Genomic DNA, 207,422 nt, shown 5'->3' with positions numbered 1-207,422 from the left:
CCTTTTAAGCATATGTCTAGAAATAGATGACATGTAAGGCATGTAAGCATTCATTGCCTTGTTCTCACCCACTCTTATTTTTTTCACTTAGTTTGCAAAAGATTAAATCTTAGTTTTTTGCTCAGCAAGAATATGGTTAGCACAAGCCTCATAGATTAGAGAAACATTAAGTATTTTTAATCTCTTCATTTTAAATTTGCATCTATTTTAATTACTATTGTAATAATGAAGAAATTGTATAGGAAGATTTTGTCAGTATTTTCTTTTTTGCTTTGTTTGGAAGAGATGAGTAACATAGGAGTGAGACATTTTGTTGATGTTATAATGCTAATGTTTCTGAATTCTGGGGAGCCACCCAGTATATTAAAAAACTCACATTGGAATAGCTTCAGTCAAGGCTCAAGCATGATGCCAACTAATTATTCTTGCAAATGTACAAATGAGCAATCTAATGTTCATATGAGTCAACAATAATCTAAATCAGTGTTTCTTAAACTTTTTGCTCTTAAGACATCTTCCCACTTTTTAACAATATGGAGCATCTTAAGAGCTTTTGTTGAATGGGTTTTATTTATAAATATTTACAATATTAAAAATTAAAATCACATTTGTACAATATTGAATGATGTTAAATTAACAATACTAAATCCATTAGATACGAATGTTATTGAAAATGATAATTTTTAACAAATAAAACATGAGAAGAGTGAAATTATCTTAAATTTTTACAAATATCTTCAGTACCTGGCATACATTTTGATTCTGTGGACCTCTTGGGAGATCCCCAGGCAGTGGGGGTTTTCTAAACCAGTTCTGTAGGCATGGCTTGGTGGTCATGTGACCGGGTGGGCATGGCCAACTTGTAAAATGTGGTGAAACTCACTTAACAACACTTTTGCTTAGAAACCAAAATTTTGGCCTCAATTGTCATAAGTTCTCTTTCTTTCATTCTTTCTTGTCTTTCTCTCTCCCTTTCTTTTTCTTTATTTTTGTCTCCCTCTTTTCTCTCTCCCTTCCTTCCTTCTTTCCTTCCTTCCTTTTTCTTTATTCCTCTTTCTCTCTTTTTCTTTTTCTTGTCTCTACCCTTCCCCTTTTTATCTTTCTCTTTCTCCCTCTTTCCTTTTTTACTTTATCTCTTTCTTGTCTCTCTTTCCCTCCCCTCTTTCCCTCCCTCCCTTTCTTTCTTCCTTTCTTTCTCTTCCTTTCTCTCCCCTTCCTTCTCTGATTTGTTTTCCTCTCTTTTCCCTCTCTCTCATTCTCTGCCTCCAGCTCTTTCATTTCTCTCTCTCTCCCTTCTCTTTTTGATTTGTTTCCCTCTCTCTCTCTCTCATTCTCGGCCTCCAGCTCTTTCATTTCTTTCTGTCTCCTCTTCTGTCTCTGATTTGTTCCTCTCTCTTTTTCCTGTCCCTCATTTTCTCCCTCCAGCTTTCTTTTATTTTTCTCTCTCCCCCCTTCTCTCTCTCTGATTTATTTCCCTGTCTCTCTCTCCATCATTTTCTCATTTCTCTACCTCTCTCTATTTTTCTCCCCCTTTCTAGCTCTCATCTCTTTTGTGCATGCATATGTGCACCAGCAAAATACTTTTCTGGGCCGGGATCGTGGCGGTGGGGATGGTGACTCCTTCCCACTGCCGCTACTGCGCAGTGAGATGAGTAGCTCACTGTGCAGCGCAGGAGAGCCCTTCTGCACAGACTCAGTGCCAGTGCCTTCATGTTGGCTCAGGAAGGAGGGGAATGGGGAGCAGCAGCAGTCATGGATGCAGCGCAGGAGAGCCCTGCACAAGGAGAGTCCTGGACAGTGCAGGAGAACTAGAGCTCACCTCCCTGCATCCAGTGGTGGTAGCTGCTGCTGCTCTATATTCCCCTCCTTCCTGAGCCAACACAAAGGGGACTACAGCTGGCGCTGAGCTGCCTGCAAGGGACGCAGAATCGTAAAGCAGCTGATCCCAGGCAATGCAGAGAAAATGATAGGGGCGCTTCAGCCACACGGCTCTGCGGAGAGGCTCATACCTTCTCAGGGCGGAGAGCAGATTGTGCAAATGGGTCAGCAGGGAACCGCAGGAGAGGGGTCAAAGCTGCAGGACCCAGCACATTGTTAAGGCTGAGGGCAGCTGGGCCTTCGTGGAGATGCAGCCCCTGCTCAGGGGCTGAGTGGGGTGGGGGTGGCGCTTCAGGAGGGCAGGCGGTGCACACGTGCAGCAGCCCTGGGACATCCGTCTGGCGCCTTCCTTCCCAGAGCACCATCGCCATTGCTGCTGCCCTTCTCAGCCTCAGAACACTCGCTGCATCTCCACCAAGGGCTGCCCACCCACCCTCTGGCCAGGCCAGGCTGGACACCGATCTCGGAAGGCAAGTGGGTGTTCGGGACCTCTGGGAAGGCAGGCAAGCATGGCAGGGCTGTGGGGAAGGGAGTAGGTTGCTAGCTCCCTTTCCACGTGGCCTTCTGCTTGCCTGCCTTCGCAAGCTGGCCATGGGTACACTGGGAAGACCACGTAGAAGGCATGCAAGCATGGCAGGGTTGTGGGACACGGGACACAGGAAAGGGAGGAGGCTTGGACACTGGAAAGCAGACACAGGGCAAGCGAGCAGCGACTGGGGTACCCATTCAGTCCCTACTGGTTTGGTGACCCAGGACCAATGTCCGCTACTGGTTCTCTCGAACCTGTCCAAACCGGTAGGATTTCACCCCTGCTCCCAGGGGTTTCTTGCATCCCACTTAAGAAACACTGATCTAAATGAAGGAAAATTTAGAAATGAAGAAATTGAAGAACAGGAAAAAATAGATGGAACTAATGTAGAGAACCAACCTAGAAATAAGGAGAAATTTCCTAACAACAAAATAAAATAAAGATGAATATTACTTAACTTAACAATAAATCTTGCTAAGTAAAGATGAGTCATACTCTTGTGAGATTGATGCCCATAAAAATACAAAAAATAAATAAGTGATTTAATGTTAGCTGACAAAAAGATTTGGAATTAGGTAGTATCTCTTCAAAGTATGTCAACTTGTCCTCAGGTGTAAGAAATACTGGGATTTTTTTCCTTTAAAAATTACCACAATTACCTTTTAATGTTTATTCAATTGTTCTTGCCACCCAATTTCTTCAATTAATTTAGTCCAGTTTCAACAAAAAGTATAAAAATGTAGGCACTGTATTGTGATCCTTACAAAACTAAAATCTTGCCAAGTAAAATAATATTTTCAAATGCAAAAAGAAAAAGAGGAAAAGCTGAAACTGAAGGGCTTGGTTTAATTCCAACCGGTGCTGATTTAACAAAGAATACTAACTGCAATTTGGAGGGCTTAATAGTTTAAATGAATTACAAACATATGGGAAAATACAAAGATAAGATACCAAGACCTGCAGGATCCCTTGACGTGAAAGGTGGGGGCATGGATAGATTTAAGAGTCCATGAACCTGGATGGGAAAAAACATTACAACTTTATTTCCAACAATATCCAACTAAAATGTAACATTTTTAATAAGTTCATTTTCTTACTCAAGCTAAACAGGATCACAAAAATCTTTTAAAAATTAATTTAAACTGGCTTATCTTTTGAAGACAATCACTACTTCACTTAACCTCAAACACTGGAACCATCAAAAATATTGGAGAAAGAGACCATGTAATTCTCGAATTGTTGACTAACACGAGTTGAATATACATGGAAGAGAACGATTGCTGCAGAAAAATAAGAATGAAAGATTTTCCAATGAGTGTCTTCAGTTTTTTTTCTCAGACAATATAGCATTTTTTCAGTTCCACTCTCCAGCATACTACTATCATACTGTTGCCTGCATCCCACCAACTAGGAGATGTATTCAGTGTACTTACCCACACTGAGAATACATATAGGAAACATAAAGAGAGTCAGGTCATAAAGGAAACAATAGAGTTAAAGATGGCAAGAATAATAAATAGACTTTTTATTATTGGCTAATGGGTAATAAGTAATGTTAACACAATTCCTATTTTAGTTCTTCAACAAAACAGATAGCCCTCACTTAATGACTATGATTGGGACTGGCAATCCGATTGCTAAGTGATGTGTTTATTAAGTGAAAAATATGACTGTGTCATACTTTCATCAATTCTGCTGCAGTTATTATACATGACATATAACTACAGCTTGTAAATTATTGCTAGGTGTGTTGTAAGGGTCAGGTTTGAAGCTTGAGATTGATTGAAACTTTGTCAGGAATACTTTGCATAAACTCCAAAACCAGACAAATTGCATATGACTACATGCTATTTAAAACTGCAAAGCCTAGGTGGCATACAAATGTGAGTGAACAAGAGTCTTTGAGGAATTCTGGGACTTGAAGACTGCCAGGTTATTGGACAAGATTAAATGTCTGTTACTGCCAAAGGAGAAAAAAAATAGCATCTAGGGCAGTGGTTCTCAACCTTCTCAATGTTGCAACTCTTTAATATAGTTCCTTATGTTGTGGTGACCCCCAACCATAAAATTATTTTCATTGCTACTTCATAACTAATTTTGCTACTATTATGAATTGTTAAGCCTGATTCACTTAACAACAGTGTTACTAACTTAACTTACAGTGATCCACTTGACAGATGTGGCAAGAAAAATGGTAAAACGGGGCAAAACCAACAACAAACCTCTCACTTAGCAACATAAATGTTGGGCTGAAGTGTGGGCTGGTAAGTCGAGGACTACCTGTATGTTAGACGTGAACAAAATCAGGCCAAGAGGCAAAGGATCTCCTTTTGTCCCTATTCCAACAGGGCAATATTTGCTTCTTAAGGATGTCAGAGAGATCCCTGCCGGATCTCTCACCAACGGGGCAGCATTGGAAATCAACTGTTTATGGTGCGGAAGCTGTTGCTGCAAAATGTCTCCCTTTCCACACCGAGGTTGGAGAATGCTCCCGTTGGCTAACATCAGGCGAATTAATTCCCCTCTCCAGTTATTGACTCTAGGCCCTAGAGGCAACCCCTGTGAAAGGATTGTTCGACCCCCAAAGGGTCGCGACCCACAGGTTGAGAACCGCTGATCCAGGGTACCACAGACCAATCACTTTTATGTAGATACTAGGAAGAGTAAAGCATAAAAAGATAAGCTATAAGTTTTAGGAAAGTAAAGGTAAAAGTTTCCCTGTCTGTCATGTTAAACTCTAGGGCAGAGTGCTCATCTCCGTGTCTTGGCTGAGGGAGCCACCGGTATCTGAAGACAATTTCCGTAGTCACGTGCCCAGCATAGCTATATGCCAAAGGCATACAGAATGCTGTCATCTTCCCACTGAAGTGATACCTATTAATCTACCTGCATTTGCATGTTTTCGCACTGCTAGTGGGCATAAATCTTATGAAAACAGTGTTTAATTCCCAGAAATCAGACTGGATTTGTAAAGTTAGACTTAGATTTACTCTTATGTTTTGATAATTTCCATAATGGATTTTGGAATAATAGAATGCAGTAGGTAAATGTTGGCTTTACCAAAGCATTTGACAAAGTAAGCTAGTTTAGTGTTGGCTAGTCAGCATGAAATTAAGGAGGTTGAACATTATGCTCAAAGAGTGCTCATGAATGGCTTCTCATAAAACTGGAGAGAAGTAAAGTGTTTGGAAGAATAAATTCTAGTTTCTCCATATTAATAACATGGATGAAACAATTGAAAAGGAATGCTTACTGAATTTGCAGATAAAACAAAATGAACTGAGGTACCTAATAACATAAAGAAACAAAGTGCAAAATACGTTTGAAAGGCTAGAGCAGGGGTGTCAAACTCACGGCCCGCAGGTTGGATGTGTCACGTGTTGACTATGCCCACCCCTAAGGTAACCAGATTTTCAGATTGGTAAAGAGGGATACCTTTGACCGGGGGGAGGGGGCTTGATTAAAAATTTTAAAAGGAGCAACAAAAATTTTCATATAACGCAAAAATAGTATTGTAATATTTTTTAAAATTTCAACATAACTACAATTTACAAATATAAATTGTAACTGTTGCCAAACATCAAAATTTTGATCACGTGACCATGAGGATGCTGCAACGGTCGCTAAGTGTGAAAAATGGTCATCAGTCACTTTTTTCAATGCCATTGTAACTTTGGTCACTAAACCCATTATACCACTTTTCTTGCCACAGTTCTTAAGTGAATAACTGCAGCTGATAAGTTAGTAACATAAGTGAATCTGGTTTCCCCATTTGACTTTGTCAAAAGGTCACAAAAAGCAATTACATGACTCCAGGACACTGAAACCATCATAAATACGAATTTGTTGCCAAACATCAAAATTTTGATCGCGTGACCATGAGGATGCTGAAACGGTTGCTAAGTGTGAAAATGGTTGCTAAGCGTGAAAAATGGTCATCAGTCACTTTTTTCAATGCCATTGTAACTTTGGTCACTATACCACCTTTCTTGCCACAGTTCTTAAGTGAATAACTGCGGCTGGTATTTTTTATTTTGGATAGAATCTTTTTTTAAAATAGTCTAAGACAATTTAAAAAAAGAACCCACACAGAATAAATTGAAGTAAAACATTTCAAACTGTTCCACACAGAATAAATTGAAGTAAAACTATTTTTAAAAATTCTATGCACAATATATTTCAAAGTATTGTGCATAGAATTTTTAAAAATGGTTTCACTTCAATTTATTTTGGATAGAATCTTTTTTTAAATAGTCTAAGACAATTTAAAAAAAGAATCCACACAGAATAAAACTATTTTAAAGAATCCTATGCACAATTAATATTATTTTAAAATACATTAAAAAAATAAAATACCAGCAGGCTTGCACTCCAAGTCAATCCAGAATGATGTAGATGTTAATACAAAGAACTGAGCAAATTAAAATGGTGAAATTAGTCAGGGAAATATTTTTCAAAGAAACTTTGCCACCATTTTTCCCACACGAGCCAACCTCCAACCTCTGTGCCCCTCCCCTCTGGAAAATCCAGGAAGGAACACTCGCGACTTCTCTAGCCAAGTATTTCCTGGAGCTCTATGGTACTGGGCCATTTTTTCTTATAAAATGAGGTAAAAGGGCGGGGGGGGTCCGTTTTGTTGCTTTAACAAAAGCATATTTTAATATCTTCAATAAAAGTACTGAGACAGAGAGAGGGTTTAGACAGGGTGTCCTTTGTCTTGCCCCGGTTAGAATTTCTTAAGCAAATCCACTGGGCTTTCAACATGAAGCCAGAAAATCGGGACTTTTTAAAAATGCCCCGGGACACGGGACAAATTGTTAGAAATCGTGACTGTCCCACCGAAATCGGGACATCTGGTCACCTTACCCACCCCTATTTTAGCAAAAGGGAAAAAAAGTAATGATACATCACGTGATGAGGCAAATTTGACACCCCTGGGCTAGAGAAATGGGCTAAAATATGAAAAGCAAATGTTAACACAACAAAACCAAATGCACAGGTATAGCACAGGGCAGGGATGTCAAACTGGCAGCCTGCAGACCAGATGCATCATGCGCAGGCCACGCCCACCCCACCTCCACGATGGGAAAATGTCACATGACGGCAATGTGATGCTGCAAATTTCACACCTATTGCATAGGGAATACCTGATCTGGAAATGCTGCTTGTAAATAAGTTGGAATAATTAATTGCAAACTATAATCACCAAAGTATTTAAGCTCTTTTCATATATATCACTGCCCTATATCACGTTCCTCATGTTCTATTCCTATTTTGATTTTTCAAACCCAAATATAGGACCTTGTGGCTTACTTTTTTCTGGTTCAAATTCCCCTTGCTGGTTCTACCAATTTGTCAAGTTATTTTCTACCTTATGTATCTAAGTTCTCTGAAATGTGAAAAATTACATCTTCTAACCTCTCACCAAGGTCATTTATATGTTGAATAGCATGGAGCCAACAATGAAACTTGGTGATAGAACTGACATTTTCTGCAGCTTATCATAGAACCATTGTAGCAAGACAAAGGATAATGGATTTAGGTTAGAGAAAGATACAGTCTAACTGAATGTAAGGGGGGGGGGGAGTTTTCAGAGTAAGAGTAAGAATCAATTACTTAGAAATATGCTGGAGTCCACTTGTTGGGTTATGCTCGGGTGGAGGATAGAGCCAAATGCTTTAATTTGGAGTTTTGCAGAGCAGAATGTTGCACCTGATGGGTCTAAATCAGTGTTTTTCAACCACTGTGCCACGGTACACTAGTGTGCCGTGACATAGTGTAAGGTGTGCCGTGGGAAAAACAGTTTATATATAGTCAATATAGGCACAGAGTTAAATTTTTTAAACATTTTCTAATGGTGGTGTGCCTTGTGATTTTTTTTCATGAAAAAAGTGTGCCTTTGCACAAAAAAGGTTGAAAAACACTGGTCTAAATGACCTTTTCTAGTCTTCTAAGAATTACCTTATGGGGGTCTAAATATTCTCTTTGCTAGATAGAACCCAACTCCTTGATACGGTAACAGGAAGTGGACATTATATTTATACCTTGTTTTAATAAAGTGGAAATGATCCGACTTACTCTTCAAGTCAGGGTCTTTATACAATGGCTCATGATCAGCATTTTTAATTAGGCTCCAGTGTTTGTTAAACTAGTTCGCAAAATTCCGGGAGAAAAGTTGGCCGTACCGCGAAACTCTTTTAAGGAAAGCTTTTAATTAAGGGTTTACGTCATAACATTGAGCGCGTCACTTTAACAGGCAGCAAAGAAACCCGCGGAAGGCAAGTAGCGCGCCAGGCCGGCCAGGAATGCTCCGAGGGCCGCCGAGGAGGAGGAAGAGGAGAGGTGGAGGCGGAGTCGCAGAGAGCCCACTGGCCCGGAGGCGGGCAGCCGCCACACGTGTAGCTGGGAGAAGGCGGGCTGGGCGGGGAGGCGCTGTACCTGCGGCCGGTCGGGCGGGAGCGGTTCTGGCGGAGCTGGAAGTCGCGCTCGACCAGCAGGGCGGCTGCGGCGGGCTCTGTCCCGCGCTCATGGCCGGCCCAAGTTGGCGGCGGTCCTCGCCGTTGCTGAGGCGCTGAGCGGCTCCCCTTAAATCTCCTCCGGCGCCGACATGCCGCGCAGGCTGGATAAATTTTTGCAAATCGCCCCGCATTCCTTGGCTATCGTGCTGAGCCCCTGCGGCGGGGATGAAGCCGCGCCGCCCGAACAAGCAACCCGAGCACAGCGAGAAGGCGACGCCGGCGGGGAAGCGGGACGGGGAAGCCGGGCGGAAGGCGAGCCCGCGGCGGACAGCGAGCTGGGGCGGCACCACATCGGTTACGAGATCTTCGCCGACTTCAAGCAGGGCAACATGCAGCACTTCTGGAACCAGAAGGTGACCGCGGCCGTGGCCGAGACCTTCTTCTTAGGCTGGATCGACGAGCAGGTGCTGCTGATCCAGGGCAAGGAGGAGCACCTGGAGGCGCTGCGCGAGGGTTGGATGCGCAGGGCTCTCAAACCCCCCGCCGGCTTCCAGATCAAATGCCTGGGTAAGAGCGCGCCGAGTCGGAGGCGGCGTCGGGACAAGCCGGGGCAGGACAGGGGGAGCAGCAGCTGCGTCCCCGTGGAGAGGCGCCGCTCGCTTCCCTGCGCCGGGGGCGCTAACGTTTCCAGCTGCCGTTGGAGGCAACCGCCGCGCTCCTTCCTGACCTGTGGGAGGAAGGCGCTCCGGCTGGCTCGGCCTGGTTTCCTCCTCCATGTAACGCTTCTCACCTTTGCGCCGGCTGCTCTGAGCTTCCGTGGCTCTCTGTGGACGGGGGAGGCTTTTGGCGGATGCGGTACTGTACGCGCACACTTCGTGCTCTGAAGGGAATAGGGGCCGTTGCAACTTTTTAACCTTTTAGCCATCACACTTAGTCCGAACTCTCTCCCACTTTTGTCCGCCCCCCTTCCACCTTCAGCAGAAAGTATAACTTAAGGGGGGTTTCGGCAGGTCTTGTAGCTCTTCGCCTGTCAAGCTTGTCTTTAGCTAACGCTTTAATTTAGAGGTCTTCAAACTTGGCAACTTTAAGATTTGCGGACTTGAACTCATAGAATTCTCCAGCCAGCAGCGACTGGAGAATTCTGTGAGTTAAGTCCGCAAGTCTTAAAGTTGCCAAGTTTGGGGGGCCCTGCTTTAATTGAATGCTTGGCAAATTACACACACACACACTCACACACTTTTGTGGCCTGTTTCCAACCCCTTTCAACCCCCTGCATCAGTAATATCTAAGATGAAAGCTGACTTTTTGCATTAGAACAATCTGGAATAGTGAAATTGCATCCTGAGCTTGTGTTTGTTGTAGATAGGAGCGTGGTACCTGAGTGCCATCCGGATTTGGAAATTTCATTTGTTTTATTTTGTAATGAGATAACGCTGACTTCTTTGCAAAACCCTATTTATAAAAGGTTTAATTTGTATACCAGGTTTCATAAGTATTTTTCTCAGGTTGTCCCAGAAAACGTTACATTTGTAGTATTTTATGTTGCCCAATTTTTTTTTAAGCATGGTGTGCATGTTATGGTATAATTTCAGGAGCCGTAGGCAAGATTGAGAAGGTGGGAAAACATCTTGGAAGAATGCATTAGCTAACTGGATTATTGCCAAGAAAAGCACATGAAATGTGTCCATGTAATTCCGGAGTTCAGCTCAGATAATAGACTTATCTTTTCTTTCTTGTCTAACTTGCTAGCTTGGTTCTGTGAGTGAAACAGAATAAATGGCTGAGAATTCTGATTAAAAAAATTAGCAGTCACTGGGCATTTTTGTATTGAATAGGTTTGAAGTTATAGTCTGGTATAAATTATCTTGACTAACAGAAATGCTGACTTCTGAGTACATTTTTTTAGGATTGTATTGTGAATAGAACAACGACCATAATTCTCTCCCCCCTCCTCCCAGTACCCTTTTTAAAGTAATTTGGCATGAAGATGACTGAACAGATTTAGTTTCAGCTGCTTACAACTTCTATTGTTATGCCTAACAGCATATTGGTATTTGAATTTCCCTAATTAACCAAAGTAGGGATATTGAATTAATAATAAATGTCTTGATTCACCTCTTTGGGATGTAGAGTCAACAGTCCAAGTTAATATTCTTTTTTAATTTATGATCAGTTGGAGACACTACAGCTAATCCTCACTTAAGAACCCTAATTGAACCTGACATCGCTGCCTCTAAGCAAAGTGGTATCTAAGTAGGAAATAATTTGATAGCAGCTGTGCTTTCTGTCTGGAAAGAAACAAGACTCATCAGTTTCACACCTTTGGTTTTTGTTTGCCTCCTAACCACTTCATCTCTCTTGGAATACTTGAGATCCTTTTTGTTATCTTGTACACATTGAAAGTATTGCGATCATACCACCAGTCCAAGGTTGGAAGCTGCCAGGGCCCTACACAAACAGCTAACTCTCTTGAAATCTCTTTCTCTCCAATCTCTTTGCTCTGCAAAGTGGGAGGGGTAGAGAAAGAGAAAAAACAAATGATTTCCATAGGCAATCTCTCCTTTGCCTGATCTTTTTTCACTACCACTATTCCATTGCTTTCAGCGTGCTGAACAACAAACAACTTAGTCTCTTGCAATCTCTTCCTCTCCAGTCTCTCTGCTCTGTAGGAGGGGAAAAAGAAAAGAACCATAGAGGACAAGATGAACTGACTGTAATAATGATCATTTGACTGAGGAAAGCAGTGAAGGTTGTAAATGGGCTGTAAAGTTATTTTTTTCAGCCCCCCCTACATTGAATAGTTGGTACAGCCTTTTAATGGAGACTACCTGGAGAGTTTTCTTGGTAAAATTTCAAAAGTAGTTTACTCTTGCCTTTTCCTAGGGCTGGGGAAGAGTCATTGGGCTAGTCATTGGGCCTTCCAGTAGTCTGCTACTAGTTTGTCATTTTTTATTACCATAAGGGCTCTATTTCATGAGGACCAAAATTGTATGGGGTATATCTGGTTTGTGCTCTTATCTCATTCTAATTAAAGTTTTTGGCACTTGTGCCTGTAGAAGCTCTGTAGAAGTGTTGTATGCGTTGAGTAATATATTGTATATATTAAACCTTTATATTGCTGTAAGACATTTATGCTTTCATTTAAAAGAATTGTAAAGAAACATGTGCACACACATGGCAATAAGAAATAGATGGACATACTTTTAATGCTAGGAAGCTTGTGAAATTTAAATGTAAAGACATTTCGGTAGAGAACTAGTCATAGGCTCAAAGATTTTGACTAAATATGTTAGTCAGTGCTCAGCAATTGTTACTTTTAGCCAACAGTTTCTTTTTGACTTCTGTCTCCACAAAGGCACACATTATAAGTAGGAAACTTTATAGTAAGTGTCGTTAACAATTCTCTAATCTTCATCACTAAATATAGGAACATGACTTATCCTATCTTCCTTTATGGGCTGAGGTAAATACAAAAAAACACAAGGTGGTGGTGGTGGTGGTGGTGATGATGATATCTCTCCACATCTTCCGATCTTACACTATTTGAATTTTTCTATACTTTGGCTGATGTCTTTTGATGGTAAACACAAGATATGCCTCCTGTAAGTTGTTTTTTCTGGCTGTTGGATTTACATATCTGATTGACCCTCTGCCACCTGCATTTATTACAACAATGATTGTTGACATAATGACCTTTCTAATATGGAAGTCAGACAATAAGAAATCTATAGAGAGATCTAACATGCACAGGCAGAACAAATTCCTTGGTATCAAGTCATGTAACGTAGAATTGTCTTGTCTGAATGGTTGAGGCTCGTTGGAAGCTCAGCTCCATCATATAAATTGAATTTGAGCCTTTTAATGGGTTACATAGGAAACATATCCCATGTCTCTGAGATATTCTGCTTCTCTTTAGTCTTGTCACAAATACATCTCGTAGTTGTTCTTTATTAGTAAAGCATCCCATTTCCTTCAGTACTTGGCATATTTATTTTAGACTTGCAAGAAGAGTCATGTTAAATATCTGATATAAAATACTAACAGTGGAATAGTTCTATTTCTTCAATTTATTTTTGGAAGGTGCTGACTTTTATTACTGTGGTTTTCCTAGTTGATTTTTTTTGTGATTTGAAATACATTTTGCTTGAAAGTCTCTAAGTTTATTTTGTCATGAAAACAAAATACAAAATTTGTGAATTACATATTTTAAAATACTATTTGTGACATAGATTGAGGTAAAAAAAACCCATGTCTCTAAGATTTTGTAGAACTTGAGCAGAAGATTCCATTACTGGCCAATCCAGGTGGGACCGCTGGAAGTTGGTTTCCAGACACATATTCTCTTGCATAGAAAATATGTATTGGGCCAAAATGGTATTTTTTTTTAAAAAAAAAATGGATGGAAGAATAAGGATTAACTGTTAGAAAGATAATTACTGAGAAATATTTTGCCAAGTTACCTCAAACTTAACTTTTTAATTTTTAAAAAAATCTACATTATCTGTAAAGTATCTTCACAATGATTTGGTTCAGACGGAACATTGACCCATGAGTTGAGATAAATAAGTGAGCTCCAAACCATGCATTTCCATCTTGAACCCCCCCTTTTCTCCCTTGCAGAAAACAGTTTGTTATTACATTTAACTTCAAAAGAAGAATTTCAACTCATAATCAGATTTATATTTTAGACTTGAGGGCAAGTAGAAACAATAGCATGCCAGTTTAGCTGAATTAGTAAAATTACCGAAGAACAAAGAGCGTAATGACAGGATATGGCAAAGTGTGCCCATGTTTGAAGCTTGGATTACTGAATTATAGTCAGGTATTGCATCAGAACCCAAGACAATGCAAGACATAAGGCATTTGCAGCATCTTGTACTGAAAATCCATATTACTTTAAGATATAATACATTTAAGTTATATAGTAATAGCTTATATAAAATAAACACAATTGGCAATCAGAGAAGCAACACCAGCAATACAGAATACACAGAAGTAGAATAATTAAGTTGAAGTATTAGAACCTTAAGCAAAAGATGTTTTTGCACAGTAATTAGTGAGTCAATCATGTTTCTCTGAGTGAAAGATTTAAGTAATTGTACAGTCCCCAAAGGGGAAATCTTTCTGCAGTTGAGAATGATCTTTGCTTCTAATCTTGGAATCATCATGCTTTTTGAAATTTGTAGCAGAGAAGTAAGAATGTATGTGCATATGTATATACATAAAGGTAAAGGTTCCCCTCGTACATATGTGCTAGTCATTCCTGACTCTAGGGGACGGTGCTCATTTCCATTTCAAAACCGAAGAGCCAGCGCTGACAAAAGACGTCTCCGTGGTCATGTGGCCGGCATGACTAAACACCGAAGGCACACGGTACCTTCCCATCAAAGGTGGTTCCTATTTTTCTACTCGCATTTTTAGATGCGAGGTTCTGCTAGGTTGGTAGAAGCTGAGACAAATATAACGGGCGCTCACTCCGTTACATGGTGCTAGGGATTTGAACTGCCAAACTGCTGACCTTTTTGATCGACAAGCTCAGAGTCTTAGCCACTGAGCCACCTTTTGTATATACATAATTGTATTTAATTGTATATATAGGAAAAATGTTATAGTGGCTAATTTCTATCTGGAGAGCTACTGTATAAATTTCAGTAAGCTGAGACTGGTCAATAATTCTAAATAGCAAGATTTTTTGAGCAAAACATGGGGTTTCTATAAAGAACCAATAACACTTGATAATATATTATTAGGGACAGATGAAAAACTGATAAGAAAACTATATAACTACCTACTAAGCTTTAAAATGGAAGGTGAATAAGTAAAAGAAACAATGATAGTATGGGCAAAAAACTTTGACTACACTATAGAAATAAATAATTGGCAAAAACTTTGGGATAGAAATTATAAACTGACAATGGCTACTGCATATAAGGAAAATCTTTATAAAATGTTTTATAGGTGGCATTTGCCACCGGCAAGACTAGCAAAAATGTTTAACAACATGTCCGCCAAATGTTGGAAATGTAATCAGACTCCAGTACTTATTATCATATGTGATGGATATGTATAAAAGCAAGAAAATATTGGATGAAAATACACACGTCTGGAAAAGATGATTAAGCAGCATATAGATTTAAAGGCAGAAATATTTTTGTTAGATATAATACCAGAAAGCTATGATGAAGTAACTATAAATGCTACATGTATTAACAGAAGCGAGAATTGTATTTGCACAATATTGGAAAAATGAGAACACCCCACCACATGAAAACATAAATCGGAAAATATTGGACTGTAAAGGAGATACAGATACTATTCAATATGAAATACGTTTTATCAATGGTTAGAGGTAAGAGGTAGAAATTAGATGAAGATTATTATTATATGTAAGTAAAATATGAACGTTGTTTATAATTATAAGCATGCTAGTGCCATTAATATGATCATAAATAAACTAATATAAGTATAAATATGGTTGTAATTATTAGGTGTATTATCATTACTACTATCAGTATATCTGTTATTTTTTCTTTTTTTTTTTAAACGAAATGCCCGGACAATATACTGTCTTTATTTATATATAAATAAAAACCTTGACTTAAAAAAAAAAGAATGTTGAGAGTGGCATGCAAAAAGAAGCAGTGACAGGAAAATAAAGAAAAGGTGTTTGATGGCCAGGATTGATGTTTTGATGTATCTCAAATCTACCACATGCAGTTGGCCAGGTTGGAGCACTTAACCAGGAACATATAATGGGATGACATAAGAAATAATTAGTGATTTCTTCTCCTTTATTGAAAAACTTAACTCCCCACAGATGCTTTTAGTGGCTCACTGAATCAAGTGCCCAATTGTAACCATTTCTATAATGCTTAGCACTTGATGCAAAGAAATAGAGTTACTGGAAAATATCAATATTAAAGCCTAGGATGGTATGAAAGGCTGGAAAACTCTATGGTAAATGACCCCTATAGTTCAGAAGCCAGTTTCTTCAATTAGAAGATTATTTTCTTTCCCAAACAATCCATTTTCAAGAGACGTCTGTTCAATAATTGAACTCAATAGCTCCCAAAATAGTTCAGCAGAGCAAGCTTGGCTGGAATATTGTCCATTGTTCATAAGCCACCAAGCGTGAGAGGAAAGGAGCTATTAAACAGCTCCCTGAGCTGAAGCTGAGTGTGCACATTTTTCACTTCCTGCACTCTCCTCTTCTTCAAATTAAATTAACTTTCCACTAATCTTCTCTCTTGTGAATGGACTTTGTGATACTTTTCTAGTCATAAGTTGGTCATTGTAAAAATGTCCATAAGATATAACACATTAAAAACGATCACAAAATGGTTACTGTCATGTTTTAATAGTTTCTTGAACCATGGAAACTTACTTTCACTGAGAGAGTAATAATAGATACTATTTCATAGTAATATTAGATCTTGATAAGGTATTTATCTTTTGCATCTATCTTAGCATTGCCCAAGAAAAACTGATTATTCTACCAGTTATTTTTATACTATACTTTTATACTTGGAAGTCTATAGGATGTTTAATATCTCAAACATCAATTTTTTAAGGGATCTGTTTTATGGTATAAATCTTAATTATTCTCAAATCTTATGCTAAAATATTTTTTGGTCTGAAAAAAAGGTAACTTGAGCCATAGAGAATTATTGGGACACAGGTGACATACTAGTTTAAAATTATGATTTGTTGCATTTAGCCAGAGATTAATACTAGATTTGGCATTTTTATCCACTTGTCGAGTCTTTCTTAAGGATCTGGAATAGGTAGATGTTGATGTTGGATGGTGTTAAAGTACAGGTAGTCCTCAACTTATGATCCCAATTGAGCCCAAAATTTCTATTCAGTGTGTTTGGCCCCATTTTACGATCATTTTTCCATAGCTGCTAAGTGAATCACTGTGACTGATAAGTTAATATCCTGGTTGTTAAGTGAATCTGGGTTCTCCATTGCTTGTCAGAAGGTTGCAAAAGGTGATCACGTGACCTTGGGACACAGCAACAGTCATAACTATAGATAGATAGAAAATAGCCAGGCGTCTGAAGTTTGAACAAATAACCATGGGGATGCTGCAATGTGTGAAAAGCAATACTAAGTCACTTTTTTCAGTGCCATTGTAACTTTAAATGGTCTCTAAATAAACTTGCAAGTCAAGGACTACCTGCATTGCAGGACATAAGCTGTTCCAAGTAAAGCTGCCTTTTGCAATTGACTGATTGCAATGGTATTCAATGGTGTTCCAATTTTTATTATATACACAACATATGAGGTGACAGATGCCAGTTCTTTAGCTGGTGTTGGTTTTCATATGCATTGAGTTCTAATGAATCAGCATAGTAATGTATATGTACAGATCTAAACAGTGTATTTCTTTATTTATAAAATTTATATGCCGCCCAATCCCGAAGGACTCCGGGCGGCTTACAAAAAAGAGAAAAAAACCGGTTTAAAATCGCAACACCACGTACATTCATTCTAATCGAGGCTGGACCTCAACAGTGAGGTCAACAGCCCCAGGCCTGCCAGAACAGCCAGGTTTTTACAGCTTTCCTGAAGGCCATGAAAGTGGGTATGGTCCTGATCTCTGGGGGTAGCTGATTCCAAAGAGTCGGAGCAGCCACAGAGAAGGCTCTCCTCCGGGGGCCCGCCAGCCAACACTGTCTGGCTGATGGCATCTGAAGCAGGCCCAATCTGTGGGATCTTACTGGCCGCTGGGAGGTATGTGGCAGTAGGCGGTCTCAAAGGTACGCTGGGCCTAAGCCATGTAGGGCTTTAAAGGTAATAACCAACACCTTGAATTGCGTCTGGAGACCAATTGGTAGCCAGTGCAGCTCGCGGAGGACAGGTGTAACGTGGTGTACCTCAGTGCACCCAATATCGCTCGTGCAGCCGCATTCTGGACTAACTGCAGTCTCTGAACGATTTTCAAGGGTAGCCCTATGTAGAACGCGTTGCAATAATCCAGCCTTGAGGTGACAAGGGCGTGAGTAACCGTTTGAAGTGTCTCCCGATCCAAATAGGGCCGCAATTGGTGCATCAGATGAACCTGGGCAAAGGCCCCCCTGGTCTCAGCCGATAGATGATGTTCCAATTTCAGCTGCGAATCCAGGAGGACCCCCAAATTGCGGACCTTTTCTGAGGGGCGTAAATTTCCACCCCCCAGGGTTAAGGATGGACTGTCTAAGCTGTCCTTCGGGGGCAGCATCTAAAGCCACTCAGTCTTATCGGGATTGAGCACAAGTTTGCTCACCCCATCCAGATCCTAACAGCCTCCAGGCATCGGCACATCACGTCCGCCGCTACACTGAGCTGGCACAGGGCAGAAAGATACCGTTGAGTATCATCTGCATATTGATGGTACTTTACCCTGTGCTGTCGCATGATCTCACCCAGCGGCTTCATGTAGATGTTAAATAGGAGGGGGGACAAGACCGAACCCTGTGGCACACCACATTTGAGGGGCCTAGGGGTCAATCTTTGCCCCCGACCAACACCGACTGCGACCTGTCAGAGAGGTAAGAGGAGAACCACCGTAAAACGGTGCCTCTCACTCCCACCTCCCCTAGGCGTTGCAGAAGGATACCATGGTCGATGGTATCAAAGGCCGCTGAGAGGTCAAGAAGCACCAGGATAGAGGAATGTCCTCTATCCCTGTCCCGCCAGAGATCATCGGTCAGGGTGACCAAAGCGGTTTCCGTGCTGCACCCAGGCCTGAAACCAGACTGAAAGGAGTCTAGATAATCCGTTTCATTCAAGGTCCATCGGAGTTGAAGCGCCACCACCTTCTCAACAACCTTCCCCAAAAAAGGAAGGTTGGAGACAGGACGATAGTTTTTCAAAATAGCTGGGTCCAGGGAAGTCTTCTTGAGGAGGGGTCTTACCACTGCTTCCTTTAATGGTTGCGGGAAAGACCCCTCCTGCAAAGATGCGTTAGTAATCGTCTGGAGCCAGCCTCGTGTCACCTCTCTGCTGGTCGAAACCAGCCAGGAGGGACACGGGTCCAATAAACAGGTGGAGGCACTCATCGCTCCCATGGCCTTGTCCACTTCCTCAGAGGTGACAAATTCGAACTCATCCCAGAAAATCCGATTAAGACTAACCCTCGGCATCTCGGCTGGTACTGCCCAAGCGGAGTCCAGGTCTGTCTGAATCTGAGTGATTTTATCCGACAGAAACTGAACGAACTCCTCAGCTCTTCCCTGCAGGGGTTCCACCGCCTCCTCATCTTTCAGGAGGAAGCGGGTCACCCTAAACAGGGCGGCTGGGTGAGATTCCGTGGATGCAATAAGAGCGGAAAAATGCGTACATTTTGCCGCCCGTATCGCCACTAGGTAAGTCCTGATGAAGGCTCTTAATAGTGATCGATCAGATTCAGAGTTACTAGCCCTCCAATGTTGCTCTTGGCGTCTCTTTTGGCGCTTCATCTCCCGGAGTTCCTCGATAAACCAAGGTGCTCTCCTGGATCCACTGCCGCGGAGAGGCCTCAAAGGCGCAATCCGATCCAATGCTTCAGCCGCCGCAACATTCCAGGCAGCGACCAAAGACTCAGTTGGATTGCGGACAAGGGAGTCAGGTATCTCTCCAAGCTCCCTCTGAAATCCCCCCGGGCCCATCAGGTGCCTGGGGCGGAACCACTTAGTCGGCTCCACCTCCCTGCAATGGGGGAGTAGCGTCCTGAAGTCAAGCCTCAGCAAGGAGTGATCTGACCATGACAAGGGCGAGGTCTCTATTTCCCTTAACTCGAGATCACGTCTCCACTGCCCCGAGAGAAATACAAGGTCAAACATGTGTCCTGCTCTATGAGTTGGACCCTGAACTACCTGGGTCAAGTCCATGGTTGTCATGGAAGCCATGAACTCCTGTGCCCCATCTGAGTGTTCACCAAGAGACGGCAGATTAAAGTCCCCCAGTACCATTAGTCTGGGGAACTCCACCGCCAACCCGGCAACTGCCTCTAGCAGCACAGGCAGGGCTGTTGTGATGCAGCTGGGAGGTAGGTACGTCAACAGCAAGCCCAATTGAACCCCTAGGTCCAACTTCAAGAGGAGAGACTCACACCACACAATCTCTGGGGCAGGGATCCTGTGAGGAACTAACGACCTTCGGATGATAACTGCTACTCCCCCACCCCTTTCTGGTGTCGTGGTTGGTGGAGCACCTGGGACCCATCTGGGCACATTTCTGAGAGGGGGACTCCTCCCTCTTGTCCCAGCCAGGTTTCGGTTATACATGCCATGTCTGCCTCCTCGTCTAATATTAAATCCCAAACGAGGGGAGCTTTGTTCACAAACGACCTGGCATTTAGCAGCAACAACCTGAGATCAGGACCCTGAACTCCTCTGCCACCAGGTCCTTGAGTTGAGCCTGAAGGGCCGGAACAAGGAATCGCTGTAATGTAGCGAGTCCTTCTTCCCTGGTAATGGCTAGCCCTACAGCTCCCGTCATATCTGCCCCTCCCAGTCATAACCGAAATGCTCCGACATCCCCTCATCCCCGTAGACCCCCCTCCCTCATGGCCCCCATTCTTCCCGGCAGGCCACGCGTACCATTCACTCCAGGACGGGAGGCGAATCTGGGCCCCCATCCACTTCTGCTTCTGCACTCAGTGGAGGGGATTCCAGGTCGCACTCCCGATCCTATCATACTCACCAATCAAACACTCTCTTCAGACATACCCCACAATAGTTATTAAAATACAATAATACAATAATTAAATTAAAAATGGGCACATTTTCTCTCACATTCATATACTCATACACCCAACAAACCAGCTAAAAAATGCAGTTCCTAAATCGATGGTAATTAAAATAATTTAGGAACGGTAAAAAGATTGGAAGTCCCAATCAGTGGTTCCGAACGGGCTCTCCTCTGCTGTTTCCCACAGCCTGGCCCGAAACCGGGCTCTCGTCTGAGCTCCGCAGGGAAGGACCTTCGTCCGAGCCCCACAGGGAAGGCTCTCAGCGCAAGTCTGAGGCGACTGGACCCGGTGGTAGTTTGGGGGGGGAGTTCCTCATTCTCCTCATTCTTCTCCCCTGCGGGGCCTGGAAGTAGTGCAGGAAGTCTGAGGCAGCTGGGGCAGCTGGCGATAGTTGGGGGGAGCAGGCATCCTTGTCCTCCCTCTCTGTGGGGGCCGTGTGTCACAAGAGCAGCATGTAAAGCAGTTGGTATGGCAAAGGTTCCCCATGGCTGGGCACGCTTGGCTGGCCCCATATACCCCCTTTCCACACTCGATGCAAATACCAAAATACTCCTTGCGCACGTGCAGCTCCAGCTCCTTCTCCAGCTTCAGTGTCTCCAGCCGCCGCTCCATCTAATTCATTCCTTTTCCTGTCCTACCATGCTGGGGCTGTAATTCGTCTCCTTCCACGGTGTGCTGGTGTAGGCCGGCTCCTCTGGCGTGCCCGGAGGCCTCCCCGAAGGTCCGTTCCCCAAAGCCGGCCCGTCGCTTCCCCCGACGGGACCCAGCAGCAGCGTGCAGTTGAAGCCGAAAGTGCTGGCCCTGTTTTCCCATTTCCTCCCGTTGCTCTTGTTGCTGGCTGCTACCGCTGCAGCAGCCAGAGTGGCGGGCGAAGCTGCACGGGGAACTGAGGCCGTGGCGGCCGGAAAAGGCGCCGCAGCGGTGTTGTCCGAAAAGCCGAGGCGGAAGAAGTGTAGCCATTTTAATTGACAGATGGGAATTTTGTCAATGCCCAGATATTTTTAAGTACTGTCCAAGATTTTTTGGTATGGTACCTAGTGCCAATAACCACTGGGACCATCATAGTTTGTGCCACAATCTTTCAACTTCAATTTTCACATCTTGAAAATGTTATCTTCTCCAATTCTTTGTCTTCTACTTAACTATCTACTATTGCCACATCAATTATCTACACCTTCTTTTTAATCACAGTTGAATCTGATGTATGATGAGCCAAGACTTTATATACTTGTATTCAGAAATCCCACAATATTTAACCTGCTCAGTCATGACTATTTTTTCAATTATATATTCCCACTATTTTTTCAATATTTGCACATGATTATTTTACAGATTTTTCAGTGAATTGTTTTGGCAACTGTGTTATGTTGTTCTTTATATTCAGTTTGGGATCTCCTTTCTTGAGCCTAATGTATTGTCTACTGCATCTTCCACTTGTTTACACAATCTCCTCTTTGAATCATTTGATGATTTCTCAATTCTGGCCTTGATTGCATTGGTTTGAACAGTTTGCTCTGAAGGAGCCAAAATCAAGCCTTTAGTTTCTTTTATAGTGCGATACTTATACTTTATGTGATATTTTTTCTTGCCATCATTTTGTCCATGTTTTTATTACATCATTTCAATATTCATGTTTCATTTCCTGTACATTCAGTAAATCCCGATTTTTAACTTACATCAGTGCTTGTTCTTGGCTGTCTTTTATGTCACCAGCCAATCCATGCTTTCTGTCTTTGACAATTCCTTTGACTTGAAGTAGATCTTTTCTTCCATTTTTGCGGAGCAGGTATAATCTACCTATATCACTACAGGAATGTAATTCATAGTGAATAGTTATGAAGTTTTTGGGGTTTGTGGTCTAAACTCAGCAGTTCAGCCTCTGTCCAGTTAATAATGGATCATATCATAGGTATGGCTCAGATATTGCTTTTTTTGATGGAGTTTCCACTGTTCATTTAGTCTTTAGCAATTTTAATACTCTTTGGATATATTCTTTACTAATCACATTTTTAACTTGTCCATGCTTGATGTTATCTAGCTATTCATACCCATATATTTGTAGGCTTCATCCTAATAGCTCCTGCTGGTTTGGCCATTTCCCATTTCAATTCCTTTACTTTTTTTTATTTTTATCCCTATTTATTGCTACTCTGGCATATTTCTCAAATCCAAATTTCATTGCCCTATCTGTGCTAAAACTGTTACAATGATTGTCAGTGACTAGATTTTGATTTCTAATTTTCCATAAAGCTTCAGATCACCCATATAAAGCAAATATAAGATGTTATTATTAATCTTTGCTATTTGATAGCAAATATTTGTTTTCTTCAAAATAATTGAAAGTGGGATTGGTAGCAATGACAAATAATGATAAAAATGAGTCATCCTGTAATATGCCTCTCTTGATTCTCCAAGACCGTATTATTCATTTCCAACTATCAATTCCATCTTCCAATGCTTCATTACTTTTTCTATAAAGATTGTAGTGTTTTTACTGACACTAGAAATACTTGATGATCCAAGTGTACAGTAATGAATCAAATGACTTTTATAATCAATTTGGATCATATGTAAATTGGGGGGGGTGGCTTTTGCAATTCCCAAAACTAATTTATCAATCAATCGTCATAGGCGTGGCTTCTGAATTATTGACTCAGTCTCTTGACCAATCAGGCTATGAGAATACCCACTCCTGAGCCCTATTGCTGTTCCATGAGAATCAATGTTCAGGTAAGACAACTTATGTTTTACTTAAATTTAATGATTTGTACTTCATAGCGTTCAGCTATTTATGTTATTTGTTGACAGAACAGATTACAAACCACCCACTATTTTTCTACCATGGTTTGCAGATCTTTTCTGTGTCAGGCAATTTTTTTTAGTACATTTGATTTACAAATCTATTCATTGTATAACACCTTCTGGTGTTTGCTACAAATCATACAGGTTTCCAGCCAGCAAGATGATATCATCTACATACGAAAGTGCATGTACCTTCCTGTCCCCAATCAACACACCCCTGATGTCAGCACAGGCATCTTTTTATTTATGGATAAATATATGAACTATGGAAATATCATACAATGTTACCTTAGTCCTGCTCAGTGTTGAGTCTGTCATTAAGTTTTCCATTTATTATCATACACTTTCTTCTTGCATTTAGCAATCAATCTTCAACTACCAATTTGACCCAATGGGGGAATTCTACTCTGAAGGTAGTTGCTAAATTGAAAGCAGACTCTGCCTCCCCCCCCCCCGCTCTCTGCTCCCCACTCACCCATCTTTTTTTTTAACATTTTTATGTTTACATTTTTATCAATGTATTTTCTTTGTTTTCTTTTTCCTTGTTTGTTTTATTGTTCCATTATTTTGTTTTGTTTAAACTTCCTTTTTATTTCTTTGTTTTTGGTTTTGGTTGTGAGCCACCTAACCCCATAGCAGCTGCCCAAGATAGGCAGCAAATAAATATAATAATACTAATAATAACTACATATTCATTCAACATATTGCATAATTCAAAAGTATTAATTTCATTGTCTGCTTCCCTTAAATCTTTATAGTTATCTTTTTTTCTTTTCTGTAAACATTATGCAATAAGTTTCTGTCATCATCTCATGGTATGGTCCCCGATCCAGAAATTCTTATCATCCTTGAATCTTTCACTGATTCTCTTCATCTTTCATCATAAGTCAGCAGATCAACCATGCTTTTAGGCTCATATTTAACATTTCTCTGTGTGTATAGTACATATATATATATCCTGTATTTAAACCACGTACTTGAAAGAAACAGACATTTTTGAAGATGCTCATGCCCAGTGATCATTATCATTTATTATGGTGTGTCCTTTATCCCCCATTTGCTGACCCCTTAATGTCAAATCAAATTATTTTTTAAAAAAATGTTGGATTATATATATTTAGAATGTTGCAATCCCCCCCCCCAAAAAAAAAACAGGTTTTCAGGAATGTGACATGTAACTGTCACTAAGCTAGAGATTTCTACCCTCATGTACCCACAATAGCCTAAATAACACCAGTTCATACTTTCTGGTGTATAATTTAATCCATACACTTTACTTGTCTCTGCCCCTCTAGCAGAAGCACCATCCCAACACTAAGTTAATGATCTTCACAATTATTTTCCTCTAAATAGATTACCAGTCTTCAATCTTATTTTCAAATAGCAAGGTCCCCCGCCCCTCCAAGAATGGCTCACTTATAGAGTCAGATGCTCTTTACTTTCCATCACTCCAATATTTCTCTTAGACTCCCTTCTAATGTGGCCTTTGCCAATAATTTTGGAATATGTTTTAGCCTTTCTATTGTACTGGACCAGATTGTGGAGACAAGAATAATTCCTATTAGTAAAATCTAAAATCAAATGGAATGTTCAAAACACTTCTGTCTGCATTTTCAACCATATTTGAAATTAAGCAGCTCTGCTTCAGGTAGAATCTTGACCAAAATGTTTGGAACATGTATGGTTTGGCTGCCACAAATCATTTGAATCCTACAGTTCTTTGCATAGAATAGAATATTCAGCACATGACAACAAATGAATTATCTCTATTATATTCTTCTATTACAAATAGTTCCTGATTTATGACCATAATTGGGGCCAGAAATTCTATTTTAAGTCATTGCAGACATAAGTCAAGGCATCCATGTGACTGGACCTTTTTTTTTTTACATTTTTCACAGCAGTTGTTAAGTGAATGACAGAGTCATTAAGTGAACCCATTCTTCTGAGAATTGTTTGTCAGAAACCATCACAAATCATAGTCATGTGACTGCAGGAAAGTGCAACCAATTGTAAAGATGATCTAGTTTCCAAGAGTCATTTTGCCCAAATACTGAAAGTAAAATTAAGCACAATAAAACAGATCATAAATATGAATTTCAGATTTTAGAAATCCATAGTATAAGCTCCTGAATCAGACTTAATAAACTTTCCACCTTCTACTGGTATCCAAAATAGAATGTACAAGAATGAATATAGATAGGTCTCTGCTTAAATGCAGTTGTTATATTTCAACCAAAGGTTATAAAGGTTTTAAGTATTTTTATTTTTTTTCTCTAGGACACAAAAATGTTGTCCCTTTCTGCATCAAATATATGTAATCCCCAAATTTTTATACCATATGAAATTCCCTGCTTTTGCAGAGAGCTTTTCATTTTTAACTTTGTGTGTTTGTCTGCATTTGTGTTTGTGTGTGTGCATGTATTTGTATGCATACATACATATGCTGCAAAGTGAAATGAAGAACAACAAACTTTCCAACACAGCATTTCTTTAAGTTGCTTTTAATTTTAGGCCTTGAACTGCATAATAATTATGTTAGGTATTTTATTTGTCAGAACTTGTTTTTAAAATTTCTTATTTTGTATAATTGTTCATCAGATTGTAGTTCATGATTGTGAACTCAGTTTTTATTGAGGCAAAATAGATTCACAGCATGAGCATTGTAAGGATCAGAATTTGAACACAATTTTGTAAGAATTTAAACGTGTCATTAGGAAAAGAATTCAGCCACAATTTGATTCCTATCTAAGGTCTTATTCTTGCCACTTTTTATTGCAACTATTGCTATAGTAGCACATGAATACTTTCCTTGTAATCATAAATGTTTGTGAATAATTTATTTTATAAATATTAATTTCAGGAAAAGCAGTACAGTCAAAAACTATACATAGATATACAAAATTTTGCTAATACATGCATATTCTTGAATTAAATCAGGTCTTTTCTCTTGAAAAAAACCACAGCAAGTATAAATATCATTTATCTGGTGTTGCTTTTCCCTAAGAAAAGTTGATATTAGATGACTCATGCATAGTCTAAATCTCTTCAGTCTAGTATTAACTAGCCAGAAAACTGGTATCAGATGGCAAGACTCCTAGAGTAATACAGTAACTACTTAAAGCAAATTTATCTTGTACACTGAATAGACCAATTTGGACAACTTAATCCTTAATGTTATTAACATTGTTTTAGTTGAGAGATCCTTGATTTCAGTGCTTTCAACAATTGAGAAATTTGAAAATGAATACAGGACTCTACAATTACTTTAAGAACAGAGTATAAACCCAATCTGTACAGTTAATTGCATTGTACATTTATAATTGCATCTCTCTCACAGACTCTACTGGTTATTACTCTGTTCCATGCTGATATTTTACATTTCATGCAAATATATTGGAAGCTTGTTGATAATCAATGTATCCTATATTTCAGGGAATGTAACATGATAGTTGGAAAATTAATCTGGGAAAAATGGGTTGCATTGTTTTAATGTAAAATAATGATTTGGTTAAAGATGGGGAAGCAGAGAATTTTACTAAATGGACAGATCTTTCAATGGAAATATGTTAGCAGTAAATTTCTGTAGATACTTTTATTGGGAATCATGCATTTTAACATTCTGCATAAATTGCCTAGAATTAAGCAGCATAAAAAGTTACCAATATTGAAAACATTAATTATAGTTGAACCTGATTTATATTTGAAAGGGGGGCAATCACGAAGTCATTGCTGTACACTAGGCTGGGAAGTCAAGAAAACAACTTTGAAAATGGCATTAACAAACCATTTCTATTTGTTGCAGAAAACAAATCCTCCTTTGTCAGCAGGAGTTGAGCTGAACTTCAAGATTTTACCTGATAATAGAAAATTATGAGGGTTCCAAAATATTCTCCAACTAGAGGAATTAAAGTGGCGAATCAGTCTAAGCAAATCTTGAAGTTGTGCTCATTTGACAGCTTACATTAACAGATTCCTACAATTCTGGAAAGTACATTTCTTCTCACATCCCCTTTATCCTTGAGAAATCAGGAAGAATCTCTTATGAGCCTCTTGCCTGCCTACTCTTGGACTATGTTGTCTCAATAAAAAATAATGTTTGTAGCTCAAAGTTGAACTGTGCTCTCTGAGTTTGATTGTACAGATGTTTCATTATCTGGCTATAAGGTATAATTTTATCTGTAATATTATATGGAAATGATCTTCAGAGACTGAAGGTCTAGAGATGCTGCCTAGGGAACAGTCAGATAACACACAGCATAATGAAGTCGATGCTTTCCAAGTTTGATTGTTCTAGTGCAGATATTTCATTACCCATCTAGGTAATCTCTTCAATGCTAGAAGGGGCTTGCTATTTGTTTATATATATCAGTTGCAACTCTGGGACAAATCTCCCAGGTCATTCCCACATACCATTGCAGTAAAATTATGTCTGATATAGAGAAAAAGGTGATTGTTTACTTTATTATAATTCCATTAATTAGAATCCAAAATAATATAGCAGTTTGCAGAATGAGATGAGCAACAATCTCACTTCAATAAATAATTGTTAGAATGGTATACCAGATGGATTTTTGTCAGCTCAAGTTATTTCTTCTTAAAATAAGACATACAGGTAACTGTTTACTTTTCACGTTGAGGAACTTTTAAAGCTTCAGAGTAAAGTTAATCAGCAATCTAACTCATTTGCCCTTTATCACAATCCAGTAAAGTCCTACACAAATGTAGTATGTGGGTTTTGTTTTGAATGTGTAGCTCTGAATTGTATTTGGCAAATGATTAACAAGAAAGAGCTTTTTAAAAAAATATATGCTTTTGATCTAAAGTACCAGGCACATTCATGCATTCTTTCTCTTCTGGGACTCTTCAAACGTCTCTAAAATGTCCATAATTATGAAAAGGTAATGTGATAAACTGGATGGAAAAGACATTACAAGGGACTTGTTGAAATCTCCTCATGTCTGGAAGCTTTTTTTAAATTATAATTTGAAAAATGAAAACTTGAACAAGATGTCTGAGATCAAGTTAGTTATCAAGAAGTGAAAACTTTTTTATGAAACAAACTTCAACCTTACAGAAAGCAATTTATTTACATTAGGAAACAATAGCAATTGTACACTAGGAATTAAAAGAAATTGATGCCTTGAGTTGAGAGTACAAGACCCATCAGGTACTTGGATAGTATCCAGGAAGATTGTGACACTGATGAAGCTTAGATGTCTAGATATAATAAGAGAGACATTGGCCCCAGTCATTATACATAAAGCTTGTGGAAACATTTATTAATCAATTTGCTTCAAGGTTTATCAAAATAAGAATGCAGAGATGTAGTTATGTTCATATTGCTTTTATTTATTAGCCTGCAAGTATATAGATTGGAAAAAATTACATTCTGTATTTCTTCTGTGCCATATCTCCTGAAAGTTGGAACTGAGTTAACATGTCAGTACTTATCAGTAAATACATGTCAGCACTTATATATTGTAATTGCAGCCTGGGGTAGACATCTTCAACTTGTTGTCTTTCACATAAGCTAGAAATCAGTTCCCAACTAGTTGGGATTTATGGTATTTTATTCAAGATGTATGAGGAACAACTGGTTAGGAGAACACTGATCTAGGGTATAAGTATGCAGATACCAAGAACAGATACTGACCTCAAAAAACAAATTTGTATAGGTATTTGAGTATAGAAAATTGTGGTCTCTGTGCTTTAAATTGTCATTAAACTAAATAAATAATTAAAAATAATGTTCAATATCTGAACAGCTTCCATGAGAACAATTATAGTAGTTATGCATCTAAAACAACTTGAGCCTCATCAAAAATACTTGTGCTACTCAAAAAAAGTATTCTGTTGCATTATATCTTCAGGAAATAATAAAGAATAATGAATAGTAGGAAAAAAGGTTACCTATGTGGTCCTCTTTATTCATGGATACTCTGCTTATCTCAACAACACATTGCCCAACCTTTTTTCCTCTTCCTCCTAATCTTTTAGTTGGAGTGCAGATAGAGATTGCTCAGAACTTTGGAATAATCCTCACTCATCTCTGATGGTCCACGGCTGGGAAGAAAATGCCTGCCAGAATGTAGTGGTCAACTTGCTTTAAGTAAGTGAAAATCTGGACTTTACTTTCTTCTCCCAGTTGGCCCTTGGGACAACTGTGGCTGCTATCTACAGTTTGGCTAAGGCATATACACATAGGTCATTAATGTTGGCAGCCTTCAATCTCAAAAGATTATGGTATCGTGCTCAGGAAAGAGGTCCTAAAACAGCATCTGGTGTGGCTAAAAAGACCAATTCGAGAGTGGCAATCCCTTTCACACAGATACATTCTGTCCCTTGCCCAGCCCCCAGATTTCGCTGGTTCCGGGACTGCCTCTTTGCCTCAGCCTGCCGAACAAATGTCTCTTCAAATTGGAGAAGGCCATGCTGCGTCTTTAGCCTCCAAGCTGAACAATCAGAGGTCAAGGTTTCCCAGATGTTAATGTTCAGTCCCAAGGCCTTTAAATCCCCCTTGCAGATATCCTTGTATCGCAGCTGTGGTCTCCCTCTAGGGCACTTTCCCTGTCCATCAGCCATTCTCACGACATGCCCAAGCCAGCGTAGACATCGCTGTTTCAATAGTGTATACATGCTAGAAATTCCAGCATGTTCCACGACTGCGCTATTTGGAACTTGCTTATGCCAGGTGATGCCAAGAATATGTCAGAGACAGTGCATATGAAAGGTGTTCAACTTTCTCTCCTGCTGTACATAAAGAGTCCAGGATTCACTGCAATACAAGAGTGTATTGCAGTGTATTGCAGGACACAGGCTCTATAGACCTGGATCTTTGTATGTTCCGTCAGCTTCTTATGAAGCCATACTCTTTGTAAGTCTGGAGAATGTGGTAGCCGCTATACCAATATGTTTATTCAGCTCAGTATCTAAAGAGAGAGTGTTGGCGATAGTTGAGCCAAGATACACAAAGTCATGGACAACCTCCAATTCTCATGCAGAGATTGTAATACAGGGAGGTAAATCCATGTTGTGATCCATGACTTGTATTTTTTTTTCAGGCTGATTGTTAGTCCAAAGTCTTGGCAGGCCTTGCTAAAACAGTCGTAGAGTTGTTGGGATTTTTTGTGTAGTTTTTTATTTTTTCATTTTCATAACATATAACCACATGTATACTATTACATAGCCAGCATCATTTTGTATTATTAAATGTTTACATCAATTCATCTTACCATCAGCTCCCAAAAACAATTATTGGCTCTTCTGTTCTCCATACACCATATTTGTACCTTATCCATCACTTTCTTCTCCCGCTCTCCTCCCCCTCCCTCTGTCATCCTTCCCTTCTCTACTTCCCCTTCCTCTCTCCTTCTCCTCTCTCCCCTTTCCACTCCTCATTTCTCTCCTCCTCTTCCCCCCTCTTTGCCATCTCTCCTATCCCTCTCTTCTTCCTTTACCTCTCTCCTTCACACTCTACATCTCATTTACTTAGTGTATTTCAGCTTCTGAGCAAGCTCCATTTTATGTTGATGGTATTTATAGTTCCTTTTCAATATACATATTTAATTTTAATATATGTTATCCTCCTTTTGAAAAAATAGATTAAAAAAATATACATATATAGTCATTGTGCTTTTAACCCTCCCCCCCCCAGCCTAATTTTGGTTGAGTTGTAAACCTGGTTACAATTCCCAGCTATTCTCATCATTATCTTTATATAATTATACATCGTTACATGCCCCCAGTTTGTGAGTCTGTCTTTAAATCTCAATAGTTTCCCATTGTACGTATATTTCATGTTCCCTCTCCATTTATCCATATCTTGGATTAGATAAGCTTTAATTGTCTATAAATGGCATACCTCACTGTTCAATGTTCATTATAATTCCCTTAATCTATTATATAGAATAAAAAGCGGTAAACATCTCACTTTATTCATCATCTTAAAAGTTCTCTATATATCCATGTTTCATATATTTTAACCCATGCTTAGTTGTCCTTCTATTACCATTTTCAGTCAATTCACAACTCAGTTTAATTATCATGTATAAAAGTGAATCACAAATCTCTGCTTTACGGCCTCTCCATATCAGTTTCATATTTATCCATATTCCACATATTTTGGGCTTTGTTTAGTTATCTTTCCATTATTATATTCAACCAGTTAGCAACTCTATGTTATTGTCATATTTAAGAATAAAACCCTTAGCTTGCTTTATATTTTCCCATATAACAGTTTCTAGATGTTTAATTTTTTCCTAATAAGTCTTTTGTCCCACTTCTCTATTCCTGCCTTCTCCCTTTTCTTTGGTTTGACACGTCCATCCTCTTCCATTTTCTTGCTTTTTTCTTGATTATATTAGTTGGAAGAAATTCAAACAAAGTAAAAGTAAATCCTATGGAATATTTGATTTCTATTTCAAATCCAAAACCAAATTTAGAGTTTATAATTGAGTGGGTTTGTCACTTCTCTGCTTTCTACCTTTCTGTCTGAAATTGTTTCAAACAAATAGCTTTTGGGGGGTTGGTGTTTCAACCCTCCATTTTCCTTTCTTTCTTTCTTTTTGAAAAAGTCCCGATCTGACCAACAATATTATTTATGTTCTCAAGATTTCTTTGCCTTTTCCAGGTTTGATTTATGGCTGTGGGTTAGATAAATTTTCTTACCGGTCTTTTATCTCTTCCACACCCTCCTGTTTCATTTGCTTTGACAAAAAGCCAGCATCTTGTCAACCATATTGCAGACTGCCGCCCCAACTCCTGATTCATAGTCAAATCTCTGACCTGTTGCTTCCCTCTGGGTCCGATGAGATGTTGCCCTTCTTCGCTCCCCTCTTCCGGGGGGGGGGGGGTTCTGTTCCAAAAAGGATCTTGGAGATGGTTTGTCAGACAGGGTTCATATGAGTCTCTTAAGAGCCCACCCCCCTACGTCTGTCCAGCTGAAGAACTTCTTGTCAACCAAACAGTCCTTAAGTTGTTGAAGTTCTTCGGTAGAGTGAGCAGTAATGGTAGCATTGTCAGCGAAGAGGAAATCCCATAAGCATTTCAGATGGACTTTGCTCTCAACCTAGAAAGATTAAAGTTTTTTCTGTCTGACCTGGTCCGGAGATAAATTCCCTCTGTGGCAGTTCCAAAAGCATGTTTCAGCATGACACCAAAAAAGATCCCGAATTTGAGTTGGCACAAGGACAAAGCCCTGCTTCACTCCACTATGAATGTCAAAAGAATTTGATGTTAAGCCATCAAAAACTACAGTGCCCTTCATTTCCACGTGAAAGAACCTGATGATGTTGAGGAGCTGAGGTGGACATCCAATCTTGGGGAGAATTTTATGAAGGCTGTCCCTAGTAATCAAGTCAAAAGCCTTCATAAGATCTATGAAGGCTACGAAGAGTGGTTGTCTTTGTTCCCTGCATTTCTCCTGTAGCTGTCTAAGGGAAAATACCATGTCAGTAGTGGACCTGTTGGCTCGGAATCCACACTGTGATTCTGGGTAGACTCTCTCTGCAAGCATCTAGAGTCTCTTCAGTACGACACGGGCAAGCAGCTTCCCTACAACACTAAGAAGAGAGATGACATGGTAGTTGCTACAGTCACCTCTGTCGCCTTTTATCTTATACAGTGATGATATTTGCATCCTTCATGTCCTGCAGTACTCCACCTTCCTTTCAACAAAGACAGAAGGTTTCATGCAGTTTAGTGGGGATGTTCTCTTTGCAGCACTTCAGAACTTCGGCAGGGATGTTGGTTCACGGACAAAAGTGCGCCCGACAAAAGTGCGCCCGACAAAAGTGCGCCCGACAAAAGTGCACCCGACTAAACTGCGGTGACAAAACCGCGAGTTCTAAAGCTCTTCGACGAATGAGCACTGAATTGCGCTGACAACAGCGCGGTGACAGAAGCGCACTGTAAACCTAAACCTAAACGTAACGCTAACCCTAACCCTAAACGTAATGCTAACCCTAAACCTAACCCTAACCCTAATCCTAAACCTAACCCTAAAACTAACCCTAAACCTAACCCTAAATCTAACCCTTACCTTAACTTAAATCGCCCTTCTGTCACCGCACTGTTGTAAATCGCACTTCTGTCGCCGCGCTGTTGTCGCTGCGCTGTTGTTGGCACGTTGATGATGTCACAACACGGTTTTGTCGGCGCGCTTTTGTTTTGCGGACTTTTGTCGGGTCACGAGGATGTTATCTTTCCCAGGTGCCTTGCCTGAGGGCCACATTTAGTTCTTCTAAGGTTGGTTCACTGTCAAGCTCCTCCAAGACAGGCGGGCACTTGATGTTATTTAATGCTTCTTCAGTTACTACGTTTCCTCTGGAATATAACTCAGAGTAGTGCAGCACCCAACGTGCCATCTGCTGTGCTCGGTCCTGGATAACCTCACCTGTAGCAGACTTCAGAGGGGCAGATTTCGTCTGTGTTGGACCTAAGGCCTGCTTGATGCCATCATACATCCCTTGATGTTGCCTGTGTCAGCTGTTGTCTGGATCAGAGAGCAAAGCTGCAGCCAATAATCATGAGCACCTCTCCTGGCAGTCTGTTGGACTTTGCTATGAGCAGCTCGCAGAATCTGTAGATTGTGCTCACTGGAAAAGACTTTATATACAGTTAGCACTCTCCTTTTTTCCTCGATGACTGGCATCATCTCCTGCTGATGAGAAGAGCTTCAAGGACAGAATTCTCTCACTTCCTGCAGCAGGTGGAGTTATGAATCCTAGTAGGGTGTTTCTGACCATAAAGCCAACCCCATATTCCCTAGTTTCATTTGATGGTTTTCCCTGCCAGAAGAGTGAAAAGTTTCTCTCCTTAACAGATCCCGAGTTTGACAGCCTTGTCTCTTGAAGGGTAACAATGTCCATCTGCAGTCTGCTCAGCTCCATATCGATGACAGCTGTCTTGCATACATCATCTATTTCTTAAAAATCATCAGAAAGGCCGGGGGTCATTGTCTGAACATTCCAAGTGCCTAACTTTAGGGCTAAAGTTTTCTTATAGTTGTTGGTGCAAAGTTATCGATCTGCTTGTCGGCTTTGACTCTAAACCCCATGCACCCTGTGACGTTAGCAGACCATGACGGGGCAGCACCTTACTGGCTGGGGGCTGCCCAGCTTAAGGTGGACGGTAGCTGCCCAATGATGTATAGTGACCTCTCCCACCGTCGAAAGTGGTCCCTGGTGCCATGCTCTGCATCAATTAAGCAAAGACTTATAACCAGTATCTGCCACTTTCTGTGTTGTTTCCATGCTGTGTACAAAGCTGGAGGGTCCTCTCCAGAGCACGAGGCCCTGGTAGACTGATATGGAGGATAGACTGTTACCCAAGCAGCAGAACCTCCTTCTCCACGCTGCTGAAATAGTCCATGGAACTGCAGAGCCATTATGATTGGTTCCAGCTGTGTTGCAGGAGTTACCAGAACGTGGTTGTACACAGTCACAAACTGCTTCCGAGACTCCGGCTCCAGATTTTACCTCGAGGTTGACTCCTGAAGCCTTTTCCAGTTGTAGATATAACCACAAGGCAGTGGAGGTTTGTAATCAGAGTTTCCCTTCTCCTAGAAGATGGTTCTGCTGCTTTATCTGCCAATGGGGCGTAGAACCCTCTTCTGGCTTCAAAACTGTTGATCGTCTTCTCCTGTAGCCCTGGAAAGGGGCCTTATGAGGTGCTACCAGCTGGGCCAAGGTTTTTTAGGGAGGTGTTACTCCTCCAGCACTTCTTCTCACTCCAGGATTCCTGCTCCAGACTTTACCATTGCTGCCATTTTCCAGTTTGTTCTTGTAGACGAGGCAAACTTTCCTGTTTTCCAGAGTGGGAGGAGGGAATGGTCACACGTGGGTTTTATCACAGCCTGATTGGTCCAAGACTGAGAGGAAATCTATAAATACCGGTGCCTGTCCATTGCTAGCCCAGATTCCCTCAGTCTGGTCCAAGTTCTGTAGAGTAGTTTGTTAGGATTCTACTTGTTTTCTCCTTTTGGGTGAGTTCTATGCAATCTGATTCCTATTTGGCTAATTGGGCACTTTAAATCCTTTTAAATTCTAAATTGATCTGCTGTGGCCCCAAGGGACAGATCTCTGCCTCGGGCGGCTGGGGGAGGGCCCAGTGGGGCACTAGTCTCCCCCCCCCCCGCAGGCCAGGACCCTTCGCCTGTCCCCGGGTACGGGGGTGCGGCTCCTTTAAGCTGCTTAAAAGCAGCCTTTTTTTGCAGCAGAAAAGTTACAAGTGGCTTCGAGCCTCGAGGAGTGAGCCTTACAGCTGATTGCTCCGTAGGGGGCCTCGCTGCAGGCTCCTTTGTTTGTGTTGCCTGGGGACAAAAGAGCAGGGGGAGGAGAGCGTGTGTGTGTGCCGTGTGACTCTCCCTGCTAATTTTAAAGTAAAAGCCTGGCTGGGCTGCTGGTGATTATTTCCAGCCCTTTTCTCCCGTGCACGGAGTTCCGGCGGCCATTTTGGAGGCTGCCACGTGCGTGAGGCCTGGCCTTTATCGACGGGCCTAGTGTGGCCTAGTGAGAGGCCTTGAGCCTAGGTCTCCCCACAGGCTTCAGGCCCTGGTCTCAGGTGGGACTTTGGAGGCCGATTCCTGCTCCTTTTCATCAGGCACGTGAGTGGGGCATGGACGAGGGAGTGGAGATTCCCCAGGGGCAGGGGGCAGGCCCTACTGGGAGTGAGGAGGCCTTGGATCAGGAGGTGGGGAGGGGGGCTCCCCCTCAAAGATCCCTTTCTTCAAGGCGCCCCTCCAGTTCTGTCTCCAGGGATCAGGCAGTTCGCCATAGGGCGCTGGAAAGGACCTTTGCCAGGGCAGAAAGGCAGGCCCAGTCCTCCAAGTCTTTATCTAGGGACAGATCCAGGTCCCCTCTTAGGCCCATTTCAGAGAGGTCACCCCTTAGGGGTTTTAGCCCGGCTTCTTCAGGCAGCTCCCCTGGTAGGTCGCGGGCCTTCTCCAGGAGGGGGCGTTCTCCATCTCCCATAGATGATCCTCTGGAGGGCACGTCCAGAGGCCCCTGTTCCCCCCAAAGGTTGGCCCCCCAGGGCCCAGCTTCCACTTTTGGGGATGTGGAGGATCTGGATAATCTCCCTGAAGGGATTAAAAGGCTTATTTCTGCAGCCATCACTCGGGGCATTGCCCAGCGGGACAAAGGCTCCCTTTACTCTAGGCATGGGGGGCTGAACAGGGCTCAGTGTCGGGCTTCCTCCCCTTCCATGATCAGTGAGACTTCCTTCCTGGGTGGGGGGGAGTTACCCCAGGAGATGGGATTCTCAGATGATGAGAATACCACTGTTTCGGAGGAGCCTTCTTCCAAGGTCCTATTTATGCCCGCATTGTTTAAAGTTCTCTTGGATAAGGCGAGACACACCACCAAGGTCGGAACTGGGGATCCCTCTGTGCCCCCCCCCAAGGGATCCCGACATGGTCATGTTCTCTGCCACGGCCACCAACAAGGAAGAGATCCCTGCCCCTCCCTTGTTCCTTGAGGTTCTGACCGACCAGTGGGCCAAACCTTCCAATTTCTCCTCTCCAGGCAGTACCGACCGTCGGCATTATAACGTGGAGCAAACCTTTGCTCAGGCCATTCAGCTCCCGACAGTTGACACCCCTGTGGCCGCATTGGTGTCCTCCTCCCCGGTGGTGTCGGGCGATGCGGCAGATAAGATGAAGCCGGAGGATAAGCGCGCAGAGCTTACTTTGCGGAAGAACTTCAACGCCACAGCGTGGGCCATTAAGGCGGCAGCCTCAGCTTCATACTTTAATCGTGCCACGGTCATGTGGCTCAAGAAGCTGCAGGCATGCATTCCCATACAAGAAGACCGGATCCATCAGGATCTGGTCAAGATTCTGGCAGCGTGTCAGTTCTCAGCTGACGCGACCTTGGATACGGTCAAGTTTGCTTCTAGCGCCCTGGCCACCTTGGTCACCTCCCGTAGGCTCCTGTGGTTACGCCATTGGCAAATGGACAACAAAGCGAAATGGGATTTGGCGGCTGCCCCCTTCAAGGGGCCCGATCTCTTCGGGGAGGCCCTTACTTGCATCCTAGTGGAGGATAAGGACAAAAAGAAGGTCCTCCCCTCCACGGCTAAGAAGGCCGAGAACAAGTCACGTCCTTTCCGTAGGCAACGGTATAGGGCCCCTAGCTTCGGCTATAACCAGCGCTTCTCTTCTTTCTCTTCTGACAGGCAGTTCTTGGGGCAGCCCTTCCAGGACAGGAGCCGATTCCAGGGCCAGGCTCGGCGGCCCTTTCGTGGGGGAGGCGGCCATCCCTTCCGCAGGGGGAAGTGACTCGAACCCGAGTCATCCCATCGGCGGCCGCCTCACTCTTTATGCGGACCGGTGGGACGACATCACGTCGGATGCCTGGGTCCGAGCCACGGTTCGTTACGGGCTCAGGTTAGAATTTCTCTCCACTCCTCCAAATCTCTTTCGGTCGTTCCCTCCATCCCGGAGTCGAGAGCGCCGCCGCCTGATGAGTCAGGCGATCGCCCACCTCCTCGAAATCCAAGCGGTGGAGGCGGTTCCCGCAGGGGAACGGGGCCTGGGCCACTACTCAAATCTCTTCGTGGTCCCGAAGAGCACGGGGGGTTGGAGAGCAATTCTAGACCTCAAGCGCCTGAACAGGTTTCTGGTCTACAGGCGGTTCAAAATGTCATCGCTCAAGTCCATCCTTCAGGGCATCAGAAAAGGCGATTTCCTGGCCTCCGTGGATCTCACGGAGGCCTATCTTCACATTCCCATCCTGCCCGCTCATCGCCGGTTCTTGAGGTTCTCCCACGGGTCCCTCCATTACCAGTACAGGGCTCTTCCCTTCGGCCTGGCCTCGGCCCCGCGGACCTTCACAAAGGTCCTGGCTGCTCTGGCGGCCCATCTGAGATCAGTCCCGGTCCGCCTCCAATGTTATTTAGACGATGTCTTGCTTCAGGCGGGCTCCCTGTCTCAGGCCGTTTCAGATCTTCGGCTTACCATTCGGAGCCTCCAGGCCCTGGGGTTCTCGGTAAACTTCGAAAAGAGCCATCTCACTCCTTCCACTCGCATTCTGCATCTGGGGACAGTCATAGATTCCAAGTTGGGGGAGGTGCGTCTGTCTCAGGAGAGGCAGGTAAGCCTTCGTCGGCTGGCGGAGAGCGTTCGCACAAAGAGCTCCATTTCCATCCTCTCTCTGTCGCAGTTATTGGGCAAGATGGTCTCTTGCATAGGGATTGTCCCGTGGGCCAGGCTCCATCTTCGGCCCCTTCAATGGGAGCTTATCCCCTATCAGAGGGGACGAATGAGCAATTCCCTTCAGACTCTCCGCATCTCGGCGGGAGTCCGTGCATCCCTGGCGTGGTGGCTCTCCCCGGCCATCCGGCGGGGGTGTTTGTTCTGGGAGCCGAGCAGGGTGACCGTCACCACGGACGCAAGTCTGTTCAGGTGGGGGGCCCTGGTGGGCTCTCGGATGGCTCAGGGCAGATGGACGGCCTCGGACCTCCGTCACAACATCAATTGGCTGGAACTGAAGGCCGCGCGTCTGGCACTGAGTCACTTTCGCTCCTCGGTGGAAGGGAGTCACGTTCTCCTCCTGACGGACAATGTGGCCACCAAGGCGCACATCAATCGTCAGGGCGGGACCCACTCGAGAGCCCTCTGGCTGGAGGCTCTGCGATTGGGGTCATGGGCGGAGAAACACCTGCAGTCTCTGGTGGCGGAGCACATCTCGGGACTCTCCAATGTCCAGGCGGACTGGCTCAGTCGAGCAACTCTGGACAACAGCGAGTGGCAACTCCACCCGTCGCTGTTCCGGGAGATCCGTCGTCGGTTCGGGTCCCCCCGGGTGGACCTGTTTGCGTCTCCCGAGAACACACGACTCCCGCGTTTCTTCTCCCGTTTCCGATCCAGCTCGGCGGAGGGCACGGATGCCCTCAGGAGCCGGTGGCCCCCGGGCCTTCTTTATGCCTTTCCCCCCATTCCACTCATCCCGGGGACCATCAGGAAGGTGGTGACGGAAAGGGCCCTGGTCATTCTGGTGGCCCCGTTTTGGCCCAGGAGGCCCTGGTTTGCGGACCTGGTTCAGCTGTCAGTGACTTCCCCGTGGAGGATCCCGCAAGGGGAGGTGGTCTTACGGCAGGGGGCCCTGATTCACCCAGAGCCTCAGTGGCTTCAGCTGACCGTTTGGCTCTTGAACGGCGGCTTCTAAGGGGGGCTCATCTGTCTTCCGGGGTCATTCGCACCATCGAGGCGGCCCGTCGTCCCTCAACGACCCGCATTTATAACTCCACCTGGGCAGCGTTCGTCCGCTGGTGCTCCCCCAAGGGCATCTCTCCCGACAGAGCCACCATCCCCAACATCTTGGATTTCCTTCAGAAGGGCCTGGAGGACGGACTCTCGCAAAACACCTTGCGACGCCAAGTGGCGGCTCTGTCCTCGGTCTTGGGGGGGGCGGGGTCTTCTTCTCTTTCCCAGTCTCCTCTGGTCAAGCTGTTCCTCAAGGGGGCGGCAAATCTCAGGCCTCCCCCCATTCATAGATTCCCCACGTGGGATCTTCCGCTTGTCCTCAAGGCCTTAACGGGAGCTCCGTTTGAACCTCTCCGCTCGGTGCACTTGCGCTTCTTATCACTGAAGGTGGTCTTCCTGGTGGCCATCACTTCCGCCCGGCGTATATCCGAGCTGGGCGCCCTGTCTTGTAAGGACGACCTCTGTCATTTTCACCAGGACAGAGTGGTCCTTCGCCTTGACCCGGCATTCGTCCCCAAAGTAAATACCCCCTTTCACAGGGCTCAGGAGATCGTCCTGCCCGACTTCTGCCCGAGTCCGTCCACTGACAGGGAGCGTCTCTGGCATCGTCTGGCTGTCCGCCGTGCCTTGCGGATCTACCTCCGGCGGACCAAGGATTTCCGCGAGTCGGAGGCCTTGTTCGTCTCCTTCCTACCTGGAGCTCTGGGTTCGAGGGTGTCCTCGGCTACCATCGGCCGTTGGCTGCGTCAGGCCATCTCAGAGGCCTACGTGGCCTCAGGGCGGCCGGTTCCGTCGGGCATCACGGCGCACTCTACCAGGAGCGCGGCGACCTCGGCAGCGTGGGCCACGAGGGCCCCGTTTGAAGACATCTGCCGGGCGGCTACCTGGGCAACTCCAACCTCGTTCATCCGACACTATCGTCTGGATGCTTTTGCGTCTGCGGACGCGTCTTTTGGTCGTAGGGTACTACAGGGGGTGGCAGCTGAGGCTCCCCTTGGGCCCTAGAGTTTCTGTTCTCCCTCCCTGGGACTTTAGCTTGGTTATGTCCCACGTGTGACCATTCCCTCCTCCCACTCTGGAAAAAGGACGTTGGTCTTACCTGAACGTCTATTTTCTGATGGGAGGAGGGAATGGTCACAACCCGCCCTGAGTTCTGTCTGTTGGGGCCAAGGGGAGGGCCCGGGGGGTGTTTCCCGGGGTTGTTGTGTTGTTGTTTCTTGTTTTTCAGTTGTACTGTTCATGTTCGAGAATCTGGGCTAGCAATGGACAGGCACCGGTATTTATAGATTTCCTCTCAGTCTTGGACCAATCAGGCTGTGATAAAACCCACGTGTGACCATTCCCTCCTCCCATCAGAAAATAGACATTCAGGTAAGACCAACGTCCTTTCCCTGAACAGGAATAATTCAAATATCAGACACCGGGTGTCCAGGTGAGGCCTCTTCAGTTGTTCCTTGCTACCTGTTTCTCTTCTTCCTTATGAAGACACCGAACTGCGAAATACTTCCATCATTCTCTTTGGGAGCCTCTTGAAAGGAGTGAATGAGACAGAGAGGAGCAATGTGAGAGAAAATGTCCTGCCGAGCCTTGTACCTCTCTTAGTTCAGCTGGCAAATGCTCAGAGTAAAGAAGTGAGTTGAAGAGCTGGGTAACCAAAGCTCCTGGTCTGTTCATGCTACTTTCTTAATGAGACCACTCTGTACCTCCATCTTCACTCAGAGCAATGTTGTTCTCCTGATACTGAGTGGCTGGGTCATTAGGATGGGGTGTTGGGGCTTCAGAGGGAGCTCAAGGCTGCATTTCTCATCTTCTTGACAAGCTCCCACCCTGCAATGGGGTCTGGGGTGACCCTTTTGCTATCTGACTCTTTTGAGAGGTAGCCACTTGGGATGGTAGCCTCTTCTTCACCAGGGAGGCCTTGGTTTTGCTGTGGAAAGCTTTATTGGGATACATTGGCATACATTAATGTGTATGCCAAAATAAATCACATTTACCACATTTCAAATTCAGTTTTTAAGATTATGGCATATATAACCAGAGCTCCAATATGAGTAACTTTGGCTTTTGTGAGATTTCTGCTAATTGCAAGAGTTGGCAAAATAGTTTTGGGTAAAAAAATCCTTGAGGATATCTGATTTTCTGCATCTTAAGTACTTTTGCTATGCGCTTAACCCTTATGGAATTTTTATTTGTAACTTTATTATAATTCCTCCCTTTTCCTTGAAAAGGCTCTGGTTTCCTGTGGTAACACATTTTTCTCATTGAATCAGAGATGTCAGAAGAACCACAATGATTCTTGTTCCCTGTAGAACATCATTTTCCCTTTTTTAGAAATAAAAAAAAATCTAGCATCATAGAAACAAAAAATGCTAACACTTTCAGTTTGAGATTGGCTTAGCTGAATGGTCCCTAGGCTGTCATTGTACAGATCAACTATAAGCTGTGTTTTTAATCCTTAATTATATTTCAAGTAAGTTTTTGCTGCCTTAATTCAGCTATTCTTTTGCCCTTGCCTGCTTCTTCAGAGATCTTGGGTGTTCTTTTCCTTTAAGCCATGTTTTGCAACTTCTCACTTATCTTTTATAGCTGGCAGAATGATTGACTGCAAAGTATCCCTATTAATTTCAGTCATGTTAATACTTGGCTGGTATCTAAGGCATCTAAGAGCATTTTGCAATCTCTTTTCTTGATAAGGTTTCTGTGCAGAGCGACCCTTCTGAAATTGTGATTTTTTTTAGAATTTGGGGTTCTTGAACATTTAAAACATAGAAGTTGATAAGTTTATGGCGTTTTTACTGTATGTATATGGAGAGTGGGAAGGGAGAACTATCGGGCCCCTGCATATATATATTAATAAAGGTATTGTACCTTTAAATTTACCTGTTTTCATCTTTATTGCTTTTCCACAAACCTGTGAAGACTGAAAGTCTTTATGGAGAGTTTTCCCCTTATTTGAGTTATAGTTACCAGCTATTATTCTTTTTCAATTTCTGTAGTATTGCTGTATTTTCAATTTTTAGAATATTTATTATTATTTTATAATATATATAAGATTTATATATATATATATATATACACATATACATATACATATACATACATACATATATATATACACATATACATATATATGTGTGTGTGTTTGTGTGTGTGTGTGTGTATATATATGTATGTATGTATGTATGTATGTATGTATGGTATGTATGTATGTTTTCATGTGTGTGTGTGTGTGTGTGTGTGTGTGTGTGTATACACACCTCTCACCCTGGCTTGGCTGATAACGGATAAGAGCCTGTGGCCTAATGGCTAAGATGTCTGCCTAATATGTAATATAGCCCAGGTTCAAATCCTAGTAAGGGTATATATTCATAGATATACTGGTCTTGTTTTATTCATGTAAGATTGAGATTGTCTTGGCAACGTTTCAGCGAGGTCCCACTCGCCATCTTCAGGCTGGTGTTCGGCTTCATGCTTGTTCGAGTAAGGCGTGGTCGGAGCTGTCGTCTTTCTATAAATCTTGGTAGGGGTGTGTGGAGTGCTGACTTTGTTGATGTAAGTGGGTTGATTGGCTGTGTAGTTTCATCCTGATTGGTAGGTGGAATTGATGTTTGTAGATTGGTCAGCTGTTTTGTATCCTGTGTGGCTGAGGTGCTGGCTGTGTGTCCATTGTTCTTTTGGGTTGTAATGACCTGGGTGGTGGGTGGTTTTGGTTTGTTGACTAGAGATGGTTTCCAGATGTCTGGTAGGTGTGAGGTATCACCATGTTTATTGATGTTGTGGAGGTGTTGCTGTATTTCGATGGCTTCCATAATTATTCTCTTGTTGAAGTGTTCTGTTTTGGAGATTAATTTGGTTACTTCAAAATCAATTTCATGTCCTGTTGCTTTAAGGTGATGGAAGAGGGAGGAAGTTTTTTTCTTTTTTTTCTGACTGCGTTCTTGTGTTCTGCGATGCATGCATTTATTCTCCTATTAGTTTGTCCAATGTATGTGGCAGGGCAGATTTTGCATAACAAGACAGCCTTCATAACTGACCAAAAAATAGCCAACATCTTAAGAAACCTCAAAGACAAGACACAGGTAGAAAACCAAGGAGTCTGCGAAATACCATGCAAAATCTGCCCTGCACGCATCACACACAGTTTGCCTCGTCTACAAGAACACCAAACCGGAAAATGGCAGCAATGGTAAAGTCTGGATCAGGAGTCCTGGAGTGAGGAGGAGTGCTGGAGGAGTAACACCTCCCTATAAAACCTTCGTCCAGCTGGCCCAGCTGGTAGCACCTCATAAAGGCCCCTTTCCAGAGCTACAGGAGAAGACGGTCAACAGTTTTGAAGGCAGAAGAGGGTTCTACGCCCCATCGGCAGATAAAGCGGCGGAACCACAGGAAAGAAAAACTGGAAAACTTCCTCACACATCTCAACAGCCTACACCCCAAAATCCAATTCACTATGGAAATAGAAATAGAAGCAAACAACCAACTTCCCTTTCTGGACGTCCTAATCTACAAAAAACCCAATGGCTCCCTAGGACACACCAACCGTACTTAAATGCACAATCTCCAACAGATTCCAAAGAAAAACAATTACCAACCTAATCCAAAGGGAGGCTCCCCCCAAGAACCGAGACACAGATCAGGACAACCACATCGTCCTCCTCCCTTACATCAAAGGCACCACAGATAAAATCAGCAAAATTCTCCACAAACACAATATCAAGACAGCCTTCAACACTGACCAAAAAATAGTCAACATCTTAAGAAACCCGAAAGACAAAATCCAGCTAGAAAACCAAAGAGTCTACGAAATACCATGCAAAATCTGCCCTGCAACATACATAGGACAAACGAACAGGAGAATAAATGAATGCATCGCAGAACACAAGAACGCAGTAAGAAAAAAAGAAAAAACTTCCTCCCTTTTCCAGCACCTTAAAGCTACAGGACGTGAAATAAACTCTACAGGGCATGAATAAATGTGATGATACCTCCTGCCTACCAGACATCTGGAAACCAGCCCTAGTCAACAAACGAGCCCCACCCAACACCCAGGCCGTTACAACACAAAACAACAACAGACACACAGCCAGCACCAATCTACCAATCATGATACAACTACACAGCCAATAAAATCCACTTACTGAAATAAAGCCAGCACTCCACAAACCCCCACCAAGATTTATAGAAAGAGGGCAGCTCCGACCATGCTTTAAGCCCAAAACACCAGTGTGTATATGTATATGTATATATAATCTATTTCTATTGTATTGCTATATGGAGAATATTTCTATATTTCTGAGTCATTTTTTACTGTGGCAGCACATAAATATGTGAAATAAATAAATAGACAAAAAATTTATAGACTGCTTTGAATTTAGGTATTGCACATCCTCTATGTCTTTTTATTCCTTTGCTGCTGGTTCTGTTTTTCAGGAGTTTCAGTAATGTCAAGTCCTTTGATCTGAGCTCAACTTCCTGGCCACTTTGTAGCTACTCTTATGCAGTTCACTGGGCAATAATATGGAGTGTTTTATTATTGCTTCCTTCTGAAAGTGGCTTTTTTTTTCACCCTGACAACCAAATCTTGTCTGATGCTCTTCAGATTAGCCTGACCCTCCTTGGCTTCCAAACCCAAGTATACTTGACCAGATGCTAACACTACCTGAGATTGTCAGGAGTTTTGTTCCTGTGAGAGGATATTAGCAAAATATGTAACCCTAATCTTACATTGCTTATATTCATGTTTCAGTACTTCTAATGCTTGCACTTAATGTTTTATTTATTTCTATTATACACTGATAAAATGGAATATTAAAGAATAATCCTGAGAGATTGCTTGAAGGATACATGCAACCTTCAAATATCTCTCACTCTGTAGATCTTGAAGTCTAAAATCAAATTTTGGTGATAATCAATATATCATTTGAGTAGTTAAGGCATATTTACTTTGCATTACTATATATCAACCTAGCCTTTACAAGTATAAGCTGCTGGGCCTGAATGTACATTAAGTTGATATGGTTGAATGGTTATGTATTTATTTCAGTGACTATGTTTGTAGAGTCAAATGTATATATTCAATTGAATGGGCGTGGGAACCATGCAATGTCTATTTAAAAACATGCCACCTAGGAGGTGTCATGTGGGCGAGTCCAAGCAATGGCAGTAGATTGATGTTTGTTCGTGTGGGCAATGCAATGGTACCTATGGAATGATCTTTGTCCCATTACATCAGCCTCTCCCACTGATGGTAGGGAAGTACTGTATTTTTCGGACTATAAGATGCACCGGTGTATAAGACACACCAAGATTTCAAAGAAATATGTAAGAAAAAAAAGTTTTTGCCTTTCCTCAGCCCCCAGCAGCACTCTGCAGGCGTCAGCAGGGCTGGGGCAAGGCAAAAACACCCGTTTTTGCCTTGGGGTAGTTTTTGCCTTGCCCCAGCCCTGCTGAAGCCTGCTGGGGGCTGAGCGAAGGGAAAAAACCCTCAGTTTTTGCAAAAAAAATGCCCCATTTTTTGCAAAAATGGGATGTGGGAGCAGGGCCAAAAATGGCTGTATTCGGTGTATAAGATGCACCAACATTTCCACACTCTTTTAGGGGGGGAAAGGGGCATCTTATACTCCAAAAAATATGGTATATTGCAGGCCCTGCTGGTCAAAGAATTCCAACTGGTAGGTTCCAGGAAGAGAGCTTTCTCTGCAGTTTTCCTTCCCTTGTGGAACACACACACCCCGAGGTGAGCCCCCCCCCTCTCCTGGCCTCCAGGAAAGGTGTAAAAAATGGCTCTGCTGCCTTGCTTGGACCCACAGAGGAGCACACAGCCACCGAGCTGGTTAGTGCTCTGAAGCTTTCCCCCCTGCATTTAAATTACTTTTAATAAATCTTGTTTCTTTTAAATGTTTATACTGTTATAATGCTTTTAATATTTTACTATACCCTGCCTGATGATGATCATCATCATCATCATCACTGCATATGGTTATTAAAGAAAAGCTACTTTTATTAGTGAACTTCAATGGTTGATCAGAGGGCCAGAAGAGAACTTCTCCTGCAGTGTTGTGCTGCCTAACAACCTGCCAGGGCAGGCCAATAAAGGTAGTGTTGGGCATGAATTTGGAGATGTGAAGATCAATTGTTCATGGAAATCAAAGAGATTTTTGCTTCTAGTCTCAGCATGTTTGGACTTGAGCTGGTTAAGGCTTGGTTAGTATTTGATTTGCAGACCTCTGAGGATTATCAAGCTTGTGGAAGAAGCTTGGAAGTTGAGAAAACACCCCATTAGAGGCAAATCATGTCCTTTTTATTGCTCAGAAAAATACATGAAAAATCCAATCATCAGGAATCAATCTGAATTTGGCAGAAATTTTACTGATTTGTCACAAAAATGAAATATATGGTAATGTTATGCTGTTGATAGTGTGCTAAAAGCATCAGCTTGTCTCTTCTTTTCTTTTTCTGATCACAATAAATTTTCTGGAAATGTATAATCATAGATAAAGCAACTGAAATAAATTTGATCAGACTATTTAAAAATTATTGTGGCATTGAAAAAAAAAGTACAATCTTCTATTGTAGTAAAATAACATTTACCCTGCTGGTGATTTGAATTAAATAATTTGGCTACGCACAAGCCCCAGATGTGTGGTTAAGTTTCATGTACTGCAGATGCAACCAAAAAGAGCATGTGTGCCTTTGATAAGCTACCAAAAATTCATACAGGTGGTCCTCATTTAGCAGCTGCCTTGTAGAAAGAGTCTGGCCATGACAGTAATGAAAAAGTATCATTGTGGCCAGTGCCTGGGTTTTCTCAGCAGCTTACTTGCTCTCCCTCTCTCTGTCTCAATCACATGCTTGCCATTACCATGGCTAAAGATGCATTGTCCTATGCCTGACCTGTTTATTTTTCTTCCCCCTCTCACGGAATGGAAGATTTCCTAAACCAGGGGTCAGCAACCTGTGGCTCTGGAGCCACATGCGGCTCTTTCACTGCTGTGGCTCCCTGCCGCCAGTCGGCACCACAATTTTGAGAGGAGCTTCTGGTTATGTGGGGGGGGGGAGCAGAGCATGACAGGAGGAGACTCTATAGCAAGGGGTGGATTTTCCAGTCAGCTCCACAATTGATAGAGCTTTCAGTTAGGACAGGTAGAGGAAAAAGGATGCTGTGCTAGGCAGATATTCTATGGTGGGGGGAACCAGACTTCCGGTCGGCTCCTGAATTGGAGGACTTCTGGTTATGACCTTTGTGGCTCTTTGAGTGTTTAAAGTGCCGACCCCTGGCCTGAACAACCTATCTCTTACTGAACTCTTTTTCTCTGCAGGTAGCATGTCTCAGAAAGTGCTAACCACAAGTTAACAAGCTGAACTCTGTGAACGTAATTAGTTGATTAAAATTCTCCTAACTAGCTTGCCTGGGTGCCTGCCACTGATAAGACCCTAAGCAATTGCGCACCGAAGGCTTCTTTGCCTCTCAAGTAGCTTAGGGGTGAGAACTTCCTAGCACATTCTTTTTGATGTGTACTCTCCATTGTGTGACTGCTTATTCTCTGTAATCTCTTCTTTTTCTTCAAGAATATGAATACAAACATTAATTCTCTTCTTACTAATTATCCCAGCATTGGAATAAGCATTCCAAATAGTAGGGAATGGGGGGAAAAGGCAGTAAGCTTTTCCCTTTTGCTCATCTTCCTCATGAATCAAATTCTGGAAACTCATGGTCTGGTGCTTTTTCACTTAACAGTGACTTAATGACCACATTGCTGGTGCCAATTGCAGTTGCTAAATGAGGTTACATGTATTGAGTCCTATGGATTTCACACCAAAATACATAATTAAAAAGAGAAGTCAACCCGTATGAGTTATGTTGAGAAATGTAAAAATTTAAGACCAAAGAAATAATGTTCATGGTTTTAAAATATCACTGATACATAAAAATCAAACATGGATTTTTCCAAAGATAATTTAAATAATTAATAAAGATTTCATTTTTCTTCTTTCAGATTAATCATAAACCTATCTAGAATGAGTATTTGCCTGTCATCAGAAATTGATGAAAGTATTGATTTATTGGCCTATTTTCTTTATTTGGTTTTGCTTTTTCTGTTAATGACACAATCTCTCCTAAAAATGTGCTGTTAAGAGGGGATCTAGGACAAGTGGTGCCGGCCATATTGCCACGCTGACTTCTCCATGTACCCTTCACCCCAGGCATTTCCCCACTAGCATTTACACTCAGTTGGCTCTCCACCGGCACTCCTCCCCCAGCAGTGGTCCACGGTGTTCCTGCCCCAGCCTTTTCTCCTGGACAGTTCACTGCTTGGGGCATTTAAATTGTGCTTCCTGGTGGGTCAGTGGGGCTGGCGATGGCCTTGGTGCTGGGTCGGAAGGCAGGAGGCACTGCGGTTGCTGGGCGGGGCAATTGGTTGGGCGGCACCTCCAGCCAAGCACCTTTTGAAGCGGCAAAGTGGGGTGGGAAGCAGGATGGCTGCCTCCTACCCAGCCCTACCTTCTGGGGCCCAATTTTAAACAGTGTTAATTTTTCAGAACATCCCATTTCTGAAACACCTACCTTTTTCTTTTTTCTTCTCACAAATTTCACTAAGCACAATTACATTTCTGTTATGGCAGTTCGTTAGACTACCTACAGAAATATACATTATGTATTCTTCAAAACATCACAAAACAAAATCCATGAATATGATGAAAATACAGCACAGCAATACATATACTTTTATGGAAAATAAAATATGATTGGTATTTAACAGTGATATTTATTTACGTTAGCATTTCATGGAATAGTCAAGCACTATTTTAGTTATTTTGGGAGAAAAAAACAATTGTGTTTAGAGGGCATTTACCTCCAGTAAAAAGCATGTAAGATTGTGATATTGGTCACATTGTACCAGTAATGTTTATATAACTTTCTGGCAAACTAGCAAAAAAGTCTTCTTTATATATTGCCTTTGGTTCTGTAGACAATTATAAGCTAAGACAACAACCAGTTGAAATAGTGGGAATTTGCAAAGACAAGCAAGATGAAAATTGAGCTGAAGATGCCCAGCCTTTTAATTGTTACTGCTGTGGTAGACTTAAATACAAATAAAGAATGGACAATCTATGAATTGCAGATGGCTTGTGGTTGGGGATGATGGTGTTATAGACAAGCAGTATTTGGAGACTCGCAGAATTCTATCTCAGAAAATAACTTTGCCCAATCTGTTGTCTCCAGTGGGTACCGTTTATAAGCTGCATTGGTCAAACTTTCATTTTGAAGGATGTAAATGTTTAAGAATAAAAATAAGAATGTTTGTTGGCTTATAAATAATGAGAAACTAAGTAGTTGGAGAAAGTAGCCAAGGATACATTGATCAGAAGTGCTTTGGACACTCAATAATGATAGTGCTCCAATGAGCTTTTTATTACTTGCTAACCTTTTGATTTTAATCATGCTAGCCACATGACCATGGAGACATCTTCGGACAGCACTGGCTCTTTGGCTTTGAAACGGAGATGAGCACCGTCCCCCAGAGTCTGGAATGACTAGCACATGTCTGCGAGGGGAATCTTTACCTTTACCTGATAAACTTTAAATGTTTTGTGATATTTTACTTCACATCCACATTCATTAAAAATATTTATTTTCTCCCAGCTACAAAATTGCTAAAAATAAAAGAATAGATGATGAATTCTTACAGATGATGTCCCGCTTCTGAAGCTCCATTCTAGATCATGTAGTGTGTGCTGTTGGAATGTGATGACTCACTCACTGGCTACTTAAGGTTACTGAGGAGAAAGAGAAAAAATTCATGAGCAATAGCTTTGCAGTGTAGATGTGGTCTGCAAATATTGTTTTCCTAGCTGAAAAAATATTTGAATTTCAGTCTTACTATGGTTGCATGTCTGCCTCAACTTCTGGAAAGTCCATAATAACTCTTAGAGAACTTTCTCTTCGACACACCATTTGTGTGATATTGTTTCTATGTTTTGCAGATTTTTTAAAATGGAAATATCGAGTATTAGATGAGAGTTCCAGCAGACAGGAATATATTGTTATGTATTGAAACAGTTTTGAAAATATTGATACAAGGAATAGAGGGTACAAAATTCGTAGAAGATTATTGGTTGTTTTATATTCTTCATTAGTAAAGAGTCAGGAGGTGCATTTATTGATGTATATACTGCTTATGCTGAGACAACACAAAGCAATTTAGAATAAAAACAAATATATATATATGTGTGTGTGTGTGTGTGTGTGTTATTTGTGCTGATAAATAAATAAAGGGAGACTAGTATAGATCTATTTCAAGCTATTTAGCTCTCATCAGCTAGCCATACCCTTACTGGGATTTGAACCTGGCATACTAGGCACACCAGGCAGAGATCTTAGCCATTAGGCCACAGGCTCTTATCCTGTTATCAGCGAAGCCAGGGTGAAAGGTATCTATTAGATTTTTACAACCCCTGGTAAGCCCCAATTATGGGAGGAAGCTAACTGCTTCCATCATCTGTCAATCGGCTCGTCACAAGAGTCCATCACGACAGAAACCCAATATTTTTTACTGTTGCCTTTGTTATATTTGTGTTTTTTTTATTTGTGCTGATAAATAAATAAAGGGAGACTAGTATAGATCTATTTCAAGCTATTTAGCTCTCATCAGCTAGCCATACCCTTACTGGGATTTGAACCTGGGCTATATGGCATACTAGGCACACCAGGCAGAGATCTTAGCCATTAGGCCACAGGCTCTTATCCTGTTATCAGGATAAGATCAGGATCTTATCCTGTTATCAGGGGTTGTGACTTTAAATATATACCTTTCTCCCTGGCTCAGCTGATAACGGATCAGAGCCTGTGGCTTAATGGCTAAGACGTCTGCCTAATATGTAATATAGCCCAGGTTTGAATCCCAGTAAGGGTATGGCTAGCTGCTGAGAGCTAAATAGCTTGAAATAGATCTATACTAGTCTCTCTTTATTTATTTATCAGCACAAATAAAACACAAATATAACAAAGGCAACAGTAAAAATATTGGGTTTCTGTCGTGATGGACTCTTGTGACGAGCCGATTGACAGGGAATGGAAGCAGTTAGCTTCCTCCCATAATTGGGGCTTACCAGGGGTTGTGACTTTAAATATATACCTTTCTCCCTGGCTCAGCTGAGAATGGATCAGAGCCTGTGGCTTAATGGCTAAGACGTCTGCCTAATATGTAATATAGCCCAGATTCGAATCCCAATAAGGGTATGGCTAGCTGACGAGAGCTAAATAGCTTGAAATAGATCTATACTAGTCTCCCTTTTTTATTTATCAGCACAAATAAAACACACACACACACACACACACACACACATATATGAATGCATTCAAATAATGTAAAAAAATTAAAAAAAATATTTGAACAATCAAACATATTCAACAAAAAGGTGGGAGTGGGAAACACACATTCTTCCAGCATTTATACTTGGAGTGTCTGATAGAAAAAGCAAGAAAGAAAAAGATTTGGTTAAAAAAATGGCAAATGGTAAAATAAAATACTCCCAATTTTAATTGCTTTGTGTAACTTGTGTTACACGCCAATGATGACTTTAGGAGAATCCCAAAATATGTATCTTTTCTTCATGCTACATTATTATAAAAACTCATTCCCAAATTTGGGAACTGCCTGCCCATAAACTCTTCATTTCTTGTGATTCAATCTCAATTAATTGCATCCCATTATTGCATCAGGCACCAGTTAAAGGCTTTCATCTGATTTAGATGTAATGGATAAGTAGAGATAAATGTCAATTTCATAGGTGTGTTATCGAGTTCCAGCTCTCAAGGGATCATTTACTTTCAGTTTTTCATATAGATTCAGAACAAACCTTGGCATTATGGCTTCTCCAGCATAATGGCCAGAGTGTGGAGGCACAATTCTACACTCTGAAATCCCTGCAAGTAGAAGTTGTTTAGTGCTGCCAAATCACTGTGTTGGTCGAGAATAAATTATATAGTTAATAGTATCAAAAACTACAGAAGAATTAAGAAAGATCAGTAGGATTGTTATGTCTTCTATAGGGCTGAAATCATCTTGCTATAATCCTCATGCCCAATAGATTGAGAGTAATATCATAGAAACTGGGGCAGATGGACTGGATAACTCAGTAAATATCAAAAACAATTTGGATGAATACAAACCATCTTGTCCTCTGTTTCATTAAATTGAGTTTTCTAGGAACAGAAATGAATAAGGAAAATAGTTATTCAAATGGACACACATTGACTCAAATGGATATTCAAACCAATAATGTTAAAAAATATTCTGTGTGAAATAGAAACTAGAATAATGAATATTTTTTTCAAAATATGTTACCTGTATGTTGTTACCATAACTGCACCTTCAGCTCCTCCAAATACCAAAGCTGAAATTTATAGTTCTTGCATCTTTTAAAAATAATTGTAAAGCTTTTATCTTTGGTGAACAAATTCAAGGCCAACTGTGTTGTGTGCTGTTTTCATTGCTGAACATGGTGAACTGCCAAACATATGAGTGAGGTTTGCACAAGGAAACTTAAATCTTCATCTCATCATTTCCATAATTGACTCTAGCATTCAGGTTTTGGTTACTGACCACAAAATACCAATAGATCTTTATGCCAGATGTTTTTAATGGGATGAGCAATTGCTTGGAAAGCCTGTGCCCATCCCAAGTGGAATACCCTTATCTGAAATAAAATTTGGTTATTTTATATAAGATATATATAAGATAAGATATAAGATATTTTAAAATAAAGACACTTTCATTCAAGTCAGTAAGAACTAATCAGTTAAAGCACAATACTGTAAATTACTTTGGATTACATTATAGCAATAGCAATAGCAGTAGACTTATATACCGCTTCATAGGCCTTTCAGGCCTCTCTAAGCGGTTTACAGAGAGTCAGCATATTGCCCCCAACAATCTGGGTCCTCATTTTACCCACCTCGGAAGGATGGAAGGCTGAGTCAACCCTGAGCCGGTGACATTTGAACCGCTGACCTGCTGATCTAGCAGTAGCCTGCAGTGCTGCATTTAACCACTGCACCACCTTGCACCATAATGTAATGTGTTACATTATGCACTCCAGATCAGAGATTTATCCACAAAAATGTGGGAAAACATGAAGAAAAACTTACTTTGATGTAGGAAACCAGAAGAAAGTGAACTTTTTGTAGTCAATTTAACATTTAGCCCTTGAACCTCTTAAAATCTTAAAAAAGCATTTGACCTCTGCTACCATCTAGCTCAGTGACAGTGCTTCAAAAAAAAAGTTTGACACTTGGTGTGATTCTTCTATTTGGTGCAGAAAACATAACTGTAATTTTGACTTAACCAGGAAAGCTACTTATTGTGCCATAGTGAAGGCAATAAAGTTAATGGAGGCAGGAGGATACTCTGCATGTTGTAAAGATAGGACAACTTCACTTATTCTCATTGTTTCTATTCATGCTGCTGAAAGTGAAGTGCAGCTGTAACCCTCTTCAGACATGGGGAGAAGTGAAACGGTGACCAGAAAACGGGTCCAGATCCTGTCTCATCTTTTAGCAGTTTCTGTCAGGACAAGTAAGAATGTGTTAAAAGCTTTCTTCATTGAATGGGAGCTGCAGTCCAGGATATGGTGTGCTGTTGTTCTCCAGAGCCTATTTTGATATGAGATACATTTGTTCATATATATGGCATGAACTAGAAGCCACTTTATGTTCATGGTTTAAAAGGAAGGTGTAAATTTGAGAAAATCTCTGCACAAAATCTGAAGCATGGAAAACAGGTCTATCCTCTTTTGAGTAATACAAGAGTCTCAGAAGAAGAGGCTTTTAAATAATAAATTTAGAAGTTAGTGTTGGTGAAGTGTAGAGTAAGCCTGGCTTGTGGGTGGGGATGGGTGTTGGTTGAAGAATAAATCAAAGTGGCTTCTTCCATCAAGCCTTAGGGAAGGATGGTTGTATTATATCTCAGCATGGATTAAAATATTTTTGTTTCATTTTGTCCCGTCGCTGTATAAGTAAAACAAAATGAAATATTTTTGTCTTTTGGAGGATAGTTTCTCATTCTAATTTGATATGAAACACCACAGAAAACTAGATTAGGCATTATGTATTGATCTGGCACAAGTAAATGGATTACAGAACCTGGGGCCAGCTAGCTATTAACACTTCTTCTGTTAATTCTGAAGGAGGATAGATGGTGCAGTGAAGTTAAATGTTTGTGCAATCTATTTTTCCATAGGGATCTGGACAATGTTGCTATGGTAGTTTAGATAGGCTGCAACTTAATTTCTCCCTAGTCCAGCTTCATGGGGACTGCACTTACAATACTGCTGTCCATTTCTTTTTCAGAGAAAAACTCTCCTTGCATGCTCAGTGCTATTTAAAAACCAAAAACAGAATGATTAAGTGATTAAGTCTCCTACTGATCTCTAGTCACAGAAAGAAAATCAGGATAACCTCTTTGAAGTTGTCAAACTGCTAAGCTGATGGTACAACCATTCTGCTCTAATCAAAACCTGTAACTTGAACATCTGTGCACATAGATGAAAGAGTATGCCATTATGAAAACTCCAGATATGAATGATAAGAAAAAGCAATGATAAGAAAAACCCATGGAATACATTCCAGAATAAGGAGGAACATCTTCCTGTTGCGGGCACAAAAGGTGATGATTTTTAAGATCTGGAACAGAGACTTCACTCTGAGCCTTTTATTCTCCCTGCCGAATAGGTAATGTGACATCCTTTCACTTCTGATGACTTTTTAACCTAGTGCACCAGCAAAAACTAATCTGTAACTTTCCTAATAGAAAGGCACCACTGTTTGTCTTCACCTCTAACATTCCAGGAGCATGTATGATTTGCCTGGTGTGACCAGATCTGAATGTAAAAACCCTTCATTGGACTTGGAATTCGTCCATTCTGTTCTAGTTCTACCATGCACTGTTCTTTCTGTAGCTTTCTTGATAGTCCACAGAAATCCCAACCATGAGATTTCGGGGTTTTTTAAAGTTAGAGTTTCTCAGGTTTTGCAATATTACTATGTATGGGGACTTTAATTCCCAGAATTCCCCAGGCAGCAAGAGAAACACTGGATTAGATAATGATCTAGTATATTAAAAATCCAACTATAATCTCAAAGCTGAGATGATATGGGGGATGTAGTACTCTCTTTTTTTAAACTGCATTATCTTTTGGCTTCAATCAAAGTGGATTCATCCAGCCTCCACTGACTAAGACAGCCCCAAGTTTTTATCCCTCATGAGTCTGGTTGGAAATTATGGAAACTACGCATCTGGAACATTCTGGTTTGAGAAATGATGGGCAAGGATTAGCAGTGCTAGTGTAGAGAAAAAGGCTTTGTTACCACAAGGTGTCCCACTACTGAGATTTCTCAAGAACTTGCCTACAACAAAGGTCAAGGAAAGGTAACAGAATTTTAATTAATAATGAAGCAAAGAATGCATATGGATTGAAGATATTAATTATATAATTATATTTACATCTCCTACATGCTCACCTTTGTGTTTACTTATGAAGTTGTGATATTTATTCATTTACCTCTTTCGCTTTCTATCTCACTTGATTCATTGTGGTATCTTTTCCCTGCTTTCATTTGTTATATGTATTAGAGAATGATCTGTGATTTATGGCAAGCAAGCTACTGTAAGATCTATGGTTATATAAAATATAATTTAGTCAGAGTTGCTAAAATTGTCTTTCTTCGTTGGCAATTTAAAAGGACTAGAAAATAGAGAAGACAGCGGTATTCATTAAAATTTGATTAGGAGAAAGTTTTTCTGTGTTCAAGTTCACCAGGAAGTCAGTAGAACGAAATGAAAAATGAATTAGCGCCTCTGAAGTGCTGCATTAGCTTTTTCCCAAGTTTTAAACATGAAAAAGACCAAACTCAGAAAGAAGTTGTATTTAGGTATATATGCAAATTTGGGCTACGTTATAAGAGAAGAATATAGCTTCTGTAATTATTCAAACAAAGGCTAGATGGCCTTTTGCTCAACTTCATAGGCTTTATACAAGCTATCTGTAAGGCTTGACTTGAATTAAATTTGGTCTCTAACTCAGTCCTTCTCCATAGTGGGGGAAGTAGCATCCAGACTGGGTTGACTTCATCCGCTCTTTGATTGGACTGAGCCCGACAAGATCTTTAAGTCACGCCCCTGTTGCCAGGCAATCCCAGTTTCAATTCAGTCCATCAATTTGGACGGTTGTGCCATCCTAGTGTCCCAGTGGAATTTGTGAAATATTGAATTTAATCGTCAAATTTCAGATTTAATTTGGGCTGAGTGAGTAGCTACAGTATCACCAGATATCTCAGGCTGGGGTGGTGTTAATTCACCATTATCCCTTAGGGGTGGCGTGCAGAATTGGTCAGAACTGACAGACCAACTGTCAGTCTGTGAGAGCTATTCAGTCTGGCAGCATTGAAGATCGAAACCTCTACTTTATTTCAAAATTGGTCAGCAAGGCTATTGAGTGGAAGCTTTAGATCAGTGAAGGAGCGCTCCATCGTTCCCTTTAGAGCAGTGGTTCCCAAACCTTTTCAGTCTACCACCCCCTTGGTGCTACAAACTGATCCTCGGTGCCTCCGACCCAGTGGTGGAATTCAATTTTTTTACTACTGGTTCTGTGGGCGTGGCTTGGTGGGCATGGCTGAGGGTGTCATGTGACTGGGCGGTTTCCACGATGGAAGGAAGATAGTAACAGTAAAATTCAAAACTGTAACAATTAATTGCACATTTATTCAAAATCCAATTTAAAAACCTTTTTAGTTAATGTTAATGCAACAAAATTGTTGAATGTGATCCAATGATACCAGGTTTTCAAAGTCTGATAGTCATTTATCAAGAACCTTAGTGACTATTAACTTAGTAAACTCAGTAAAATTTAGTAACTACTTCACTGTTCAGTAAATTCTTAATGTGATGGGTGGGCTTGATGAAGCAATACCAGTTTCCCAATGTCTGGTTTTAAGTCACTTAGCAAGAGTCTTAAATCACCACGTCCGGTAATCTGGAGTCAATTTTGATTTCGATTAGGACTGCGATTGTATCTATACTTATTGCAGGTAATTGCTGTAGTCTAGCAAGATTGTAGATGAGCAACAATAAAGAAACTGTTCAGAAGTAAGTCCATGTGTTGTTCATGGTTCTTAGGCCTGACAAAGCCAGAAACCTCTGCTGTTGTCAGGAATGCAACAGGTGTCTGTCTTGTGAACACTGGAGAGATGTGCCACTTCCCAAATTCATTTTTGTTCCCCAAAATAGGTTGCTGATCTCAAAATAATGGATAATAAGCAATACTAATTTGCACTTTGTAGCTATGGTTGAAATAATATGGACTTATGAGGAAAATGCCACGCAGGAAAGGACTCTTGCTTTCGGTCCCATCGCCTTCCCTTCTGCGCCTGCGAATCGGGAGTACAGTACAGCAGAACACCACACCAGCTGTCACCAAGGGGGAATTCTTCAGGACTCCGGACTGTGTGACGGTCACTACAGATGCCAGTCTCTTTGGATGGGAGACACATCTACACATTCAAATGGCACAGGGACAATGGAGCCAAGCGGAATTGGCTCACAACATAAACTGATTGGAATTCAGGGCGGTCTGCCTGGCTCTCAACAATTTCACCATTCTGTCATTGGCAGGCATATTCTGGTCCTAACGGACAATGTAGCCACCAAGGCTCATAGAAACAGATAGGGAGGGACCAGATCGAAGTCCCTCATGCTAGAGGCCAAGATATTGGGCCTTTGGGCTGAGAGGGACCTACTACAGCACATAGTGGGGATAGACAATGTCAGGGCCGACTGGCTCAGCCGGACCGAGGTGGACAATTTGGAGTGGCAGCTGCAGCCAGCAATCTTTCAGGGCATTGTGGACCCGGAAGTCGACCTGTTTGCCACCCCTCTCAACACTCAGGTTCTGAAGTTCTATTCCAGCTTCCCATCGTAGAACGCGGAGGGGATGGATGGTCTCCACTGCCAATGGCCTCGGGATCTTCTTTATGCCTTCCCGCCTTTGCCTTTGATTCCCAGGGTTATACAAAAGATATTATGGGAGGGGGCGGAGGTGATAATGGTTGCCCCGCATTGGCCCTGGAGGCCTTGGTTTGCCAACCTCCAGTCTCTCTTGGTGGCCAGGCCCTGGAGGATCCCTCAAGAGATGGTGTCCCTCAGCCAGGGGTTGCTGGAGCATCCGGACCCTCAGTAGCTCCAGTTGACCACCTGGTGCTTGAGTGGAGCGTCTGAGGGAGGACAAATATTCCCTCCAGGGTCATACTGACTATTCAGGCTGCCCATAGACCATCCACGGAGCGAATCTACAATCATACATGGCGCGCATTCTGCATGTGGTGTTCCACTAACAACCTTGATCCCATTCAAGCCACGATCCCACAGGTCTTGGACTTTCTTCAAAGCGGGTGTGGATAAGGGGTTGGCTCCAAATACTATTTGTTTCTTTCCAGCCGGGATCGCTGGGGAAAAATGTCATATCTAGCACCATAGGTAGATGGTTAAGAGCTTGTATTCCTACCGCTTACCATGCTCAGGGAAGCCATGTGCCGGGGTCTATAAAAGCACATTCAACAAGAAATGTGACTACTTCAGCGGCCTGGGCCATGCAGGCCTCTTTAACTGAGATTTGTAGAGCTGCTACATGGGCTTCCGCTTCACCGTTCATAAAGAACTATAAATTAGATGCTTTTGCTTCTGCGGAGGCAGCCTTTGGACACAGGGTGTTACAATCTGTACATAGAGATGATGAAACGAATAACCAGCCATAATTCTTGTATATATGTATATAGCTCCTGTCTGCACTCTCCCTAGGAATGAAAGGCTTTGGTACGTCCCAGTCTGGATGCTACTTCCCCCACTATGGAGAAAGGGTGTTGGTTCCTTACCTGATATGCCTATTCTCATAGTGGGGAAGTAGCATCCAGCCCCTCCCCCAGGTTTGTTATGTAACGTTTGACTGTTCAATACGTGGTGTGAATTGAGTCTTTTCAAGGAATAAAACGGTATTGGAACTATGATAACTTTTCAAGTGGATAACACATCGAGTCTGACAGAATCCTTTGCTGAAACTGGGATTGCCTGGCAACAGGGGCGTGGCTTAAAGGTCTTGTCGGGCTCAGTCCAATCAAAGAGCAGATGAAGTCAACCCAGTGTGGATGCTACTTCCCCCCTATAAGAATAGGCATATCGGGTAAGGAACCAACAATCTTTTTTCTACCTCTAAACCAGAGGTTTCAAACTCAAGGCCCGGGGGCCGAATCCAGCCCACCCTGGAAACAGGGAAGGACCAGCCTGTGGTGGCTCTGCCAGTGAAAATGGAGCTCAAAAGGGCCATGAGTGGCTCTCCTGAGCTCCGTTTTCACTGCCAGAGGGCTGCAGGAGGCCGTTGCAGCTGCAAATGGAGCTCGGAAGCCCGTTTTCTCTCACAAAGCACTCGGTCTACCATAGGCGCCTCCGACACGAGTGACATAAAGCTGGCCATGCCCACCATGGCCATACCCACCCTGGCCCACCAAGGTCAAAGACAACCCTGATGTAGCCCTCAATGAAATCGAGTTTGACACCCCTGCTCTAAACCATTGTACAGTTTGCACTGAGTTTGGTATCTCTTTGGTCTACAGCTGGAAAGCTAATAAATCAAATAAATGGACGGCGTTGTAACTTCATATATTTAGATCAGTTTTGAATTGTATGTCTAAAATTACTTAAAGCTTAAAATGTGTTTACAAGATTTATAAGGTTGCCCAGTGTCGACTAATGTGATTTTGCATGACTTATAACAACAAAATTCAAAAGCCAAGTCTTAATGACTTTGCTAAAAGTGAGCAGAATTGATGCCTGTCATATATGTGGGGGGGGGGGGGAATTATTGCTGCCACAGTTCTTAAGACCCTGAAGGTGGCAAAATTTAAAAGAGGGAACCTGGTATATACTTTCTAAGGGAAGCATGTGTGATGAGCAGATGCCACTAAAAGGATTGCTAGCCATACAAAACTTAAGGCAATTTTTCATAGATTCATAGGGGTGGAAGAAACCTTGGAGATCTTTATATCATCCTGAACAGATGATTGTCTAATCTTTTCTTGAAAATCTACAGCAGTGGAGCACTCACAACTCCAGGAGACGAGCTATTCCATTGATTAATCATTTTCACTGTCATGAGAATGACATTCCTCCTTATTTTCTAGTTGGCTTTCCCTTTGATGAGTTTCCACTCATTGCTTCTTGTCACACCTTCAGGTGCTATGGAGAACAAATTGACCTGTCTTCCCTGTGTCAGCCTTTCAAATATTAAAAGATGGCTAATGGGTCTCCCCTAAACCTTCTCTTTATTAGGCTAAACAGACCTAGTTCTCTTAGCTGTTCATCATATTATTTAGCATCCAGACTCCTTATCATCTTTGTTGCTCTTCTCTGTACTCGTTCTAGGGGCTTGGCATTTTTTTTAAAAAAAAATTGTATTGTCATGAGAAAGGGTGTTCACAGGTAAGACCAACACCCCTTATATGACCATCTTTCCATTTTTGAATGGAAACTTGTCATTTTTGTTTCTCAGTTTGTCAGAGTTCTTGTGCAACCATGTTGGTTTCATCTGGGCTTTTTTGACACCCCCCCCCTGTTTGTGCCTTTCCAAAGCATTCCTAACTGCTTTTCAAAGCATTCCTTTGAAATGAGATTTCCAAAGGGTTTCCAAAGCATTCCTAACTGCTTTTCCCTCTAGGACAGTGTTTCTCAACCTTGGCAACTTTAAGTCCTGTGCTGGCTGGGAATTCTGGGAGTTGCAGTCCACAGGACTTAAAGTCCCCAAGGTTGAGAAACACTGCTCTAGGACTTCTATCCATGGAATCTCAGTTTGTTGAAGTCAACTCTCCTAAAGTCAAAAACCCTAGTCTGACTGTTCAGTTGCCTGTGCCTGTATTATAGTGAATTCTAGTATGACATGGTCATTCTCCACCAAAATTCCTACAACTTTTACTTCCTCAATGAAAACTATTTCATCCCTGTTAGCAAGAATTAAGTCCAGAATAGCTGACCTTCTAGTTCCCTTTTCTTTTGAATGACAAAGGTGTCAGCTAGGCACATCAGGAATCTGTTTGATGTCCTACTCCTGAAGAGTTTGTTACAGGGGCCAATTTAAAAGTAGAAGCCCACAAATGTCTTTGTTATGTGTATATCCAGCCAGGAAGTAAAACAGTGTTCCTGAGGAAAGGGTGTAACTTCTCTTAACTGAAAGGAAAATGTGTAAAATTGATAATTCCTGTAAGAGGAAATAACGTGTCAATTTCTAGTGGCAAACATTGACCTGTTGGGAATTGGTCTTTCAACTGCTATAGACCTATGACAATAAGGTAAATTTTGTAAAGAGCCTTTCTTTTTAATTTGAACCAAAGAGTTTAAATGAAAGTGATTTAGAGCAGGGGCCCCCAATCCCCATCTGTGAACCGGCACCAGTTAGCTGCATGCCAAAAACTGGGTTGCGCAAACAAGCAACGCTCCATCTGCAGGATGCAGGCAGCACACAAAACCATACCCGTTCTGATCTACAGAAAAACCTCTGGTGCCCAAAAGGCCACTGATTTAGAGGGAGTATATTCTGAAATATTCAAGTAACATATTGCACAAAGGCAAAATGGGACTAACCTTAAAGAATAACAAAGATTTAATGACATTCCTTAGCTTTCTAGCTGTCTTCTCTATCATATAATTTTCAAATATGTTAAATTTGCAATTTGGAGAATGAGAGTAGAAACTTTCCACACCCAAGATTATTCTGTCTTTCACAAGGATGTCTGCAGGGTAGGGAGGTGGAACTTCAATCGCATCATAATATTTGCTATATTGACTTTTTTGACGATATTGTGTAAATGTTCTTAGCATCTTGCAACTTTAAATTTGCAGTTCAACCTCTTGCAACCTTGGCATCTTGTTCTTTGGGAAGAAACAGTGAGAATAAATATCCCATCCTTTCAGTGAAAATTGCTTTTGCAAATTACAGTTTGTGCTTCTGTAATAAACACTGTACCTTTCTTGGGTATTTTAAAAATGCCTCACCTATGACTCATCTTCACCTTGATCTTTTTTGCCTCCCACTAGTTGGCGCCTAACAATTTAAACGTTTAGGTCAATGTACAAATCCTCAGTTTTAAGGATGGGCTTAATACTAAATGATTTACTAAATTTTTGCTTTAAAAATGGCTTGCTTAGAATGCTTGGTTTGATCTTCTTGTTACTGTGCCATTGAACTACTTAAAATATGTTTTCTTTGCCACTATTTTGAATGGTAATTGGAAACTACAGAATTGCATCTCATATTTTGTCAAGAGTTTGTTAGGTAATATGTCTGTTATATGAAAATACCTCTCCTCTGCCCTTCTTGCTTCTTTGGCTTGAACTTGTGGATGGATATAACAGTGAATGTCCTAGTTATTACAAAAGATGATACTGCCTTAAATTCAGCTCAAAATAATGATTTTTTTAAAAAAAAAATCAAACGTGCTAATGCGTTCTCAGAACTCTATATCCTGGCCTAACATCCAGTATTACCTGTTGTTTTGCATAGGGCTTGGAAAATTTCAGTGTGGTCTTATCTAGATGATCAATTCACTTTTGTACAACCTTGTACAGTCTGGTCAAGGGGATAATTTTAAACCCTCCTGACAGATTCTCAGACGCATTCCCCAGTAAAAGGTCATTCTGATTAACTGCAACTAATCAGGTAAATTTCATGAACATGCCTTCCCCCATCTGGGGATTTCTTAGCACTTTTATCTAGAACTTCTCTCTTTAACCCAGCTACAGGAAGACTAGAATTAGAAAGCATTTTGGATCCCCCAACCCAAAACCTAGAAGTTCTGAATTAACACAACTTCTGTCCATCCAGAAATAACATAGGTAGTTGGACACTTGTGCTTTTTTTCCCCCTTCCAAAGCCAATTCTGTAGATATAAAGAGACTGGGATTAGTGCAGTCAGTCTAATTGGACTGGTTACTCATTATGTCCTTGAATAAGCCGTTGGGCTTTAACACATGTTCATTGCAAAGAAGAGAGAGGGAGTGGGAGTGGGGGGGGAGAGAGATATCACCTTAGTCTGTTGCTAGGATATTCACACTTCCTTTTTGTTACTTCTTCCATTTTAACTTTTCAGCAGGTGTCCTCAATTTTATAGGATGTGGCGGATGAGTGAAAGCCTGTCCATTTGGGAAGACTGATTTTTGATTAGTGCAATCATCGTGCTCTATAATGTCCTGGATTTAGCCAGCACCCTTAGTAGAATAATAAAGCTGCAATTTAATTTTCATCAGTTATGCCTTTGCACTATTGTGATGCCACCCAGCATTCACAAGGATTAGTACAAAATGCTTTTCACAATCTCAACTAGAAGCATGTGGGTTTTAGCACAGATGAAGTAGAAAAGTTCTTCCAAACCCTCCATAACTTTCATGGAGGAAGGACTGGAACCCTGGAAGTTTGGGTTCCACCACAAAACCGCGATGTCCTTATCCGCGCCGACATAAGTGTGGAGGCAAATCCGCGGCGTCCAAAGCGCTAAGAAAAAAACGACCCTACCGCCGCGATAACAGCGCGGTGACAGAAGGGCGTTCTACATGCTTCGTTCTTTGCCTCCAAAGGTAGCCCTCCTCCTCCAGCTGACAGCGGCAGCGGGCACGGGGCAAAGCGGGCTGCCCAGCAGCAGCAGCCCGTGGGAAGGGTCCAGCTCAGCCGCAGGGGGCAGCAGGAAGTGGAGGAGGACGCGGCAGCGGCAGCGGCTGAGGCTCTCCCGGGGCCGGCGAAGCGGGCTTGCCGGCAGAGGCAGGCCGCCCTCTTCTTCCTCAACAACATCTCCTTGGATGGGCGGCCGCCGCCACCGGGCAACCTGCTTCGCCGGCCCCGGGAGAGCCTCAGCCGCCGCCGCCCGCCCGCCCTGCCTCTTCCTCCGGGGGAGGCGCCGGCGGTGGAGGAAGAGGCGGCGGCCTTTCCTTTAGGCCACAAATTATTGATCAAGGCTTGCACCTGCCATAAAATGTTTTGGAACTTGTTGCAAAAGTTACCTTCTTCCTGAATGTCAATAAAAAATTTTCAGCTAATAATTTTTATTTAGAATCAGGCGATGAATTACCTTTTTATTTCATTGTATAACACATGTTTGATTTCAATAGTTTCCTTAGAAATCAGCTCTAGAAACAGGAAATACCTGCAATTTTTTAAAAAGAGGAAATGAACATTATTGAATGAGATTTTATAACTTCCTAATAGTTGCCCTTCTTTTAACCCCTTCTCTTTCCTTTTTGCAACATCTGTGGACCTGTTTATTCACAGTCCTCTGACCCTACCTGGAATGCCAAAATGAATTTCTTTGGTTTGTACTTGAAAACCATTAATAGGCAAATGGTATATACAGATAGTAAATTAATCATCAGCAGTATTGTGTTCATCTATTGTTTCTAGCTCAACATCCAAGGTTATTTGGAATATTTTCCTTCTTTTGTTTCACTGCTACATAGTGTCCATTGATGTAGTTTAGGGCTTCCTCCGGGGTTTTTCCATAATAAAATGGAAAATGGTATCAATCACAAGCATTTAATAACTATGGCTGAGCTAGAGAATCTATGGTCCTCCGAATATTGCTTAAGTATAAGTTCAAGCAGCTCACCTTATAATTCAGCACTAGTTCAGATTTACCAAATGACCAGACAGAAAATGAAGCAAACATTTAGGAGTACAATTTGAGGAAAGGGTATTGAGAGAAAATATTTGTCAGGGATGGGAAGAAATTGCTGCAGATTGCCCATAATGTGGACATATAAAGAACACAATATGCAAAGTAAGTTGAACAATATTGGGGAAAATCAAAGGGAGATTTTTCTTTTCCCCTTCTGTTCATTTGAGGAACATGGAGATGGGGAAGATGTATGCATTTCTTTTCCTTCCTGAAGATAAGAACAATCACATGTGCAAATGTAGGCCAATATGGATGAGAAGATACTAGGTCTAGGACATAAGGTGATCCTGTCCACCTTATCAGAATAAACTAACAAATTCTCCATTTTGGGCACAGAAGTGCTTGCAGAGGAACAAGAGTGTGAAGAAATCTTCCTGAAATTAGAAGAAAGCCAGATGGACAGAGATATGGAAAAACATGACCAAAGGATCAAACCTATCAAGAAGTGCTTTGATTTATTTGAATTTATTAGCCACCAACAAGTTTAAAAAATGTGGAGGACTTCAGAACAACAATCAAACATTCCCCAAGGATATTTCTGATCCCTTGGGTGAAAAATAGCTGCCACAAACCTCAGAGACTTGAGGAAAGCAGACTTTGCAAAGGGAAGTATTTCTGCCTCTGTCCTAATTTTCACTTCCTCTGTTTCTTTGAATAATGTAATAGTTACTTTCCCATCCTGGATATAAGCCTAAAGGGTTATGCAAATATATCTGCAAGTTAAACATAGATGTTATTTAGTCCATAAACCAGATGTCTGATGAAATTTCAATGGCTTTTAAAAGTAAATACTGCATACCAAAACTATTTTGTAGAAAATAATATTTTGCAAGAGTTAAATGTTTAAAAACAGATATAGGGAAATATTTATTTATGACACAGCAGAAGGTGTTTTTGAGAATAATTTGCACTAGTCATACATAGCATGTTCATGACCAGGTAAATTATGGGTGTAATTATGTGTAACAATAGGGCACAAAAATGTCACATCTCTTTCAACCACTAGAGGTCAGCATAAACAAAGAAATAGCAATGTATAAAATATAAGTAAGTCTTTTATCTGAACTTGATTCTAACATTGCTTTTGTTTTATTTTACTTCATTTTATCTTGTTATTTTGATTTGGTAAACTTTATGATATATTACATTATTATTACCTGTGATTATAACAATAAACAATAACAATAAACATTTATTTACATTGAACACAAAATGATAAATGAAAACAGCTAATGTGTAACTATTGGATTAATTTATCTGCTGTTTTATTTGTTAAGACTGACAATAGGAGGTGGGTTTTTAGATCATTATTGCTAAGGCAATCTAGTGTAGCATTGTTGAGCTGAATTCCTAATTCAGTTTTTAATGCAATTTTAACTTTTAAATCATATTTCTTTTGCTTAATTCCAGCAATTTTTGTCTGATACTGTAATGCTAATAATAGTAGTAATTTGTTAAATTTATATGCCACCCCCCAATGACTCCGGGAGAATTACAAATCATTTTAAACATTTTAAACAAAGAAATAACACATAAATAAAGGTAGGATATAAATTACAAAAAGAACCAAATATCTATATCTGTCCTCTATATTTGTCTGTTCATTTATCAAATGTAGATGCTGTCCCAAGAGCCAGTTTGTTGTAGTGGTTCAGGCATCAGGCAAGAAACCAGGGAGATTATGACTTCTAGTCCCACTTCGATAGAGTCAGCTGGGTTACCTTGGGCCAGTCACTTTCTCTCAGCCCTAGGAAGGAGGCAATGGCAAACCACTTCTGAGAAACCTTGCCAAGAAAACTTCAGGGACTTGTCCAGATAGTCTTCAAGAATTGGATACAACTGAATCAAAAAAATGTTGTCCAGCTCCAACCCAACTTTGGGTGACATACAGCATAAAAACAATTAAAAGTAGAATAATATAGAAATCACACAGAACAGATATCTGGAAAAAGAATGTCTCCATCCCCACCCACTATAACCCAAGGTCTGGGGAAAACCAGATTTTAAGAACACAAGTAAATAGGGTCAGGATTAGGGCTAATGGACATCTGAGGGACATTGTTTCAGAGGGAGGGCACAGACAAAACCTACTTCCTAGGTCCTGACAGTTGATCCTCTCTTATTGATAGAAGATGAATTTCTGCTCAGTGGTATAAGATCCTTAGATAAGATCCTAACATATAGCTTGGTCTCTCACCTAGCTGTTGGGATACATCATAAACGATTGAGGAACGTGTACTATGCAGATGGAACATCCTATTCAGACGTTCTCTTCAGCAGATATTTCTACATTATTTCTGCAACTCAGATATAGATAATTTGGGGCTTAAAGGGGCAAGGCCATACGCACATGCACATTGGGGTTTTTTTGTTTCCTCTTCCCATATGTAGAAACCCATCAACACTCTTTCAAATACCTTTCAAAGACAGCAGCTTTTTTGGAATTTTAGTCCTTGTGCTCTCTATCTTTTCCACCTAACAATTGCCCACTCATGAGCATGCATGGAATTTCATACATTATATCTAATTTTAAAGATAAAAATCAGGAATATATATGCACGCCCGTGAAAATCTACGAAAACAAATGTGTGTGTGTGTGCATGTGTTTTCGTAGATTTTCGTAGATTATTCGGATCTTTACCTGTGTAAGATTGAGATTGTCTCTGAAGATGGCGAGTGAGACCTCACCGAAATGTTGCCAAGACAATCTCAATCTTACACGGGTAAAGACCCGAATACAAGACCAGCATATACATACATACATACATACATACATACATACATACATGTGTGTATGTGTGTGTGTGTGTGTGTGTATATATATATATATATATATATATATATATATATATATATATATATATATATATATATATATATATATATATATAATCTTTAAATTTAGTAGTTTGTCAATATTTCAAGCTTTTCTTAAAACAGGATAGTTCATATATATCTAATTTAGTAAGTATTTTTGAATGAACAATCCAACTTTTCAGTAACGCTTGTCTATAAAACTCTGCATTTGGCTTTCTCTCCCATTTCCATTGTTTAGTTTAGAGTCCGCATACTTCTGTCCAAAGTACATATTTCAATATGGTATATAATCTTGCAAGATGCAATGAATCTTAAAAGCCAAAACTTGGCAAGTGGATTGGAAAAATGGGTTTGAATGCTAAACACCCTGATATATAATTTTACCAATCTAATGATACTTGACAGCTTTCCCTTCTCAAGTTCCTCAAGAACTTTCTTAAGAAAACATTGTTGAACTAGCATGATTGTAAAAGCTGTTTTAAAAAACGCTGGTTGCTGGATAAATCTGAAGCTTATGTTTGGGGCATGCATTTTTTTTTGGCATTCATTTCTTTTTATCTCTGTCTGTTTTAGCTTCATATTTGTGTAGTGGTTTCCTTTAGTTGTGTATCTTCTGAGATTCTGAGGTCAGCCAGCTACTATAGGGAGCTGAAATATTAGCAGAGTAGTAGTTTTATAGGGGTTCCTCCCACTAATTAATTTTCTTAAAAATAAACAAGGCATTTACAAATGATGAGCAAAACTATACAGTAGTATGACTGAAGGCATGTAATTATAAAGATTTGTTGCTATAAAAATTTACAGAAGCCATCTTTTTTTATTAAGAGCAACAGAAGAATCCAAAGGCACTCTATACATACCCTGATTACGTGACAATTACAAAATGTATTTTGTAATTGTGTACAGATGCCTAAATCACATTTTTGTGTGCAGGTGCAACACACACACTTCATCTTTTTCCTCCCCTGCTTTCCCACTACAGGTAGTCTTTGAGTTACGAATATAATGGAGCCCGCCAATTCCATTTATAACCCAAGGAGGGTTAGGACTGAATCGCTTAACTTGACCATGATCGCTCCCTGCTTTTGCCCATGCATTCGCTAATTGAATGTGCGGGTCATTAAGTGCACATATCTCAGGATGGGAAAGGCCGGGGTATAACGATGGAACAGGCCATCTGCTTCAGACCACCCAAGGCCTTCCCCAACCCACTGGACTACCTCATTTCCCTTCCCTGGGGTTCCCTCAATTATTTCCCCCTCATCCTGCCACGTCGGGTCACTTACCTTGTGAAGATCTGTCTCATCTCCAGCCTCTCTCCCACAGTTTCTTTACCTGGTTGCATTATGGTGCGAAGAGCATTTACAAGCTGATGGGAGCAGTGATGGGATTCAGCTGGTTTGCACCAGTTTGGTAGAACCAGTAGCTGAGGTTTTTTTTGCTGAGTTCGTTGAGCTAGTTAGATGTGTTCCCAAAAAATCTGTATTTTCTGGAACACATCTTGTTTATGTTCAACTTCCTTCAAGGCCAGGGGAGAAATAAAACCTCCCCAAAGGTCCAAGACAGGAGAGACAGAAACCTTCGATCATGTCCCTCATGTGAAAACTGTCTTACTTTACAGCAAGCGGCAAGGCAGGGCAGAGCCTGCGCATAAGACAGCCAAAGCAGCGCCAGAGGGTGGGAGAAAGGTGGTGAAGCAAGTGGATATGTTGCCTGCAGCACTGCTAGTTGCCCCTTTCCGTCCAGAGTTAGACTGTTGCTGTGTTTAAGTCAGTGTTTCTCAACCTTGGCAACTTGAAGATGTCCGGACTTCAACTCCCAGAATTCCCCAGCCAGCATTCGCTGGCTGGGGAATTCTGGGAGTTGAAGTCCGGACATCTTCAAGTTGCCAAGGTTGAGAAACACTGGTTTAAGTGCTGGCCTTCCCTCCAGTGGGCCTGGGCATCTGGATGAGGTCTGCACTTTCAGTACTGTTGCTAGCTGGACTGATCTGGTTGTCTCCAAAAATGACAAAGGCTGAGTTCAATGACCTTTCAAGACAGCCACGATTTTTACCAAAGGCTCTACCTTCTCTCTTCCCCTGACTTTTAAGCAGAAGGTAGGCAGCAATAGTTTATACAACCGTAATCTATTAAACTTGCTCTTGGTGATTTTCCTGCACCATTTTGGTTGGTGTGTGATGTGTTCCGAATGGCCGTATAAAACCTGTAATACCTCAGCAACAATTTTCTATTACCAACAAAAATAATTACCGGTAACTGTAACCCTGTTACAGGGCATTTTGGTGGTGGTGGATGGGGCAAGCTCCATGGCACCGCACTGCAATGGAGAAATAGCAGTTAGCAATAGCAATAGCAGTTAGACTTATATACCGCTTCATAGGGCTTTCAGCCCTCTCTAAGCGGTTTACAGAGTCAGCATATCGCTCCCACAGTCTGGGTCCTCATTTCACCCACCTCAGAAGGATGGAAGGCTGAGTCAACCTTGAGCCAGTGAGATTAGAACCGCTGAACTGCAGATAACAGTCAGCTGAAGTGGCCGGCAGTACTGCACCCTAACCACTGCGCCATCTCGGCTCTCTAGGCAACAGGGCGGCCGGCACGAGGGAAGGAAGCCGCTTTTCTTCTTTCTTCTCTCTGCACTTCCTTCCCTTGTGCCAGCCGCTCCATTTCCCTTTTCTCTATTGCAGTGCAGCGCAGCGCCCAGGATCCACTTTGATAACAGGTGGGGGTAATTTAACCATTGGTTCACCCAGGGTCAGATAAGACATCATCCCACATGTGTGGCGGAGCTGGAAGATAGGTATGGGCCACACCTCCCACGATGGCCAACCTGACCTGGGGCGAACTAGTTATTAAATTATTTGAATCCCACTACTGGATGGGAGGTTTGAAGCAAGGCAATTTCGCTGCCCCAAAGTCTTGTTGGCTTGCAAGCTTTCTTTGGCTGTATCTGGTAAAGGCCTCCATTTGCGGAGAACAGAGGCCTAAAGTACTGTAAGAACATGCAGAATTAGTAGCAGATTAGTGTGAGATCTGGCACTACTTATCTCGTGTGACCACAGTACAGTAAGCTACACTACTGTAAGCCTCTGTTCTCTACGAAATAAGGCCTGCATGAGATCCATGGCAAAAGGCTTTGCAAACGAAGAGCCCTTCCCTCAGTTTGCAAAGTCTTTTGCAGTGAATCTTTTGCAGGCCTCTTTTGCGTGATTTCACATTACTTTAAGCCTCTGTTTCCTGCAAATTGAGGCCTGTACCAGATACGGCCAGAGTGCTTGCAAGCCAACGGGGGCAAATCGATGGGGGAAGTGCTAGGTTGCAACTTCAGATGGTTACTTAGTGAGCTTTTGTTTTTCCAATAAACTTCAGTTTTGGGATTGTAAAAGTATTTATTTTGAGCCCTTTCTTCCACTGTTCTTTTTACTTTATAAAGCTATTGTTTGCAGTTATTTTAAGCAGCCAAGAGTCTTTGTATTCCCAAAATATCACCTAAATAGTTGAAATTATTCATTTTATTTATGTCACTCTGTATGTATGTATGTATGTATGTATGTGTATATATATATATGTGTGTATATATATATATATACATATATATATATGTGTGTATATATATACACATATATATGTGTGTGTGTGTGTGTGTGTGTGTGTGTGTATAAATTTCTAAGGCTGCTCACTTGCCAACAATTCTGGGAAGCTTGCAAGGATAAAAGGCAGAAACAATGCAAAAATTGGCCATTGCAGAGGAGCAAATACTCTTAGCCATTAACACAGAATATACCACTTTCAAGTGGATGCATACGAATTCATACTCCATCCTAGCTTAAAAGATCTGGCCTTTGGGAAGAAGCCACACCTTCAGGACTCTGTTGAAGGACAACAGTCATCAGGGCTGTCTGAAACTTGGGGAGGGGGAGAATGCTCTTCCAAAAAGAATGTGTGTCTCCTAATCCCATCAGATGGCTCTGCTTAAAAGGAGGGACATGAAACATGCCAACCTTTCAGGTCTAAAAGGGTGGACACAAACCGTTGAAGAAAGCAAGTCCCTCAGATCCAGACCCAGGACTATGAAGGCTTTGTACACAACCAGCATCGTAAACTGCATATAAACACTGTTAAAATACGGAATTAAGGTTAAGGCATTTTGGATAAAAATATGGTGGATTATGCAAAATATCTTTAAAAGAAAGATAAAGTTTACTCCTCAGTTATTCTTACTAGGTATATGTACTGACTTTACAGTGGTAGAGACTAACTTGATTCTGCACCTAATAACGGCAGCAAGACTGTTGGTGGCGCAATACTGGAAGAAGGAAGACTTGCCTACAACTCAAGAATGGACATTGAAAGTTACAAACTTAGCCGAGATAGCTAAAATGTCGGCATATCTTAAAGATCACTCAAATGAGAGATATAAACGAGACTGGAAAAAATGGATTGACTATATACAAAATAAATACGGGACCAAGAAATTCCAGTTAGCCTATGCTTAAGATCAGAAATGATTTAAATTGTTTAAAGTTAGTTCAGCAAGAAGAAGCTAAGGTCAATGTAGAATGTTATTAATATCTTTATTTCTTTTTTTCTCAATAGATTTTAGACTGTGTTTGTTAAAATTCCATACCGTGTATGGGTTTTGGGAAGTTGGGGGGGGGAGGAGGAGGGGGGTTGGAGGGAGGGGGGGAGGGGTATATATTAGGCTAGACAAGAATTTGGTGGTAAACTAGAATTATTTTGACATACAAAAATTGTACTTCGATGTCTTACTGATTGAGGAATGATGAAATGTTTGTCTTAAAAGAAATAAAACTTTTTTGAACCAAAATACAGAATTTTGGGGGGTATAAGACACACATTTTTTTCCAAAAAAGAGGGTGAAAATCTGGATGCATCTTATACACTTATACACTGAATGCAGCATTTTTGGCCTCCCCAAACCCTGCCCCGTCACAAAAATGGACGCGCAGAGGGTTTGGGAGGCCTACAAAATGCTCCTGGGGGCTGGGGAGGGCAAAAATGAGTGAAAATGGGTCATTTTTTGCTCGTTTTTGTCCCCCAGCCCCTAGGAGCACTTTGCAGGCCTCTCAAACTTTCTGCACGCCCAGCTTTTCACAAAAAGTGAGGTGCGCAGAGGGTTTGAGAGGCCTGCAGAGTGCAAAAACTTTTTTTTAATTTGCCTCTTCAAAATCTTGGCGCGTCTTATACTCTGGTGCATCTTATAGTCCGAAAAATATGGTATTTCTAGCTGAAGTAAAAGGTTTTCTTGAATTGGGTCGGCAATATCAACAATAACAACAACAACAAAGATGGAAATGTAATTCTGTTCGGTTTTTACTTCGCAGTCTAATTCACAGCGGTAGAATTTGCTAGTAGTCTTGAGTTCAAATCTAACCTACCTTAATGTTTCCAGACCAGTCAAAGTTGCTAGGGGCTGCCACCACATCAGGAAGGTATAAATGTTTCCAGTTGGGCATAGGGAACTAAACCTGGATGCCAAAGAGAAAGCAAAAGATTGTTACCTCCATTAAAAAAAAACCCTAGGTTACATTGACTATATCTTAGACAGCAGAGAATGGAAAAGTTTTTTTCTGCCTAATCATAATCCAACAAATCTGGAAAAATACTGTTGTAGGTTATATTAGTTGGACCATAAGAAAGGCTGAGCGCCAAAGAATTGAGGCCTTTGAACTATAGTGCTGGAGAAGACTCCTTTGAGTCCCTTGGACTGCAAGGCGATCAAACTGGTCAGTCCTAGAGGAGATCAATCCTGACTGCTCTTTAGAAGGCCAGATACTGAAGACGAAACCCAAATACTTTGGCCACTTAATGAGAAGGAAGGATTCACTGGAGAAGAGCCTAATGCTGGGAACGATTTAGGGCAAAAGAAGAAGGGGACAGCAGAGAATTAGGTGGCTGGATGGAGTCACTGGAACAGTAGACGTGATCTTAAATGGACTCCAGAGGCTGGTAGAGGACAGGAAGGCCTGGAGGAATGTTGTCCATGGGGTCGCGATGGGTTGGACATGACTTTGCAACTAAAAACAACAGGTTATATTGATTTTTCAAATACCTGGAGAAACAAATTGCTTAAGTCAGAATAACAACAGTAATAAAAATGAATCCATCACAAAATTTTGGATTTGAGCCTTCAAGAAAAATACACCCCTCATTGGGAACATGTTTTCAAACATGCCTAAGATCCCTCTGTGGTATTGTTATTTCTCGTGTCCTTTAGATCAGTGTTTCACAACTCAGCAAATATGAACTATAGGCTTCAACTCTTAAGAATTCTCCAGCCAGGCATGTAATGGTTAATTTTTTTTCTTTGCATTTAAACACAGTGATGAATTGCTGGTAAGGTATTGGCATAGAATTGAGCGTTCACCACTAATAATCCATAAATATACAGTTCTGGGGATAGTATGTTGCAATATCCCACTGACCAAAATCTCCACTGTTTTTCTATGGAAACTTCCCAACAAAAATTGGTTCCAGGCCCTTATCCAATGCTGAGTTTTTTTTAGTAATATATTATAACAAACCATTCTCTGTGCATAGCCCTCCACCCACACATTCCCTTAGGATTCAGTGTTAAATCTCAGTGCAGTAATTGGGAATGATCAGTATTAAACATCTTGACTATTCAGCTCTATAGTTTCAATGGAACAAGTATACTCGGGATATTGTATATTGAGTTAGGTGTTGAACTAATCATTAGGTGATTGTAGCATTCTGCCTTACCTTTTTTGAGAGATTTTATAATTCCTGCATAATAAAAAAATGTTACTTCCAAAAAGAAAGTACTTTAGAAATATTTAAGAAACAACAGATAAGTAAGCAAAGAATATTGTGGTTACCTACATATGTATTGCAACCAGTAACAATAAAATACAATGCTGTAATGGTCCTTATTACTCTTTTAAAACAGAAATTAGTGGGACTAGTTCTAGGCTACCTCTAAGTCCCATAGACATTCTTAAAGATGACGAAGCTACGCAGTGATAAAAGAATTATGTTTCCCCATTTAGAGTAAACTTCTGACAAAATTATTTCCCGTTCCCCTTTTCATTGTGGCACCTACCACTCTCTATCAGAACATATTCTGCCCCAAGTTAGCTCATCTTCATCCCTACTTATTTTCTGTGAAGTCCTTCAAGACTTGGCTGTCATATTGCTAGGAATGAGGAGGTGGCTCAGGGAACTGGTGAAATCTTAAGGTGGTTCCCTTGCTGATCTATTTTGTTTGTTTGTGTGTGTTTACTTTTTAATTTGTCTACTTTTAGTATGTTTGTATTTTTTATATTTTTTGCTGCACACCATCCAGAATAATTTCTTGTGAGATAGGCAGCTATATACATTTGATAACTAAATAAAATATGCCAGAGTTTGGGTGAAAAAAGTATTTGTTATGCTGTGAATTATAAACTTTGTTTGTTTGTGGTTTTTCTTAATGAATTCCAAAATGGCAAAGGGAAAATAGTCCCTACATAGGAGTTTATTTCTATAAAGGAGCTCTGCTAATATGGATTGGGTACCAGTCAAACAATTATTAATTTAGGACAATACAGGTAGTCCTCAGTTTAGAGCTATTCATTTAGTGACCGCTAAAAGTTATAACAGCACTGAAAAAGGTGCCTTATGACCTAAGACCAATTTTCACACTTGCAACCACTGCAGCCATCCCTATTGTCATGTGATCAGAATTTGGCCGATTTGCAACTAGCCTGTATTTGACAGCTGCAGTGTCTCGAGGTTATGTGATCACCATTTGTGATCTTCCCAGCTGGTTTCCAACAACAAAGCCAATGGGGCAACCAGATTCTCTTAATAACTGCATGATTCACTTAACAACTGCAGTGATTTGCTTAAAAACTGTGGCAAAACAGGTAAAATGGTGTGCAATTCACTCAACATGTGTCTTGCTTAGCAACTGAGCTCAATTTGGAGCTCAGTTGTGGTTGTAAATCAAGTACTACCAATATTATTACCTTCTCTCATTGGTGATAATTTCCCAGACTTTGAGAAGAGCCTCTTTTCCACATCTGCCTAGCATTGAAACATTGAATCTGAGGTCCTTTGCTTGGAAAGTAGGTGCTGGACTACATTATCGCTTTTCCTTCTAGTTAATCATAAGCACATGCAAAATATTTGGTTATTAAAAATTAGATACTGGTCCTAAGATTGAGATTGGTTAATTTGTTCAAAGGCTCCCTAATCGTGTAGAGGTTTTGTAAATAAGATTATGAGGAAATGAATGAGGAAAGAACATGTGCCTGTGAAGAAAAGATATTTATTAAGCAACTTCTACAATGTCTCCCCCTCTCCCCCAGGAACTTCACAGTACCCTGGACAGATTCACTCAGTTTATGAACTTATTAATTTTCAGATCTGCTTTTAAAATAAAGAAATAATTCCTTCCTCATTAGGTAAAAAGGTAAAGGTATCCCTCGCACATATGTGCTAGTCATTTCCAACTCTAGAGGGTGGAGCTCATCTCCGTTTCAAAGCTGAAAAGCCAGCGCTCGTCTCTGTGGTCATGTGGCCGGCATGACTAAATGCCAAAGGCACACAGAGCACTGTTACCTTCCCACCTAATGTGGTCCCTATTTTTCTACTTGTATTTTTACATGCTTTTGAACTGCTAGTTTGGCAGAAGCTGGGACAAGTAATGGAAGCTCACTCTGTCCCACGGTGCTAGGGATTTGAACCACCGAACTGCCGACCTTTCTGATCGACAAGCTCAGTGTCTAAGCCACTGAGCCACTGCATCCCTCATTAGGTAGCTTGCCTTAAAAAATTTAAACTAATTAATAAATGTATAGAACTACATGAAAAATAATAGTAGTCATTACCCTTTTAAAACATAGGTTAAATGAAACATGTTTCTGCTCATGACATAGGAAATTGAACTTTTTAAAGACCTTTGTGCAAAATTGATGGCAGTTTTTGTGATAACTAAAGAGCCAAAAATGGTTCACCATTTGTCACACTTTTAAAGAAGGTGTAAATATTTGAGATCCTTTTTAAAGCTTTTTTTAAAATGTAGTAAAATTTGAAAAGATGGTTTAGGATTGCTGCTTGTAATTAGATAATAGCAGATTATAATAATCTTAAGAGAAAAGTTCTCAGTTTGAAATCTTCAGCAATGCATCATGGTTCTTGGGTTGTTCTGATGAATCGAAGAATCATTTGTCAAAAGGTCACGTTGACTCCAGCAATATCTATTTCACACAATGCAGGGAGCTATGTCCTGGGACACCGTTTGGGGCAACTGCAGTGCCAAAGGCAGCTTCTGAGTTTAGGCCCAGCTGCAAGAAGCTTATTGTGCCCTTGTCACCAGCCTCCTGAGCAGCTCTAGGTTATATCTGTACCCTTTACAGAATTAGCCAGGGCTCCTGGCATTTTAATTTTTACTCAGCCGCTTTTAAAAAGTCTGCTTGCTAATTTAAGTAGATTGTGCGAGCCATTGTTTAAAAAGCCTAATGTATACATACTTCAGCATACTTAACACTGATTGAGTTAGATGCTCGGATAAGCTAATGTAGCCTGTAAATCCTAGTCTAGACATAGCCCTTGTGGCAATATGAGGGCTGTTATGGATAGCTGGGGTGTGCCTAATGTTTTCTGTAAATTAATGGATTTTCTGGCCCAAACCTCTTCATGAAGGATGTGGAATGGGATACAGCCGGTAATCTATGGCAGACTAGATTTATGCCTGCTTCTGTTCTTACTGTAAGTTTCTTCCTCTTTTAGATACTCAGGGTAGAGTCTCCCTATTCACAAAGGGGACTATTCAGCATCGTAAGTGCTTTAGAGTCTATCTTTTGGATCAACTTAGAGCTCTTCACCATCTAGTTCCAATTTTACTGAAGCCCAAGAATATAACAAAAAATTCCTCATTTTCTAAATATAAATGTGTTTATGTTTATTAAATATATTTAATTTGATAGTTCTGTATACTTTGCATCTCTGATTCAATTAGCATACAGTAGCGTCTAAATGTACCTAAATGTATGCAGAGTTAGAATTTTTTCTTGCCTTGGTTGGTGTTTAACTACATACCTCTTGCTTCATCCTCTGTCGTCTTTTGTCTGTATTTGACCAATTTTGGGCAATATGGGAATAAAAAATCTGGGTGATTGCTAAATGCAGCACACATTAGAATTTTCTGTATCTCTTTGTGGCCAGCTAGTGATCATCTGGATTTTTGCAGCTCAGACCTTGTAACCTTAGGACAGTTGGTTTTAAGTCTTTTGGAAATGCATCACTTCATTAGCTAGTCACAATTTGTGGTAGTGAATATTACGTTAAGGTTCTTAAAGAGAGTAGCTAAGATTTCCTAATCATGTTGAATGTTGGTGTTCTATGTAACAGAACTCCCTGGATCTATATGATGATAAATACGTTTCTTCAGGTGCTTTGTATTTCTGTCTCTGCCTTTCATTCATTTCCAATTGTGTGAATTTGTTTCCTTTATAAACCCAACAATTGGAGTTGTTTACAGTGTTAAATTTTAAAATGGATAAAATAATGTCTTACTTGGTATTAACGTAGATTTGCATCTGAAGTTAGAGACAGTTCAACATCTGCATTTAAAGGACAGCTCTTTAGGACAATGTGGACAGATTTATTCATGTACTTCCTTTGTCATAAAGGATGTCATGTGATGTGGTCTTTATTGTGATTCTCCTGAGTGTTTAACATAAGAACAGCCTCCCTAGTCAATGAATGGTATGGCTAGACGGTTTGCTGCATAAAAGGATTTTTATTTCAGATTCCCAAGTAGCAAGACTACCATAAAAAAAATCGTTACTAGAAAATCATTGATGCTACCTGAAGGAATAAACTTTGATAAATGAAAAGGTTTGGGAGACTATTTGGAAGCTAGTATTATAAATTAAAAGTATAAACTGAGGAAAATATTGCTTGGCATGTAGGGATGAGCAATCTAATGGCCTTTAGAAGTTTTGGACTTGACTTCCAAAAGTCAAGCTAGATGACCAGTGGCAAAGACACAGGTGTGTAACACCTGTAACAAACCATACCATATTACAATACAGTATTAGCTTTCATCATTAAAGCCATTGTGAGATGGTGCTGTTCATCATGTATACAACAGAGGGCACTGTGTAATGTCAAAAGCTGATGTGTGAAACGTGGCTTTGTTCACTGAATGCCATTTGAAAGTTGCTTTTTAAAACAGTTTCCCAGGCATAGAAAGTGCCAATAGAGCCCTCCCCCATCTCCCCACATGCACCCACAAATCAAACTGAGTATCAAAACAGAAGCAGCAACAACACATAATGAGCTTGGCCAGCAGCCACGATTCATGCTATCAGCTTCTCCCAAGCGTCTTATGAAAAAGTGGGGTCTTGACAGCATGGCAGAAGACTTCAATCTATAGCAGATTTCCCCAGTGAGCCCACCAGATGCATTCAACTATTGTTCCCATCACTCCCACCCATTACTGGCCAAATTGGCTGAAATTGATGGGTGTTGTTGGAGAAGGCTTAGGCAGTTGGATGCATCTGCAATGGAAACATGTTGAGCTGTGTTTCTTCTTGCTGTTCTTCAGATGGTGGGAAAAAGTAGAGAAAGGCCTCTTGGTATTAATTTAAAGGCAGAGGGATCCCATTGTTAAGGAGAATAATTTATTTGCATTAAATTTATCGTAATTGATCTTATCTGTAGCTAAACATAAATTTAAGTATATTCTTTATGAGAATGAAATCTTACATAGTAGAAAGATTTCAAACCCCAGTTGAGAATAAGTTTCTAATGCCTGAAATATTTAGTATAGTCTACTTCAACTTGTTTTTGCAGTTAACGTAACTGTTTTTATAAGAAACCAGAAAGGAAAAAAGCATATAAAGTACATCTGCTGATTTCCCCCCAATCTTTATGAAAGACCATTTCACTGTTTATTTTTCTTTTTGTATTATATTATATTTTATTTTATTATTCTTTCAACTTCTGAGCCATCTTGAACAATAGAGAAGTGTTTCAGTTGATTTTTTTTGAGTCAAATAACGATGCAGAACTATTGAAGTCTTTTTTGTATAGTCCACTAAGCTCAACATTGCTCATGAACACTTGTGACTTACTCACAGCGTAGTTAACATGGACAGCTTCCTTAGTGTCCATCAAGTTCTCTGTCCCACCTTGTCTTTTAAAAAGATTTTCACAGATAGCTTGACATGTTCCAGTGTGATACTATTTGTGGTAGTGAGATGGGGCTACATTCACCTTCAGATAAATGGAGTTTTATTGTGACTGGATATGCGTACTAGGAGATGCATCAGGCTTGAAACTGGGTAATTAAGAATTCTAGTCCTGCCTTAGGCATGACACTGGCTAGGTGATCTTGGGTCAATAACTTTCTCTCATCCCCAGAAAGAAGGCAATGTAAACCACTTCTGAAAAACCTTGCCAAGAAAACTGCAGAGACTTATCCAGGCAGTCTCTGAATTGAATTGTGTCTTGCAATCAGATGCAATTGAATGGAAGGGGGGAAATAGTATAGGTAGTCCTCAATTTACAACAGTTTGTTTAGTGACTGTTTAAAGTTACAATGGCACTGAAATAAACTCTTGTAAATCAAGGACTACTTGTACCTATTTTTTTAGGTACTTATGACCATTTTTCACATGACTGTTACAGCATCCACATGGTCACATGATTTACATTTGGATGCTTGACAGCTGGTTCATATTTATGATGATTGCAGTGTCCCAGAGTCATGTGATCACCTTTTGCAACCTTCTGACAAGCAAAGACAATGGGGAAGCCAGATTCACTTAACAACCATGTTACTGACTTAACAACTTCAGGATTCACTTAACAAATGTGGCAAGAAAAGCCATAAAATGAGGCAAAGTTCACTTAACTAATGTCTCACTTAACAATATAAATTTTGGGCTCAATTGTGGACATATATTGAGGACTACCTGTACTATGACAGCCATTCGGTGTATTTGCAAATCTTCCATGGGAGCCATTTTTTAGTATGCTCACTGCACGAGCTCAAAATTTAGCTTAAACCAGTTTTGAATGGCAGGTTATAAGGGGAAAGGAAATAATAAAAGATACAGTTGAAAAAAATCATTGGCAGAATTCAAATTTTAAATGCACTTAGGGTTAAATCACAATATTATTGAACAAACGTGAAATTTTGTATGTATGTTCCTTTTGGCTTTTAGATGCTCGCTATAAAAGGATTTTTTGAAATGACCATCCGATCATTAGTATTTCTTATATTATTATTAACACGCTCTGATGCTAAGGAGTTAGACATTCTCCTCCCCACCTGAAAATAACTGTGTTCCAACTGCCACTTGGGCATGCGCATGGCCAGCATGTGACTCATCCGGCCTGCAGGCTGCGAGTTTACACATTCTACTCCCCCTCCCCACTTGAAAAATGCTCTGATGCTAAAGAGTTAGACTGAGGGAGAGCAGGGGATAAGATAGGAGAGGATGAGTGGGACCAGCCTGAGGGAGAGAAGGGGAGAGGCCAATCATTAATTTTTGAGCTGTAAATGTCGGTTTAGCAAGCCCAATCTCATAGTATCATAGTGGAGCATGGGTATCCAGCTGGTATTAAGATGTAACAAAGTTAGTGAAAAATTTCAAATGTTGTAAACTTGTGTTCTTGGAGTAAAATGAATACATATTGGGTTTTTTGAAAGACTTAATTGATGGGTTCACACATCATGCAAACCATAATGTGGTTTGTTTATTTTGAGCTTAGTGTGTTTGAGTGTCTACAACTGTCAGTCAGAGCTTAGCACTGGATGTGAGTCACGATTTTAGGGTTTGTTTAGCAAACTAGTTAAAAATCCTAACTTAGTGCTACGTGTCATCTTTGTATTCATATATAAATATTTATAAAATATAAAATGAATCACAGCAGCAGAAATAAACTCGTTAAAAGATACCAGCCCTAATGTAGTTTCAAGTTGTAGAGTCTTCTTTTACTTCAGACAAGTTTGTAACTGGTTCAGTAAAATAGCTTCAAAAAAGATGCTTGATCACCTTCAACTAGACTTACCTCTTTCTCATTTTCAGACGGGAGTCCAGGTCACACTTCAGGCAGCTTCAGCCTCAAAATATAAAAAAGATGTTTTGACAAGTCATGAGTATCTGGAAAAGCATTGTTTTTATTGGTCTTCTTATAGTCTACAGGTATTCCTTGACTTACGACCACAATTGAGCCCCAAATTTCTGTTGCTAAGTGAGACATTTGTTAAGTGAGTTTTGCCCCATTTTGCGTCCTTTCTTGCCAGTGATTGTTAAGTGAATCACTGCACTTGTTAAATTAGTAACATGGTTGTTAAGTGAATCTGGATTCCCCATTGACTTTGCTTGTCAGAAAGTCGTAAAAGAGGATCATGTGACAACAGTTCATGGCAACCATCATAAATATGAGTCGGTTGCCAAGCATGCTGAGCACATGTCCATGAAAATGCTGTTATTTGTAAGTGTGAAAAATGGTCATAAGTCACTTTTTTCAGTGATGATGTAACTTTGAATGGTCACTGAATGAACTGTTGTAAGTCAAGGACTAGCTGTAGTTTAAAACTCACTTATTTAAAGATTACAATAAAATATTTGTATCTGAAAGGAGAAGAACCTGACTTCTTCAGACACAGAGTGTATGTGAGTTTTGCCTGGTATATAATATTCATTTATTAAATTATATAGCCTTTCATTATATGGCGTTGCATTTCAAGTACATAACTCTGGGGTACTAACAATTAAAAACAATAAAAGTAATAAGCAAAATTATAAATAACATAAAACAGTGGTTTGTATTTGTATTTGTATTTTGTATTTTATTATTTGTATGCCGCCCTTCTCCGGGAGGACTCAGGGCAGCGAACAATTCAAGGGGGAAAAAAGGGGAACATAAAAGACAAAATACAAAGAATAAAAGTAGACAACAGTCGCACAGCCATACATGTCGAGAGGGGAGGGAACTCATCACCCCCAGGCCTGCCGGCAAAGCCAGGTTTTGACGGCTTTTCGGAAGGCCTGGAGAGAGGTGAGGGTCCGAATCCCTGCGGGGAGTTCATTCCAGAGGGCCGGAGCTGCCACAGAGAAGGCCCTCCCCCGGGTAATAGCCAGGTGGCATTGGCTGGTAGATGGCACCCGGAGGAGGACAACCCTGTGAGATCTAATGGGTCTGTGGGAGGTAATTGGCAGCAGGCGGTCTCTCAAGTTCCCAAACTTGGCAACTTTAAGACTTGTGGACTTCAACTCCCAGAATTCTCCAGGCAGCAGAGTCTTAAAGTTGCCAAGTTTGGGAACCACTGACATAAAACAGCAGTTGAGCAACAGCACTAACAAACATACTCAATCAACACAGCCAAGTATCGGGCCTACTCAACTATCAGGGCCCCAGGCTTGATGGCAAAACTAGGTCTGTAAGGCCTTGCAAAAAGTCAGCAGTCAAATCTGAATCCCATCTTTATATTTCAGGAGGGGGGGGGGGCATCGATCTGAATCCTAAGTCATCATATAATTAGTTGAAGATTGGCTGTGGGTAATAGCAAAATAATTCTATGTGTGCTGTACCGAACTCTTTGGAGAAAAGAGAGAATTAAATTTGGGATAACTTTTATTTCTTATAGAATAGAATAGAATTGAATTCTTTATTGGCCAAGTGTGATTGGACACACAAGGAATTTGTCTTTGGTGCATATGTTCTCAGTGTACATAAAAAGACAAGATTACATTCATCAAGAATCATAAGGTACAACACTTAATGATAGTCATAGGATACAAATAAGCAATCAGGAAACAATATCAATATAAATTGTAAGGATACAAGCAACAAAGTTATAGTCATGCAGTCATAAATGGGAGGAGATGGGTGATAGGAACGATGAGAAGACTAATAATAATAGTAATGCAGCAATGTTGAGGGAATTATTTGTTTAGCAGAGTTCGGAAAATAACTGTTCTTGTGTCTAGTTGTCTTGGTGTGCAATGCTCTATAGCGTTGTTTTGAGGGTAAAAGTTGAAACAATTTATGTCCAGGATGTGAGGGGTCTGTAAATATTTTCACAGCCGCCTTTTTGACTCATGCAGTGTATACATCTTCAATGGAAGACAGGTTGGTCGTAATTGTTTTTTCTGCAGTTCTAATTATCCTCTGAAATCTGTGTCTGTCTTGTTGGGTTGCAGAACCAAACCAGAGGGTTATAGAAATGCAGATGACAGACTCAATAATTCCTCTGTAGAACTGCATCAGCAGCTCCTTGGGTAGTTTGAGCTTCCTGAGTTGGAAAGAACATTATATGTTGTGCTTTTTTGATGACATTTTTGATGTTAGGTCTCCATTTCAGATCTTGAGACGTGATAGAACCTAGAAATTTGAAGGTCTCTACTGTTGATACTGTGTTGTCTAGTATTGTAAGAGGTGGTAGTATGGGAGGGTTTCTCTTGAAGTCTACCACCATTTCTACAGTTTTGAGTGTGTTCAGTTCCAGATCGTTCCAGTCGCACCACGAGGCTAGTTGTTCAACCTCCCGTCTGTATGCGGATTCATCGTTGTCTCGAATAAAACCAATCATTGTTGTATCATCTGCAAACCTCAGTAGTTTAACAGATGGATCGTTTGAGATGCAGTCATTGGTATATAGAGAGAAGAGATTACATGGGTGCCTAACCTGAATTCTTTCTATTTGCAAACTTACCATTGGATAACCCTGTAGCCTCCTTTATATTACGACTGTGTGAAGACTGATATAATTTTTCCTTCAGATATCTTCATTCTACATAATGTTTCTAGTATTCCATTTTGGGTAATACTTATCTGCAGAAAATTATTTGAGACTTGAAACACGTTTTTACAGGTAGTCCTCAACTTCTAACAGTTCATTTAGTGATCATTCTAAGTTACGATGACACTGAAAAAGTGACATATGCAAGTTTTTCACACTTACGACCATGGAAACATCCCCAGGGTCATATTATTAAAATTCAGATGCTTGGCAACTGACTGATATTTATGATGATTACTATGTCCTGGAGCCAAGTGATCTATTTTTGTGACCTTCTGACAAGCAAAGTCAATGTGGAAGCCAGATTCACTTAACAACTATGTTATTAACTTAACAACTGCAGTGATTTATTTAACAACTATGGCAAGAAGGATCATAAAATGGGGCAAAATTAACTTAATAAATGTGTCGCTTAGCAACAAAAGTTTTGGTTTAATTGTCGTCGTAAGTCAAAGACTATATCTGTTTTAAGTATTTTTGCTGTAAGATTATTTATACTTATTATTCTCATTCTCTTTTGTGTAAGAATACTTGACTGCCAGGAAAATAACATAAAATTATATGAGGAGGAAATTGTTATTAAATCAGCATTATTATAATATTTTTGTTTCTTTTACAAAGAATTAAAAGTGTGAGCATACATACTATCTCATGTTTTAAAATATTCTGTATCTTAAATGTCTGTTTTGCTATAATTTTGCTCTTAGAATTTTTACTGTGTGTGGATATAATCTGTGTTCTAGAGGATTGCACAGTGATTTTCCTAGATCATCCCTTTTTGTTGTTGTTTTTGTTTCACATTACCCATGGTGCAGTTTCACATCTGCATAGAACAGATTGCATGGTTGCAAATTGCAAACCGATTTATATTCTGTGCTGTATATGTTGCCTAGTTCATATATTGCATAAATCTTGCTGTCCTGAAGAAACTAGAATTTGTTTGGGCCTCACAGCCTCATGAACCAGAACATAACAAACCATGTTAGAATTTTGCACAGTGTGAGTACCCAGTTTGACAATACACTATGGCAAATACCAGTCTAGCTATAATAAGTAAGTGTAGGCCCCAAGCCTACAAGTTGATTTAAATCACGATTTAAATCACTAGTAAAAAGACTTGATTTAAATCAATTCAATTTAAATCATAATTGTTAAAGAGCAACTGTCATCTCTGTCCTGCAGTGGCTCCTCCCCTGACCCGCTTTAATGGGATGGCTGATGATGCAAGAAGATGAGGGACATGGCGGGCAGCAGGTAAGTGGATGGCCGCTAAGAGGCACTGCCATTATGGATCTGAAATGACAGGTGCTCTTTAATATTATATTTATAAGCTGTTTAGAAAGTTTCACTTTCATTTTTAACTGCTTGCCCTTCCTCCTCACACTTAGAGCCTTGTGATACAGATGCATTTCTCTTCAAACAATCATACAGTTTGTAGTGTACATAGATTTGCAAAACAATGGGTTAAAGGAATATTCCGGAACTTTGTTTTATGATTTATGTCATGGTTACTGTGAAATTGTGTGAATGCGTCAATGTAGTGCATGTTATCTCAGCTTGCAGGGCTTGGATTAATTAAATGAGTTTACCAAAAAATGTAAATATTGCAGAATATACAGCCTCATGCTACATAATTAGGCTCCATTTGATGCCGAATAAACTAAATTATTAATGTATCTTAAATAGAAAACTATCTTTAGATACATTTTTACTCCAAAAGTATTTTATTAAAATAAATTTTATAAAAATAAAAAAGATTTAAATTTAAAAAGTCCGATTTAAATATTAAAAACCCGATTTAAATTTTAGAAAATCAGATTTTTTTTAAAAAAATCATTGATTTTTATCCACCCTGGCCCCAAGTTTTAATATTTCGTACTTCAAAATTTATGTAATCAAGGATTCAAAACATTTAGAATCCACAAACTTTATTCTCAGACTATTTTAATCATATTACATTTAATTAAAACTATGTTCCAATTAATTAGACTGAAAATGTATTGAAAGTGGGCTAGCAGGCTGTTGCTTTTAGCCAACTGAAAAACAATATCAATTCATCCCCTTATTAGAAATCAGAACATACCATTAACATACCATTTCCAGCATAATTTGGGTGGGTATAGAAATGCAACTATTTTTAAAAGTTTTACTGACAAAATCTGAACACATGATATTTTTATTTCCCTGCTTTCGTTGATTACTATAATATTCCTGTTATGTGCTTTTGAAAGGAATACATTTGGATAGCTTGTTAAAGCACTGCCACTATCACCTACCCATGTCTACCCATACAGAATAATCTGGTTGATATGATGACGTGCTTAATTTATTATCTTCTGCCTGCCTGTGTGATCTTTTAGCTATTTTATTGCTTAATTGATAAACAGAGAACTCATTTTCACTCTGCATTTACACTTCTGCTGTATGGCAATCAATTGTGAATCTAAAGTCAAGAAGGCAAAGTAGTTGCTGCATGCTGCTCTAGGAACCAGGAGTTTGTGAGTTCTAGGCTTGTGTTAGGCATGAAAGCCACGTGGGTGATTTTGGGTCAGTTGTTGACTCTCAGCTCAAGGATTGTTTCTGAGGAAAAATTGGAGGCAGGAGTTTTAGGTAACTAGCGCTCTCTCCCTCCCTCCCTCTCTCTAACACACGTACAGTCACACACACTTCTCTCTGCATATATACCAACCGGTAAAAGGCAGGATAAAATATAATGGTAATAGAACACGAATCTATAATGCTCTAGGACTTTATACAGGTAGTCCTTGACTTATGACCACACAAGTGAGCCCAACAGTTATGTTGCTAAGTAAGATATTTGTTAAGTGAGTTTGTCCCATTTTACAACTTTGCTTGGCACAGTTAAGTGTGTCATTGCAGTTAGTAACATAGTTGTTAAATGAATCTGGATGCCCCATTGACTTTGCTTGTCAGAAGGACACAAAAGGGGATCACTGCAACCATCATAAATATGAGTCAGTTGCTAGGCATCTGAATTTTGATCACGTGACTACGGGGATGCTGCAGTGGTCATAAGTGTGAAAAACAGTCATAAGTCCCAAAGGTGCTTTTTCAGGAGGCAACTGGATTTTTTTTTCTTTTGAAGTTGTTTCACTTCTCATCCAAGAAATTTCTTCAGCTCTGACAGGATAGTGGGAAATGGAAGGATTTATATTCCTTGCAGATAGCTGGTCATTTGCATCCTTTTAGAGCAGTGGTCTCCAACCTTGGCAACTTTAAGACCTGTGGACTTCAACTCCTAGAGTTCCTCAGCCAGCTTTGCTCTGGGAGTTGAAGTCTACAAGTCTTAAACTTGCCAAGGTTGGAGACCACTGTTTTAGAGGGTTGCTGAAGCACTTGGGGGTCTACTTTTCCACAGGGTCGCCTGAGTAGTGCTCCTGGTTCCTGTAGTTCACCAACCCTCTAAAAGGAGGGTTCAGTGACCCTCTAAGAATTCCTGGTGTAGAGGGCTCCTGGTTCAATGACCCTCTAAAAGGATGCAAATGACCAGCTGTCTGCAAGGAATATAAATCAATCCATTCCCCGCTATCCTGTCAGAGCTGAAGAAGCTTTTTGGATAAGCAAAACGCCTTCAAAAGAAAAAAAGAAGAAAGTCCAGTTGCTTCCTGAAAAGCACCTTTGCGGCAACCATGAACTGGATGACTGAGAATCTCTAGAGACTTTTAGTCATAAGTCACTTTTTTCAGTGCTCTTGTAAATTAGAATGGTCACTAAATGAACTGTTGTAAGTTGAGGACTACCTGTAATTCAAATAGACAAATGCCTGCCGTATAACACCCCAGACTTAACAATTGCTATAAGAAAGACAAAAGAAGTCTGGATAGTACATGTTGCACTACATGGAGACAGCAGAAGAGAAGAGAAAAATCACAAAATATAAAGACCTGCAGGTCAAATAAGAACTGTGGCAAAAGAGAACAAGGATTGTACCAATAGAAATAGGTGCCCTGAGTGCAATCCCAAAACATCAGGAGCACATTTGAATACCATCTGTATTGACAAAATCCGTCAGTCAGTTGCAAAAGGAAACTTCACTTGGAACAGCTTAAGTTCTGAATCATCAATTCCTCTAACACCATCAAACAACATCTGCTTATCCCAGGTCACTGGAAGGACTCACCAGGTGGATAAAAACACCAAGTGCAGTCTAAACATTTGGCTAACTCTGCAACCAATCATAATTCTTTAGATCAAAAATGGAACAATTGAAATTCTTAGAGATCAGCTCACATGAAACAGGAATCCTCCAGTTTTAAAATTCTGAAAAGCAGCATGACACAACTAGTGAAGCAATGTTGAAAATAAAAATGGTCAAGAGGCACCTGTCTATAGGATTAGTTTTGTAGAAATAATTTTAAAAATTAAATGTTTAGTGAGCAAATTCAGTCCATGGTATTTTTCATGGAAAAGTGTAGAGGTGAGAATGACTTACTGCATCTGGATTTTCTGGAATGTAACCTGGAAATTAAAATTACTTATCATTTTCTGTTTCTTTCCAATAAGGAAAACTGCTGTGAACGGTTTTTTAAGTTCTACAATATCCTGCATTATCTCAAAAAACAACTGCAAGAATATAATGATTCTTCCAAATCTTCTACAAATAGTTTAAAACAGTGGTTCTCAACCTGTGGTCAGCAGACTCCTGGGGGATCCATGATGTCATCACAGGGAATCCATGAAGGCTTGAAGAAATGTTATGATTCAATTCTTAAGTCTTGGTGGTCCATGGCCATGGTCTGTGGCCATAAAAATATTGAAAAGATATCTATGGTGAAGACAAGGTTGAGAACAACTGGTTTAAATATAAAGCTCGTTTGTAGCAAAACAAAAGCAAAATAAATATTTTCTTTCCTGGATTTTGATGTGAAATTCTTTGACTCAGATGTCACAAAACAGTTTATTGGATCAAAGAAAACAATGAAGTGGCAGTCTTTTTTATATTTTAGACTTTTCACATATTTAGTGGGAGTTTCTGTACAGGTAGTCCTTGACTTACAATTGACTTCCAAATTTCCATTGCTAAGTGAATTTTGCCCCATTTTATTGTGCCCCTTTCTTGCCACACTTATTAAGAGAATTACTGCAGTTATTAAGCTAGAAGGATGGCTGTGAAGGGAATCCTGCTTCTCCATTGAATTTGCTTGTCAGAAGGTTGCAAAAGCTGATTACATGACCCCAGGACACTGCAACTGTCATAAATATGAACCAGTTGCCAAGTATCTGAGTTTTGATCATGTGACCGGAATGCTGCAATGGAGTAACTGTTAAAAAGAGAAGTCACTTTTTTCAGTGACATTATAACTTTGAACAGTCACTACAAAAAATGTTCTAAATCAAGGATTACTATACTGTCAGTCAAATCTTTATTACCGCCATATACTAGCATAGTGTAATATATGTACAGTACCTCTGATCCAATAAACTGTTTTGTGACATCTGAGTCAAAGAATTTCACATCAAAATCCAGGAAAGAAAATATTTATTTTGCTTTTGTTTTGCTACAAACGAGCTTTATATTTAAACCAGTTGTTCTCAACCTTGTCTTCACCATTAGCATTGTTCTCTTTAGCATTGTTTTTGTGGGATGTTTTTTAGTTATTTGCTTGTTTATACTTTAGATTTTTATTTCAGGCCTTTTGTTGTCTTACTGTTTTTGATATTTTTATTCCATGATTTCTCTTCTTTTTTCTATTTGGCTTTTTTGTTTATAATTCTTTATAAAGTGTGTCTAAATATTTTTTTCTTGATCCCTGAAATACTTAAAAAAAAACAATCTGCTCCCCTCCTTTTATTTAAGTTCTTTGTGGAATGCAAAATGCCATAAACTTCCTTCCAAAGGAGACAGAGACAAAATTGGGTAATTTAAAACCTAATGTTACTTTAGTCACAGAATTCGCTCCCTTTTACAAGAGGAAGATTATCTAGAAGATGGATAAGTGAAAACCCAAAATCTTATTAATGGAAGTTCAAAATCTGTTAGAAATACAGGTAGTCTTTGACTTACAACAGCTTGTTTATTGACTGTTCAAAGTTAAAATGGCATTGGAAAAAGTGACTTGTGACCTTTGCAGCATCCCCAGGATTATGTGATCAAAATTCAGATGCTTGGCAACTGGTTCATACTTAAGACCATTGCTGTGTCCCATGGTCGTGTGACCATCTTTGGTGACCTTCTAGCAAGCAAAGTCAATGGGGGAGCCAGATTTGCTTTTCATGTTAGTAGCTTAACAACTGCAATGATTCACTTAACAACTGTGGCAAGAAAGGTCGTAACGTGGGGCAAAACTCACTTAACAGAAATTGTTGTAATAATAACTCCTCTTAAAACGTATGTAGCAGAATAAGAAACAAGTAACTTGGAATGGATTTTTCTAATACTGGTGATTAAATGTTAATAATTATGTTACATTTATACATTACTACATAGTAGTATAGAAGGACCATCCAGATTTCTTTATGCTGGGGTTTAGTTTTTAGTTTAGTTGTGGATTGAATAATTATAGTTCTATATTTTAATTATTTTTTAGTTCCTTTGTTATTGTGTGATATATTCCAGATGAATTTAGCTTTTTACTTGGAAAATGCTACAAGTTTATATGTTGAAGTTAAATTTGATGGCTATATAGCAACAATCCATATTTTTCACAAGAAGAATATATAATCTTTTTTTCCACTCTACATCAGACCAGTTCCTGACTTAACTTGTATGTTGGTTGGATAAATTAATTGTATAAATTAAAAGTTTTGTTTATATTTATCTCTTTATACACATACACACACACACACACACACACACACACACACAGTATGTGTGTGTGTATATATGTATATGTGTATGTGTGTGTATATACGTATATGTGTATGTGTGTGTATATGTGTGTGTTATAGTGTGTGCATATGTATGTATATGCAAAATGTTTATATAATGGTGACTGAGCTGTTTATATTGTTCATAGAAAAATATGAATAGCAATCTAAATGAGAAAATTTGGAAAATAAAGTTAGGGAACTTTAATATAAGCAATCACCGCTTGCTTTCTCTGTGGTAACCCCCACTCTCTGAAATACCATGTCTCGAAAGTATGTCTACACTCTATTCTCTAAATATTCCATAAACCTGTTGTGTTGATCTCATAGGGCTCAGTGGGGACATTGACTGAGGCCACGAATCATAAGTTTTGACTAGCTTTTGTTGATTCTCTGTTTTCTGTTCTTATGTGTTACCCACAATTCTTTGCAACTGGAAGTGATTATAAATAGATAAAGTGGGCCAACATACAGAAAATCGACAGAACTTTGTAATTATAATTTGATGATACTGCCAAAAATTATATTTGGGAGCGTTGCATACTTTACTTGTCCACAATTTCACTATATACCATTCCAGAAGCAAATCTTACGTACAAAAGTGTGAAATCAGCACAGTGAAGTCTCTGGAGAAGTCTCTCTGTATGGCAGAACAATATAACTGTCACAAAACAGAATTGAAACGAAGTTTTAAATTGAATAATTGGAATGCCTAGTGCTTCCCATTACTTTAGCATGTACTAACTTGTACTTTCGGCTTAAAGTATGAGTTGGTACATGCTAAAGTAATGGGCAAAAGAAAAACAGGACGTCAGAGAATGAGGTGGCTGGATGGAGTCATTGGAGATGGCGTTGTGAAATTAAATGGACAATGGGGATGGTAGGGGACAGGAAGGCCTGGCAGAATGTTGTCCATGGGGTTGCGATGGGTTGGACATGACTTCGCGATAAACAACAACTTGTACTTGCAAGTATATAACCCAAAAATATAAATAGCACTGGTGGAGAAAAATAATTCATTGTAATAGAGAAATTATCAACATTTAAATCCAAAGTCTGTTGCTTTACCAGAATATTTCTGTGATCAGCATTAATAAATTCCTTTGATTACTTTTGGGGGAGGAGGGAACCTCCTTTTTGGGCTTTGAAAATAAGTCTGTATTTTGGGTTGTATTTGAGTATTCTAAGTATTAGGCAATACTTGTGTTTTGTGGTAGTCTAGCACAGAATTTCCAATTCTTGTAGCAATAGCATTTAGACTTATATACCGCTGCATAGTGCTTTAATGCACTTTCTGGGTGGTTTACAATATAAGCATTATGTACATATTGCCTTGAACAATCCTCATTTTACCTACCTCAGAAGGATGGAACGCTGAGTCAATCTTGAGCCTCATCAGGATCGAACTCCTGACTGTGGGCAAAGCTTGCACTTTAACTACTGCACCACCAATCCTTATTGTATTAACCTAAAAGAAATCATCCTCAGCTTTGTGTTCTCCAACTAGAAAGCTGACTTTAAATTTTCTTGTCTAATATATCATTGACTACACCTTAATTTGAGGGTCTTCAGATGAATTTTCAGTTCAGGTGGCTTCTTCGCTTTCTGTAGTAAAAGGAAAATCAATTTGCAAAATAGTGACTTTCCAGAATTCAAAAATGTCTTCAAAAATGTAATTCTTACAATACGGTGCCATGTGTTTTTTCTAATTCCTACACAGGAATTTGTAACAGTGGGTTTTTGGTGTATGTGATAAGAAAATTAGCTGATTTGATGGACTGTGCACCTGGAGGGAGAGAAAGCTCAACAAAGAGCTTTCCCAGAAAAAGGCTCGGATTAAGAGATGGTGCAGTCCCAAACTAGATGGGGGAGAGGGAAGAGTTGTTCGGGGTAACCATCACATACTAGTATCTCTCAGGATATGTCTAGTAGGTTAGAAGGTTGTAACTTGAGTTGGTAAAATTTTCTCCATTAAGTATAAACAAATAAATGATTGAACTTGATTGACTTTCATTGTGTTGTCTCTGGGCTTGGGCACGACCGCTGTAAAGTATGCACAACTTGTCCGTCAAATAAAACACTTAGTTTTAAGAAATAATAAAGTCCTGTGTTAACTTTAAAATAAAATTGGAATAGCTGCAATTATTTAGTCTGGAATGAACATTCACGTCAAACTTTGTCTAAAGATTCGCAGCAAAAGGGCATACATTGACATGCTGAAGCCAGCTGCGCTGTACATTATATTGAATGACAGCCTGTTAAACGGAAGAAGATAATACATTTCTTCTAGCAAATACCATTACACGTTTTAAAATCTGTTGTCCAAATATAACAGTAGGCACCTGTTTGGCTTCCCCCCATCTTCATCAAAGAACGCATTGGCAAATAAGGGCAAGTTACACTATGCTTTTTAAAGCTACCGTCTGCAGTATCTGTTCTGTAACAGGAGTGCAGCTGTTGAATGTTTTAGCATTTAGCACCATGCATTTAAAACAGTAATGTGTTTTAGTCTAGAAATGGTAGAGAAATGATATAAAGCAAAAGGCTCAACAGGTGGTCTGCAGACCAGATAAAGACCATAATGCTATCTTGTCTGCCTCTTCAGCTGATTGGATCGTCCTTTCCTTTTGGTTCTCCATATATCACTATAGTGGTTGTTGTCTCCTGTTGTTGCTGCTCTGCTGACCATTTTCAAATGGTAAGTAGAGTAAATATTTGCAATAATTTATAACTCATAAACATCTCTGCAGGAAAATCACAGGTTGGAGATTTTCAGTTCCCCAGAGTGGGACACTTGTCAGTCTTACATGTATTCTGATACAGTTCTGAATTGGAAGAAAAGGCAATAATTCTTTGATTCTCTTCTCTTTGGTTAAAATTACTCTGTTGTATTGATACTCCCATCATACATTCCTACTAAATTGATCATTGTTTATATGTAGATAGCATAAAAAGAAAGTCATATTATTTTATGGTAGCGCAAAATCTGGACCAGCCTAATATCATCCTTTTTGACTAACAAATACCATTAAAAAGCATTACGTTTTCATGAACTTTGAGTGACTTCATCAGATGCATGGAGTCCCACAAAGGTTATGCCTGTTAATAAACTTTGCTAGTCAAGAAAAATTGCTCTCCAAATTCATCCTGATCGTTGTTCATATGTGCAATTCAAAAATTAAGGAACCCAACTCAAAAGTGGTTACCATCTTGACAGCCTGTGACCATGCACTAAATGTTAAATAGAGTGTTTGGATTCTCTTTCTCTAAACTGTAGTTTTATTTTTTTCTGGTTCAGACTCTTACATATAAACATTTTTTTTCAAAACAGTTCAGATATAGATTAGATGCAAATAGACTGTTGTGTAAGAAAATATCTGGTCCCTTTGGGAATTTAGGTTTTGCTCTGATATCCTCTGAATTGCAACATGTGACATAGACAAATTGCTGCATATAAATGCGCTGATAACATTAACCCATAGAGTCTTGCATGATTTCTGTAGTATGATATGCTTGTGATGAATCTAAATCTTATACCAGCCAAGTAAACCTAAATGTTTTCTGGTACCTCTGTTTGTGGAGGAAAAAAAGGATTCAATGTACAGGTGAGTCTTGGGTTTTTTGCTATGAACAAGATAGGAGTCTATACAATACGTTTAGGCTTCTATTTCTTTCTTTCTTTCTGGTATACAGCTTTATCCTGAGAGTAAACTAATGTATACTTTATTTTAAGAACACTTAAGAACAGTTTAAGAACACTTAAGAAGTGTTCTTAAACTGGCAAATACATTATTGGATATTTAGAATTTGAGGTACTAGGTACTATATTTTCTGCATACTAAAACATAGACTATAAGCTTGCATAAGTTTATATAAAGCTTGTAACCTGTGAAATATGTGCCTATGAGCATCAAGCTTTGTATCTAACTGATATAGAAACTTTTGCGCTGACTCATCCAGCCTGTTTAGATGTTGCAATGGAGTTATGAACTAAAAAAAATCTACAGTTTCAGAAGAATTGGAGTAAGGTACACTGGTAAATATTTCTTCTCCAAATAGACTTTTCAGGAAATTAAGATTGTGGTTCAACTGTTGTCAATCATGTATTTTTTTCTTTTTTTAACTTTTTAAAAAATGTTTCGATCCTATTGTGTAAACTGCCGACTGTTCTGTGATTGGGGGGGGGGGCCTCCAAGTTGACTGAAAAACAAATCTATTATAGACTAAAGTAAAGGTGGGGGAAATTCTGCATTCCAGAATTGTAAAAAAATAAGAGAAATATGATCTGGAATAAGCTTAAGAAGTTTTGTAATTATCAGCATAAAGTACTTTCCGCCTTCTTGGTAAGCAGCAGACTTAGCCTGAAGATACTTGAATGGTTCTTGTCTTCACATTTTGGAGAGCCTGTTTTTATTCTGTCAGGCTATGAATTATCTATTTTCATTCTATCGTTTAAAAAAATGCTTTAACAATATTTTTGCTGGTGTGATGTTCACAAATGTATATCTTAAGTAAGCCAAATAGAAGCTGAAGTGCTAATTTATACCATTATCAGTAATCATATATAGGCAGCCAAAAGTTGCTATCCTTGCCAGTTGGTGATAGATTGAAGGTCTCCTTTAGAATAAATGATAGCTGCCACCAGATTCCAGTCTCACAAACAGATCTTCTGAAACAGACCTGAAAAGAGATAATGGAAATACTTGCTACAAATGACATCATATATATCTTAGTGTTCCTCCATAACAATTTCTGCTATGACACACTCAGTTGTTTTTACTTTGTGAAACAGGTATATAATTTCTGACCCTCATTTTCTTATTATTTCAACTTGAGCAAAACATTTTCAGGTCTTCATCTGTTTACAGAAACTAAAAAAAACGTTCCCTGAACTCATGAACTCTGTAAGGTTTCAAAAGGTATTTGCACTGGACGCTGAAATGCTGCATTTTCGTTATTGCTGAGCCGAGCCTTTGATCTCAGGGCAAGAGATTATATTTCCAGGGTGGAAACACTGGTGATGGCCCACTAGTGCCTTCTAGCTCTATTTGAAAGGCTGAAGAAAATAGCAGGAAGTCACCCAGGGATTGTGTTCATCTGAATAGGGGCATCCAGTCCATGATGTCTTTGATTTTTTTAAAATGTTCTTTGATATTTAGGTAATTTCTTACATAAAACATCAATTCAATTTTAATGTTTATGTTTCATTATTTTTAATTTACAAGAAATATATTCACAAGAAAAAGGTGTTTGGTTTGGGATTAAATACATAATATTTTAGGGGATGAGCACCCAAGTGGCCTTTGAATGGTCTCCTCACCGGTTCCACCACAAAACCGCGTTCGACTAAACCACGCTCGACTAAACCGCGGAGCTGACGTCATCAACAGGGCGACAACAGCGCGGAGACAGAAGCACGCTATAAACGCTAAACCTAAAATTAACACCTAAACCTAAACCTCACCCCCCTAAACCTAACCCTAAACCTAACCCTTAACCTAACCCTAAACCTAACCCTAACCCTTAACCTAATTCTAAACCTAATCCTAACCCTTAACCTAACCCTAAACCTAACCCTAACCCTTAACCTAACCCTAACCCTAAAGCTAACCCTAAACCTAACCCTAAACCTAACCCTAAACCTAACCCTTACCTTAAGTTGAATCGGCTTGCTTTCAAAGCGCTATTTAAAGAGCTCTTCTTTCTCTGCGCTCGCTGTTGTCGCCCTGTTGATGACATCAGCGACGCGGTTTAATCGGGCGCGGCTTAGTCGAGCGCGGTTTTGACGGGTCACGCTCCTCACCACATATGATTGGAATTAGAGCAGAATAAAACTTAGCTTCATATCTAGATGCTTGGATAGTATTACATCTAGTTGATATGATTAGTTTCCAGTTATATATTTCATTATCGCCTCTCCCCAATGGGGCAAGCCTGCCTCACTCATGCTAGTGGAAGAGCCCTGCTATGAATCCTATCTGCTAAGGAATTGAAGCAGGCAGGGTCAAGCAGAAGAGCCGTTTCCTTTGTGGTGCCATCCCTATAGAACATTCTATTACTGGAAATGAAAACTGCCCTCTCCCTTTGGACCTTCTGGAAGGATATCAAAACTTGACTTTGACAACTGGGTTGGGACCGTGAAGGGAGTGGTTATTGCTGAGAATATGGCTGATGGGATAAAAAGACCTTATCTCCATCCTATCTGGCTCTTAGCTCTCTTAGTTCGGTTTTAGTTCTTAATATTTTTTTTAACTGTGTTGTTTTAATATTTTAACAATTTCTTGCTTTTTTTAATAACCTATAGCTGCCCACAGTCATCTTGTAGGGGAGAGGGTGGCTTAAAATATTTAATGAAATAAATAAATAAATTTCCTTCTTCCCCATTAAAAATACAGCTTTGATACCAATTTCTGAAAGTTTCTTGGAGCTTTTCCCAGGCAATTAAACATTACAGATCTGAAATGGCATGATGTATTCACTCACCATGCTATTATACATGGCTTTAAAAAAAATAATTGCCAGGACTTTGTACTGTTTAAATGGGAAATTGATAGATGATCAATTGTCAGTTCCATATTTGAATTATTTGCTTGACTGTAAACAAACAAACCCCTTCTTTCTTCTCCCCACTCTGGGATTTAAGATTTCAAAAGTATATTTAAAGAATGGTTGTATTCTCTAGAGGTTTAATGTATTGAAAGAAAGAAGAGAGAAGGAAGGATTTGACATGTTTTTTCATTGTAAAGAAGACAGATTATGTGATGATTGTTATTGTTACTTAAGTGATGGGTAAATGTACTTCTTGGCTTGTATAGTAAATTGATAGGCATGGATAAATCTAAGGAAGGCAAAGGATTTCCTTGCACCAGACATGCTTGATTTAGAATTAATAATCTGAACTTTCTTCAACTTCTCCCTTGTTTACGTTATCATGGGCAAATCAGATTTGAATAAAGGCAGTTCCACATCCTTAATGAGTCTTTATTTATTTACTATGTGAATAATTATACAAATAGTGGCCAAGTTGTCTGCTAGAGGATGGGAATTAAAATTCTACATAGTAGCTTTCCTCAAGCTGGAGTCTAGTTTTCTTGGTCTGTAATTCCAATTGGTGCTACCTAGTTCATAATTTCCAGTCTGACTGGTGCTATGCTTCTGTCAGAGCTCCCACCAGAGCTCACATCATGACTGAAGGTACAGTCCATGGGTTGGAGGCTGTGGACTTGGAGGAGTCTGCTATGGCAACTGATACAACTGTGCTGGAGGACCGTCAGGAGAGGCACCAGATGTAAGGCCTAAGGACTACTTTGTGGCATGGAAGCTTACAGCAGAACCCCTAGAGGCCAATGTGGGGCAGGCCCATGCAGAAATGACACGGGATTGGTGTCTGGGCTCACCAGAGGCTCAGGACCACAGAAGCTTTCCATCCCATGCTCCCCCTTCTGGAACCCATTTCACCCAATGGCGTGAAAGGCACGGCTCAGACGACGATTGGAGTTACTCCATCGCGGTGGGCAGCCAAGCCCTACAGATGCTGCAGGAAATGTTTGGGGCAGTGGGCTTCTGAGATAATGGACGTGCCAGTGGTTGGAGAGATATTGCGGCAGGGTCCCTGGAACAAACTTTTGCAACCAGGCTATCCACTCCTGTGAGGTTGTGTCATCTGGGCGCACTTGAGAACACTCCGGAATTGGGGATGAACTCCCCCCCACCCCGTAGCCACATGAAATGGGGTAAACCCCATACTTTTGTGCACTGCATTGTTATATGCAACTTCTGCAAAGGGGAGGAGTTCAGCCCAATCAGTCTCTTGGTACTGGATTTAACACCTTAAGCAGCGCTCCACCATCGTGTTTGCCCTCTCTGTGGCACCATTGGTCGCAGGGTAGAAGGCCGTACTAAGTCCCTGTGAAGACCCCACCATTGTCACAAATCTGCACCAGAATCGGGCAGTGAATTGCACTCTCCCATCTGAAATTATCCTTTTGGGGATGCCATGGAGTCTAGCAGATGGAAGGTCGATACATACTACAAAATGAGCTTGCTTGGAGAACTGGTCTATTTATTTAAAGACTACACAATACAAGTTTTTATTGGCAATTTGGTACAATTTGAAGGGAAAAGATGATTTAACAAACATTTGTTTAAAACAGTTGTTTTCTCCCGTTCAGGGGGGGTCAGGAGGCAGTGTGGCTGTTTTTCCTAATACAATGATAAAGCTAAAAGATTTAGTCATAGAAGCAAGTTTTAAAGAAAGTTTTTAAAAACCTTCAGGGCAGGTTGGTTCCCTTTGGCTATGTCCTAGTCTTCAACTTATGATCATAATTGAACCTGGAGTTATGGCCATGTGTCATGCAAAATGTTAAATGGTCATCATGTGACTTACCTGATTTTATGATATTTTTTTGCTATGGTCACTAAGCAAACTCACTGTCTATATTAATATCTGTTTTTACTAGAAACTGGAAGTAAACACTGTTTTCCAACAAAAAATGTTGCAAATTATGGTCACATTACTGTGGGATGCTGCAAATAGCCATAAATGCTGTCCAAAATGTGACCATGTGACTGTGGAGAGAGACAACTGTTGGACTTTTGAATCCATGTCATGTCCTTATTTGGGGGTCCCTTGTTAGTTTGCGTGATTGATGAGGATTGACTACCTATGTAATAGTTGAACTCATCTGGATGGTACCAGGATGGGAGAGCTATCATAGGATAACACATCCACTCCGAATGAGGTAGGATGGCAAGAAATTAGCTTTATTATTAGCTGGAAATAGCTAAAATAATCTGTGAGGCTTTTGCTGGTTTCTTTTCTTTATCCTGCAATTAATTAGAGCGCTTTCAGTTAACCATAGTTTCCATTTTGTCTGGATCTGGAGAGTATAAATCTTAGTTCAAAAGAAGCCAAGGTGTTAAAAAAAACCGCAGGGATGTTCAAACTTGACAGCTTTAAGACTTGTGGACTTCAACTCCCAGAATTCCTCGTCTTGTTCTTCATCTTGATGATGTGCGGACGGGCAGGGGGAGGGATCTGGAACTGGTTCTAAATGGCACGGTACATTTGTAGAACCTCTTCTATAGAAGAGGTTAGAACTGGCAGGAACCCACCCCTGATACATACATACATACATACATACATACATACATACATACATACATACGTTCATTCATTCATTCATTCATTCATTCATTCATTCATTCTACCTTCCTAAAAAGGCTTAAGATGGCAGAATTGCTCTCACTTGCCATTTTTCCCACAACAACCATGTGATTGTTGGTTTAAGAGAGAATAATTGGCTGAAAGTCAGCCAGTAAGCTTTTCCATAATTGAGAAGTGAACTTGGGTCTCCGCAGTGCCAATCCATTACTTTAATCACTACAGTATTCTATAAGTTTGGGTGAACAACAATTCTGAGGAATGTGCTAAGTGTCTTTGGTAATGTAGATGAGATTTATGTTATTTCTATACATATAAAGTATGTATATATAGTACAAAATATTCCTGGAAATACAATTTTATTTTTAAAATGTTTCTCAACAAATGGAAATCCTATCCTTTGAAAAAAAAAGTTCTTGTGAGCAAAAGTTTTGTAATGATCAAGGAGTCCAATGGTGAAAAGAAAACATTTCCAGTCTGATTAAATTGCAGTGGCAAATTTACTCTTTCATCTTCCACACAGAACAACCCATCTAAAATTTGATGGTCAGCTCTGTGCTGCTAGTGTTTATATTTTAAAATAGTTAAAATACTTAGGCAGGTCAATAATCAAAGAGTTCAAAGTTTTATATACATGTAGTGGCTCAGTGGCTAAGACACTGAGTTTGTCGATCAGAAAGGTCGGCAGTTCGGCGGTTCGAATCCCTATTACTTGTCCCAGCTTCTGTCAAGCTAGCAGTTCGAAAGCACATAAAAAATGCAAGTAGAAAAATAGGAACCACCTTTGGTGGGAAGGTAACAGTTCTCCATGCGCCTTTGGCGTTTAGTCATGCTGGCCACATGACCATGGAGATGTCTTTGGACAGCCCTGGCTCTTCGGTTTTGAAATGGAAATGAGCACCGCCGCCTAGAGTTGGGAGTGACTAGCACATATGTGCGAGGGGATCAGATAGATAGACAGACAGACAGACAGACAGACCGACAGACAGACAGAATTTCCCTGGCTTTTTTTGTTTCAAGAGATCCATAATTGTAAGTCTTTTAATAGTGCATTGGAGAAAATGGGGATTTTCTTTAAATCTTTGAGCAAAAAAGAGGTTTTCCCTCAATTCTGGTGTCCCAGTTTAAATGATTTAAAGTTTATCTTATAATATAAATGAAAGTGGACCTCTTTTATCACTGTCACTATCTAATTGGGTGATTGGCCTTGTTTTTCTTTTCTTTCTTTTGGTACAAAAATTACAGACAATACAGGCTGTTGGACAGCAAGTATATAGAAAAAAGGATGGATTTTGTCTTTCAAGGCAAGTAGAGAAGATTGCAGGTTCCCTCCATTAGTCCAGCTCCAATGGATTCCTGTCCATTGGTTTTGAGTATTAGTTTCCAAAATAGCATTTGGAAATAATTGGAAAGGCTGGTTTAGTTTAATCAGTTTAAGACATTTATTTTGCTGCCCTTTCTTTGTGAGAAAATGGTGTAGAAGATATTGCCCATTGAAATAGAATAACAAATATGTGCGGTAAATCCACAAATCTGATGGTGGTCGGAGCACAAGCCAAGGTCTGGAGAAGCTCTAGCCTGGGTTCTATGAAAGTTTGTAGGCTGACTCGCTCAGCGCGTGTAACCTAAGACAGCTTCTCGATTAGCATAAGGCTGGTTTGTTGCTTTCTTTCCTGCCCTTCAGTAGCTATTCACCATTTTCGGAGGGGAGGAGCAACAGCAGCAAGCAGCAGCAGGGGCAAAGCGAGCAGACGATCCGAGGCGGATTTTCGGAGAGAAAAACATTTCGGATTAATCTCGCAGTCCGGACGCTTTCGGGTTTTAGCTGCTGGCGCGATTGACAGAGAGACGTAAGCGCGCGCTCAATGAAGGGAAGAGGAGAATAACCTTGCAGGCGAGCAAGAGGGAGGAACGGCTGGCGAGGGATGCTGCCGCTGCTGCGGGAGCGCGATGGAGATGGGCGCCTCAGCTATCTGCAGTGAAGGCGATTGTTACTGTTGCCGCCGCTTGTAGGTTTAGGCAACTGGAGTGCGCGAAGGAGGAATATGCGCGGCCAGGGCGGGAGGAGAGGCAGTGGGTGCTGCGAACGGGAAGAATGGTTGCTGCAGCCATGCTTTTTAGGCTGCCTCCTTGATGGTTTGCTTGGATTCTGATAGGTCGACGGAGGGAGGGGGGGAAGCCAGCCTTTGGCCGCTGCCAGCCCTTCGGGCGATTCCTATGGCTTTACAGCTCGGAGGTTTCCTTGCTTTTTTCCCCGCAGCCTTCGGGGTCAGCGCCCCCAGGCCGAGCGCGCTGCCTGATTTGCTCGGGCCTTGGGTGCCCCGGCGCACCGCTGGCTGAGCCCTTCCGCGCCGAATCGAGCTATTGTTTTGGAACCGCCGCGCTTCTTCCACGCCGTCGAGGGCTCTGCTCTTCCCCCGCCGCCGCCGCCGCCTTCGAAGCCGCCCCATTTGCCTTTCCTCCACATGACTCGGGATGGAAGCTGGTTGGAGTGCCCGTGAAGGGGGATGCGTTGTGGGGCGCGCGTAACGCAGGCTGTTTCGCGGGAGGGAAACCAGGCACGGAGGAACCGCGATGGAGGAGGCAGGGGCTCCAGGTTGCGCGCTGCGCTGCCAGCCCGAGCGCTGCCTGTGAGGAGGCTGAGATAAAGCGAGCCGGGAGGCCTGCCTGGTTCATGCCGCCGCGGCGGCTCGTGCGGAATTAGCTTGCGGGGAGCCTCAACATGAAGAAGACCCGAAGTATCACCTTACGGCGAGCCTGGCCGAGCTCGGATTTCTCTGACCGGGCTTCGGACCGCATGAGGTCCCGCAGCGAGAAGGACTACCGCCTGCACAAACATTTCCCACCAGCGTTCCTCTCCCAAGCATCACGGGGCTACATGACATCAGGTCTGTAACATCAGTGTCTGTGGGGATGGTGGGTAGGTGTACACACGTACATGCAAATCTGCCTGTTTCAAAGGGCTGGTCTTGGTGTGTTTGTTTATCTCCCCCGCGCCGTGTTAAGGGTTGCGACTGATTAGCATAGGTTGCAATGAAGGAGGCAATTTCTTTTAAAGCTCGCATCCACCATTTTGTACCTCAGGAAGATTTATTTGAAGCAGGGCCTTCTCAATATGGAATTTAAAACCTTCCAGCTCCCTTAAAATAAATGGGGAGAGGAGGAAATGCTCTAACCCGCGTTTGGAACGTTGCACCCCTTTGTGAGAGCACAAGTATCATCCCCACCGCTGGGCTGTCTAAGGATGATCAAACCAGATATTGTCTCTTGTTTTACCTAAATGCAATCATCCCTAAAGGCATTTCTGAATTGCATTTTCCATCTGGAAGTGGCCCTGCCATCGTGGCCTTATTGTGGATATTGTCTCCAGTATCCATTTGGCTGGGGGCGGGTGGGGCGGGTTGAGGAGGGAGTTTTGTTTTGCTGATAAAAATGAGTACATATGTAAACATTAGTGGGTAGGAAGGGAAGAGTGTCTGGGGGTGTGTATCATATGTGTGCTTTCCCTATCTATTGCTTCAGCGCAAGCTCCTTAGTAATAATGGATACTGCATTAACATGTTTGTGCATGCATAACAAGATCAGAGCACAACAAAATGTGACAGGAGTGCTGCAGAAAGCTATGTATCAGGGCAACTTGATCTTTCAGTCAAGAATTATAGAAGGAAATGCCTTCTTGCGATAATGCATGTTTGCTTAACTGATGGTTTTTAAATTTCAAACTTTAAAGAGAGACCAAAAGGAATATTTTATAAGAATCCTACTGGAAAGGACATAATATGGAAATCTTTTCATTGTTTTAATTATTGGATTTAGTCTGAGATCAGGTTTCATTAGTACAATATTACATTTTCTTTTATTATTGGGAATTAAACTCGCTTCAGCATAAAAACATGAACCTTTATTACTTGGCAGAGGTTAGCTTTTCTCTTCTGTTCTGGCCCAGTTCTTAAAGTTAGTGGTTGTAAATAACTTGCTTACTTACCTTGTTTTCTTTTGTTAATGATTATGTTTTTCTACTAAGCACTAATCTTTAAAGGTAAGAATAGATTGTTAACAGCCTTTTGTCAGTAACTGTAAACATAGAGGAAATATATTTTATGGGAATCTTGCTTGAATGAGTTTTGGTCTCCAAGCTTTTAGGCTGCCACATAGGAATGCATTCAGTAAAATGCCAAATCTGTATAAAAAATAAAAACCAGCCACACTGTTTGGAATATTGTTGCTTCAGTATATTTAATAGTGCATTTGGCCCATGCTGTATATTCCTAAAATTTGAATGGGAGTTTACTAATTCATTATGCAGTTATTTTTTAAAAATAGTTTAGAGTAACTAGTATATAATTGCATTGTAATCTGGTTTTGTGTCACTGGAATTACAATTTCATATTTTTTCTGCAAATCTGTATTGTTAGTAAGTTTATCATATGCGTTTAACTCATATTACTTATGCAAAATCCCTAGGATGTTAACAGATTATAAAAAAGGTTATATTTTTGAAATAGTACAACATTGCAAAATGATTTAATCTCATCATCGATAATGAAACTGATATGAATTTCTTTGGGGGTGCTAGAGTTACTTGTGTTGGGTCAGGACATTGTAAAACAGAATGTTCCATCTCCCTAGCCTGGTGGCAAAGCCTGCAAAATTAACAGTGCAAAAATATATGGTGTGGGGGGTGGTGAGAAAAGAGCAGGTGACACATCAACTATGAGTAATACTCTATAATTGTTAAGAGTATATCAGAAATTATATAAAGCAAACTTAATATATGATGCTGTAACTGAAAAAGTAATTTTAGCCTCATTCTGAATTTACTTGTGTCTTTTGTCTTTCTGTATATTGGTTCTGGAGGAATGAATTAATGTTCTAAATCCTGGCCATTTTTATAGGCCTCTTTGGGGCAGGAAATATATAGGAAGATGCCTTGCATAAAATTGACAGACTGAATACAAATGTTTTCTTTGTCACTCAAAATGTTATACAAAAGGGAGGGTCTTGATTTTTCAGACTTCCAAATTGTGTTTGTCCTGTTACTTAGCCTAATTGCTATTAATATGATTGCAATTTTATTTCAGTAAGTTCTTGGAAGAAGAAAAAAAAGATAGTTAGGGAGTGATTGTTAGGTAGGTCAATAATGTTAAAATATACATGCAAATCATTTTTTCTTTTCCCTAAATCTCCAAGTCATTCTATCTGTGAGATTTTTTTTAAGCTGGAACATCCCTAGAATACCTTATAAAGGTAGTGAATATAGAAATATCTAAGATATGTGTTCTGATAGGTTATGATTTTCAATTAGCATTTGGTAACGTTTCATTTTTAAACATGGTTTTCCTTTCACTAATATAGATATCTGAATGTTGTGATAAGGTAAATATTCGATAATAACGTTTTGATGCCTTTTCAGAAAAACAATAGAAAGCACACGTAGTCATTACAATGGCCAATGAGCCCAATATTTCTGTTGCTAACCGGGATACTTGTTAAGTGAGTTTTGGCCCATTTTGCAACCTTTCCTAATACAGTGCAGTGAATCACTTGCACTTGTTAAATTAGTAACACAGTTGTTAAGTGAATGTGGCTTCCCCATTGACTTAGCTTGTCAGAAGGTTGCAAAAGCTGCTCTCATGTCCCCAGGACACTGCAACCATCATGAATCAGTTGCTGAGCATCTGAATTTTGATCCTGTGACCATGGGGATGCTGCAGTGGTCATAAATGTGAAAAACAATCATGTCACTTTTTCCAGTGATTTATGTGACTTTGAACTGCCATTAAATGAACTATTGTAAGTTGAGGACTTTTGCCCCATTTTATGACCTTTCTTGCCACCATTGTTAAGTGAATCACTGTAGTTAAGTTAATAACATGGTTGTTAAGTGAATCTGGCTTCCCCATTGACTTTGCTTGTCAGAACGTCACAAAAGGTGGTCACATGAATGCATGCCAGTTGCCAAACATCCAAATTTTGATCATGTGACCACGGAGATGCTGCAACAAATGTGTGTAAAATGATCATAAGTCACATTTTTCAGTGCCGTTCTGAGCAACCACTTTGTAGAGCTTATTCATGTTTATTTTATGTTGGAAATAGAAATTTTCCATAGAAAAACTCACTGGCTTTACTTTTTCAAAGGAATAAAGAGTAGAACAATCAACATGCTTGGTTTTTGTATTTTGAGACAAATTTTGAATAGTCTCATTAATTGTATAACTTAAATCTGGTAATATATATATATATCTTTTATCTTTTCTTTGTTCTTTCTCATATCTATACCAAGTAGTTTCCGGTTATTGGCTATTAGTTCCATTAAAGACTTATTTGGAACATAAGGTCCATTCAGATAGTTTTGTTTTGTTTTAAAACAAGAAGCTAGGTGGTTTGAGGTGAAAAAGGGTTTACCTCAGTTAAAATGTGGAAATGCTGGTGCTCAAATTAAGGAATAAATTAATTCACTATTTCTTATTGTCTAACCTTCCAGATTTTGGAATATTTATCTGGACAATAGAAAAAAGTTTACTCTAATAAACATTTTACTTTATATCAAAATAAAAAGTTGGTATCCATTTTATTCTACAGCTGTGTAATGCATGCATTTGAATAAAACCAGTTAATCAGAAATGAGGGATTCAGCATATTTTTGTATGACAGAAGTTACCTTTATTGTGGAAGGTTGTGAATCACTAAACGTATTCATGATGAGGAGTAAGATAGAAATAATACATTAACAGATCTTTAATATAAGTACTACAGAATCCCCTACATTAAAGAAAGATACTATAATGAAGGAAAAGCAAGCACCAAATTAAAATTATCTCACCAAGATTCCACTTCCGAGAGTGAAAGTATGAATAGTTTTGTGGTTAGATTGTCAGATGGAGAATTAAATACACTTGTCACCTCCAAATCATTGTTGGTGATATTTTAATCAGTTTTTGCTGTAAGCCTGCCCAATCTCTCAGTCATTGTTAGAATAAAGAAGGAATATGTATAGTGCTACAGCTCCATGAAGGAAGGATGAATACAAATAAGTCAATAAAAATGTTACTTAAAAGGGGCATTAGTCTTGCTTGATAGCTTTAATTATAATTACTGATTCTAGACATCACCTATTCTTTATTCCAAGTTGAAAGCTAGGTAAGGCATAACCCATAGGATAGAATAAAAATGAATGCTTCCTGTGCACCTGGTCTATTATCTAATGTTGGAAATTATCCTCTTTCCACATTTTGCTTAGTTTAGCTGTATAACTTGCAAAGTGAGTATATGCTCTTCTAGGATGACTTGAAGTTGCCTTGGGCAAACAGCTTGCTGGCGAATTGCCTTTGTTACAATGATGTGTCTCTATTTGTGTGTGTGTAGAAAAGTACGGTATGCAGTGAAATGACAAAGGAAAAACACTTTTAAAAAAATCAAAGTCTGGACAGAAATTTTTTTTAAAAAAAAAAGCAAAATAAGAGAATAAACACAAACAAATGTTACTGGATAAGAATTACAATTGTAGCCTGATCCATAGTAATTTATTGTCTGAAAAGGCAAGTCTGTAACAGAGCTTATGATAGTTTGTATTTATTTGTATTTATTAGTTTGTCAAACATGTACAAGATAGCAGGTATAAATATAAACATGGATATAAATGAAAGAAATGAATACAAATAAATGGGGATAGTAGGACAGGGACGTTAGGCACCCTGGTGCGCTTATGCACACCCCCTTTAGAGACCTCTTAGGAATGCGGTAAGGTCCACAGTAGACAGTTGATGATTGGCCATATCATATGGGAAAAATAGTCTTTCAGATATTGTGGCCCCAGAACAGTTGTGCCTGACCCTACACATTACAGCAGATTTTTGAATTCTAGTGAGATGTATGTTTGAATTAACAGCTTTGATGTCCTATTTTGAATAAGTTGAAATGCCCGGTGCTTTTCAAAACTCACCTAATGTATAATGTTTTAGTATCCCTGATTGGATAATTCCATAGCAGGATAATTGTGAAGGATTATCCCATTCCAGGAGACAATTAGAACAGATGCACTAACTAAAGTTAATAAAAGAAGTTATGCTGAAAAATTCACTTGGGAATTACAGTAATTGATGAAGTAGATCTAAAAGTATTCTAATCTTCTGTTGGGAAGGTTTAAGGATGTGAAAATAAATACCTCTTAATTTGTTTCTAGCCAGTAGGCCTTTGGTTAGAAAGGTAGAGTATTACTATCGGGAAGCTTACTGGTAGATACATGATGAATCTAGATTTAACCACTCAGTGCTTATTCCCCCCCCCTCCCTTCTTGCCTTATGTAGCTTATAAGGAATATATTTTGTGGAGTAATATTTAGTTTTATAGTGAAAATGAATGGTAGGGACTTTGGTGTTCTCTGAGCTTGGGTTTTTTTCTTGAAGATATTTCATTACCCAAATAGCTAACATTGTCAGTGGTAGAAGTGGGTGGGGTTTGCTCTCTGTTTATATACAGTGGGTTGCTCTGTCAGTGTTGGTGGGAGGTGGTATTCTCCAACGTGCTGACATGAGAATCCAAAGTATGGGTATTGACTCTGCCTTCTTCTTTTTAGAAACTGAAACAAACATGTTGCATAATGGCCTTATTGGAATAGTAAATTAGAGGACAGAATCCATAGGATAAGGGTATTTAAGTATAATATTAAAAAGTTGATATCTTCTGTTTTTAAAGGTGACTTGAATGAGAACTCAAGTGTGTTCACATATATACTTTGAAGAATATATGGTTATTTGATCAATGATATCTCAGGAAGTGTGTTCAAATTATGAGATAGGCTGGGAACTATAATTGTAGCCCATGACTCCCCCATCTATTTTAACTGTATTATTTCATGCCATTGAGCAAATGGTTTTTATTATAATGTTCTATAGTTTCTTAATAATCTGGTTACTGTTATATCAGTTGATGGATTTTTACACATTGTAAGAGCTTAAAATACATTGGTCTTTTTTCCTTCCTTTCATTATCTAATTTTAAAATTTTTGCTTCCATAAATGAAAATAAGCTATTCTATTTAGAAGTATACATTGGGCCAACATGAATAAACATTTTCTCTTTGACTAATGCAATGATGATAACACTTCTAAATGTGTTGGGGAACAGTATGAATGCCCCAAAGGTGCTTTTTCAAGAGGCAACTGGACTTTCTGGTTTTTCTTGAAAGACGTTTTGCTTCTTATTCAAGAAGTTTCTTGAAGAGCTGAAGAAGCTTCTTGAATAAGAAGCAAAATGTCTTCCAAGAAAAACAAAAAATCTAGTTGCCTCTTGAAAAACCACTGTTGGGACAACTATGACCTGGATGACTGAGAATCTCCATAGACAAACAGTGTGAATATTTTTAATATGATAATCTATACATGATATTTAGAAGAGCCAGTCTGGTAGACTGGCTAAGGCATCAGGCTAGAAACTGGGAGACCATGAATTCTAATGGAGCCAAGGTGGCGCAGTGGTTAAAAGCAGCACTGCAGGCTACTGCTAGATCAGCAGTTCAGCGGTTCAAATCTCACCGGCTCAGGGTTGACTCAGCCTTCCATCCTTCCGAGGTGGGTAAAATGAGGACCCAGATTGTTGGGGGCAATATGCTGACTCTCTGTAAACCGCTTAGAGAGGCCTGAAAGGCCTATGAAGCGGTATATAAGTCTACTGCTATTGCTATTGCTATTGCTATATAATCTCCTCTTGAGCACAAAGCCAGCTGGGTGACTTTGGAGCCTGTTACTTTCTCATCCCTAGGAAGAAAGCAATGGCAAACCATTTCTGGAAAACTCCAGGGATCTGTTGAGGCAACCTCCAAGAATCAGACACGATTACAAGGAAGAAAAAGTGTGATATTTGAAGTTCAGGATTTTGCTGTCTGTGCATTGACATTGACTCAAAGATTACATGCTGCCTCCTCCATGACATTTTTCAGGATTTTATCTTTTCTTCTTCCTGATGACTATACAATATAAGAATTTTGCCCCTCCAGAATTTCTGAGGATGATGTAAAATTACTGTTGCTAAGTACTGGTATAATTATTTTTAGTATATCAATCACTTGCTTACCAATAAATGTTTGCATTTAACAATATTAATGGCTTGTTCTTGGCTTGTTTCTCTTACTGGTCTGTATGGATGTAGCAACTGAGAGCCTGTCAAACAAGTGTTGAGATACAACTTAATAATCATAAGAAATAAAATATCCTATATAAAGTCTATTTGAATTTCCATGAATATTATTGAACTCACTAGACAATTATGCTGCAAGTAGATCAGGCAGCAACTGGTGGAGGGAGGGATGACACTAAAACAAAAAGCAAGGTATTTTCTGAAGGATTTGAGTCTAAGAATACTCATCTAAATGTCTGACAGGTGAACGAAGTTGATTTATTGCAGGGCTAGGCAAGTTCTAGGCTGAATGTGAGCACTAGTTCCTTGAGATAGTTTAAAATGTGATGCCTGGTCCCCGTCCCCCCACTCAAAAATAAGGAGGTGACTTTTAGAACAAGATGGTTTTATCCCAAATTGTATTGTTGAACTTTTTTGATCATCATAAATATTTACATATTTATTTGAAACCATTCCTAAATGGTAGTTCTTGATTGCTAACAATGTAAAGTGCAAGTGTAGGTGAGGCCACCTGTTTTTCTTTAACAGTTTTCTAGCATGGCTGAAACAAAGGAAAGGCCTTCCATCACAATGTTTATGTCTGAGGAAGCGAGGTCAGTCATAAGGACACACCTCTTAAATACTAGTTTTAGATTCTCCATTTCATTTCATCAAAATTCCTTTCTTCCTTTCGTCCATTTTTTCCTGCTGATTTCCAATTCTAATTACAGTTTATTGTGTCCTGTAGCTATATCCTTATATTGGATAGTTAAGAGCAGAATTAAAGGAAAGATCATTTTCCAGTGATATCATTGTAACATTGAATAACAGAATAACAGAAAAACAGAGTTGAAAGGTATCTTGAAGAGCTTCTAATCCATCCCCTGCACAAACAGGAAACCCCATACTATTTCAGACAAATGGTTGTGCAATTGCTTCTTTAAAACCTTCAGTGTTGCATATTATATTATTATATGTATAAAATACAATAGATAAGGTGATATGAATCCTTTGGGGCAATAAGGATAAGAGATAAGATAATCAATAATATCCTTTACTACAGAGGTATTCAACCTTGACTACTTTAAGATGGCTGGCTGGGGAATTCTGGGAGTTGAAGTCCACAAGACTTTAAATTGCCAAGATTGTTCACCAATGCTTTAGTACATATTTCATACAAATTTGTTGAAAGAGCATAAGCATTTTTCATTAATTTAATAGTTATAATTTAACAGTTTTTGAAGGGATGAGATTGCATCTAAATACACAGTTTGGTCAGATTGGAGGAGATTTATTTTACCCCAAAAGTATTTAATTGAGCTAAGACTCTTGAATCTATTGGAGAAACTTGGGCATTTTAAAAAATAGTTGTTCTGCTGAATGTAACCAATAGATATTGTACTCTGAGAAGCCTTTATTATTGCAATACTATTCTTTTATCAACATTGTTTATGACTGTAAGTCAATGGATAAATTCTATTTAAGCAGATATAAAAATATTGTGTGATTCTAACCTAGGATGTTTTGCATAATTAATCATAATTCTTTAATTTTAATTGCCAAATCATTATATACCAATTTTTGTTTCTTTTTCATGAAGCATAAGCAATATTTTCAATTTTTAATTTTGCAGAATACAGTATATGTAAAAATAATTAAAATCTTGTTTCATCTGATTTATAAAAAATGAATATTTTAATAAAGTTGCATTCATATACTAATGTCAAATAGCAAAAGAACTTTTTATTGAAGTAATTGAGACAGATCACTAACTGTAATTAACTGTTCTTCTCTAAACTAAAATATGGGCAAAACAATTACGTAATACATCTAGGTGATTTTTAATTGGATTGTAATAGTTGATAAAGGCAATCTTATTTTCAAAATATCTATTAATATTTTTTAAATGGATCTGACTTGCTTATTTCTTATTCCACAACAGGTTTGAAGACCTTGATCAGAGGTATATCCTACACACACACACATACACACACACACACACACCTCTTAATATAGGAGAATATAACTTTTCAGCTGAATCTTTTTTAAAGAACAAGCAGAATTTGGCTACATGTTTGTTCCATTCTATTAAACTATTGGAATGCTCATAATTACAATTTTGTTTGACTTGCATAAGTGAGGTTTTTGTTCTGAACGTCTTCAGTACAAGGTTCCCTGCTACTAGAGCTTTCTGTGTTGTTCAGTTGAGGATATAAAAGTCTTCTTCCTTCATGTTAAACATACTCTGGGTGGAAAAGTACTGGCAAAGAGTACATGGTGACAATTCACACATATTTGGGTGAATTCTTGAGTTAGGACTACAGTTGAAGAACAGGCACTATTTCAACCTGCAAAACATTTTTTTAAAGAAAAAATCATAGTCCTATGAGTTACTGAGAGTAGAAATCTGTCAGTTGTATGTTAGCAGAATTTCCATAGTATACTTTCTGCCATTACATAAACTGTAATATACTAGAGAGCTGTTGCACAATAAACAGCTAGGAATAGTATAAATTAATAAAAAGGGAACTTATTCATAGGATTATTTATATATTGCCTGTTGGTTTATTAACAGACTATAGGACTTGATTTAAACAAGGAGTGAATAGCCTATTTTTTACTTCCTTTGTTAAAGACCTGAGAGCCCCTTTGACGTAGATTAAAAACAAGTTAACTGTTATCCAAGCCTTAAGTAGACTTGCATATTGTGGTGAATATGCAGAACTTCCATTTCAAGTTCAACGACTGAAAAGGTTAATGAAAAGTGACAACCCATCAGTCCAGTTAATGGACAGAAAATCCAAAGCCTGGGAAATAAAATGCCTAACAGCCAGTCAGATGAGCAGTTTTCCCTCTTGGGGACTCACTTAGAAGAAAGAAGAGCAGTGTCCATTTTTCCTTCTCTTTTGGTCTCCTTCCTCCACATATCCAGATTGGTTGAAAGATAAGAGCCATGTTCCAGCCAGCAGCAATTTGAGAAGAGCAGGGGTGTCAAACTCAATTTCATTGAGGATTGCATCAGGGTTGTGTTTGACCATGGAGGGCTGGGATGGGTGTGGTGTGTGGCCAGGATGGGCGTGGTCATGGTGAGTGTGGCTGGGATGGGCGTGGCCAGGGTGGGCATGACAGGACTCATGTTGGGGGGGCACCTGTGATGGCCAAGTCTTAAGGCAGAACTTTTCTCACTCATTATATCGTCTTTCCTCCCTCCCTTCTTTTTCCTCCCTCTTCATTCTAAATTTCTTATTCCTTCCCCTCTTTCTTTTTTCTTCTTTGTTCTCTTTTCATCTTTTCTTTCTCTTTCTTTTTCTTCTTTCCCGCACCTTCTTGCATGCTCAAATGCAAAAGGGGAAACATTTTTCCTTTTGTTTTTTATTTTAGTTTTGATAATCCTCTTCCACCCAAAACATTTTTGGTCTGGGCAGCCTCCTGCAGCAACCTGGCAGTAAGTCAAGGACTACCTGTACTCTGTTCATGGGACCATTGCTTGCTCAAAGAAAGGGAGCTGAAATTGAATCAAGCCTTCTGATTCTAATGCAGAATCTGTTTTGATATTGTACACTTCCTAAGTGAAAGACTATTCACACATAGTTCATATCATACTGGCAGGACAATTGTATCATAAGGGTTATTTTAAAATCTTTTGTTATGTATCCTTGAGCTCCACAGGATTAATTAAGTAAATTATGTGAAAGATTAATAGATTAATATTAGATATTATAACATAATACTACATTAAAGGCCAAAGGAATCTTTTACTATTAAAAAGGAAATATATTTTCCATATTTTATATCACCAATTATGATATAGTCTGGAATTAACATAAAACCTAAGAAGAAAATAGAATCTGAATAAAATCAAAAATAAATCAAGTCTTTATTACAGCCCTAGGTCAGCATAAATAAAAACCTAAAATCAGGATGAAGAAAAATTAGTATTCAACTTCCCCTTACAATTAAAATGGTCAGTCAACTTACCTATAGTTCCCAGCTATCCCAAGGTGCATTCTCAAAATTACTGGACAAAATCATCGAATGTCAGTCGGTAGTGCGACTTTGGTCCTTATGTTGGGATATTGGAAGTTTCAAGGCTGAAGAATGGTCACAGTTGCCTCCTAAAGTTCTTCTGCTTCTGAAAAAATAGGCTTAAGAATTTTGGCTAAATTTGTTGAGATGCTGTCATTGTTTTCTGTAGCCTTTCAGAAGACTCCTGAACCCTCAAAACTGCCCAAAGCCTTTGTTAAAATACTTAAAAATAGAAAAAATGTTTGAAAGAATTAACAAAGGCATTGATTTGATGCCTGTAAAATGCCAATCAAGTATTTCAGGAAAGTCATTGCACAGCTAGAATACAGCCAGTCATCTTTTTCCTAATAACCAACTTCTGTACCTCATTTGATGAGTCGAATGTCAATTTATTCTCTATGAGTAAAACTGAATCTGAGGGGTATTTGTTTTTTAAACAGATTCCTTAAGAGTCATCAGATAAATTCTGTTGCCATTTTCCTGATGTATAAATTGCATCCTCAGTATAGAAGTCCTTCATTAGGTGAAATGATGAAAAATAGCTAAGAGGCTCTCTTAAATTGAAAGAGATCTTCAGTCCTCCAAGAATGAAGTAACATTTTCCCAGAATATCTCTATTTAAATGAACAATTGATAATTTCTATAAAAATAGACATTTCTGTTTAGGCAAAAATGCATACACATTTGGGATTTTTTTGAGACATGGACAGTGTTGCGGGATTCATACAATTAAAAAAAAAAAACCTTAAAAATTACAAATAAAAAGAGCACACTATTTCAATCATGCATTTGCCCAAAAATATGAATTGGCTTCACTTGATGTGATTGGATGAAATCTTCACTTATGTCCAAAAGCATGAAACCTACAGATACTTGCACATGCACACACAATAACAGTCAGTAGGAGTGGCAACCTTGCAAAAGGGAGGAATGTTTTCTAAAACTGTTGCTGTTCTTTGTCCACTGAACATGTTCAATTGATCTCCTTGTACCTTAATGAGTAATGCATTTATTAGGTTAATAAATATTTTGGATTCAGTCCGTTTACATATATACATGTCCTTAAAATATTTTAGCTCATAATTCTGTATAAGCCATGCATTTCCTCCATGTGTTTGCATATTGTCTTTGTTGTAGCTATAAGGTTGTTTTAGATTTTCCTGTCAGAGTCATTTAAGGTTTTATTTCTATTGTTTCAAGCTATGTAATCCAATATATGACAAGAAATTTCACTCTGAAAAATTCTCAGTTCAAAAGAATTATTGTTGTTATTTCTTTTTCTCGACACAGAGTATGGATATCCCAAAAATATATTCTGGCGAAAAATAATATATCTGAAATATTTCATTTTTAAATTTCACATTGCAGTGAATTAGTTTGTAAACTCAGTTCTGTAATCAGCCTTCAACTTCCCTGCAACTACAGCATAAAGCTTTCCAAACACCCATATCATATATATTTATAGCAGTCAGAGAGTCAGACATTCTCTATTTAGTGAAATTGTGCATACTCCAAAGGAGCAGTTTGTTTATTCTTTAGCTTTGGGTTTTTTCTTTCTTCATTTGGTCCTATAGTATTTTCAATTTTATTGTGAAAAATAGAGTGGGGGTGGCATACTAACATTATTACTGTTGACTGTGTTGGGACAAATGCTACTTTAAAGAAAAGCTACAGGTAGATCCTATGGATTTTGAAGGGAAAGTTGAAGTCCTAAGACTCAGATGGGTATGCTCATTCATTCCTCCAGTCCATAGAAGACATCCACTGCAAGTGAATGACCAGCTGTGCAAATGGTACCCAAGGGAGGGATTTGGTTTCTAGGTTGCACAAAGAGCTAGTAAAAAAGGTGTTTGCCCAAAGCATAATGAGCCTAATCACAAAAGATATAACTGAACATTGACTTATACAGTTCATAGCTTTCACTGTTTGATTCAAACTAGAAAACAGATGTGTAGCTGGTTTTACTTCAGATGAGTGCATTAAAAGTTTAATTGTACAATTAAAAATCTCAAACACAAATCAAAAGAAAGGAAATAGCCCAGGGTATTAATCTGGCTAATAAAACAGAGTTTAGTCTAATTCTCATTTACTCTGATTGCTCATCCCCAACAAGGTGTTTGCATGGTCAAATTGTTTACTGTTTTATTACTTTTGGAATGAGGTGGTGCCATTTTGCCTACTCTAGCACCATTTTAGATGTGCCAGGAATAACTGATTCAACCACTTGTGCCTTCACTGCCATTCTTTCGCAAAACTTACTGCGAGTAAGGTATTGGGAATTGGTTAAATTGAGAACACTTCTGCCATTTATTCTCCTAAACCAAGTGACAGCAAGATTGATAAATCTGTCTTCTATCAGTGGTTCCTCATCAAATTGAATAGGGGCTACAAAATTCTCTCCTGGGACTTCTGGTTTTCAATTTTATTAGTAATTTGTAATTGGAGTTGGTATGAACGCTCATTAATTTTATAGATCACACAAAGATGGAGAGGAGAGAAACTTCCAGAATTTTTTTGAAAATCAAATATGCATATACATACACATACACAGAGAAAATGTAGATTTCTTCACTTAGGACAGTGATGGCTAACCTTTTTGTCCTTGCATGGTGAAAGTATGTGTACGCGTGTACGCACCCATAATGCAATGCATTCCCCCCTGCATGCCCTGCGCATGTGTGCATGACTCCCCTGCATTCCCTGCACATGTGTGCACAATCCCCTGTGCCTCATTTTGGGCCTAGCAGACCCCCCTATAAGCCTCCTGGAACCAAAAATGGGCCACAGGGGGCGCCACACACCCACATACCCTATTTTGGGTATAGCAGGCCTTCCTGCAGCCTCCTGGAACCAAAAACGGGCCATGGGGGTGCCATACCCCTGGACCCTGTTTTGGGCCTAGCATGTCCACCTGAAGCCTCCTGGGAGAAAAACAGGCCGTGGGAGCACTTAAACCCCCCCCCTGTGGCCTGTTTTGTGCCTAGCAGGCCTCTCTGAAACCTCCTGAGATCAAAAGCGAGGCGCAGGGGGGATGCCACACTCTCCCCCCGCAGCCAGTTTTGGGCCTAGGAGGACTGCCTGAAGCCTCCTATGACCAAAAATGGGTGGGGGGCGTGCTCCCCCCCCCACCCATGCACATGCGCCCCCTGTGCATACACACGCCTCTCCCACATGCGCAGCAGAGACCTAAACAGTGGGCAGCAGGAGATACATGCATATGCATGGTGGAGCTGAGTTGGCCGATGGCTCACGTACCTGCAGAAAGAGCTCCGTGTGCCACATGTGGCACACATGCCATAGGATCACCATCACGGACTTAGGAAATGGAAAGAAGTTGCACTGGTGTAAAAGGAGATAAGTGTTTGTGAAGGACGCTTGTGAAAAATATCTTGGAATGGTGTTGAATGAATCAGCAGTGTTATATATCCTGTTTTAGGTTTCATCCACAGAAATCTGATTTTCAAGTTAAAGAAAGTAATAATTTCATCTTATTTTACACTGGTCAGACTAGGGGTGGCACTATAAGAAAAAATCAGTGCAATTTAAATAGCTTCAAACAAAGGCAACAAGTGTGAACCGAAGAAAGATATTAAATCCTATGAAAAGAGACTGAAGCAATTGGACATAATTTTCCTTGAAACCACAGGGGGATCTAATAGTACTTTACCTGTAAACGTGTTCCCCATCATTCCAGAGTATAAGACACAATTTTTTTAAAGTCTTTAAAATCTTCAAATTTTAAGATTCCTATGGAATGTTAAGAAAAATTTTCAATAGCATGCTCAGTTCAGGAATGGAACCAGTTATACGATGAGATATACTATCCTTCACTGGATATAATGATTTTTAGTTTACATGATAATTTTTTGGATGCTTTAATTGAGATTCCTGTTCTGAATAGGAGATTGATTGGAAGTGAAGCCCTGAAAAAGTTTTTTCTAAGTTTTCTGGATTTTGGTATGGAAAACCTATTACTGAAGAATTACATAATTTCCTAAGAATCTGTAGATGGGAGGTATTTCAGGATATGCCAAAGAATATCTAACCTTTTAAGACATACAGACAAAGCCATGTTAAAGATTTTATATAGGATGGCAGGGTGAATAAATTTATGTTTGGACATTTAATTAAGTCATTGATTTTGTGAGTGTGTCACTGTAATAACTATTTGCTCATAACCACAAGAATGTAAATCTACTTTTAAGGGAATAGCATTGTGTGTGAACATATGTAATACTGTCCAGTTCTACTCTAAATGGTATTAACTCAAAATTATAGAATTAATATATGAAGAAGTAGAAATTTTATTTTCATTTAGTAGCTGATAGAATGCTATTTTGATGTGTTGTGTCAAGTACAACTACTCCGAAGAACATAATGATGAGCTGATGAAAATACCTAATTACTTTTTGTTCTGCATGCAAGAAAAACTCTTGTACTAGGCATTTCTTCATTGACTGAAAATCAACTTTGTTCCTTTGTATTATTGTTTATGCTGAACTGACTTACTTATTATCCAAGGTTCTCCTCCCAAAAAGTGTGTAGGTTTCTTGTCTGTCCATATTCGGTTTAAATCATTTTCATTGCTCCGCAAATCTAGGATTATTTTTCTGTCTATTAGCAACTTTCCATAAGCTTTGTTTCATATAACAATGTTACATAGATATGAATATTGAACACAAAGGCCTCTCCTCCAAGCCAGCCACTACATCAGCCTTCAACCAGTGGCCACTTAAGAAAGCATTTGCAAAATAGCTGGCATGCTACTGCTGACCACAGAAATTTAGATCAAATTTGGATGGAAACAAAGTGGGTTCTCTGTCTCTTTGCTGCCATCTATGGTCCTCTGGATGATTGCAGTCCAATTCTATTAACACTAAGAAAGAAACATCATCATCATCATTATCATCATCATCATCATCATCATCATCATCATCATTTTATACATTAAACATGAAACTCAGTCAACTGAACATTCAAAAATGCCTCACAAATACCATTGACTGGTGCTGATCGTTGCTGCCAGAGTCCTAGATATAAACCAAGTACTTTTTAAAGATGTATGATGTTCCAAGTAGCAGTTTTTTACAGTTCCACTGGTATTTTCCTAACTCTGTTGGTGTACTCTCTCCTGACAATAGTTTTTACTTCTCCATGCTTGATGTTATCCAACTGCAGAATGCCTAAGTATTTGTAGGCTTCATTTTTGTTGCATTTAATTAGTTGGCCATTGGGCATTTCAATTCCCTCACATGCAGTGATTTTGCCCCTTTTTATGGATACAGTGGTGCATTTTTCCATGCCAAACTGCATTGAAATATGAGTGCTGAATACTCGGACTGTGTTTGTCAGTGATTGAATTTCTATTTCTGACTTTCCATATATAATAATTTTTTTCAGCTTCTTTGGCTGTTTGGTAGCCTAATTTCATTTTTTTAAGATTACTGATAGTGGGATCATCGCGATGATGAAGAGAAGAGGTGAAAGTGAATCACCCTGGAAAATTCCTCGCTTGATATTAACCATTCCGTAGTTCTCATTCCCTACTGCCAACTCAGTTCTCCATTGTTTCATCGCCTTTTCAGTAAAGGATGTAATATTTTTGCTAATGCCAGTTGTTTCTAAGCATTTTATGATCCAACTATGTGGCAATGAGTCGAATGCCTTTTTGTAATCAATCCAGACCATATTCAAGTTTGTTTTTCTGTTCTTACAATTTTCTAATATCATTTTATCAATTAGGAGCTGATCTTTTGTGCCCCTGCTCCTTCTTTTGTTGCCTTTTCGCTCTACTGGCAAGATGTTATTTGTTTCCAAATAATCCATAATGTTATCTGCAATAATGCCTGTGAGTAATTTGAAAGTTGTTGGCAAGCATGTTATTTGTCTGTAGTTTTCAGGTATTGTTCCTTTAGTTGCATCTTTCTAAATCAAGTATGTTTTTCCAGTTGTCAATCATTCATCAATTTGACCATTTTGTAAAATTTCAGTCAGTTGCCTGGCCAATATTGCATGTAAACTGGTCAGATATTTGAGCCAGAAACCATGTAATTGGTCATTTCCAGGTGATGTCCAATTCTTTACTTTTTTTACTCAATTTTTGACCATCTCAGTTGTTATTTCTAATACTTGCATTTGTTTGTTGCCAATGCTTTTCTCAAAGTCATGTATCCACTTTGCTTCCTTATTGTAGTCCTTTGCATTTTCCTACAATTCTTTCCAGAATTCAACTGTGGCCTGCTTTTCTGGTTTTTCACTTTTGGTGTCACCATTCACAATAAGACTTTGATAAAAATGCCATTGGTCTGATCGAAATTGCTGATTTTGTTTATATTGGATGATTCATGCCTCATATCTTTCAATTTTTCTAGCTGTTGCTGTTATCTGCTGTTTTACAATCTCTACAGCTTCATTGATGTTTCTTGTATCCAATCTATATCTTCTGATTAGCCGATCTATGATTTTTTTGTTTTTGAGCCGTTGCTCCTGCATGTTCTTCAAGTTACTAGCATCTGCCCTTAATTTTTTGACTTTTTGTTCTAATCGGATTTTCCACTTTGGCTTTGATGCTTTTTCTGTTGTGTGACTAGGTACTTTGATTTTAATGCCTAGTTCATTAGTGACTATTACAGCTGCGCTGTACATTAACTGGTTCGTTTCTAAGATGGATCCCGATTCAATTGTTGAAAACACTGCATTAACCATTTTCATGATAGGGGCCAAAATTTTCTTAGGCACAGTTTTTAGTGATGGTAAACGTTGCCTTTCCTCATTAAGCAGAAAATGCTCCATGATCTTATCCTTCAATTCTTTTTGTTTTTGAGTTAGTTCATCAGTTGGTTCAGTAATAACTGGTTCTGGTGGTAGTGTTGTTATTTCCTCCCCGACAGCTTCTTCTGGGAGTTCTACTACAATGTCTTTAGTTGTGTCTTGAATATCAGTTATTTCTGTTTGTGATGTTGTTTTTTTAGTTTTGCAATATGCCTGAATTTCCTCAAGTTCAACTTCACTAAACACTTTATTTCGTATAATAAATCGCCTTTGATCTGCTAGTCGTTGTTCACTAACATTTGAATCTGGATATTGTTGTTTCCATAATTCATACATTCGCTTTAAATAACCTCTTTTTTGTGGCTCTGAGTTGTAGTAACAGGCCATTATGGCACAATTTTCATCTGCACTATATTTTTGTCATTTTGTTGGCTGGTCCACTTGAAGCCCACTTGTCGACGGACGTCCAGGACCCCAACATCCGCCGCAGCCCTTGTTAACCCGCGCGACAACCGATGCGGTATAAAATTTGTATTCGTTTCTTTCACCATGTTGTATGGGTTGGCGGGAGTTGATGTTGTTGTTGTTGTTGTTGTTGTTATTATTATTATTATTATTATTATTATTTGGTTGATCTTTGGTGAGGTTCACAGCCTTTGGGGCTGGTTGGTAGCTCAATTCCTAACCAAAGACCTAGGAACTGTTAAGATAATGTCGGAGGATTTTTGTAGAGTCAGAATGTTCAAGTCAGGTAAATTTAGAATTTTCAAATAACAAGGTAGCCCTTTAGATATTGCTCCAAGGGCTCCAATTAAAATTGGGAAATACATGATTTCTTTTTCCACAGTCGTTCAGCCTCAATTTGCAAGTCCCGGTATTTTGTGATTTTTTTTCTTGCTATTTATCATTATTATTATTATTATTTTGCTTTCTTAAAAAGAGATTTGACCTGGTCTTGGGAAAAATGGAACATTCTAGCATTCTCAGGATCTGACTTTTCCAGGATGAACAAATGTTTACACCCCTATCTGTTTTTAGTTAAATATTATTTTTTAATAATTCATTTCAGTGGGAATATTGTACTTCATTGTTCTTCATTGTTTTTGGACAATGTGTTATACTTGTGTATTTTCTATTGCCAGTTTGTCTGATACTTAGAATTGAAATATATTTATTTTGGAATAGTAATAATGCTGAGTAAGATAAATCTTAAAAGAATGTAACTATAGAAAGGAAAACAAATGTCTAGGAGAAATCACTGAGTTTTTGAATAATAATTGTCCTGCATATGAAATTATTTTATACAGTCATAAATATAAAAAGTATACCTCATCTTTTATTATGTCTCCCAATAAAATTGAATGGCTTAAAGATTTAAATTGTCCCACATTTTTGAAACTTAGAGTTGTAATGAGATATGTCAAGCAGATGGCTTTTTTGGTTTGGGGGATATACAGAACTATCAGCTCTTAATTGCAGGAATATTTCCTTCTTTCCCTCTCCATCTCCCTCTTTCCCTCTCCCTACAATTCTGATAATTCACTTTTAGCATAGCAAAAAATAAGGATGCATTGAGTTGCTCCTAATAAATTTGCAGAGTGATGGAGTTTTCAATGTATAAACTTCTGATTTGTGTGTGAAATGTGTTAAATACTTCTGATTACTTTGTCTATTTCTGAGTTGTTTTATAAAAAGTATATTTTCCATAATTTTTGTGGAAAACTATGTCAAAAACTTCTCCTTAAAGAAGCCATGTGGTAATTGGTAGGAACTTAGTATTACAGGAAGAGTGAGCAAACATTTGTAGCCACAAATCTTGCGATGAGAGCTGCGTGCAATGTACTGATTAGTATTATTATGTGAACAGCATCTCTGTATCCATCCTGTTACAAAGGACAGAAGATACATATACTACTCAATGATAGGATGTAAAATCTCATGTGCCATTTTCTTACATTTCATAAGTAAAATAGCAATGTGTTGCCTCATAATTGAAAATATAGGCAAAACGATCCAAGAGTACAATATTGGAAAATACACACTCAAGAGGGACAATGTTAGAAAGAACAGGGACCGATGAGCAGTGCAGATTTAAGGGTTTCAGATATTATTCTCAATGTGTCATTAAGATGAACATCAATCTTGTTGGTATGACAACTTCTTCATTCAGGTGTGCAGCAATAGCAATAGCAATAGCAGTAGACTTATATACCGCTTCATAGGCCTTTCAGGCCTCTCTAAGCGGTTTACAGAGAGTCAGCATATTGCCCCCAACAATCTGGGTCCTCATTTTACCCACCTCGGAAGGATGGAAGGCTGAGTCAACCCTGAGCCGGTGAGATTTGAACCGCTGACCTGCTGATCTAGCAGTAGCCTGCAGTGCTGCATTTAACCACTGCGCCACCTTGGCTCTTGCAGTATTTGGCAACAGAGTATACTAATGTGTTGTGGCCCATCAGGAGCCGTTGGAGCTGCCACCAGACTCGAACAGCGAGGGGCCCTATGAGTCGGCCCTGGAGGATGTGGAAGACCCTGGACAGGGTTCCGACTCCGAGCAGGGCGCAGAGAGACTGGTTGACCACCAGGTGGCGCCTGAGCCTTGGATCAGTGGGGAGGAGACAAGAGAGAGTGATCCAGAAACCAACAGTGAGTTGTTCCGGGATGCACGCCGTTGAAGGGCTACTCGGCATCAAGAACAACTACGTAATTACAGGAGGTAATTATGCTCAGCTGATGGTCATTAAGCTCCTCCCCAGACTATAAAAGAGATTGCTTGTGCCACGCCCTTCTTGCAGAAGTCAACGCTTGGACTAAAGAGAAACAAACTTGGCAGGCTGGATTGCTGCCAGAGTTTGTCTGAATTGCTGCCATGGTTTGTCGGCCTTGCTGCCAACGTCCTTATCTGTTTGTTTACTTGGCTTTCAGCCACCGAGAGCCTGGTCTTGTTATTAAAGGACATTCTCATTAAGCGTGTCTCGGCTTTTGTTACTGGACGGAGGAGGGGGTCAGAACACTAATGATTGTGCCATTATCATATACTATATCATATTTTCGCTTGTTCCTTTTATTTTTCTGATCAAGTTGTTCTGGTTTACAATTTTTGTCTGATTCCTTCAAGTGATTAGTGTTTTCCAAATGTAAGGCATCAGTCAAAGGTTATTCTCCAATGTTGGTGGAGATAGCATTCACATATGGCTTATCCTCACCTGTTATCCAATCGGACGGAGTCTGAAACTTTAATGTCCCTCCTCCTCTGGTAGCTCCACCCAGCTTTATGACTCAATCAGTCCAAGAGACTGGATGTGTTTAATTCTCTCTTCTTAGGAAATCTATTCAATTTTACCACTATTCTTTTATTGTTTTTCTTTTCCCATTTCTTGGTTTGTCTTATTGGACTGCTCCTCTAACAACTGCAGTCTTAGAGCATTGGGGGGGGAGCGCTGCATGGTGGCGAAGCATGCAGCATGGCTGTGATCTAAGAGCCAATCAAGTGGCTGGGGCCGCACCAATGAGACCCACTCACATGCTGATAGCTTGGCGGCGGGTTCTTGCCCTCTATTTTGGCTGCAGACTTCCATTTCGGATGCCCCGATCTTCAATGCCATTTTATCAGGTGCAAAGGTGATGACCACCATTTTGGACAACAATACGAGGTTAGCTGCCATTTTGTGAAGACAGTAGCAGCAAGCCAATCTCAGAACGGGCTCAGGTGAGCCCAATCCGACACTGAGCATTGTGGGACAGGCCCAGATGAGCCTAGTTCACCGCCAGATATTGCGGCAAGGGCCCAGGCGAGCCCAGACCACATGGAGCTCCTATCTTCCACCGCTCTGATCTGTTTGCTGATTCCAGTTGGGTAACTGGTCTAAATGTATCTTTTCTCTGGTTGGGGAAAGGACAACATTATGATCCATTAATACAATTGTGTATGGTATTCAGAATTTTTGAAGGTTACTCAACAAGATCTATTGTCCATCACTGTTCACTATGCTATATTTGAAGCTGGAGCTGTAATGCCTTGTTTGTATCTCTTTAAAGCAATATAATATTTTAAAGTTTTATTTTTGCTTTTGCTGTTTGTTCACTATAGGAAAGCATCTGATTATTTTAATTTTTAAAATGAATTGCTGAATTGTTTAAGATAGATATAGCTATTTTGAAACTGGGTATTGTTGCCTGATTTGTTAATACACTTTGTCTTTATCTAAACTGTTGACGTTTCCAAATGAAATTTAATAGTTATAATGTAGTTTAATTCTGTAATTTCTCTCTGTGTTAAAGTAACTGTATATATAAAAAAACTAACAGTAACTACTACCACTGATTCACAGCGTTTATTTTTCCAATCTGTAAAGTAAGCATCTTGATACTGCTTTGAATTGATGCTCTATATGTTGTAAACATAAGGAGTACAGTCGTTGTCTTTTACTACTGTCACACAGTCATACTAGTCATGAAAAATACTACCTGGAATTTCCACTTTATTGAATATACTATTTCAGTTTCATAGATAAATGAAAGGATTTCAGAGCTAGGTGTAAAATTTCCACAGTCTGCAGTACACAAGTTCCTTCACAGGAGAACATAAGCTGTATCAGATATTGTTAGTGTAGAGGAATAATGCTTTTAGAAGGGTTTTTTTTTTTTTACTGAATTAAGTTCATCTTAAAAGGAATGATTTCTCTCCATTTGGCCATCTCAGTTTTGGCTTACCCTATCAACAAAACCAAAATACTGTTTGTTCTCCAGTTGATGGAGGTATCATAGACTAACATATTTTGCCTTGTAATTGAAAAAGAAGCAGCAGTGTATACAGCTTTGTCCAACTTGTTACTGGCAGAACACATCTATTTATTCAGTTAAAGCTTGTAGATGTTCTTATTTGAGCCCTTGCAATTTTGCATTAAATAATTTCTATATTTGAAGGATTCTGTACAAGTAGAGTTTGCTTAATTATTGCCCTGTTTAACAACCAGTTGTTATGGTTTTGAAAAGCAATAAAGTAACTTTATGACCAATCCCCACATGTGACAGCATCCCTGTGGTCTCGTGATCAAAAGATGAATGCTTCACAGCCAGTGGATGTTTATAACCATCAGATAATCATCCTAAGGTTATGTGAGCACTAATTGCATACTTGACAGTTGACTTTGGACAATCAGAGTCAATAGAACAGTCACATGATGTCTCACTTAATGACCAGGATGATTTATGAACCATAGGAAGTCAGGTTGTAAATCTGTCACAATCTCATAATGTTTTGCTTAATGACCATGTGACTTAGCAACAGAATTGCTACCCCAATATTTCTTTTCAATATTATTAATATAATATAATATAATAAAATATATTTATTTAAAAGATGGAAGAATAATAAAAACAAAATAATGTCACTCATCCGTCATTCCATTCCTTTTCCAAATTATTTAGGATTTCTAAATTGCTTCAGGTTAATATGATCAGTTACATTCATACTGTTTACATTAGCTATGGCTTTGGATTCTGTATACAATAATCTAAATGTGACATATCCATAGTTTAACAACTATAACTAGGTCTTACCTGTTCAGCAAAGGGTTAGATGGCATACTGGCTAAAGCTGGCAACAGCACTCTTGCCTACAAGGCTCACTTTGATTTTCAAAGACAGTGATGATATGTAGAAGGATGGCCAAACCAAATACCTGCTATATTTGACAGACTGCAACTCCTTGAGATTTCCAATTGTATGCATCAGAACGGTCCACTCACAAAGTTTATTTTTCCGATGGTTTAGTCTTATTCTATTGTAGTGGTTCTCAACCTGTGGGTTGGGTCCCCTTTGGGGGTCGAATGACCCTTTCACAGGGGTCGCCTAAGACCATCAGAAAACACATATTTTCCAGTGGAAGAGAGGGAGGGGTTACGCGTGCGTATTCTCACAGCCTGATTGGTCCAAAGACTGAGGGAAACTTCTTAAATACTCCTCCTTTCCCATTATCTCCTAGTTTCCTCTCAGTCTTTTGGTCCAAGCACTGTTGAATTTGAGTCTTAGGTAGGAATTTCTCATTTTTCAATATTGGACTCTGTGTTTTGACTAATTGGAGATTCTAAATTCCAAATTTACTCGCTGCGGCCTCAAGGGACAGTCTTTTCTGCCTCGCGCGGTTGGGAGAGCCTCGTGGGGCATTGTCCTCCCTCTCTGCGGCCTGGAGCCCTGCTCATATCCCTGGGCCAGCGGGGGTGATGGGCTTCGTAGCGCAGCTCTGTGAGCTTGTAGAGCGCGGACTAAACTTTAGAGTGAAGCGATCCTTGCCGGTCCTTGCAGGGAAGCGCACGCAGAGGCCGCTGAGCCGCCCGCCCAATTTTAAACAGCTGCCTGCCACAGCGCCGTCCCAGCCTCAAAGGGACCACGGACTTCAAAGGCAACCCATGACATGGAAATCTTAAAGCCGCAAGAGCTCATATTCCCCGGGCCGGAGACAAAGGAAGCGAGCCGCAGTGTTTAAAAGCCAGCCACGGCCGTGCTAAACTCAACCAGCGCGACTAGAAGCCCGATGGCCATTTTAAGGTGCCACGTGCCGAAGGCCGCAAACAGCTGCATGGTCGTTTCCAGCTGTAGACCCCGGAGAAACCAATTGGGGCCGACAGTCATCACAAGCTCCCACAGGCCCAGGCGCTGGTGGAACCTACAGAGGCCTGAATTTGGACACGTGAGTGGGGCGATGGCGGCAAGATCTGATCTCCCTCAAGGTCCTGTAGAGACCTCTATAGAAGTTGGGGAGGACCAATCCGATAGGCCCAGAATCAGGGCTGCTACAGCCAAGCCCTTGGCGGCCCAACGACCCTCCAGGGCTACAACAAGAGATGAATTGAGGAGGCAGAAGGCCCTGGAGAAAATGTTTGCCAGGGCGGAGAAGCAGGCTCTGATCACCAGGCCCAGGTCAGACAGACAGGTCCCCAGTTAGGACCTCATCCAGCCATTTGGCTTCTCCTAGGGGCTTCAGCCCATCCTCTCCTTCAGTCTCCCCTTCCAGATCTCATAGATACTCCAGACAAGGAGTGTCCCCTTCCCTCTCTGCTTCCCCTGAGCCAGTAAGGGGGGGGAGGATGCGGACCCATTGGAGGGTACCTTTAGGGCTTGCCATCCCACAAGGAGGTTAGCCCCACAGGATCCGGGCCCATGCCAGGAGGATCTCGAGGACCTAGATCTCCTGCCTGAAAGCATCAAGAGACTTATATCTGCAGCCATCTCTTGGGGCATTGCCCAGAGAGACAGGGTTCCCCACCCTGGCAGGGCCCCGAGTGGTCATAGTCAGCAGCATCCCAGGGCTCCGTCTCCATTCATGGTCAGTGAGGGCTCCACCTTGGGTGAGGACAACCAACATGACATGGGGTTTTCGGATGACGAGGATTCTGTTTCTCCTGATCCCCCCTCCTCTATGGGTCTTTTTCCTCCAGCGATGTTCAAGACTCTATTACATAAGGCAAGGAAAACCACTAAGATTGGGACTGGGGACCCTTCGGTTCCCCAACCTAGGGATCCAGATATGGCCATGTTTTCTAAGACCGCCACGAACAAGGAGGAGATCTCTGCTCCCCCCCCCCTGGTATTAAAGAACCAGTGGGCCCCACCATTCCAATTTTTCCAATCCGGGCAGCAACGACCACCGCTTCTACAATGTAGAACAGGTCTTTGCTCAGGCCCTACAGTTGCCAACAGTCGACACTCCAGTTGCAGCCCTGTTCGCATCATCCCCAGTAGTTTCCGAGGATGCCGCTGATAAATTGAAACCAGAAGACAAGTGGACAGAACTTACCTTGCAAAACAATTTTAATGCATCCGCCTGGGCAGTCAAAGTGGCGACAGCGGCCTCTTACTTTAATCGCACAATGGGATGTGTTGCATCCCGATCCAGGATGAGCGCCTCCACCAGGACATAACAAAAATTATAGCTGCTTCCCAATTTTCGGCCGACGCAACTCTGGACGTGGTAAAATTTGCCTCCAGCGCCTTGGCCACATCGGTCACCTCCCGTCGGTTACTGTGGCTTCGCAATTGGCAGATGGACAATAAGGCCAAATGGAATCTGGCGGCCGCTCCCTTTACTGGTCCCAACCTCTTTGGGGAGGCCCTAGACCCCATCTTGTTGAAAATAATGATAAGAAGAAGGTGCTTCCTTCCAGTGCTAAAAAGACCGAGTCCCATCCTACTCCTTATCGCAGACCCTCGCACAGGGCTCCCGAGCACGACCATCAGCAAAGGTACAACTCCTTTAGAACAGACAGGAAGTTCCCTCGCCCATCCTATCAGGACCGTAACAGGTACCAAAGCCAATCTAGATGGCCCTTTCGAGGCGGAGGCGGCTGCTCCTTCCACAGGGGGAAATGACTCAAACCCGAACCTTCCCATAGGCGGCCACCTGTCCCACTATGCGGATCATTGGGACGAGATCACCTCAGATGCCTGGGTCAGATCCACCGTCAGGCACGGTCTGAGGCTGGAGTTCCTCTCCACCACCACCCCAAAACTCTTCAGAACGTTCTCCCCTTTGTGATGCCCATAACACCGCCACCTGATGGATCTAGCCATAAAACATCTCCTCGAGACCCAGGTGGTGGAAGCGGTCCCGCCAATGGAACACAAGCAAGGTCATTACTCCAACCTGTTTGTGGTTCCGAAGAGTTCGGGGCGGGGGGGGGGCTGGAGAGCGATTCTGGATCTCAAGCACTTGAACCGCTTCCTGGTCTACAGGCGCTTCAAGATGTCCTCCCTCAAATCCATCCTTCAGGGCATTCGGAGGGGGGGACTTCATGGCCTCGGTAGACCTGACAGAGGCCTACCTTCACATACCAATTCTGCCAGCTCATCACAGGTACCTAAGATTTTCCCACGAGGGCCTTCACTATCAATACAGGGCTTTCCTTCGGCCTGGCTTCAGCTCCTCGCACGTTCACAAAGGTCCTGGTGGCATTGGCGGCTCACCTCCGATTGATTCCGGTGAGACTCCAATGCTACCCAGACGACGTTCTAGTTCAGTTCAGGCAGGGTCCCTTCCCCAGGCAGTAGCAGACCTTCAACTCACCATCCAGTGCCGGCAGTCTCTGGGGTTTTCCGTCAACTTCCCAAAAAGTCATCTCTCCCCATCCACACGAATCCTTCACTTAGGGATGGTCATAGATTCAGTGACAGGGATAGTTCAGCTTTTCCCGGACCATTGGTCCAGCCTCCATCAACTAGTAAACATGGTTCACAGAAGTCGGTCAGTTTCCATCCTGATCTTGTCTTAGTTACTTGGCAAGATGGTATCATGCATCGGGATAATCCCATGGACCCGACTTCACCTCCGGCCCCTCCAGTGGACGCTGATTTCCTTTCAGAAAAGGAAGATGAGCAACTCTCTCTGGACCCTCCATCTCCCGGACGTCCCTCCAGTGGTGGCTTTCCACAGCCTTGAGATGGGGCCCTGAGATGGGGCTGCTTGTTCTGGGAGCCGGACAGAGTGACTGTTACAACAGGTGCGAGTTTGTTTGGTTGGGGGACCCTGATGGACTCTAGACTGGCACAGGGCCGCTGGACTGCCTCAGATCTCCAACACAACATCAATTGGTTGGAGCTGAAAGCAGCGCGCCTGGCCATCCGACATTTCAGGGACTTTGTGAAGGGCCGCCACGTGCTCCTCCTGACAGACAATGTCGCCACAAAGGCCCACATAAACCGCCAGGAGGGAACACACTCCTGAGCCCTCTGGCTAGAGGCTCTGAAGTTTGGCTCTTGGGCGGAGAGACACCTGTCATCACTGGTGTCGGAGCACATATCAGGTGAGTCCAATCACCAGGTGGACTGGCTGAGCCGGACAACCCTCAACAACAGTGAGTGGCAGCTCCTCCCTGAGCTATTTATATGCCGGAGGTCCGGCATCCCGCAGGTGGACCTGTTTGCCACTCCAGCAAGCTCGCAGCTGCCGAGGTTCTTCTCCCGTTTCCAGAACCGGGCCGTGGAGGGCACCGATGCCCTCAGGAGCAGACAGCCTCTGGGCCTCCTCTATGCCTTCCCTCCCATTCCCTTATCCCGGGGGCCCTCAGGAAGGTAGTGACAGAGAGGTCATCATGCTAGCCCCTTATTGGCCCAGGAGACCCTGGTTTGTGGACCTGGTACTGCTTCCAGCCTCCCAATCATGAAGGATTCCTCAGGAGGAGATCATCTTTTGCCAGGGAGTCCTGATCCACCCAGAGCCGCAGTGGCTCCAGCTGACCACCTGGCACTTGAGCGGGACTCCTGAGGAAGGCTAACCTGTCCTCCAAAAGTCATACAAACCATTGTGGCCTCTAGGCACCCGTCAACCACCCAGATCTATAACTCCACCTGGTCAGCGTTTGTCAGGTGGTGTTCCCCACTGGCCATCAATCCAGCCAGGGCCACGATTCCCAACGTCCTGGATTTCCTACAAAAAGGATTGGATGACACCCTGCACCGCCAGGTGGCAGCATTGTCTTCCATCCTGGGGGGGGGGAGGACCATTACGCCCTCTCTCACCTTCCCCTGATCAAATGTTTTCTGAAGCGGGCGGCAAATCTCCTGTTTACAGATTTCCAACTTGGGATCTTGCTCTGGTCCTCAGAGCCTTGACGGGGGCTCCGTTTGAGCCTCTTTGGTCAGTTCACCTTAGATTCCTATCCCTTAAGGTGACATTTCTAGTGGCCGTTACGTCCGCCTGGACCCCACCTTTCTCCCAAAGGTGAACACCCTGTTCCACAGGGCTCAGGAAATTGTTTTGCCTAACTTTTGCCCGGCCCCATCTAGTGATAGGGAACGTCTCCGGCACCGGTTGGACGTCCACTGCGCCTTGAGCATCTATCTCAGGCGGGGGTGTGCAGGTCGGAGGCGCTCTTTGTCTCCTTTCAGCCGGGGTCTCTGGGAGCCAGGGTATCCTCAGCCACCATCGGCAGGTGGCTATGTCAGCCCATTGCAACGGCCTATGAGGCAGCGGGTCGGCCTGCTCCCACGGGTATCACGGCCCACTCCACTAGAAGTGCTGCTACTACGGTGGCATGGGCCACCAGAGACCCATTCGAAGACATCGGTTCGGCAGCTGCTTGGTCGCCCCTGACTCCCTTCATCCGTCATTACCCACGACACGTTCACCTCGGCGGACACATCCTTTGGTCATAGGGTCCTACAGCGGGTGGCAGCTGACTCTCCCCTTGGGCCCTAATTTCCCTCCCTGGGACTAAGCTTGGGTACGTCCCACATGTAACCCCTCCCTCTCTTCCACTGGAAAAAGAATGTTGGTCTTACCTGAACATGTCTTTTCAGGGGAAGAGAGGGAGGGGTTACGACCCACCCTAGTTAGTGTAGGGGGGGCCAAGGGGAGGACCGGGAGGTTCCTGGGGTCTCTTGTGTTTAGTTACAGGTGCAGTCTTTGCCATCGAGGAAACTAGGAGATAATGGGAAAGGAGGAGTATTTAAGAAGTTTCCCTCAGTCTTTGGACCAATCAGGCTGTGAGAATACCCACGTGTAACCCCTCCCTCTCTTCCCCTGAAAAGACACATTCAGGTAAGACCAACATTCTTTTTCAATGGTCTTAGGAACCGAGACACCAATGTTATGGTTGGGGGTCACCACAACATGAGGAACTGTATTAAAGGGTCGCGGCATTGGGAAGGTTGAGAACCACTGTTCTATTGTAATTTCTATCAAGGATAAAAATGGTTAGGGTTTTTATTTAAAAAAAAATCCTTTCTCAATTTTTAACCATTAAGTTGCTTTATATCCTATTCTGATTTTGCCTCTTTGTGCCTCTTTTAAATCCAGCTTGCATTATATATCTGAGCATTCTCATGTCATGTATTGTTGAAATCTTGATTGCAGAAACATAGAATATTATTTCACTAACATCTAAGCTATTTTATTAGGATGTGTTGTTTGATACCATGAGCATCCTTAAGCACTTTCATTATTGGAATATAGATTGATTTTTTTCTAGTCCCGTGCCCACTATTGTGCTTTCTGTGTGCATTTATAAATCATACGTAGCATTGTATTGCAAGATTTTAAACAGTTCTATGTTATTATCAATTTCTGCAGTTTCATTGTTTGATTTTTTTTAGGGTCCATTTTACTTTACTTTCCAGAACTTCAGTAATCTATGTAGTAATAGTGCTTGCTGACTGACCTAAATTGTCATGATTCTGAAAACTGATACTTACAACCCATCCTCGAAGTACTGGCTGTTGTGTCACCCCCATAGTCGCATGTTTGGACTTTGCAACCAGCTCACAATTGTAGCACCCTGCGCTTATGTGATCACTTTGTGCCCTTCTTTGACAGCTTCCTAAACAGAAAGTTAATGGGGAAGGCAGCAGGGAAGGTCTCAAGTTGTTCTGTTAAGCCTACACTCAAGTATTGATTCACCATACATTCACCTGTCACCCTGTGTTCATGTGGCACCATGCCAATTATTACCCATGCCTTTTATGCTTGTGTAGTGCCACACCTCCTGGCCTCCCCAGTCATTCACAGCCTGATCTGGGCAACTGGGACTGATAGATTGTAGTCGGGAGTAGGATTCAGCTGGTTCGGACTGGTAGCTCCGGCAATCAGCTGAGAGTGAACCAGTTTGTTCAACAATCAGGTGGGCCCACCCACCCCTGCGCTATACTGACCTATATTTCCTTTGTTTGAAGCCCAGCTGATAGGCGCGGCAGAGCGGATTGCTGCGCCTCAGCTGTTTTACTCACCGGGGCTGCAGTAGAAGGTAAGTTTTTGAGCTGTTTTCAAACCCACTGCATGCACGGGGAGCACATGTGCGAGCGAAGCAGTCATGCGCCCGCTCAGCGAACCAGTTGTTACACCCATTGAATCCCACCAGTGCAGGTAGTCCTCGACTTACAACAGTTCACTTGGTGACCGTTCAAAGTTACAACACCACTGAAAAAAGTGGCATGACCATTTTTCACACTTATGGTCTTTGTAACAGCCCCATGATCATGTGATCAATGCTTGGCAACTGGTTCATATTTATGACCGCTGCTGTGTCCCAAGATCATGGTATGACCTTTTCCAACCTTTTGATAAGCAAAGTCAATGGACAAGCCAGATTCACTTAACAACTGGGTTACTAATTTATCAACTGCAGTGATTCACTTAACAACTGAGGCAAGAAAGGTCTTAAAATGGGGCAAAATTCACTTAACAAATGTCTCACATAACAACTGAAATTTTTCCCCTCAATTGTTGATGTAGGTTGAGGACTACCTGTACTTCACAACCACATTTCTTAGCAATGACAATCCTGATCCCAATTGCCATCATAACAGGGATGAAATGATACCAGTTTGGACTGGTTCACCCGTAGCAAAGATGCCAGCTGTTTGCCCGAACCAGTAGTAAAAAAATACTACCAGTTCGGGTGAACCAGTTTTTCCAATGATCAGCTGTGTTGCATGATTTATATTAGCTAGAAAGCAAGATTTTCTGCTTTCTAGCTGATCTATATTGTGTGGCACAGTGTATTTCCCCCCCCCCCCGATCTACTTGCCTTTGCAGACGCTTTCAGTAGCAGGCTCCGCCTGGATCTCATTTTGATGCTCTGTGGCATGCATGGAAGGTCCTATGTAGGCAAAGCTCATGCGCCCTCAAATGCTACCAAACCCCTGCATCATAACCCAAGTATTACTTATATAAGTGTCATCAGTTTTTTGCATGTTTACACCATCTCTTTTTTATATCTATCTCTAATAGATGTTTTCCATCTTCTGTCGTTCCCATGTTTACAAAAAAGTTTCCCTTGATTTCCCATCATTTCTTAAATAAATCTCTTGATTTTCCATTCAGCTGTTTATTGCCAGTTTCTTTAAGAATAATAAGTCAGTATAAAGTTTGTCTGTGTCACTTGCATACTGCTTTTCTTAAATTGCCTTTCAGGGTGTATTTGTTTACTTCATATTTAATGATATGACAAATTTAAGTCCACATACTGTGTTTAATCCATTATATTTATTTCCTCCTCTATATAAGTATATGGAATATTGCTGAGCTAGTATTGTGATGTACTGATAATATTCTTTTATTTAAAGTAACCACTTTGCAAGAAATTTGTGATTTGAGTTGCAATCATCAGGCTTTGTTTTAACTGACAGAATAAAGCTGTCTTTGCTTGCAACGTATTTATAGATTAATTAAACCTATTTCTATGCCCTGCAATTAAAAAAAAGTCCTGACAAGTCACATAACCTGACAACTAACTGTATTTTTAACAATCGTAATTGAGCCCACAATTTTGGTTGTAAGTTGTGTCAATCATAAAGGGTGTCACCACTTGACTGTGTCTGATTTTATGACTTTTTTGTGATGGCCAGTAAGCAAATGCCACAGTTATTAAGTAAACCCATTATTTGCTATCAGCTGTTTTTTGCACAATGACATTAAGAAAAGCAAATTTACTCAGCTTTATGTGGTATTCTGAGCCCAATTTTCATTGTTCATAGTATTTATTTACAACTTGTTTATTCTTCCAACTTCAGCATTCCAGTCTCCTATAATTAGTAAGATTTGGGGTGGGGTGTTACATTATAATAATATATTAAAAGTTATTTTATTACAGCTTTTTAAAAAACATGCAAAAATATTCCTCCCCCAGAAGCCCCAAATACAAATGAAGACCATCTAACAAACAAAAGAAAGAAAAAACATGATAAACAAAAGAAAAAAGGAAGGGAAAATAACAGAGTTGGTTGGTGTGTCCTTATCCAGCAGATTATATTTAGCCTGACCTGTTTTCCAAGCCCCCTTTCTGGGAATCTGTACTCTCAAAGAATAACAATGCAGAAAGGACATAATAAAGGTTATAAGCCAATAAGATAATAATAGAACTGAACATTATTAAGGAATATTGAAATAAAGTTAGCTAAAACTACTGTTAATATACTGTAGTGTGCAAAAATCAGTTTAATACGGACAGCAATGAAAAAAAACCTTTATTAAAAAAATAAAACAAAGTTTATACATATTAACATATATAACATATACATATTAGGGGCTGCCTCAGATAAGCCTTTGCTGATACTTAATAGCCTAAATCAGAGGTGTCAAATTCAACGCCCATGGGCCAAATCCGGCCAGCAATGTAGCTAGAGTTGGCCCACAGAGCTGCCCTGGAGACAGCAAAGGACCGGCCTCTATGCCATAGAGCCATGATGGCAAACCTATGGCACGTGTGCTGGAAGTGGAGCGCAAAGCCATCTATCCAGTCACAGGACCTGTTGTCCGTTGCTCTTCTGTGTTACAATGCACCAGCCAGGTGGTTTTCACTTGCATGGGAGCACCGAAAACTGGAAGAGAAGCCACACAGTGCACATGTGCACACTGGGAAAATGATCTTTTGGTTTCCGGCGCAGACATACGCACATGAAGACCAGGTTGCCAGCACACTGTTACCCAGAAGACCAACAGGGGACAGCTCGCATGCCCAAAGATGCAGAGAGGGGATCCTGGCTGTTGCTTCCTAGGGCAGCAGCGCTGTTGGACAAGACAGGAGGTTTCCCTCCCTCCCTACCCAAGGAGGCTTCTTCCACAGGCTTAGCCCACAGCACTGACGTGCATCCGTGGTCCGGAACACCTGGCTGGCTCTGGGGCAGCAGGGCATTTGCTGGCTGGGCAGTTGGCCACCCTGCCTGCTGCTCCTGCACCACCAGGGTGATGGTGGTTCTCGTACTGCCGCTTCCAGATGGGGTGCTAGAGCAGCCAGGAGAAGCCACCATTGAGGGGGCGAGCTGCCCCAGGAGGGCCGGAGGAGAATGCAGCTGTGAGGGCTGGCTGGTCACCCCTGCCCTTTGCCCTGAGGCTACCACTCAGCTCTTGCACAGCCCCATCAACCCAGAAGAGCAGCAGCAGCAGTGGCAGCTGTGGGGGCTGACTCCTGCCCCTTTCCCTGAAGCCACTCGCCGCTCAGCTCCTGCGCAACCCACCAGTCTGACTGCGGCTCCTCCTGGCTGCTCCAGCGTCCCAGCTGGAAGCAGTAGCATGAGAACCACCTCCTTGCCCCCAGTGGTGGCAGTAGCAGGAGGGGCAGCCACCCACCCAACTAGGAAACACTTCCCCGTGCGCCTGAGCCAACCAGGTGTTCTGGACCATGGATGTGCCTCAGTGCCACGGGCTGGAGGGGTGGGGCCATGGAAGAATCCCACTTGGGCTGGGAGGAATGTCAGTCAAGTGCTGGGGTAAGAGTCATGCCAGCCAGGAAGCAGCTGCGCTCCCTTAGCAGAAGTGGTGGGAGGGGGGTTTCTGCTAGCTTGTTCTCGGTGGCAGGCGGGGTCATTGACACTTTCTAGTTTCACGCTGACCAGCTGGTCTTCATGAACGCATGTACTCCAGAAACCAAAAGACCAGGTGATGCCCTGGAAACCGGAAGATCATCTTCCCAGCGCGCATGCACACCAGGTGGCAGCTACTCTTCCGACATGCGCACACACACACACTCACACTGTCGTTTTGCCACATGGTCCTGAAAAAGTTCACCAACACTGGCATAGAGCATTCCTAAGGGAATTACAAGTGCAAGCTTATATGATGTTAGGGTTAGGGTTAAATTGTTTTCCTATGACTAACTTTTTCAGTTGATCATAAGCTTTAGGGCTGTATGTAGATCTACATACAAACAGCAAAGTGTGATTTGGAACATGTAAGGGTGTAACTAAACATAGCATCTCTTGGGAGTATCTTAAAGCAAATGTGCTTTTTTCCAGGATTCTATGTCAGCTGCACAGGGAAGCTGTGCAAGTCTTGGAAAAGATGCAGCTGCTTTAAAGTGTTCCTTATTAAGTGCCTATTTACAATATAATGTACTCCGAGTCAGATTTTGCCCTTAGATCAAGATTTTTGTGGAAAATAAAATATTAATAGCAATGTCAGTAATAATATACTCATAATAATACATTGGGAGGATTGGAAGGGATTATATATTTTACCTAGTCCAGCTGTAGGCTCAGTGCAGGAATTTTGAGCTTGCATCTTGAAATTCGCTTACTGATCTAGGAAGTTTGAATTTAAAGCAAATTACCATAAGTATTCTAGGATACCAAAAATTTATTTTTAAAATGCAAATCACTTGCTGGATCAAGTCAGAAGTCCCTCAGTATGGAAATCGACTTGAAGTTCTCCAGCTGGACAGATGGGGATGTGAGCTCTGAAGAGTCTCACATGAATCCTGTCTGACAAACTATCTCCCAGATCCGTTTTTGGATCAGAACCTCCCTGTGGGGGTTGGGGTGAAGAAGCGGCAGCATCTCATCAGACCCAGAGGGAGTGCAACAGGTCCTTCATAGGTCAGAAATTTGCCCCCAAGGCGGCAGCATGGCAACATGGCTGCACAAGAGCTGGATCCAGGCCAAAGCAGCTGAACAGGAGTGTGCAGAGGCGAGATGAAAGCCTGGTAAGCTCTATTAACCCACAGTTATAAATCATAATTTGGAAAAGGCAAAGAACCCTGAGAGCATAAATAATATTGATGGACAGATCAGGATTTTTGCAAAAAGAAAGGGAAAAATGGAGGGTTGAATCATTAGCCCCAAAGAGAGCCATTTGCTTGAAATAATTTGGACAGAAAGGAGAAAGAAGAGAAGTGACAAACCCACTTAAAAACAAATTCTAAATTTGGTTTTGGACTTGAAAAGTTTGTGTTTTTAAAGGGGTCTAGGAGCATAAAGATTTGCTTCATCGAAGTGTTTTTCAACTAACATATCTTAAGCAACTCCAATTAATGAGAACTGGAATGCAACAAGGGAGAAAGATTTAAAAAAAGCACCATCTCCTTACTGACAACTGATAACCTAATCTTCTCTGTGTGGGAAATTTTAGTTAACCAACTCCCATAAATCAGAACTTGGAAAAGCAGGAGGGAAGAGAAACATACCCGAATATAGCTGTATGCAAGTTTGTTCCAAATAATATATTTTGAGCAATTATAATCAACGAGAAGTGGAAAGTACCAAGGAAAAAATAATAACAAAATCAAGAACTGGGGAAATACGAAGTCTTTTTTTCTTTTTTGTCTGCAAAAGATCAAGATGGCTCCAGCTTCTCTTCTGTTTTCACAGTAGTTGGATTAACTAAATTTAAGTTAGACCAGAATTTTGAAACAAGATTGGTATAACTAACTACAATTTTGGAACTGGACATTAAGGAAGAACAAAAGACCAAGATGGTTTCTGTCACTCTTTCCCATAGCAGCTGAAATAGATAAATTTAAGGTGGATCAGAACTCCGAAATAAGAATTGTATAACTAACTGTAACTTTGGGACTGGAGATTATGGAAAGATGGGAATTTGAAGAACTATGTGAAATTATAAAAAATATGCATAAATCATTAAAATCAAGCCTAAATAGAATTCTGAATCCAGAGAAGCAAGTATTTAAGGAAGAAGAGAAGGAAGTAGTGGGGAGAAACAATGAAGGGGTAGAAACGGTGGGAAATAAAAAGCAGACAAAAAACTCTGTAGGGCTTGGCAGTGGTATAGGTAAAATTGTAAAGGGGGGATCTGTCCCAACAAAAGGGAATAAAAAGCAGGCAAAAGATGTTTTGGAGGTTGACAATGGCATAAGGAAAATTGAAATAGGAGGTTATGCCCCAACAAAGGGAAATATAAAAGATCTTCTTGACGGAGGCTTGGGGAAAATTGAAGAGGGTGGACATGTCAAGCCAAAGAAAAGGGAGAAGGCAGGAATAGAGAAGTGGGACAAAAGACTTATTAGGAAAAAAATCAGACAACTAGAAATTGTTATATAGAAAAATATAAAGCTAAGATTAGGGGTTTATTCCTAAATATGACAATAAAATGGAATTGCTAATTGACTGAATATGATAATGGAAAGATAATTAAATAAAGGTTAAACATATGGAATATGGACAAATATGAAATGGGGAGATTATAAAGCAGAGCATTTGTGTTTCACTTTTATACATGATAATTAAACTGAGTTGCTAATTGATTGATGACAATAGAAGGACAATTAAGCATGGGTTAAAGTATATGAAACATGGAAATATAGAGAACTTCTGAGATGATGAACAAAGTGAGATGTGTACTAAAATTCTATATAGTAGATTAAGGGAATTGAATGTACATTGAACAGTAAGGATTGCCATTTATAGATAATTAAGGGTAATCTAAACCAAGATATGGAAAAATGGAGAGGGAACATGAAATATACTTACAATGGGGAACTATTGAGATTTAACGACAGAATTACAAAGGATATGTAAGGATGTATAATTATATCAACATAATGATGAGAATAGCTGGGAATTGTAACCAGGTCTACATCTTGGCCAAATTTAGGCGGGGTGGTGGTGGTTTAAAAGTATAATGACTATATATGTATACCTTTTGGTTCTCTTTTAAAAAAAGAAGGAGGAAGATATATATTAAAATTAAATAAGTATACTGAAAAGGAATTATAAATACCATCAGCATAAAAAGGAGCTCACACAGAAACTGAAATACACCAAGTAAATGAGATGAAGTGTATGAAGTAGAGGAGAGAAGTAAGTGAAGAAGAGAGGGATAGGAGAGAGGGCGGGGGGAAGAGGAGGAGAGAAAGGAGGAGTGGAAAGGGGAGAGAGAAGAAGGGGAAGTAGAGAAGAGAAGGGTGACAGAGGGAAGAAAAGAGGGAGGGAGGGGGAGGAGAGAGGGAGAAGAAAGTGACAAATATGGTGTATGGAGAGCAGAAGAGCCAATAATTATTTTTGGAAGTTGATGGTAAGATGAATTGATGTAAACATTTAATAATACAATACGATGTTGGTTATGTAACAGTATACGTTACATAACCAACAGTTATATGTTAGGAAAATGAAAAAATAAAAAACTTTAGGGGGGAAAAAGAAGTCCCTCAATATGAAACTGTCTCCAGTCACTGCCAGCTAAAACAACAGTATATTTGTCTCTCCCAGTTTCCTTCAAGTTAATGCTCCCAGATGTTTTAAGACATTTATTTCTCTAATTCTCTGTATACTGTTATCTATTTTGGGTTATCGTTATCTTAAAAGTAATATTTTATTAATGCAGGCATATCATATTTGCCAAATATGATACTTCATTGTATTTTAATGAAATAGAGTGTTGACAAAAAAGGAAACAAACTAAAGTCATTACTCTTTTGCACAGTTATCAGAGCTGCTCTGCCTATGATATGTTAGAACTGGAACAAAAAACTTTTTTATGCAGATTTGTAGGAGTGCCAAATAGTTGCTGATAGAGTTTAGTGCATTTTACATTTACCTCCCATCCAGATGGAATGAACTACAATAATTGAGTGCTATTAAAAAAATGGGGGGATGCTCAAGGGCATCATAAAAAATGGCAAATAAACAATGAAGAAGATTACTGTGGAAATTGCACATGTTTCAGTTAAACCAGTCTATCTTTGTCAAAATTGGTAGAACTTTGAATACATACTACAATATATTTAGTGGATAGAATTAAAAGCACATCTTTTTAAGCAGAGCACATGTGGAAACTTTCTATTTTAACTTCTTTTTATGATAATTTTACTAAAAATTACTGCAGCATTAAAAATAATACAAATTTAAAAAATAGAAAAATAATAATATAATAAAGAAAAAATCTATAAGGAAATGACTTTCTCCTTCATTTCAATAAGCATAAACAATTTTAGTAACTTTCAATTCAGAATAGAGCTGGAAGAGATCTTGGAGATCTTCTAGTCCACCCCCTGCTCAGCCCCACAATTTCCACTGGTTAACTGTTTTCCTTAATTCAAGGTTGCTTCTCTCCTTGATCAGTTTCCATCCATTGTTTCTTGTCCTACCCTCTGGTACTTTGGAAAATAAGTTGACCCCGTCTTCTTGGTGGCAGCCCTCAACTTCTGGAATTCTGCTATCATGTCGCCCCTAGTCCTTCTTTCCTCTGGACTAGCCATATCCAAATCCTGCAACTGTTCTTCATATGTTGGGGTCTCCAGGCTTTTAATAATCTTAGTTGTTCTTATTTTTCTTTTTTCCAAAGTCTCAACAGTAAGACACTCAACAAAGTAGACCACAACCTACTTCTTGATAAACTAGAAAAATGTAGGATAGACAGCATAACCACCAAATGGATTTATAACTGGTTGACAAACCATACTCAACGAGTAGTCCTTAATGGTACTACATCTCCATGGAAGGAAGGATGCAGTGGAGTATCACAATGTTCCATCTGGGCCCCAGTACACTTCAATGTCTTCATAAATAACCTAGATGAAGGAATAGAAAGGGAATTCATCAAATTTGCAGATGATATTAAACTGGCAAGAATAGCCAACAAGCTCAGGATCCAAAAAGATTTTGATACTTGAACAATGGATCCTATACAACAAAATGAAATGTAATGTGGTGAAAAGCAAGGTTTTTACCCTTAGGTAGGAACAATCGAAGGTACAAGTACTGATTAGGTGAAACCTGGCTCAAAAACAGTAACTGTGAGAAGGACCTTGGAGTTCTAATGGATGATCAATTAAAAATGAGGCAGCAGTGTGCAGCAGCAGACAGAACAGCTAATAAAATCCTTGGTTGTATAAACAGAGGCATAGGAAAAAAAATCATGTTAAGTATTAGTACCGCTTAGTAAACTGGAATACTGCTTCCAGTTTTGGTCACATCATTACAAAAAAGATTTTTATGTAAATATATAGTTCTCATTTATTGTATGCCTATAAGCCACTTAGAGTCAAAATAGATCGCATAGAAGTCAAATAAATAAATAAAGACTTTCCAAATATCTCAGATAAGAAAAGGCAGTGAGTAAAACCTGTGTGCAGATAGTCCTTGCTTAGTGATCACAACTGAGACTGGCAACTGCAGCATGTCGCAGAGTTTCTGTTGATATCCAGACATCTGATCTTCATAACTTAAAGTATTCCTTTTTAGAATTCATGTATCATTCTGTTGTGTGTGTTCTTGGTAGAACAGATGAAAAGTATCTCTAGAGATACATTTCCACTGTTATTAATTTTTCTCCTTAAGGAATCCCTTATTATAATGTGTTGAAAGTTATAATTTGACGGTGTTTGAGTTGTGTGGTGATTTAAAAAAATTATATTTGATATGCAATTTATGAAGTTATATATTTTACCCTATTAAAGATATTATACCTGATTTTAGCACCCATCTGACAAATATTGCTACATGTTTAAGATCTGCACAGCTTGAGATTGCTTAGGAAAAGAGATGGAAAATGTCACACATATACACATAGAGACACAAATTTGCCACCTGTTTTGCCCTGGGGCTACTCTAGGTCAAGGGTACCCAACCCCTGGTCAATGGACTGGCTTCGGGCCATGGCATGCCAGAGCAAACAAGTAAACACCATCCGTGGGATGCAGAAAGCATGCAAAACCACGCTCCCTCCAGTCTGCAGAAAAACCTCTGTCCATGGAACCAGACCCTCGTACTAAAAGATTGGGAGCCACTCCTCTATATATTGTATGTATTGTATATGTCATAGTAATATATAATATAATTAATATACAATGCAATGCAATGCAATACAATACAATACAATATATAACATATAGTAATATTATTATTAACAGATGTCTTAATTTTAATACCTAATTAACTTTAGCTATTTATTTATTTGTTACATTTATATGCCTCCTATACTGACCCTGAGAAATCATGTTGTAGATCTCACATTAGCTATCTATACTTCACAAATACTAAGGTTAGTTTTGTTTACAATCACTTCTTGAATTATCTGGCGAAAGTAAGGCTATTTACAGGCTATCACTCTGTGAACTGGTATTTTCTTCTGACAATTGCTGTTTTATAAATGAATATAGGGATGAATGCATAACTAGTCTAGTAATAGAGATGATGTATCAGTGCTTTATAAATTATTCAGTTTTATCTTTCTGTTTCTGTAGTTTTCTAGTCCTTGTTACTGACAGATTAATAGAAAGTTGTGCAAAAAATACAGCCATTATGCCTTTTTATGCCAGTTTGCTGCAGTGGTTAAAGCATCAGCCTAGAAACCAGAAAACTATCAGTTCTAGTTCCACTTTAGGCATGAAGCCACCTAGTGACCTTGAACCAGTCAAATATCTATGGAGACATTCAATCATCCAGATCATAGTTGTCCCAAAGGTGCTTTTCAAAAAGCAACTAGATCTTCTTGGGTTTTCCTTGAAAATGTTTCACTTCTCATCCAAGAAGCTTCTTCAGTTCTTCAGCTAGTCATTTTCTCTCAGTCCTAGGGAAGAGGCAATGACAAATCGCTTCTGAAAAAACTTGCTAAGAAAACTGCAGGGACTTGTCTAGGCAGTTTCCCAAAAGTCAAACACTATTGAATGGAATGGATAGAAGCCTTTTTGGTACTAATGTCAGTGGAGACCTTCAAAGGATGCAAATCAGTGGTGGGTTGCAGGCGGTACGCCCCGGTATGAGCGTACCAGATCCTGCCCAGAGCACCTGATACCGTTCCGGTACAGTGCTCCGGAGGGCCCGCCCAAGCTCCTTACCTGTGCTTTAAGCCTTTGGCACTTCCACGCACGTGTATGGCATGTACGGCGCTTGTGAGACGCTCCACTGAGCAGCTGGAGCATCGTGGAGGCCTGCAGAAGCATCACAGGACGTGCGCACATGTCACGCATGTCCATGTGGGTGACGCCGGGGGAATCTGGAACCCACCATTGGTGCAAATGTTAGCAGAGTCCTGTAAGTCAGGACTCCAGAATATACTTTATCTCCCTTTCCATCTATAAGAAATGGGGAAAGGGAAGGCCCTGATCCTAAGGAATAAGGAGACGCCTTTCATACAATGACAGAAAAGTGAATTGTACTTTTATTGAGATGGGCAATTACAGATGGAAAGCTATTATCTGATCTGTTGACAGGGAAGGAACCCATAAACTTTGAGGTTAATTTGTTAAGTAGTCAAGAGGAAGGTTAAACCTTAGTGAACAGTTATATACTGTACAATCTCTCTGAAACTCACAGTTCAGCGGTTTGAATCCATAGCGCCACATAATGTAGTGAGCTCCCATTACTTGTTCTAGCTTCTGTCAACCTAGCAGTTTGAAAGCATGTAAAAATGCAAGTAGAAAAAATAGGGACCACCTTTGGTGGGAAGGTAATAATGTTCTGGGCACCTTCAATGTTTAGTCAGGCCGACCACATGACTATGGAGACGTCTTCAGCCAGCGCTGGCTCTTCAGCTTTGAAACAGAGATGAGCACCGCCCCCTAGAGTCAGGAACGACTACCACATATGTACGAAGGGAACCTTTATTTTTAAATCAAAAAGAAGTTACAAAATGATGTGGCCATCAAAACATATTGTCATTAATTGTTTTTCTTTCAAGGAGGGAATCAAATAATTTGCAATAAAAAGCAAATAATGTCCTTAAAAGTAGTTAACTGCTTCGCTTTTAAAACCCTTGAATTTCTTCAAAGAAACCCAGCACCAGCACATTGGGATTGTAACCCCAAAGATACACAGGTTTGCATTCACAAGTTTGCTATTTATGACCTCTCCTATTTGGTCAGCTATGGTTGTCTCACTATTTAAGCATATCATTGTGACAATATAGCTTTAATCCTGAGTTGTAATTCATTTTTAGGTCCTTTCTCTTTTTTTATGACTTTACCCATCATTGCAATTCAAAGGAAAGCTCCATGAGGTCATTTGAGGGACCATGTGGGCTCTGCATATTCAATATAATAACATCGCTCCTTGACAATGTACTGTTTAGCCTCACTTCACAAGAGCACTCAGAGCACTGTTGAGAAAGTATTTTAGCCAGCCGACAGTATAGAAGCCATGATTTTAAGGAGAAGGCTGTCTCTGTCTCAGCGTGGTCTGCAAGATGTAGAAGGGGATGCTTTTGGTCTGAGCTTGTTTGCTGTAAAACAAAGACGGGCTTGTATGAGGAGTTCATCTGTCCAGGACCGAGTAGCGGACCTTTGATAGGTTAGAACAGATCCTGTAATTAATTTTTTAATTATGCACTTTCAGCTTTTTCAAGACCAAGGAATCTGTTTCTTTCTGTTTGCTCCAAAACGCAAAACGTGGGCCTAAATTTTTAATTAGCAAAAGTGAGTGGTGAAAAGGGAGAGGGGCTGAATAATATAACAAACCTCAGTGGAGAGCAGCTAAGATGTGTTGCCATGACAACAAGTTCAGCAGGCTGCCAGCGAGCATGTCAATGGGCAGTGCAGGGAGGGAGCTTTCAAACAGTGCCTGCTTGCCACAATGTGATTGGTCACACCTCTGTTGTCTTTGTGTGAACCAGGGAATGCTGGGAAGAGCCCAGAGTGAATGCTCAGTTTGTCTCAAAGCAGCGGTGAGGTAATGCTTTTGAATCTTTGGGGATTATAGAATGCATCTTTAAAAGGCTGCGGAGTAGATTATTTTCATTCCATTTTGGACTAATTGCCTGCCTATGATTTGCAGGGTTTCTTTCTGTACTAATGTGATAAGAGGTGAGGAGCGTAGGGGATCAGTGTTAAGGTTTATCTAATTGCAGATTGATTGACATTATTTAGGAAGAGCTACTTTCAGCATCACGCCACCGCCGTAACGCTCGGCATAGTTACAAGTGTGGTGGCATTACCCTTTGTAACCCACCGTAAAAGGGATGATGTCGGAAAGTTTGGAATTACTTTCTCCTCTCCTGGAAGGAGAAACCAAATTATTTTATGAAATGATTTCTGGGATTTGGGTACTTCGTTCAGTTATATAGCAATTTCCTATAGTCAGTTCTGTAACCTGTAAATAATTCCTCTGTGCAGAGAAAAAGTATCTAATGTAGTTTTAGCACCTGTTAATGGTCTGGAAATATGTAGCTATTTAGGATGCTAAGAGGAATGATTTGCAAATATATTTTGTGTTTTTGTTAAAACCAGTGACTGTTTCTAAGACCAAAAAGTACTATCAAGTTATACTGTATTTGTATTAAAAATAAACCCTGAAATTAACTAGGAATTATATGATGCTCTTTCTGAGAGGATTTTATAATGCTTTCAGCCAATTTTTTTTTTAGAAATAATTGCTGTGCTTTGAGTTACATCATGTTGTGGCATCACTTTCTTGAATGTTTCGTTTGGCCTGTTTGAGCACATACATAACCAAATCAGAACAGTTGCTTCATTATCAGATTTGCATATTGCAAATATAAATTCATGTGTGACCTGCATTAAATACATAGTTTCATATTTATAAAAAATATTTCCAAAGAAAGCTTAGCAAATTTCCCGGGACAAAGAAAAATACTAGAAAAAACTTGCTTGTTTAGGACTAGCAAAAAGGGTGACTCCATTTCCACACACAATGTTGATTAGCTGCAGTAACTTTCCACATTGTGGGGTGTGTACCTAAAATGCACATGAGATGTAGTTCATGCTTCTTTTCAGTCTGTAATGTGTGTCCTTAACTGAGAAATGAATAACAAGTTCAATTTTAAAGTGACCCTTGGCGACACTGAGCTATATTCCTTTTCCTGTAGCCTGAGAGAGAAACATACAGAAGGAAACATCAGAAAGATAAAAGACATATTTAAAGAGAGGGGGGGAGAAGAGAAGTAGAGAGAGAGAGAAAAAAGAAGTGGGTTCTGTTTTGTTTTCATCCTGCCTACCACTGGCTCTGACTATAGCCCCCTGGATAAAATAATTCATATGGGAATGCAGTACTTAAAGAAAAACAACTCTTTGTCTCTGTTCCAGCACCTTAGTATTTTGGACATGAACATATACTGTATGTCCTTTTTGCTGCCCTTTACTATGGTGGAAAATAATCTTTTAAAAATATAGGCCACATGGATTAGAATATAAGAAAGCAAGTACTGGTATGTGGATTTTGATGAATAATTGTTAAATGGGTGTGTGTGTAAAATTATTTGGTTAGTGGGCAGCATCCAAAATTGTAAATCTTATATATTATGTTGATGGGACAGAATATCTCAGAGTTGCTATGAGTATCAATGAAGCTAATACAATAGTTTTTCTGTCATGAAATTGCCTTGCTCTGTGATGAAAAGTTTAAAAGTTTTTATAACTTGGTCTAGCAGTAGGGATTAATACTGGAAACATCCAGGTCATCCATAATGGGTATATTTCTAAGAACAATGTTATTTGCTAATTCAACTCAAAAGAAAAATTGCCTCTATTGCTTTTTTTCTCTTTCACGTGGGACACTGTCATTGGAACTGCAATTCTTGCCTTGCTATAGTTTTCTGACTAATAATTGGAACTGTTATAGCTATTATGTTTTTTTAAAAAAAAAACTGGTTTCTCTCTCCTTATTTAGGAAAAAGAATCTGTGGCTTGGCAGGAAATTTGGCGAATGGCCAGGAACACAGAATGCAGTAAAGTCAGAGTGAAAGATCTCTCTGCCCCAGGGAAGTTAATGTTGCCAGTCAGGTAGACTTACTGGTATAGATAATGAAATGTCCAGCAGGGAGACAAGACACATATATAGATGGTAGAAATGTAGTTCCTAACACTTTCACATATACAATTAGGTTTTTGTATTGAGAATCTAATCCAAAACAGGAGTGAATATTTGTTCTTGGTGTGCATGTCTATGTATGTGTTTATGCATTTGTGTGTAAGATGTTGAGTATTCCAATGGCCCAAGAATGTCAATTCAATCTGTTTTTAGTCAGTAGATTTCCAGTATCATATAAACTTGTATGGTAAATTAACATACCCTCTGAAAAATATTTGCTCTAATTGTGTGCTTATTGTAAAAGTTGATTGTATTTATTTCATCATAAACTTGCATTTAAATTTACATCCATTTGATTTTTAAACCAGTTTTCTTTCTCGTCTATTTCAAGAATGTTTGGCATGTTCTGTTTATGAATGATTTCATCTCACATTTCCTAGAAATATTTTAAGATTATTAAGGTTAATGTAATGCAATCAAATCTGGTATCTGGCTTTGGAAAAACCAAAGTTTAAAATCTTACATTGTGAAGCTTCCAGTTCCTTATAGAGTTGATTCAGAGGCAAGTATAAGCCTGTATACTTTCAAGGAAGGGTGTGTGTGTGAGAGAGAGAGAGACAGAGAGAGAAAAAATAATGTCAGAAATAATTATCCAACTTGAATTTTCAGGAGTGTTATAGTTATTGTTAAGTTGGGTAATTCTGTTTGCAAACTTTTTTTAAAATCAAAGACACATTTCAATACTTCATTAGTTTTCAATATATATTTTGTTAACTGGGCTTATTTTTTTAAAAAAAGTTCCTTATAATCCAATTCCATTCATATTTATTAAACAGTAAATTTTATTGTTTTCAGCAAGCTTATTTTAAATGTATATGTATGGGGTTTATTTAAGCTGTACTGGAGTGATATGGAATGGAATAGCTGAGAAAATACCTTGATAGTACTGGAAAGAAGTAGTTCATCAAATAATATATTAGAAAACAATAGAAGACAAACATTTGATTATTCTACCACTTTTCCCCTGGTATAGCTTTTAATTTAAGTTTTAGTAATTTTGGTTCAAACCAAGGCTTACAATTTGTAATAATTGTTGTACAGTCCCAATTATTTTAGATACAGCAGAAATAACATTAATTTACTAGTGACCTCCGATCTCATGCATGCAATACAAAAACAATACAAGACATGAAAGGAACAGATTTGGGAAATGACAAATTTGTTTATAACAAATAGGAACTTTTTTCAAAGACCACGTTGATTGATAAAAGCTAGAGTGGGCATGGAAAGAAAGTATTATAACTGTCCATATATCAGGCTTTAAATATGACTATTGCTGGAGCTGTTCAATTGGTGCTCCTTGAAGTCTCCCCTGGTGAGCACAGGATGAAAGAGTATGTTACATCGCAATCAGAGGCATCATTAAGGTGACTAATTTATTTAATTTCTTTATTTAAAGCATTCATACCCTAGAAAGTCTCCCAGATCTTCTTACAAATAAAAATGAGACTATGCCTTCAACAGTACAAAAGGGAAAAGGACTCCGGAAGGAATAAGGAAATCAAAACAAATGAAGGCAAGTTACTAAATGTTATAATGATAGATACAATGCAGAGAGGCATTATTGCTCTTGTTCCAGAGACAACTGAAATGTGAACAGTTCAAAAATAAAGGAAGCCAGAAACTGTTAGTCTTTTAGAGTTTGCTGTGTGGATGACAGTTTGGACACAGGTATAAAGTCTAGTGAAATTTGCTTCTCAGATAATCCTATTTTCTTTGTCTACTCCTGATAGTGCCTTTGAAAATAGCTGTTTGATAATCTCCTCATCCCCAGACTTAATATCTACTTCCAGAGCCTTGTTAATATATATGATAACAAAACAGATTTCATTAAAGGAATTTTAATGGCAAATATTAGAACTGGAAACATATGCAGGCAGGCTTTCAGGGATGCAGGTACTCTGATAAATAAATTTATTGCAAAAACAAGTAAATTAAATAATTATGTAAGAATTTCAGTGACTACATAGTCATGGAAATGCTTGTGACATATTCTTATACCCCTTTTTCTATCAGTGTGGTACAACAGGTTTGAAGTTTTAGTTGGGAAGACAGTACATACCTGCCCCTTATTATGGTAATGGATTAATGCAATTTCAAACCTTTTACTTGTAGCCTTGCCAGAATTAAGTCTTTGCCTGAGGCTGTCTGCATTGACTACCATCACTAGCAGCTCAATCTCGAGACCTATGTTGTTCATTGGACATATCTCCATTTTTCTGTGTTGTATCTTGCAGGCAAAATGAGATGCCTGCAAGATAATAACTGGATTAAGTGTTGACCAGTACTCTATCTTATCTCAGTGCCCCTCTTTGGTTTGCCTTTCTTATCATCGGGCAAAATTGTCTCATTCACATCACACTGTAAGTGCAGAGAATTATTAGGTGAACTTACTGCTACATCAGGGACTGGGAGATCTGGTATCTCCCATATCTTTAAAATCACAAAATCCTGGGCTGGAGGGAAGTGAGCCTGTTCCTTGCGCAGAGGAAGGATCTTGGAAAATGGCACACATGCTTGGCAGTTGCATGGGAAAGAAATGAGCAGTACAGAGAGGGCTGTTGCATAATCTACAGGATTGTCCTGAAATTAATCAATTTCTTTCCATACAACTGCTTCTATATCTATATGGGTGGGAGTGGTGGAAAACAATTGTCTGTGCCTAGTGGAGGGACATTGCTTCTACCATATGGTTGAAGTGGAGGCAGCAACCAGCAATTTATTTAATAAAGCATATCTTGTTTTAACAATTTTCAAAAAGTGTATACATAGGCGGCTCTTTGTTGGTGGGTTGTGCAGAATGTTGTTCAAAAAATTAGTTATGCTATGTTTTATCATTCACATTCCTTTTATGTATTGGCCAGAGGTACACTTAATCTTGTTAACAAATTGCCTTCAAATTCATGGCTAAAAATCACAATTTCTATCCCTATAAATAATTGGCTTCTCCTTACTTTGTAATAGAAGTTAACATCCAATTACAGAGTAAATGCATTTCTGAGTTGCACTTTCTACCAGTTGCATCTGTTGCAAATTCAGGTACTCTTCATTCAGCATTAACCTTACGAGTACCATACAGGAAAACATGACCCAGTAAGCTAATTCCCCTTCATTGTAAGCTATACTCACACAATCTTGGAAGTCTGAAAGTACTTCTCTCACCTTGTCCCCTTTCCAGCCCAGGAAACCAGAGCCAGTCTCTTCTGAGACCCTTCCTCCACTCACATTCCTCCTCCAAGTCTTTTATCAGCTTGTCAGAAACCATATACCATTATATGGTTTTTTGTGACCACAGTTAAGACCAGCAATTCAGTTGTGAACCAAAAGTCACTGTGAAACTGTGTTCTGATGATCTTATTTCAGCTTCCCTTTACACTACTTTACACACCTGCAAAAGCATTGGTTTGGCTGCAAGGATTGATCACAAAGTTACTTTTGAATACTGACATAACTGAATGGCTGTCCGACATGATTGCTAAACTACATGTACAATTCCACTCAGAATGCAGATTTCAGAATATTGCTAACTTGGTTTAAGGTTTACAAATTCCCAGTTTGTTTGACCTTAACCCTTCAAATCAATGTCTTCTAAGAATTCCTATAGCAAAAGTGCTATAGGTTTAAAGTTTTTAAAAAAGACAACAAAACCATGCAGCATGTTAAAAACAAGCTTGCTTTATTTATTTATTTTTGCTTGTTTGTTTATTTCCTACCTTTATTATTTTTATAAATAAGGCATCAAACATATCTAATATTCCTCCCACCTCTTATTTTTCCCACAATAGCAACCCTGTGAGTTGGGCTGAAAGAGTCAGCCAGCTGGCTTTCCAGGATAAGGCAGGGCTAGAACTCACGGTCTTCTAGTTTCTGGACTAGTGGCAGAAATAAATTTTAATATATCTCATTTCAATAGAAAAGTTATTAACATAGTTTAAATAAACAAGTAAATAAATACTGCAAAAATAAATGTTTCTTTGCTTAGCCCAGAAAATTATTTAGTATATTTTATTTTCATTTTCATACACTCACATGTATACCCCATACAGTATTAAACAGTAATTGCATCAATTCCTCTTGTCGACAATGCCCCAGAAAATAAAAGCCCAATATACCTCTTCCATTCTCCATACACCTCTTTCTTCCACCACCCTCCAAATTTCTATCTTCCCTCCATCATCCCCCTCTACCCTACTTCCCCTCGCCCTCTACCACTCCTCTCTCCAGATCCGCTCCCCCCTTTCCCTTTTGCCTTCCCCCCCCCACCCTCTCTCCCATCCCAGGAAATTATCAAAGATAGGAACTAGTTATGCCTCACTTAGGAGACCTTTCTAAAGCCGGAGTCTTCACTTAGAAGGCAACGATATATCGTATCTATACAGAGAGTATAAGCCTCTGAAGTCTTTGGGTAGAAATATCTGGAATATTTTGGGTAGAGTTGGATAAAAGATAAGTAAAGGAGTCCTTGCAGATTTTATTTTCAGTCATTACTGAAAATAAGGACAGTGCTCATCTTCACTTCAAGATGACTGACCCAGTGCTGTCCGAAGACATTTTCATGGTCCTGTGGCCAGCATGACATTACCTTTCCATCAAAGTGATGCCTATTTATCTGCTCACATTTGCATGCTTTCGAACTGCTAGGATGGCAGGAGCTGGGGCAAGGGCAGGAGCTCACCCCGTTGCGGAGTGCTTGGATCTCGAATGGGCTGCTGGCTTTGCAGCCGCCAAGCCCAGTGTCTTAACTGCTGAGCCACTGTGCCACTCTCATTCATTTCTTAATTTTTCTAGGTATCTGAAGATAACATCACCTTATTTTTTGAGTATACCCTGACCTAAGATCTAGGAAATTGCTTTTACAGGAAGTCCTTGGGTTATGACTACCTGTTGACAACTATTCAATGATCATTATTCACGCACGTGGCAACTAGGTTGCATTTATGATGGTTGCAGCATCAAATGATCCCCATTTGTGACCTTTCCTGCCGGCTTCCCACAAATCAGAAGCTTACAATCATAAGTTACTCCTGCCATATTTTTTACCCACCTGCCTGCACTCCATAGTGCTGGACCACAGCACCTACCCATGCCTAGCCACCCTTCAGGCCCTCCTGCCTGTAGTTCATACTGCCTACTTGCAGCACTTACCTGCAAGCCCATAGCTCTCCTGGCTGGCCAGCTTGCCTAGGTTTCCCAACTTTTTCCATGTCACAATTATGTGAGCTCTTTACTTAATGACATACATGGGGTAGAATTACAGTAGTTGTTGGAACTGCCTGGATGGCTGGTGCTAAGGATGCAATTACATGACATGCTTTAGGACCACATCATTAGCAACAGAAATTCCCAATTGCCACCATAACCTTGAGGAATATCTGTATTGAGAAGCAGCTCCCCACAAAAGAAAAAACAAAAGTTCATGGCATTCTGTGTTTAGTCCATCCATGAGTTAAATCTTTGAGAACTGTCTCCTGCAATGAAAATACCAACTTTTCCCTTCTTTCACTGAACTTTTCACTTCTTTCACTTGTTGCAATAGGAAGTTCTATGGGTTTCCTCCCCCTCCCCAAATTTTTGAGGGCTACATGTAGTTCTCAGATTGCCTGTCCCTGACTATGTTAAAACATAGGAATATAAAAAAGATTTTTATTCTTATCCAGATCAATGCTGCATACTCAGCAGTGATTTTATTCTACGAGCAGTTTGCTTTAAGAAACAAAGTGAACTTTTAAGAACATTTTTAGAAATTGAATGCTACAAATAGGACTTTATGTATTTCAATACTAGATTTTTCATAGTTTAAGTGAATCTGTTTTATAGTTTAAATTAAATCAGCAGCCAAAAAAACTAATACAATCTTGGGTTGTATAAACAGAGACATAGAATGAAGATCACATGAAATATTAGTGCCGCTTTACAAAACCTCAGTAAGACCACACCTGGAATACTGCAACTAATTTTGGTCACCATACTACAAAAAGATGATGAGACTTTGGAAAGTTCAGAGAAGAGCAACTAAGATGATCAAAGGCTTGGAGACTAAACCATATGAAGAACGGCTGCAGGTTTTGGGTCTGGCTAGCCTAAAGAAAAGAAGAATGTGGGGTGACATGATAACAGTATTCCAGTATTTGAGGAGCTGCTCAAAGAAGAGAGGGTCAAATTATTCTCCAAAGCACCAGAGGGCAGGACAAGCAACAATGGTTGGAAACTAATCAAAGTGAGAAGCAACCTGAAATTAAGGAGAAACTTCCTAACAGGTCAATTATAACCAGAGGAACAACTTGCCTTCAGAAATTGTGAGCGCTCCATCACTGGAGGTTTTTAAGAAGAGACTGGATAGTCACTTGTTCTCCTGCTTGAGCAGGGGGCTTTACTGGAAGATCTGCAAGGTCTCTTCCAGCACTATTCTATTGTTATAGTTGTGATTCTGAGTTGTTTTACATGTATTATAGCATTTCGTCAGCTTTGTTTGGAAAACAACCTGGGCTAGTCTAGACCTAATTCATTATTAAAGATAAGAACATGTTTGGAAAAACACCAGAAGATGGAGAAATATCTTCTTTATTTATGGTCCCTGCCAATTTATGAAGTATGGGAGTATATTTTGCAAGTCAGCACAAAATTAAATACTTCTTAGGAGAGACAATTGTCTATTTCTACAAAAAGTGCTCCCCCTGGTGGTTCATCTGCACAGCCGTTTGCAATTCTGGGCAGAATTTATTCTGACTTTTCTTTTAAATGAGATTTAAAGCATTGGGGGGGGGGGAAAATCCTGTTTATTACTAAGCAAATTGCACTGTAAGTTTGTGGAGAATTGTCCTACACTGTATAATGTTCAAGGGGCTATATGTGGGTGAGTAAGATATGGCCAAACTACAAGGACAATAATTTATATCAGTGTATGGGCGCGTTTGCGTGGTAGGGTGGGATGGAGGGGTGTCTGTCTATGTATTTTCATAGTAGTTCCTTTATTCCTTGAGGACATGCTACGAAATTAAGACTCAATAGGAAGAAGACATTTGGGCTTTTAAGACAAACTTTTAACATAATACTATTAAATTTCCTTGTGTGATCATAAAAATCAAACCATGATCTGATCATTCTGAGAAAATTGTTTTATCTCACTGATGGTAATTGCCTGTTAATTTACCCTTTTCTGTACATAAATTATGTTTCTTATTAATTGCTAACTATCCTACTCTACTATTCTCATTCCAGTACAAAATATAAAATATATTTTTGTGACTTCAGTCTTACCTGTTTTTTTTTTACTTTTGAGAGTTTCAGCAGAGATGGGCTTCAGCTGGTTTGAACCGGTTCAGGTGAACTAGTTGTTAAAATTCTGTCCCGTTTGGCAAAGTGGCTTATCCCACCACTGGCTGGCCCCACCTGCCTGTTTTGGGGGCTTTCAGCCAGTTTTAAGCTGTTTTTCGAGGCCTGAAAATGGCCAATACCAGCACAAAAAACTGGCTGAAAAAAAATGAAAATTTCAAATCTTCAGTTACCTCTCTTGAAGCTGTACAATAATCTGGATTTGAAAGGTGAAGAGGAATTGTTAGCTTGTGTAGGCACACACTTCAGATCTTTCAATACTGCACATCCATTGTGCTTTTTTCTGCCCCACTGCATAAATCTTTTAAACATTTGCTGGCAAACACAAAGTGAGCTTTGAAAGAGGGTAAAAAATCTTTCCACCCATTTGGACCTTTTCCTCATATCGGTACATCTCTTTGCAAAACAGGTTGTGCTTTAAAACACACATCTGTCTCTAGCACATTTAGTTGGACAACAAGCAACTCTTTGGAAGGAAATCAAGAAAAGGAGGGTGGAAAACCAAGAGACACCTCCTCCCCCCAAAAAAGTAATGGGGTGGAGTAGGGAAGGAATCTTAAGTATCAGTGTAAAAGTCCCTTTTTCTAGCGATAACAGTTCTAGGGTAAATCAGATAAATAATAATGTCTATCCATGTATCTCTCCTGCTCAGCTTTTCCTCATTATCTGACTATTCCAGAATATAAATAAAGACAGAGGAGGACAGTTTTATGATTGGGAAAACTTTGTTTCTATTTTTGGAGTCCCATACTATAAATAAAGAGAATGGAGGACAATTCTTATTATTGAGAGAACTTTGTGTCTATTTTCAAGGCCAGAATGATCACAACTCAATGATAGAGCATAGATATTGCATATTCAGACAAAGCAGAGTTGAGGAAAACTTCTGTTGAGATCATTGCAAACTCCTTCTCATAAATTATGGTCCATGAAGGTGGGGAGATTAATGATCCTTAGATGCCTTTCTATGTTTTTATGTATAAAGCATGTTTCTATTAGAGCTAAAATTCTAAAAAGGATTTTAATTTTCTCATTTTTGACAGGATTTTTCAAACTTGCAATCCTAAAATGTGTGGGTTTCCAGAATTGCCCAGACAGCATTCTGGAAGTTGAAGTCTGTACATCTTAAAAGTTGCCAAATTTGAAAAAAACACTGATCTATCAGAACATTTAGCTCAGGGGTATCGAACCTTGGCAACTTTAAGAGTTGTAGACTTCAAAACAGGCCGAAAAATGAGCAGCAACAGGGCCAGCCAATGGTGGGATTAGCCCGATCCGAACTGGCTGAATTCTACCCCTCTGCCTTTGGGGCAAGTGGCCAGAGATGAGGCTGGGTGTGATGACTGATGTCTAGTTGACCATGCCCACCCAGTCACATGATCACCCTGGCCACACCTATCCAGCTAGCCATTAGGACAGAGAACCGGTTGTTAAATTATTTGAATCCCACCACCGGTATTGCAGTATTTAGCAGTGTCCAGTCAACAAATAGAAACATTTGATTGAGAATAACTTCCCAAAGTTACTCATTATCAAGAGCAAGAAAAGTAATTCCTATGTCAGAAAGTTTCTGTCAACATACTGGCTGATCTCAAGGCTTCACATTGATGCTTTTGTTTCTGACTTCGGGGAGAGCATTGATGAATTTAAATCTGCTGAAAGCAGAGCTGATGATCATGGTAAAGTAAGACAGAAAATGGATCAGTTTCTCAGAATTCTTGTCACAAGAGGACTTGGCATTGCCCACACATGCCCCATACAGTAGTTTCCCTATGAGGAGATTGTAACACAGCAATTTTGGCAGGTTTAGGGCTTTGGGAAGTGAAGGATTGTTATCTTTGTCGAAAAGGACACAGGTTTTCCATACTTTCTTTCTTAATCACTTGTTTGTAATGGTTTCTCAGATATTAAGAACCTTCAGAATCCTTGGCAAAATAAGTTTTATTTAAATTTAAGGACTTAAAAATTATTATTTTGAATAAATGGCAAAAGGTTGATCTGAATGTTGATTGAAAAGTTATAAATGAACTAAGGGACTAGATAAATTTGATTTTTTTTAATGAATTACAGGATCCTTCTTGTGGATTGTTTAGAATTCTATATAGAAATATATGAACATTTGGAAATTAAGAAATCTTTCTGTGGGAAAATGTTGTTGATTAGAAAAAGAAAATGGTAAGATAATACTCTGGTTGAACGCTAGAGAGAATCAGGAAGAAGAGATTATGAAGATTATAACTAAAGGAGAAAAGAGCTACTAATACAGAATGGAGCAAAATACTTTAACTTTGGAAGAATTCAATATTGGGGAACAAAGTTAAGATTGCCTATTATAAAAATGGATCTAAAAGAAGTTATAGGTTCTGGACTAAGGATGATTTGAATGTGGATTTAACAATAACAGGTTACAAAAATTATGAAGAAAAGATGTTATACTGGATTTATAAATGAAATCAGCGAATGTCTTAATAATTAAAAGGGGTATACAAATAACAAACCAGAAGAACGAATTGGGTATCTTTATTTGAATTTACAAATGAGAAATGTTAAAGTTTTGAAGAAGCTTCTGAGAGATGACAAGAGAGGTGTTTTTGATCACTGGAACTAGATTGCAGACTTTAAGACCTCCTCTTCTTATCATAACTTGATGCTTCAGAAGCATGTTTTCATTGTGAACCAAAACACCAAAAGCAGTCCAATGTCTTAAGACAGATACTGGGAAACATGGAGGAAAAGAAACTCTAGTTCTATAGCACACTTTTGAAGCTTCAAAGAATGTGAAGAAAAATCTAGTAAGTCAAACACTAGAATGCTGCCAAAATTACTTTCTTATTATGGTTGCAGTTTGGGATACCATACCATAAGACTATTTCAACTTCAGATCATCAGTGGCTTGTACATATCAATATATACAAATATCCATAAGTTGATGGATACTCCCTTAGAGCAGAGGCCTCTTAGAGCAGGGGTCCCTTAGAGCAGGGGTCTCCAACCTTGGCAACTTTAAGACCTGTGGACTTCAACTCCCAGAATTCTGGGAGTTGAAATTCTCAAATCTTAAAGTTGCCAAGGTTGGAGACCCCTGCCTTAGAGATTCCTTTTTCTTTCCAACACCCAAGAATATTGGGGGAAATTGCAGAAGAGCTCAGGATTCCATGTGACTATCCACCCATTGGCAGGTTAACACTTAATAAACTGAATGGAATAGAGCCAAATTTGATACTGTTTGAGAAGCTGAAAAAAGGAAGGCTGAGTTCTAGATAGTACATCTGGCTCAAAATTGCCAGGGGGTGGGGAATGAGGGAGAGATGATCCCCCCACCTATGGGTTGTGCGGTTGAGTGGTGGTTACCATCCCTCCTCCCTCCTGGTCATGTGACCCAGAACAGACTATATGTGGTTTCATCTTTGCTTCTGGGTACAAAAATATACAAGCTTACCCACTGATGTAACACAAGGTGATACCAGGAAATTTATAGATGCAACTGCTGTTTCATTACAAAGAAAATAGAAGTGCCTCTTGTGGCAATTGCTGGTGAACGGACTAGAAATAATTGCAGAAACCATATTTGCTTATCTTTGCTCCTATGTTGCAGTGTTTAAAATGTTTAAAGAGTTGGATGTTTAGATATATTAAAGATTTCACATAATAATACATAGAGCAGATATAGGAATGGGCACAATGGAGGTCTTATTCATTTCTATAGCTACTAATTTCACTGTACTTTGTATTTTATTTTCTGTCTGTAAAATGGGATAGATTCTGTCTAGCGTTATGTTGATTGAGAGCTGTACAATAGCTTTGTAAATTAATGAAATTCAGGTCTGTTTTACAGTTCTGTAGAATCTATAAGCAGCATCTTGTTCACTAATACAACTTCTTTATGTAGACATTTTCATGCTGAGTACTGAAAATGAGAAGGTAACAGGGAGCAGGAATTTCTGTTTTATTTGTTCTGAGTTGACTGCTGTTTCTTTCAGTTAATAGTAGTAGTTATAAGACCTTTATGGGAAGCATTTGAATAAAACATATTGTCAAGTTGTAAAACCATTTTATCTTGTGGCCCTTAGTTTTCCATTTCATTTGTAACATAAATATTGACAAGCTGAATATAGCAATTTAATGGGATTTTATGTTTGATTTTGTCCATACCAGCAAAAAGGAGTAGCATTCAGAAGAAATAACATCTTTTATTAATTAAAAGGGTTCTAATTGTTGTGTTTTATATTTGAAAGTCCATAACAGATACACCATGGCAAATATATTTTATAATGTGTTAAAGCCAGAGTGCAAAAACTGTAGTCAACCAACCTGGGGGGGGGGGGGGGATACTTTCCTGTATTGAATGGGTCCTAACATTTCACCTTTTAAAAAATTGACTGATGGTTTAAGATAAAACCAATTTCATCTCTGAAAAACTCACCTCTTCAGATATCCTGGCTACACATATATTAGAAAAGAAGATTTGATACACCATGCAAAACTCAGTATGACTTAAAACTAATGTAACTGGTACAGTTCTAGTTTTAAAAAGGTATTTTCCAATTATTAATGAAATTGAAAAGTCTTTTCCATCATTAGAGCATCCCACAAATTATTTGCTTAACTATTGTTATAAAGTACTTGAAATTTCCTAGTCCCAAAGGAAATTTGGGATAAAATGTGGCCACTTATTATTTCCATGAGAAGAAAGAAGATGAGCTGACATTGGTTCTTTGTAAGCTTTACTAATGTACTTGTCTTTTAAATGAGTCATTTAGTAGCTTATAAGTCATCAGTTGAGTGCCTTTAAAATTAATTCTGGCAGCAGTGAAGATGAATGAGGATTGCACTGTCATGATACACAACAAGTAGTCATTATCTAAGGTATCAAAAAACGAATTATGATAGGCTTTTAAGAGGTGGAACAATTAGACATATGTAAACATTTGTTACTTTTTTATTACTTTTTTGATGTGTCATAGTCAGTGCCCTTCTTCTTTGGAGATCTGATTAGCACCAACCTGATGGTATTCAGGAAATTTGCCAGAACCAAATGTTTCAAAAAATGTATAAGAATTAATGGGATGGCAGACTCCCCTCCCTATAAAAGATGGTTTTTGTTGCTAGAAGTATTTTTCTCAGTGTAAACTTTTGACTGGAAAGTTGATTGGGTTATTTTAAAACTTCCTCTGTTTTATTTTCTATAATTTGTAAAGCCCTGAACATTGAAGACAGTGAAGACAAGACTTCATTACAAAATATTTATTTTAGTAACTTATTCTTCTTTATGATCATTTTGAGCCAAGGTGGCGCAGTGGTTAAATGCAGCACTGCAGGCTACTGCTAGATCAGCAGGTCAGCGGTTCAAATCTCACCGGCTCAGGGTTGACTCAGCCTTCCATCCTTCCGAGGTGGGTAAAATGAGGACCCAGATTGTTGGGGGCAATATGCTGACTCTCTGTAAACCGCTTAGAGAGGCCTGAAAGGCCTATGAAGCGGTATATAAGTCTACTGCTATTGCTATTGCTATTTTTTCTTCAGTAACGCTTTCTAGTATTCTGCTGGACAGTATTAAAAAGAACTTTCATAAGTGCTCTTCTGTTGAGGCTGCCCTGTTTGTGGTCAGTCTGAAATTCAGTTCATTGCTCTTCAACCCACTAAAACTGGCCGATTTATTTCTGAACTATGCTGTGACTTTCACATTTATGTTAAAAAGCATGTAAAGCAAATGAGAGTACATATGGTGCTTGATAGATGGCCCACAGATCCTCTGGGAGTTTTTCCCAGTTTTCCCACCTCCCATCTGATCAGCATTCTGTTAGAAGTTTCAACAGATCACTCATTGCCCACTATTAATTTAGCAAGAAAATAGCCTTAAAATAGAAGTGCTGGGTGGGGATGAAACAAGGTCAAACTTACTTATTTCCTTGGTATTAGCAGCAGTGGGGAACCAGAATCCTACAAGGAGTTGCAGGTAAAATAGGAGGAAGTTTTCTTCTCCCATAATGTTCTCAGTTCAGCAGTTTAGTACATTGTGTGAATGCAGATGAGCATGTGTAATATATACATATGTGAATATTTGTGGCCCCAATTGACCATGTACCACTGCTTGCATAGTAGGTCCTTACATTGAAAATACAATTAATTGGTTCCAGGAGGCACAACAAATACTAAAAACAATGACTGCCAAACAAACCACCTGACTTCCCCCATGACCCTTTGTTTCCTGTCTGCCCCTTTTCCTATATTAGCAACCTTCCCTGCATAGCTGACTTCCTCTGCGGCGGATGGTCCCCCTCTTCCTTTTGTAGTGACCTTTCCTGAATGATCGATTCCTGTCCACTCTCCCCAGCTGTCTGCCTTTTCCTAGTGCAGAAAGTTGAGTACCAAACAAAGAGTACTGGGCAACATTTTCACATCAAAATATGAGTACCAAATTCGACAAGTTTTGAAGCAGTTGAGTATCAAGGTACCACTGTAAAATGTTTGCCTATCAATAATAAGTACTCATTATTCAACTGAGAGATTGAATCCAGCTCCTTTAACCTTTCTCAAACATTTAATGAACTTATGTTTATGTCTACTTATATCAGGCAGGGCATTAGCATTGCATGTACTTCCTACTTATAATCAAAATATTGTTACAGAGATTTGGGATATGTATCTTGTCTCTGTCTCCACTCTCCAAATAAAATACATTTGATTTTAAATAAATCATTTGACAATTTTCTATCAAAGTTTTTTTTTAATCTTAGGAGCATAAGCAGTCGCTTTATCGATTGGATTAGTGACATATCTGGTATAATATCTTAAGGTGGCTACCAAGTATCTTTCAAAAGCCCCAAAAGAGAGCATGAAGTTAATTGCATATTCCTATTGTGGTTTTCCATCACTTTTCTACCATATTGCTTTGAATTTGAAGAACAATAGACAAAATGCAGTTTTGAAAAAAAATAGTACTTTGGCTTCTAAAATTAATTCGATCATGCCCTTATTGTGGATAATTTTAAAGCGATAATCTTACTGCTGTTTAAAATGATCTATATTATACCAATACAGCTATTGTAAAGCATTTGATTTGGATAAATAGAAAGTGGCCAGTAAATGCTTGGTTAAATGACCTAAAAGGTAAAATTGTCAGTTCTGGCATTTTGTATCAGAATTTGTACTCATTCATTACTTTTTAAAAATCCCAATTTCAGACTACTCAATGATTTTAGGTATACTACTTTCCAGTAGTTTCATTGGACTTTTGATGTCACTGATACAATGAGTAAATTGTTCAGTATTTACCTATGTTATACTTATTTCACTAATTCACTAATGTTATACTAGAGTTCACTAATTTAATTATACAGAATTTACAACTTAATATACACTTTATTTAAAATTGCTTATAATTGCAAATGTACCTTGCTAATTATACATCTTAATCTCCTCTCTTTCTCTCTTCCTCCATTCAGTTATTAAGTCAAACTTTTGAATTAAATAGGCATTGCTATTTTAATCTCTATAAAAATACAATCTGCATTTTTTTATGTTTTCAAAGTATTATTAGGCTTTACTCTAAAGTTGTAATGGAAACATGTACGTGTCTCATTGCAATCACTTCAAGATGGTTAAGCAAAATCTCATTTTTTATCTACAGGTGATGTATCGCCAATCAGTATGTCACCCATCAGTCAATCACAGTTTATTCCACTTGGAGAAATCCTTTGCTTGGCCATCTCATCAATGAACTCAGCACGAAAACAAGTCACGCAAGAAGCATTAATAGAGCACCTAACAACCTGCTTTCCTGGTAAAATATATACTAATCTGTCTCTAAACATATTGATTCATGTAGAGATGATTAGGTGTATATGTACATGCCCTGCTTCACTATAGCAATGATCAGGTTTTCTGTTGACTTTCAATTAGCTATTGTATACAATATATGCTATTATATATACAACTATCAATAGATAGTTGTATATATAATTGTTCTGTATCATTCACCTGTAATATCAGTGTGATTCCCAGCTATGCATTTGTATGGGCTCTGAACTAATTCCTCTTTTTAAAAAAACCTACATTACATAACATTTAACCAATATTGTTCTGCTTCCATGATTCTCCTATAATGGTAGAATCTTGTATACCGTTACATTCATTCTCTTCTCTCCCTGGTTACTTTTGTGTTTTAAATAAAACTATATTCTTTTACTTTTCTTCTTGTTCTCATAGGTCGCATGAACATATTTTTCACATACTGATATTTATTTGAAGGTGTCATATTATTGTTAAGAATAGAGCTCTTAAAGAAAGAAGCCTTAGGCCAGTGTATAATGATTAACAAAGAGGCTACATTTATGCTAAATTTATTCTTTTAGTGCTAAGTACATTTCTATCTTCAGTTCATGAAGTCACACATTTTATTTACATTGTTTTACAATCTCTGTATGCGAACTATAATTCTTTAATGATAAATCCAGTTAATAAAAAAGATGAAATTTAATTTATCATTCAGATCAACTTTTACTCATTACTTCTAAACTGGCATACTTTCTTAGAACAAATAAGAACATTGAATTTCATGTAAGGAATCACAGAAAGTTTTCTCAACTTTCTGGGGACATGAATGGCATATGAGAATTACTTAACATTTAGTAATATTTTCTCCTTATATAAGTACCTAACTGTTTTTTAGAAGTGATTTTCTATTCTTTATTTTAGATATATGCAATGAGTAATTTAAAATAACACACTTTCAGTTTCTTGCCCAGGTTGCTGTTTTATATTGTTTAAGAAAGCTATTGTATTTGTATAAGTCCAAATAATGCATCTTTTCAGTGAAGTTTTCATCTCTGTTTTAAAGAGTTTCCTACCATGTATCGTGTTGCATGGAAGGTATATATTGCAAATACAGCAATAGAAGTTACACTCATATACCACTCTATAGTTCCTTACAGCACTCTCTGAACAAATTACAAATGTCAGCATATTGCCCCCAAAAATCTGAGTCCTCAAATTTACTGACCTCAGAAGGATGGAAGGCTGAGTCAACCTTGAGCCAGTCAGGGTTGTACTCATGGCTATGGGCAGTTAGCTTGCAATACTGCATCCTAACCACAGTGCCACCACAACCCTTTCCTATTCAAATATATTTGAAATAAATCCATCACGTTTTAAACCTTTAAACCAATTGTCCACGGTATACATTAATGGTATAGAGACATCTGAGTCCCATTATGAAGGAACTTCAAACTATAAGGTTAATTTTGAGAAGAGGACTGAGCATCTTACCCAGAATCAATGTCTCTCTCTTTTAAAAAAAAAGTGAAATAAATCTTTAGCATAGATGCTACTGACTGTTGCTACTGCTGCTGTGGTCATATGATCTTCATTTTCAACATTCCTTCAAAGGTTCCCAATCAGTCTTGCAAACTCTCCCTTGCTCTTTCATCCACCCAGCAACAGCCACTTAACACTGCCTGCTTGAAAGGGAAAGTAAGAGAGGGAAAGGGGAGGGAGGAAGGAACCTCCCCACACTCTTTCACCCATGCAGCTTCCCCAACCTATGCTGTACCCCCTCCACCTGAAAGCATTAGCAAATAAGATGGGATGTATTGGATTCTGTTTACATAGCAGAAAATTATTGAGGGCAGCAATGTGCAAGGTCTGGGATACCCCAACACAAAAAAAACCACACTGAAATGCTAAAAATTATGCATGACTATCACAAACTGATAGCCTTTTTAAAAAGCCTCCTATAGAGTTAAAATATAGTCAGATGTAGAAGTTTTAATGAAAGGAACAAATTCAATTTTCTTCTGGACTACTGTATCAGGTTTATTGAAGGAACGTAAATTCCAATTCAGTATTTCTATTCTAAACCCCAATTGAGGATGGTTTTTATATAAATTTATTTTCTAATCCTAATCAAGGCTTCACACCAATTACAAATAGACATGATAGCAGTGTTCCAATATCTCAGGGGCTGCCACAAAGAAGAGGGAGTCAAACTATTTTCCAAGGCATCTGAGGGTAGAACCAGAAGCAATGGGTGGAAATTAATCAAGGAGAGAAACTTAGAACTGAGGAGAAATTTCCTGACAGTTAGAACAATTAATCAGTGGAACAGCTTGCCTCCAGAAGTTGTGAATACCCCAGCACTGGAAGTCTTTAAGAAGATGTTGGATAGCCATTTGTCTGAAACAGTATAGGGTTTCCTGCCTAGGCAGGGGGTTGGACTAGAAGACCTCCAAGGTCCCTTCCAACCCTGCTATTGTATTATTATTGTATTACTAATGGCCTGTGAAAACCGTCCTCTCTGGCCTGAACTGTCAGAATACATATTTTGTAAAAAAACAATATAAGATTTATTCTTATAAGATTCCAGCTCCCACTTTTCCAAGTTTGATGCATGAAATGGTTGTCAATGGAAACCATTGGCTCGGTAAATGAATATATCCAGTATCTCTGTAAATGAAATAAGTATTTTGTTTCTTCTTTCATGATACTAATTTATGTCAACATAAATAGTTCACTTAATGATTGTCAGGGAAGCCAGATAAGAGAACAAATAGATTCAAATGGCTTCTACAGTGTCAATGTCCTGCTTGTTGCTTGATTTGTCACCTTGTATGAATTCATTTGAGCCATTCTCCTACTAACTGCACATTATTAATTCTAATAGTACCATAAAGTTTATAGAATCGGGTTTCTGTCATATGCTGGTGATACAAAAATTATTTCTTTGTAAACCTTATTTTACCAAAGCACCTGAAGGCAGGACAAGAAGCAATTGATAGAAACGAATCAAAGAGAAAAACCAACCTAGAACTGAGGAGAAATTTCGTAACAGTTAGAACAATTAATCAGTGGAACAACTTGCCTCCAGAAGTTGTGGGTGCTCCAACATCGAAGGTTTTTAAGAAGAGATTGGACAATCATTTGTCTGAAATGGTAATGGGTTTCTTGCTTAGAAGACTTCCAAGGTCCCTTCCAACTCTGTTAATTCTGTTATGATAATCATGTGGTTCCTTTGAATGGCTGCTGCATTCAACTTGTAACAGATTAGATGAGATAAAATCAATGGAAGCCAAATGCAGTCAAGATGGAGATGGTCATTGTACAGGATTACAACTCTAAGAAGTAAGTGATCCTCCTCCTAGTTAGGTTTACATTTCCCCAGAACAGAAGGTACAGTCTTTGCAGGTGCTTCTCAGTATGAATCTCTCAATTTTTTTCAGACTCCGGCAACAGCCAGGAACACCTTTAATTATGTTTGGCATATATATCAGCTGCACCATTTCCTGGAGGAGAATTATCCAGTGGTAAATGCTATGACAATCTCCAAGGTTAACAGCTATAGTGTAATCTATGAGGAGGCTACCTTCAGTTAGTACACCATAGATAGCTGATCTCCAGAGATTCTTAGAGAATGTATATTATACCATTCCTGAAACCTCATATGCAGTTATTTTATTGATTTGATATTGCATCAGTATTTCCTACAACATTCTAGGATAGGGTGAGAGAGAAATAATATTTGACCCATCAACTCAAGTAATTTTGATATAGCTTATCTAAAAAGGTGGTCTTTTCCCCAGGATTAAATGTCTGCCACAGGAGTTTAGGAGAAATGCATTTTTTAAAGTTTTCCCAATAGATACTATGTGTGTTCTCACTTGTACTCCAAGTCATGCATTGCCTTTTGAATCCAAATCTCTTTGTAGCTCTACTGGTCATTATATTTAAAACCCTACATATTTTGTACTGAAGTTCCTTAAAATAATTCCTCTTTCAGTAGCAGCCTGTTCATGTGAGATATTTCAGCTTATGCTCCTTGAGTCTTGCTTAAGGATCATGGTGGGATATTCAGTATATATCATCGGAATGGATGGGCCTGTTTTCCATTTGGGTTTTTTAAAGGGATAAAATTGTTACTGCATGCCATGCAGAGGATTGGAAAACCAATAAAAAGGATAAAATTGGCCTGTGGCGGGAGTAGGCTTTTTAAGGGTGCTTTAAGCCTCCATAAGACTTTTAAAACACCTACTTTGTTCTACCATATTTTCCCCAAAATACAACTTTCCCCGAAAACAAGTTTTAGTCCAATTTTCATGCCTGTGCTTAATATAAGCCCTACCACCCAAAAGTAAGTGATAATTAAGCCCCACCCACCATCTGGTTGTATGAGGTGGGGTAAAGTGCAGGCAAAAAATCAAGCTAGGGTGGTGGGTGGAGCTGCCCCACATGCCCTGTGCCACTTACCTTAGGACCGCCACAGCCTGGCCTCCCACACCCGACACCTGTCGTGCCGCTGTCCGACTTCTTTTGCAGTTGCTTGCAGCAGGACGTCATGAGGTTCATTGCGCTGGTGTCGACGTTCACATGCACAATGACACAACATACCACACAGCCTCGTGCTGTAAACGGCGGCATCAGCACAATGTGCCCTTTAGCCCCCTGCCGCAATTGGTGGCACCAGCACACATACATATATAGCTAAAAAAAATTCCAGGCCATAGTGAATATAGTCTTAGATGGAACATAAGATAGACAGCAAAAGCCTAAAGAAATATAACTGTTTTTATATTAATGAAGTGAATATGATCTTAGATACATAGTAGATTCAAATAAATATCAGAGGAAACAGATTATGTCGTAAAAATCTACATTAAGACAATAGTTCATTTATTTCTATCCAATATTTTATTTTACCTTGTACAGTTACAAATCATGTGTAAAGATATATAATTGTATTTATGTTTTCCTCAATAATAGGAATGGACTCTGTACAATTTAATTTTACAGAATATTATAGGAGTTGTCATTGATTGTATGGGTATATAGGTACATAAGGTACAGGAATGAAATTTAACTGATCTAATATGAAAAGTGATTTTTCTAATAGCTGGATTTCTTTTTCACAGTTGTATCATGGCAATAGTTGGCGTTAAATCTAAAATGTCTTTACATATAAAAGAGTCCTTTTTTTTCTTCAAGTCATAACATAGTGGTCTGAACATCTGTCGTATACATAATGGCTGTAACAGGTGCCTCAGGAAAGCCAATGAAACACAGCTAAGAAGTTATTTGTATTACATTCAATTTATATGACAACTTACAGAAATTCACCTACATGCTAGAACTGTTATGTTCTATTTTATAACTATTAGGAAAGATATGCTAAATTGCTTAATCTGGCATATCCAAAGGTTTAGTTTGAATAGCATTTTTATATTATAGATGCAAACATCTTTTTTTAAAAAAATTCATCAAAGTGGCAGTGGTCACTCAGATACCCAGGAAAAAGTTCCAAAAATATTTTGCTTGACATCTTCATATCAAAGTAATTTGTTAAATAATTATATGTTGTACTTCACTTTTATAGATCATATATATACTAGTGGGGATATATTTTCACATTATTATTTTTTTTAGGTGTTCCAACTCCAAGTCCTGAAATCCTTCGTCATACCTTAAACATGCTTGTACGAGAAAGAAAAATATACCCAACTCCAGATGGTTACTTCATTGTGACCCCACAGACTTATTTTATAACACCTTCTCTCATAAGAACTAACAGTAAATGGTACCATCTGGACGAGAGGATACCTGACAGGTCTCAGTGTACCTCTCCACAGCAAGGAACTATAACTCCTTCCACCTCGGGCTGTGTAAGAGATCGAACGTTACCTAAAAACCATTGCGACTCTTGCCATTGTTGCAGAGAAGACATGCATAGCATGCATGCATCAACTCTACAGAGGAAATCAACAAAAGACTGCAAAGACTCTTATTGCCCCCCTTCTCTTTGCCAGGTGCCACCCACTGAAAAAAGTAAAAGTACTGTAAATTTTTCTTACAAAACAGAGACACTTTCAAAGCCTAAAGATGGAGAAAAGCAGTCTAAAAAATTTGGGCTAAAATTGTTTCGACTGAGTTTCAAAAAAGATAAGACAAAACAGCTGGCCAATTTTTCTGCCCAATTTCCTCCTGAAGAATGGCCTTTACGGGATGAAGATACTCCTACCACTATACCGAGGGAGGTAGAAATGGAGATTATTAGGCGTATCAATCCTGATTTGACTGTGGAAAATGTCATGAGGCACACTGCACTAATGAAGAAGCTTGAAGAAGAAAAAGCTCAAAGGAGCAAGGCTGGATCATCAGCTCATCATAGCGGGAGAAGCAAAAAGAGTAGAAGTCATAGAAAATCTCATGGAAAATCTCGGTCGCACAGCAAAACTCGAATCTCTAAAGGAGATCCTTCAGAGGGTTCTCATTTAGAAGTGCCGGGTGAAAGGGAATATGATTTCTATGATCCTCTCATGAGGTCCCCAAGGGAAGGCTGCTACATAATAGAACACAAAAGGGAAAACTTTATCATGCACAGCAGTCCTAATGTTCTTGAGTCTCATTTTCCTATGACACCTGAATGGGATGTATCTGGTGAACTGGCCAAAAGGAGAACAGAAATGCCTTTTCCTGAACCTTCAAGAGGAAGCTCCCATTCTAAGGTCCATCGAAGCCACAGCCACACACAGGACCGAAGATCAAGAAATGAGAGATCTAATAAAGCCAAGGAACGATCTCGATCTATGGATAACTCAAAAGGACCTCTGGGTACTGCTTCCTTAGGTACCCCTGAAGACATAATTGAAGCTTGCAGCCAAGATGACCAAGCAACCAGTCAGACATATATAGATGATAGCACCTTAAGGCCTTCACAATCACTTAGTCATCAAAGGGCTCTTCTGTCATCTGTAAATTACAAAGAGGTAATTAAACCTGAAAAGACTGTTGGCAGTGCAGAAACTCCTACTTCCTGTACCTTGTTAGAACAAAGCAAACCAACTGAGAACTTACCACCTTATAATGAACTCAGTTCTTGTACAACAAAGTCAGCCATTGACGATTATTTTCAGTGTAATACTTCCAGTGAAACAGTACTCACAGCTCCTTCACCTTTAGGAAAAAACAAAGATGACAGTGATCCAGTGACTTTGGCAGACAGTACGAAAAAAGTCTCTCCCTCAGAAAGACAGTCACAGCACTTAGCTAGAGAACCAGGAGTTCATAGAGAGGAGTCACCTAAAGGGCCAAGTAATAGTAGTGGGCCAATTGCTACAAGTCAGACAGCTGAAGTAATTACAAATGGCCGACTAGCTCAACATCATAGCACAGAGTCCAGTAGCCTTGATAAGAGGAAAGAAATCTTTAGTAAAGACACACTTTTTAAGCCTCTCCACAGCACTCTATCTGTCAACAGTTTTCACAAACCTAATGTGCCGCACTTAAAACCTCATCCAAAGACACCTTCTGAAACTTTGCCGAGCAGATGTGATAAACTTGAACAAGCTATGGTAACCTCAGTCACACAAGTCATACCAATTCCCCAGAGGCAGCAAGAAACAGCTGGAAACCAAGAAGCAGCTTTTGATTATTACAATGTCTCTGATGACGACGACTCTGAGGAAGGGACTAATAAGAATACAGAGGAAGAGAAGAATCGGGATGATGTGGGCACTATGCAGTGGCTTCTTGAGCGAGAGAAGGAAAGAGACTTGCAAAGGAAATTTGAAAAGAACCTCACTCTACTTGCTCCAAAGGAAACGGAAAACAGCAACAGCCAGAGAGCCACACATTCAGCAAGGCTGGACAGCATGGACAGCAGTAGCATCACAGTTGACAGTGGATTCAATTCTCCACGGTAAGATTTTAAATTGGCAACATTAATTTTAAACAGCTTTAAATGTAATATCTCATTACCATGAACAACTCATGGAAATAATGCAAATTTATAATGCTTTTGGTTACAGGTTTCCTACAGCTTAAGCCAGTGTTTAGGGCAGTGTTTCTCAACCTTGGCAACTTGAAGATGTCCAGACTTCAACTCCCAGAATTCCCCAGCCAGCATTCGCTGGCTGGGGAATTCTGGGAGTTGAAGTCCAGACATCTTCAAGTTGCTAAGGTTGAGAAACACTGGTTTAGGGTCTTTGATTTGAGGAGAATCTGTAACACAATGGCTTGATATCAGTCATCTAAACAATTAAACTATGACTTCATATAATAAATCAGACTTTTTCAGAAAAACATTTATATTGTAGTAGCTTAACTTCCCATTATTGGAAGATTTTAACTTCACTTCAGTTACAGATGCTTGCTATATTTGGCTATAGAATCATACATTTCAGATGCCTGTATATTATAGATTCAGCCTATTGCTAAAATTATTGTTTCACTGTGAGTTAAGGCTTAACATAAAGCTAATATATAAACCATGTTGGTGCAAGTGAAGCACCCTTCTTTTGAAGTGTTGGAGCAGGTTCTGTATATTCATGTAGACATATTTTGGGTGACTATTGCTGAAGCCAGGCATTCTAGAGAATGCAACTGCTTCATCACTTCAAAGGTTTGAGATGTTTTTATAGCCATACTATTTACTGTTTTGCAGTAAATAAAGTACCTATCTGTCTCTGTCCACTAGTGGTAATAAAGGTTCAGAGTTAAAATAATTTTATCCTAAAATGAATTGAAAAATACTATAGAATTTCAAATGTTCTATATTTTTCCTATGATGGAAGCTTTATTTAAAGATAAATAGGTTGGAGAAAGTTATAAAACTATTTACTTTAGATTTATTCTGTCCCTATTGCTATTATAAACAAAGAGAAAACAATACTAGAAAATAGAGTTCCTTTCATTCCAACCTTTGCAAATTTATTTAATGTCGTCAAATATTGCCTTCAGAGTTTCAAACACCATCTTTGAAGGGAGTTATGAGAAGTATTTATTTTTAAAATAAAAGCTGTGCACTTAAAACTAAAATTTGCAGCTATACCATATTCTACAAAGCGATTTTGCCGAGTTTCTTCTTTTCCTAGATATGTGATACATTTGCCTCCTTTAATTATGTTTCTGATTTATCCATATTATGCATCTCTTCCTGGAAATTTCTGACACTTTCAAAACTATGTGCAAAATAGAAATATGCATGAAGTATTGACAGGTTATGATTTTCTTCCTTTTTTTCCTGCAATTTTTTTGGGCAATTCTTAGAACAGTACAAAATCGGCCCATTCAATTATATCAGAAGGGAATAAGGTAAATGTTCCTCTCGCACATATGTGCTAGTCATTTCCAGTCCTAGGGAATAATGTAGAGGAAAAGGAAATAATGTAGAGGAAAACAGACATAGATAGATGACTTTGGTTGTTAATGGCCAGACTCTACTCTAGAAGAAAGTTAGAGGTTACAAAGTATTAATATCAAGTCAAAACTGTATCTCTCCAATTGTACTATTCGGATATTTGATTCTTGATAGTATCTTTAACTCAACAGCTTCAATAGCAGTGGAGAACAGTCAGGTCAGTCAGAAGTTGCAATCAATATTTACCACTTCAATTGACATTAGATATTTTAACAGCATTGATTTTTAGTATATCTTATGGAGTTAATCTACATGTATTAAACTTGACTAAAAGCACAATTATTTAAAGTAGAAGTTTTTCATCTTTCTCTAGCTAGCTTAGATCTACTGTATATAGAGCTGGGATGGTGAACCTATGGTACGTGTGTCACAGGTGGCACGTGGAGCCATTTGTCAGGGCACACAAGGCGTTGCCCTGTCAGCTGGCCAGCACGCATGCTTGCACTGGCCAGCTGAGTTCAGCCTTTTTTAAAGCCATTTTTCGCCCTCCCCAGGCTCCAGAGGCTTTATAGGAAACAAACATCCCAGATATATTTTTTCTTAAACTTAAAGAAAAATATGGTACAGATACTTACATACATTGAATAATACATTGCTCTTTATATGAAACAGTTACATTATTTTAATAGTCTTAATCCTAAAGTGATTACAGTTGAAATTTGACATGTATGGAGGATGTTAGCTTGGAAAGTCAACATTAGTAAATTATATGCTCTTTCATACCTGTCTATTTCTTTGCTGCAATTTAACTACTATGGGCAGCTGATGTGGGATGTAGCAAAAACCCTACCCACCCACCCACCCCCGCTTAAAAGAATACACAAATAAGCGAAGAACATAAGCAAGGGCATTCTGTCCAGGAATAGGATCAGTTGGCTTTGTCTCGGAAAGTACAATCCCATCAAGAATCAAAGATGAAACATTACCAGATCTTGCGAAGCCAAAACCTTAAAGCCATTTTACTTGCTAATCTTTAATTGGAGCTGTTTCTCCCCATCCAAATCTTCACAGACTCCAAAAACTAGATTAGCATTTCACAGCATCACCTTGACCAACTAGGGGTAGTGACATATAACTGGGTATCATCACTTATTGATGACACCACAACCTATGTCATTGAATGATCTCACCCAACAATTTCCTATCAAAAGAGTAGTGAGAAACCCAAGCCTTAAGCACACCATTCTACAAAGGCATAGGGTGGACCTCTTCCCCTACATAGCACCAATATAAATACATATAGAATTAAAATATTTATCACTACAGACTAAATTTCTTTGCAGTGTTCTGTAATTTATTCTTTCATATAGCATTATAGTAAACCATTCAGTTTGTTTCATATGCAGTCATGATTACAGATATGATAATACATTTTTGATCGGAAGAAAAATCTGTCAGTGGTGCATAGATATTTTTGTACAGGTTTCTAACACTTCTTCAACATAATATTATTACAATAATTTCTAGCATGTGACAAATACCAAATAGTATTGCATTTGTCTAAACCAGGGGCCCCCAATCTGTGAGCCATGGCCCACTACTGGGCTGAGGCCTACTTGCAACTGGGCCATGTGAGTTGTGGGCGAATGCATGTGCAGTCCCACTCACACAAGTAGTGAGCATTTGCAGTGTCAGTTGCACAAGTGTCCAGCACTTACAGCCACACTTGAGGTACCCCAAAGGCTTCTCTCTTGCATGAGTGGAGCTGTCCATGCTTGCGCGCCAGATACTGCTTGCATGGCCTTGTTCTCCATAGTGAGGGGGGAGGAGTATCCAGGATGGGTTTGACCTTATCCTCTCGTGATTGGTTTGAGTCAGATAAGCTCTTTGGGCTCCGCCCCCTGGCAGTGAGCATGCCCAGTTTTCTGACTCAAAACCTTCGTGAGAAGTTGCTCATTCGAGAGCTCCAGGAATTTACTAGGAAAATTCATTTGGACCCGTCGAGTTTGCCTCCCTGCTTCATACACAGCCTCCTCCTGCAAGATTGGAACTGCCACTAGCCCCCCTGGGGCGGCAGGCTGCCCTGGACACTGAGGAGATCCGAAGTCTCTCAGTGAGGAGCTTGACCAGGCAGCAGGAGAAAGGGCAAAAGCCTCTAGCAGGCAGCCCCAACCGCTGAGGCTTGTAAGTCGCTGGAGCGCTCCGTTGCTCCCCTCAAGGGTTGAGCGACGAACCAGGGCTTTCAAACGCCCTGGAGCGCCCGTGCTGCCTCCACGTGGCCAGAGGATCGTGAGGAATCCGAAGAAGCTGTTCCTGGCCACAGCGGCATCGGAGGAGAGGCAGGAGGAAGAGAATCCGGCTGGGAGCGCACGTGGCAAGCTCTCAGGAGCTCAAGCCTCGCTTCAGGCACTTTTAAATTTCGCGCCCCTTTGCAAGCCGGTCGGCGCCATTTTGAAACCGGGAGGACCCACGTGGTCCAAAATGGCGGCGCCCAGCAACTACCAGGAAGGAGAATCCCAGGCAGTTGCAAGCAGGGACTGCAGCCCCACCGGAGGGGCAGAAGAACAAGCACCCAGGTCAGTGGCTTCCCCAGAGACTGCCCGAGGAGGGGGGGGAAGAGGAAAGGCTAAATGCAAAACCAAGCACCTTTCCCCCAGGGCAGATCCAGAGGAAGGGAGGGGTCACAAGCCCCCCAAGCCCTCTAAATACGAGCGGAGGAGGCATAAGGCTTTAGAGAGACTTTGCAACCAAGCAGCCAGCCATCAGAACGCCCCAGGCAAAGGGGGGGAAAATTCAGGCACTCCCTTATCCAGCGGAGGCTCAGGGGAGAATCCAGCCCTGCCAACAAGGATCCCTATAGACACCTCGGGGCTTTGGGGCTCCACTCAGGGGTGGCAATCCCCTATCACCCCTACTGTGGGGGCAGCCTTGCCTACTGGCTTTCCCCTTTTGGGCAGCCCGCCCCCTGTTCAGGGGGGCTTCAGCCCCAACCCAGCGCCTCCCACAGGAGCCCCCAACTTCCAAGAATTAATGATGCAGGCTTTTCAGCAATACATGGCTGCAGCATTCCAGCAGCCACAGCCTCAGGGGGCCCCCCTCCCCCCCACCCCCAGGGCCCCTGAATTCCCAGAGGCCCAGGAGGAAGAGATTCACAGCTCCTCAGATTCATCCCAGGAGGACAGTGACAATGAAAGTGAGGAAGGCGAGATCAGAGAACTCAAGCTATCAGAGGATGAAGGCATGCCTCCTCCTAAACCCACATTCACTGGGTTGTTCCAGCCCTCACTGTTTGAGTCCCTGCTCTTCAAGGCCAAGGCAACGGTCAAGCTAGGCAACAGAGCAGCGGAGGCCACACCCCAACGCCAGGGCCTCTCAGCAGAGAACATCTTTGATGAGCAGGCCATCGAGGCAGACACTGTTCCTACGCCCAAGACCTTCCTAGGCCTGATAAGGCGCCAATGGGCATCTCCTACAAAGGGCCCATCACCCTCCTCTTCAGTCAGGATGTTCTTCAATGTGGACCAAGAGCTGGCTAAGCTACTTGCACAGCCCACCATAGATGATCCAATCGTGGCTCTTCATACATCCACCAACATGCCTGGGGAGCCAGAGGATGCCTTGAAGGCGGAGGACAAGAAGGCAGACCTCACCTTGCAGAGGGGCCATTTAGCAGCGGCCTGGGCTGTGAAAGCATCCACCACAGCCTCTTTCATCATCAGATCTTCCTTGCTGTGGCTGCAGGAGCTACAGCAACGCACCCCCATAGCAGATGCCCGGTCACATCAGGACATCAACAGGCTGGCAGCGGCCATCCAGTTCTCATCGGATGCCACCCTGGCTGCAGCCAGATTCGCTTCCAGGGCGATCGCATCGTCGGTGGCATCACGCAGGCTGCTGTGGCTTCGACAGTGGCAGGTGGAGGTTCGTCACAAGTGGCGCCTGGCTTCAGCCCCCTTCACAGGGGACTCCCTCTTTGGCTCGGCTCTGGACCGGTTCCTGGTTGAGAACAAGGACAAGAGGAAGGTCCTCGCCACTGCCCAGAAGAAAGGCAGCTTCAGGTCAACTCCATACCCCAGACGCTCCTACTCCCGGGGTCAGGACTCTGGTTCCTTCTTTCGGGGTCAGGACTTCCTTAGGGGGTCAGAGGCAGGTTTCTCAGGAGGCAGGCAGTATCAAGGGGGATTCCCTGCTAGACAGAGGTACCCAGACAGACAGCAAAGAGGCAGGCAACAGAAGCGGCCCTTTCGAGGGGGCGGAGGAGGCGGAGGGGGGCGCTCCTTCCGCAAATATTAAAGCTAGGTCCAGCACTCTCCCCATTGGGGGGTGCTTAGCGCACTTTGCTGACCGCTGGGACCTCACCTCCTCTGACAGATGGGTGCAGAAGACCATCAGGCATGGCCTTTCACTCGAATTTCTTTCCAGTCCCCCGAGCTTCTTCCGGATATGTCCGGTTTCTAAGAACCCGACCCGGAGGCTGCTGATGCAGGAAGCCATCCAACACCTGTTGGAGATCCGGGCGATCCAGCCAGTGCCTCCAGAGCAACAGGGTCAGGGGCACTATTCCATCCTGTTTGTCATCCCCAAGGCCTCTGGGGGCTGGAGAGCGATCCTTGACTTGAAACGCCTGAACCGTTCCATTCGCTATAGGAGGTTCAAGATGCACTCCCTACACTCTATCTTGGAGGGGGTTAGACAAGGAGACTTTCTCACTTCCATAGACCTCACTGAGGCCTATCTGCACATCCCCATTGCCCAGGATCACCGTAGGTATCTCAGGTTCTGCTACATGGGGCACCACTATCAGTACCGGGCCCTCCCCTTCGGGCTGTCTTCGGCCCCGAGGGTATTCACAAAGGTAATGGCAGCGCTGGCAGCGCACCTGAGACAGGTCCCGGTGCGCATCCAATGTTATCTGGATGATCTGCTCCTGCAGTCATCTTCCTTTAGGGGCGCTCTGCAAGACCTAGACATCACCATGACAGTCCTGAGGGACCATGGGTTTACAGTGAACCTAGCCAAGAGTCACCTCCACCCCTCTACTAGTCTGATTCACCTAGGAGCCAGAATAGACACCCAGGCGGGCATGGTCTTCCTGTCACCCGACAGACAGATAGCGCTTAGACAGCTAGCCTCCTCGATAGCCAGGAAGCGCAAGGTGTCCCTAGCCACTCTGTCTAAACTACTAGGCACCATGGTCTCCGCCATTGGCATCGTCCCGTGGGCTTGCCTCCACACCAGAGATCTCCAATGGTTCCTCTTGCCGTTCCAGCGAAGACGCACGAGCTGTTCGCAGACCAAGGTACTTCTCCCGCTAGACGTCTCCCGCTCCCTGGCTTGGTGGACATCCCCAGCGATCACAAAGGGCGAAACCTTCTGGACACCAGACCGCTTGACGGTAACGACGGACGCCAGTCTGAGTGGGTGGGGTGCCCATCTGCTGGCTCAGATGGCGCAAGGAGAGTGGACTCAGGCGGAAGGGACTCACAACATAAACTGGTTGGAGCTCAGGGCGGTCCGCCTGGCTCTGTTACGGTTCCAGAATTCGGTCAGGGGCCAGCACATATTAGTCCTCACAGACAATATCACCACCAAGGCTCACATAAACAGACAGGGGGGGACAAGATCAAGGGCCCTCATGAAGGAGGCCAAACGTCTGGGTCAGTGGGCCGAAAAGAACCTCCGGTCTTTGAGGGCAGAACACATAGCGGGGGTGGACAACACCAGGGCCGACTGGCTCAGCCGGGCCGAGGTGGACAACTCAGAGTGGAGGCTACAGCCTGCGATATTCGAGGAGGTGGCCGAGCGCTTCGGGCGCCCGGAAGTCGATCTGTTCGCCACTCCCCTCAACACTCAGCTCCCGAGGTTCTTCTCCAGGTACCGGACACGGGGGGCGGAAGGGACGGACGCTCTGCGGAGCTCATGGCCCAGGGGTCTTTTGTATGCCTTTCCTCCCTTGCCCCTGATTCCCAGGGTCATACGGAAGATCCTTCAGGAGGGGGCGGAAGTGGTTCTGTTGGCTCCTCATTGGCCCCGGAGGCCTTGGTTTGCAGATCTCCAGTCTCTGTCAGTGGAGAGGCCCTGGAGAATTCCCCAGGAGAGGATCTCCCTCAGCCAGGGGGCGCTGGAGCACCCGGATCCTCAATGGCTCCAGTTGACCGCTTGGCGGTTGAGCGGAGCATCCTGAGGAAAGACCTCTTCTCCCCTAGGGTGATAAGGACTATCCAGGCCGCCCGCAGGCCCTCCACAGAGCGCATCTATGGCTCCACCTGGCGGGCCTTTGACTCTTGGTGCAACTCCCGGGGGTTCAACCCCATCCAGGCTACGGTACCTCAGGTTCTGGACTTCCTCCAGGCGGGCCTGGATAGAGGGTTAGCTCCTAACACAATTAGGAGACAGGTCTCAGCCATCTCATCAGTTCTCCTGTGTGGCAGAAACCAGAGCCTGACGCACCACCCCATGGTCAGGCAATTCCTTAAGGGGGCCTCCAACCTCAGACCACCTACGGTACACAGGTACCCTTCCTGGGATTTACACAGGGTATTGGACGCTCTAACGGGCGCCCCATTTGAGCCATTACAAACAGTTTCCCTTAAGTTCCTGACCCTGAAGGTGGCTTTCCTGGTGGCCATCACTTCCGCCAGGCGGATATCCGAACTGCAGGCGCTGTCCACCAGGGAGGATCTCTGTGTCTTTCACCAAGATAGGGTGGTGTTACGGCTGGATCCATCCTTCATTCCCAAGGTGTGCTCCTGCTTCCATCGGGCCCAGGAACTGATTTTGCCCAACTTCTGTCCAGACCCTTCTCACCCATTGGAGAGGAAGTGGCACACTCTGGACGTAAGGAGGGCTCTGAGGATTTACCTCAGGAGAACCAGGCCAAACAGGAAATCCGAAGCCCTGTTTGTCTCCTTCCAACCAGGATCCCTGGGTAATAAGGTAACTTCCACCACTATCGGCAGGTGGTTGCGAACCTGCATTGCCACTGCTTACCAATCGCAGGGGTTACAGACACCAAATCATATCACAGCCCACTCCACACGGAGTGCAGCCACATCCACGGCCTGGGCCACACAAGCATCCCTGGCCGAAATCTGCAGGGCAGCCACGTGGGCTTCCCCCTCTCCCTTTGTTAGGAACTATAAGTTGGACTCCTTTGCCTCGGCAGAGGCCTCGTTCGGCCGCAGGGTGTTGCAGGCGGTTCACAGGGCAGGACCCGTGCCTCAACAGGCCTGAGAGGGGGACATATGGCCTCAGGGATCTCCCTCCCTAGGGACGTGCAGGCTTTGGTACGTCCCATCCTGGATACTCCTCCCCCCTCACTATGGAGAAAGGGCGTTGGTACTTACCTGATACGCCTCTTCTCATAGTGGGGGGAGGAGTATCCAGTCCCTCCCTGACTATGTTTGTACAACTAAGTGTTATGTTCATTGTTTATATTGTTATTTAATTATTGATGTTGAAGACAATAAAAGCAAAAAAACTGAATCAAGAGTCTGGAGTGAATGATGCAACGAGTCGGAGAGAGTTCTTCGTCATAAAACTGGGCATGCTCACTGCCAGGGGGCGGAGCCCAAAGAGCTTATCTGACTCAAACCAATCACGAGAGGATAAGGTCAAACCCATCCTGGATACTCCTCCCCCCACTATGAGAAGAGGCGTATCAGGTAAGTACCAACGCCCTTTCCCCTCTACCTCCCTCAGCCAAGCCACCTGTTCCAAATGCTCCAAAACCAGAATGGTTAGACCAGAGGCTGAGTGGGATGAGCATGCCTGCTCAGCTTCGCTGACTCACTGAGGCTGCCTGCTCAGGACACGGTTGACATATAAAACTGGGAAAGGGCTAACATTAGAAATATAGTAAATTATTTTGAAAAGTCTATAGGGTCCTCTATGCTACATGAGAACTTATAATAAAACACTAATTCCTCTTATTTTTGTTCAATCATGCAGGGACACAGCTTATTGAGGATAACTGTATCTTTGGATAGACAGTCCAAAATGCAAAGATGCCACAGTTCACCTGCAGTATTAACACACTGATTCTCCCAGTTGAATGACAAGTGATAAATCTAGCAATTCTAACATTAAAAAAAAAACATTTTAACTATAAAGTGTTCTAGCATCTTTAGCTCCATGGTTTTTTTTAAAGTTACATATTTATAAAGTATCATTGTAGATTAATTCTCAAAGTCAATTTTAGAAAGAGTTATGAATATTTAGTATATTTTTAAAAAAATCAACACGCACACACACACACACACTCAACAAGTGGTAAAATCAGACACAATAGGAAATGGTAAAGTCTGCACAAAAGGCTGCATTCTGTAACAACAATATAATATGGAATGAAATAAATAGTTTATTTCCTTAACGTATAGAATTTATTCTGATTCTGCTCGTAGTGCTAAGGTTTCATGTATGTCTAACATTTGCCACACTTATGGGAGTGACTTTGCAGCAAAAAAATTGTAGACTCTTTCATCTATCTTTATACACATGGTGGACTAAAGCATGGTTTTCCTTAAAAAATAAGTATAAAATATGTATTTTATATTACCTGGGTTGGAATTTACAGAATGCACAGAATAGCATCTATTTATAATCAGACCCAGAAGGTTCTTTTGATGGCACTTTGTTTTTTTTCCTTGTGGCCGGCTCATGGATATGTACATAGGTTACATTGATAATTATTTTTTCTCTTTCTTTAGTACCCGTGAGAGCTTAGCTTCCAATACTTCAAGCATTGTTGAAAGCAACAGACGCCAAAATCCAGCTCTCAGTCCTGCGCATGGTGGTGTAGGTCCAGTGTTCAGCTTCCGAGCAACTGCTGACCCTCCAACAAGCGAAACTGAAAAACTGCAGAAACCCGCTAATTGCTTGCAAGCTTCTGTTACAAGTGTTTGATAGTGCTTCTGCCTCACATCTTCTGTCTCATCGTATACATCAAAGTTTACGACACTGAGATTGATGTTTACGTGTTTGGAGGGAAAAAATAAACCAGGCATTTTAACTGCATAGTTTTTGTGTCAACTTAAACTGTGCTGCTAGATAGGCTAGGGGCAACAAAGAAATCTTTATTTCAAGGCATTGCTTTTCACATTTTGCGGCTCTGTAGCAACAGAATAGGGACAATATGTACACTTTTGCTTCACTTATTGTAACTGAGCACATATATGAAAGTCTAGACACTGTAAGTGTAATCTGCATTTTCAATGTCATGCAGTTGCCAACTTCATTTAAAAATGCCACAGATATGTGATGCCCCCACCACTGATTAAACTATTTACCACAGATGTGATTTTTTTGCTTTATAAACTGAGCCTTCATCGAAAGTAAACAGCTAAAGGGTCACCTTGAAGGCAAACAATGCCAAACAAGATTAGGAAAGACCTCAGCTCTACCTGTGAATTATTTATATATCTGTCATTTTCACTGTGAGTCTTCATGACATGATCTTGCAAGAAATCATAGCAAAAGTTAGTTAAAAGAGGTCATGTTTTTAAAATGTGGGAAGAGGTAGGAGCTAATGGAGAAGTTACCTATCTTTATGTTACTTGAGTTCTTTTAAAGTAAAAAGTAGATATTTGCCTAAATCTTATATCTTAATTTTGCATATTTGCAAGGAGGGGTTTAATACTTGTAATAGATGATGAGTAAAGAAAATACTAACTTTGACTGGGACACATCATTAAGTGATAGGAGAGGTAGCAAACATAGCAAATACTAAATAGTAAATAAAGTTAAGCAATCACTTTAATGTGTTACCCCAGCTATTACCCCCCAAATATTACTAATATTGAAAGAATTTGAACAATTATTTAAAAAAATCTCTTTGTAATACAAATAATAGTGGCCTGAAGAGTTGATTTCTTTCTATGGAAGGACATATTATATTTCTATTTTATGTAGATTTTAGAGTGCCTAAATTAGGCTATTGAAATGAGCTTACATTGTAGAAAACAGATATAGATACTAATAAACTTCAGGCTTTTTATTGAATTATATTTCTTTGTAAGTAAACATTGTATGGAAATACTAAGTTTAAGAACAATCACAGAAATTGAAATTAAACATATCTAGAAGTGTTGCTGATATGCAGGGAGATCACTTTCCTGATATGAGAGGTGATAAAAATTGATGCATAGAAATCTAATTAGATTTTTCATTATCAAAAGCTAGGTCCATAAAATACATTATTTACCTCTCGTATAAAATTCATAAAGTTAATAACAGAAGTTCTGTATGCATTGATTTATTATAAAGAATATGTCCTGCAATGGCTAATCCAAAGTAATTTATTTTTGAAAAAAAAGTATACTAAATTAATGGTTAGAGAAGTTTACAGTTTCAGAAGTAAACTTGAATAATATAAAGGGCCAAATTCTGCTTCAGTTATTTATGCAATCCCACATTGCAGAAAATTTGTTTTTCAAACAATCATAATAGTGGTGCAAGTCAAACTATGAAATTCAGTAAGATCAGGAGTAGTGTAAATTGTTGTGCACATTGACATTTACACTATTTGTCTTTTGTTGATCTTCAGGTGATAAAATCAAATATACCATTAAAGGCAGTATTTCATCAACTATTGGTGACAATATAACTTTTCAAGCTTCACTTGTGTTCTGTGTTGTCTTCTGAAGGTGCACTTTGAAACCGGTTTTGAACAGCTTGCAGGTGCTTCTTGAAATAGCTTTATAAATCTCAGACTTGCTTGGTTTCAGTTTACCTTTTGATCAGTTACTTCCACTGGGTTTGGAACCTATTGAAAAACCTAGAAGAAGTTCAGAAGCAATTCTGACCAAGCAGGAGCCGCTTTCTTCCCTTCAGTGTTGGGAAGCGTTCCACCATGCTTCCTGAGTCATTTCATTTTGAGTTGCAACCATTCTACAGTTAGAACAAGCAGTACAGGAGAAGGACTAGATACCTTATTTATTATCATGTGTAAGTTCTGTTTCCTGCAAAGAGAAAGGTAGAGCCCACTGCACATAATGAAGAATATTATGCTGCTTGATTCCTTGGTCACCTCTCCTCTGAATTTGAAACTATGTTGTAATAACCCAGTAAGGCATTGCTGGACAGAACTTAGTACTGACACATATAACATTAGCAGTATTTTAATACATGCAAATTCCAAATAGGTTTTGAGGGGGGGAAACTGTTATCATAGTCATTATAATTTGAATTTGAAACATGTTCTGATAGTATCATATGTATTAGTTCACCAAGTAAAAATTGTAGAAACAGGTTGCTTAACTTATGGCCAAAAGCAAAAATTAAAACAGTATTAAATGGGGCAGATACTACCATATGGGAAACTACTTTATTCATAAATGAGAATTATTGAAATGGGTACCTGTAGCAGTTATGCAAAATAAATCACACCACTGTTATATTTACAGATTATCTTAAGTTGACATTTAAGGGTTCCCAAAGAAGAGCTTTAAAAAGGTCCTGGCTATGTTGGCATGGTTATTGGCCAATAGTATGTTTATGACTTTTTATTAGCATTAATGTAATTCTTGCAACATGTAATATAAACAGAAGTTACAAAAAGAAATGTTCTTATTGTGCATTATTTTTTAAGGAAAGCCCATCTTGAGATTATAGATATATACCCACAGGAGTGGAGCTTGAGTGTTGAGTGATAAACTGTTATCCTGTGATAAAATTACGATGATCTTGTATTACATGGTTGATTATCCTCCTTTTACTATATCAACTGAAAGGTTTACAAAACCAGAATGCGTTGAATTTCTATGTTGTGACTTTAAAGGGTCAACACAAATCTGTCGGCATTTTGCACACTGAATATGTATTATTATAATACAACATTTTACTTTTATGGTAAAAAAAGATTTTTTTACACATATAACTACCTCCATGAATTTGATGAAATGCAGCAACATTTTAAAAAAAGGTAATGTTAAGAGCAGCATTTAAAACTTTATGAAGAAAAAAGGCCATGATGTTCTCTCGTGTGTCGGTGCTTGTGTATGAAGTCATTTTTCATTGCCATGATTTCCTGTTACTGTGTTAAATTGGCTTTTGACTTTAGTAGTACAAGATTTTATAAAAAGTTGTAGAATCTTTTAGATAAACAAAGGGAGGATCAAAATTGTCCTTTGTATTTCCATTTCTGTTGAAATGTCAACCTGATAGAAAGTCAAGTGTTGCTTGTAATTTAGAAGCCTGTTAATAGATACAGTATTTGGAATATGACTGGCAGTTTAGGGCTTAACAGGAGACACACTGGCTATTTTAACTGCCTCCATTGGAACACTTTGGGCCCTATTCTGCCCCACTTGTGGGCAGAAGCATGCCATAACTTACATCCTTACATTAATTGCCCATGGGTGTGATAAATTTCTCAGTTTTTGATCTTAGGCATCTTGGGGGTTAAATATTATAAGTTGAGTCCTTTTTACAATGAAATAAGTAGTCTGATGTCTTGACATTTTGACATCGGGAATGTAGCCACAATATAAGATGAAACCCCTGGTTTTCATTTTAAAATGATAATCAGGTTGTTTCCTTTTTTTTTTTAATGAGGAGCAGTTAAGAAGTACATTAAAAAATCTAGAGACAGTTGGAGGATCAAGAGGCATTTAAATGGCAGCTGCCTTACAACAGCTATATTGCTTCTGATGTGCTAGATATACAGGTTGGATTTTTCACTTCAATGCAGGCTTTTTAAAAAGATAATTGGAGGAACATATTTTCAGAATATTTTAAGATGTTAAAAAGTAAAATAGTATTTATTATATTCATGGCCATGGATAGAGTGTGCCTGAAACATACAGCAAAGATATCCAGATTCTGCAGCTGCAATCTGAATGCTAGTTTGCTCCTGTGCTCCTTTGTTCACCTGAAAGGAGAACCGCAACTAGACCTTTCCTAATGACAACCCTATGCAGATCCATCTAGAAATCAAGAACTAATCCACCCTCCAAAGGTGAAGGGATTAATCTCCCTTATTGAAATGCAGAAGATGCCACTTCCCAGAATTCAAGCTGTATGGTGCGGTCATGAACACAATGACAACAGTCCTCCCTGAATATAATAACTAGGTAAATATAAAAGTTGTGTAATTAAACAGCATTCTTACTCTCAGTAAATCACCAGCATTAGCTGTCCATAAGAAATGGCAGCTACTTCTATTTTGGGAGGTAGTGAATGATTTAATAAAAAGAGTAGGTCATGAAGTAGTGGTTATAGGTTGCACTGATATTGTGCCTTGACTTCACAAGTCCAAACTCCACTGAAATACATTGACTTGCTTTTAAGTAAGTGTTCTTAGGTTCACAAATTTATCAAGTAAGGGTGCTGCCATCTGACCTGAATTTATTGTACATCAGAGGATCTTTGCCTGGCTGCTTATAATAAATGTTTAAAATAAGATCAGTATTAATACAGCAGCATTCATTTAAAGTTATTGAAGAAAAGAAACTACTATGAAGCCTTGCACTAGCTCTTACCAGAGTGCCATAATGTCTGACTTCCAACAACAGAGCCGTTCCCATTGACAAAAAAGAAAAAAAAGTCAATGCAAGCAAGGAAAAAAATTAAATATATTTTATGCGGGACTTACCTTAACAGGAAGTCGCCAAATTCATTAATATAGTTTGTTGTAGTTTATACTTCTTTCTGCTCCTCTATGCAAGTGATATTATAAAATAGAAAAACTTTCTTTTTGTGGTCTGGCTTTTGAAAAAGAAAAGAAATTACCCTTTCGATCCTAAGCATTCAGATAATTATTGTAAACTTTTTTTTTTCAAGGTCTGTGGTACTTCCAAATTGACCATCCCTGATCTGCCCTTTTTGAGAACTTAGACATTCTTGGATTACCTACCAAGAAATGGTCACAGCCTCTTTGAAAGCACACAAACCAGCTACTGGAGGTTTACTCTCCATACAGCTGACATTTTAAGCCTTTCTCTGCTGCAGATTTCTATACGAGGTGCTATCACTGGATTTGGGATCAAAGGAAGGCTAGTAAGATATCTCATGATATTGTTACATGCTGTCATTCCAAATCTGCTTTCATGTTCATTGGTGCAAATCATGTTTACTTTAATTGAAATGATAGAATATACATAGACTTTGCGTTCTTAAAATGGCTTGAATATTTTTGTTTGTTTTAAAGATAATATTACTGGAATAGAACCATTAATGTCATAATAATGGTTTCAGCTCAGCTCAAGATGAATGCATAAAATGTTTGTATGATATGCATTTAGTACACAAAGTGTAAGACAAATGTGGGGGTTAAGTAATGTGTGGAACTAAGTATATTGTACTACAGTTTTTTGCTCATAATATTGCAGTCTTTCTTAGAGCCGCAAAGACAGAGTTTAAACATCAGGTGATAATTAGGAAAACTGCTGATCCCCCATTTTAGGTGCAGAGACAGATTGAAAAACAGACCTGCTGCATAGCATGATGGCAAAATTAGCAGGACAATTCAGGCTTCTGTGAGCCATGGATAAAACAAAATACGGTGCCTCTTCTAACATGTGACTGAAGCAAAGGCTACACTCAACACTTCAGAGAAGTGTAATGTATTACTAGCTTATGCAGCAGTATAGAACAGTAGTGACTTCTATATGTTGGATAGGTATAATTTGAATAGAGTCATTGAGATTTAATTTTATTGGAGAAATACATATAGAGCTATTGTATTTCATAATTTGGGCCTGCAAGCTCCTATCATGTCAAGTATATGATACACAAACACTTCATAAACTCACCAGAGTGCCTCCACTTTGAGTTCTGGATCATAAAAGGTATTCTAGACAAATTGCTCTTCTCTCTGTGAGAAACCCACACACACCCCTTGATGCTAGTTGATAATCATCTGTAACAGTACTCTGATTTTCAAGTTACAATGCTGTTAAAATGGATAGACATCAAACACCTGCCTGTGACCATGAAAGATCTCAATAGGGCCCAATGAGTAACTTATATGTCATCAAAAGACTTTCCATTTAAGGGTTCATAATTCTGCAGGTAACCTTCTGTGAGTGACTGAATGTGACTGTTGCATTAGGTTTAAATGAGTAAATAAATGCAAGTGGGACTTACTGTATGCTAGAAGGGAGTTTTGCAACCAAGACAGCCTTGTACAAATGTGTTTGCACTGAAAAAGAAATATTAAAATTACTTGGTCTCTGGTTGCTGTAAAGGTCATCCAAGCTGGATGTTCTGTTTATATTGTACAGAATTTCATATGAAATAATTACAGTTCATGAAATGTCTTCCCTTAACGTTACTGATTTATAACAGCACATTTGTGACATGGTTTTTATTGTGTCAGTGTACCATATTGTAAATGATGATAACTTGTCATGCTTAGTAAAATAACTTAAAAAAAGGACAGGGATTTTTGTAAGTCTATATTTGAAAGTCCCTTCATATGGTAATACTGTGTTCATGTTGTTTATGTAGTGTTGTGTGAAATATCCATTTTGGATTGTGTTACTTTTTAAAATATTAAATAACATTTGGTTATATGTTGTGTTTTCAAGCCTTTTTTATTTTATTTTGCAAATTCCAGTGCTGTAAGGAAAATGTGCATACAATTTTGTTCTGTGTTTTCAACTCATTTTATCATGTGAATGTTATACTTTTTTGTGTGTTAGAATTTTTTTTTTAAAAAATTAAGCCTTATGGCATCTAATAATTAATTTATTTTGCTAAATGCTGTCTCTTCCCAACTAGCAGTTAGTTGTCTTCCTCCTTAGGAAGAAAAAATAAGCAGACTTTCCCATCATGATTCCTTAATGATGTGGTTGAAACTTCGTTTGGCCATTGAGGTATGAATTCTCCTTACATCATTATCTTTAAAACTTGATTATAATAATTGAAATATAATTTTCTCACAGATCTTTCAGAAGACATCATATATTGAAAGATCAGTTTGAGAATACTTATGAAGTCTTCCTTTAGTGAAGAAAAGCTTTCTTTCATTTATACCTACTTCTTCTCCAAGGACCTCAAGGCAACTAAGCATCATTTTACTGTGGCAACACTCCTTTTAGTTAGGTTGAGAGTTGGTAGCTGGTCAAGCATCAAGAAAGCTTCATGGTCATGTGGAATTTGAACCTAAGAATATATTTTAACTTGCCTAATGCAAAACAGTTGAACTGTATAATTTAGTCATCTGTTGGATTGCTATATTTGTTTGACAAGAATCACATATCTGACCCTTCACTGCAGGATTCTGGAAAGAGGTATTTTTTCATACCTGATATGTAATAGTTTATTATTAAAACTAGCATTTTTCTAAAAATTAAGCATTTAGTAAAAAGATAGGTATGCAGGAACTGAAGCATGCAAAACAGTTTGAATTGTCCAGTTTTGAGTTTGAAACCATTGTTTTGACTTTAAAACAGCTGTTTTGTATTGGGAAAGGACTGTTTGGATCATTGTGGGATTGTTTTGAAACAAAACAGATGTTTCAGAACACTTTCTAAAATAATCGAAACGGCTGTGCTCAAATGCAAGACAGGCTGTTTTGAATTCAAAATAGTATATTTGGAATTTACAGTGGTTAGAATTCAATCTGGTTTGCATGCCACTGTGCAGGATTATTTTGGGGTGAAATCATTTTGGCATCTCTGCACACCTTTATGCCAAAATATTGCTTTAATTGTACATTTCTCTCAAGTGCTAAACTATCAAAAAATCACCAAACCCTACATTTACCTTGTTCAGCTCTCTTTCTTGGAAAGAAAGAACAACCAGTGTTTGTGGGGCACAAAGGCTATATAATGTAGTATAATCTCATGGACAAAACTATTTTTGCAATTTGTGACTTTCCGGGTCTTGGGGGGCCTAAATGACATACATGACTTGCTTGAAAAATTACCAGCAAAGTTGTTGATTGGCTCAAGGGAACTCATGTTCTACCGCCTCAAACGTACCAGATGTTCTCTCCCAGGCTTCCAGCTTTATTAGCTTTTCACTCTACAATTCACTTCCTGAGACCTGAGCTCTCATGCAGACAGCTGTGCTGTCTCAATCCAGAAATTCTCTGCAGGGATATTGAAATGCATAAAACCGCTCCTTAAATGTCCAAATAGACTCATTTTCACCTTTTTATTCTGTGTTTTTATTTCCTCCAGTACTAGTGCAAATCTATATATTCTACTGAGAAAAAAAGTTCCATTGAGTTCAATGATTAGCCATGTAACTGGCTATAGGACTATTATTTCACCTTTTTGAGAGTCAGATTACATGCTGGAAGAACATATTATTCATTTAATTACCACTAATGAAAAAAAAACTGATGGAATAGATTGGAATTACATGGTAAACAATAGCTCAAGGAATCAAACATAATTAATGTGTCAACATTATAATACAGTGGTTCCCAAACTTGGCAACTTTACGACTTGTGGACTTCAACTTCCAGAATTCAGAGCTGGCTGGAGAATTCTGGAAGTTGAAGTCCACAAGTCTTAAAGTTGCCAAGTTTGGGAACCACTGTTATAATAGAAAAAGGAGGCCTTATGGTCTGACTCTGTTCTGGGGAATGATAGAAATTTGTCATACTGTATTTCAGATGAACATGCTATTTAAAAGATTTTTAGTACTGAACTCTGTACTTTTCTGCCACTTTAGTGAGCTTTATTATGCATTCTAAGCCTTCTGTCAGTGATCACTGGTGATATTGGCAGAAAGGGTGATTTCAAATATAGTTTAAGCAGGTTATGGTAAGGATGCCTGTCAACGGGACTTTAGGTGACATGGGTGCAGAGGAAGCTACAGCAGGAAGAATTTGCGTTCATTTCAAGGTTCAAGTGACAAAACCATAGGTCCATAAGGTTGGAGGCAGAGAACAGCTTATGATGTAAAAGTCATTATACTAGTACCTTTCTTGAGTGGAGCAGAATTCCAGGCAGATTAGTAGAGAATGAGAGAGCCCCATAAAAGAGGTTATTTTTATTAGTTTCCTGTGTTGCACTTTAAATTTCAGGCATTTAATTTCTTCTTCAATTCACTCTATCACTGTTTCTACATGAGTTTTACTACCAAAAAGCCATTTCTCCCAAGAGTCACGTTACAATCCTGAACCTTTGTGTTTTGCCTCCTTGACACAATGATAACACTGCATTACATAGGTCAGAATCTGCAGAGTCATATGACTCTTATGACTCTCCCTGCTACCATTGAAGTCTGTAGCCAAGATAGGTTCCTTAGGGTCATCATCTGAGAAACTCTAGGACCCTGATGGCGAACCTATGTCACGTGTGCCAGAGGTGGCACGCAGCGCCGTCTCTGATGACACACGAGTTTTCGCTCCGGTTCAGCTCTCCCACGCATGCACAAGCACCTCCCGCCGGCCAGCTGGTCTTTGGGTCTCTTAAATGCATGCACAGTAGGCAGGGCATGTTTGGGGGGGCCTCACACATGGGGGGCTGTGCAGGGGGTGGGATGCATGCACAAGGGCCGCATGTGCATTGCATTTGGGGGGGCTTGGGGGTGTACACACGCATTTGTGCGTGCACGCACGTGCTTTGGGCACTTGGTCTGGAAAGGTTTGCCATCACTTCTCTAGAGTCATTGCCTATAATTATGGAAATGCTAATATTGGACATCCAGCAGAATGTTGCAAAGTTGTTCAGGAATCCATCACCCTGATGGGACTTTTCCAGAATGCCCCATATGGTGAAGTCAGATCCCCCCCCCCAGTCTTCAATCTATGGCATTTGAGCACGTTATTAATTGGTAGGTTGCCTCTTGGCTGATGGAGGGGGGAGTGCAGCAGGATAATAATGAAAGTAGGAAGGGCAGCATTTTCTAAAGGGATTTGTGTTTTATTCTTGCTGAACAGGAAACTTCCCTGCCTTCCAAAGCTAATAGCCATATGCAAGAAGCTTTTCACTCTAGTTACACTGAATATGTCTGTTTAATAAAAGCACATCTGGGAACACTTGAGCAAACCACTTCCCAAAAGATTGGGGGCTTTCAGTATGACTTGAAAGCACATTAAAGAATTTAAGAACTCTAGACAAAGAGAAAGACAGGGCAGATTGTGAAATTGCTCGAATGAAGGAGGGTCAGTAATTCTGCCATAGTAACTCCTTCTTGTTGGTTTTAGCTGCCAGGCCCCTTGGCAGTGGGGGTTGCGTGCACTTGTGCTATTCCATCTTGCAGTTCCCTGAAACTGGGGAATAGCTGACTACTGCATCTGATTGATAGTTTGGCTTTCAAGTTTATTTCACTCTTCACTCAATTTTGGCTCTGGTTTTCATTTGCCTGTTGGGGAAGCATTGTTGGATAGCTGCATTTTGGGACAGAACAGGGAGGGAGTGTTAGCAAATTAGTGTGGGCACATTAAAAAATTCATTCGTTTCAATTGAGGGCAAACAAAATGAGTGACAGCTAAGAATAGCAAGTAATCTGAAAAAAATAGCAATTTTGTGACAAAGGGTTAAACTACAAACCAGGATCTGAACCATTTGGAAGAAAAACAGTAGTGTGCCATAGGCAGGAATCAAGACTGACTTGTACCAAAACAATAAATAAAAATGGCAGAGAACAAGCAAAAAAGAGAAAAGAATGACATACTGATTTAAGTGAAAAGAAAAAAATAAGACATGGCTAAAGTGTTCAAGTTCAGAAAGTAACAATTTAATACCAAGGGGAAAAACAGAAGCAACTACAAAAAAGTGAAAAATATGTGAATGCAAAAATAGACTGTGAGGCAAAGAGTGTTGATAGCAGCATCTCTGTTGAAGGAAAGGAAGAACTAACTGTTCAGAAAGTTCTTTTTTAGAGCATTCAAAGCAACACATGAAGCATAAACAGAAGGAGGAAAAACGGTATTCAGTTTTAAATCCTAGAGTCAGGCAGAAAGAATATGACACAAATAGTATCTCCTTTGTACACAGTTAAAATATGTTCATCTATTAAAGCAGTGTTTCTCAACCTTGGCAACTTGAAGATGTCCGGACTTCAACTTCCAGAATTCCCCAGCCAGCATTTGCTGGCTGGGGAATTCTGGGAGTTGAAGTCCGGACATCTTCAAGTTGCTAAGGTTGAGAAACACTGTATTAAAGGATTTTATTCATCAGAATGCTGCATGTGGGTCACCTAAGATGATACCCATAAATTATGACAGGCTTTTAAGCCTAAGATATCACCTGCCACAGTGCCTAATTCAACAGAAGGGAAAATGAGGATTTCCCCCTACCGTGGGCGGCGTTTGTTAAGTGGTACAGCCCACTCAGGATTTGTCCAACCAAGGCTTCGGTCACTCAAATTCTGGACTTCCTCCAGAAAGCTCTGGGTGGGGGTCTCTCTCACAACACCTTGAGGCGTCAGGTAGCCGCCCTGGCCTCAGTTCTGCCAGGGGATTATCATTTGTCTCTAGCCCACCATTCCCTAGTCAAGAGATTTCTGAGGGGAGCCGCTAATTTATGGCCTCCTCCCATCCATAGGTTCCCAACTTGGGACCTACCCCTTGTTCTTAGGGCCTTGACAGGGACTCCCTTTGAGCCCTTGTGCACTGTCCACCTTAGGTTCCTATCCCTCAAGGTGGCATTCCTTGTAGCCGTGACTTCTGCCAGGCGCATTTCCGAGTTGGGGGATCTGTCATCTAAGGACGACCTCTGTCAGTTTCACCAGGATAGAGTGGTCCTACGATTGGACCCTACCTTTCCCCCTAAGGTCAATTTGCCTTTCCACCGGGCGCAGGAGGTCATCCTTCCCAATTTCTGTCTGGCTCCCTCTAATGAGAGGGAGCGCCTTTGGCACTGGCTGGACGTTCGTCATGCTTTGCACATTTATCTCTGACACACATCTTCCTTCCGTAGGTCTGAGGTCCTCTTTATTTCATTTCAGCCTGGCTCCTTGGGGGCCAGAGTTTCCTCTGCAACCATTGGCAGGTGGTTGTGACAGGCCATTTCTACGGCCTACGAGTCCTCGGGGATCACAGCCCACTCCACACGGAGTGCCACTACTACAGCAGTGTGGGCCACGATGGCTCCTTTCGAAGACATTTGTTGGGAGGCCACTTGATCGTCCTCGACTCCGTTCATCCGCCACTACCGGCTGGATGCCTTCGCATCGGCTGTGGTGTCCTTTGGGTGGAGGGTACTACAACACGTAGCAACCGCCCCTCCCCCCAAAAATCTTAATTTCCCCCCTGGGACTGAGCTTGGGTACATCCCAGGAGTCGCCCCTGCCTTGAGCCTACCGGAAAAAGAATGTTGCCTGAACGTTTCTTTTCGGTAAGCAAGAGGGAGAGGCGACATCCCGCCCCAGTTAGATGTAGGTAATAGTCAGTCGGGGTGAGGGGCAGGGGGGTGGTTTTCCCATGTTGTTTTCTTGGCAGCTTGCTCTGGTCATGTGACTTCAAAGAACTGGGAGCCACAGGGAAAGGAGGAGGTTAAAAAGATTTCTCTCAGTCTTTGGACCAATCTGGCTGTGAAAATATCCCAGGAGTCGCCCCTCCCTCTCACCTATCAAAAAGAAACATTCAGGTAAGGACCAACGTTCTTTCACATAAAAATGTTGCTTTTATATGGATTGACCTTAGATCATCAGCTCTACTAATAACCAAGGATCTTTATTCTAAATAACAATTCTCTGGATGCATCCAGACTTGCCAAATGTTCTTGCTTCTCTTCTTGCAAGTTGCCCCCACTCCAAAAAATTTGGCTTAGAACAGCTTTTCTTGCCAATCAAAAACTCTTCTTCTTGCATTTATTCAAATTCATTCCTTATTCTCCTAGCCTTGTCTTGCCTTTTCCTCTCCACAATTTTTTGTAATGCTCCTTTTTCACTTTTTGTATTAAATTTCTCACAGTCCTAAATTTAGATTATCGATTGCTTAGAGCAGGGATAGTCAACCTTTTTATACCTACCGCCCACTTTTGTATCTCTGTTAGTAGTAACATTTTCTAACCGCCCACCGGTTCCACAGTAATGGTGATTTATAAAGTAGGGAAGTAACTTTACTTTATTAAATTTATAAAGCAGAGTTACAGCAAACCCTTACCGCCCACCATGAAAGCTGGAATGCCCATTGGTGGGCGGTAAGGACCAGGTTGACTACCACTGGCTTAGAGGAAAGATGTGGGGTTTTCTTTCTTTGACCACACACTTTAAAGTACAATGGAAGAATTACTGCCCTTGCATCAATGTTTTGGATAGAAATCAAAAAGTGTGGAGATAATGGAGTTTCTTACAGTTTGCTTCTTTATTCTCATTTTTTCCCTTGAAATATTTTTCTCTTCTCTCCCTTCCTCCATTTTCATACATCCTATTCCAAAATATCACAGCTAACACAAATCAAAAGTTTTCCTCTTACAGTAAACAATACAGAAAAAACACAGTAAATGTACATTAATATATAAAGATGAAAATATTCTGCTTATAAAATTCTTCCCTCAAGAAAAATACCAGTTGAGGATAAGTAACTCTCAGGGCATGGAAGAAGACTATGATAGTAAATTTCTCTGGAAATTATCAAGCAATTCAGTCTTAATTCTTCTAGTTCTGATCAGTTTTATAAGCCCTCCCCTCCAAAAAAGAAAACCCACATGTCTCATTTCCTCTTGCTTTATTTTACCAGGAAATCTGATCTTAACCCTTTCAATCAGTTTCACATTACCAATAAAACAACCACTAAAGTTTTTGACTTAATTTTCCTGCTTATATTAACAGCCTGGGCTGAACTCTTGCTCTGCCCTCTCTCCCAGGCATTGTTACTTCCAAAAGTGAGCAAAGTGGAAATTAAACATTTAATACTATGTAATATAGGCTGCAAAACTTTCCTGGGCCTCCTCCAAGTGCTGAACTAGTTTTATTTGCTATTTTCCTTGTTTTAGAGTGCCAAAATGATTGTCAACGGCCTTTGTTAAAATGTTTTTAAGATACAGAAGAAATTAGGAGCTAATTCCAGAGAAGCAGCAATCCACACAATGCCCTGGGTCCATATTTCTGTTGCTCTGTCAGCTTTTGCTCTTCTCTAATGTCCATTATATCCTTTAAAACAGAGGTGGGCAACTATGGCCCTTTTACAACTTGTGGTTTAAATCTTTCTGAGATTGCTTCCCATTCAATAGACAAATGTTATTATTTGCCCATATGTGTATGCTACCTTTATGCCTGTATTGCATTTGGTGAAAGAACTGCATACACATGGAACAAAACAACCCGCAATTGTTATTACTTTCTTGACTTTTAATTCCTATTTATGAAGAGTGTCTGCAGGATGCAGCCAACAAAAAAATCAAGACAGTGACCATCTATTTTTATTTGCAGATCTTTGGTATTGCCATGATTGTTTTGACCATTTTCCACTTAATATTATTTTGCCACAGTTCAATTAACCCTGTTATAGTTTTCCAATTTTAGAAGAGTTAAGTATAGTGGGGGAGGGCTTTTCAGTGCTTGGGTATGCATAGTGTGCTATTCCTATTTTGTAATCTGCAATCAAACATGAATACCCTCAGATACACATGTAAATTCATGCCCACATTCTTCTCTCTACTATAGGTTTCATTGCATATATGGCAAACTGCATTTGAGCACATGTTCATCATGTGGGTTGGAATTTAGAGTGTATTAGTGGGGGATCAGGCCTTATATAAACTAAACTGATTGGCTATAAGGGGCTGGACTGGGCTAAAAGTAACAATCAACTGAAAATTTCCACTGTAGCTTAGAACTTTGGATATACAATAAATCAAAGCCACTTCTATATCTCTCTGTATGCCATGACCTGCATTGAGCGTTAGAGTCTACAGGAAGTGGTGACCCCAGTTTCACTTTAAGGGACATGGATGAATGCTCAGGAACTTTCCTTTCTAACACCATGGGTATAGCTGATATACTTGAGCTACTGGTGAAAAACCTCCAAACTGTCATTTAAGACTTAAATGCGGGAGCTTTGGAGGCTTCACCTTGGCTGCAGCATTGGCGGCAAATCCGGCAGTGCTGTTGGAGGAGGAGGAGGCAGCAGCAGCTATTCCCCTCAGCTTTGGGAGCCTGTGGCAGAAATCACTACGCGCAGTTTGAAACGGCTGCACGGTGTTTTCTTGCCACATGCGCGGCCGCGCAGCCGCGCACCTTAGAGGGAACTGTGGACACAGAGATGTCCTGAGGCAAAAACACCCGGCGGGTGTTTTTCCCACGGCACACCTTACACTATGTCACGGCACACTAGTGTGCCGCAGCACAGTGGTTGAAAAACACTGATTTAAGTAACTGTTATGGTCCTAGTCTCATCCTACAGTGCTTTCCCAACTGCTTCTTTTAATTAATTTCAGCTAGCAAGACAAGGAAAAGAGCTGTTTTATCAGACTATTCCATTCCATGGGAAATATGTATTTTCAATTTTAAGCCGTTTGCATTCCTAATCCCTGGTTTTGAACGTTGGGAACTGTAGAGCAGCATCTGGATTCAATCAAATAATTATCTTCTTAGTTGAGATTATCAGACATGGCAGAAGATACTTTTTTTTAGTTTTGGTTTATTAAAATACAGTCATAGACCAAACATAAGTTTAAAAATTCATTATGTTGTATCCATCTTGGCCTTTTGGCTAAGATTCAATGAGGTATGGAGATTTTTTTATTGGTTCTGGTGCCTTCAAGTCTGTCTTGAATCCTGACAACAATATGAACAAAACTATACAGTTTTCTTTGCAATATTTTTATATGTGGCTTGCCCTTGCCTTTTTCCTAGGACAGAGACAGAGTGATCAACCCAAAATCACCCAGTTGGTTTTTGTGCCTAAGTCAAGGGTAAAACTCAGAGACATCTAGTTTCTAGCCTAGTTCCTTTAATCATTACACTAAATTGCCTCTCAAGATACCTATGACAAAATTTCCCTATGGAAATTACAAGTTAGAAAATGGATTAGACTCAAATGATCTACTTGTACCTTTTTTTTTAATTCAAGAAACTGAAAATTGCTGAATGAAAAAACCTGGATCTCTTTTTATTAGTTTTATTTACAAAAGCTCTGAAACAGATCATCAAAATATTTTTAAGTAATACAATAAGCCAGTAGGACTTGACATTCCCGTTACTTTTGCTTAATCTTGCAATGACATTGCTTACAGTTTAACAATGCTGTCCTCTTTTCTCTTCCATATTCATTTACAGATAATACAGTTTAAAAGGAAAAGAATATGCACTAAGATACATTGTGCTCTAAATCTCTCATAATTTCCTGGTTTTGCTATAAATAGGTGGAACAGGTGATCTTAGATTAGATTTCAATTTTCCAATATGTTTAGAAATATGTTCTAACTTCAACTATGCAAATATAAAAGTTGAATAGGAGTTATTGTAAATAAGACTAATTTTCAGATTGCTTCTATCAAAAATGAGTGTTTATATTTAACTTTATACATAGAAGTACAGTCCTATAAATCCAGAAGAGGGAGCTCTTAGTTAGATAATAAAGGGAGATAGTGCTATGAATATAGCTAAGTTGAATTTTTGCCTGTGTTATTTACTGTTATTATTATTCTCTTTTTCTTATACTCAAACAAAAAATCCAACATCTATAAGAGAAATATTGCACGAAGGGAGAGGCAAGAAAAAGCACTCTGATATAATGTCTCCAATCCCAGATCACACTGGCATTTTATCAATAAGAATACCATCATGGTACAATAACAGCTGACCAAATCCCCTGGAACCAGATAAGCTTTTTCAGGGATGGACAAATCCCTTCCCATCTTCTGAGCGCTTATTCTTTGTATGAGTCATCATGAAGATTTGTAATTTTGTTCTCAAAATGTCTTGCACATCTGTCACAGCAGCTCTCTTAAGTGTTTTCTGGAGGAAATGACAGTACGTTCTTGGCCTGCATAAAAAGGAAGGCTGCTTTAGAGCCTTCGTTGGCACTTACTAAGCATGACTGAATATACTGTACTATGTTATGTCTAATCGGTTTCAAAATGAGTCTTACCCCATTTGCACTCTAGCTTTTTTCATCATCCGGAACCCCCCCCCCCAAAAAAAAAATCATGGAGAAATCCTGATGTCATAATGCTAAAGAAAGGGAATACTCTCAAAGGACTGCCCTCCATGTCCATAAAAGGGATTACCACAATCAGTGACTCTGACTTTTGTAAAATATCCTAGTACCCTCAAAGATTCACCAGTTTTTATAAATTTCTGGCAGCAAAGTCCTTCATCTCGGCATAATAGGAATGCCACCATGGCGGAATAACAGGATAACAGAGTTGGAGTGAACTTGGAGATCTTCTAGTCCTGTGAACTATGGCACGTGGGCCACAGGTGTCATGCAGAGCCATATTTGCTGGCATGGCAGCTCTCAACTAATTTTTGACCTTCCAGAGGGCCGAGGAAGACCATTTCCCCCCCTCCCCACACTTCAGAAAAACTGTCGGAGCCTGGGGAGGGTGAAACTCCCCCCCACATGGAAGGGAGGGTCGCTCGTGCATGCACAGGGGGGGTTTCATGCACAGGTGGGTGGGTATGTGTGTGCGTGCAATAGCGTGCACACACGCAGTTTTCACATACCTTTAGAAAAAGGTTAGCCATCACTGTTCTAGTCTAACGCCCTGCTCAAGCAGGAAACCCCATACCATTTCAGACAAGTGACTGTCCAATCTTTTCTTAAAAACTGCCAGTGTTTTAGCAAGCTTGGGAAATGAGACCAAACCATTGTGACGTTTGATCAGAACAATGAGTTAAGACTAACTGCCCAATATCCCTAACTATCCATCCCACTCAGCTTAAAGCAAAAACTAAAATGAGGTTTGACTATTCATTAGCCTGATTATAATTTGACAGAGATCCATGTATGTCATAGAGGCCATGAAATTCCAAGCAGGCCCTACTATCTCAGCATAAATGTCAACATTGTCTCCCAAAATTAGCTTCTTAGAATTACAGTTACATTGGATACCACTGGATACCACTCTTACAACTTAATCATAGAGGAAACTGAGTGATAAGGTGGCGGTATACTAGTAGTATCTCTATTCTGTTGATACAACAACTAGTAAAAACCCACATTTGAAGTTTTCTCATAAATGGGAAGGTATTCCTGCGGACCACAAAAATCTTGTGATCTTTAACTCTTGTCCCAGCCACTGTTCCCTCTAAGGTGCGCGGCTGCGCGGCCGCGCACATGGCAAGAAAACCCCGCGCAGGAGTTTCTAACTGCCGCGCAGAGATTTCTTTCAAAGCAAACGTGGGGAAGTCCTTTGCAGGCGGCTAGAACTGGCCGCCCGCAAAGGACCTCCCCAGAGGAATCTCATGTCCTGCAGCCCAAACTTTCTCCTCCCAGCAACTTGGCCTGTTGGATACAGTTGTGGCGGGGGAAGAATGGGCTGGGTGGGTTGGCTGGCTGGGGAGGGGGGAGCCCTTTAAAGCCCTGCTGCCGCATCTTCCCAGCAAGACTTCCTTTTGGCTCGCGGTTTCCCTTGCCTGCCTTAACCAAAGCTTGGCGCCCTGCCTCTGCTTTCGCGCTCTCCCTCCCTCAGCTGTGCAGCAGCAGCAGCAGCAGCAGCAGCTCTCAGCCTACGGCAGCAGCGTCACGCAGACTGTGGAAGGAGGGGGAGGAGGAGGGAACCAAAGAGAGGCTTTTACCGGGCGTGCGCCCCACAGCCAGGACCGTCCTTGCGTCTCAAGCCGCGTTTCTTCCTGCAAAGCCCTTCGGGCGTCAGGCGGAACTCTCGGGTTGCCCGAAGGGCTTTGCAGGAAGAAACGTGGCTTGAGGCGCAAGGACGGTCCTGGCTGTGGGGCGCACGCCCGGTAAAAGCCTCTCTTTGTTTCCCTCCTCCTCCTCCTTCCACAGCCTGCGTGACGCTGCCACCGTAGGCTGAGAGCTGCCGCTGCTGCACAGCTGAAGGAGGGAGAGTGAAAGCAGAGGCAGCCTCAAATTTAATTTAAATTCTTTAAAAGAATTTTTGGATTTCTCCTCACCAAACCTTTAAGACTGAAAGTTTTTCCTAACATGAACTTGAGCTAATATACTTAATATGAGAAAGGTGCAGCAATTAACACTGCTTTTTTTTTATTAGACATTTATAGGCCGCCCTTTTCCCTGAGGGGACTCAGGGCGGCTTACAATCAAAAAGGAAAGGGAGTGTAGGACAATACAAAAAGAAATGTGCACAAAAGTAATTAAACAGTAAAACTCAACATTCACTCAGCATTCGGGAGGGGCAACAATAAACTTATCCCCAGGCCTGACGGGCTAGCCAGTTCTTAAGGGCTGTGCGGAAGGCCTGGATGGTGGTGAGGGTACGAATCTCCACGGGGAGATTGTTCCATAGTGTCGGAGCCGCAACAGAGAAGGCTCTCCTCCGCGTAGTCGCCAGTCGGCACTGACTGGCGGATGGAATACGGAGGAGGCCAACTCTATGCGATCTGATGGGACGCAGGGAGGTAATTGGCAGAAGGTGGTCTCTCAAATAGCCAGATCCACTACCATGGAGCGCTTTATAGGTGGTGAGTAGGACCTTGAATTGCACCCGGAGATCGACAGGTAGCCAGTGCAGCTCACGGAGGATCGGTGTTATGTGGGCGAACCGTGGTGCGCCCACGATCGCTCGCGCGGCCGCATTCTGGACTAGCTGAAGTCTCCGGATGCTCTTCAAGGGCAGCCCCATGTAGAGCACATTACAGTATTCCAGCCTGGAGATCACAAGGGCTCGAGTGACTGTTGTGAGGGCCTCCCGATTCAGGTAGGGCCGCAACTGGCGCACCAGGCGAACCTGGGCAAATGCCCCCCTGGTCACAGCTGAGAGATGGTGGTCAAAAGTTAGCTGTGGGTCCAGGAGGACTCCCAGGTTGCGGGCCCTTTCTGAGGGGTGTAAGTTTTGTCCCCCCAGCCTGAGTGATGGTATGTTGGTCAAATTTTTGGGAGGGAAACACAACAGCCACTCGGTCTTGTCTGGGTTGAGTATCAGCTTGTTTGCTCTCATCCAGTCTTTAACGGCTTCCAGACCCCAGTTCATCACGTCCACCGCTTCATTGAGTTGGCACGGGGCGGACAGATACAACTGTGTATCGTCCGCATATTGGTGGTATTTTATCCCGTGCCTTCGGATGATCTCGCCCAGCGGTTTCATGTAAATGTTAAATAGTAGGGGGGATAGGACCGACCCCTGCGGCACCCCATAAGTTAGGGGCCTCAGGGACGATCTCTGCCCCCCCACCAACACCGACTGCGACCTGTCCGAGAGATAGGAGGAGAACCACTGCAAAACAGTGCCGCCCACCCCTATCTCCCGCAGTCGTCGCAGAAGGATACCATGGTCGATGGTATCGAAAGCCGCTGAGAGGTCCAGGAGAACTAGGATGGAAGCATGGCCTCCATCCCTAGCTCTCCAGAGATCATCGGTCAATGCGACCAAAGCGGTTTCTGTGCTGTAACCAGGTCTGAAGCCAGACTGGAAGGGGTCAAGGTAGTTAGCTTCCTCCAAGGTACGCTGAAGCTGGAGAGCCACCACCTTCTCAACAACCTTCCCTACAAAGGGGAGGTTGGAGACTGGACGACAGTTATTAAGAACAGCTGGATCCAGAGACGGTTTCTTCAGGAGGGGTCTTACCACCGCTGTCTTAAGCGCGGTGGGAAAGTACCCCTCCCGAAGAGAAGCGGTAACAACCGCCTGGATCCAGCCTCGTGTCACCTCACTGCTGTTGGCAACCAGCCAGAAGGGACACGGGTCCAGTATGCAGGTGGAGGCACTCACAGCTCGCATAGCCTTAGTGGCCAATGTTACATTGCTCCTAATGACAAAATTAGAGCTGTGTTAAGCCTGTGAAAAAAATCCCAAATGAATAAAATCATTATTAAGACCCAATGAAAAAATTACAAAAATTATGCATAAACTTTCATGTTCCCCAAATTTCCAATCCAAAGCTTAACCCAGATTCTTCAGACATAGATTTGTAATTCAGAGTCAGACTCGATTATTAGAATGAATGCATTAATCAGGGGTGAATAATGTTGGTGAAATCTCATCTAACCTTCCATAATAATAACATACATACACAAATAGCTGACAGCCACATCTCTGAAACACTATTAAATCTGAACTAAATGTTTATCTAGAACTCAAATAAATAGCTGCTTTTTGGTTTTATTTTTTTTAATATTTATCAGTCTCTCTTTTATTCCATACTTCTGGTTGAAAGACTATTCTATGTCATGCTAAACAAATGCATATTCTAGTGGCGGTGGGGGCTCGTTGGCATCTTCAGCAGCAGCCCTGCCACCTGTGAAAAAAACCGAAGATGGAGCAGATCCAAGCAGATGACGTTGCTGCAACATGACTGGAGGAGGAATTCTGGGAGTTGAAGTCAGCAAGGCTTAAAGCTGTCACATTTGAAGACCCCTGGGGTTTTTTTTCCCTAAAGGGTTGGGGTGCAAAGGTCTTGTAACTTGACAGCTTTAAGACTTGCATGCTTCAATGCCAGAGTTTCTGAGCCAACATTTTGGTTGCTAAGCAGGACCGTTGTTAAGTGATACTGATATTATATAACACTTTTAATTAAGCGGGTACATTGAATAAACATAACTTTGAGTTTCAAATAATACTGATTTCGTTGTTGTCTTCGGTGACATCTGTGAAAAAAATTCAGGTGCTCAGGCATGAAAATGTGCCGCTCAAACACTATACTTTTCCGCTCACACTGAAAAAAAATTAGAGGGAACATTGGTCCCAGCAACCAAGAAACCAAGTCAGCTGTTTTGGGTCAAATCCATACCAACCAGCTCATCTATCTGGAGTTCTGAAGCATTTGCCAAGTCAATTATTTCATTCATGGTTAAGTCATAAATCAGTACTTTAAATTTTATGGTGATCTAACCTGGTATTTAATAGCAACTTTGCAATAGCTTTCATGGCTTAAATTGTATATTCTAAAGATAACTGAAAGTCTACGTTCAGATTTTGGAATAATTTTAGGCAACTTTATAGATTTGGTCTTGATTGCAAGACTTCTATATTTTAATAGAATGAAGAAATAAATTGGAAACTCCATTACTACAAAAAAGCCCCACATGTAATTAATCATTATTCAATGACCCAAAATATAGTATTTAACATTGGTCTAAGGACAGATATGTTACAAAAGCTCTGGACTCAAATAGCATTTGACACAATCTTTATTCTCTGGAATCATGTTACTGATTGAGTGCAATAATTTTCACCTAGTTTGCTGTTTGTTGAAAAATTCATTCTGTCAGCTTTCTGTCTCTCACCTGCATTTTACACTTTTGCATTTGGGTTGAACGTGAATAAAATTAAGCTAATTAAAAATCATAAAGGAAGAATTTAGAACACATCAGCTAAATAGTGTTGGGATATTTCATGAGCATACTGTAGTGTTAATTTTCTGTGCACAATTCTTTGCATAATGCTGAATAATCTTGTATTACATAAATACACACTTTGCCATAGCCACCTAAATTTGGATATGTTTAGATGTATCTTTTAAGGTTTTATGGTCCGTTTATTTAAAGACAGACTACACATTCCTATACAATCATTTTGCATGAAGAAATTAACAAAGGGGAATGGAATTAGCTAAAGAAATACTGTCATTTATACAAGCTGAAAATATTCATATGTAGCAGACGTATTCCTGTAAAGGTTGTCTCTAAAAACCCAACAAAAATGGGTTTATTAAAATAATTATTTGATTTAATAATATCATTCATACTGATCCAATGAAGGAAAATACAATGAAGGAAGATTAAATTTTTTGCCTTGGGAAATAACTTTTCTTGAGAAAGTTATATTAATTTGTGGCCTATTTTAATGGTAAAGCTGTGCAATCTCTCACTGAACACTTCATTATCAGGATAAATATAAACACCGTTGACATTTTCTTTTTTCCAAAGTAGATAGTCAGTCCAATGTCTTCCTGTAGTTATGAGTACATAACTACAATTTATCTTTAGATCATATGCCAGAATTATTTTTTTTAATAAAAAGTAGAAATTTTGGCAGATTGCTGCCACTTCTGTGTAGTATCTGTGTTTGAACTGAACATGCACAATGAGTGGTGAAAAGATCGTAGAAAACGGCTGTCAAGGCTGACTCCTAATGTACTTTTACTTGCAACTTGACAACAGAAATGAAGGAGGGGGGAGAATGCTTGGAATGTATTAGCAGCTGGGAGGGAGGTGAGGAATTTATGTGAGCTGTTTGCTGCCTGAGAAGATCCTGATACTTCAAGGTCATGTGATGGGAACCTTCCGAAGGTTATTGTTTCCCCAAAATAAAAAGGTCAGAGTCTACTATGGCTATACTGGGATGTATATCACATACAGAAGCAGGATTCCCAAGAAGAGTAATATAGCAGATGGAAGTGAGATCAATGAAGATTCTTCTTCTAGGCACTTTTGTGATGACTTAGTCTTCACAAAAGTGCCTAGAAGAGGAACTAAAGAGCCCCTCTTGATGCGGGTGAAGAAGGAAAGGGCAAAAGTTGGCTTGAAATTCAACATTAAGAAAGCTAAGATCATGGCGGTCCTTGGAGGAGGCGGTCAACGGACCTTGGAGGAAGCAAGCTATCTCGACCCCTTCCAGTCGGGCTTCAGACCCGGCTACAGCACAGAAACCACTTTGGTCGCATTGACCGATGATCTCTGGAGAGCCAGAGACGGAGGCTACGCCTCCATCCTGGTTCTCCTCGACCTCTCGGCGGCTTTCGATACCATCGACCATGGTATCCTTCTGCGACGACTGCGGGAGGTGGGGGTAGGAGCACTGTTTTACAGTGGTTCTCCTCCTACCTCTCGGACAGGTCGCAGTCGGTGTTAGTGGGGGGGCAGAGATCGACCCCTAGGCCCCTAACATATGGGGTGCCGCAGGGTTCGGTCTTATCCCCCCTACTATTTAACATCTACATGAAACCGCTGGGTGAGATCATTCGGAGGCACGGGATAGGATACCATCAATACGCGGACGATACTCAGTTGTATCTGTCCGCCCCGTGCCAACTCAATGAAGCGGTGGGCGTGATGAACCGGGGTCTTGAGGCCGTTATGAACTGGATGAGGGCTAACAAACTTGTACTCAACCCGGAGAAGACCGAGTGGCTGTTGTGTTTTCCTCCCAATAATTCGATCAGTGTTCCATCGCTCAGGCTGGGGGGTCAAATTTTATACCCCTCAGAGAGGGTTCGCAACTTGGGAGTCCTCCTGGATCCACAGCTGACTTTCGACCACCATTTGACGGCTGTGACCAGGGGGGCATTTGCCCAGGTTCGCCTGGTGCGCCAGTTGCGACCCTACCTGAACCGGGAGGCCCTCACAACAGTCACTCGGGCCCTTGTGACCTCTAGGCTGGAATACTGCAATGTGCTCTACATGGGGCTGCCCTTGAAGAGCATCCGGCGACTTCAGCTAGTCCAGAACGTGGCCGCGCGAGTGATTGTGGGTGCACCTCGGTTCACCCACATAACACCTATCCTCCGCGAGCTGCGCTGGCTACCTGTTGATCTCCGGGTGCGCTTCAAGGTGCTACTTGTCACTCATAAAGCCCTCCATGGTAGTGGATCTGTGTACTTGAGAGACCGCCTCCTGCCAATTACCTCCCTGCGACCAATTAGATCGCATAGATTAGGCCTCCTCCGAGTTCCATCTGCCAGTCT

The 207,422-nt window shown here is 40.4% G+C and overlaps 2 protein-coding genes across 8 annotated transcripts; both read left to right on the top strand.

The window, feature by feature from the left end:
• Positions 1-8,856: 8,856 nt before the first annotated feature.
• Positions 8,857-189,319, top strand: STOX2 (storkhead box 2). 7 transcript variants are annotated; one of them, XM_087724538.1, is made up of 5 exons: positions 103,746-103,839; positions 150,750-150,866; positions 164,313-164,465; positions 170,096-172,367; positions 182,516-189,319. In XM_087724538.1, the coding sequence occupies exons 2-5, from the start codon at positions 150,794-150,796 to the stop codon at positions 182,709-182,711; spliced, it is 2,694 nt and encodes an 897-aa protein (XP_087580664.1). In that variant the 5' UTR covers positions 103,746-103,839; positions 150,750-150,793; the 3' UTR covers positions 182,712-189,319. The 7 variants fall into 7 exon arrangements, with proteins under 7 accessions (XP_087580662.1, XP_087580663.1, XP_087580664.1 ...); XM_014061986.2 differs by lacking the exon at positions 103,746-103,839 and adding an exon at positions 149,138-149,262; XM_087724536.1 differs by lacking the exons at positions 103,746-103,839; positions 150,750-150,866 and adding an exon at positions 8,857-9,432.
• LOC148043879 (uncharacterized) lies at positions 176,273-181,773 on the top strand. Its single transcript, XM_087723819.1, has 3 exons — positions 176,273-177,491; positions 177,574-179,681; positions 181,758-181,773. Exons 1-3 carry the CDS (start codon positions 176,289-176,291, stop codon positions 181,771-181,773), a joined length of 3,327 nt encoding a protein of 1,108 aa, XP_087579945.1. The 5' UTR covers positions 176,273-176,288.
• Positions 189,320-207,422: the final 18,103 nt, after the last annotated feature.

Source organism: Thamnophis sirtalis, unplaced genomic scaffold (genome assembly GCF_051295495.1).
Source record: "Thamnophis sirtalis isolate CommonGarterSnake01/CBP01778 unplaced genomic scaffold, rThaSir2_p1.2 scaffold_10, whole genome shotgun sequence".
In the NCBI taxonomy this organism is placed as follows: domain Eukaryota; kingdom Metazoa; phylum Chordata; class Lepidosauria; order Squamata; family Natricidae; genus Thamnophis; species Thamnophis sirtalis.
The sequence above is the reverse complement of the archived record's forward strand: the minus strand, read 5'-3'. Positions and strand labels throughout refer to the sequence as shown.

Bases quoted from the DNA above. Each gene is read 5' to 3' on its own strand.
- STOX2 (XM_087724536.1), top strand. From the start codon at position 9,015: ATGCCGCGCAGGCTGGATAAATTTTTGCAAATCGCCCCGCATTCCTTG. The intron at 164,466-170,095 runs GTAAAATATATA...TATTTTTTTTAG, and splicing joins CCTAACAACCTGCTTTCCTG to GTGTTCCAACTCCAAGTCCT. The intron at 172,368-182,515 runs GTAAGATTTTAA...CTCTTTCTTTAG, and splicing joins AGTGGATTCAATTCTCCACG to TACCCGTGAGAGCTTAGCTT.
- LOC148043879 (XM_087723819.1), top strand. From the start codon at position 176,289: ATGGCGGCGCCCAGCAACTACCAGGAAGGAGAATCCCAGGCAGTTGCA. The intron at 177,492-177,573 runs GTGAAAGCATCC...GCACCCCCATAG, and splicing joins ATTTAGCAGCGGCCTGGGCT to CAGATGCCCGGTCACATCAG.